We start from the raw sequence: 256,631 nt of genomic DNA on the forward strand, positions 1-256,631 counted from the left end.
CTCTTAACTTCCGTTTCCGAACTATAATAGCGACTTCACAAATACCTCTCTCCCTCGGGTTCTCAAAGCCGTGGTGGAAACAACAGGTGGCGCTGCTAGCTTGGCTGAGCCCAGAGCAGGACATCCAGATACATCACTTCGCTTCTATTCCATTGCATTTTGTGTCGTCAGTCAAACTTGAAGAAATACCAGGAGGAAAGGAATGCGTGCTGGGTTTTGTGCTACTCCTTTCAGATTCACGTGGAATGCAAGCGATTGGCAATGCAGTGGTTTTTTTGTATCTCCTTTAGCTTCTTGCTAGCAGGGATGAGCCACGAGGAGGCTATACAGTATTTTTTTCTATGACAGTGTTGCCTGCTACTACCAGTACTCCAGGTAAATGTGTGTCTGTGCTTGTATTTTAAACCTTTCCCGCCCCATCTCCTAAAATGACGTTTTAAATCTTGTTACGTATGCTTCCCCAAAGCTTTTTAACTACAACAGGAACAAATAATTCCCAGCACTCTGAAAGTTTCTTTATCAAGGATTTATTCTGACACATGAATTGAGAGGGCAATTTAATGTACATGATTTAGTCTTTTCTGTTCTACAGTGAGGCTCAAATGTGTGCAATACAACACTGTTTTTTCTTCCAACATGCCGCACGATTTTAGTTGCCTGGAAAGTGAGCATGCTCTCGCGTACTCTAATGAAAAGTAAGGATACACTTTTGAATAAAATATCCCAGGGTCTGTGTAGCTTTGCAGGCTGAAAACGACATCGATGTGAAAGATGACAGCAAGTAAAAGACTGACATACGACGATAAAAATGAAGGATGGAGCACAATAAAGTGACTTAAGGCCGTAATTAAGATCCTTGCAACTTACATTTATGATTTAATTACCCACGATCTGTGATTGTATTTGCTTTAATTGTTTTGGGTGGTTCATAATTTCCCCCTTTCTGTTTACATTTAAAAGTGTTAAATGGCTAATGCAGACTGAAAGTAATTTTCATATAGCCATTTTAAAAACCACAAATATATATAAATCACCAAAAGGAAAAACAGGACAGCGACTAGTGCATACGAGTCATCCCATCTTTCATTATTTAATACAAAGAATCGTATTTATTATTCATCATAAGAGAGAGAAAAATACCCCAAGTGGGATAATTGCAGGAAGCTCCTATTTGCATATGGAAGAAGACATTGTGTATTTAATATGATTGCTTTACTGTAATGACTCAGACAGTTAAGCCCCAAAGCCTTGTCGCTTGCCCCCATGTATTCACCCGCCTTGATGTAATTAGGCATCGCAACAGGCCAGGGCTTGGCCTGCCTTTTGTGGGGGGATTGTTAGAAGTTGCCATCCTGATGGTCATTGTGTATTAGGGTTGCACCCCCACCACGCGCGCGCACAGACACACACCTGCACGAAGGTTTGCGTGCAAGCTTACACAGTCACCTAATGCACAAGGGGCGCCCGCGCACGCAGGAGCCCCGGGGCAACAAAGACAGGGCCCCGCTTCCACGCGCACACCCGGGCACGCTCCCTGCCGGCGCGTGCCCCCGCGAACACGCCGCCACCTGTCCACGGAGAGGCGCGCGGCGCCCTTGCACGCGCACTTTGCCCCCCTCCCCCGACCGCTTGCACGCCCGCCTGGCCGTAGCAATAGCATGAGCGCGGCGCCTTTAACTCGGTGCCATCCCCGCCCCTTCCCCTGCTCGGCGGCGGCCCCCTCCCTGCTCCGGGGACCGCGAGCGGCAGCCCCATCCCGCTGGCGGCCCGGCCGGGCGCGGCCAGTGCATGAGGGCAGCGGGCGGAGGAGGAGGAGGAGGAGGAGGCGGCGGCGGCGAGTCCCTCCCGCCCACCGCGGCAGCCCCCGCCGCCTCCGCTCCTCGCCGGGGCCGGGGCCCGGGAGGCTGAGGCCGCGCCGCGCCCGGGACATGCGGCCTCCCCCGCCGCCGCGGAGGAGGAGATGAGGCTCCGCAATGGCACCTTCCTCACCCTGCTGCTCGGCTGCCTCTGCGCCCTGCTCTCGCTCTCCTGGTACGGGGCCTTCAGCGGGCACAAAGGTAAAGGGGCGGCCGGGCATCGCCAGCGGGGACCCCCCCTCCCGCGGCGCGCCGTGTCCCCCCCGCGGGGGCCGCCGGCGGAGGGGGGTTCCCTGCGCCAGAGCTGGGCCCCCCTGCGGGCTGCTTCGCCTGGGGGACCCGCCCTCATCTCCGGGGGACCTGCCCCCCAGCTTGGCACCCAGTGCCAGGGCCTCCCCTCGCAGCATCCCTGCAGGAAAGGGATGCTTAAGGATCTCTTCCAGCCATTCTTCTCCACGGGGCTAAGGGGCTGCCCACTCTTCCCTTCCTCCGCAGCAGGCATCCTAGATCCTCTCCCAGTACCTGGGGGACAGGCCCGATGGAAAGGCAAAAAGGCGCGGGCACTGAATAGCACCCGTGCCTCTCCCCCCCCCCCCCACCCCCGTTTTAGCTATGCCTGTCTTTTCTGCTGCATGATATGAATTTTCCCCTCCACCCTCCTCAGGAGTACCCATGCAACCCCTAGGTACAGCGCTGTATCCATACACACCCCAGGGGGCTCAAGGGATGCCTTCTGCAGCCTGAAGTTTGCTCGCAGTTTGCAACCAGTTCCACAGCCTAGAGTTGAGCTCTAAAGGTGCATCCCATGGGCTTCCCAACCAGTAATGATTCAGGCTTTTTAAACTGCTACTCTGGGTTCCCCTGTCTCCCCACTTTAGTGGTGAGTCTCTGGAGTAGACTCTTGATCTCTCCCATTACCCCATTGTGAACTTCCCATTGTTTGTGTGTGCTCTGGCCTGTCAGGATAAGACAGCTGTTTGGAGTAGCAAAAGCTCCAGTTTGGAGTTAGATCCCACATACTGAATGACAAGCAGTCAAGTTCTTAGGTAAACTGATAGCTTCCTGCACTTGCTAGGCACTCATTACCATAGGCTGTACTTAATTCCTGAGTTCCTGTGTAGCCTTGGCTGGAGGATAGATTTTCCTTTGTCTTGCTACCTTGTCATCGTCCTGGGCTGCTTTGTTTCTCCTGTAATTGAGTTCTGATCAGGTCTGTCCATAGGCTGGCTGGTCTGGGTATTTCTTTTTTGTTGTAGTATGTAAGTGTTTTTCAGTCATGGGGCTCACCTTTCTTTTAAATATCTCTACTCCCTGTCCCGGCCAAAATTCACGGGCTGAGGAAAGTGGATGCAGAGCTCTGTGGAGCTGATTTGGTGTGAGGAGTCTTTGCAGAGCGATGTGAAGCAAGTGCCTGTTGGTCAGAAGAGGAAGACATTATTACCAAGGCTGTATGCACTCAGTGGCAAGCATGACCTAAATTCTGTGGCAAGGCCCTGGAGTTCTACAGCACTCCAGTACAGCAGGCTAGAGATACAGCAGCAGCTGCAGAAAATTTAAGAAAGGAATTTTGTATTCAATATGAAAATGAACTGTAAAATCAGAACCGTAATCCGCTTGTTTAATATATTATGTTTATTTTATACTCCCATTATTTTTTTTGATATTTAAAGTTTGCTGAAATTTGCATTGAGAACATTTAACTGTATTGTTTAAATGATTGGGGGTCGAAGCTGGAGGCTTTGGAAATGGAAAAGACATCTTTTTTGGCATGTGGAAAAGTGTGGGAAGCAGTTTAGGATAAGCACATTAGCTGAATGTTTACTAAAATCAGCAGTGAAATAGTTGTTAAAAATATAACTTTAAAACAATTGAAGCTTATCTGATGGAGCACAATTCTGCAGAATACACAGGACCCTGTTTTTATGTTAGGTTCCATTATATAGAAAAAAGAAAGACCAAATCTCGTATGTCCTGTATGTGTATAGAACAAAAAGTAAGACCAAGCATCTCAGGAGAATCCTATATATTTTTTATAACAACATAATAGCTACTTTCCCCAGCCTGTATGTCACAGCTACAAAGTCCTATTTTTTCTTTGGCTGGTGAAAAATTACCGTTGCTTCTGAACTGTAGCTCTCGCTCTCTGGTCTGAATTAACTAGTGGATACTGCACCTTTCCTACTCAATGGAGCATTCGTTGGTTAAAAGTCCTTAAGTCTGCACTATCCATCTATCTAATGGTTGCTCCGTTTCCTGCCATCCTCTATTCTTTTTTATGGTTGTAAAATTGATTTTGTTTTTTTATGAAACATTATTTGGTTTTCCCGCATTACTCATTAACTAAAAGGTTCTGCTAACTATGTTTCTAGCATGGTTTAAATCCCATTATAGCCATCTTCCCTATAGCACTTCAGATAGAAAGATTGTTGAGCATGATTTTTAGGGCAAAAGTGTCTATAATTATCTCATTGGCTGCATATTACTTTCAAGATTTCCCCTCTAAAAATATATCACCAGTTTTGTTATGTCTGTTCCACCAAAAATGTCAAACCCCGTCGTAACTTGTATGTGTACAGAAATGATCTGGAAAGCTGATTTTCTGTGATCGACACAGATGTTGTTCACTATTTTAAAAGAACCTCAAACACCTTTCTGTGTTAGAAGAATGGCAGATTAGTAACTGGAGTTTCCTGAATTGTAGTTGCCAAGTGTAAAGAAGCAGGTGTTTTCTGCAATACTCTCTGAAAAATAGAATTCTAACCTTTAATTTCAGAATATTACATTTACCCTAGACACTTTTTTAGTATGTAGTGGCATATTAAAAAGGAAGCCTGCTTTTTCCTTCCTTCTCAGTACACAAGGTGTCAAACTGACAACACAAGAAACTTAAATGAAAGTACATTAGAATCTCAGCGTTATGAACTGACCAGTCGACCGCACATCTCTTTTGGAACTTGAAGCACAGACCGTCCTTGCTATAAATCTAAAATATGTTCCAAAAAACTTGGATTTATAGCGAAACAACTTAAAAGTGGGAAATTTTTTCCCCCACAGCTGAGTTCCATTTGCACACTTTTTTGTGTGTGCAACTTAAGAGCACAGAATGGGAAGGACTTACAATGCATCATTTCCTACAAGCATCAATGACTTTAGTGCAGAATGGATGTATACCAGGGTGACTCATAGCGGGAACGCCCTGTACACAATCAGCAGCAGAGACCAACCAACCATCTCTTCTTCCAAAAAAGCAAATACACTATAGTACTGTTAAACATAAACTATTTTAAAAAAAAAGCATCATTTTCTTTTGCATAGCCACATTTCAAAGCTGTTTTAAGTTATTGTTCAGTTGTTGAAAGAACTACCATAGCATTTTGTTCTGAGTTACAAACAACCTCCATTCTTGAGGTGTTCATAATTCTGAGGATTTCCTGTATCCCCTCTCTATCTCATTGATGTTTTAGAATGACCATCTCTAGGGACCTGCTCATGTTCCAGCTATAGCTGTGATTTTTGTTACTCAGTAGCATCATAGTTACTATGTAATAGGGTTCACGAAGCAGCTTTTCTGCTATAACAGTGACACTTGTGTGTCTACACTTAGTGCTCATATCCTTGCATTCTGGTAAAAGCGATCTACCTGTAAAAACGGGGTTGCTGTCTCAAGGGATTTCTAGGTACTTTATGGCTCCCATCACTATAGTGTCTTGAGTGTCTCACAATCTTTAATGTATTTAATGTCACAACACCCTTGTGAAGTAGGGGACAGTGCTACTGTTTTACAGGTGGGGCGCTGTGGCACAGGCCCATAAGTGACTTACCCAAGGTCACACAGGAAGTCTGTGGCAGAAGCAGGAGATGATCTCACATCTCCCAACTTCCAGGTTAGTGCCCTAACACCTGGATAATATTTTCTGTTGTACAATTTAAAACAACATCCCTGCAGGACACACAAGTAGAAGGGAGGATGTGCTCTGAGAGGACTTACCACTTAGCGACGGGGAGGAAGGGGGACTGGCCAAACCAATTATATAAACATACTGGATGACAGAGGGGCTTGTCCACAAAGCAAAAATAAAAATGGTTTTGAACTGGTTGTATATGACAACCATCTGTCAGCAGCAAAAAGCTTATTAACTGAGTTGTGACCAGATGGAGAGCATACAAAATCCCTGACAACCATAGTAGTGACTGCTTACAAACCTGGTTAAGATATTTCAGTGCACAGGAGCAAGAGGGGCAGGGCAGTCTTAACCACTAGGGTTGCCAGGTGTTTGGTTTTGAACCAGACAGTCCAGTATTTGAGCTTTCTGTTCCGGAAACAAATTGAGGAAATATAAATGAGAAAATAGAAATGTCCAGTATTTTCTAAAGAAGATGTAATGTAGATTGTAATGTAATGTCAGGTGTGTCCTGTATTTTTGTTGAAACCATCTGGCAACCCTATTAACCACGCAACCCCCCACAACCAACCTTTTACTGTTCTAGTATCCAGCTAAATATTAGACATCACTAAGAGTAGCCCAGAACATCAGATTGGCTGCTGAAATTCTTGTTTTGGATTTTGGAAGGGATTTTACAAGCGAGTGCTTGTTGTGTTCCTCCTTTCTGCCCTTCCTTTTTTCCACCACACATGGCCAAGATGTAGGGGAAAGTAGCCAACACCATTAAATAAGTTTGTCTGATGCTCTTTTGATATGGTACTTTGCTGGGGCTATATCCAGAGTTTTGTGTGGATACAAAATCTGTATCCGCATCCAATCAGCAGACTGCAAAACTGATCCGCATCTGTGGATGCAGATACCTGCAGATATAAAGCGGCTGTCTGTGGATATCTGTGGGCTATCTGTGGGCTCTAGCTGTATCTCCTTCTGTCACCATCTGATAGGATAACCTGATCCCGAGTGCTCTTCTGCAGTAAGTTCAATTGACTGTACGTGTTGGATTTCTGTTTAGCTGTGGTTAACTTTGTCAGTCAGTATATCCACATAAAAGTTTTTCTGTGGTCCATCATCAAATGCTGGACTAAGGATTCAGTCAAATGCTGCTGGAATTGTAGGGCTTCACTTTCAAAGTGTAACCTGCAGTCTACAAGATAGGTGTTGTGGGAAGGGTGGGGGCCAGAGAGAAGATAGTCAAGTAGAGTCATTATCCAACAGTCAGTAGTTACTACTGAAAGAGTCCTTCACAAAAGGCTTACTCTAGCTGAAGTAGAAGTTTTGTAACAGTACATAAGTAAGGGGAGGCAAAAGGTGTATCTAGGGAGAAGGAAGAGAAGCATAGCGGGGCATGCACAATCTTTTTCAGCTGGGACCAGAATCAACAATAGGGTGAAGGGGCCAGGTAAATGTACTCCCCAAACTTCACATATAGTTTCCCGCACTTGGAAAAGTGTCACAGACCACTTTTGGGCCACAGCTCGCGGTTTGGGACTCTTCGCCCCAGGGTATAATGAAAGAAGCACTTGCAATGACCTCTAAGGGACATCCTGTCACACTGTCCTGGAGGAAAGAGTGGTCATGCAGTTTCGGGCTGGGATTGCATGCTCAAAATTAGCCTTTTTTTTTTTTTTTTTTTTTTTTAATACAAATTCTCTGTGCAAGACTTAATTCCAACTTCTATATTATTTTTACCAATATGATGCAAGGAAATTACTTTGTGCTTGAAGGCTTGTAGAATTGTCTAGCACCCATTTTTGTGGTATTTTAGAAACCAAAAGTTTGGACATATGAATAGACATATTCCAACAGAGTTCCTGTCTTTTACAGTGCCACATACGGTGAGAATCACGTCTCCTATGTAAACTTTGAAAATGTATTTTGAAAATAAAATTGGGGAATCCGCTGAAAGAATTACCATTCGCATACTGTATTGGTATTCCTATTTCTTTGTTGAATAAATATCTTTATTCCCATTCTCCACCCCATGTTTAAGGCTAAATCATGGAATAACAAAAGTGTTAGGTTGTTTGATGGGAAGAGGAATAATATTGAGATCACTTCTTGATAATTCAGTAATGATAATTATTTCAGTTAATGGGTAAATCTAGGACAATGCCAGTAAGCTTTCAGATGAGGTGTGAGGGGACCAAAATTCAGCTTGAGAATGATAGTCTACAGAGGTAATTGGAAACATGTTGGATGGTTTTAATAGACTTTCCTCCAGGAGCTTATTTGTCCAATTTGTTAAAGCTGGAACTTCTGTCTGCTGTAGAGGTTTGCTTCTTGAGGTGTGAGTGTAGAATATCACTTACCACAAAGATGCAAATCGGAAAAATAGTTAAAGCTGGATGGAGTATCTCATTCCTGAGCCTGACTTTCAAGAGCCAATCAATACTGATTTAATTTTGAGATAGATTTGAGAACTAAAACTTTGTATATGAAAAACGGGCGTGCTCGGATATTTTGAAAACGGTATTTAATATTCTGTAAAACTCTGATAAAGTATCTCAGAAACTGGACTGAATAAAAAGGAGTTAATTTCAACTTTCAAAGTTATCTGTGCCTTTCCTGAAGGAGAAGAACAAAGGCAAGTTAAAGAAATGTTGCATATTAATTGAAGAAACTGCATATTCAGGAGCTGAAAGTGTCATTAAAATAATCCCGTAGGCATGGAGCCAATTAAAGAATGACAGCAGCCAACTTGAATCTAAACAAGCATGAAAGAGGTGTGTTTCCCTATAATTGAATGAAAATAAGGAGCCAGAGTATAAAAGACTCTGAAATGAGTGCGCCAGGTCACACTCCCTGCTACTGTGCTTAGACAGCAAGCACTTCACCACTCATCCTGTCCATCTTTACAGGCAAGCTGCCTCAGACAGATAAGAAAATTAGAGAAGACACCAGGAGAAACCAATGCAAGGAAACCTCCCCAACACTTCAATGTGGATTGGTGAGAGGATGTTAGCTAACATGGTGCCAAGAGCTTAGCTTTAAAATTCTTGTAATGATTTTGTTGAAATGCTGCAATAACTTTATAGACTAACAGATTTTTTTCCCTGTTAATCCCCAAATGGTTAGACTACATATTCCTGGAGAAGAGACAGGGGCTATACATCCATAATCAGAGATGTAATTGGATTTAGGCCCATTAGCTAATAAACTTATCTCAAGAGAATGCCTTAAATGTTTTTTTCTAGTAAATAACTTAGGCCATGTCTACATTATGACATAAGGTTATATTTATTAAGGTTGGCTTTCTAGCACCTGATTTCGTAAAGTGGAAGGAGTGTGTATCCCCACTATGCACGAGAATTTGACATAGTTCAAAGTAGCACATCCCCAGTCGGGTGGCTACCGTTGACTTTGAGGGTGCTTTGAAAGACAGTTTTATGAGTGGCTAGTTTTGAGAGTCATGCATGTTGCTCTCAACAAGACACCTCTGCAGTCATTGTGTTTGCCTGTAATCCCTATCCCCTTCAACATAAGCAATTAAGAGACTGTTATTCAGAAATCCTGCATCTTTTTTTATTTAGGGAACATAGAAGGAAGGTAGGAACTGGAGCTTTGGAGGGGTATATGATCACAGTTGTGAGGAGGACAGCCTTTTGCTTCATGGCACATCCCTGGTAGTTGAGTGTCAGGCTGTCATTGACTCTTATCCTCCCTTCCCCTCCCCCTCTCCCTCCCCTTTTCCCACCCATGTTCTAGGGCCCATGGGAGAGGAGGCTATGGAACTCAGTGAGGATGGAATATTGGAGGGGTGCCTGTGCAGGTAGGCATCCTGGAATGCCACCGTGCAGTCCATCGCATCCGCCATGCATGACGAGACTCTCTCCTGGTGCTCCACTTCCAGTTCCCTGCATGCTGTCCTTTCCGCATGCTCTGCTTGCATTTCCTCCAGCAGCATGGTTCCTCCACTGGCTTACACACTCCCTGTCCATTGGCAGATTGCGTTTGCTCCTTGAACAGTTCTTCCCTAGTCTGTTTTCTCCTGTGGATTTGTGCCTGCCAGCCAGCCAGCTGGCAGGGCTGGGGAGTACGCCACAGACGCCCCACTGTAATGAAAAGGTAAAGGGCAGACTTCGCAGGTGATGTATTGTAGGGCATAAAATCTAATCTGTTAGGAAAAAAGGAAGGTCTATCTAGAGACAATAGTGATGCGTTATGTACCATGTCACAGTTATGCTTTTGTGCAGCAAGTACAACACAGAGTTCTTAGGGGAGCAGTTGGACTCGGTTTGGTGGCAGACAAAGTAGGGGACAGGCTGCATGGGGGAGGGAGGTTCGGGTGTGGCGGCAAAGCAGAGCAGTGACTTGTGCAGTGGCTGTGTGTTTGGCATCCTTTGTTTGCCAGGAGAGTGCAACTTTCCCACAGGAGCGGATGTGTGGAGGGGGCCTGGGTGTGGCGGCAGAGCAGGGGCTCAAGCCATGCTTCATTGAGGATGAGCAACGAATGGAGGCTTACTGCAGAGGCATCAGGAAGACAGAATAAGGCAAGCCTCCCCAGAACACTTGAGGAGGGATTAAAGAGTTCCTGTGTGAGGGCTCTATGGAGATGTGTCTCCCAACACATTAACAAACTGTTCTGGGGACCCCATGCTGTGTAGGCAGAGTGGTTGCCACAGATCACACCCAATTGCCTTATCCCACTTTTAGCAAGATACACAATGAGAACTCACCAGCGTGCCCTTCCCTGGATCAGTGCCCGACTGAGATGTCCCAGAAGGAGGGGATTGTTTCCAAGGTTATAAAAAATTCTTTGCTCTTGGTGACGTGGGTTGCCCCACTCGCCTGCTGACCCTTCTCCTCCTCCATGCTGCTGCCCAAGGCTGCCTCAGTGTCTTGGGGGGAATCCACAGACTAGCTAGGGAAGCTAGTTGGGTTCCCTTCCCCCCTTGCAAGAATTGCATGCAGTCATTTGTAGAAGCGGCTTGTTTGTGGCGATGCTTCAAACCATCCATTTGCCTCCTTTGTCTTTTGGTGTGACTACTTCATCTGCTTTATTTTCACTTGGCACTGCTGATATATCCTTTCTCCTCCATGCCCTTTGTGATCTTGGCATAGATATCTGTGTTTCTTTTGCTGGTTCGTAGTTCTGTGAGAACAGATTCCTTTTCACACACAGCAGTGAGGTCCAGGATCTCCTGCACCCTCCATGTTATTGTTCATCTGTGACCCCGGGAACTCATGGAGCTCATTGTCAGGTGCGCTGCTCAGGGTGCTGCCTGCTGTGAGGTCTGCTCACCATGCTGGCCACACGGGAAATGAAATTCACATTTTCTCGCGGCTTTTCCTGTTCAGTCTGGAGAGCAGTAGAGTTGAAAGTTGTGGTCAGAACAGTCACCATGGGGCACTGTGGAATACCTCCTAGAGGCCAAGCATGTTGACTTTCAAAGTGCTGCATCTGCCCTACCATAAAGTTGACCATGCAAGGTTAGTCAAGGTTAGTGGTTACTCCTTCAGGAAAGCGACTGAAATCAACTTTAATGTCCCTTAAACTCCACATAACAGGCCTGGTGGTGTAGACTAATTGTTTGGAAAATTGACCTAATGTGGCTAAGTTTGACTCCCAGTGTAGACCAGGCCTTAAATATTTTCTGCTGCTTTCATAAGATATGTCCTACTTTTGCCAGCTGTAAACTGGCTATGCTTGTTAATAACTAGCAAGTTCATCTGCCCTGAAACAAAGGTCTTCCTCCCAGCTGTAAATATTCTTAATTATCTAAGGATGTACCAAAAAATGATTCATGGTAATTTTGGGAAACAATATATTTTGTTCTAGATTTATGGACAGGTGAGTACATCTTGGAGGTTCTCCCACTGGTGTAAACTCTGTTAAAAACACACCCTTGTGAGACATGAAGAAGAGATTGTAATTAAAGTAGCAAGTTTATCATTTGTGTTTTGGTCATTGGTGGTGGTTAATATATTGTCCTTTCCTTTATTTTGTAATAAAATGTCTATGGGGGATAACAATTGTGATTATTTTGGGTGGTGTTGGTCCCAGTGCCCCTGACACATCATTTTGTGGAGTGCTGTTGGTCCCTGAGATTTCCCTTACATGATTTAGTAGGGCAGCAAGGCAGTCCCTGATATCAAAAAGGTTGAGAAACACTGCTCTAAGGTATGTGAAAGAACCCCTGTAATACTGGGAACCACATCCCTGAACTGTCAATAAGAAACACATTTGGTAATTGCTGGCCTTCCATTTCTTGTTCCTCTAAATTAGAAATTACTAAAACATTTCAAACAAAATTACCACAAATTTAAAACTGCTCCCTTTAAATTCCAGTGTCCTCGTCTTTTGAGTGACTATACATGTGGCCCTAAGCTTAAAGTGAAGAGGATCTCTCATGAGGTTAGATGTTATTTGATACCTTTTGATATCTATTACAGCTTGGCTCACTGTGTCACAAACATTCCAAGTGTAACTTTCTAATGAGTTTATAGTGGGGCAGGCTTAGAGATAGTGTCAAGGGGGGAAATGGTGTTTACTTGAATAAAACTGGGTTTATAAGCCACACTTGTATGCTTTTGAAGCGCTTGCTTTTTGGTAGGTGATTATGAAGAATAAGGCTCACTATGTTAAGCACCAATCCCTAAAGAAAATGATAGTCTGCAACAAAATCTCTGTATAAATATGCAAGCCAGTCTCTTCTCTACACACTGGAGGATCAGAGTGTATTGTACTGCTAAATAAGGATGTATAGCTTTTATTCCAATACACAGGACTTAATGCAATTACCTTGTGTGTTACCCAAACTGTATGCTGATTTGTTTTTACATAAGTTGCTAATGTTCTTCTTAGGCCTTGTCTATGCTGGGGATTTGTTCCAATTACAGCTGTTGTTGGCCAGCCATTGGTGTTGCTACACCAGTGCAAATCCCAATGTAAATGAAGTAAATCATGACTTGTTCTGGTGTAGATTTATCCCACTTGAAACTGGCGTAGACAAAGCGTAGAATTCACAAATGAAAATGGTTCCACATAATAATCATGGCAACACAAAAGTCTGGTTCTAAAGTCAGATCCACATGATTATCTGCTAAGGGGCCAACTCCTTCGTAGAGATTGCAAAATTTAGAAGGATCATTAAAATGCGTGACAAACAAGCTGTGCATGAGCAGCACTGACAACTGTCTCTTGCTCCCTATGTTGCTTATCATAACTTGTGTGATTGATAGCTTGAATGCAGCAGGAATTTCAAAATTGTTTGGCATACAGTTTGATGAGACATACCTAGGACTGAAACATTAGTCTCAGAAGACCCGAAGAGGAGCTTTTTGTAACCGTGAAAGCTCGTCTTTTGCACCAACAGAAGTTGGTCCAGTAAAAATACTCACCCACTTTTTCTCTCTCTTATCCTGGGATCAACATGGCTACAACAACACTCCATACTAGGGATGTGAACAGTTAACTGGTTCCCTGATAAGCATCACCCTTATCAGTGATGCTGACCTGTGAAATGGTTAACTAGTTCCCTGGAAGCAGCCTGGCTGCAGGAGGAGAACTGCTCTAGCCCCCTGGGACAGACAGCCTGCCCAATGTGGCTAGAGCCTGGGAGGCGAGTTATAACAGGTTAAACATTAAACCTAATGTTTAACTGGTTAACTGATTCATCAGAATTTTACATCCTTATGACATACAACATTGTGGAGTTCATACACACTCATGAGAATGGCTTCCTCTCTGTTTGGGGTCAGTTGTACTTCTGTAACTCCTGGTTAGTTTTGTTTTCAAGTTAGACATTCTTGTTTGTACTTCAGTTAGGTTTGTATGAGTTATAGGTACAGCTCTTCCCCGTATAATGATATGATGAGCTTGAGAATGTTTGGGGTAAGGAAGGATGGTCCAATGATTAGTGTTCCTGGATTGGATTTCCTGTTCTGTCCCAGGTTTTCTCTGTGACCTTGGATAAGTCACTTCTTATCTCTGTGCTTCAGTTTTCTAGCTGCCGAATGGGAAAATAGAGCAGTGCTATCTCTCAGGGGTATTGTGAGGATAAATACATTACATATTGAGGCACTCAGATTTTGTGATAATAGAAGGTAGAAATTTATCTAAGATGGAGAGGTCATAATATCCAGAAAGGAGGTGAGAAACTAACCCAGATATATTTAGTATTTTCTCTGCATTTGTATACAGCGAATGGCAGATTTCTCATTCATTTGATTCAATTGGATTCATTTAAAAGAAAACATTGATTTATGCTTCTATCCTGAACATACATTGATTATTTACTTGGTATTCATCTAGCAAACAATGGATTTGCTTTACATTAAAGTAATGCTGCCAGTCATCCATAGAAGGCTTTGAAGTCTACAGAACTACAAACTAACAGTCCTATCCAAAAATGAATTTTTAATTTTAATGGGATATTTCGATTTTATTTAAATCAGTTTGAGACCAGTTCTGTTCAATATCTTCATCTACAATTTAGATAATGGCATAGAGAGTACGCTTGTAAAGCTTGCAGATGATACCAAGCTGGCAGAGGTTGTAAGTGTTTTGGAGGACAGAGGGCTATAATAAGGACAAATGCAAAGGACTCCACTTAAGGAACAATCAGTTGCACACACACAAAATGGGAAATGAGTGACCTGGAAGCAGTTCTGTGGCAAGGGATCTGAGGGGTCATAGTGAACCACAAGCTAAATATGAGTCGTCAGGGTGACACTGTTGCAAAAAAAACAAATATCATTTTGAGATGTATTAAAAGGAGTGTGGCGCAAGAAGTCATTCTTTCGCTCTACTCCGTGCTGATTGGGTCTCAACCGGAGTATTGTGTCCAGTCCTAGGCACCACATTTCAGGAAAGATGTGGACAAATTGGAGAAGGTCCAGATAAAAGCAATAAAAATGATTAAAGGTCTGGAAAACGTGCTGATTGAAAGAATTGGTAAAGAGAAAATTGAGAAGAGAAGTAACAGCTTTCAAGTGCCTAAAATGTTGTTATAAGGAGGAGGGAGAAAAATTAACCTCTGGTGATAGGTCATGAAGCAATGGGCTTAAATTGCAGCAAGGGAGTTCTAGATTGAAATTTAGGAAAAACTTCCTAACTGTCAGGGTGGTTAAGCACAGGAATAAATTGCCTGGGGAGGTTGTAAATTGTGTAATCTCCATCACTGAAGATAATTAAGACCAGGTTAGGCAAAAATCTGTCAGGAATGATCTAGATCAGGGGTCTCAAACTACTGGCCCTCGGTCAAAGAGATTGTGCAGTCTGGCCCTGTACTTGCAGCAGGCAGGGTGAACCTGTCCATTACCAGCCTTCAAGCCCCGCCCCTTTGCACTATTGTCCCGCCCCTTCCTCCATAGCATCCCATCCTCCGAGCATGTAGTTTTATGGATCACTGAAAGCAGCAGCAGTTGCACCTCCATCTTCAAACTGTCCACAGCCACAGGAGCCATGGGGGAAGCAGAGCGCAATGGATGGTGCACTCGCTCCACTGTGCTCCACTTCCCCCGTGTCTGCTGCCGCCATGGGGTATGCAGGACAGCAGGGGGTGTGACCACTGTCATTGCATGCGCCAGACTTCCCCGGTGATCCCCAAAGCCACGTGCTGAGAGGCAGAAAGGGGTATGGCTGGTAACAGACAGCCCTCACCATCCTGCCAGGAGTCCCAGGCCGTATTGCACAAATGCTTTGGTTGGAAATGAGCCACAGGCTGAAAGTTCTGGATCCCCGATCCAGATGTTGCTTGTTCTTGCCATGGATGCAGGGGGCTGGACTTGATGACCTCTTGAGGTGCCTTCCTTTTCTCTTTTTAAAAAAAAATGAATTTAATACAAAATATCATAAGGCCTAAATTTATTATAATATCTTAAAACATTTAAATAAAAAATAAATGTGGTGAATCCATGAGCCTCTAACAAAAGCTTTGTTTTAAAAGGTTTTATTTAAAGAAAGATGTTTTTCTCCTTTTCTGCTTTGTAAAGAAGGTGCAACAGTCACCGCAAGTAACTCTTGAGACTCATTTTCAAGAGAATTAGTCGAGTAGGAACTTACGCTCTGGTCACCAAGGCATATTTAAACATCTTCCCCTGGCTGACCTGAAATAATCAGTTTAGTTCACTGACTACAGTTAATCCCTCTTGTTTAATAAATCATTTAACTGTAAATGTGAAACATATTTTGAGAAGATACATTTAGGTAGCTAAAATATTTAAACTTGATTTGTTTAATAAAAATAAATTGTATATTCTATTTTGTGTGTTTAATTAAATTCTGGTTACCATCCTAATGAAGCTTGACACAATTCATAAGCAATAAGTTGTCTTGTCCATGAACAATATCTAAGTCACCATTCTCTAACATACTAAAAAGCTTCAGTTAATAAGAATATGAAAATACTATGATATAAAATTGCTTAAACGTATATACTCATATTGTACCCTTCTATGTAGCAAAAAAATGTTCCAAATCTAGTGTAAAGGCTCTCGTTAGTTGTAAATCAGCATGCTTTGGTTAATAGTCCAAATGCACCTCTTTAAAAGACAAGTGAAGTATAAATGGAAAGTTGATTAAAATGGATACAGGCAGTCCCCGGGTTACGTACAAGATAGGGACTGTAGGTTTGTTCTTAAGTTGAATTTGTATGTAAGTCGGAACTGGTACATATTGTAGGGGAAACTCTAGCCAAACTTTTTTTTTTAGTTTTGGATAGCATAGGGAAAGGTTAACTCCCCTCTAATGTTTGTTTTGCTGTCTGTTCCCCTGTTCAGAAGATTTCACATCTATTTCTGTCCCTGTGACAAACTCAGGACTAAAGGAGTAACTCATCAAATACCAAACAGCTCTGCACCATGCTTTGAGCTAATAGCTTTATTTCCACACACCACCCAGGGTTCTAGGAGGAGGGTCCTTTTTTTGCTAACACAATGAGGCCAGCACTTTGTTTGTTTTGGTGGAGTCTTTGTTTGCCCAGGGAGCCCAGCATGTATAGGGGGAGGAGGGGCGGAGAGGCTGCTTTTGTCTGCTGTTCGGCAGCCTGTTGCTCAGGGGAGGGGGCAGCCTGTTGCTGGCAGGGGGGGAGGGGGGAGGCGTGCAGGATGCGAGGCCGCGGGGGGGGGGGGCAGCGGGCGTGGGGAGGCACTTTTCCTCTGCCCGGCAGCTCTGCGGGACCCCAGTCGGAGCCGGCCCGAGGAGCAGGAGGATCCTAGGACCCAGGTGAGCGAGCCCCGGGAATGCTGCTGCGCATGTGCGGGAGTTGCCTCACCCCGTTCGTATCTAGGGATCCGACGTAAGTCGGATCCACGTAAGTCGGGGACTGCCTGTAATTTAAATCAAGGCTTTCAATGTGGTGATTTAAATCACCTAGATTTAAATGAATCTACCTGTAGTAACTTACTGGGAAGGTAGACTTTTGATCTCCCATTGCATTTTCAGCACTACATTTGAAAATAACTTTTAGCCACATTCCTGAGTGATGTAGCTGGTACAACTTTTGAGTGTGGACCTGGCCTAAGAGGAGATGCAGCTGGTAGGTGTGTTGAGCAATGGTAAGGAACCACGGGAATAGCAAGGATGAGGGAAAGGATGATAGGTAATGTAAAGCTTGTTATAAGATTACCCATCACCTCTTCTGCAATATTTTTTCAGTTATAAAAAAAAAAAATCAGTGTTATGTAGAGGCATTTAGCTTCAAGTTGACACCTGCAGAAGCTGAAGACTTTGAAATTGCAAAGGGGTTCCTGTACAGATGTTTTACCATGCCTCTGATATGAAATGAGTTTTCAGATATCTGTGCTGATCTAAAATTCCCTGGAGACAATACTTGTTAAAAATTAAAAATCTTTATAATCCTCTTTTGCAAAGTGAATGTGTGGTTGAGCTGTTCTGGAGTGTTAGTGTACTAGGGTAGAAGTGGGCTAGAAAAGTGTGTGAGAATGTTTGAGGGTTTTCAAAAAACAGATCCATGGTTCTTTTCTTCTCCCACATCTTTAAAAAAATAAAATTTTCTATATACTCTCTCTTCTTCTCTTCCTGTGAACAGACAATGTTTTGAAAGGCTTCTTCTCCTACCACCTTCCTTGCATATTGTGTAAAGTGTACACCTGATATTGAGAAGGAGGAAAGAGCTAATTATAGGATTGGTGCCCCCCTCCCCCACACACTTTTCCCTATATGCTTCAGTTTCAATCACAGAAGAGACTGTTCCAAGAGAGAAGGAAGAGTGCTGTACGGCAATGGTTTTCAAAGTCTGGGTCGTGGCCATAGGAAGCTGGGAATGACCATGCCTGTGCACGCTCAGGTAAACAAAGTGTCTCACAGCTTACCCTTACAAGCTGCAACCCAGACCTTGGAAACCTGCTGTAAGGTGTGAAGTCACACATTCTAGTACAAGTTATGGATGTTTATGGTAGATAGATGGCTAGCTAATAATTCCTGCTGTGGAAGTGTGTGAAACATGATGCCCTGGAGGAGATCAGGGCCCAAAGAAGCGTGGTAAATGTTCACCTTTAGAAGCCAGCATTGGCAGATCACAAAGATTAATATAATTTGAGTTGGGGTGGGTGAGAAGATCTGTTTACAACAGCCCCACCATCCTATCTGGTGAAGATCTCCATAAGTGTGCACTTTGGGAAAACATTGCACAACAATGTATTACTAAACAGATGGCTTTTGGAAGAAAATGTGTTATAAGTGGTCACAAACCACACCCTCAACCTAGTAATGATACCACTGATACAACTTTGTAAATTGGTGCAACCTCCCACTCTCTTCCCCAAAGTAACACCCTATGCTCAGCGCAGATGATTAGTGAAGTAAAAAAGAAATTCTTGTGTGTGTTTGGGTTTTTTTTTCCTTCTTCCCTGTGGCGTGAATGTGATAAGAAAATGCACCACTTTTTACACAATAAGATGAGAGATTTTTGGCTCTGAATCTTAAAGATTAAAAGGCAGACCAGAGGACCAGATCAGCAAAGTTATTTGTAGAATGAGACTGGGGAAGAAAATCATTGTGTAAATCAAACACACATTTGGCAGAACCAGAGAAAGAAAGACGTAACTTGTTTACACGCTTCTTTCCATTACAGGAAAACAAATGAAGTGAAATCTTGGGCAGCAGCCCTAAACAGTTGCATTGCAAATACGTTGAGCATTCTTTTGCTTTAAAATTCTAAACGTTAATCCTTAAGTAGTGACTGGACAAATATTTATTCACTACTGATGTTATTTCTGGTGAGGTAAATGTGAGATTAGGTTAGCATGTTTTAAATTCAAGGGTAAACAAATGCTGGGGTATTCTAGAAAGATCATTCCTGAATCTGGTGTCTGAGCAGACACCAACACACTGGAATAGGAAGCTTTATTACAGGCACTGCATCATGAATAGTTGCTTATGTCTTGAGTTACATTTGCATTGTACTGCAGGTTTCTTTGATGGTATGGTATCCCTGGGTGATATGCTATGTATGTGGAGGTAATGGAAAACCTTGGTTTTCATTTTTTTAAATTGCTATTATTTGTTAAGGTCAGTTGGTTTTGGATTTCATTTTTTAACAAATAAAAGTTCACTAGATCAGCTAGGCTTGATGATGGGCACATAGGCAGACGTTATTGATCAGACTAAAAGATTATGGAAACAGTTAAAGTAAACAGAGCTTTACAGCTGGGCCTGGAAGATTAACTGTGTAGTTAAAGGTATAGGGTGCCCCCAGAAAATACCTGCCACAACTCATAACTTAAAAAATCCTCAAACTATTTAGCACAGCTTCCCATTCGTTTCTTTTTTAATAGAGGCAGATGCAATACATTTGTGGCCTCATGGGGTTTTTTAACAAGGAAAAAGCTTTTTTATTAAAAAGGTCAGTTTGATTTGTTTTTAAACCACCATTAAAGACAACCTGTATTTGGCCATAGACTTGAAGCAAAGAACCTCCATAGGGAAATTTTTTTTATCTAAGTAGTCATTTTGTTAGCTTTATTATATTGAGTCTAGTGCCATAGAAGTGACTGTGCCGTCACAAAGGCAGCCTTGTGACTTCATAGTAGAATCAAATAAAAGGGGATTCTTGTGGTATCCACTGATGTCCTCACCTTGTTGTGCTAGGCTCTGTACAAACACAAAAAGATGGTCAATGCTCTGAAGAGAACACACTGAAATTGAAGTAAAACAACGCAGAAGGCAAAACTATATGCTTTCATTATATGTGCCTTATTTTTCATATATGGAGCCTTCTCCAGTCTCCTCACTTCATTTTTGTTTTGCTTTTTATTTTGCTAGCTGCATAGTCGAACCCGGCCATGGCTCTCAGGCCCTGTCCACCATATTAGCCACAACCATACTTAAACATGGCCGTTTTGCTGATGAGTTCTATTATGGTTACCTTGTTCATAAGGAACAGGGCATGATTTCAGTCACAAAGTAGACACAACAGTAGAGAAGTTAGCTGCATTTCTTAAATTTGTTTTCAGAGACGATATGAATCTCTGGTCAAGCTGTTGCTTTATAAAGAATAGTTTTCTAGAGGTTTCTGGTCAAGCTGTTGCTTTATAAAGAATAGTTTTCTAGAGGTTTCTGTGGTGTAAGGAGCATTCCAGAATGAGGGTCTGATTTATACTTTGATGGCCATTTGTAGGTGAACACAAACAGCCTTCTGTTGTTGGTCCTGCTACTTACTCCTATTCCAAGATACCACAGTTTTCATAAAAACATCTTCACAATGCCAGCCAGAATGCATAAATTGTACAGGTTCCCCAAATCATCACACTTTGTTGCAGCTCTGAAAAGTTTCATGCCTTGATATATTTGCTACGAGGGCTACTGGCTCCAAGGAATTTGCATAACATATAAATGCTGTTGTACGTGTTCATAGAAGCAAGGGCAACAATGTGAGATGCCTTGCTTGAAATAGGCAGGTTAATAATAGTACCTAGCACATACATAGTGCTGTACCGATATCAGTTAGTCCTGATACCTACCTATGCATCTTGGAAACTCCCACTCAAGAGAGAGAAACAGACCACTACTACAATCCCTCACTTTCCAATATCTACACTCCCTGCAATTTAAAGGAGTAAAACAGTTATACAGCGTACTTAAATGTAACATTTGTCAATGACTTTCTATTGCATTTTTAAAAGATGTATTACATACTACTTGCTGAAGATCTATTTCTTGTCTTCTTCTGTGTTTGTCACATGTTTTTGAGTATTATTTGATTCTCTCCTAGAGTTGGTTAAACACCACAAAAGTACTTGTCAAGCTTCTCGGCTAATATACTGAGGAAATCTGAACAGTATTCTTGCCAGCATCTGTGTGACTGTTCCTGCTTTTTTGTTTGATCTCCATCCCTTTCCTGTTATAACTCTACTCATTTCCCTGCCACAGACCATAGTGACTCTTTTCCAGAGCTGGTTTTGGTGTTTTTTCTTTGGTTTTCGTTCGTTCTCTCTCCATTCTCATGTCTCCTCCCTCCATCTCTTCCCTCTACTGTTTTTCTTTTTATGCCACTTGTTCTCCACAAAATCAATTTATTTTATTGACTTTATTGCAATAGCCTCTCCTGCTCTCTTAATCCCAACCGCTCTCATCTACTCACCCACTTTGGAAGGTTTACCAGGCACTTAATAGAGAATTAAACATATTGGCATGTAACTGATACCAAAACAGGCATGAGGAGGGAACCCTTCCCAAGAACGATGCTAAACTCAGCCTTCCTGTTTCTGGGAAAGGGGAGAGCATTAGGATGTCTCCCTAGAGTGTTATCAAGAGCTCCCTCATTTGTATCCTCTTCCAGCTAATATGCTTGTGCCAGTATAGTCATGGTGGGACAGCTGGTGGAGAACATTTCTATGCGTGAGCTCCTAGATAGGTACTTGGACTGCTGGCCTGTACAACTGCCCATGTTGTAGCACCTCCATTGCTTAGGGTTGCCATATGGTTTAACAAAAAATACCCCCCCCCCCCAAAAAGGGAAAAAATTCTGTTGGGGGCGAACGGGGGAAGGCGGGACCAAAGTTATTGAGCGCAAAAAAAAAAAAAGGGCATTGCACCTTTAAATGGCCCTGTGCTCCTCACTCCCCCACCAGACACGGCAGGGGAAAATTGGCTTCCATCCTAGGGAAACAGGAAATACTGGACATTTCACATGCCTGGTTTTTTTTTTTTTTTTTTTTAAACCGGACGGGGGACCCGAATAACGGACAGTCTGGGTGAAAACTGGACACCTGGCAACCCTACCATTGCTAATTTGTAGCATGTGTACGTTGACTTGAGCTGGAAGTTGTACATCTAGCTACAGTAGATATGCATTCCTAACACTGGGCCCCATTTTTCCCCATGATTCTTCAGTAGTTGGAAGGACATGAGGGATTCCCAAGTGCAGGCTGGTAAAATGTACACAGTGCTGTTAGTGCTTAGGCCAGCACTACACTACACCTGGAAGGTTGGATTAAGGGACGTAAAATATGTAGCTGGAGTTGGCTTACTTTGGGCTGAGCTTGGCGCTGTCTTCATAGAGGGAGGCCTATGGTGCAAACGCTCCCATCAGCTTCCCTTACTTCCTGTGACTGCAAGGAGCACTGGTGCCAACTGAAGCCGCCCTCAGCGTTCAGTTTAGCAGGTCTTACCGACTGGGGCGCAGGGTCCAGGGCAGTGTCTCAGGGCCGTGGGCAGTGAAATTTCGCGGGGCCCCCCCTTTGACACGGTGAATGCGCTGTGGCACCATGGCGCATATGTGGGGCCTCGGGAAGCGCGAGGCCCGGGGCAGCTGCCCCACTCGCCCAGCCCTAAATCCGCCGCTGCTTATCGAGACCTGCTAAATCAAATGCCAAAAGATTGATCTCCGGCAGCAAGTGAAGATGTGGCCTTAATGACGGTAACTAAGATTCAGCCAAAGATGACACTTGTCCCCTTAAAATATTTCCCTCTGTCCCTATGTTAGCAAAAGATTCTTCAGGAACGAGTGTGATCTAGCTGAAAAATAAGAAGAAAACATCTTCCCAAGGGGAGAGTCTCAATTTGGACACCATGCATAGCCACTCCTTGTTGTCTGTGCTGTGTACCAGCCCCCAAACAAAGCTGCTGATTGAGTCTCTTGCAGAGGCTGTGGGAGAATCAGTTAAGCATTTCTGTGCCTCCCGCAGAACCGAGACTTTTGTCTCAGTCAGCTTCGCTCTGAGATTTCTGTGCCCAGCACTTCAGCAGTCTTCCTTCACGCTTCAGTTGTCATAGGCCATGCGTAAATTAAGATGATCTTTGGAGGCTGAAGCCAGGAAAGGAGGTGGAGTGTGCATGAGCAGGGAGGTGGGGACCTTATCAGTGGCTGAGTACAAAGAGCATTTTAAAATTCCACTAAACTGTTGACTGTGGCCAGGGCAGCATTCTCTTCCAGATCCTTTTGGAAACGTTCAGCACCCATTCGTTTCTCAGGGTTATGTAACAGAATAGGTCACTTGCTCCAACAGGTGAATGCTCCTCACCATTACACTGGGGGAGGCAATAGCTCATTTGTGACATGAATATATATTGCCCAAACCAGGGGCGGATATAGGGCAGGGCGAACGGGGAAGCCGCCCCGGGCCCCTCGCTTCAAAAAGCCCCGTGCATGTGCCATGGCAAAGGGGGGGCCCCGCGAAATTATGCTGCCTGGGGCTCCGCAAAACGGTCATCTGCCCGTGGTCCAAACCAAATGCTAAATCAAGAGCAAAATCCAAGTGTAGACGTGTAGCTATCAATCTCTTGGGATAGCCATTGCGGTAACTGTGAAGTCCTGAATCCAGCTGACTCGTTCTCTCTGTAGGGGTGCATCTAGACTGGCAAGATTTTGCGCAAAAACTTGCCAGCTGTTTACGCTGGCCGCTTGAATTTGCGCAAGAGCACTAACGTTATAATGTACAAAATCAGTGCTTCTTGTGCAAATACTTTCATGCTCCCGCTTGGGAAAAAGCCCTCTTGTGCAAGAATACTTGCACAAGAGGGCCAGTGTAGACAGGGAAGAACTGTTTTGCGCAAAAAAGCCCTGATGGCTAAAATGGCGATTGGGTCTTTCTTGTGCAAAATCACGTCTAGACTGGCCACGGATGCTTTTGTGCAAAAGCACTTTTTGCGCAAAAGCATCTGTGCCAATCTAGATGCGCTTTTGTGGAAATACTTTTAATGGAAAAACTTTTCCGTTAAAAGTATTTCCACAAAATCATGCCAGTCTAGACGCAGCCCAGGTGTTTAAGTCGCTGCATACTCTGAGCTATGCACCTCCAATGCCATAGCAGTGAGGAACATCTACAGTTTACATACAGACTGTGCAATACAGGGGGAACAGTTGATGCGCAAAAACTGCATGTATTCCCTTTTTGTCTCCTGCTTTACATTTAGAAAGTAATTTTCTCATGCCTGGGATTGTCTTGGTACAGGGCCTAGCAAAATGGATCTCTATTGCAATACAAATAAATAACTCCATCCAGGGATTCTCATCTGAGATGGACACACCTGGTCAATAGTGAAGTTGGACTTTAGTAGGTCTCATCCTGTTTAACCAAGTATCTGCACTTAATGTTGCTTTAGTGCAGTGGTGGGCAACCTGCAGCCCACTGGGGCTTCCCCTGTGGCCTGCGGATTCCCTGCCCTCCTCCCCTTGCACTGCCTACACCTCCCTTCACCCTCCCAGCACTTGGAGGAGCTGCAAATCACCTGGTTTGCACTTTCTCCCGCTCTTCCTGCCCCCTCCCTCCAAGAGCTGGAATGCCGTGAATCAGCTGTTTGCTGCATTCCAACTCTAGAAGGGAGGGGGAAGGCCAGGTATGTGCAGGGTTCCAGCGTCTCAGGGCATGAGAGGCGCATGGGGGAGGAGGGGAAGACAGGAGCCCATGGGACTGCAGGAGCAACCTCAGTGGGCCACAAGCTGCTGCAGCTCAGTGAGATGGAGGGCCACTCGTGTGGCCCACTCACTATTCGTGGTTGCCTATCCCTGCTTTAATGCATAGATGGCTAGTTATATCTGGGACTATGTTAATAGTGTGCAATGCTTTGAGCAAACATCTGCAGCCACTCATATGATTGAATCTGCCTTTGAGAAAGCTCTGATGTCAGCGGAGAGCAGATGGTCTTTATGGACAGGATGAAGCTGGGGCAGGGAGTGTAGGAAGTGGTTGCATCCCAGCTTCTAGCATGATAGGCGATTCTGAGGAGTAGGGTTTCCCACAACTTGTAGATTGTGATTGAGGGAAATAGTGGAGGAGGGGGAATAGCCCTTCCAGTAAGTGACAGGAAAAGCCACTTGGTGCAAATGGCAGATACATTTGCTGATATCTAGGGAAAGAACTAACAAAGTAACGTATTGATTTAGAAAGAAAATGGAAGAGCAAATTTCTTAATTTGTAAAATCTTGTCTGCATTATTGTTCCAGTAAACGTGTGTGAAGTAACCATTCTGACTGAGTATGGTAATTAAACAAAAGCTGGTGAGGGCTCAGTGTGAAGTATACGGAGTGAATGTAAGAATGAGAATACGGCTTGGGGTTGGCTGCTTATAGGTCATTTTGTGGATCATTTAATATCTGGTTCTGCCCTGCCTGCTGTGTCTTATTAGATTCATTTATTACTTTTGAAAGAACCTCTCTCGTGAGTTGCTAAAATAACTGAGTCACTAAAAGTGATTAGTGCTTGCCATGCATATGCCAAGTAATCTATCTTGTGTTTATTTTGTGGTTTAAACAATCTTTTTGCTTTGGCTATTGATAAGATCACCTATGGACATGGTAACTTTTTGCTAATTTTTGAAAATTAAGATTTAAGAGCTCAAGTTCACATGTTTATTTTACAAGTATCTTGGTGTGTTTTCCTGAGAACAGAAGCTGTATTGCATCTGTTGGGACTAGTTGTGAATATTTGGCATCTTAAAGTTCTCATGTTTTTGAGAGAATAAAAGCCATTGCTGTATTTTCTTGAAACTGAACACAAAATTATAGGCCGAGAACAAACCCTGCAGCCATAATTATGCAACAAATATTTTCTAAAATTTTATCAGTAGGAATGGCCAGAGTCTATACAACCAAAATAAGATGGTGAATAAAATGCTGGTGAATAGGTACTTTTTAAAATGTTCCATCTTCTTCTGTCCTTTTTGAAGAATTGTTGGTTGGTTGATCTCATGGGGTAAATCTGTGAAATAGACTGCTGCTTTGTGGTGGTTATGAAGCAACATAGCATCTTTGTTTTAGGGGGAGATGAAAAATCTTCTGCAGTATTTGTAAGTTATTGAAGTAGTGTGTTAGAGTAGTGGCGTATCTTACTTTGGGGGAAGGTGCAAAATTGAAAATCAGCCACTGGAATTTAAGAGAACTAGCACATGCTATTGCTGTGTCTCGTGTTTTTATATTTTGGTGTAAATACAGTTAATGTAAGACAGCTCTCCTATGGAAACAGTTATAGAGCTATAATACATAGCAGTTAAGAACTTTATGCTTGTTAATATGAGATCTCATACATATAATTTCTCAAGTTTTTAATACTTCTGATGGAGTAAAAGATAATTTTTTCCAATTGTTCAGGAACACTTTCCAGCTTACTCTAGTTTTGCCCTCTAATTTTTTCTCAAGCATAGTCATAGTGAGACGAGATATGTCATAGAACATATTACATCGTTGATACATTCATTCTGCTATCCTGTTTCAGGCGGAGGCAGGTACCAGGAGCAACGCTCTCTGTACTAGAGAACTAGCCATTTGTGTGTTAAGGCAGTTGGGTGAGGAATCTCTTCCTTACCTCTACAGGTGTCTTAGCTCCGGAAGCAGGCAATTTTGTGTGCAGTTGAATTATCTTAGTGTTATCACTTTCTTATTCAGAATAAGGCCCATAGATCCATGATGTTGGCTTCTCTGCTTCATTCACCCTTAGACAAGGCAAAACAGACTTGTCAGTCTGAGGCTTCACCTCTGGAGAAACCACTAGATTTTGTTTCCTCTCCAGCTGTAGGGAGATTGATCCACACCTCCCTGCTGTAGATCAGATTTGAAGAAGAAAAACAAGAGAATAAGAAAAATACTTGAAATTTCCAAGGCATTGGAAAGAGAGAATCCTCCATTGGCAGAGAGAATTTTATGAACAGCTGCTGAATTTTGTGCATGAGTTTGGGCGTGTGCATATTTAGTTGCTTGGATTATAATTGTGTATCATTATCAGGTGACTTGCTTTGATGTAAATAAAGCATGGTGCACCACAGGTAAGGTATCCCAGTGTGCCATGTGCTGCTATTCAGCACAATGCCTTTTGGGGTATTTACTCAATGTTTTGTGAGATAGGATCACTTTGCGTGGAACCAGTATGGTTGTTGGACACAACAAAGGTTTTGATCTGAGGAAGTGGGTCTGGCCCACGAAAGCTCATCATCTAATAAACCATCTTGTTAGTCTTTAAAGTGCTACATTGTCCTGCATTTTGCTTCAACTACCCCAGACTAACACGGCTACATTTCTATCACAACAAAGGTGAGCAGGCAGATGTTTTTGCTCTGGGTGGACTATCCAGAACAGGCATTTCAAAAACACATGATGTTTTTAAAGGGGGAGGTGGGTTTCTGGTCTCTATGGTTCAAAGGCAATGAGCTCAACACTTTTACCAGAGCAGTAACTAGTATGGACGCTGGGGGCATTGTGGGATTGTGACTAAAAGTCTTTTAAGGTCAATGCAGGTCATGCAGTGTCTGCACATGTATTGTGTGTTCAAAAAGTAGGTCCATCATGGCTCTGTGCCATTCAGGTTTTACTTGGTCAATGTAACAGAATATTTGCATTGGCCCGATATGGAAGCAGAGCTTTGACTTACCTGAAGTACTGATAACGACAGACCACACCTCAGCTGTGTCCTATGTTGACAGATACAGGGAATAAGATCTACAGTCTTCAGATAACCCTTCTCCCCCTTTCTGGTGACTTGGGGAAAGGAGATTCTGTAGTCAGTTTTCTCCCTTCATGTCCAAAACAAAATTGAATGATGTGGCTGATTGGCTGAGCAGGCAAGAGTTAGATTAAATGGAAACTGCACAAAAAGTTGTTTCATTAGATATGGCAACTTTTCACCTGAATTGTACTGTCCATGTTCCTCTCTTGCTGATGGGATCACAGAGGCCAGGCAGCAGATTCTTTCTTGCAAAGATGGCCAACAGGAACTCTTTAGGGCTTCTCTACACTGCCACATTATTGCACTGAAACTTTCCCACTCAGGGGTGTGAACAGGGCCGGCTCGAGCTGTTCCTGCGCCCAGGGCAGTGCGCGCGATGCATGCGCGGCTCCGCCCCCCCCCCCCCCGGCGTGCTGCGCACCATACAGCTGCAATCGGCACCTGATTGCAGCTCTAAGGGGCAATGCGTGGCCCCCGGGCATGCGGCGCCTGATTGGTAGCTCTAAGGGACGCCGGGCGCATGGCGCCCCTTACAGCTGCCATCAGGCGCCCCCTATAGGTTGGCGCCCTGGGCAGCTGCCCGGCTAACCCCCCCTTTAATCCGGCCCTGGTTGTGAACCCCCTATCCCGAGTGCAAGAAGTTACAGGGCTGTAAATCTCCAGTGTAAACAGCATTCTTAGCTACGTCCCTCATGGAGGTGGTTTACCTACAGCGCTGGCAGAGCTTTCTCTCAGTGCAGGTGCTGTGACCATGTTGCCTCAGCAATGCTTTAAACTTGGCAGTGTAGACAAAGCTTCAGTCTTCCCTCCCATTTCCTCTCCTTACCAGAAGGCTACAGAAGGTCAGGAGAGAAGCAGCACTCATAATCACTCTGGCCAAGGATGTCTGAGTTGTCTGCTCTCCTTGGTGGTGCAAAGACCTGCCTCTGCAACAAGGACCAATCGTGCATCAAAATCCAGACACTCTGGCTGTGTCTAGACTGCATTCCTTTTCCGTAAAAGGGATGCAAATTAGACACATCGCAATTGCAAATGAAGAGGGGATTTAAATCCCCCCCGCTTCATTTGCATAAACATGGCTGCCACTTTTTTCCGGCTCGGAGCTTTGCCGGAAAAAAGCGCCAGTCTAGACGGGGATCTTTCGGAAAATAAAGCCTTTTCCGAAAGATCCCTTATTCCTCTTAAAAAAAAAAAAGTGGGGGGGGGAATAAGGGATTAAAAAAAGGAATAAGGGATTTTCGGAAAAGCGTTTTAAATCCCCGCTTCATTTGCAATTGCGATGTGTCTAATTTGCATCCGTTTTACGGAAAAGCGATGCAGTCTAGACACAGCCCACAAGCATAGCTGCCTTGTTCTTGAACAGAGCCTCTTAAACCAAAGAGGTTATTCAGAGAGATAATAGCCACAGTTTTAGCTTCCAGAAATAAATTATGCTGTTAGTACTTCAGTGGTTGAGCTTTAAATGTTGGTGCCAGGAAAAAGGTTTCAACCTCTCGTGCTCCCCCACCCCCACCCCCACTCCCAATCTGCATTGATATGACAGATTCTTGAATATCTTCAAAATGGACTCGGCAGTTGAGACTCTCAAAGGTCAAAGTGGCTGCTTTGTCTAGCATCCTTTGTGCAGTAGACAAGCAAGAATTTTATCTTACCCAGAAAATACAGCATTTTTCTTATGAGAGCAACGTCTCTTCTACATCTTCCCAATGTGCACACGTTTCTTTTATGGGATTTTACCTGCCATAACAGGCCCCCCATTTGAACCACTCATGAGAGTGCCTCATTACTTTCTAAGTATTAAATGGTTTTTTTTAAGGTCTGTTCACTGAGTGTTTGAATTGGGAGCTCTTTCCCTAGAACCTTGATGCTATTCCGTAATGCTAAAGTGGTACTCAAAACTGGCCCTGCCTTCATGCTTAAGATTAACTCCAGCCTCCACAGACCGCAGGAAACTGTTCTTCATCCTTCTCTCCAGCCCCAAAGAGAAATTGTGGCTTCCATGAGATGCCTCTGCAGAGCACGCAGAGTATATATTCACCATCCAGCTCAGGTCCAATTGAAAATATGTTATTCGTGTCAAAGGCAAAGAAGGGTTTGAAAACCTCCATTTCCAAGTGGCTGAAAGAGCTTGTTTGACACAAGTCAGAAAGCCTAGCTCCATCTTCCAGTTTCACAGCTCACTCCTTCAGAGCCATGGCAGCCTAATGAGTGGAAAGATTATATGACTTATACAAGAAAATCTATAAAGCAGTCATTTGATCGTCTGGTCATCCCACCTTCAGAATTCAACAAGCTGAATATCCAATCACTGTCTGCTGCTGCCTTAACCATATGGGTGTACTCCATGCTGGACCACAGTGGTGGGCAACCTGTGGGCCACATGCGGCTCACTGCGGTTCTACCTGTGGACTTTCCTCCTCCCCATGTGCCTCGTGCACTGGGTTACTGGAGCTTCACACTTGAGTGCTCCACTCCCTTCCTCCCAGCACTTTTGGAGGACCCACGAATCATCTGATTTATGCTCTATTTCCACAGCTCCCTCCCTCCCATAGCTGGAAGCCACGAATCAGCTGTTCACAGCGTTCTAGCTCTGGGAGGGAGAACGAGGAGCATGAAGTGTGGGGCTCTGGTGCCCCCGTGTGTGAGATGCACATGGGAAAGGGAGAAACTGGAGGGGAAGACGCAGATGGAACCCAAGTGGGCCATGGGCTGTTGCAGCCCACTGCGGTAGAAGGCCACTCTAGAATGATTGTGCTATTTAGTCTTGATACTTAATTTTCCTCCCTGCTCCAGAGTGATTAGTTTTCCCTAGGCTATGGCAGTGTTTCAAGTGGCAGTTTCTCGGCAATAGAGCCACACTTCTCCTCCCTTCGATAGGTTCGGTCCACCTCCAAGGCTACATAGAGCAGAGAACCCAGTGCCATGGATGTGTGGACGTTATTACACCAAGAAAAGAAAATTTTCAGATAAAGCACGGATATGTTTCCCTACACTTAGTTTGCATAATTACAGACATTACTTAATACCTAAATAAAAGTTACCCATTTAATGCATATCTAAATAACTTCCAGTAGCTATGAATGCCACAGGTTGCATAAAGTGATACCTTTAACTGATTTTAAATGTTACTGTCCTTCTTCAATTTTATTGGGTCGCCTTCCTTTATTATGGGATAGCAATAAAAAGGAGGCATTGATCAGATTTTTATCATATTCTTTAAGTAATCAAAATTATAATCAGATCCTTCTAATTTTTATATGTTGAAGGAGAAATAGTTCAATATATCCACTCCTCCAGTCTCAGGCCTAGTCTACACTCCCCGCCCCCCATTGCTCTAACTTACGTAACTTCAGCTACGCAAATAGCGTAGCTGAAGTTGATGGACTTACCGTAGCATCTTCTGTGCTGCAAGGTCAATGGGGGCTACTCTCCCGTCAACTCTGGCTACTCTTCTCATCTTGGTGGAGAACCAGAGTTGACAGGAGAGCATTCGGAGGTTTGTTTATCGTGCAGTGAAGATAAGGCCTCGCTTAGGGGTGTGATACAGAAGACATATCACCAATCTAATTTTGTATGGAGGGAGAAGTAAGGAGAGGGGAAGGGTCAGAGTCTAGATTCCATTCAGCACTTCAGTTTGCCAGGTGGTAAAGGAATTTCAGAAAACAAGGCACTGCACCTTGTCTTGGAAAGTATGTAATCTTTTCCTGCAACCAGAGTCTAAAGATAATTCCAATTGGGATTGAAACAACAGAGGACAAATAATACTGAGGAATCTGCTTATAGTATTTCAGGACATGGATGAAACCCACTAATGGGATAAAGACGGATCCAAATAATTATCTCAGCAGCATTAACCTGAGGCCTTCTAGTAGGTTCTTTTTGCTTTGACACAGCGCTCGCATGTATAGAACACTAATGCTGTCAAGATATTTTCAGGATCTAATTGGTTACTTTTTTTCTAAAATAGGGTACATTCCCTTCAGGATCTGTATCTCTTTCCTTGGTGACCATCTGCCTAATTCTTCTTGTTGGTCCCGGTGAATTTGAATATATTCTTGTCATCTGTCTTATCATTTGTATTGAGAATGGGTCATGCAAGGCCGAAGTATGAGAGTCGATGTTTGTTTCCTCCTTATCTGAACAAAGATTGAACAAATAGTTACGCAAATGAAGCAACTGATCTGTCAGAGATGCGGTTACATTTTTGGCACTACTGGTGTATTGCAAAAAGATTTGATGGCGAGTAGTCAGAAATGCAAGGTATCTCCATCCTAGTCCTCTTTTCTACAGGAGGTTAAAATCAAATGATGTGGATTTCATGTAGGCCAGTTTTGGAAACCTTTATATCTTTGATTGCTATGGTTTTAAAAACAGAAGGGTAAAGGTGTATTCTAAAATCTTATGGTTGAAGAGCTGCTTGTAATTTTAAGGTATGTTTACACGCTTTAAATACACAATCACATTTATTTATTTATTTCCAAGGGAACCCTGCTTCCTTTATTGCACAGGGTGGACTGTCCTGAGAGAATTAATTAGGATTGTGTAGTAGGGATGTAAAATCCTGATTGATCAGTTAAGTTAATGTTTAACTTGGTTAACTGACTAAGCGAGTAGTGCTGGGTGGGGGACTGCTGGGAGGAGCCCCATCATTAGAGCAAAATGTTTTTTGCTCAGTTTTTGTTCTTGTTTTGTCTGTCTAAATGAACCAGAGATTTTCCCTGGGCTGCTTAGATTTTTTTTTTCATTCTTTTGAATATCTATGTCGTGCTGGAGTACTTACTTGGGTATAACTGTATTTGAAAGACTTCAGATGCTAAAAACATGGGACTGTAATCTCACACTCCGCTAAAAACATGGGACTGTAATCTCACACTCCGTACAAACTTCACTCTAAACAATTAAAAGGAGAGTGATGAGGTTGCAAGGTTCTAGTAGGCCTTTCAGAAAGCTTCTAGACTTGACAGGTGGCATACGTAAGAAGGTGAAATGGTTGAATTCATTGATGACTGGAGAGTGGACTGAAGCATGAGCTAATGGGCGAAGTCAACTCTTCTGAGGTGCTAAAAAGCATAACCAGGCACATTTCCTCCAGCCTGTCTCAAAAATATAAATTCCTATTTTTCTTTCCCCTTCAATTTCCAATTTTCCCCTTTATGCCTAAATGTCCTAAATTTTCTCCACCAGTTTCAGTTGGAGATAGTATTCTTTTCTCCTAAACTGACCTCGCCTGCTGGGTAGTGTTGCTCTGTAAATCATCTGCCACTTTCCAAACCTAGAAGTGGCTATACTTCTTTGGTAGGCGAAGTGATCCCTGTGTATAACATTTGTAAAAGCACTTCTGGATTCTTCAAGTTGAAAAACACTATATAAAGGTAAGATTACCACCAGGTCTTCCCTTTATAGAGGCTTTTGATTTCACTTGGGCTATGTCTAGACTGCAAGCCTCTTTCGAAAGAGGCTTTTTCGAAAGATACTTTCGAAAAAGCCTCTTTTGAAAGAGAGCGTCTAGACTGCACACGGAACTTTCAAAAAAGCAAGCCGCTTTTTCGAAAGAAAGCAGCAAGTGAGTCTGGATGCTCTCTTTCTAAAAAGCCCTGTTTGCTTTCAAGAACGCCTTTTTTCAAAAGAGCACTTTCGAAAAAAGGCGTTCTTCCTCGTGGAATTAGGTTTACCGCCGTCGAAAGAAAAGCCGCATTCTTTCGATTTAATTTCGAAAGAATGCGGCTGCAGTCTAGACACAGGTGAAGTTTTTTCGAAAAAAGGCTACTTTTTTCGAAAAAACCCCTGAGTCTGTACACAGCCTTGGAGAAATAACGATCCCTTTATAAAGAGAGCACTACAGATAATATGAAAGGAAAGGCACAATTATCTTTCAGTGGAATATTCAACTTTAATGAAAATTGGGTAGCCTTTTAATGGGGACATATCTTGCTGTCAGTTACATCAATATACATCCCGAGCAACCCCATTAAAATCAATGAAGTCACTTTAGGTTTATGTGTTTGTAACTAGGGATGTTAAAATGCGTTTATTTGTGTAAACGTGTACATGTGGGGGAACGGGGGAACCAGTGCTCACGGGGAGCTGGCAATTAAGCTGGCTCCCCACCAGCACTGGCTCCTGTTTCCTCCTCTCCCACCACTGCACTGCTGCCTCTGTGGGTCCAGATGAGGCATGGAGGGGAGGGCTGCATGTAACCAAGAGGGCTAACCCATGAACTTGGGCTCATTGGTTAACCGTATACTTGGCTACACGTTCACATCCTTAGTTGTAATGGAGATCACTGTCTATACCTGGATCTTTTCCACTGATGTAATGCAATCCGAGTAAGGCTCAGTCTGAATGCAGAGTCAAATTCAGAGAAATGATTAATTTGCACAGCTGGACCTGCCTGTTTAGTAATAAAGTCATTGCTGCCCTTTTTGCCTCTGCAAAATCGATAATGGGGCAATAGGTGGGCAATGAACCAAAAGCATTTTTGACCTTTTTTCCTCAATTGCTAACTTGTAGGGTTGTCAGTCACAGTTAATTCATGCAATTAACTCAGAACGAATTAATGCATTTTTAAAAAGAAGTGCTAATTGTGCACCCCTGGAGATGGGATTTGGTGGCGGCTGGGGAGGGAGGGAGGTGGTGTCAGTGAGCAGGAGGTAGCCAGGGACAAAAGACTCTGTCCACATGAGATATGCAGATTAGTGAAATGTTTGCTGACTTCTTGGAGCTGATCTTGTGCCAATTCCCCCCATGATAATCTAGTGCAGTGGTTTGTGACCCCCGGGTCACAGGTGGCCATGGGGATTCTGTGTGCGTGGCCTGCCAGACATCTTGTTCATTGTTACCCATGCGCAGGGTTGCCAGATTCTGCTGGCTTCTGTCAGCTTCGTTTTTTCCCCTGCTGGTATTATTAAAGTGACAGGCACATAAAGCAAGGGCCCATGAAGTGAGATGGGTGCTGGCTGTACGTAACATTGACTGTGAGAGCCGTGTGCTCCCTCTGCATCCCAGCAAAGCACTGTGATGGCTCAGTTGGCACACACTGCAAATTCTAAGTATGCACGTGCCGTCAGCAAAACTGCCCTATCCCGGGAGACCATCTTGTGACCCATTGAGATGGTGGGTCACTCGTGCAGCCCAATCACTAGCCTAAATTATCCATCTGCGATCTAGTAATTTAGTTTTACATGAGGGTGGAGGGCAATGGCCAGAGCCAGGAGGACATTAAGCAAGGAAAGGGGCTTTGGAGCTGCTATTGTGGGACCCAACCCACCCTGGGTAACTTCAGCAGTCTCCATCCCCTCCCTCTGCTTCACTAATCGATTGGGAGCCTGTCCAATAGTCTGTAAAGAAGTGGGCAGCATTACCTCCCTTAAACGTCAACAGATTTGTTTCTTAGGTTACATCAACACAACAGCAGAAAGTCAACTTAAACTATTCAACTCCAGCTACGTGAATGTACATTAAGTTGAATTACTGCAAGCTCTATACTGCAGGAGGGTCAAGAGGAGAAACGCTTCTTGTCTGAGGTAGACTAACAGGGTTGAGCATTGTGCAGTCAGTTTGGCAGGACGTCACTAAATCTGCTAAATAGATTGCTGGTGGACCGATCTCAGAGCTTTAATCCATGGCTGAACCAAAAAAAGCACTGAGTGGACTTGTGGGGCTCTAAAAATTTCATATTTGTTTTCATTTTTGAGTGCACTTACACACAAAAAAATCTACATTTGTAAGTTGCACTTCCACAATAAAGAGATTGCACTACAGTACTTATGAGGGGATTTGAAAAATATCATTTCTTTTGTTTACCTTTTTTACAGTGCAAATGTTTGTAATAAAAATGTGATCACTGTACACTTTGAATTCTGCGTTGTAACTGAAATCTATATATGTGGAAAACATCTACAAATATTTAAATGGTATTCTGTTGTTGAGCAGTGTGATTCAAACCAATTAACCAATTTAAATTGTTTGATGGCCCTACTAATTTGCTAAAGCTGAACAAATTCTTCCCTAATACTGGAGAAATGTCTGTTATGGTCTAGATGAGATACGATGAGGTTAGGATTAAAACAGGAGTAACAGTTTAATGGTGAACAATGAATATATAAATCCTGTTTTGCACAACAATTTTCTTGTACCAGTGCATCTTAGCAGAATGTGAACTAGCACAGTTTAAGGAGGTGATTTTTTTTTTTCAGAAGGAAGTGATTTGACACAATGAATTTGGAATCTACAGGAGGCCCCTGAGATGCAACCTCCGAAGTTCCAACCCCCCCACACTTACAACCATTTTTGTAGGTGCGGAAGGGACTGGAAACCCCTGACTTATGTCTTCAGCCCACATTTACGACAGCACACAGCACCTGTTGTAAATGCGAGTTCAAGTTCTGATATACCCGACTTGTGACGCTTTCTCCAGAACCAATCACGTTGCAAGTCGGGGGCCTCCTGTAATTTTTCTCATTTCAGGTCTATATTTTGTGCATTCCATGGCAAGTCTTCCTGAAATGCTGAACAGTAGCCCTTACTGTGTATACAGTAATGTGTAATACTGCATTCATAGTGAATCTGTCAAAAGTCAATACTTCTATTAATATTACTACTAATAATACGAGGGATTGATACATGAAGAACTTGCCCTCTTTGTGGCTCAGCCATTTAACAGCTTGAAGTAATTTTATAAGAGGAGTAACTTAGGTTTGAGGAGCATTCAAAATAAATTTCTCAAGGACTCTGAATAGGATATAAAAATGATTGCGTAGGCACATAACAAATCACAAGAATGGTCTAGGCCAATGACTTAAAATAACCTTAGTTTCTTCCTGTGCAGTAAAGTAAATGTGGTAATTGTCTCTTTCTGCTCATTGAACAGTAATTTGTAATTCAAAGCACCTACTTTGCTGTTGCTTATGATGCTTGGTACCTTCCTACTTTTGAATCTTTAGGAACTGAGCTGTCATGGACTGAATATACTGACTTGCTGTGAGATAAGACTGTTTCCGAAAGTGGAGGAATTTTCACTTTGGGAACTTGACCTGTTGTTTCCTGTGCTTCCTCAGGAAATTTCAGTTCCTTTACTGGTATCTTAGAATTGGTTTGTTTGGGAAAAACTAAATTCTATTTGTAAAAGTTGAGAGGAATTGGGGATAGAAGCTCCATCCGTAAAGTATTGTGGCAAAGTAATTGTAACAGAAAACACTGGTGTTGGTGCCACATACAACTCTAAAGAGAATTGTTGTGAGCATTTAGAACCAGATTTTTAAAAGCACCAAAGCAGGTTAGGTATCTAATATATTAATTTCAGTGGGAACTAGGCATCTAACCAGTTTAGACATTAAAATCCCACTAAGTGCCTATTTTCATCTTTAGCCACTTAAATACATTTGAAAATCTGGCCTGTAGCTCTTACCGGCAGGGGCAGCTTCAGAAGCAGCTTGCTCTAATTGTTTAGGAGTGCCTAGCAGACTCTGTAGGGACTCTGTTGCTATGACTTGGAAGTGGCATTGTTGGTAGGGCCCTACCAAATTCACAGTCCACTTTCGTCAATTTCATGATCATAGGATTTTCAAAAATAGCAAATGTCATTATTTGAGCTGTTTTTAAATGTGAAAATTCATGGTGTTATAATTATAAGGGTGCTGATCCCTACAGTTGTAGTGTGGGGGTTGGCAGTAACCATGAGCAGTCAGGCTCCAGGGCAGTGAGAGGACAGCGAGGGGCACTGGAAGTCAGAGAGGCTTTGAAAGACAGCTTTGTGAATGGCCAGACAGCAATATGACAGCCATGCATGTTGCTGTTAATGAGGTGTGCCCCCCCCCACTTTAAGTGTGTTTGCCTTTTAACCCTGTAAACTCCCCCAACCTTCAGCATAAGCAATAGAGACTCTTGTTGAGATATCATGCGTTTTTATTTAGGGAACACAGAGAAGCAGGGACAGAAAAGGAATTCAGGGCAAGAGCTTTGAGGGGGAAGAGAGAAGGGAAAGCAGTGTATTACAACCCCCCCGTGCAGCAGTCACAGCTGTGAGAAGGACAGCCTTTTGCTCCGGGATGCATCCCTGGGGGTTGAGTATGAGGCTGGGGATTGACTCCCTCCCTCTCCCCCCACATTCTAGGGCCCTTGGGAGAGGAGGCTGTGAAACTGGGAGAGGAGAGAATGTGAGTCCGCCAGGACTGGTGGGGTTGCTTGTGCACGTGACTGTCCTGGAAGTTTGCCACGCACTTCATCACATCCATCATGACAGTCCAGACTCGCTGCTGGTTCTTCACTTCAAGTTTCCGGCACACTCGACTCTCCTCAAGCTCCGCTCGCTTCTCCTGCAGCAGGGTTTTCCTCCACTCACTTAATTGCTCCCTGACCAAGTGGACAGATGGCAATTGCTCCTTGAACATGTCATCCCCTGTATGTTTTTGCCTTCAGATTTGTGCTAGCAGGACAGCTGGAGGAGTTGGGGGTGGGTGCATCATGCTCGCTGCCGCACCCGCTGTAACGAAAGATGAAGGGCAGACGTTACGGGAGGTACATTGTCGAGCTTAAAACCTGAACTCTTAAGTATAAAATAAGGTCTGTCCAAAGACAATAGGAATGTATTTTGTACAAGGCCACGGTTATGCTTCTAAGTGACCACAATTCAGCAGGTACATCACAGAGATCTTAAGGGAGCAGTTGAAGTCAGTTTGGTGGCAGGCATGGTAAGGGACTGGCTGGAGGTTGAGCCTGCAGACAGAAGGGGGGTCTGGGTATTGTGGAAGGGTAGAGGCTCAAATCATGCCTCGGGCCGCTCTTGGCTGCAATGCTTTGTGCCACAGTGACGCCAGACCACTTACTGCTGGCTGGGCGTAGGAAGGTGTCCTACTCTGGAGGGTGGAATAAGGGAGCCTCCCCAGGAACCTTGTGAGAAGGGTGCAAGAGTTCCTCTGTGAGAGCTTGTCACGTTACTGGATTCTATTGATCACTGTTGTACCCTTGTGGGGGGGGATTGCCCCAAAAGTCTGTACAAAGGGGGTCATGTGAGGTGTCACATGAAAGCTTATGTTCTACTGATTCTGTAGATGCTATTCCTGTACTTGTATAATATCTGTATATGTTGATGCTGGAAAATTCTCTGTCTGAGGCAGAGCAATGTGCCGGGAATGTTCGTTCAATGACTATGTTAATTAGCGAGGCTTCAGGGACAATAGATCTCTAGGTGCCAAAGACACACCTGAGGAATGAATCTGGATGCCTGCAGACCAGTCAGAATAATGACTGCTGGCTTGGGACACAAGGATAGGTCCCTGGGCCGTGTGACCCACTCCAGCTTGTAAGAGACCAGGGATGGATATAAAATGCCATATGGTAGACTCCATTTGGTCTTGAGTTCAGCTCCTGATCCCAGATGCAGCCTTGCAGGGAAAAATGAGCCAGGAAGAACCGTGGACCCATCCTGACATAGGATGTACACCAGAGACTTTTAAGATAGCAGTTTGTAACATCTCTGCTAAGAGCCTGCATTGAGAATTTGGTGATTCAATGCATGTAACGTATTCTCCTTAACAGCTTTACTCTCATGCTTTTCTTTCTTTTATTAATCAACCTTTAGATTTTAGATTCTAAAGGATTGGCCCAGCGTGCTCTTGTGGGTAAGATCCAGAGTGTAAATTGATTGGGACCTGTGGTTGGTTTCTTGGGACCGGAATAACCCGTTTGGGGTAGACGAGATTGGGTTCTAAAACCCCTCACCTGTGTGCAGGCCTGGGGCTGATTGGGGCACAGGGAGAGCTGGGATGTCAGAGGGGTTTTGCTTGTGAGGCTTCAGGCTGGCCAGATTGGCAGCTGGAGCACTCAGTGTGATGGGTTTGTGGCCTATTTGGGAAGGTCCCCAGTCTGAGTTTTGAGCAATTTGCTCTGAGTGGATGCCCTCAGTCCGGTCTGTCACAGAGCTGTAGGGAGATGTGCAGAGAGGACTCTTCTCCATCTCCAGACATGCTAACAAGCTGTTCCGGGGACACACGACATCCTCTTCCCCCCCTCCCCACTGTCTAGGCACAGTGGCTGCCAGTTGCCTTAGCCCACTTTTAGCATGAATAAAACTGTGAACTCACCAGCAATACCCTTCCTGCCATCACGGTCTGGCAGCCAGACCGCCTGGGAGGAGGGGGGTGTGTGTCCAAAGTTATAAAAAAGTCCTGGCTGTTGGTGAGATCGGATGCCCTGTTTGCCTGCTGACTGTTCCCCTCCTCCTCCTCCTCCTCCTCTTCCTCATTCACACTGTCCTATATGCTGCAGCCCCAGGCTGCCTGAGGAGTGTCTTGGGAGGAATCCACGGACTGGCTTGAGAAACTGGTTAGGTCACCCCCAAAGATCACATGCAGCTGAAGGAGCATGTTTGGTGATGGTGATGACCCAGACCATCCGTTTGCCTCCACTATCTTCTGGTACACCTGCCTTAGCTCCTTGATTTTCACACAGTACTGATGGCCATTCCTGGTATATCCTTTCTTCTCCGTGCCCTTGGCGATCTTGGCACAGAGAGAGACTTTTTTTATGCTGCTTCGTAGTTCTGCGAAAAGATTCCTCTCCTCTCACAGCTCCATGCTGCTGCTCATTTGCAACTTGGGCATACACCGTCAGGTCTGATGCTCAGGTGTGCTGCCTGCTCTGAGGTCTGCTCACCACTCTGGCCACACAGGAAATGAAATTCAAATTTTTCCGAGGATTTTCCTGCGCTCCTGGAGAGCAGTAGAGTTGAGAGTCTTGGCCAGAGCGGTCCCAGTGGGGCACTGTGGGACACTTCCTGGAGGCCAAGAACGTCTGCTTTCACAATGCAGTGTCTGCACTACTTTAAAGTCAACCATGCAAGGTCGAATTTACCGTGACTCCTCATGAATAGGAGTACCAAAATCAACTGTAACGGCCCTTAAAGTCAACAGAACAGGCTTAGTGGTGTGGACTTATTGTTTATAAAATTAGCCTAGTGCAGCTAAGTTCGACCTAAACTCCCAGTGTAGGCCAGACCTTAGTTTTATGTGCTTTGCCTGCCCTTGAGCAACTTTCAGTTTCTGTAGTCTTCCAGTCACACTCGCCTGTCTTTTCCATAATGTGTCTGTCGTCGTCCCTATTGCTTTGTGAAAGACCCACACAAACTGATTAACTCCCTCCCTGAGGAAAATGTGGGAGACTTCTGTATTATTTCCGTGACTATTATAGGTGCTTCCGTTTACTTGCTGATTTATCTACTGCTGCCTATTTTGGACTCTCCAAGGGTTCTCCTACCTGAGTCAAGGTCTGCCTGTACAGGAAAGGCACAGATAATAATTTGAGACAAGCCTAGTCACCATATTCAAAAGATAATACGCATGTGAACTGTCTTGAAGGCTCACCTCAGATAGAAATCTGGCAGGCTGGCAACACCAGGAGAGGAGTAACCTTAGGGAGAGGCATAGACCAGTTTTGTCAAGCCTGAGAGCACATGAAAAGATTTTGAAGGGGGAGGTATGGGGAAAAATCTGGAACAGAGACCTTTAAACTGTACCATTGTCACATAGGGGGAAAGACTGATGGTTGCCTGGCTAAGTATGCCTTTGCATAAAAGGGCACGTCTAAACTGGTTATTTTTGAAAGGATATGCAAATTCAGCAGGAATTTGCATATCTTCTTCCAATCTCACTTTTGAAAGAGGATCTTTCGAAAGTGAAAGTAGTCTGGATGCGTTTTTTTCGGGGAAAAAACCCTTTTTTTAAAAAAAACCTGCGTAAACTTTCTTTTTTAAGGAAGAGCGTTTTTTTTTTTCAAAAAAGGTTTTTCCCAAAAAAACGCATCCAGACTATTTTCACTTTCGAAAGATCTGCTTTCAAAAATGAGATCGGAAGAAGATATGCAAATTCCTGCTGAATTTGAATATCCTCTTTCGAAAATTCTATGTAGTCTAGACATCGCCTTCTTGGCTATGCAGCTCCCAAGAGAAAGGACTCCTACGTGGTACCAAGCCCAGTTGTCTCTGCTAAGGAGCCACAATGTGAAATCTGGGTTTCTGAAGCCCAGAGGCACGGTCTTGGACTACAGAGAGGCTGCAAGACATGGCATGTCCTGTGATCTGTGCTATTACAAAGAATAGTTGGATAAACTGATCATAAATGAAGGATTGTCAAATGCAGTGTAAATAAAATGGGGACAAAATATTTATTCTTTTATCTTCATTACAGCAATGTAACAGGGCAACTGGTGGAAAATAATTTTAAGTAGAAATGATTTTTTTTCTTGAGGTGATCTTTTGATTCCTCAGCACTGGCTGGTGCATAGTTCTTTTGTTTCTTGTTACAGTGTTTCACTTTGTTTTTCCTCATTACAATCAATATAATCCACTACAATACCGCAATAAGAATTTCAGCTATTTAAATACTTTTCAGAAGTTGGCTTAATTGTCTCTTCCTTTGTTAAATGATAGCTCTTTACTGTACATAATCAGCCAGACTGAAGAAGGGAGCATTAAGCAGATAAAGGCTTTGTTTCTGATTAGTAAATAAAGGCTTTTGAAATATTACTACTTACAACTGTAAATAGGATAAATTACACAGAAGATAATGGTCCTTCCATTCTCTTGGGCACAGCTGTATAACAAAGTAAGAACTTTTTATGTAAGTAGTCATTGATTTTTACTGTGCATTTCAAAGAAATCCAATCCTTTCCTTCTCAGATGTTTTCCTGTGTATGGCAGAAGACCAGAAAAGTCTGTGCTGCCGAAATTAGTGCACACCATTTTTGAAAGATCATAAAATGGGATCACTTATTTTGCACCTCAGAAATTATGCAAATGAATGTGATCTGTGATAAATCGTTCAAAATGAAGACGTGAGGCAAAGGGAAATTCCTTGGTTATAAATGGAATACACATGAAAAATGAAATTCTCCAATGGCAGATATTTGAGTAAAGCAGGGCACTCCTAAATTATGAGAAAACCCTAACATTCTTTAGTCTTCATTTGTATTAATCAGCAGTTCAAGATAATAATTTATAGCAGTTGAGGAGGTCTTACTTCCGATTTACAGGTAGAGAGGACTCTTGTCTGTTGCTACTTCTTCATTGATAGGAGAACTCCCTAAAATGTGGGGTGTGAAACTAAGAGTAAAGGAGGCCTTAAGCCATGCTCAGTAAGGAAGAATTAAAGGGAATATTTTATTTTAGGAAGTTAATGCACATTGCCTCCTTGTAGAAACTTGGAATGGAGGTGGGTGGATGAAAAAGGGCCAACAGGTACCTGGACGGACAGACTCCATTGTGTTAAAGCATAACAGTTCTGCACATGTTTGTATCTATGAAGATGTCTGACTTGCAGTATTTACTAATGTACAGTGGTAGTGGCTTTGCATTTATTATTCAGGCCGAACCTCTCTAGTCTAGCACCCTCTGGACCTGACCGGTGCTGAACCAGAGAATTTGCCAAACCAGAGGTGGTCAATATTGTCTAGCAGTATTACCAACACTTCCACTGAACACTGGTTTCTTAGAAGACATTTAGGGGTAAACTAGAGCTAAATAACAGCATAGAACACTGAGAGCCAGGACTAGTGGCAGTGAACAAATTTTATGGGACCATGGGAAACTTGGGACATGTCCATAGGTGGACATCCGGCTAACTAAAATCATGCTGGATCATGGATGTTGCCGGATCAGAAAATGCTGGACTAGAGAGGTTCAACCTGGTATTTGTTTCTGGTGCTAGTATTCATGATGCAAAATACACCCAAATAGAGTATTTTTAAAATCAAGTTCCCAAGGTCCATAGTTTATAGTGAAATTAGATAGTGATGTATTTGAAGGGATGGAAACTAGAAAACATCCCCCCTCTGCTCCCCTGATCCCCACTGCAAAATCTTGTTACTGGGGCAAAACACTCAAAACGTTCACAGCAACAAAAAACACATTCTCATCTCCCCCTCTCCCCCCATTTTTTTCTGTGTTTTGTGTTATTGTTTGTTTAGCCTGTCTTGCAACATTCAGCATACCTGTTAACCCAGGGCAAAATTGGTGGGTCAAGTAAAAAAAATACACCCTGCACCCCGTTGTCATTTGATGGGGTGGGTGAATAGATCTGATATCTTTTCCTGCTAGTCTTGTAAGTCAAAATCCAAGCACCTTTGGCTGGAGATCCAGGACTGTTTTATGTACCTGTCCCCTTGAAGTGGTTTAATAAATAAATCAGGGAACCAAGTTGTATCTTAGATTTGACACAGAAATGTGCATGTGTCTAAACCCTTGTCTCGTTTACGTAGTTGAAAGTGGACTAGAAATCGGGGTGTTTGCTAAAGTGCTGATACACTTAGTAGTTTTTAAATATGCATTTTAATTTCGGACCGCTTTCTTTCTCACCATGAACCGTGTTGATTGCAGGCTATGTCTCCTAATGTAGATTAATAATTTTACAAAGAGTTGTTCCATAGAGTACTATGGAACAACTCTTTGTAAAACTGGCAGACAGAGGTGGCCATAGAAGATCTAACACAGCTTTCTATGATGATATTAAAAACACCGTCAATTCATTTTTCCCGCAGGGGAGTTCTGCTGATCTTCTACTATACATTTGAGAGTGTTTGTCTGCTTGTGTTTGTCTGACCCCCAGTTGGGAGACATGCAACCCTTCCCAGCTGTGCCCACTGCAGTGGCCATGGAAAGAAAGGTGCTTCTCACCTGGCCCCAAGCTGCTGCAGTGAGAGGGGGCTGAGGCCTGCCTACTGAACCCCTAATTCCCAGCCTACCCCAGAGCAATGATAGCAATGAAGACAAACAAAAATTAATTGAGTTAAGGACCCAAGCAACGCGGGTAAACCTTCTAGTTCTAAATACAGGCGTATTTACCATGCAGTTATCAGTTTGATATGTAAGAGTTTGGATCATCCATTTCTATAACATATTGTTTGCTCTATTGTTGGTAGCTTTCTATATAGACCATTGAATAGCACAGGCCGGGCGGGGATGGAGGAAGAGAAAAAACATTTTTTCTCATTGTGAGCTCATTTTGGGGCTTTCTTTGCTCCCAGGAGGAGCTGTTATGATTGAAAGTCTGGTACATTTTACCATCTATCCACAATAAGTGGAGGATTTATTTTTCAAATGAAATTTTGTGTGTCTGCCGCATTACCGGCAATTGTATTGAATAGCTATTTTAGTGAAATATAACCTGAGCATTTGTATTGACCTAGCACTTAAAACGTAGCCAAGAGAAGGTGGAATATTCATCTTTATGATACTAGCTTCCCCCATAATGAGACATTACTTCCTATAATAAAGGAAGTCATCTTTGGGCCCAAACTTACTGTGTGTATATTCAGTTATTTCTTTCTGCTCCATTAATTTTCTTCAGAGTCCTTTTATGTGTATGGATGCCTTTTTACCCGTTTATAATCCCTGTCAACTGCCTCTCTCCTCTATGAAATCCATTTCTATAATACTGAGTATTACACAAATTTGCTGGAGCTCTTAACACAGATAATGTGGGTGTGAATCTGTCTTGCCCACTCGTTGGATTCCAACTTTCTAGTTTTCAGCAGAATTACACAAATGGCTTTATTTCTCGCTGAAGGAATAAAATGTCTGCTACAAAGAAAAATAAAATTTGAAAAAGCAGCCAAAGTACATTGATAACATTGTGTACTGCTTTGTAAAATCAAAACACTGCAAAAATGCTACACTAGTAGATATAAGATTAAATACATTTCTGTATGAGAGCCTTAATATCCCATTTCCATGAATAACAAAAAGGCATTTATGTTTTGTGGCACATTTCAATAACTTGCATTTAGAAACTCTTCACTTTTTATAACTTTCTTTTCCTTTTGGATTTCTTTCCTAATTCTTTATTACTAAAAATACTGGCAGAATCTGCTTTTAATCTTTTGACCTCATAATCATTGCACAGTGACCCATTTTGATGCCACAAACAGTATTGTGACATTAAATGGAAAAGTTGAAGGACCAGATGATGCTTCAAAATAAAAAAAGGCTTTTCTGGCAACAACTTAAATTCATAAACTTTTAAACAAAGATACATAGCTATGCATGCAATAAATACCCTATAGTACAATAGACAGAACTATGTAGCGCTTTAAAGACTAACAAGATGGTTTATTAGGTGATGAGCTTTCGTGGGCCAGACCCACTTCCTCAGATCAATATGTGGAAGAAAATCGGCACAACCGTATATACCAAAGTGATACAATCCAAAAAAATGAACACATGTTTTTTTGATTACATCACTTTGGTATATATGGTTGTGCTGGTTTTCTTACATATATTGATTTGAGGAAGTGGGTCTGGCCCACGAAAGCTCATCACCTAATAAACCATCTTGTTAGTCTTTAAAGCGCTACATAGACTGGTGTAGCTGAAACAAAAAACAGAACTAACACGGCTGCATCTCTATCAATATAATACAGTAGAACAGTGCAGTCAGAAAAAGATTAGAGGAAGAAAGTTCTTACATCTTAGAGGTTTAGTTCTTGTCCTGTTGTTTAAAATAGTAAAACTTGTACCTTTGTCTTTTAAAAAATGGTATCGGACACTTGTTTAATATTTTTAGTAAGATTTTCAAAGCAGCCTAACCGGAAATTTGGGAACCCAGCTCCTTGATGCGTCTTAGGAATTCCTATATTGTAGATATATTTTTTATACTAAAATAAGAGGGTATGGCAGGACTATATTGCTCTTTTGCTTGCTTTTTTCCCTTTTTTCACCTTTACTTTGTACACATGGCACGTTTCATAAGCATGGGTTTAGACATCCCTAAAGTCATTTCTCATTTAACTACCGCTACAGACTTCGTAGGACAGAGCCCATGACAATGCAAGCTGCCTCAAACTGCCCTACAGGTGTGTTTCACCCCAACTTGCAGGGATCACTTCTAGCGGTGAGAGGGATTAGTTGAATTAACAGACCTTTCCTTATCTGGATCTGGTTTAACTACAAAGTCTCTTCTGATTGTTTAAAGTGAATAAACTAATTAGGCCATACTGTTTATGCAGCTTTTTAATTTAGGAAGGACGCTAACTGAATAGGATACAACACACATCTAGAAATAGCGTACTAAACATCCTAGCACCATCCGAGCCAAAGAAACTAGGCATGTGAACAGGTAACTAGTTAACCAGTTACCTGGTAAGCATCACCTTTGTGTCAGTAGAGCATAGAAATACTTGGTTTTATGTGTTGTGTAAAACACAAGTAAAATGAAATGGCAGACATCTGTGTAACTTAAATTACAAATTCAATGGCAATTCTTTGTTCTTTGTGGAGCTAAGCAAAGGAGCCATCAGATGGTGGGTTTACAATGTGGCAGTGACCACCGTGCATATTCCCATGTATATTTAGTGCCATTTATATTTATTTTATTTTATTTAGAGTGAATAAAAAGTCCCCACACAAAGGCTCTCTAAGCACCCTGCCAATTATTTAAAATTCTGAAAGCAAAGTGCAGTTCTTTCTGCTCACCCCATAAACTGTACATGGTGGTTAAAAAGATAATATTTTTCTATTCACTAGCACATTTTGTGCTCTGATCAGACATTAGTACAACAGAGGAATTGTAATTTGTTTGCCTTTGCATTATCTCTAAGTTGAGAAGGGATACAATTCATAGGCACAGCAAGTGGAGTTGACATCTGGAGGGTACATGCTGAACTGTGATATAGTCTTGGGTGCATGATAAATGTGGTAAGAAATAGGAATGATTCCATTGACGTCAACTAACATTAACTTCAATTAAATCAACATTTCCCCCTAGATTTCTGTGATCTGCTCTGCAAAAGACTTGCTGTATGCCCAAGGGCATGTCACTTAACTATTCTGTGCTTGTTTTCGCATTTGTAAAACAAAAATTTTAACCCATCATGTGAGATTCTCAAAGGCACTGAAGATCTTTTGTTATTTAAAGAAGTTCCAAAATTTTTGCTTGTTTGTCTTAATAACTGCAGTGTAACATACAAATTAAAAAGCTCTTTTTATTGAAGAGGAACAATATGTGCATATGGGTTTTTTGAGGGGATTATGATGAGGTCAAAGTACTTTTTAAGATGAAAAATATCACACTATTTTGAAGTATTTGAGTCTTCCAGAATTCCACCCTTGGAATAATTGGTGCTGATTTCTTTAACCTGCTCTTCTCTGAGTTTATTGAAAAGGGGTGATAATAAATTTATTGTATGGAAAAAAGCTACTATTAAGTCTGCAGATTGGAAGGTAGTTTTTTATTTTCTTCCACTAATTTCTTCTTTAATTCTCCATCTGTTCTGGATGTTGGTCTAGCTAATTCATCATTTGCTAAAGTAGTGTCAGTGATGTCGTAGTTTGAAAATGTTGTTGTTGGATCACAGTAATGTTAGGAGGAAGATGAACAGGAATTTTCTTTTAGCTCCAAAGCAGGTAATTAGCAGCAGCTGCTGTTAGAGAGATGATTAACAGAGTGACATTTCTAAAGATCAGCTTGTCTTTCTGAAGGAATTCCTTTTTACTCAAGGTTATGAGAGAGGTGGATTGGCGTGGTGGTTCAGCAAAAACAAAATCCCCTGTTCTTATAATGAAGTTACTTTCAAATTATACACAAGTGTTGTAGAATTCTTTAGCATCTGCCCTTCTTGTGGTGCTTTTTTGGGGAAGAAAAAGTTCACATTTCCAGTAAGCTATGTTTGTAGTACCATTGGAGCAGAGCTGTGTGGCAGATTCCAGACATTTGTACTAATGTAGGAGTGGGCAATAATTTTTGATGGGGCCACTCCAAGACTTTGGACAGAGGTCGAGGGCCACACTCTTCCATGATATGAATGGAGATGCGGGGTCTGGGATGGAGGTTGGGTGCAGAAGGCAGCTTGGGGTAACGGACTGGGGTGCAAGAGGGAGACTGGAGTCTGGGCAGAAGTTGGGATGAAGCAGGGAAGGGGACTGGAGTGCAGGCGTTTGGGATGTGACCTTGGGGCAGGAGATTGGGGTGCCAGATCTGGGAGGGAGTATGGATGTAAGAGGGGAACAGAGGGTTTGGGTATGTCGGGGGGGGCAGAAAGTTGGGGCAGGAAAGTGCTGGGGTGCCACAAGCAGGCTGTGGCCAAGAGACTTACTTGCCAGCTGCCAAACTAGTCTGCCTGCCTGCAGAGCTTAAAATGTTTCCCAGCCTGCCTGGCCATGTGCTTCATGAATAACTGAACCTGGGAGAGGGGGCGTGATTCTTCTTAGCTGCCTGTTATTCCAACAAGCAGCTCCCATTGGCCGGTTTCTGCCAGAAACCAGCCAATGGGAATGTGGTGGGTGCGGGGAGGTTCCTAAAACTTCCCCTCTCCCTCCAGTTTTAAAACAGAAGCAGAGTCCTGCAGCCGCATTTCTGCCTGGCACACGGGGCTGCAGGGCAAGCAGAGGAGCCTGCCTCTGCGGGCTGGATCTGGTGGCTTGGTGGGTAGGCCCTGTGGGCCGTATTTTGCCCAGGCCTGTACTAATGTCTTTATCTTAGGTTAAATAGCTTATAACGTTCTGACTACGAATTTATTTTGGAACCCATTGTGAGCACAGTATTATGAGGAAGGGGAGGACACAGGGTTTAGTGACTTGCAAGACTCCTGTTGAGAGCAGAGGTTAACTCTTGATTTGGTTCCAAGGAAACTAGAATTGCAGGGATATGCAGTAAACCCTAAAATGAGTATCCAAAGGCACGTCCTGTAGCCGGGTCACTTACGATTTATCAATTCCAAGACCAAAAGGGGCCATTGTGTCAATGTTCCCTCTAATCTATTCCATCCATGTACATATTTTTCCATCCAGGTGCAGAATGAATGTTTCTATGTTCATGAAGGCATATGTGAGTGTGCACCACCTGTAGAAACAAAACCTAGCTGTGGGTGCTCTGCTGATCAGCTGGGTGGCATTTGAATCTCTCCTGAGTGGCTGCACAAGTGCACAACTCACAGAGATCATTGATTGTGTTTATCTAGTTTGATCTCCTGTATAACTTAGGCCAGAGAACTAGATAATTCCTAGAGCTTGTCTTTTAATCAAAATTTGAAGTTCTTGTAAAAAAAAATGTTAGCAACAGAAAATTTCAGCACAACCCTTGGTAAATTGTTCCATTATTGACAACTTTCACAATTAAAAATGCTAATTTACAGTCTGAATTTGTCTAGCATCAACTCCCCGGCGACGGATCACGTTACACCTTTCTCTGCTAGATTGATGAGCCCAATACTAAATATTTGCTCCCCATGTAGATACTTACAGATTGTACTCAAGTGGAAGTGGGTCTGGCCCACGAAAGCTCATCATCTAATAAACCATCTTGTTAGTCTTTAAAGTGCTACATTGTCCTGCATTTTGCTTCAACAACCCCTTTGCATTCTCTTTGAGAAACAAATCGGGCTCTTTGAGACTTTCACTAATCCTTTAATCATTCTTGTGGCTCCTCTCTGAAGCCTCTCAGATGTATCAATATCTTTCTTGAAATGCATACAGTATTCTGGCAGCTGTCACACCAATGCCAAATACGGAGGTAAACGAACTTTTCTATGGCTGCTCAAGATACCAATTTTTGTACATCCTAGGATCTCTTTAGCTCTTGCAGCATTATCACAATAGAAGCTCATGTTCAGGTAATTATCCATGACTCCCAAATCTTTTTCACTCATCACTCCCAGGAAAGAATCCCCCATTGTGTAAATATGGCCTGCATTCTTTATTCCTAGACATATGTTTACCGTTAGCTATATTAAAAAGCATATTGTTTGCTTATGCTCAGTTTACCAAGTGATCCAGTTCACTCTCAATCAATGACCTGCTGTCTTCATTCAATACCAGTTCCACAATTTCTGTGTCACATAGAAACTTTATTAGTGATGATCATATGTTTTCTTCCAGGTCATTGATTTAAATGCAAAATAACGTAGGATCAAAAACTGATTCCTGCCAGCATCCATGGTCATTGCTGATGATTCCCTGCTTACAGTTACATTTTGAGGCCTATCTCTTAATCGGTTTTTAATGCATTTAATATGTTAATATGCATGTTAATTTTTGTATCCTTCTAGTGTTCGAATCAAAATGTGCCGTAGCAAACCAAACAACTTACAGAAGTCTTAATTGTGTCAATGCTATTATCTTTATCAACAAAATTCATAATCCCATCAAAAAGTATAAAAATTGGTTTAACAGAATCAGTTTTCCAGAGATCTATGATAACAGGGCACTGCACTAATTGTTATCCTCTTTTAATTCCTTATTAATTAAGTTCCATTATCAGCCTCTTCATTATCTTGCCTGGGATCGATGTCAGGCTGACAGGCCTATAATTATCTGGGTCATCCTGTTTACCTCTTTTTAAAATTGGCATTTCTTTTAGTCTTCTTCCCCAGTGCTCCAAGACTAGTTAAAAATCAACATTAATGGTCCATACAAATTTCTCAGCCAGCTCTTTCAAAACTCTTGGATTTAATTCATGTGGACTGCTGGTTTAAAGTTAGACATTTTTAATAGCTTCAATTTAACATTCTCCAGTGATACTAATGGATTTAATGGAAACTTCACATTTAACTATTTGAAATGTTTATATTCTCACTGTATTGTTAATCCCTGGCAATGTATTTTGTTCCCCAAATTAAAGCTGTAACATAAGTAAAATCTGTAGTATTTTCCTCCAGATATCCGATAGCATATTTAGAGTGTTGAGGTTTTTCTCATGTGTTATTCTAAGATAGTGTGACAAGTTGTAAAGATGCTGGCTTTTCATTTTGCCAGTGGGTGCCCCACACCGGCTCCATCTCTTTCCCTAAAGCTCCGCTCCTGCTCCTCCCCTGGGGGCTCACTCCACTCTTCCTACCCTTGGCTCTGCTCCCTCCTCTGTATCTCCCCTCCCCTGAGCACCTTCTTCCCCCATTCTCTCATTTCTGCCCCTCCTGCCTAAGAGCAGTGATGAGAGGAGTATGGTGAGGACCCCCTTGCTCAACAGCTGGTGACGAGCAGCTAGCCCCAAGGCCACCAGAACAGCAGCCTTGGCCAGTCCCATCAGTGCTGAGCACCCTCTGTTTATTTCTTTGGGGGTGCTTGAGCTCCTGAGGACCCATCTGGCACCTCTGGCTGTAAACATCACTACAGGTTGAACCTTTTCAGTTTAGCAACACTTCTACTGCCTGCTGGGCTCTTAGAAGACAGTTAGAGGTAAATTAGAGGTAAATAACAGCACGACTGGTGGCTCTACACAAACTTTATGGGACTGCAGGAAATTTGGCTGCACTCATGATAAGTGGACATCTGCCTAACTAAAATGATGCCGGACTATAGATGTTGCTGGATTAGAGAGGTTCAACCTGTAATAAGATTTGCAGTATGCCTTAAAACAAAACTGTTTATGCATACAACCTTAAGGCTAAGCATATTGTTTGGTAGTTTGATAACTTTTAATTTACTAAAATATACAAATGATCCCTCTTCTGGCTTCTCCTGAAAGCCAGTTTTCCCAAAGAAATAAGTTGGATCAAATCCCATGCCTCAACTTTGCGCACTCCCGCCCCTTAAAAAATCCTGCAGAGCTGTGCTTATTTTTAAGTTTAATGGCCCAGGGTTCCTGTAATATGTTGTTCACTTCCAGCATGTTTTTATTCCCCAACCAAATAAGAGCTTAAAAAACAACAAAGCCTTTTGCTTGGTAGAGGAAGGAAAATGCTTAGAAAGCTTTATTTGTGCTGCACAGCTAGAATAATTAGATGGCTAATGAAGAAGTTCTGCTTTGGGGGGAAAAAATAACACTGCATTTGCAATATCTGTGTAAACTTGTAGTAATTGTAGGAACTTTCTGGACCTGTTTCCAAATGTTGGTGGGATAGGAAATGCCACACTGATAAGAGTAGGAGACCATGTTGTCCATTATCCTGTCTCTAGTAGTGATTCTTACCAGGTGCTGAAGGAGAATATGTAAGAACTCTGCAGCAGGCCTACGTGGGATAATGTGTCCCCCATTGTATATCAGTTTGTTCTCTAAGGGTACATCTACATAGCAATTAGACACCCATAACTGGCCCAGAGCAACTGAGTGAGGCTTTCAGAGCTGGGACTGCAAGGCTGTCAAATTTCTGTGGAAATGATCAAGCTCAGGCTGGATGTAGGCTCTGTGACCCGCCTCTCTCTTAGCACCCCTGAACCTGGGCTTCTTCCCAAACCCAGATGTTTACACAGCAGTTTTTAGCCCCATCAGCCTGAGTGACCTCACCCAGGCCAGCCACAGCCAGGCCACAGGTCGCTTACTCCAGGATAAATGTACCCTCATCTCTGAGTTTAACTTGTGAAGCATGAGTTTTAAAATCCCTCCCACAATGTTATTAACATTAGTTATGATAAACCTGCATATACTTGACATCCATGTAAATGTACAGGTCCTTTTCAATCTGGCAACCATCTTTCCTTTTTATGGATATTGAATTTGCAACCTTTCAGTTTAATCGAATGCCCCCTTGTTCTTGTGCTAAGACAGGACAGAAATGCTTGATCTACCTTCCCAAGACCATTCATTCTTTTACGTATTTTCTATTGTGATCCTCGTTATTCATTCATCACTCTAAGATGAACAGTTCCCGTCTTTTTCAATTTCTCCCTGTCTTTCCAGGCCCTTGACCATTCTTGTGGCTCTTCTCTGAAACTCTTCTCATTGTTTAACTATCCTTCTTTCCGAGATGGATAATCGGTACTTCACATGGTATTCCAAATTATGCTGCATCATTGATTTATATAATGATGTTCTCTGTATTAGTCTTCATCCCATCTTTTTATGCATCCTGAAATGCTGTTTGTTTTTCTTCTGACTGCAATTGCACATTGAACAGAGCTCTTAATTGAGTTATCTACAGTGACTCCAAAGTCCCTTTTCTGAACAGATAGCTAATTTAGAACCTTGTAAGGTGTATGAACCTCTTACATTTTTCTCTCCAACATGCATTACTGAAGAAGTGGGCTGTGTCCATGAAAGCTCATGATACCATCTACAAGTTTTGTTAGTTTGGTAGCACTTTAAAGACTATTAGTCTGTACAGGATAAACTTAAAAACAACAAACTCAGCTACCCTCTGAAGCTTTTGTTCATTCATTGACATTCAGCTTCATGTGCCTTCATCCATTAGATATATGCATCTGTCTGTGAGCCTGTTCCAAAACTCCTCCTAAACGGTGAGAGCTAGAACAGGGGTGGCCAATTAGTTAGAGGTGAAGAGCCAAAATAGTTGTGGATAGGGTGTGAAAAGCCACGTATTTTATATTTATTTTTATATATCTATATATAGGTAGATAGATATAGTACACAAATGTAGTGATAAAAATAACATTACAACCCCCCCCCCCCCAAAAGTCTCTAGTCACTTAAATTCACGTCCAGTCCATAGATCTTCAAAGAACTTGATAAGGAACAAACATCAAATTAAAAAAAAAAAACCTTTAAAAATACAGTAATATTCTTGCACTTAAAAACAAAAAGCATCCCCACCACGTATTTTAAATTTTATACTACTGCCCTATTATGTCCTGTGAGTTTTTTAAAATTAAACTGAACTGACGGGTAAATTAGCACAATTTGAAGTGCCTGTATCACTCCAGCTTGTTGATTTCTGGTATGGTTTACTTTTTTTTTTTTTTTAAACTTATGAAAATTATGGCTTTTTTATCATTCTAAAAATTCACGTCTGTCCCCGACTGCAAATATGAGAGGTTCAAAAACAATAAGGGAGGGTATGTCTACACTACCATCCTAGTTCGAACTAGGGTGGTTAATGTAGGCAACCGGAGTTGCAAATGAAGCCTGGGATTTGAATTTCCCGGGCTTCATTTGCATGTTGCCAGGTGCCGCCATTTTTAAATTCAAATCCCGGGCTTCATTTGCAACTCCGGTTGCCTACATTAACCACCCTAGTTCAAACTAGGGTGGTAGTGTAGACATACCCGGAGAGACTTGTATCTCAGAATAATTGCTTCAGCCTGGCAAACAATAGCCTTTGAATTTTCTTTAAAGAAACACAGTGTAAACCAGGTACATGCTGATTCTTTTTTTGCCCTGGAATTTAAGTATGACATCTGTGTTGGCTGCCTTATTTTGCATCAGTGAAGACTTTGAGTTTAAGGTGCTTCAGCCCCCTCCTCTAACCCAATGTCCCACCTCTCCCCCGGAGCCAAGCAACCCCAGTCCCCCACTCTAACCCAATGCCCTCCTCTTCCCCCAGAGCCAGGCACCCCCTCTTCCCCAGTTCTCACCCAATGCTTGGGTTCTGGAGCCGCCGTCGCCACTTGCTTCTCCCTCCAGATGCTGGGGCGTGTGCGCAGAGTGGCTGTCCATGACCAGTCCGGGAGTGTGGTTCAGAACTAGCAAGAGCCGCATTTCTTTAAGCAAAGAGCCGCAGGTTGGCTAGCCCGAGATAGAGCCACCAAATTTGGTATGCAGTTTCCTGTAAAACTGATTTAAAGCAAGGCCAGGATTTGGTTGTTCCAGAACAATGGGATGTGCCTAGAATTTGATTGTTTATCGTAAAATGGAAAGGGAAGGGTCTGGTAGGAGGAAGAGTTATACTGTGGAATGACCACCGGGGGGCAGCAAGCACCCCAACCAGCAGAACTTGTGTGGCTCCCGCCCCTGAGTGGCCCTGGGAAGTGCTGGCAGCCAGAATATGCACACACATACCCCCGGTGGCACCTGGGCTGGTCCCAGGGTGAAGCCAGAGGCCGGGTCTCCCACTCCAAGCCGACCCGGGCAACCCTAAGTAAGACTTCTACTGTTGCCTATTTACATAGTTTGTCTAGCTCTCTAAAGTTCCTCTCTAGTCTTGACTAACCTAAATAATCTAGTTTCATGTGTGAATTCTTGCAACTCACCCCTCCTCTCAGATAATTAGAGCCCTGTGTGGATACAAATGTGCATCTGCTGATATATATTGGTATCTGTGAAACTGCAGGGCTCTCTCAGGAACCACAGTGGCAAAAGGAGCAGAAAGTGGAGATTCTGTTCCTGGGAGCCAGCACTCCATGCTGACAGCTCCCCCTGTGAACCTGTACCATCCTTAGCCCACCAGGCTCACCTGAACATTCCTGGGCAGGAGATGCAAACAGCTGGGTGGAAGAGGGCAGGGCTGGGGGTGGCACAGCCATACGGGAGGAACTTCTGGCGCATTCCAGCAGCAGCGGCGGCTTCATATTCTGCTCCTTTTGCCGTTGCGGTTTGTGGAAGAGCCCTGTGGTTTGGCTGATATCTGCATCCGTGGGATATCTGCATCCGCGGATATACATTTGTATCCTCACTGGGCTCTATGGACAACTAATGCATATACAGTAGACTTCCGATAATCCAGAACCTATGGGACCTAGGTGGTGCCGGTTTATCAGATATGTCAGACTATCAGGAGGTACTATAAGCTGCTTATATATATACTGTATACATTATATACTGTATATAAAGTGTTCTTAACCCTTTTTATTGTACATACTGTATACTGTAATGTTTTAGGTTTTTTTAAGCCTTTTTTACCCTTTTTGCTCAGTTCAGCTGCTGCCGCTGTTACCTTGTGACTCATTTTTTGCTGAAGATCACTCACTAGGCTCTTGCCATTTTGATGCCGGACTATCAGGAGTGCCGGACTATTGGATGCCTGACTATTGTAGTTTTACTGTATTTAACTTTGGTCGTGATGTAGAGAAACTTGAAGCTCCCATTGTTAGCTCTCTACCAGGATGAAAATTATGCATTTAATTCTACTCTTTTTCTCTTTCCTAGCCAGTTTTTGATCCACAATGTTATTTTGCATCTCACTTACTCATAGCCATACTTTGCTACTTAGTTTCTTTAGTGCTGTCTTGTGTGGGGACCTTGTGACAAATCTAAATAAATTATGTCAGTTGCTTCTCTTTTATCTGCTTCAGTATTAACACATTCAAAGAATTCAAAGAGATTAATTAGAGATGATTTTCGTTTGCAGAAACAGTGCTGGTGGGACTCTGTCATGAGGTTTTCTTGTTCTTTAGCAATTTTCTGCAATTTAAATGCTGAAGCTAGAAGTGCAGAGTGAGGCTCAAACCATCCAGTCTGATTCACCCACTTGGATCTGATTGAAGATTTGTCACCTAAGGTCTGTTCTGGGAGTGGGTGATGACAAATTTCATTGTTTCAAGTTCTCTCCCTTCTCTTAACCTGGAAGCATCAGGCATGCATGATAGATTCATCAGCTCATTTTTCAAACAGTGAATCAAATATTGCATGGATTTTTATCCAGCAGAGTGGTGCATCTGTCAAATGTGTGCTCCAGAAAGCTCTGCCTGACAGCACTGAGAGCTGCTATAGATTCCCAGCTTTATCTTTGCCGGCTTATTCTGGTTCCTTCCTTCCCATATGGCATGAGATTTGAACATTTAGCTTGTTTTCCATTATCTATTTTTATAAGGTGAGATTTACATATTTTCTGAACGTAGATTTGAAAGATCAGCACCCAGTCCTGCTTTGGAGTTTTGGCAGCACAATATGAGGTGCTCATATAACTCTCTCTATATTATCCCCTCCTTTGAGAGTGTACGTCTTGGGATGAAACTGAAATCAATAAGGAGATGGATTAGAATATCGCTTCATGTTCTGCAGAAAAAATGGTAACTGTGTGTTATTGAGTGTACCTTTAATTGGTGGTTCTTCACTATGTAATCACACATTACATTGCATTTCTAGTCAATTCTGTTGTGCTGTTGCAGGTTGAAATGTTGTTAAATGTACCATGGACTCTTACTAAATGACTAAATAAAAAAAATCCATACGAATTAGTCTGCGGGAGTGTTCCTTGCACTTGAATTTTTTTCCTAACTGGCTGACATTTAATAAGTCTCCTATGAAGGCTGACATGTTGGCTCTGCACAATAGTGGCATTGTAAGTGTGCTGATGGGCTTTTCAAATCTAAGAGCTACTGTCAGTACTGGAGCTGGAAGCAATGCTGTGAATCCGGGATCAACATGCTAGGAACATCAGTAATGTGCTGAGCCAGCATGTCAGCCCTTGGGAGGCCTTACTAAAAATCTGCTTGTTCTTTAAAAGGCTGAATTTATACTCCTGACAGTCTGTGCAGCCAGACTGTGTGTGTGGAGTGAGACACTTCCAATTGGTTAGCAATTTGATAAATCTTCTAAACATGTACTCTAAACTCCACCTGTGTGGAAATGCAATCTCTCTTAAGCCTTATGGCCCCAAAGCAGGAAAACACTTAAGCATGTGCTGAAAGTTAAGTATCACTGATTTCAATGGTGCTTAAGTGCTTTTTTGATTACTAGTTGCTTTCCTGAATCCAGTTCAGAAAGATACACAGACTTGTAAATAATGGTTGTTCAGTAAACTTGGAAAATTAGAAAACTCTCTTGAGTTCTTAGGCAATGACAACTTCTATTTCAAGGCAGTTGTTGACTGAAAATATATCACCCTGCAGAGGTTATGAGTTATTTGAAAATGCCTCACGAGGAAGTAACTTAGAGTTTAACAAAGGGTGCCTTTGTATATAAGGGCTATTGTATAAAATAAGATTCCAACTAAATTAGGGTTTTTAATCCCATCTTATCTCAGCTCTGACAGCTTATTCAGTAGACCTAGTTAGAACCCTGCACAGATACAACACTTGTATCTGCACCCAATTCATGATGGACAAAAATGGTCCACAGATGCTGAAATCCATGGATATCTGTGGATTTGCAGAGTTCTAGGCATAGTGGTTACTTTGTTTAAATAATAATAAACCCTGATTAAATTTTGACTCCACTGTCACTCCTCACAATGGGGAGGTGACAGTTCGACTTGTGATACAACACCTCTGAGTGGAACAATTGTGTGTTACTGTAATTTTTTAAAAAAAAAATTAACTTAGTTTTGGATCCCCTAAATCCTTATGAGCCTAGCAGTATTTCCCAACGGTAAACAAAAGTGTTACTCATATTGCTAACTTATAAGATCTTCTGACACTGTAAAACAGGATGAGACATATCTCTTCTCTGGCTTTTGATTAACAAGCTGGAATTCCCTGAGGCTCTCATGGCTTAAATCATGTGGTGAACATGGAGTGAAGTTCACTGGGGATATTTATGAAGTGGGAATGCTGACATCCTGCGAACAAATAATGGGTGCATGTCACTTTATTTATTCGTTCTCTTGTTTAAAATATTTATACCCCGCCTATCTGCTTAAAATATTTGAGGTGGCTTACAAAATTTTTAAAACACAATATAAATACATTTGAAACATTTAAAATACAAGACTCCAAGGGGGTCATGAAACCTGCTAAGACACTTCAAGAGGAGGAACACACACACACACTCACACACAAACTCAACACCAATAAAAGCACAGGTAAAAGAGATGGCTGTAGCCTGGTGCCGAAACAATGCCAGTGTTGGCACCAGGTGAATGTTCCAGGGGACGGAGTTCCATAGCTTTGGAGCAAAGGCTAAGAAGGCCCTGCCCTGCACAGATGTTAACCTTCTCTCCATAAGTGGAGGAACACGGAGCAGAGCCTCCCTAGCTGACCTCAATCCCCGGGCAGGTTCATATGGAAGGAGACAGTCCTTCAAATACCCTGGTCCCAACCCATTTAGGGCTTTATGGGTCATAACTAGGACCTTGAATTGTGCCCGGAAACATCCTGGAAGCCAGTGCAGCTGCCAGAGCGTCGGCATAATGTGTTCCGTATAGTGAGTGTTAGTTAAAACTCAAGCAGCCGCGTTCTGGACCAGTTGAAGTTTCCAAAGACTCTTGAAAGGCATCCGCACTTAAGCATTTATCCAGCTATTGCAAATACAACATTTATTTAAGGGAGACAAATCAGTGTAACTTGGAGCTTTTAATTCTCTTAAAAGAGATCAGTTTCAACAGCAGCTGAATTTGGACGCCTGGGACTGAGCAGCTGGGGCGCTGCTGGGTAAGTCCACGCAGCGCCGCACCTCAGCGCTGCGGGGACCAACCCGGCAGCACCCCAGCTGCTCTACCCCATGTGTCCCCAAGTCAGCCGCTGCTGAAACTGATCAGCGACTGATTCCAGGAAGCCTAGGGCAGAGCAACTCTGCCTCAGGCTTCCTGTAGTCAGCCACTGGTCAGTTTCAGCAGCGGTTGACTTGGGGACGCGTGGGGCAGAGCAGCTGGGGTGCTGCCGGGTTGGTCCCCGCCCCAGCTGCTCTACCCCAGGTGTCGTCGGCGAGAAAAGCCTGGTCTGCTGGGGGGAGGTGCGCACTAGCTGCGCTCCCCCCCCCCCCCCCCCCCCCGCAGACCAGGGAGACGCGGGTGGCGGGACCGCCAAGACGCGCCGCGGTCCCGCCTGCATCCTCCGCGGCTTTGCTCCCCGTCTCCCTTGTCTGCTGGGGGGAGCCCCCCCCCAGCAGACCAGGGAGACGGGGAGCAAAGCCTCGGAGGACACCGGCAGTGGGACAGCTGCGGTGGGAGACGCGGAGCAGCTTTTCTCGCCCCGGAGGACGCGGCAGGACCGCGGCGCATCTGGGCGTCCCGCCGCTCCCGTCCTCCAGGGTGAGAAAAGCCCCGTTCGTAACTGCGGATCTGACATAAGTTGGATCCGCGTAACTCGGGGACTGCCTGTAATCGTGAATCCAGGAAAAACACCCAGGATAAATTGTGTTAGTGCTAAATGTACAAATTATAAGGTAGGTATAGGAAATTTAAGATGCATATTATGTGAGATGATTATAAAATGTCTATTTTGGCCCAAGGTCTTGCAATAGCCAACTGATTCAGAATATTTTAGCATCATATATGTTTACACATCTCAGAGGGGTAGCCGTGTTAGTCTGAATCTGCATAAACAATGAGAAGTCCTGTGGCACCTTATAGACAAACAGATTTATTGGAGCATAAGCTTTCGTGGGCAAAGACCCACTTCGTCAGATGCATGTCTATGTTTACACAGTGATTCATCTAATCTGTCTCCGAGCAGACACAAAACAAGAACTGTTAAATCTAGTGTTGACACCCCCTAAAATCTGTTTTACCTGACCTGGGGGAGAAGGCTTGACTCTTGGTTGAAGGGTGACTGAATGATGATAATGCTTATCTTTCTCTGGATACTCAAGACCTTGAATAAAATTTTGTTTTTTGTACATAAAGACTGACTTAATTAGACTATTAATGATTGGATGCTTTTTATTCTCCTGTTTTGTTGTCTCCTTAATTTTACCTAGAAAGTGAAATATAAAGCATTTGGTTCCAGTTCGGGGTTTCTAGTAGTGGGGAAAGATTTTTCTAAGAAGATCATTTTGCATTTAGGCAACTTATTGAGGTAGCTAGAGACTCAAATGAGAGCAGAGGTCCCTTGAAAGTCCAGTTGTGGACTCCTGAAAATCTGGCCTTGAGTCATGATTAATTTGTTACATCATTAGTTTCTTTGCTAACCTAGACTCGAGTTAGGGAATTCTCCGTGGTTTTTGTATGTGTATTCACATTAATATTTTGCAATTTAAACTATTTCAGTAATAAGATATTATTCCGCAGTCTGTCTCTAGACTTTATGCACCAAGGAAGACACTTCGTCAATCAAGAATCTTCTGGTGAAGGTAGTTATTATGTTGTTGGGCTGAATCTGGCATTCAGCAATGTGGTAGGGATTTCCTAGTAAATCAGTGCTTTCTTGCACTCTCCCTTACTCTGCATGCTAGTCTGCCACAAGCATGATCTGTAGCACCAGATGGTCCTGTAGAATTGCCTTCTGCTCAGGTTCCTTGTGGGCGACACCTAAATCATGTATCATGCAGCAGTTTTCCTCTTTCCAGGAACAAACCAGCAGATGGGAGGTCTAATCCAAAGACACAAACTTATTCTGGTTGGCCTGAGCAGTTTGTCATGGGGTTATTACTACTATCTATGTAGTTGTTGCAAGGATTTTCATCCTCATTATTCTGGTTGCAATGAGATTTGCATTGAGAGAATTAACATTCCTCTTTTTAGACATGTAAGTAATCAAATTTAGTCCCCAAATTTGGGACACTAATTTTTCAAATATGCAAACTCCTTGGTTATATGGAACTTGTTGAACCAGAACAACATCCAGTGTAATTTAAGAAAGCTACACCAATCTATACAAAACTCGACTAGTCATCAGAACGTGCAACCAGTAAACGTAATCTGCATTCAAGGGTGCTTGGTTGGCTTACTCAGGGATGCAGTTGGAGGGTATATCTACACTACAGAGGGATTTTTTTTTTCAGAAAAACAGCAGTTTTTCTGAAAAAAACTTCAATTACGGCCACACTGCAATTGTTTTTGAAAAAAAAAAATTGAAGGGTTTTTCCAACATTGGTAAACCTCTTGCTACGATGAAGAAGCCTTTTTCCGAAAGAGCTCTTTTGGAAAAAGGCATGTGTGAACAGGGAAGAGGGAATTCTTTTGCAAGAAGAGGAAAGAGGAAAAAGCACAGGTGCCCTGGTGGCCACTCTGCCTATAGTAATCACACCTGAAATGCCAGATAGCGTCCATTCAGTGTGGGGAAAAAAGATCGCTTTTTCGATGCACTTTGGCAGGATGGATGCTTTCTTTTGGATGACATTTTTTCGGAAGATCTCTTCCAGAAAAGTTTCTTCTGAAAGAAACCTGCAGTCTAGACATAGCCGGAGATATGTGAGCTCTGAGTGCCAGCAGTGAGATATCCAAAGTTGAAAAGGGGAGCTGGAGAGGGGGGCGTTCTGGGCTGTTGAATTACTTAACAGCTTCTTTTTCTGCTTTCTGCAGTTTACATTTGTGAACGATGCTGTCTGACAACTTTTGCTCAACATTGCTGTTCTTGTGAGAATTTTAAACTGGATTTTGCACTCCAAACAAGTTTCACCATACTAATGCCTAAATGTACCTGGAATTAGTAACTGTACTGCAAGCCTGCCATATGTAATCTGAGTTGTAATATTAGCTAATTTAGTGTCCAGATCTACATTATTTATGCCTACAAGTAAGGCTTTAAAATCAAACTGGTACAGTGTATCTGAGGCATATATAACCTACTAGCAGGTGAGGTCCGTCATTGAAATTAAATATGTATAATAGATTTTGTTATTAATGTGCTTGCAAAAGGGAAGTAAAAGAATAGTTTTAAATTTGTAGGATTTCAACTTCAGACATTATTCATTTTATTGAATAATTACCATATATAGTAAATTTGAACCAGAATCTCGTAAAACTTCCATTACTCTTTTTCCAAAACTGATCTAAATTATTTTGTGATTTGTAACAGTAAACATTTCCCTTACACTAAAATGACAGTTGAATAGGCAACTCAATTTTAATTTTCTTAGCAAATATTTTATGAACTCTAATCATAATAGTTATGACTTTTTTTCGATGAAAAACAAAAATATTTATTTAAACCTTTCACCCAGTATATTCCGGTGTAAAAAGTAGTGCATTTAGCTAATGTGAGCGGCAGTATTGTTAACGCAAAATTTGGTATCTGTAGGTAATTACGAAGTATGACTTTATTTTGTACAAACAAACTCTTCAAAATATATAATAGATTCTAGCTTGATTGATAAGCACTTTCACCCATGTTTGAAATAAAACCAGGTGGGACAGTCCTCTCAAATTAGGATTAAATTCCATGGTAGACAGTTTGCAATTATATGCACTAACTAGGATGACTTGTAGAGAGAGAACTTGAACTTTTTTTTCCAGCTAATTATACTTGTTTCCTTACCTTTCTGTTCTTAGGAATAAACATTTGCTTCACAGACCTGCAGAATTTTCAACAAAATAGTCAAAATGTGTAGTCATTCTTTCTCAATCAAGATTTTATAAAGATAAAAAGTTTGGGCTTTTTTAAATGTTATAAAACGTTACTTTGTGGAGTGGTAAATGCAGTTTGCAAAGACTGGATTCATTTGCTGAAAGACTGAGGTGGAGAAATCTTATGCTTTGGACATCAATATGCTCTGCTGGGAAAAGTTATCTTCAAAGCACAAAACAAAGCTAATTGGTCCTGAAACACTGAGATATTTAAAATGTGCAAAGGAGATTGTGATGCTGTTTTAAAGACTAATACATTTGTCATAAAACTCCTGACAAATGTGGATATGGACTAGTCTGAGGCTCACAGAGCTGGAATTGTAATTGCACTTACTATACTGTGTGACTCCCCTGCTTAATTCTAACTCTTTTCTCTGCTTCAGCATTGAAACTGAAAACATATGAGTAAGCAGTAATCTTGCTTCCTCCCCTCTCCAACTAATGAATTCTGTTGTGATGGGTTTGGTCTAGGGTTGCTAGATGGTTTCAGAAAAAATACCGAACAACCTGAGAGTTGTTAAGCAAAAATCTGCGTGGTGAGGCTTTTTGGCCCTAACAGGCTGCTGGCGGCCGCCCTCCATCGTGCTTCCCTGCATCATGCCAGACAGCTCTGCACTAAGCAGTAAGGTTGCCAGGCTGCCTCCGTATTGAGCCGGACAGCCTGGGATTTTCGCCTCCTGGCTGGGAAAGGTCAGAAAGTACCGGACATTTTAGGTGTCCAGTATTTCTGAATTTTTTACCGGACAGGAGGCAAAAATAGAGGACTGTCTAGTTCCATACTGGACACCTGGCAACCCTAGTTTGGTCACAGAGACACTCTTGAGACTGTCACTTAGTGAGCTGATTATACCACTGAACGGGGCTACTGTTCCTCTGGGGCACCCCACCACCCTGTTCTGCTGGCCAGAGCCTCTGATCTCTCCCCCTGCAAAGGCACAGTGTTGGGGTCATCGTCCACAGCAGAGCAACACAGACACCGAGAGCAGCTTGGCTCTGGGAAGGCTTAATCACAGGGACATGACATAGCACCCACGTGGGACCAGAACCCCCTATAAATCTCTTATGCCACATAAGTTTTATATAGAGCTAACTCATAAGTTGTTTGTTCCTTTTATCAATGAAAGAGATGCACAGCTGTTGTCCCCCCCCCACCCTCCCAGGTAACAGTTACTTACACTGGGTTTATTAATGAATAAAAGTGATTGTATTAAATCACTATTGTGATTGTATTAAATTAAGTCCTTTACTTCTCCAAACAAATGTTTCAGTCTTCTTCCCCCATCTCCTTAAGTGAGTTAAGAAAAACACACATGGGTGGGTTTCACCACCAGCAGAAAGGCCTGCCACTGACTTCAGTGGCTCAGCATCTCTGAAAATCAGGCCACTTATACAGGTGTCTAAATACGGACTTGTGATCCTAACTTTAGGCCCACTTTTAAAACATAACAAGGAGTCCTGTGGCACCTTGAAGACTAACAGATATATTTGGACATAAGCTTTCAGGGATCAAATAAATCCTCGTTGTTTTTACAGATACAGACTAACACAGGTTTCTCCCTTTTAAAACATAAGAAATATTGGCCATTGTTTTAAAGAGCAACCCAGTGCAGGATGCCGGAAGGAAGAACATTTTATGTGAGATTGTAACCTATTTTAAGTGATACTGAAAAATGTCGCTCGAGCTCTTCTAGTGCAGTCAACCTGGCCACCAGCCTAGTTACCCTTCCATAAACTCAGCTCAGAAGCTAATGAGTGACACCTTTGTTTAGCAATTAGCTGATTGTTCTGGGACCCAGCAGATGGTTCTGTAAACAGATGATGTGGACCATACCAATTGGTTGTAGAAGAACTTTTCTCAGTGCTGACTTGGATTCCTGAATGGGAGTAGGTTTCAAATACAGGAGGCCTCCAGACTTGCCACCATCCGAATTCCAACCCCCCCACACTTACAACCATTTTTGTAAGTGTGGAAGGGGCTGGATACCCCCAACTTATGTCCTCGGCCCACATTTATGATGGTGCATGGCACCTATCGTAAATGAGGGTTTGAGTTATGACGCCCCTGACTTCCGACGCTTCCCCCAGAACCAATCGCGTCACAAGTCCGGGGCCTTCTTTATATATTTATAAAGACTGTACCTAATGACTGAGGGCCAAACTTAGCAATGTGTAAAACCTGACTTTCTCTGAGGACTGCAGATTTTCATTTTAGCACAGAGTGGTCACTAGATAGCAGAATACCATGCCCGGGATACGCTGGTTTCCCATTTGTACTGTCAACTCTATCCCGTAGGAAAGACCTGCGCTACAGGTCAATTTATGTTCTGTTTGCTTTCTTTGCAGCGATATGCTGTATATCAAGAAAAGGGAAATCAGAAAGTAACAGACACACTTTTGATTTTTTTTTGGCAGGCATTGTGAGAATTTGTATCTGTACCCAGTGTGCTTGATTCTCTGGATACTTTGAGGGCTACCATTGCAATTATTTTTACAACTTAAGGCAATGGAAGAAAAAAATCTAGATTTTCAGTGTCTGAAATGTGTAGCTAGGAGCTATTTTGAACAGACACTAGCATAGAAATTGCTTCAGCCTGATTAGAAGCAAGTCACTTCTGCGTTTTGAACTTGCTTTTATTTGTGGGAGTGAAGTCCTGTTTTTTTTCCTAATGGCTTTTCAAAGGATATCTTCTCTCACTCAGGAATTGGGCTCTTCTTTTGTGGGGGCAAGAGGAGGACTCTTCCATCTACACAATACATGTTGACATTTACAAAATGGTATGTTTGGAAATCCGTAAGAAATAAAGTCATTCTATGATTGCTTTAGTTCTTACTTGTCCAAGCAGGAGGCACTGTAATTAAATCACAAACTCACGTGTAACTTTACAGGGGAGTGAAAAGCCTCCTATGGACATTATGGAATAGAAGCATTAAAGCTAGATACAATTTCACTTTTTCCACTGTTAGCTGGAAATGCAGCAAATTGCTACGATTAGGCATCAGCACTTCAGCTTAATGAAAAGTACTGCTCTCTGCTTGAGCAAGCAGGTCATTAACGAATGAATAATCAGTGACATTTTGTATTTAACTCTGACAAGAGCAGAGTGTAGTGCTCTAGATAAAGCCATTAAGCAATGGCTTGCCCCTTAACCCGGCTTCCAGTCTTGGCATACTGGGCCCCAATATCCATCTTCAGTTATTAGCAGGAGAAAGAAGATTAGATGTTGGTTGGCTTGTTAGTACTAACATTGCTAGAGTTGTGACCCCAACCATGCTCCGAACCATTGCACTAGACAGAACACAAATATAGTAAATGACGGTTCTTGCCACAAAACAAGTTTGTTTAAATAGCTTGTGTTTTTACTCTTTACTGGATGCTTTGTGTGTATTGTTTGGCTGAATCAAAAGGGTATAAATGGTGTAAAAGCAATACACTACTGCATTTGGGAGTTCTTGGGCATCTGCTTGTATTTGAGTTAAGCAATATCAACCTTAAAAAACATGTTTTCGGTACTACACCCTACTCTGAATCCCCATGCCACTTTTTGTGGTTTTCAGAATTTTTTCATGTATTTGTAAATGGATCTCTCTCTCTTTGTTTTTTGTTTGTTTGTTTGTTGTTTTTTTTCCCATTTAAGTGTGGGGGGAAAAACACAAAAAAGGAGAACTAAAAGTTCAGAGGGAGAAAAAGTAGAATGACATGTATAAAGTGCTGTCAAAGCCCCAAAATAAACAGGGAGGTTGGAGGGTGAATAAAATTCTTTACAAACAATATCTAAGATTACTGACAAATAGATGAAACATTTTATAGCAAGGACGTAAACTTAAAGTTAACAAGATTTCTTTAACTTTATAGCACAGCTTTAATCCTGATAGAGGACAATCTGTCATATGTGGAAGCTTCACAACTTCTAACAAATTTGGAAACACTGCTTAAATTATTAAAGCATTAAAGAAAAGTGTGTGTGTGTATGCGTTAGAAGAGGTTTGGTGGTAGTAGGAGTAAAAATTAACTTCGCCTGCAAATTCCAGCTAGGGAAAAGGATGAATTACATAATTGGTTTTAAACATGTCATGCCTTGGAAACTGCGTTTTATAGCTTATGTTCCACGGTATTCAAATGAAAGCTGCTGCTTATTTTAATCATCTAAACTTTCTCTGAACCTCAAAACTGAGTTCTGATGGAATTGTTTCCCTCGTTAAGGGGTCTAAGCTTATATTTAGAATTGTATTTGAAAATTCTAGTGTAATGTTTTAGTCCAGCCAGTTTACAAAACTGAAGAATAGTAAACTATTGGCAGAACCATGCTAAGCCTATGGAGTCAACAACCTTACGTAGTAGCCAGTGCCACAGTCTGCGAAGTTAAAAATAGATTTTTTTCCTCTTTAATTCATTCTCTCACATATGCAGAAGTGCAGATTCTATGTGACAGTGTTGTGTGAGGCACTCTTATTTTAAGATCAGGCTTTTTGGGTGTGCATAACTTCTAAAAAAAGAAAACCCATCTTTAGCTTTGTTAGCTGTACTCTTCTCTTGCCATCAGCCCAAGGTTGCTCAATGTAAAAGTTTAGTAAAATTCCATTTTTTCCACTGAAGATATTGAAATGGGGAAAATTGGCAGTTTATCAGAAGCACGGAAAGCACATCATTTTTTGCATTGCATTCAGATGGTTTCATTTTGAAAATTAAAACGTTGCAATACCTGCCCCCTTTTGTTGAGGAATCTGTGTATTTAAAAAAAAAAAAGGGTTTCCAGTCTGTTGTTCAAGTGTCATCAAATACCACTAAAAACAAAAGTCTCTCCATGTCTGTTTAAAAAAAAAAAAAGACTTACATTGTTTTGCTTTGCAATAAGATTACCCTCCAGTGTGTTTGTGCACACTTTACCATGGTATGTGAGCACCTGTGGTTATATAAGCAATGAGGTGGTTTGTAACATGGGTCACTGTGTGGAATTTTTGCCTCTGTATTACGCAGGATGTTAATTATCATAATGATACTTTTTGGCTTTAAAATCTATTAAGGTGAACCTACGAATGAATCCCTTCAGGAGGGTGCACTTTTGTTTTTCCTCTCCTCTTCCCTACCTATTTTCCTTCTCCCATTCTGTCTGTCCTCACTGAGCTATTCTAAGATGGTTGGAAAGAGAGAACTGAGTTGTACTGTTTGTTTCTGACTATGGTGAGCTCCATGACTACGTGCCTCATGGATAAGGGATGTAAAAGGTTAACTTGTAAGCCTCACCTTTCCCAAGTGAGGCTTACAGGTTCCAGTTAACCGGTAGGAGTTGGAACAACTCCCCGACCACCGCAGGGCCCACCAAAACACCCCTTGTCTGCCGCTGGCCCAGTTGCCTCCCACCTCCACACTGGCTCTCTGGGAGTGGGGCCAACAAGGGCTGCCAGCCCTGCTCCTGGGAAGCCAGCTGCAATACTTCAAGAAACCCTGGCCCTGCTCCGGGGGAGCCAGCTTCACTACAGGCTCTGCAGTATTTGTAACCATTATGATTTTTAGCAGTTACACAGTTACCTTTTTAACTGCATTTTCACATCCCTCCTCGTGGAAGGGAGAGCCTTCACATTGAGTGCCAGCTACCAAGACCTGTGTCCCTTCTCCTGGGAGCCTTGCTCTTGGCATTGTTCCCTTGGGCATTACTAGAGACCACTCCTGTGGTCTCAGCAGGGGCAGCCCTAGACTAGATGCCAGCAACTGGCACCCTAGGCGAACCATGCAATTGGCGCCCCCACCTCCAAACCCCTCAATGATATTGCACCACCATTTGGTGCCCCATTTAACTTGGCCCCCTAGGCGACCGCCTAGTTCGCCTAGATGGACGGGCCGCCCCTGGATCTCAGAGGTAGCCAGTTCCTGATCTCATTGATAGCCTGAACAAGGGGTCACCAAATGAAATTAGTAGGCAGCAGGTTTAAAACAAACAAAATGAAGTTTTTTTTCACTCAGCGCACAGTCAACCTCTGGAACTCCTTGCTAGGGGATGTGGTGAGGGCTAGGATTTTAACAGGGTTCAAAAAAGAGCAAGATAAATTCATGGAGGATAGGTCCATCAATACTAAGTAGTCAGGATGGGAAGGAATGGTGTTCCTATCCTCTGTTTGTCTGGAAATAGGTGACAGGAGAATGATTACATGTTATGATCCCTTCCTCTGGGGAATCCAGTATTGCTCACTGTCAGCAGACAGGATACTGGGTTAGATGGACCGTTGGTCTGACCCAGCATGGCTGTTCTTATGTTCTTATTATTGTCTTGTGTTGAAGGACTCCTTGAAAAAGGGACCCAGTGCATCATGAGGAACATTGCAGTGACATGTCTTAGGGCTTGTCTATGCTGCCACTTATGGCGCTGTAACTTTCTCGTTCAGGAATATGGAAAAAACACCCCCCCTCCATATCCCTCTCCCCCACCCCAGAGCACAGCAAGTTACAGTGCTGTAAAGCACTAATGTAAAAATAGGCTGTTTGCTACTCCCCTTGTGGAGGTGAGTTACCTACAGCGCTGGGGAGCGCTCTCGCTGTGCTGCTGCTGTGGCCCTGCTGCCACGTGAAGGGGCTGCCACGGCAGTGCTTTAAACTTACAAGTGTAGACAAAGCCTTAGTTGGCCTATGCAGCTTAGAAGAGGGTCTGCTGTGCACGGGACTTGGATCTGCTCTGCGATACGACCTGTCAGCTGCAGGTGCTGTGCACTGCAGCAAAGCAATTGAGCGTGGAGGAGATGAGCATGCCGAGCAGCTGCAGTGACCTCTGAGAGCAAGGGATGCAACCTCCTGGCCAGTTCAATATGGTAAAAAGCATTTTTGCTTACTGATGTCCCCAGGAAATCCCTGAGACCTAAATACCACTCAACAGCTGGAGGCAATTGCCCTGAATGGAAACTGTGCCTGTTCCTAATGTTTTCCTCCTCCTAACAGTATTGCCTCTGCTTGGTTGGAGGGTGATTACTTGGCCTGGGGAGGCGAGCCCTGCCCAATCTGCACTCACCAGAGCCCAGCTCCCATCTCCAGGCTGCTGCTGGCCCCTGCCTGCCCCCACCCCCACAATGTGGCCCTTTCCACCTACTCCAGGGTACCTCTCCAGCAGGAGTGGTGAATATCATGGAGGGGGAGGTGGTGTATTCCCAAACTGCCAGGCATGTCCCCCCTCCCAATGCCTACTGCTCTGGGATGAGGGAGGCTGGGGCCATGTGCTACCTGCCCTCCCTGTGGTGCTGGGGGGTGGGACTGGAGCCATGTGCTGCCCCCACCCTCCCCATGGTGCTGGAGGGGGCAGAAAAGGTGGGGCTGGGAGTAGGGATTACCTCTCCCATTCCTATCTTGACCCACTGCCCATGCGCTCCAACCTGGGATAGTGTGGCCCCAGCCTCCTGGAGCTCTGGAGAGCCAAGGGGCAGTATGGCCCCAGCCTCTCCTGGTCCCAGATAGGGATGTAATGGTGTAGTTGATTAACCGATAAGCAAAAGGTTATAGGTTAATGCTATAGACACCATGCATTTCTCCCCCTTTCTCTTCCCCTCCCCCCCCCCCAACGGGCTGCTGCTGCCAACCCGTGCTGCTGCCTCTTTATCAGAGGCAGCAGCGCAGGGCGACAGGCAGCCAGTCCACGAAGGAAGCTGGTTTTTAAACTGGCTCCTCTCGTGGACCAGCTCCCTCCTGGCATCCCGCTGCTGCCTCTGATACAGAGGCAGCAACGCAGAGTGGCAGGGGGCTCCTCAGGAGTGAGGCTGGAACACGCTGGCTGCCAGCCCCACCCCCAGGTACTATAGAATAGTCGACTATCCTATAAGAATTCATGAGGTTATTCGACTATTCAGTTAACCGATATTTAACATCCCAATTCATGGATTGCTGGTTGGAGATCTGGCCACGGCATCCCCAGGCTGTACCTGTTGGCCAGATCCCTGACCAGCAAGCCCCCCTCCCTGCTCTGTGCGCTGCTGCCTCTGATAAGGAGGCAGCAGCACAGGTTGGCAACAGCCCCTGTTGGGCGGGGGGGAAGGGAGGGAAATGCATGGAGTCTATAGCATTAACCTATAACCTTTTGCTTATCAGTTAATCAGCTACACTATTACATCCCTATCTGGGACCATGGGAGGCTGGGACTATGCTGCCCCCTGACTCTCCAGAACTCTGGGAGTCTGGGGCCGCACTATCCCAGGTTGGAGCTCATGGGAAGTGGTTCAAGGTAGGGATGGAGGAAGCAGCAGTGGGTTGCTAGCATGGCCTGGCGTTGGGAGGACAGGCAGTGTGGCCCTGAGCCTGCCTGCTGCAGCCTCTCCAGCATTGCAACAGCAGGTGGAGCATTGACAGGGCCAGGTGACGCACTTTGGGAAGGCATTGTCTGCCCCTGCCTACAATACCCACCACCCATTTGCTTCTATTGCCACAGGTTTGAATTTGCACCATCTGGTTGTCATTTGGGTGCTTCTCTTCCTCAAACACCAGGGCAGCTGCGTGATTGGGTTCTGTGTCTGATGTGAGTGTGATACAGAGCAGTGTTTCACGTGTAAACCAGTGTACAAGTCAATGTGCGCTCACAGGCTCCAGTAGCAGTTTTATTGAGTTGCTGAGGCAGTTTATTAAGTTGAGGGGGAGAAGATTAGAGAGGGCTGGAATTGAGCCATGGAGGGACTCTGCAGGGGAAAGCTATTAAGACATGGGCGCAGCTGTTTCTCCATCACCACCTTTTGTGTGAGACCCGTCTAAATTACTGTGAAGCTACTGCCTCCGCGTAAGCTCCAAAGCCTCTCTCTCTCTCACCAGCAGAAGTTGGTCCAATAAAAGATATTACCTCATCCTCCTTGTCTCTCCAAAACCTCTCATCAGAAACATAACTTACAAAATACTTTAACAAAAGGCTGTTTATTAATAGTGTATTACTTTAAATGCCCAGTACACCCACAGGGTTTTTTAATCATCGCAAGAGCCTTCGTGTACCATCTGGCCTAGAACACAATCTATGCAGGCTGAGGTCCTGCAACCCTGTCCTTAATTATTCACTCAGATCCACTTGAAGCAGCTGGGACCCCAGAGACAGCTGGAGTTTTGGCTTTTGGACCTGGCTGTGATTTCCAGACCCCACCCAGGAGTGGGTCGGAGTTGTGGTTGCTCTGTTTCTAGCTGTATATCCCAGTAGTTCATAGGCATGAAAAGATGGAGCAATGTTATTGCTGAGCTTTTAAAGTAGAATTTTAATCTAACCAGTGCAGTTTTGCCTTCTTACCCACTTCCTCATGTCTTGAATGCTCACTGCAGTTTGTTACATATTACTATCTGGAGAGTGGAAAATAAACTGGAGAGTTCCATGCAGGAAGCAGGCTATTTTTGGTGTCTTTTCTGGCTGCTGTTCTCAGTAGTCTCAGTTGCCATAGTAAAAACAGTAACATCAACTTGTGTGGCAGCATCTTTTTTGCACAATGGTTTGAGAGCCAGTTGGGAGAAGTTCTGATAACTTCACCCTCGCTTATCACTTTCAGAAGTGTCCGGTGCTGCTTTGTATATGGAAATCACTTAGGCCAGCATGAACAAAAGTTGAAAGTGCTGGCATGAGGGAATCCTACAGCTGTGAGCTATAAAATGTATATATATATATTTAAATCAGGATCATGCCTTCTTTGGGCCCCCTGCGATGTGTAACGCAAACCCAGTATGTGCTACTTTTTATTTTGTTCTGAGTTCTAATGCTTAAAAAAAAAAAGGTGGCAGGAAGGGAAAGAGAAGCCAATGTTATCAGGCGCACCATGCTGTTCTCTAGTTTTTGATGGAGGAACAAAGCATGTGCATCATAAGCTCTCATGGCTTAATTCAGCTTTGCAGAACTGTCACGAATTGTCAGGCAAAAATCTGCTAGCCCACCCTTCCCTTACATCCCACATACTACCCATTAATGCTCATTTGCATGTGCACACCCCCTTCTCTGACTCATAGCTTTGGACGTGTGCTCTCAAACTTGGAGGTATGCATATTGTCATCATACTCCTGCATACTGATAGCTATACACACACCTGGCCATGCTTTCTATTTCACACATGCACTTGGAATGCCTCTCTTGTTTTGTTTGTGTTTTTAAACTCCACTTTCAGGTCACCTTTATAAAGAAGCAGAGAAGGGCAAATGCCCAATTTCTTTTCCTTTGTAGGAAATCTTTAACAGCATGGACATTTTTATACAGCACACTTTCAACCCACGGGGACTTTAAAATCAGCCAAGTTATATATTCAGCTGAGTTGAAAAGAGAAAACTGAAGTTGCTCTTGATCTGTTGCTTTGCTACTATAATTGCCTGTGGATTCTGGACTCTTGCTCCGGGGTATGAGACAGAACTGTAAATATTTAACGTTCTAACTGGGATTACATCCACAAGCCAATGTTAAAAGGTCACAGAGTCAAGCACTCCATACAGTATTATGGGTACTTCTGCCAGAGCTGGGACTGTAAAGGCTTTCAGGTTCCCAGCGTCATAAGAAGCCTGGAAAATCTGGCATGTCAGAATGACCCAGGTGCTGCTGGTCACCCACCAGACAAGCTGGTAGGGAACCAGGCCAGGTGTCTGTGTGTTCTGATAAAAGTTCCTCAAACCTGAGCAGTTCTCACAAGACTTTTCCAGTTTTAATGGAGCAGCATTTTCCAACAAAACTCATTTCACAGGAAAATTTCCAGCCAACTCTATTTGAAATGTGAGTTCTCAGCACTTCTGAGAGTCAGGCTGAAGGATCCAAAGACACTCACATAGAAAATGAGGGACATACAATTAATGGCCACCTGTGGAAAAGTGTGGTGTAAGTGACTTGACCAGCCTCACATAAGAACTCTGTGGCAGAGATAGGGAGAGGCTATAATTATCCAGAGCTGCACCGTGAGACCATCCTTTCTCTGTCTGAACTACTCTACATACTTTCTAAATTCTTCAATAAATGAGGTACTGATAGGGTGGCTGACAGATTTTGCTGGGCCCTGGACAATGTGTATGTGGAGGGGGGCTGGATCCAGGGCTCCAGAAGGGGCGGGGCTTTGGGTGGAAAGGGTGGGGCCAGAGTGAGCCTCCCCAGCTAGCCCTTCAGTGTTGCCTGGGGCATGCTGTCTAGGCCTTCAGTGGAGATTTAAAGGGCCCAGAGCTCTGGCCCTTGATGTTTCTGCTGTAGTAGTAGTAGCAGCCAGGAGCCCCAGGGCCTTTTTTAATCCCTGCCCTGCCTCCCTTCCCTCTTCTCCTCTGTTGGCAGGCCTGGGCACACATCCTGCAGACTACAGTCTCCTTTACTACACAGTCTTGGTTCAGCCGTGCTGTGTACTAGGGATGTGAAAGGTTAATCAGTAAGCATCACCCTAAATGGGTAATGCTTAACAGTTAACTGATAGGGGCTGGAGCAGTTTCCCTGTGCAGGGGGCTGCTCCAGCACCGCAGGGGCCACCACAGGCAGGGCTGGCAGCTCCTGCCGGCCCTGCTGCTGTGGAGGTGGCTTTACTGTGGCAGTGAAGCCTCCCCCCTAGGAGTGGGACTAGTAGCTCTTGCCAGCTCTGCTCCCGGGAAAGTGGCTTCATTGAGGGCTCTGCAATGTAAAGCTTATTGCAGCGTGTAACCACTAGGATTTTTAGTGGTTACTTGGTTACCTTAAAAAAAAAAATTGTACATCTCTATCATCTACTGAATGAGCCAGGTGTCCATTTGTGACGTAGTGGGGGTACCTGGCTGGTTTCTATGCTGCTGGCTCTGGGGTAACCCCCACTGGCTGTCGTGGGTACCACGACCCAGCAAAACAGGATGAGTCACTATGCAAACCAGTGGCCAGACACTCCCCATGGAGAGGAACAAAGGAAGGTGGAATGCTGCCTTGGCTGGGGGGCAGGGCTGGAAGTTAGGGAGTTGGTTGCTGGGTGTCGGAGGGCATGGAGGAGAGCCTAGGGGAAGGGGCTGGAGTTTAGGGGCCCAGTCTCCCCCATCTCAAGGGGGCCTGAGGCATCCTAGCCCAGTTCCTGTAACCAGATTACATCTGTGCTGCGCTGTGCTGGAGGAGCAATAAACCACCCTCAATTCCACTGGCTGGTGCAGTCTGTTTGTGCCATTTCGGGGTGCAGGAGACGGGGAACCCCCAACGCGCCGTCACACTGGTGTCAGAAGTGGGATGCACTGCACCCCGTGGATGGAGCTTCCAGCGGCAAGCGACAAGGCGCAGTAGAAGCAAGAGCCCTGGAGCCAGGCGTGCTGGAGACAGAGCGAAGCGGTTCCTGGGAATCGGGGGGCGCTGCAGCACTAGACTGGTGAGTCTGCACCGAGGGGCCCAGCGGGCAGATGGCCTACGCCCGACTCTTGAAGGCAGAGCTGGTGGGGCTGTGCAGAGAGAGGGGCTTGCCTGTGCGGAAAGCAACCAAGGCCCAGCTGATTACCCAGCTGGAAGAGAATGACCAGCCACAGGGCCAGGATCTTGTCCCCAGGGGAAGCAGCCAGACCCCCCCTGAGAGTGTGTCAGGCTCAGAGAGGGGGAGGAGCGCTGGAACCCACCGGAGAGATGAGACAGCGTCTCCCGGGAGGCCTGCAAGCCGTAGCCCATCTAGGGCAGGGGCCAGCCCAGCGGAGCTGCGGCGGCTGGAGATCCAGCTGCGGATCAGGGAATTGGAAGTAGAGGACCGAGAGAAGGAGCGCCAGGACCGAGAGAGGCAGCGGCAGCATGAGCTGGCCATGGCAGAGCGGAGAACCGGCGGGGCACCGGCTGCGCCAAGTGCGGATGGGCCCCAGGGTCCCAGGACTGCCAGGCGCCTGGAGAGGCTCGTGGTGGCCCAATTGAAGGACGTGGGCGACATAGACGGGTTCCTCAGCTCCTTTGAGAGGGCCTGTGGACTGCAACGGGTTCCCCCAGCTGACTGGCTGCAGGAGCTCATCCCCGCACTGAGCCAGGAGGCGGCCGGAGTGCTCAGTCCGCTGGAGGACCTACAGCCAGGGGATTACAACCGAGTCAAGGAGGCCCTGCTGCACAAGTTCGGGCTGACCCCCGAGATGTACAGGAAGAAGTTCCGGGGGTACAGAAAGGGCCACGGGAGACCTATGTGGACCTGGCCTCCCGCCTGGCGCAATACTGCCGCAAGTGGGTGTCTGGAGTCGGAGCCCAGACCGCAGAGGAGCTGCTCAAGCTGGTCATGATGGAGCAGTTCTATGAAGCGTGCCCACCCAAACTGAGGCTGTGGCTCAAGGACCGGAGACCAGAGAACCCCCAGGAGGCCGGGAGACTGGCGGATGAGTTCACGGAGAGCCGGTCCGGGTGTGAACGGGAGTCCCGGAGAGAGAGGGAACCGCGCAGAGACCGGATCTCGGCTGAGCGACGGAGGGAGTCAACTACGGGGCGAGACCAAGGAACAGGTCATCTGTGCCCCAGAGAACCAGCCAGGGCCTGGACAGAGACAGCCCAAAGCCTAACTTGCCAGCGCTGTGGGCAAAAAGGCCACAAGAGGGCTCAGTGCACCAGGTCCCAGGACCGGGGACTTTCCAGGGTTAACTGGCTGGGGCGGGGGGAAGGGCAGGCTGCCCCAGAGGCAGGGGCTGGCAGGCAAACCTCAGCTCAGAGAGAGGGGAAGGATGCTCAGTGCACCTCCCCTGGGAGGTCTGATTCTCAGGAGGCGGATTTCTCCGTGTACCGGGTGGGGGCAGGACGGCCCCTGCGGAGCGAGTGCCTCATACCCCTGGAGGTGGATGGTAGGAAGGTGACGGGCTTCTGGGACACGGGGGCGGAGGTGACTCTGGCCCGATCCGACATAGTGGCCCCGGAGCGGATACTACCCCACACCCAGCTGACCCTGAAGGGCATAGATGGGTCCCCGTTTAAGGTGCCTGTAGCCCGGGTGCATCTGAAATGGGGGGCGAAGGAAGGCCTCAAGGAAGTGGGGGTGCACCCGCACTTGCCCACCGAGGTGCTGATGGGGAATGACCTAGAGGAGTGGCCCCATGAATCCCAGCGGGCTCTAGTCACTACCCGGAGCCAGAGCCAGCGGGGGGCTGACAACGTGGGTCCAGGGAAGGACTCCTGGCAGCGTCCTCAGGGTCCCATCCCAGTGGACACGGGGTCCAGCCAGGCTGGGACTCCGGACCTAGACAAAGGTGGGGAACAGGTCCCGATCCCTGCCTCAGCAGCTGAATTCCAGGCTGAGGTGCAGGCAGACCCCTCCTTGCAGAGGCTGAGGGACCAGGTTGGCCTCCGTGCAGCTCGGCCCCGGGGGAGAGGTGGCCAGGAGAGATTCCTGCGGGGGCGGGGACTCCTGTTCCGTGAGTGGCTTCCCCCCAGGAAGGCGAGGGCATGGGGGGTCCAGCGGCAGCTGGTCGTCCCCCAAAAGTATCGCCTCAAGCTGCTGTATTTGGCCCACGATGTCCCCGTTGGGGGCCACCGGGGGATCCGGAGCACCCGGCTGAAGCTGCTCCAGCACTTCTATTGGCCGGGAATCTTTACAGCCGTGCAGCGGTACTGCCGGTCCTGTGACTCCTGCCAGAGGGGCGGGAAGGCCCAAGACAGTAGGAAAGCGGCTTGGGGGTCTCTACCCCAGATAGAGGACCCTCTGGGCTTGCTGAGAGAGTTATGGGAGGGGAAGTCCTCCCTGGATGGAGCATCGGGGGTGGAAGCTGCCCTGGCTGTCCAGAGAAGGCTCGATGGGCTCATGGCCCCGGCCCGAGAGACCCTGGCCAGAGATCAAGGCCAGTGGAAGGGTGGGTGCGACCCCCGAGGACAGGCCTGTGCCAGTCGCCCTGGAGCGGGGCGGCGAGTGGACAGAGGGAAGCCAATTCATGTGGGGCCTCGCCACGGCCGGCCCGAGTCAAGGGGAGCACCCATGTCCCCAGGGCGGGTTCCCACGCAGAGGACCCGAACTTCCCTAGGTCACGAGCGGAGTGACCCTGCTCAGTTCGCTCTCGGAGGGGGGAGAACTGTGACGTAGTGGGGGTACCTGGCTGGTTTCTATGCTGCTGGCTCTGGGGTAACCCCCACTGGCTGTCGTGGGTACCACGACCCAGCAAAACAGGATGAGTCACTATGCAAACCAGTGGCCAGACACTCCCCATGGAGAGGAACAAAGGAAGGTGGAATGCTGCCTTGGCTGGGGGGCAGGGCTGGAAGTTAGGGAGTTGGTTGCTGGGTGTCGGAGGGCATGGAGGAGAGCCTAGGGGAAGGGGCTGGAGTTTAGGGGCCCAGTCTCCCCCATCTCAAGGGGGCCTGAGGCATCCTAGCCCAGTTCCTGTAACCAGATTACATCTGTGCTGCGCTGTGCTGGAGGAGCAATAAACCACCCTCAATTCCACTGGCTGGTGCAGTCTGTTTGTGCCATTTCGGGGTGCAGGAGACGGGGAACCCCCAACGCGCCGTCACACCATTGGAGACAACATTATGTGATCGTGTCATCAGAGCCTTTCATAACACATGTGCACAAGGTTGCACAGACTGTCTTAATTCTGGCATTTCCAATCTTCCGAGAGCTGGGCTTCGCGAGTTCCGTGTTTTAAGACATGGGTCAGCAGCAGGATTGGAAGTTCTAGATCCACAGCATAGACCTCTGCCACTGGAGATAACAGAGCAACTGATGGAAGCAATCGTTTATTACCTCTTCCTCACCATTACGCTCCACATAAATTACTTGTCTTCCTTTTCAGGGCCTGTCTCATCCCTGCGTATTGTCACTTCTCCACTATTAAGATGTCTGCTCTCTCCTCCAGTTAGCCCATGATGCCAGCTTCCATTGCTCACTTATTAAATTTTCAAACAAACTTTATCTCATGCTGCCTCTTGCAGTTGGGAGGAGCTTCCCCCCCAGCCATCTGCAGAGTCTTCAAAGTATTTGAAGGCTTCAATATCTGAGATATAGGTGAGAGGATTATTCTAGGAGGGGGTGGGTGAGATTCTGTGGCCTGCGTCATGCAGGGGGTCAGACTAGATGATCAGAATGGTCCCTTCTGACCTTAAAGTCTATGAGTTATTTCCTTAGCCTCTTTCAAACTCCTCCTTTTCCATGGAGCTGACAAAAATTTCTCAACAGCTGTGCGGCTGCTGTGCTGAAGCCTCTTCCTAACACGCTGACTAGTTATGTCTCTGTTTCCTTATACCCCCTCCTGTCCCGTCTGTAGCGTATCATCGGTTGGCTTGTCATTAGATCAGGGTTTCCCAACCTCTGGGTTGCAATCCAAATAGAGGTCACTATTACATTTCAAAACTGTTGCCAAGTTCTCCCCAGGTGGCTCTGCCCCTCCTCCTCACCCCGTTTTTGAATTGCCTTGGGTCACCAAGTCTTCCTGAATTGTCAGAATGGGTCCCCATCTGGAAAAGTTTGGGAACCGCTGCTTTAGATCAATGCTACTCAACTTGGAAGCCTGGCAGGACTGGCCTTACTATGAGGCGAACTGAGGCAGCTGCCTCAGATGCGACTGTGGGGTGGCGGAGGGGTGCCACTAGGACCCAGAGAATTGAGACCTTGCGAAGTTTTGGCCCAAGCGAGGGGGCATGGGACCGTCATTTGAGCTCCCCGCCTCAGTTGCCAAAATGTTGTGGGCTGCCCCTGAAGCCCGGGAGCCACGGTGCTACTCACAGCACGTGCCGAGGGCTGCAACTTAAGTGTGGTTGCATGTACATGCAAATATATATGCAAATAGCTTCTTTCGCACTGATGGGCATGAATACAAAGATTAAGGCAAGACACACAACACGCAGGCCCCATTTAAGTCTGTTCTGCTGATATTAAGAAAATGCAATATTTATCTCATTTCCACCCATAGGACAGCTCTTCTAATGAGCAGTGACAGTCCAGGAATTACTAAAATGCATATCAACAGAAGACTGTTAAATTGATTACTTTTTTGTTTTAGTTTTACAACAGTCCAGGAATGTAACTCCTAAAACACATACCACCCCAAACTGCACCGTGGGCCGCAAACAAACAGGCTGCAGGCTGCATGTGGCTCACAGGCCGTGTGTTGGGTAGTCCTGCTTAGATTGTATGTTCCCTGGGGCAGGGACCATCTTTTTGTTCTGTTTGTACAGTGCCCAGCCCAGTGGAGCCCTGGTCCGTGGTGAGGGATTCTAAGTGCTATGGTAATACAGATAATGATGAAGGGAGGTGAGATACCCATGCTGTTAGAGGGATTCACAGGTATTTACTGACAGCAGAGAAATGTTGAGAGAAGAATATGAGGTGCCATTCTGAGCTGGGGGAGGGGTTACCCTGGTGATCACAGACTCTTCTTCAAGCGTGTCCCTTCCTGTGCCGTCTCATGCAGCCTGTCCCTTCCCAGCCCCTGGCTCCTTGCCCCAGTCTTCCCTTCCTCCGGCTACTTTTTCTTGCCCCTCCAGTCCTGGTCTCCCCATCCTATCTTACTGTCAGCTCCCCAATTCCCACCTCCCTCAGTCTCTTCGCCCTCCACAAACCAGCCCCTAGCCAGTCCCATCTCCCCTCCTGCTGACGTCTCAGGACTCTCTCCTCTCTAGTTGCTGGCTCCCACTCCTGGTTTCCCTGGTGGGGCCCCTCATCCAATCTGCAGTCCTTGCTGCTTAGTTCCTTCCCTGCCCTCACCGGGCTTTTCCATCTGTCTCCTTGCCCAGGCAGTCCAGGTTTGCCTCCCACACTGCCTCCCCTTGACAGATCTGTCTCCCTTGCCTTCATTCCCCCACTGGTTCCTTGTCCAGCCACTCCCACGCTTCTCTCAAACCTCATCAAATCTGTGTTCCTCTCCTGCCCAGACAACTGGGTCTCAGTTTTCCCCTCTACCCCTTTAGTTTCCCTCACAGGTAAGAGTGATTCAGTGACACTTCTCCCTCCCTCTGTGTTGGGTTTGGTGCTTAGGGCTGCAGAGGAGGAGAATGGAGGACTAATGACTCTTTCCCTTTTGGAGCCAGTCACAGCATGGACAAAATGTGTTTCCCCTCTTCCCTCTCTGCAGGTGAGGTGGTGGATATCTATCAGCGAGAGTTCCTGGCGCTCAGAGACCGTCTGCACGCTGCCGAACAGGAGAGTCTAAAGCGCTCCAAGGAGTTGAACCTGGTCCTGGACGAGATAAAGAGAGCGATCTCGGAGAAGCAAGCCCTACGGGACGTAAACCGGACATGGAGCAGCTTATCTGGTGAATCAGACTTTAACAGGGAGACGCTGTTGCTATAGAGGAGGGAGTGAGGTGTGTGTTTGTGTAGGGCTGCAGATAGAAAGAGTGGTCCTGCCGTTGCCAGAGCAATCATAGGTCAAACTCCAGATACGCTGATTTAACATGTGAGGCTTAGAAGGTTTAGCAAATCTATCTAAATGGAGATGGCCATGTGCCTTTGATCGTTGACTCACGTCCCTGCAGATAATATATACTATCTTGCTTGCTCATGAGCTTTTATCACCGGTTGTTTATGCCGTTCCAGGACAATGTGTGCTCAGTACTGAATGTTTGTGGAAAACAGGTCACAGTGGAGGGTTTAGATTTGCTCAGTGAAACTCTCTTCTGTTCAAAAGTGCAAAAGTTGATTGGATGGGAAAATTGGCTCTTTTTGAGATGATTGGATTGATCTTCATTCTCTTCCCCCTCAGAGATGTGGGACCTAATTATGCCCCTTCACACACAGCTCCCACGAACATTAGTGGGAGTTGTGGGTGCCCATGGAGAAAACTGAGCATATTAATCTAGTGATAACCAAAGGTAGCCAGATTGCTCTGGGAGGGGGTTTTGTCACCAAAAGTCTCTCTGTTTGGTGTCCTGCATATTGACTTCCTTTTCTTCCTTAAGATGAAACCAGATTAAAACTGTGGAATATCACCAACAAGAATGTGCTGCATCTTCCCACCATCTTCCATCATTTGCCACACTTGCTGTCCAAGGAGAACAGTCTACAACCAGCTGTGCATGTGGGACAGGGACGCACTGGAGGTAAATCTCAGTGCTGCTGCTAGGTCTCTTCCCTTCACTTTATACCTCGCCCTCTCCCACCTCGCCCTCTCCTCCCCTCCGTTCCTGGCTGGCGTGCGGAGAGGAGCAGGACTGGAAGGGAGGGAGTACCTTACATGCAGGCTTCCTCAGTGCTGTGGCGGGGTGCGCAGACTGTGACCTTATAAATTAAGAGGTGCAGGGACCTTAACCAGCCCTAAAGTAATATTTTACCTTTGTCTGTCTGAGGGTTTTACTGCCATCCATCAACATAGTATTTGAGCCCCTCCCATGTAAAGCCAATGGCATGTTAAAGCCTGTAGTGGACTTCGTGGAGTTCCTGCACTTTGCCTTTTTTGGGGGATAAAAATTCTGCTTGAGACAGGGTGGTTGTTTTTTTTTTTTTTTTTTTTTTTTAACAAACTTTTTTTTTTTTTTTTTTTTTTTTTTTTTTACATTGCTTTGTAAAGGGTTTGGTTGGTTGGGGAGCCTGTTTTGGGCAGAAGGACTCTCAGACATGAATGCCAATGTAGGGTCGAAAGGCCTTTCTGAAGAGCATTCCCTAAATATCGGCCTTAAAGCTGTAATAGCCAAACTGAATTCTTCAAAGGGAGGCCCTTCCTGCCAGCACCCAGTTCTTTTCTGTTTCCTGGCCAAAGTGTTCATCAGAAAAAAGTTAACCTGCTGAGAGGGCGTGTTCAGTGAATTAGGCCTGGGAAGCTACTGTTGATGGAACTTAGTGCAAAAAGCAAGTAGAAGGCAAGACCTCAGGAGCCGAGGGAACAGTCTTGTAAGTTGTCCTGGCCCATTGCCCTGTATTCACCTTTCTGAAAACACTTTGTTTTGGTTCTGGGCAGTCTCCATAGTGATGGGAATCCCCAGCGTGAAGCGGGAGGTGCATTCGTACCTTGCGGACACCCTGAATTCCCTGATCTCCGAGCTCACTCAACAGGAAAAGGAGGACACTGTGATTGTTGTTCTGATCGCTGAGGTAACGTGACCCTCGTGTCTCTTTCTCCCGCTTCATCAGCTCTTCATTCCCTTTCTCTGTCTGACAGGGACTTGGGACTGGTCCAGGGGGCTGCATGCAGCCATAAAGCAGCAGGATGTCTTCTCGTGGACATGGGCCAGATCCGCCACGGCAGAGGCAGATAAGCCCAACCTTGGGCTGCTATCCGACAAGGCTCATCAGGCACATCCTCCTGATGGGGGCCAGCAGCCTGTTTTTAATGGGAAACAATGCTTGGATGCGCCCTGCTGCAGAGGGTCAATATGTTAGCAGATGATTACATTAGCTGCCAGCCTGGCTTGTACATTCATCTTTTTCATTTAAGTTGTGCTCAGTGACCTCGCTCCTACAAAACTGCAAAGCAGCTGCCGATGGAAGCCCTGCAGATGCCCCTCCACCTCATTCATGCTGCCCTTCCAAGGCTCCCTCATGATTTACTCTGTCATCCCCCAGCCCGTCTGTCCAAGGCTGAAACTAGCACTTTGTGTTGCTCTGATGCTTGAGGCCAGAATCCATTGCTAAATTCAGGAGCTACAAAGCCTTTCTGCGTTAATCCATGAGAGCTGCTTTTATCTAAGGGTTTATATGGTTATTTTCCTCCATTGCTTTTCCCCTCTGGATTATTTTCTCAAGCCTAAAATGCATTTGTCTTAGTTTTCAGAAATCCCCTGAGCAAGCAAAACCTCAGTGGTGTGTTGCTAGAAGTCAAGTAAGGATAAATTCCCGTCTTTGCTGCCTGTTTACTAGCAATTTGATGGTCTGAGCAGCATTTTGCTTACCGGTCTCTAGCTAGTGTTCTCTTGGGGAGCAAGTGGCTGCTGTCCAAAGTGTTAAGGGAGAGGGTTGGGGTTAGTAAGTAACTCCTGGGACTGAGAAGCATGGGTTTGTCTCCTCCAGTGTGCAATTGGCAGGTTGTGATTGTGGACAAGTCACTTAATGCCTTTCTTTGTGCTGTCTGTGAAATGGAACGCACTGGGATCATGTGACCGTTTAAATGGAAGCCTCCATGTGAAATTAATCTCTTTAAAAATTGGTTTGCAAGTAGTTCCAGGTTCTGAGTTCCTCCTGCCAGACTTTTCCCTCCTCACTATGTTTTTATAAGATCTCCCCTTCTTTTGAAGTATGAAAGACTTTCTGATAGGGGAAGCTGACAGTGGAGAAACAAAAAACAATGAATAGTCTGGCAGCATCTTAAAGAGTAACAAAACATGTAGATGGTGTTATGAGCTTTTGTGGGTACAACCCACTTCTTCAGATGAATGGAGTATTAAAAGTCCAGTTCCAAAATAAATAGGGGATGGGGGGAGGAAGGAAGGGAAAAAATAGTGAATTAGCTTCTTATAACATGAACACTCTGATAGAGAAGGTGCAAATTATTCTTAAGTACCCATTGTTTAGTTGGTTAAGTCATTAGGATGTGGAAGGCAGTGTGCTAGCCAGGTAATGTCTTTATTCATACCTTTGTGGTGGCTCTCAAACTTGTAAATGAAACAGTGAAATTAACTCCTCCATAAATGGCCAAATGCACAAAACCAGAGAATCTCTCTCACATCTCAGTTACAGTAACCGTAGGTGTTGCTGGTAACAAAAGGTAAAACTACTTCAGACAGAAGGGGTAAGTAGACTCTGACCTTTGAACTCTCAGGTGCTGTAAGAGCTGTAAATGCACTCTGTAAGTGTGAACTATTGCTGTGCTTGTTACACACCTGATCCAGACAGTGTGTTGCTTCATACATCGCTGCCTGTGGCTCACGAGTCTTCAGGCCTAGGGTAGAAAATGATGTAGCACATGGTGTGGGATTTGAACCGTCATTCTAGGTAACATCAAGCTGCCACTGTCATCTCAAAAGGGGCAGGGGAGAGGAGAAGAGAACTGATGTTGTAAGCTCCCTTCTGAGGTGTTTTAACGGCTGCCTTTTACAATTTAGAGTATCTCAGACGTCAAGCATGTGGCTCTGGCAGCAAACTTCCCGTCTACGAGTTGCGAAAACAATTCCCCATGATCACCAAGCGAAGCAGCCTGCTTATTCGGCCTGAGTCCCCTAGCTGCGTTGGCACTGAGACAGCTATCCCTGTTGGAGCAGTTAAACACAGCTGTAATGAGAAGAGTCCTCATGGAGTGGAACTGCTGCTTTGCAATGTTCTATCATAGCAGGGAGAAGCCTGTTTAGCCCCTACCTCATCATTAAAGCAGGATGACATGTGTGGGTGGGCAGATGTGGTGTTTGGTATCCGATGCCAAGTGCTGAGAGGGTTATTGTGACAGATGGGAGCTCTTACGGAGTCGTGTGTTTGCTCCCAGATTATCAGGCAGTCTTCTATCCTTTGTGTAGCTGTTTTCCCAGCTCTGCCAGAGTGAGAAACGAGGCCAGGTGTACACTAGACCCGGCAGCTTGGCTTAAGGTGCACAACTCCAGCTACGTCCCTACAGTGGGAGGCTGATGGGAGCAAACAGTCCCATGAGCTTCCCTTGCTCCTGACGAGCAGGAGTACTGGATGCTGGCGGGGGCACCTTCTGAGTTCGATTTAGCGAGTCTTAACTAGACTTGCTAAATTGAACTCCGGAAGATCGATTGTGGCAGCGGTGATCTTCTGCGGAAGGAAGAAGTGGCCTCGGTCTCTCCCTGTGCCCCTGAGAACCTCTTGGGAAGGTTTTTCTCTCTAGGAAAAACTTGACTTGTCATTATTCTGGGTAACACACTGGCCTTGGTCGCCAACATCGGGATGTAAAATCCTGTTTAATTAGTTAACTGGTTAAATGTTATGTTTAACTGGTTAACCAATTAAATGGGTGAGTGGGGATGGTCTGCTCCAGCCTCCATAGATGGGGCTGCTCTGGCTGGGTTGGAGCAGCCCCCTGCCTAGGGTGGGCCTGGTGAGGCTGGAGCAGCCCGTTGAATATTTAACCGATTTAACTGGTTAATCGGTTAAATATTCAAATCCCTGACATCTCACTCCTCCTCCCGCTGTGGCACCAAATCTGACAGCACCTGCCACTGAGCAAGGCATTGTTGAGCACAAACTCCTAGTGATGGTAAAAGTCGTCATCCCTCTTCTTCAGATCCTCACCTGGGACTTTTGCTCACTTTTTCAACAGCAGTGGAGTCACTCAGAGCAGTAAAATCTTAGGGCTCCTCTTGATCCACCATTCCGGAACAGAGGGCCTGGGTCCTTATTTTCTTTCCACAGGCTCCCTGCACGAGTCTTTGTATTTATATCATTTTATATTAGTGTCATGCAGCATGATTAACTCTTCCCCCTCTGCTGCGAAGAGTGACCAGGTCAAATCTCAGAACCGAGTGGGAGACTCAGGTTTGTAGCTGAAATTAACCCAAAACATAAACGAGCATTTTAATAGAAACCCCTCTGTTTTGCTGATGAAGGATGAACTTTCTATCAGGGACTGTTCAGCCACTTGAATGCCAATAGCCTGCTAGGAACTGAAGAGAAATTAAAGGCAACCGTGGTCCTTGGTCCCAGACACTTGGCATTTTGGTTCGATTTTATACTGGCCAAACAGGAGGCATTTGAAGAAGAGTTCTGTTTTGCTCCACCAAAATAGGGAGGGTACGTCAGGCACAAGGTCTGTACAGAGGACGGCCTGGAGATGAATGGAGGGAGTATGGAAGTGTTGATAGCACAGAGTGGGGAGTACTAGTGATGGCTTCTGAGATATAGCCCTGGGCAGAGAATAAATCTGGAGGAGGCATTTAAAGTATTGGTGGTTATTTTCTCTGAAGCTAAATGATCTCTTCTTATAATGTTTAATTTTTTTTATTTTTTAGACGGATGAACAGTACGCAACTGGAGTGGCAGAAAATCTCAAAAACTTGTAAGCAATTCCCATTCATTACCCTGATGTGGGCTGGGCATGTAGCAATGTAACGGCCTCGTTAAAGAAAATAAATCTCTTTGTGTGCTTGATTTTTCCATTATAAATTCCAGACTCTTATGCTGTTTCTTAATTAAGCTCATCTCAAATTTATCTCATTCTAAAACACTATATATAGTATCATAGTCTTAATTTTTCTGATCTTGTCCAGTCAGTGTTGTACTTTAATGTACTTAATGCACATGACCATGCCATCTGAGCCACTCTTCCTGTCCTGTGGTGTTATGGGAAGATGGATTGTTTATATGTACAGGAATTTTCTTGTATAGTTCAGCGTCCTGCCTGCTCAGAGAGTCAGTGTGTCCTAGGGGAATTCTACAAATGTTGAATTTGGAACCGCAGTAAATTGCAGTATTCCCACAGGACTGGGTTAGAGCAAGAGAACAGCATGATTGGCACACATGATCTCAAACTAGAGTAAGGCTGTTACAGCCTACAGCTTTGTCTACACTTAAAAAGTCTAAAGCGCAGCCATGGCAGCACTTTAAACTGAAAGTGTGGCCACGGCATGAGCTCTAGGAAAGGGACCTTTCAACTCTACAAGGGTCTATTTCTCTTCCCCTTTTAGCTATTCCAGATTAGGTTGCATTCGTCTGGGATCTCTTTGGAATTATATTACAGTAAAAGTCCAGTTGTTCGGCATCCAGTGGTCTGGCACTCCTGATAATCCGGCACCAACTGGAACCCGGAAGTGCTCTGGCCAGCCAGACAATCGGAGCTCCTCTGCCCCCGGCTTCCCCAAGTCCGCCGCTGATCAGTTTCAGCAGCAGCGGACTTGGGGAAGCTGTGGAGCAGAGCACCCCAGCTGCTCGGCCCCAGGCTTCCCCAAGTCCAGTGCTGTTGAAACTGACCAGCGGCGGACTTGGGGAAGCCGGGGGCAGAGCAGCTGGGGTGCTGCCGGGTTGGTCCCGCAGTGCCGCCCTTCACCTGAGCGGTGCTGCGAGATCAACCCAGCAGCACCCCAGCTGCTCTGCCCCCCTGGCTTCCCCAAGTCCGCCGCTGCTGAAACTGACCAGCGGTGGACTTGGGGAAACCAGGGGCAGAGCTTCCCCAAGTCCCCCTCTGGTCAGTTCCAGTAGCAGCGGACTTGAGGAAGCTGGGGGCAAAGCAGCTGGAGTGCTGGCCATGCTGCGCAGCTCCTCGCCAACCTCCCTTTCCCCCCAGATCCCTTATAGCCCCCCTTCCGGTACTCTGACATATCCAATAATCTGGCACCCCCTGGGTCCCAAAAGTGCCGGATTATCGGAAGTTTATTATAGTGTAACAGTTACATTCTGCCCTGGAATGGTAGCTGCTGCTGCAGCATCACATTCCTCCTTCCGTGGCTTTTTTTTTTTAAGTGCTCGAAAGAAAGCTGTGATGAGCTGGTCTAGGTCAGTGTTTCTAAACTAATGGTACGAGTACCCTCGGGTACTTGAGAGGAGTGGTGGGGGTACGTCAACACAACTGAAATTTGGAGAAAACTGAATTTTTGTTTTAAGTTTTGCAGCACTTTATTATTTTTGTACTTTTTACGCCCCAAAATTTTGCCCGCCCAGCTACGATTAAGTTGTTTAAACAAATGTGTTTGCAATGGTAGAAAAAAAATGGTGCATCTGAAAACTGTAGGTACTTTTTTTTTTTTAAGGGGTACTTTATAAAAAAAGGTTGAGAAGGACTGGTTTAGGTAATAGCAGCAGCACAGCTCAGAGATAGAAGAAAGTGATTATAACAATGGAGGCTCTGATTCCAGTCCAGCTTCTGTGTCTGCATGTTTCCAAAGAACCACAGTAACCCCAGGAGCAAGACTGTAGAAAGGTCGATGTGACCTAATGGCTCAGTGCAATTCCTGAGTGGGCAATAGGAGAGGAGTTAGGACATGCTTGGAAAACATTGTATTCTTCCTGGGCTTGTAGAAGAGCTGAAATGGAGCCCTCTGTCTGCCTGTGCAAAGCAAGGCAGATCCACCCTTCTGCCTTTTGTGGCAGGAATGTGTACTGATCAAGGGGATAATGAGCTGATTAATTTCATCAAGGTGCATTAAACAGTCTAAATTTGTGTTGCTCAGGGAAAGCACAAGCGTTCCTTTAGCAACATCCCAGCATTTAAAAAACAAGCTAAAAGTAGTTTCAGGGACTGTTTCTGTCAGTCTGCCTGTCTATCATGTCTGGTTCCGCCTCTCGCTGCGTAAATAATCACACATAAATATGGGAAACTGATTTACTATAGGGGTTAAACTGGGGATGTTAAATATCGGTTAACTGAATAGTTGATTAACCTCATGAATTCTTATTGGTTACTCTGCAGTCCCTGGGGGTGGGGCCAGCAGGCAGTGCACTCTGGCTGCATTCCTGAGGATCCCCTTGCCTCTCCATACTGCTGCCTCTGTATCAGAGGCAGCAGCTCAGAGTGCCAGGTGGGAGCTGGTTCGCAAGGAGAACCAGTTTAAAAACTAGCTACTCTAGTGGACCAGCTGCCTGTCACTCTGTGCTGTTGTCTCTGATATAGAGGCAGTAGCGTGGGGTGGCAGCAATCCCTGTCCGGGGATGCTAAGCTCCTGGACCCAGCGTGAGCCAGAACTGACCCAAGCTGCCTGCCTGGCTCCTAATACACTTCAAATGCAGAACCACAATAGGAGTAAGTCCCAGACCCAGAGCAAGCTAGGACGGAGCAGGGCTGCTGGCCAGCCTGCTAAAAAATTTACTGGTGGGGGGGAGGGGAGGAAAATGTGTGTAGTCTATAGCATTAACTGAGAAGCAAAAGCTTATAGGTTAATCATCTACACTATTACATCCCTATGTTAAACCAGGGGCAGGCAAGATGTGGCCCGTAGGCCAGATCCAGTCCACCAAGCCATTGGATCTGGCCCTGGGCTGCCTAATCCAGTCTACAGGCCACCCCACCAAGACCTTTAGGCACAGAGCAGCCAGCTGCTTCAGAGCACCCCCACATCACTTTAAGTGTCTTGCTGCTCCTTGTAGCTCTCTGCTCTGGGTGCCAGTGGGAGGAGAAGATTTCACACACTGCCTGGCCCCCAGCAAAATCTCTCAGCTTGAAACCAGCCAAGGGGAGCTCAGAGATTTTTGCCTCTTGATCAGCACGCAAAGCCTCCCCACATTCCCTCTGGCACCTGGAGCAGAGAGCCAGCCATTTTGAGCAGCCTGAGGCCAGACTCCCTCCTATACTTCACCCCTAGACCAGAATTCTCTCCTGCACCCATACCTCCTCCAGAACCTTTCATCCCAAGTCCCTGCCCCAGGTCACAACCCTTTCCTTCACCTCAACTCCCTCTCAGACCCCACACCCTCTCTTGTACCCCAGTCCCTACGCCAAGCTCCTTTCTGCACCCAACCTCTGTCCCAGACCCCACATGCCCTCCATAGAAAAGTGCAGACGTTGGCCACTTTCCAAAATCTTAGTGTGCACCCCCTCCCCATCAAAAATTATTGCCCGCTCCTGGATTAAACAATTATACAAGTGCTGCTAAAACGTACGGTGTAAAATACTGGGGAAAAGCTGTCTTTCTGTCTAATAATCCCTTGCAGTTACAGGGATCTCTTTGACTATTGTTCATAGTAATAATGGATACACATTTTTCAGACAATGTGATATTTTTATTGACTGTGACCCTTGACATTGTTCTTAACCATATCACGGAGAGAATATTCTTCAGTAGCTTTGTTTGGCATGATGAAAAATGAATCAGCAGTAGAAAACAGGCAGAATTCCAAGTGGTCTTCTGATGATAACCAAGACCAACTACAATGGTTTTGGTAGCCTATCAAATGAGCTTAATATAATTTCTGCAAACAGCTGTTTACTTCATGACACTTTGCAAACAGCAGTACAGCTACCTGATATTAGTAAATCAGACTTTGTGTCCCCCAGGTTTGCTGGGGTTAAGTTAATTATCTGTAGGGTGTTACCTGCAAATAAATGCTGATGTTTTTCTTAAAGCAGACTCATAGTTTTAAAGGAGTTAAAGGCAGCTCACTCCAGACAGCAGCGATAGATGGGATACTTGGACATAAGTGGATCCAAATGGCTTCTTCAGGTTCTTCCACCTCCGAGTGGCAGCTGGTCTGCTCCCACTTTGCTGCATCAGACCTACCACGGGCACCCATGGGAGTGAGTTTGTGAGGGAAGGCCTCATAAGTGACCTTTTAAAAAGCCCATCCAGGGGCTTTGCCAAGTCTCCTTTAAAATATTCTGAAATATTTGCAAAACCTCATCATATGCTTATTAACACCCTGGATGGAGTTCCCCTCCACTCCCAAACATGCCAGCTTGCTACTCCTACAGGGATGCCTCCTTATGGCTATGTTGGACTGTTGTAGCTTAGTGGGAACCAGGCAGTGTGACTTGAGGGGAGGAACCTAAAAGGCTTAGATTCCCTTCTATGGTGAGTGCCAAGGTTTGTAGCATTCCCCACACAACGCTTGTGGATCACTTTAAAAAGTAAGCAAAATGCAGGACAATGTAGCACTTTAAAGACTAACAAGATGGTTTATTAGATGATGAGCTTTCGTGGGCCAGATCCACTTCCTCAGATCAAATAGTGGAAGAAAATAGTCACAACCATATATACCAAAGGATACAATTAAAAAAAATGAACAAATATGAAAAGGACAAATCACATTGCAGAACAGGAGGGGGATGCGGGGGGGGGGAGGAAGGAAGGTAAGTGTCTGTGAATTGATGATATTAGAGGTGGGGAGAGTGGGATGTTTGCGAGTTAATGGTATTAGAGGTGATAATTGGGGAAGCTATCTTGGTTTCTATCACTATTTAAAAAGTAAATTTGTGCTGTCAGCTCAGCATTCCCTGAGCAACCTACCTTAACAGATCAGCATGTTTGCATGCCATAGAGACACAAATACTGATAAAGAAACAGATTGCTGTTCCAGGCTTGCATGGGGCTTTTAAACAGTGGGGGGAAATGGAATTTAAAATCGCATGACAAGTATCCTACAGGTGTCCTTTTTGTTAGAGCTAGGCCTGCAAGTGCATTAACTAACTGAATCTCTCATGTTAGGGTTGTTGCAGCAATTGTTTGCTTCCACCTTTGTCTCTCAGGTTCCCCAAGGAAATACAGTCTGGTCTCCTGGAAGTCATTTCTCCCTCTCCACATTTCTATCCAGACTTCTCTCGCCTCCGGGAATCTTTTGGCGATCCCAAGGAAAGAGTCAGGTAATAACTAGATGACTTCAGTAATGTTTTATTCAGATTTTTGATTCTCCACTATCCTGACTCAGAAAGGAAAAACATGTTGTGAGAGCTAAGGACATAGTGAATATGTATTGTTGTTAGCTTTATTTGGCTTGGCGTGCTCTGTCATGTGGCCCATGTCTGTTTTCCACTAGTCAGACTGAGACACAGGATACTTTTCTCAAGAAGCCACATGTTTCCAGTTAACTTCAAACTGATTAAACAGTAAAGAACAGGCTTTCTTTAACTCATCTGCTCCTCTGGGGAAAGTGAAAGGTATATTGGGTTGCGTCTCTGCTGTGACATTACCCAGGGTATAATCTGGGCTGATTAACAGTTCTGTCCCCTTAGTTCTCTAGTCTGGGTTGCGTTTTACACTGCTTCACTGTGAGAGCAGCTACTCCTGGTCTGCTCTCATAGTCACCAACATCTAACATGCTCCCAGCTGTATTTTACTAAAAGATTTACCCAGCATTGCTCAGTACCTTAACTTTAATTTTTTTTTTAAATAAAATGAAAATGTCCATGCATCATTTGAATCATTGCTCTGGGGTGGGGCTGTGGAGGAGGGGTTCAGGATGCAGGTTGCCCCAGGAAGAGAGGACAACCCAACCCTCTCTCACTGTAATACCTTGGGGCCAGGTGAGAAGCACCTCTCCATAGCGGTTGTAGCACCAGCAGACCCAGCTGGGGGAGGGGTGCATGTCCCCGCGGGCAGGTCCAGGTTAGTCTGCCCCGTTGTGCTCCCCAGCCAGAGTGAGGAATGCAGCAAACTGTGCACTATCCCCTTGCTCCCTGATGAAGGGGAATAGCCAGCAATGTCCCTCTAGAAATTGGGGGAGGAGAGCTTCAGGGCCCCCCCAAAAGGGTGCTTGGGGGGTGAGAAGGTCAGGGCTGGGGCAGTCCCGGATGGGGGGCGCACCCCCAGCCAGCCCCTTTCACCTGCCTGGTGATTGTCTCTTTTCTGTGTGGTTGTATGAGAAGCAATCCCATTCCAAGCTGGAGAGTGAGGAGCCCTGAGCCTCAGGGGCGGGGTCCAGGCAAACTTGGGGCCACATCCGGCCCGGGGCCTTAGGTTCTCCACCCTGGTTTAGGAGGAGTTCTTGAATGGACAGACAAACTGTCTCAGTTATATAGTCGATAAGTGCTATGGCCAGCCACTCCTGCATTCCACAGCAAAGCAACACCAGCAAATTCCCACTCCCCGGCTTGCCCCAGAGACGTGTGTCCTGTACGGCCCTGCTCTCTCCTGGACAATGCATGCACATAGAAAGTCTGTAATTTTATTAATAGAAAATGAAGCGCACAAATCCTTTTAATCCCAAACGCATACTGGTTTACATGAAACAATAAAACAAAGTTTGTTTAGCTACAAAAGAGAGATTTTAAATGACTACAATAAGGCATAAAAGTCAGAATTGATTTACAAGAAAATAAAAGTAAAATGCAACAAGTGCCTAATTTAAGAAACTAAGTGAATTCAAAACAAGGTCTCTTTCCACATATTCTAGCAGTCTTACTGGCTGAATTCCTTTCAGTCAGGATCCCTTCCCCAGTCCAAAGTTTTTTCCTTTGTTGTTTCTGGCTTTGTGTGTGCCAAGGGGAGAGAGGAAAGAAGCAATAATTTGTGACGTCTACTCTCTTATAGTTGTTTCTCAGCTGCAAGAATAAGTTCCAGCTGAGGTGCAAGAGAGAAATTCTCTGCGTAGATGTGAGCCTCCATCTTTTTTGTGTGTGTCTTTTTTTTGTCATGATGTAGATTTTTCATTCACATCCTCTTTGCTGCCAAAGAATGGCAAAGTGATGGTCCATTTGATTTTTATAGACACCTGACTGAGGCATTTGCTAACCTTTTGTGTCTGGGGAACTACCCTGTGGCTGTCCCCCTGACTTGGAACATGTCTTAATAATATCATGTGGAGGAGCCTCATAACTTTACGTACAGTGTTGCCACTCGTACTTTACCAGGACAATATTGATCAGCAAATTATGATTTTTTTCAAATGGCACCTTAACTTTGTACACAATGGGTGTGTCTAGACTACATGGCTCTGTTGATGGAGCCATGTAGATGAGTATACTAGACATAGCAAAATGAAGCGGCGATTTAAATAATCGTGCTTCATTTACATCAAAATGGCCACCGCGCTGTGCCGACAATCAGCTGATTCAGCACAGCGGGGCAGTCTAGGCACGCCACGGTCGACAAGGGAAGCCTTTGTCGACCGCTCCAGTAAACCTTATCCACTCATCTACATGGCTCTGTCAATGGAGCCATGTAATCTAGACACACCCAATGTATCCTAGTACTGTTAAAAGGGGTGAATATAATGCTATACAGACAGTCACACTCCCCAAATAAAGCATCTGCTGGCTGGTAGGAAGGCATTTCTCATCACTCTGTCTGTGTTGCAGGTGGAGAACAAAACAGAACCTAGATTATTGCTTTTTAATGATGTATGCCCAGTCCAAAGGCATTTACTACGTGCAGGTAAGTTTGATGAATGAATGCTTGAATTCACAAAGATGTGTGTCTTGTATCAGTTGAGTGAGGGGGGGCGGGATGTGAGTGAGAAAAAACATAAAGTGGAGTCTTTGATTGGGAAAGGGAGAAGAGGTTAATTCAAATGTTGTTGGAGTGTTTGTGATGTTGACTCTGCTCCAAAAGTAACACCCATAGGATATGCTGTCCCTTTCACATTCTGTCCTCTCACGTCCGATTCAGGAACGCCTCTGCATTTCTCCTTCAACCACCCCTCTCTCTCTCTCTCTTTCTCTTTTTCTGCGCGTGCAAAGACATTTACTTTGGACCAGGTTAGATTAACCCTTTGCAAGCCAAAACGTAAGTCTTCATTGTAGTGCGCTATAGAGTCTTCTGAAGTATATTAGCTCTACATTATGGGCAGCATGCGATTTTGGTGGGGGGGGCAGAGGGGTGAAGGCTCGCTCTGAAATCAGTCTGCCTGTGGTGCCGCACTGCAGAAAAACTTTACAGTGGAACCTGTTCGAATGGCTAGAAAAGTAGCAGTCCCAAAGAGCAGTTGTGTCTGAGCTGGAGCTTATCTAACCCAGCTGTTAAAGTTCCCTTTGGCCAAGCGGGCTAAAGAATTGTGCCCAGGAATGGAAGAGGTGGAGATTCACAGAGTAGTTGTCAGTTTGCCCTTAGCCTGTTGGATTAGATTTAGAAGGGTCTGTACAATGTGTCTTCCCGCAATAAACTCTGCCTTTGCCAAAACTTTCCCCAGCCCTCTCATGTTGAATGCTGTGCAGTGCAGAGACTGGAACAGAGCGTGTGTGTTTTTTGTGGTCGGTGCTGAGTTTCCTTCCCCCCTTGCAGCTGGAGGATGACATTGTGGCCAAGCCAAACTATCTCAGCACAATGAAGAACTTTGCTCTGCAGCAGCCATCGGAAGAGTGGATGATCCTGGAGTTCTCGCAGCTTGGGTTTATTGGTAACTGTCTCCCCCCACCCTTCCTCCCCAAAGCAGCGATGGGTGCTTGTGCAGCCCCTCGGGAGAAATTCTCATGCAGCCTGATGAGCAGAGCACCCACAGCGATAGCTTTTGTGTTTCTAGTGGTGGTGCACATTCACACATGCCTCAGCGCACATAAAAAAAAAAATTAGGGGTCAGGGGGAAAAAATCCGCTCGTGGATGGGGGGCTGAGAGGGAGCATTACCTTGAATACTCTTCCAGACATGGCTATGGCATAGCTGGCTGGATCCTACAAACAGCAATCCCTTTGCTTGGAGAAGTTTTCCCCTAGGAAAGGGAAATGGAATGCCAGAGGCATGGCCTCCTCTAACACTTTTATAGTGATCCTTTGGCTTTCCCAGAAAAGAAAGCTTTACTGCAGAGTTTTCTGTCCTCCTGACTCTGGAACAGTTGCACAGATGGAACGACAACCTGCGTGTCAGTCGCCTTCCTGTGGATGCAGCTCAGATAAAACACAGAGCATGGCAGCAGCAACTGTCCCTAACTTCTCACGGCCATGGTGATTTGATTGAGGTGTCTTAGGCAGGCCAAGCTGCCTCTGAGACTTTGCGTTCAAGTGGGTAGGGGGCGGTGCATGTCTGTGCTTGACCAGGTGACCTCTTCTACCAGCCTTCAGATGCCAATATTCTGATCCATTTTTAATAAAAATAAATTTACTCAGTGGCCCAGCAGAAAGGCTCGCTTCCTGGATGCGACTGGTTGTTTCTTGGTTGGATGAGAGTGAGAAGCACCTGCCATAAATCATTCAGACCCTGGGCTGGAGCAGTTTTATATCTACTGAGAACTATTTCAGGACTGTGTAGTTATGCAAGCGGTTTTGTCTATTCCCGTGCCAGGACTATATTAACTTGATGGGGTTTGAACTCTTTCTGAACTCTCAGGGCAGGAAAATGTCCATGAATGACATTTTCATGAATACCCCTCTGGTAGGGTTTTCACCCGGATAGTCCGTTTTTTTTTCTGGCCCCTGTCTGGTTTAAAAAACAAACAAAAAGGAACCCAGAAAATACCACACATGTAAAATGTAAAAATGTCTGTTTCTTTTGGAGGGAAGGCCAGCGGGGATATTGTTCTCCTGCCGCATCTGGTGTGGGTGGAGGGGAAAGTGAGGAGTGTGGGGATTCTTAAAAGGCACAGCACCTTTTTTTCCAACAAGTTTGGTCTCCTAGTTTTTTGGGTTTTTTCCATGTTCTGGATTTTTGGTGAAAGCATCTGGCAAGCCTACTCTTTGGTGCTCCTTTTCCATCTGGTGTGAGTGTTCCATGCACTTCAGTGGGACTCATAATGGTGTGTGTTGCTAGCTTTGTAGCAACAGATCTATAACAAATGCTAATTTTAGAATTGTACTAGCAGCATCAGTGATGCTGGTGCATAAGCCCCGACTGCGCAGATCTACGATTACTTGAAACTCCATTAGAGATGCAAGGAGAGAGACCAGTTTTTTCCCCCGAGGAACTTGCAGTTATTTTCAGTTGCTGGATTTTGTTTTTCACTACCTGTATCTACTCTCTCTCCTCCACCCAAATGTGCTTGCAGGAAAGATGTTCAAGTCGCTGGATCTCAGCTTGATTGTGGAGTTTATACTTATGTTTTACAAGGACAAGCCCATTGACTGGCTCCTAGATCATATCCTTTGGGTGAAAGTCTGCAATCCGGAAAAAGATGCAGTAAGTAAACAATCCTTGCAAAGGGCACCGAGACTCTGCTTGCACTGGCTCCGAATTCCCAGAACTTGTTGGGGGTGAGGAAAAAAGGGAAGATCTGTTGTTATAAGAAGTAGTGATGATGAAATTTTGTTCTGAATCTTGGTTAATCTCATTTAGCCAGGAAAGCTTTGCTCGGGATGAGGGAAATCCTTGTAGGATCTTCCCTAGGAGAAAATGTTTTGAAAGTTCAGTGTGGTGTTAAGAGATGTTTTATGGCAGGGGTGGGCAGGAATTTTCGCCGGGGAGGTGCACTTATTGACTTTTGGTACATGGTCATGAGATGGCTCTACCCCTGGAAGTGGTGTGGCCGAGGGCAGAAGGGGCAGGGCTGGCAAGTAGCGTTCTCCCAGACTTGTCTGAGGCTGGAGACTTTGAATTAAAAACATAGCAAAAGACTCCCGGCCTGGTTGCTGTCGCGTTGCCTGGCAGCTGCCCAGGGTTGCTGCGGCTATTTAAAGGGCTCATGGCTCCAGCCTCGGCCGGGGAGCACCACGCTTGGGAGCCGGGAGCCATTTCAGTAGGATCCTGCTGCCTGAGCCACCTCCTGGAAATCAGTAGCACAGACAGGGGGATATAAATAGACACAGCCAGATGCAGTCGGCGAGCCGGATCAACGTGGGAGGCGGGCTGGATCCAGCCCCCAGGCCGCATCTTGCCCAGCCCTGCTTTATGGGGATTCCTTGGGATGAGTAGGAAAGAGTACTTCTCATCTTGGGCAGTCATCCCTCCAAATGCTGGGGGGAATTGAAACCGGCTCCTTGATTCACTCCATTATTAGAGGGGTCTCTTCCCCTTCATGCTATTATCTTGTACTTGTTGGGTGTTCCCTCCGCAGAAGCCTTGCTCTCCTTCCCTCCCCACTTACTGGAACAGCAAAGTAACCCTTGGAGAGCGCGCTCCAGGGCAGTTGCAGTCTGGAGTACACCGGCAGGCTGTGGCTGGGAGAAACTCAGTGACATAGACTCTGTGTTGCAACTTAACCACAGCAAATCAAGGATCTCCTTCCAGCTCCCCAAGCTTCTCCATTTGCATTGAGGAGGGTTGCGGGAGGCAGACTAGAGGAATCTTTAACAGGATAGTGTGGTCAGGGTGACCTGTTGCTTAACTGTGCTCATGCTTCCCAGGTGACCATAACAAAGTTCTTTTTTTTTTTTATTGTATCCCTTTGGTATATATGGTCGTGCCAATTTTCTTCCACAGTTTGATCTGAGGAAGTGGGTCTGGCCCACGAAAGCTCATCACCTAATAAACCATCTGGTTAGTCTTTAAAGTGCTGCATAGTCCTGTCTTTTGTTTCAGCAAGACCAGACTAACACGGCTACATCTCAATTACCATAAAAAAGGGGACATCCTTTCCGGTGTTCTACATTAAACTAGCGCCAAGAGAGGAGAGTGAATGGGATGGAGGAGCAGAGGGCCTAGGAAGATGCGGGTTGCTGCCATGACCGTGAGATGAGCTTGTTGCCAGATGCATGCTCTGATCTTGCGTTTTGAATCCATTCACATCTGAGGCCCCAGGGAAGCAGGGCTTGGATCAGTCACTACTCGGTTTTTGTCTTGCTTCCTCTACCCGCTCTTCACGGGGAAAGGTAGCCGTGCCCGGGAGCGTCTCTGTGTGTAAGGGGATTTCCGCAGAGCCCTGCAAATCCACATGTCGGAGCGGATGTGGATACAACAAAACGGCATCGACCAGCCTGCGCTGCTGCCGCCTCTGTGCTGAGATGCAGTGTCTGTTCTAACCCCATCCCTACCCACGCCTGTCCCTGTGCTGCCCTTTAGCCTCACCAGTCTCTGCCTTCTCATGTCTCTTCCCTGCGAGACCCTGCCCCATCTCCACACACCCCCCATCGCTAGTTCTTAGGGCATTTAAGAGTGAGTGGTGGGGCCAGCCCTGCACCTCTGCAGAGGCAGATTAGTGGCCAGAGTCCCTGGAAAAACGGGCGCCATCTCCCACCCGGCGCCTACCAGGGAGCGGGTCAGAGCACTTCTGCCAAGGAGTGTGGATGGGACACAGGTGTTTGTTTCACTCTGCCCCAGCAGGCGCTCCTGCTGGAAAGTGGGGTTGTGGGACGTGTACTTGCCCCGCACCCTGGGGAGCACTGGGCAGGGTGGAGCAGGACAAGCATCCGTGCCCCGACCACGCTCCTCTGCAGGAGCACCATGACCCCACTCACCGGCAAGGGCGCTTGGCAGGGCGCAGTGAGACAAGCCTCCCTCGGCCACCCACATAGACGCTCCTCCTGAGAGCCAGGCGCTGCCAGGCAGCCTGCTGCTGCTGCCTACGTCTGGATGCGGATCTGCAGAAAAGGCGGGGAGCGGATTGCGGATCAGAGGCTGCTTCTCTCCGATGCGGATCCACATTTGTATAGCCCCGCAGCACTCGTTTGTTGTTCGTAGGCAGCTTGGGCCCAGGGTGGCACACCCATTCTTGATCAGCATAACCTACAGAATCTCTTCCCTGGTTGGGCAAGGCTGGGGTTTGCTTTGTGCATCTGCAGGCAGGAGGAGATGAGATGCAGCTGTTCCATTTTTTGTTTTTTTTCCTCTTGTAAAGCCTGCAGCTTGAGAGGAGTGTTAATGCCATTCCCACTGCACAGCCAGGATAGCTCCTACTCACCTACCTGCAGGAGCGGCCTGAGGCCGGTTGTGGCAGCTGGCTCCCCAGCTGGAAGGCGCGATCGGCGCCCCGTCAATGGCCATGATGTAATCATGGGGCACCCTGGTGCCCCAAGATGTCATCATCGGGTGCCTGGGCCAGTGGCGCCCTAGGCAACTGCCTAGTCTACCTAGGCACACAGGCCGCTTCTGCCTATCTGACTGCTTCCTTTCCACAGACGTCTCAGAGGATGCTGCAGACCTCTGAGTTATTGCCTTTTTATAAATTGAACCTAGGGTACGTCTAGACTACAGAGTTTTGTCGACAGATACTGTCGACAAAGCTTCTGTTGACAAAGAGCGTCTACACTACATTCAGTTCTGTCGACAAAGCAAGGTGCTTTGTCGACATGGCAGTGTAGACGCAAGGTCAGTTTACATGCAATAACACCTTCTGTCGACAGAACTCTGTCGACAGAAGGCGTTATGCCTCGTAAAATGAGGCTTACCAGTGTCGACAAAACTGCTGAGTTCTGTCAACGTTGTGTCAACAGAACTCAGCGGTAGTGTAGACGCAGGTATAGTTTTGTCGACAAAAGTCCACTTTTGTCGACAAAACTCTGTAGTCTAGACACACCCCTAGTTGTAGTGTGGATTTCTGGCTTCTCCCACTGTGTGCATGATTAACTCTGTGCAGCACCCCTTTCCGCACGACTGGCAGCTGCTAGGGTTTGCTTTCTTGATTGAAAGTTTGTTTCACCTGAGCTTTTGGGAATTGCTTTGCCTGGTCTGGATAGCTCTTGTTCTCTTTACATTTGAAAACCAACTGAGGTAAAGATGTGTGGAAAGAGCTGACCTTGCGGTTACTAGCAGAGTGGTTCTCCACCCTAATTTGTCTAAGCTAGGACAATGTTGCTTTCAGTAAATGTGTCCATAACAAAATGAGTCAAGCGGGGGGTTGGGACAGTTGAGGGGACTAATGAATGCCTCGCCTGGTTTTCCCACCTAGATTAAAATAGGAACCTAAAATGAGTTCTGTTTTTTAGTTAGCAATGTAAAGGGATTCTCCCATTAACTTGGCCAGTTTTAATTTTATAATGCAATGGAAGCTGGATTAAGAGATTGGCTCAAATGCAGCCTGTGGAGAATACCCCTAGAAAGCCCAGGTTCCTGGGAGGGGCAGCTCTTGCAGATTGATCCTGAGGGTTGTGATTTCTGAATCAAGTGAAGCCTCGCTCCTGATTGCACCATAGAACTCTCCAGTGTCAGGAGCGGGGTGGAGTTTTTCTGCGGTGGCTGGAAAAAATCAAACTCCTGAGCGCTCTAAAAGTGAGGCTTAGTTTTAACTTAGAAAGCCTCGTCAGCTACATTGGGGGCTCCTGCTACTGAACACAGGCCCCTGCTCCCCTGCCAGCCTGGGAAAGGGGAACGTCCCCAGACCGTGGAAGGGTGAAGAACCATGAGAAGAGCCCAGATGAAGGGGATTGGTGGATAGGATTAATTTCTGGACGGGGGTAGGGAGTAGATCTAGGGGGTGAAGGTTTCTAAAGCAGGGGGCAAAGTCATGTTATTCAGTCCATTAAATTGCAGCAAGGGAGGTTTAGGTTGGACATTAGGAAAAACTTCTTACCTGCCAGGGTAATTAAACACTGGAATAAATTGCCTTGGGAGGTTGTGAAATCTCCATCACTGGAGATATTGAAGAGCAGGTTAGACAGACATCTATCAGGGATGATCTAGATCAGTGTTTCGGAAAGTGTTCTGCGGAATCACCCTCAGAAAGGGGAGCTGCAAAGGACGAAATGGAGCCAACGGGAGCCGCAAGGCGCCGGTAAATAAACAAAGCGGGGCGGCCAGTTAATGTGTTTCTGAGAGTGATTCTGAGGGACACTTTCAGAAACACTGATCTGGATGGGGCTTGGTCCTGCTGTGAGGGCGGGGACTGGACTTGATGACCTCTTGAGGTCCCTTCCAGTCCTAGTGTTCTATGATTCTGTGTGCTGGAGAGCGAGCGACACATGCCCACCTGGGTCTGGGCAGGGGAATTCAGTCATCGAGACAGAGCTAAAAAGCGCAGTATAATCTCTTCTTAAAATTTCATGATTTGAGAGCCAATCTCATGATTTCTGGGAGTCCAACTCATGCTTTTTTGATCTCTGGAAGTTGGCAGAACCACACCGGTACCCGTGGGCGGGTCCAAAGGCTTGTTTAGCATGAAAGGCTTCAGTACTACTGACGGGATTCAGCTGAGCCTGTCCCTTTTTTAAGGTCTTCGTGCCCATGGTAAAGGGTACGTAGCCCTCACTGAGTCTGATATTTTGCAAACATCCCTAAAGTGGGGTCACAAATTGTACTGAACCCCCTTTATATTTACCAGTGCTTAAATACTTATTTGCATCCTGTCGCCCCTCCGGATAAGGAAAATTGAATTAATTTTCCAACTAACGAGACTCCTGTGCAGCATATTGGGGATAAATCCCCACAAGCCAGGCACTGCAATAGGTGTCCTGGAAAGGATATAACTATACAGGTTGTAACGCCCTGGTCCAGCACCCTCAGAACCAGGGAATCTGCTGGACCAGGGGAGGTCGGTGTCAGTCCCTCTTCTGCCACTGGCCATGGGGCTCTGCTCCAGCAGAGAGGCAAGTATTGGCCAAGTGGGGATGAGGGCAGCGCTCAGGGGAAGAGGCTGCCGTCGGGAGTGCAGCCCAGTGGGAGCACTCCACGTCCCACGGCTGCTGGGCTCTGTTCCTGGCCACCAGGCTGCCCACAGGGCACCATGGCCACTCTGTCTGTTCCCTTGTGTGTCTCCCCCTCGCCCCATCCACACTCCTCCTTCATCCTCTCTGAGCATGAGCACTGCAAATGAGCCATTTGCAGCTCTCCAGAGGATGGGGGAGGAGTTGCTGAGCGAGGGGCCCAGCTTTTTCCCCATGAGCGCTCTAGCCTGCAAGCACCCATGGGGATGCTAGACAACAGATGCTGCCAGACTACAGAAAACCAGACTATAGAGATCTAATGTCTTTTCCCTAGGACTCCCCTTTGCTCCCTTCCGCAGTCTCTCTCTCTCTGTCTGGTTTCCTCTTTACTCCATGTTCACAATGTTTTTCTCCTGTCCCTTTCTGCATTCACTCTCCTCTGCAAAATTAAGCTGATAACGTTAGTTCAGATAAGAGTCCGAACTTTCAGTCTCCTCTTGTTGGGGTGGTTTGAAATCAGGCCAGATGGCTTTGCCAAAGAATCATACAATGCAGTGTGCCTAATGAAAGCAACGAGCAAACTAAAAACTAGGACTGGCCAGGGATTTTAAGAAAAAAATAATCATGATGAATCGCATGATAGAATTCCATTTAAATATTTTTGGGTGTCTTCTGCGTTTTTAAATATACTGATTTCAATTCCAACACAGAACGCAAAGTGTACAGTGCTCACTTTATTTTTTTATTACAAATATTCAGACTGTAAAAAACAGAAGCAATGCTATTTTTAATTCACCTAATACAGGTTAATAGTGGAATCTTTGTATTATGAAAGGTAAACGTACAAATGTAGAATTATGTACAAAAATAACTGCATTCAAAACCAAAATATGTAAAACTGTAGAGCCTATAAATCCACTTAGTCATACTTTTTGTTCAGCCAGTCGCTCAGACAAACCAGTATGTTCACATTTGCAGGAGATAATGCTGTCTGCTTCTATTCTGACTATCAGGTAAGATTTGTAACTGGTGTCATATGATATTTATGTGTCAATTGTCCTAAAGATTCATATGTCCCTTCGTGCTTCAACCACCATTTCAAAGAATATATGTCCATGCTGATAACCTATTGTGCTTGATAACCACGGTCCAGAGCAGTACAGAGTGTGTTCATTTTCATCATCTGAGTCAGACGCCACCAACAAACAGCTGATTTTCGGTTTTGATGGTTTGGGTTCTGTAGTTTCTGCATCAGCATGTTGCTCTTTTTAAGGCACTTTCGGTTCTTTAAACCTTGGGTCGAGTGCTGTATCTTTTGAAATATCACACTAGTCATTTCCTTTGTGTTTTGTCAAATCTGCCGTGAACGTGTTCTTAAAACAAACATGCTAGGCCACCATCCAAGACTGCTATTCCATAAAATATATAGCAGAATGTGGGTAAAACAGAGCAGAAGACATACAGTCCTTCTCCAAGGAGTTCAGTCGCAAATTTAATTAATGCATTATTTTTTTAAAAAACAAGCAGCAGCAGCATTGAAGCATGTCCTCTAGAATGGTGGCCGAAACATGGAAGAGCATACGAAAGTTTAGCATATCTAGCATATAAATACCTTGCAACGTGGGCTTGCACCCTACTGGTGCAAATGCCTGTTTTCACTTTCAGGTGATACTGTAAATAAGAAATGGGCAGTGTTATCTCTTGTAAATGTAAACAAACTTGTTTGTCTTAGCGATTGGCTGAACAAGAAGCAGAACTGAGTGGACTTACCGGGGCTAAAGTTTTGCATTGTTTTGAGTGCAATTATGTAACCAGAAGTCTACATTTGAAAGTTGTCCTTTCACAATAAAAAATCTCACTCCAGTACTTATATTAGGTGAGATTAAAAATACTATTTCTTTTATCATTTTTACAGTGTAAATATTTGTAATAAAGTAAGGGGAGCATCATACCCTTTCTATTGTGTTGGCTTTAAAATCAATATATTTGAAACTGCAGAAAACCATCCCAAAATATTAAATAAATTTGAATTGATATTCTATTGAACAGTGTGATTAAAGCTGCAATTAATCTTTTAAAATTGCGATTAGTTTTGTAGAGTTAATCATGTGAGTTAACTGAGTAATCGACAGCCCTACTGGTGCTTGTGCCCAGTTTGCCCAAAGAGAGAGGAGTGTTGTCTGGGAGGAAGAGCTAAACCAGCTGAGCTCTCTGCTTTTCCATGGGTGAAGCTCCAGGGACTGTAGAAGGGAGGAGTGCAATGAATTTCCAGGAAAACCAAAGTGCCTGACCTGCTTTGTAACAGCTGGAAATGTAGGCAGAAGGGCACTGATAAGGCAGATGGTAAAATGTATTCAGTGGTGTTGGCCGAGGAGGAGAATTTGCAATGTAGGAGCTTGGAATTAATAATAGCGCATCGGTGCCATTGCTCCTGGTTGGGCCAGCTCACCAAATCCTGCTGCCTAATGAGCTAAAAGTCAAAAACGGGGTGATGCAATTTGGAGTCAAGAGTCGTTATCTTGCAAATCGAAGCCAGAATCACAGGCCACTCTACTAAAGGGTGTTTCCCACCCTTCTCTCCCCCGTGCCCTGCCCTTTGTTTTCCCCCACTTCTGGCAATCCGGGCATGCTGGCCAACAAAGGCAAAAGCTAGAGTTTCTCACCGGGCTTTTCTTGTTTCAGAAACATTGTGACCGGCAGAAGGCGAACCTGAGGATCCGCTTCAAGCCCTCTCTCTTCCAGCACGTGGGAACCCACTCCTCCTTGGCTGGGAAGATACAGAAATTGAAAGTGCGTATCTGACCCCATGGCATTGCCTTCTTCCCCCATCCCTGAAGATCTCCCTGATGTCGGGTCCTTCGTGCACCCTGGATCCACATGCACACGCCAACTTGCCACATTTGGAAAGCAGATGTGACGCTTGGTGTTTCGTATCTTAATGGCCAGATGTCTGTTTGCGGCAACGTCTCTATTCCCCCTTTGGTTTTTTTCACCTTCAAGTTCAGCAAATGTTAGATGAATCTTTTAGACGCCTTTAGTAAGCTGCCCCGCTCTCTCCTTTTCTTCCCTTCATTACTGGACTGCTGGTTGCCATGCAGTCTATCTGTAACTAAATGCTGCTTGTGAATGCTGTGGGAGGGATGTTAAATTGCGTGTAATCAGCTAATCGAGTAATTGATGGAAATTCCATTGACTACTTGATTAGTGGATAATGGGGAGAACTGCAGAGCTGCAGCGTGGTTAGCTCCCGGGCCGGAAGCCAGCCCTGCTGCAGCTCTGCCTTTTAAACATATTAAAAGCTGCCAGGCTGCCAGGCTCTTCATACATACAAAAGGCAGAGGTGCAGTGGGGGGACTGGGAGTGGGCCGGGAATCAGCTGTCCCAGCTTGTCCATGGTCTTAGCTACACCTCTTCTGCTCCTGTTCCCCACCCCTCTGAGACAGTGCAGTGGGGAAACTGGCTTTTAAGCTGGCTCCCCTCAGCACTAGCTCCTGCTCCCCCTCCCTACCCCCTGCTCCTTACTGTCTCTGTCTGATAGTAAACAAAGGGGTGGGGGAGCAGCTGGTCAAGTCACTACTTGACTACCCAAGATGCTTATCAGGTAGTCAGCTTGTCGCTTACATCCCTATGTTTGGTGGGGGATGTAATGCAAATTCATAGATTCAGTTGAGTTTGACTTTTCTGACTCTTTAGGCAGGGCATTTTAGAGGCACTGAACAGAAGAGGAATGTTTTTACTTCCAGAGATAATGAAGATTTTAAAATGTGTTGGAAGGAAATCAGTCAGAAAACCAGGTCTCGAAGCAGTGCCCGGAGCCCTAAATAAAGAAGTTAGGACACATTCACTAGCCAGGTTTCCCTAATCCTGTTTGTCGCAGGGCTTCAGAGCCACAATGTACTTAAAGCAAGGTTGAGGATGACAGCTGTTTTTCATGTTTTTCCAAAGGCTGGAGGTACTTAACCTTCCATCTTGAGCATCACCACAGAACTGTAACTTGTAGTACAGCTTCCTGTCATGTCACAGTCCGGGCTGCGGTGTTTTATCTGATTCTTGGTTTTTATTTTTAGGCAAATTAAGGCCCACTTCTTGAGAGTGTAAATTTGTATGGGAGGGGGGCATTTAAATTTTATCAAAATCAATTAGAAAGTAGTGGCGCTGATTTTTTTTTCATGAAGTGTATATGTTAAGTGTGAGAAGCATGATTTGCCCTTATTAAGTATGGCTCTGGAACTGATACAGAGATCACTGTATATAAATATATGGTATAATCCAGTCCATATAACTCCATCATTCTTTGATATAACTCAATTACTGGCACAGAATTTGACCCAGATTAACGAAGGCTTTCCTTGGCTTGTCTGGAAATAGGTGACAGGGGAGGGATCATGCGAGGATTACTTGTTGTGTTCCCTTCCTCTGGGGCATCTGGTATTGGCCACTGTTGGAAGACAGGATACTGGGCTAGATGGACTGTTGGTCTGACCCAGTATGGCCGTTCTTATGTAAGGTTTTTGGGGTTGTGTATGTCCATATGGAACCTACTACCATGGGGCTCTGGTCTCTTAGGGTATGTCTAGACTGCATCCCTCTGTCGGCAGAGGGATGCAGATTAGGCAGGTTGACGTTGCAAACGAAGCAGGGATTTAAATATCCGGTGCCTAATTTGCATGAAAATGGCCACCACGTTTTGCTGAGTCAGCACTTTGTCGGCAAACAGCGGCAGTCTAGAGGGGGATCTGTCGAGAAAGAAAGCCTTTTTCGACAGATCCTGTAAACCTCCTTGCAGGAGGCATAAGGGATCTGTCGAAAAAGGCTTTCTTTCTCGACAGATTCCCCTCTTAGACTGCCTCTTTTTGCTGACCGTGCCGAGTCAGCAAAAATGACGGCCCTTTATATGCAAATTAAGCGCGGGATATTTAAATCCCTGCTTCAATGTCGACCTGCCTAATCTGCATCCCTCTGCTGACAGAGGGATGCAGTCTAGACATACCCTTATGGAGGCTCCTATATGCTGCCACAGTGCCTATAATGGTGCCTTTGTGTATTCCTGGGGGATCCACTCCCCCAAATGCCCCAAGGGCGCTGTTGTTCCTCATGCCCTTTCCAAACCAGCTTACATCTCACAGTCTGTAAATACTGCACTGCTGCTTTGGCATGGGGATGTTGGAGCCTGGAATCTGTGTGTCCCTAAGGCTGGACATTGGGTGTATTTCTCACTCAATGAAAGCCCTGTGTGAGACCTCCCTCTCGGTTTGCGTTGAGGACAAAGACTTTGGCAAGCAGGCCCTGCGAAAAGAGCACGTCAACCCTCCGGCAGAGGTGAGCACCAGCCTGAAAACCTACCAACACTTTACCCTGGAGAAAGCCTACCTGAGAGAGGACTTCTTCTGGGCATTCACCCCCATGGCAGGAGACTTCATCCGATTCAGATTCTTTAAACCCCTCCGCATCGAAAGGTCAGTGTGTTGGGGTGTGCGCAGTGGGAGGAGGGGACTGTACAGAGGTGGGCCCTGAGATCTGGGTCCCCTTTTTCCCGTCCCCATAGTACCATGATTTTTATCCCAAGTGATGCTGGCTGCTTCTAGAAGTCGGTTTTATTTTCCTTTGCATTTATCTTGTTGCCTGTTCCCCCTTGCAAAAGCATGCCTCTGTCACTTCATTCCTTCTGTTAGATGTCTTGATTTTTTTTTTCTCTCTGGGGTCTGGTCCCTTGTGCCCAGGCAGGAACCCCATCCCGCTCGCTGCAGGGCAGAAACGAACACTGATTCTAGACTTGGCTTTGCCTAGCTCTGACTTCTGCCAGGGGAAAGCGGCAGGACAATAGAAAGAGCTGTAGTCAATACTCGGTTCTGTGTGGCTGGCAGAGAGTCTTTTGACTCAGATTGGAACTGAATTGGGGAGAGTTGTTAGTGCCTCCGATTTCTTCCTTCTTGATAATAGTAGGAGCTGACTCTTTTTTCTGGGAAAGAGTCCTGCCATCTCTAAGCATGTCCCAGAGTAAGGAATTGCTCGTCTCTCCTCCCCTGCCCTCCTCAGATCCCCGCAATTAACCTGTTCAATCTTCCGCTACCCCGGTAGTTGCAGGAACCCTTTGTCTTTTTTGAGAACAGTAGTGATACCTGTGCTGCTCCTTGCCTACAACAGGAGCACTTCTCAGCACTTCCATCGCCCTTCAGACTTCCGTAGTGATGTGCAAATATCCACCCCAGAGCCTCTCTCTCCCCAGGCTGGTGTGTGCTGTTTTTGCTCTCCTATTTGTATAGACGAGGGTAAGCTGTGCTGGCTCTCCAGGGGCTAGAGCAAGGGTGGGCAATAATTTTTGGCCGGGCGGGGCCACTTCAGAAGGGGCGGGGCATCAAGCGAAAAGGGCAGGGCCAAGATACTTCCGGGGTCCCCACCCCCAGACTATGATTGGTCTGGGGGTGAGGGAGTGCCTTGGCCCCCCCACATTTCTCCTGGGTGCCCATACCCCTGGGCTGTGTCTAGACTGGCAAGTTTTTCCGCAAAATCATCTGCTTTTGCGGAAAAACTTGCCAGCTGTCTACACTGGCTGCTTGAATTTCCGGAAAAGCACTGACGATCTCATGTAAGATTGTCAGTGCTTTTCCAGAAATACTATGCTGCTCCCGTTTGGGCAGAAGTCTTTTTCTGAAAGACTTTTGCACAAAAGGGCCAGTGTAGGCAGCACAGTAGTGTTTTCCGCAAAAAAGCCCCAATCGTGAAAATGGCAATCGGGGCTTTTTTGCGGAAAACCGCGTCTAGATTGGCCACGGACACTTTTCCGCAAAAAGTGCTTTTGCGGAAAAGCATCCTGCCAATCTAGACGTGATTTTCCAAAAATGCTTTTAACGGAAAACTTTTCCGTTAAAAGCGTTTTCGGAAAATCATGCCAGTGTAGATGTAGCCCTGGCGTGGGAGGAGACTTCCCGCACTCCCCTGCCCCTAAGCCAATTAGGACCTGGAGCAGGGGAGCAGTAGGACCTCCATGGGCCAGATCCACCCGCTTGGAGGCCCTTTTGCCCACCCCAGTCTAGAGGGGCCTCTTTTTCCTAAGAGAGGAAGAACTTTTCATCTTCACAGGGCTCGTGTTCAGGTCCAGATTCAGATATCACGGCAACAGGCCTAGCAGTTTTCTTTTGCTCTGGGGTGGTGGCATCTCATCTCTTCCATGAGCCAGAGAGAAGGGTGGGTGGATTCCAATAGCCCTGCCTCAGGAGGGTCATGAAAAAGCCTTTCTCCAGGAGCAGTGTTCCCTGTAAGCTGTGCACTTGGGCAGCCACCCGGGAGAGATTCAAACACCGCCCAGCTGAGGAGCAGCGTGCCTGCTGCATGTTTCTACTGGTGGTGCACGGTATTAGCCTCAGCGCAGGCAACAAAATTTATTCAGCACATGGATAGAGGGAATATTGTCCAGGGCTCCATTTATGTAGCCTGCTCAGAACTCCTTTACTAACTAAGATCCCCCCATAGGGATAACGACTGCTTATGTTTTCTCCCAAATGCAGCGGGAACCTTTCATTTGTAGACGCAATAAAACAATAATCCAAAATTAGCTGTTTTTGCAGAAGAGCCATCTCCGTATCCCCATCTCCATGAAAGTGGCTTTCCGTGAGCATAAAGCCTCCTGCTTGGTTCCGACATTCGATCAATCCCTCCTGGCAGGAGACGCGATGATGGTCCCACCCACCCCCTCCAATCCAGTCAGAGTCTTACAGCTTTGGTCTCTGTTACACAGATTCTTCTTCCGCAGTGGCAACATTGAACACCCAGAAGACAAACTGTTCAATACGACCGTGGAGGTTTTGCCCTTCGACGTGAGTAATGGAGGATCGGGCTGGAGGTCGGGCGTAGGGAGCAGTGGAAGTTGTGGAGGGGGGAAATGTTTGCTAAGTGCATGTGATTTGTTGGCTGTGACGTGTCTGCTTGTTCTGCTAGTCTCAGACTTTGTTATTAATAAAGTTAGGGAGGTGCTGGGGGCCCCGCTGTGTTAGGCATTGCACAGACACAGAGCCGCGGACACTCCCTGCATATAGTCTGAGTAGACGAGACCGACACCAGTGGGAGAAAAAGGTCAAACGCATAAGCAGAGTGATGGCAGCAATTTTCATGTTGTGTCCCAGGACTTCTACTGGGCGGTTGGTTGAGTTCAGAGGGGATAAGCCAGAGGTGAAAGGAAGCGGGTGCGTGGTGCTGGCCAGAGGGAAGGAGGGGCAAGTGTGGAATGAAGCTGACAGGACCGTGAACAGGGCCGGATTAAGACCTTTAGAGGCCCTATGCACTGAAAAGATTATGGAGCCCCCCATCTCCCCATATGTAATTCAAAATAAAAACACTACTATACCATCAAATCTTTTTTTTTTTTTTTTTTTTTTTTTTTTTGTGCCTCTGCTTTGCTGGTGTCCTAAGCACATGCTTAGTCTGCCTATTGGGTAATCCAGCCCTGACTGTGAAGGAGGGGTAGGGAGAGGGTTGGAGTAAACAGCCAATCAGCAAAGGGTAGAGAAAGTTCAGTAAAATTGTAGAAAGTTTCCTGAATGTCCAGTGGTCTCTGCTGTGGCTACTTGTGCAGCTGCTCTTACCACCTGGGGTCTCTGTCTCTGTCTCGCAGTTTTTCTCCACAACAAGAAGACAAGGGGAGATGCTGCTGGGTTCTAGTGTCCCACCAGAGAAAAGCAGGGTCCCCTTTGCACGCTTCTGAGTTGGAGGGTGAGGTGCTCCTGCAGGGCCCCATTTTGTGCTCCCCTACCTGCTTTGATTGCCTCTGCAGCTTCTCCTACCAAACTCTGGCTGGTCCTTGCTGTGGTTTGGCTTCCATCACATGGCAGCGTGGTGTTAGACATGTAACTTCTATACAGATTAAATGTAGACAAGCACCTGCCATCCAAAACCAGTCAAATTCTAGCTGAGTGGAAGGGCAGGGCGATTCAGATTCCCAATTTGAACCACCCCATGAAGGTTTTGGTTTGAATTCAGATGAGAAACCACTAGGTGCTTACTTTCCAGGCCAGATGCCAACGGAATTTCGCAGAAATACCTGTTCTCCTGTGATTCTCATCCAAGAGAGGGATAGCTCAGTGGTTTGAGCATTGGCCTGTTAAACCCAGGGTTGTGAGTTCAATCCTTGTGGAGGCTAGTTAAGGATTTGGGGCAAAAGTTTGTCAGGGATGGTGCTTGGTCCTGCTGTGAAGGCAGGGGACTGGACTCAATGACCTTCAAGATCCCTTCCAGTTCTAGGAGATAGGCAATCTCAATTTAAAAAAAAAATTTAATTTTAATTTTAAGATCTCACTAGGCTCAGACCAGATTTTCTTGTCATATCCCCAAGTGGTGGGAATCTAATCTTTCACTAAGAGCTTGTAAAACTTCTGTGCTGTCTAATCTGAACCCAAATCTGAGGCCTGGCTCATACATGAAGTCTTGGGGGGTAAACCAGATATGGCTGCTGCCTGCCCATAAGACACAAGCCCATGGCCTGATGGTTTAATACCGACTCTCTGTGTTTTAATATATGATGCTTGTGCTTGAAAGGAAAGACCTTACAGCAAATCTGCATGTTGCAGCAGTGATTTCCTTTGAAAGCTGCAATGCTGTTTGCTTTCTGGCGGCCCTGGCTATTCAAGCTGTACCCACAGCAGGCTTCCTAAATTCATGCCACTGGCTTTCTGCAATGACTGTGTTTCCCTGCACAGAGTCTCCAGTCAGATAAGGAAGCCCTGCAGGAGGGAAGAGGGACAGCGTTCAAGTTCCACAGGACATCAGATGGCTACATACAGATAGGTAAATTACTGGTTCAAGGCAAAAGCAGACCTGCTGTTTGCTGATAATGCACCACTTTTGTTGATCTTCAGATGAATAAAACACCACTAAAAACCTTGCTTGCAAGTGATTTGTCTGGAAATGAGATTGAAAGTCAACCGTGTAGAACAAGTTAGGGGGTTTTTTTTCTCCCCATGAGCCAAAACTTAGATGGGTTTTAATCCCAATTTTCCCCTGGGCTGGGCACTGTCTGTCTCTCATATAACAATATAGAAGGATGAAAGCTGATTCCCAGAGCAGAGAGAGAGGAACTGAACAGACCTAAGGGGAATGAACAAAGTTGCCTTTCAATTAATGCAAAATGCTGCTGTGGTGCATTCATTAGTAATTTCCAGCAAGTTTTCTCTCAGCAGCACCAGCAGTTTTCAGACACCTTGTGCTAAGATCCTCTCTGCTGCTGTCTGGTTTTGAGGGAGCAAAGGCTTCACCATGAGGGAAAAATTACAGATGAGATTTTTTTTTTTTTTAATTGCACCTTCTTTTTGCTGGCTCTGCTCTGTAGAGCAGGCAGAGGCAGAACTGTGGTCATCTGCATACATTGCTGTGGACACACCACACGGGGAGAGCCTATGGTGGTAAAGTTCTCCACAGGAGCCGATGGCAGTAAAGTTCTCCCATCGCACCTGGAAAGCTGAAGAAATCTCTGGAGACAGAGTTATCAGAATCCAGGCTCCAACTTGCCATTCGGAGTAGCCAGGGCTGTGTGGGGAATTTCTGTGCTGCTGTTTGCATTCACGCAGCCTTTGCCGCCCTACAGATGTAGTCAGGAAAATCAGGAGGCTAAATATTCTTCCTGCAGTGTTCTTTTCCCCTTGATTCTGTTTGCGTCCCAAGATTTTGATAAATGTTACCTTGTGAAACACTGACACCTACTGGCCATCTAGATTTCAGAACAGTTTTCTTTTTCAGAGGGGTAGAAGTTGGTTTTGTCTACACAAGCTCATTCGTCTCCAAGGCTACGTCTACACTGCAGGCTTCTTGCGCAAGAAGCTTTTTGTGGAAGAGATCTTCCGCAAAAACTTCTTGTGCAAGCCCGTATCCATGCTACAAAAGCGCATGTACTTTCGCACAAGAGAGCGTCCACACTGCATGGACACTCGAAAGAAAGCCAATTGCTATTCACAGAATAGCTTCCAGGGCACCTGTGCTTTTTTCGATTGGCTCTTGTGTAAAACCCCCATTGCCTGTCCACACACCTTTTTGTGCAAGAACTCTTGCACAAAAAGGAGTTATTCCTTGTAGACAGAGGAATACCTACACCACAGAAACCCCTCTGTTCTTTTATTTACTTTAAATTTACTTGTGCCAAAATACACTTGGAGGGATGGATGCTTTGTGGGTTTTTGCACAAAAACCCTGTTGTGTAGACCCTGGGGGTGGGACTTGAGCCCTTGACCCTGTCCCAGTGGGTGCCCTATCCCCTAGGCAACTTGGGAACCCACCACACCACCTTGCTGTGGGGAGGCCCTTTATCCTGCCTGCCTGGTCCTTCACCTGACCCTACCTGATACTGCCTCCCCCAAGTAAGGGTGCAAACCCGTGACCCTGTCCTCCCCAGGCACCCTAAGGTGCAACAAGACTAATAGTTTCTTTGGTTGTGAGGTCCTTTTTTATTTATTTATTTATTTATTTATTTATTTAAGGCAATGCTATTCTGGGAAGGGCTTATATTTGACCTCACAATGCTCTGAGTTCATTTGAGAGGGGATCAGTCAGGTAGTTTGGTGTTTTTAGCGTGCACACAGCAATGTGCTTATCCAGTTGCTATGGACCAGTTCGGGGGTAGGCAACACTTAAACGTTGCAGCTGCTTAAAGAGTTAGAATGAAAGTTAAGGTCCTGTACAAACAACCCAAAGGCTTCCCGCCAAAGGTCTGGGTTTGGTGTTCTGTAAAACCTATTGGAAAACAAGACTGAAAATGAAACTACCTGATGCAGTGGTGGGGAGCCTTCAGGGACTGCGTGCTTAAGCAGTCTGCTCTTGGGAGGATACTCTACTCCAGACCCATCTGCTTTTCTCCTCCAGGCTCCTTTTCTAAGGGTGTTGCAGAAGGAGAAGTGGACCCTTCATTTGGGCCTCTGGAAGCCATCCGACTGGTCATCCAGACTGATTCTCCAGTGTGGATCATCTTGAGTGAGGTAACATGGTTTTCGGGCTTTAAAAAAAACCCCACAGTTCTTCCCAACAGCCTGGGACAGACAAACAACCCCCTTCTCACCCGAGAATTCGCCCAGCGCTGGAGGAGCAGATCTCTGGGTAAAAGGGGCAGGGGATTGTGAGTTCTCAGTAAGGGGAGAAGGGTGAGTGGCCATAAACGGTTAACCCTTTCATCCTGTTGTATCCAGAATGACTGGATGATCCTGCTCCCATGAAAGCTGAATGGAAAAGCTCACCTAGATGCCCATGGGGGCAAGATAGGCCCCCTAAGTGGCAATTCATTTGATATAGAAGTTTCTGATACAGAGATGAGCCTGTGGAGTTGTGTAAAAGGGACTGTTACTCTAGCAAGTGCTTTCCTGCCAGTGAAACCAGCTTTTTGTATCCTTTGGGGAAATAGCGCTTGCCCCTTACCGCTGGCCAGACAACTGAGAAGGGAGAAAACGGACTTTTACGAGGAATAAATAAGCATCCAGAGCATTTTTAAAACATTGAGTGTGTCCCTTCAAACCTCCCAGAGTTCTAACAGCTAGAGGGTCTGGGACAAGGGATTTGGCATTTATATCCTGCCTAAGGGGGCAAATGCCCCAGAACAGTTACCCTTGCTTGCTTGTCTCCACACCAGCATGGCTATGCGAGGGGCATGTGCACTGCCCTTTGAAGACTAGTCACAAGCTGCAATCACAAGATCTTCTGGTATTACTGCGAGATAGTGTCTGTCAGCCAGCAACCAAGAGAAAAAACCCATCCTGGGTCTAGCATTGGGGGGGGAGGGGTAGTCCCTTCATGGATATCTTCTGTAAAACAAACTTCCCAGTTGCATCCCTGCTAGCGTGAGGATTCCCCAGAAGTTTTGTAACTAGGAAAGTGCCCAATGCTGAAGCGTTTTGCTTCCTTTCTCTTATTCTCCTCCTCCTCCCCCCCCCTTCTATCTTTTCAGATTTTTCTGAAAAAAGCAGAATGAAATTCCCAGGACGAAGGGTTGGATGCACACAGCAGTTGCTCTTCCCTGACTCATCCTCTCCCTTCTCTTCCCGTCCCCCAGTCTGCCAACGGTGCAAACGTGTTGCATGCACAGCACCACCACCTGCTCCACGCCAGGAAGAAAAACCAATGTGGTCAACATGCACACATCCTGGCAAGCTCTGCAACAGACGACAGGGAGGGAAACCACCTCCACATGTGGGTGCTGGCCAGAATAGCACTAGTGCCTGCAAAGGCACATCTTGACTGCAGCTGAATTTGCAGGGGCAGGGCAGTTATACTGTCTGCTCTTGCTGTATAGAGACCAAGGGAAAATAATCCCAATGGATTTGGTTTTGTTCCCCGGGGCGAGGACCATACTTTTTTATCCTTGCAGGGGTATGGCTCCTGGGCTAGAGCAGTGGGATCACACGAATGCACAGTGCAGTTTGGCACACTGACTGAAGGATCTAACGAGCAGGCAGGCAAACATATCTTCAGCCCAGGAAAGAACAGTCCTGGGTGTGGGAGCCTAGTAGTCCTACTGCCGAGCAGTGTAGGGGAGTGAGCCTTGGCAGTGTGCGCAGGGGGAGTGAGTTCTCACTAACTGTAAAGCTGGGGTGAGGTGTATTGCGGGAAACCGCCAGAGCCTAAATTGCTACAGTTCCCCTTGCCCCCGCAAAAGGCAGTTCTCCCAGGACCACCGCTGAAGATTAAGTGAGCAGGAAGATGGAGCGCCCCTCGTGGTCCAGGAGGGGTCGTGGTTCTAGCAGAGGGGATTGCGTATAGCGGTATGGCAGGGAAAATAATAAACCACACTGTGCCTGCCAGGGTTGTACACGGCCCCTGAATTAAACTTACGCTGAAGGCTTCTGTGTCTTCATGCCTTGAGATTTTGAGTGCAAAATCCATCTTTGTAATAACTATTTCAGTTACTGGTTGATGTGAATTTTGGAAATAGTAGCCCTGTTCTAAAATGGTAGGGATTAGTGTAATTTTTCAGAGGTTTTCTGAAATCCCAATGTCTCTTCAGCTATACACTGGAATGCATTATACTACTTTAATGTGCTGTATTTTTTATTATTGGATACATTTGATTTTTCAAGTACATCTCTATATAAATATATATTAAAATGTGCACTGTAATAAAGTTTAATTAAATTTAAAACCCGGGCCTGTGTCTGCACTCGAGCTTCCACTTTCCACCAAGAGGCGCTTCATATTTCACTTGCCGTTTGTACACATTTGCTCAGCAATGCAAGCATTGAAGGGGGTTACACATTAGCCAAGGCAGCATTACGTGTGGCTGTGGTGCCAGTCCCAGAGGCCCTGCGACTGCAGGCAGGATACTGGAGTAGCCTAAGGGAATGGCCTGTATTCCAGCTCTGCCTAGATTAGGAAAAGAAATACTTGCTCAACTCGCTCCTTCATTGTAATATGTAACATGTTTTTTCCTACTACTGCCAAGGGACCTGGGGCCTGAAAACATCCGCAGTAGCCTTGAATCCAAGTACAAGGACTTACATTGGTTTAATAAAGGAATTAAGTTTCTGCTGAGTTAGTGGACAGCCTTTCTTTGACTGGCTTTTGCTTTTGAAGTATGGTAGCCAAAGGAGAAAATTGCTCCAGTGTTATGTGCCTCCTCTTCAAACCAGTCTAAGTTTGGGAAAGTAGTCCTTCACCCCTTTCTGGCTATTTTCTGTGGCCACTCCCCAACTAGGCATGCAATGCACCCCTGCATAGTCCATGTGACTTACAGCAGACAGCTAAGCAATGGGAAACATGCAGAGGGTAAGTGCAGCAATAGTAAATGTCACATGAGGCAGCTTTGTAGCTCAGCAAAGGTAAACACCAGCAGGTGGATGAAAAATTGCCACAGGTATAAGTGCTGAGTACCTGATTAAGCCAACCCGCTAACAGTTAAAGTCTATGTCCGGCGGATCGGGTAGTTCTTGGTTTGGTCATGAAAATTCTGTCATGCTTCGAGTGTCCAATTTGACTGCTAGGAGCACCCAGCAGGGCCACAAGCAATTAGCAAACATGGGCCTGAAAGCTTTTAAACAAATGTCCTAGAAACAGGTGGGCTAGACCTGCCTCACTCTGTGTATACTGTACCTGAATGAAGTACTGCTACCAGCTACACAGAAGAAACAGCTTGGAATTGCAACATTAAACACAAGGGCTGTGTCGAGACTGCATCCCTTTTTCGTAAAAGGGATGCAAATTAGACATCACAATTGCAAATGAAACGGGGATTTAAATCCCCCCCACTTCATTAGCATAAAAATGGCTGCCGCTTTTTTCCGGCTCGGAGCTTTGCCGGAAAAAAGCGCCAGGCTAGATGCGGATCTTTTGGAAAATAATAAAGCCTTTTCCGAAAGATCCCTTATCCCTCATTTTAAGAGGGATAAGGGATCTTTTGTGAAAATAATAAAGCCAAGCTGGTTCGCCTGGCAAAATCCTTAGTTTCAGCTAGTGCATGGGGTGTGGAGGGGATGGGTAGGAAAAGCATGTGCCAATAATATCTGTCCTTAGCTTCTCTAGCAAGCGTGTGCTTTTCTATATGTATACACAGAACTTTTAGATGGGGACGAGAGAACCAAATAAGGGAAGTGTAATTTTGGGCTATTCATCACTTGTAACTAAGACTACAGCTACACTACCTTCAGTCGACTTGCTGAGGGAGGATGGGGGTTGATGAGAGAAACTCTCCTGTTGACTACCCCAGCCAAAAGGAATATGGGAAGAGACATAGGGGGAGGGATAGCTCAGTGGTTCGAGCATTGGCCTGCTAAACCCCAGGGCTGTGAGTTCAATCCTTGCAGAGGCCATTTAGGGATTTGGGACAAAAATTTGTCAGGGAGGGTACTTGGTCCTGCTATGAAGGCAGGGGACTGGACTCAATGACCTTTCAAGGTCCCTTCCAGTTTTAGGCACTAGGCAATCTCCAATAATTTAATTTAGCAAGGTCAACTGGAGAAAAATCTGGAGTTGATTTAGCAGGTCTTCACTAGACCCACTCAATCACCTGCCAGTGGATCAATGTCAGAAGATGGATCCCCACAGTAGTGTAAATGTAGCCTAAAACTGTTTTCTGGTAAGTGTAACTTGCTGGGGTGAAGAGAGAAAGAAGGACAGGACCATTTTCTTCCTCCCCCCGCCCCCAAATTGACACAGGAGACAAATGAGTGAAGAAAAATTTGGAAGGGTTTTAGATCTCTTCAGCCATAGAGCACTTGTGCTTTCTAGCTCTATTTTGACCTGCTTTAGTGGGGAGATTCTCATCAGTTGGAAGAGTTGCAGGCAATGCTGAGGGGAGGGGTTAACTCAGAAGTCCCAGGTGCTGATTACCATGAGAAGAGCAGTTGCAATTGGCTTGGCATTTCCATTGTCCGCACAAAAGAACTGAGAGGCAGGAAGTGGATCAAAAGCCCAACTGTAGCCAAACCAATCAAAATCCACAGCACTTTGGCACTGAAGTACATTGGGGCCAATCTGTGCAAGGAGAAAAACACAATTAACTTGCCTGGCTCTTGAAAGAGAACAGCAACTGCCTTGACAGCAATGATTGGGCTACACCAAGCAGGGCTATTACAGAGCTTTGCAGACATCCAAGGGGTTAAAAGCTATTTATCGCCAGTTCTGTACAGCCGAGGAAGGCCTGTCACCGACAACAGTGAGACCACCAGTTTTCTATGTGTGGTTATGGCACTGTGGACACTGCAGGCTAGACTAGCCAGCTTCACAAGTGCTTGTGGGTGACAAGCTAGGATACACAAACTCCATACGCCATTATTTAACAAGAAACGTCTTTGTGCTATTGTTAGCCTGCTTAAATTGGGCGGGGGGGGGGGGGGGAAGGGGAGGAGGAGAGTTTAACTGATAACCATCACCTTGTCAGTTTCTGTTCTGGTTAGCTTGTCGGCCGGCTGCCTGCCCCATTCCTGGGAAGCCAGCTGCTGCCCTGCGGGGCTCTTCAGCTTCGAGCTTATAATGCAGACCCTGCAGCACAGCGTGGTATAGCCAGCTTCCTGGGAGCTGCAGGGGCACCCCTCACCATCCTTCCTTCCATAGTCCCACCCAGCCGGAGATTCCCAAAAACAGTTTACCACGTAGCCACCAGGGCTACATCTACATTGGCAAGATTTTGCACAAATACTTTTAATGCAAGAGTACTTTGCATCTACACAGGCATGTGCTTTTGCGCAAGAGATGTGTTTTTAGTGCAAAAGCATCCATGCCAGTGTAGACACAATCTTGTGCAAGAAAGCACCGATGGCCATTTTAGCCATCGGGTTTTCTTGCGCAAGAAATTCATGTTGCCTGTCTACACTGGCCTCTTGCACAAGAACAGTTGCGGAAAAGGGCTTATTCCTGAGCGGGAGCATCATAGTTCTTGCGCAAGAAGCACTGATTTCACACATTAGAACGTCAGCGTTCGTGCGCAAGAACTCCCCGCCAGTGTAGACAGGCAGCATGCTTTTGCGCAAAAGCAGGTGCTTTTGCCCAAAATCATGCCAATGTAGAGACAGCCTTGGATTCTTAGCAGTTACAGTTACTGTTTTTAACCCTTATTTAGATCCCTAGCTTAAATACCCTCCAGGTAGTATGGAATCTGTTAGAACCTGGCTTCTCAAACTACTGACCAGCAGCAGCGTCACTAAATTGCTTAGGGAGGCTGTGGACTCTCCATCACTGGAGATATTTAAGAGCAGGTTAGAGAGGCTTTTATCAGGGATGATCTAGACCAGGGGTGAGCAATAATTTTTTGCCAGGGGTCACTTCGGAAATTTTTGAAGGGGCCCCAAGACGCACAAGAAAGGGGGGGGGAAATCACCAAGATATATCTGGGTTCCCCACCCCCAGACTTTGCCCCCACCCGACATTCCCCCAAAGTGCCCATGCTCCTGGCGTGGGAGGAGACTTCCCTCGCTCCCCTGCCCCTAGGTCAATTAGGGCCTGGGGACAGGGGAGCACATAGGGCAGGGGCAGAGCGGAGGAGGCTTCACGTGCTCCCCCACCACTGATCTAGACGGTGCTCGGTCCTGCCGTGAGGGCAGGGGACTGGACTCGATGACCTCACAATGTCCCTTCCAGTTCCAGTGTTCTATGATTCTAGAGCCAGCTGGTTACTATTATAGTTCAGCCTGCTGGAGTTAACCTGCACATGGGCGCTGGAGGCTATTAGTATTCCCAAGGGAAGATAGATGTAGGCTTCATATAGAGCAGGGTGGACAGTAACTTTTATGGGGGGGGAGGACTCCATGCATTTTGGTAAGTTGTCATGGGCTGGCTCTAGGCCCACAGAAGGGGCAGGACCTTGGGTGGAAGCAGGAGAGAGCGAGACTGGGACGGGGGTGTGTGTGCTGAGTTTGTGAGACCGCATACACTTTCTCTTCAAGACAGGGAAAGCTCTCAGCTCTGTTCTCTCCCCTCCCCTGCTCTTCAGAGATGCAAAGTAGTGGGGGAGAGGAAATGGAAGGGAGAAAAGCTGCTGCTGGAGAAATCAAACCGTGAACTGCCTCTTTAAGAGGCATTCGTCTCAGTCACTCCTCAGACTTCAGCCTGGAGCAACTCCGCTGTGTGTCCCGCTCTCTCTGACCCCTGCTCTGCAGAGAGGGGATCTGGGGGCAGGGTAGACCCTGACTTCAGCTCTCCCCTTCTCTCCCTGCTCTGCACAGCTAGCAGGAGGCTTCTGGGGAGGGGTGTCGGCACACTGCTGAACAGCAATGTCCGGCGAGTCACATCCTGCCAATACCTGCTTTACAGGAACTTTAGCTCCTCCCAGTGCTGTTGCCTGGGGGGGGGAAGGAGGGGGCAGCCTTGTGCTAAGGGGTAGGGATGCAAGCCCAGACCCTTCCTCTCAGTTGGAATGGGCCCAGGGCAGGATTGTTTTTGGGTGCTTTCACCAACACTATTTCATCCCTGGCTACTTACCTTCCCTGAGCAGACAGCGTGTACCCCTGGAAGTACCGGTACCGAGCATACAAATAGAGTAGCCCACAGACGGCAGCCACAGCTAGAAAACAGGAACCAAAATTATCAGCGCAGGGCACAGTGCCAAAAACTTCACAGCCAGAGCTGCAAAGCCAGACAAGGGCCTGAACCAATCACTCAAAATGGCAAAGTGACCACAAGACCTCTGACCGGCTGCTGATGGGGAGACGGGGCCATAAGGGTGAGCACCAAGGCAAGGGCTGGGGAGAAGAGGTGGTGTGGGAGCAGGATCTGGGGGGGGATAGGAGTAGTGCAGGAGGGGGATGGTTTGGCAGAAGGGGCAGTGCGAGGAGGGAAGGAGTGGTAGGAAGCCTCCACTGCCCTCTCTGGGAGAGGTAGCCGTGGCTTTTTCATCAGGCTAAAAGCCGTATTTCCATACACCCTGCTCCTTTAAGAGAAATAAAATGAACTAGTATTCTAGTGCCGGAGGCCCGTAGAAACTACTGCAAGTCAGAGCCCAACGCACTAGGTACTGTATAGCTACTGGCCAAAGATGAGCTAACTTTAGCAGCCTGAGGAATGGAAAGAAGAATGGATTAGTTCACCTCTAAGCAGGGGTGGCCCGTCCACATAGGGTAACTAGGCAGTCGCCTAGGGCACCAAGTTAAATGGGGCGCCAAATGGTGGCGCAATATCATTGAGGGGATTGGAGGTGGGGGCGCCGATTGCATGGTTCGCCTAGGGCGCTGGTTGCTGGCAGCTAGTCTAGGGCCGCCCCTGCCTTTAAGAGCACTAATTAGCCAGGGAGCAATGCAGTCACTTAAATGGCTCCCTCAGCTCAAGGCTGGCATGTCAGATTAGCAGTATTACAATTCAGCTGCAAAAACCCACTGGCTGTGTCTAGACTGGCCGCTTGAATTTCCGCAAGAACACTGACGATCTCATGTAAGAAATCAGTGCTTCTTGTGGAAATACTATGCTGCTCCCGTTCGGGCAAAAGTCCTTTTGTGCAAAAGCTTTTGCACAAGAGGGCCAGTGTAGACAGCTCAGGTTTGTTTTGCGCAAAAAAGCCCCGATTGCGAAAATGGCGATCGGGGCTTTTTTGTGCAAAAGCGCGTCTAGATTGGCTACGGATGCTTTTGCGCAAAAAGTGCTTTTGCGGAAAAGCGTCCGTACCAATCTAGACACTCTTTTCCGCAAATGCTTTTAACGGAAAACTTTTCAGTTAAAAGCTTTTGCAGAAAATCATGCCAGTCTAGACGTAGCCACTGAGTTTCATTGAAGTCTCTTCTCTATCTCCCCTTTCTGCAAGCCAAAGCTGCACTTCCCTGAGCTCCAGGAGGGTGTTTGCTTCTAGCAATGAGGTGGCAATGGTTTGATGTAAGTGCCCGCAAAATGGAGTGTCGGCAGCTGAGTGGCCTTTTAATTATTCGTTTGATTTTTACCTTGTTGGAAGAAGAGTCCTGCCACCCATAGGACAGACAGAAAGATTGGAAAGTATTCCGAGCAGTTCACCCTAAGGAGAAGCAGAAACTATCAGTACAGAAAGCAAAATCCCGTATCAGCCCTCCCCCCTTCTCCTCCCCTCCACCCAGGACAGTGCATTTAGCAATTCATTTTCAAAAATATGTGACATGGAAAGGATCATGCTGTGGAATTATGGGCAATGTAACCAACCCATTTTTTCAGCATCGGGTACACATGCAGCACCCTAGGGAAAAGCACCAGTAAATTGCTATTTGCGCGGCTTTCTGTCTTTTGAACACTCCAGCTCCGTTTGTTTGGTTTTTTACATGGCAAAAGACAAATGTTTTATGTAAGCAAGTATACAGGGAATCTTCTAAATGTGAAAAGTTCTGCAATTCCATGGACAACTCATCTAAAATGTCGCCAAAATATTCTCCTCTGGGGCGATGCCATATTTGAATCAGAAACAGGCATGCTGCGAATTTTGTAAAGTCAACGCATTTAGCTAGAGAGAGGCTGATGGTTTCTCAGTAGGAAGTAATAAATCTGTGTTTTTTAAGCCGTATGGAGCAGCTCACCCCTCTGAATCAATTTCCACAGAACTAACCTTCCCAAGGCAGCAATTATCGTGGCTCCCCTCCCCCGCAAAAGATGCAACAGAGTTTCTCAACCTGGGATCTCCTCCCATGCACAAAATTAAACGGCGGCTGGTGGGCTGGAACTGACCATTGCATGTCAGGCCTGGTGTGTTTTAAACCAGCGGTTTGCAAACGACGGGGCGCGACCCAAGGCTGGGGGGTGGAATGTCGGGCCCTGGGTCTCGTTGCTGCAGGGGATCAGGTGACCAGTGGGGGGGCTAAGGCAGCTCCCTGCCTGTTCAGGCACTGCAGACTGCTCTGTGCGCTAGAAGCGGCCGGCAGCAGGCCCAGCTCTTAGGCAGGGGTGGGGATTGTGCACAGAGCTCCCTGCACTGCCCCTGCCTCAAGCGCTAGCTCCACCCTCCCATTGGCTGGGAACCTGCTGCTGAGGGCAGCCTGGTCTGCGGTGCCAGGAGAGGCAGGAAGCTGCCTTCGCCCCCCCGCTGCACCGCTGACCGGGAGCTGCTCAGGGTAAGCACCACCTGCCACGGCCCTGACCCCCTCCCAAAGCCAGAGCCTCCCCTCCTACACACGAAAACTCCCTTCCTCAGCCCAACCCTGGAGCCCGCCCTCTAGTCAAATGATGTTGGGTCGCAGCATCCACAATTTCCTTCAACTGACTCATGAGAAAAAAAAAAGTTTGAAAGCCACGGTCTGAAATGAACTCAAGTGTCGAATTTCTGCCAGTCCCCACATTTGCTGGGGGAGGAAATACAGCCGATCGGCTGTTCAAAACGTACTGCTGCAGTGAAACAGCCTCCTCCATGTGGACACAAGCAGCAGAACGCGGCTGACGTTCCTCCTCTCCCCTTTTGGAAAAAAACCGGAGGCTCATGGTCATGAGCAAGAACCTGTTTCCAAGGCCTTGTGTCTTTCCTCAGGAACAGCACTGAGTCAGCAGTCAGGGTGGGTACAGGGCCGGACTAAGGGGTGGGCTAGCCGGGCAGCTGCCCAGGGCACCAACATACAGGGGGTGCCCAGGGCGGGGGCCGTGTTAACCCCCGTAGCACCTGCCAGCAGCGCCTTTCCCCCCACAGCCGCAGGGCCCTGCACGGCCAGGCGCAGCCCGCTCTGGGCTGCGCGCCATCGGCAGTGGCCGGGCTGACTAGGCAGCGCGTGCGACGTGCGTCCGCCCACACACCCTGGGGGTGGGGCTATGCGTCCCAGGGCGCCAAAATGGCTTGGGCCAGCCCTGGGTGTGTGCACCTGCACTGACCCCTTCACTGGGCAGAGGTTAAAGAAACGCTGGTCTCGGGGCTCCTACAAATCCCTTCCCTGGCACCCCTTTGCTCCACAGTGTGAGTGGGAACACAGACTGGACAGAAGTAACTTAAGGAGCTGGCATTTAACAGGTCAGACTAAAAGTTTCTGTTAAGGGAAATGGCATGACCCCTTCAAAAGATGAGTCTGGGAGTGTAAATTCGTAACTTTTGCAGGACACCGGCAAATAGCTGTGGACGGAACCTGAATGGGAAGATCTGATCTGGCTCTTTCTAATCAGGAGTTCAAGGGAGGTTGGATGTACCATGTGGCTCGGACCTCTCGTTAAGCATAAACACCATGGGTAAGAGAGAAAAAAAAAAATCTCTTACTGAGCTCTGAAGACTCTCTCAAATTCCGGTGGGCCTGCAGTACCCGGAGGGGAGACTTTGTACTTCCGCCTGGCGTAGATCACTTGCAGAGAAAAATAGGCTGGAAGAAAACAACAGAAGAGGTAATGTTGCCAGCCTTCCATTGTGGATTACTCAATACACTAGTCCCTGCATTATCTGGTTTGGAAAGAATGGCGTTCTAAAATAGCCAAGGGTATGTCTACACTACCCCGCTAGTTCGAACTAGCGGGGTAATGTATGCATACCGCACTTGCTAATGAAGCCCGGGATTTGAATTTCCCGGGCTTCATTAGCATAAGCGGGGAGCCGCCATTTTTAAATCCCCGCTGCTTCGAACCCCGTGTAGCGCGGCTACACGGGGCTCGAACTAGGTAGTTCGGACTAAGGTGCCTATTCCGAACTACCGGTACACCTCGTTTCACGAGGAGTAACGGTAGTTCGGAATAGGACCCTAGTCCGAACTACCTAGTTCGAGCCCCGTGTAGCCGCGCTACACGGGGTTCGAAGCAGCGGGGATTTAAAAATGGCGGCTCCCCGCTTATGCTAATGAAGCCCGGGAAATTCAAATCCCGGGCTTCATTAGCAAGTGCGGTATGCATACATTACCCCGCTAGTTCGAACTAGCGGGGTAGTGTAGACATACCCCAACTTACTTATAGATTTTCATTCCAAAGTCTATGAAAATCAGATACAATTCATGGGTGGACTAAATAAATACCCTATTTATTTTATGTATGTGCTCTGTATTCATGTCTGATTAACAGACTGTAGGGCACAGGCAATTTAGACTCTGACTTGTGCTTTGCATAGCAAGCTCACACGCAGCTAGCAGCGATAAGGGACACAGTAGTGTATACATCATAAGCTAAAGTTAGACACGGTCCAAGCTGCACACTGCCCCATAGCAATGCAGGACTGTTAGCCCCTCGAGTTCAAAAATCACAAGTCAGAAACCCAAAAATTGTGACATGAAAAGAGATCTCAATATTTTGGGGGCAAAAATATTCGAGTGGCGTCCAACCTTCTGGTTAACTCCCTGACCACGCTTGGCATGTGTGGCGTGATTATAGAGGGAAAATTCAACCTTAAGTGCATATGAATAATCATAATAATTAATAGCCTAGTTCTTATATAGCACTTTTGATCAGCAGCTCTCAAAGCACTTTACAGAGTGAAGTATTATCATATTCCCATTTTACAGATGGGCAAACCGAGGCAGGGCTAGTTCATTGCCCAAGGTCTTGCAGCAGGGCCATGACAGAGCTGGAAGTAGAACTCAGATCTATTGAGTTCCCAGTCCAGTGCTCTTCCACGAGCCCACACGTCCTCTTACTCCAGCACCTCTGTGCTCCTGCTTCTCACAACTCACTTTCCCCAAACCTGGGCTGCTCTGGGCACGTAGCCCCATTAAACCTGCCAGACAGGTGAGGCTCCAAGAGCTGAGCTTTGGGAAAGGAAGGAAAAACATAGCCCTGCTCCGGTCCTGACCCACTCCGGCTGACCAACTGGTGCCTGGCTGCTGAAGGGGGAACAGTGGGCAGCTCTGGTCCAATTGCTGAGCTGTACGTGTTTGCTGGCAAAATCAGAGCACACCAAACCTTTGATAACATTGTGAGGACTGGTGACATCGGTTCTCAAGCCCTACAAAATAGGAGCTGTGTAGGACAACAGCAAAGAACAGGAATCCAAGGGCCCTGTTAAAACCCCACCTCTTCCTTTTGTCCAGTGCAACCAGGGAGGCAGCATCTGAAGCCTGTGCAGTAGCCAGCAGATGCATAAGAAGGTACCTGAAAGAGGCAGGGCTCAAGATCCAGGCAAAAGGACACTGAGGCTGCCAGACCTGGAGCCAAATGTGATCAGCCAGCCTCAGGGTACGTCTAGACTACATGCCTCTGTCGCCAGAGGCATGTAGATTAGGCTACCAGACACAGGAAAATGAAGCGGCGATTTAAATAATCGCCGCTTCATTTAAATTTACATGGCTGCCGCGCTGAGCCGACAAACAGCTGATCAGCTGTTTGTCAGCTCAGTGCGATAGTCTGGATGCGCGGGTGGCGACAACAAAGGTATTTGTCAAGCACCCAGGTATCCCTCCTGGGATGAGGTTTACCTGGGTGGTCGACAAATGCCTTTGATGTCGCCACCCGCGCGTCCAGACTATCGCGCTGAGCCGACAAACGGCTGATCAGCTGTTTGTCGGCTCAGCGCGGCAGCCATGTAAATTTAAATGAAGCGGCGATTATTTAAATCGCTGCTTCATTTTCCTGTGTCTGGTAGCCTAATCTACATGCCTCTGGCGACAGAGGCATGTGGTCTAGACGTACCCATAGTGTACAGACCCATGTCCTGCCCTGGAGGGTTGTTGGGTTCGTTTGTTTTTTTGAAGTTTTTGCAATAAGATGTAGAAGCCTGAGTCTCTTTAAACTGCATGTTGCCAAATCCAATGCTGTGCCTTGCAAGGATGGGTGCTGACGGCTCATGTGAAGCCCGCACCCGGTTGCATACGGCAGGGGCCAGTCTCCAGGGGCAGAGGCAGCTGTTTTGCAGAAACGCGTAATCTTAGGAGGCACAGTCATCGGCAAAGCTCGCGCCAGATGCAAAGGAAATAAAGTCCGTTTGGAAAAGCAAAACCTTGTGGGCCTGCAAGTTGCTCCATGCAGCTTCCTGCAGTGCACATATGGAAGGGAAGTTAGGAATGACCCTTCCTTCCTGACCCGGTCTTCACTGCCCCAAGGACTGCATTTAGTGACCTCACAGAAGAGGAAAGCTACAGCCCTGAGCCACTGGTGCAGACAAGTGACTACCAGGACAAGAAGTCAGCTAAAAATGTTGCAAGAGCAACACAGGTGGGCATAGCCCTGCACGGATACTAAGAATGTAGGATACGTTGCCTTACCAGCATGCTTATCAGAAAAACTGGTTAGCCAGTGCCTAGCCAAGCTAGAGCTGGGGAGGTGCTGCTCCAGTGGCCCTCCACCCGCAGCATGATGTGATGGGCCAGTTAAACTATAGGTTAACATTTTAACCAGGTTTTTACATCCCGAGTGGATGCAAAATTGGTAGCGATAGCCACAAAAACAAGCCATGGATATCTGCAAATCTGCAGGGTTCTAGACACAAAATTGGTATCTACACCCGCCTCCATAGATGCCAAAACAAGCCATAAAGTGGATATTCAGGAATTTGCAGGGCTTAAGGGACAGAAATCAGTTCAGAGGAGAAAGATCTTACAACTGAGTGGGTCTCATATTCCATACAGTGGAGGGGGGTGATACAGACACTCAGAGGAAAGAACCCTGATACTAGGGATTTAAATACTCTGAGGCTATGTCTACACTGGCGGCTTCTTGCACAAGAACAGGTGTTCTTGCGCAAAAACGTGCCGGGTGTCTACGCTGCATGTGCATTCTTGTGCAAGTAAATTTACAGTCTAGTGTCAGAAAACAGGGCTTCTTCTGGAAGAGTTATTCCTCTCCCCACGAGGAATAAGCCCTATTGCGCAAGTGGGCAGTGCAGACAGGCAACATGAATTTCTTGTGCAAGAAACCCCTATGGCTAAAATGGCCATCAGAGCTTTCTTGCACAAGAGAGCATCCACACTACCATAGATGCTCTTGCGCAAAAGCACATGCCAGTGTAGACGTGCTTGTGTGGAAGACTTTTTGCGCAAGAACTCTTCCGCAAAACAGTTCTTGCGCAAGAAGCTGCCAGTATAGACGTAGCCTGATTTATAATGCAAACTTAATATTTAATTACTATTTAAAAAAAAACCACAAATTTCCCTGCTTAATCTTTGATATGTTCAGCACATTTCTTCATATTAATCAGAATTTAAATGTAAATTTAGAAATGGGGTGGGGTAACTTACATAACAGCTAGAACCTAGTGACTTAGCAAAAGCCCCAGCATCTCTTGGTGCTATGATAAACGTCCCAGCTGTACCTTCCCGTTGCAGAGTTCAGTAAAACCCAGAGAAAAGAGCCAGCGGGGAGATAAGATGCAAACTTCACAGTTCTGCGCTATCTACAGGATACGTGGGGAGCCTTTCAAAAGCAAGATCTGATCAGATGTTAATTCCTGTCACCTCTTCTGCACGTCAGCAAAACATCTCCCTAATAAATGCTTTTTTTTTTCCTTTCCATTTTTGTCATCCTTAAGGCACACCTCGAAAAAGTGCAGGCTGATTTATGCGGCACACGCTAGTGATCACAGTGCTGAATTTTGGGCATAGCACTGAGCCCATCAAGCATCACCGAATATTCTTAATCCGGTCCCATGAACAGGCAGTACATGCTATTCATTTAATTGCACACATGTGTTACTGCACATGTTTTTAGCCTTCTAACCTGCTACAAGCTGACTTGCCCGTGGACACCCTTGACCAGCAAAACCCTTGAGAATCATGGGGATGTGAAATACATGCATAGTGCAAGAATGAAAGCTTGCTTAGACTGAGGCCTTACAAACCTCCCCACCCCAAGCTTTGCTCTACCCACGTTCAAAACTCTTCCTCAGAAGTGCCTCCTAGAAAGAAGCCAACTGAATCTGTTCAGACTGCGGTTTTGTCCGTAGAGCCTCTTAGGACAACACAATGTTATACTGCTGCAAGGGAGCAAAAGCAAACGGAAGCCTCGTGTGTTTTCAGGACAGGATATTTGGGTGTATTTTCTGAACACCGAGCTTCCACTATTGTTCCACTGTGATTAAGTGTATTAATATCTTACTGTCAGCCAAGCCACCTTAATTCAATCTCGTCTCATCAGCTTCAGAAATGCCAGGAGAAAGGTGTCTGTCCACAACAACGCCATCCCTGTTTCTCTTCCTCAAGTCCCCAAATAACTGAATCTTACTTTTAATTGTATAACTCAGGGATGGGAAAGCTTTGTGGCCAGAGGGTCATGTTGAAGTTCAATTGTGTGGAGGGCTGGCTAGGGAAGGAGGTGCCTCTCAAAAAAGTCAGACACGGCCTGCCCCCACATCTGACTTCCTAAACCCCCTTGGGACTCTTGGCTCCTCTCCAACACACCTGCCCCACAACCCTTTGTCCCTGACCAACCCTCCCTTCTCCAATCCCTCATTCAACCCCCCTTTCCCCGCTCCCTGCCTCCCGACTGTACTGCTCAGAACACCAGGGCTGGTGGCAAAGCAGCTGCGCTGTCCAGCCAAAGCTCACAACTAGGGATGCAAATGGTTAACTGGCCAGGCTCACCGTCCCAGTTAACTGGAAAGGGACCAGAGCAGCTTCTATCTGTGATGGGCCCAGCCCAGCCCCTCCGCTGCAAGTTTCAGGCTGGCTCCCTGGGAGCAGCAGGTCCAACAAGGGCTGCCAGCCCCACTCCTGGGGAGCTGGCTGCAAAGTCCGCAGCAAAACCTCCTCCCCAGGAGCAGATCTGGCAATAGCAGGGAGCCTTTGCTGCAGGCTCGGCAGTATAAAGCAGGGATGTTAAATAGCGGTTAGACGACTAGTTGAGTAACCTCATGAATTCTTATCGGTTAGTCGACTATTCTGTAGTGCCTGGTGGCGGGGCTGGCAGCCAGTGCACTCCAGCCCCACTCCCAAGGAGTCCCCTGCCACTCAGTGTGGGGTGCCAGGTGGGAGCTGGTCCATTGACCCAGCCCAGAGTGGACCCCATGGTAAGTAAATCTAAGCTGGCTCAGATTGCTAGAGCTATTTTTAACAAGAGGTTACGCAGAGGTTTTCCAGGATACATCAACTCACTGATGGTAATTGTCTATTTTTTTTTTTAACAGGCTACATAAAAATCACTAGCAAGGTCAGTGCAAATTAAAGTTTCGTACAGACAAAATGGGAAAATAAACAATTTTTCAGGAACACGGTGCTGAAATACTTTTGTATTTTTAGGTCTGATTTTGTAAGCAAGTAATTTTTAAATGAGGTTTAATGTAGGGGTGTGCAAGACAAATCAGACTGCGAACGGAGTACAGTAGTCTAGAAAGGTTGAGAACCCCTGTCCTAGTGAGACAGAGTAGTGATAGAAATGTAGCCGTGTTAGTCTGGTGTAGCTGAAACAAAATACAGGACTATGTAGCACTTTAAAGACTAACAAGATGGTTTACAGGCAGTCCCCGGGTTACGTACAAGATAGGGACTGTAGGTTTGTTCTTAAGTTGAATCTGTATGTAAGTCGGAACTGGCGTCCAGATTCAGCCACTGCTGAAACTGACCGCCAGTTCTGACTTACATACAGAATCAACTTAAGAACCCCAAGCGTCCCCAAGTCAGCTGCTGCTGAAACCGATCAGCAGCTGATTCCAGGAAGCCCGGGGCAGAGCAACTCTGCCTCGGGCTTCCTGTAGTCAGCGCTGGTCAGTTTCAGCAGCGGCTAAATCAGGACGCCTGGGGCAGAGCAGCTGGGGTGCTGCTGGGTTGCTCCAGTAGCGCCGCTCCTCGGCACTACTGGACCAACCCAGCAGCACCCCATCTGCTCTGCCCCAGGCGTCCTGATTCAGCCACTGCTGAAACTGACCAGCAGCGGCTGAATCAGGACCAGAGCAGCTGGGGTGCTGCTGGGTTGGACCAGTAGCGCCCAGAGCGGCGCTGCAGGACCAACCGGCAGCACCCCAACTGCTCTGCCACAGGCATCCGAAGAAAAGCCTAGTCTGCTGGGGGGGGGGGGGCATACTAGCTGCGCCCTCCCCCCCCCCACTCCAGCAGACCAGGAAGACACGGGCGGCGGACTGAGACGCACCGCGGTCTCGCCGCCTGGGTCCTCCGCGGCTTTGCTCCCCGTCTCCCTGGTCTGCTGGAGACCAGCAGACCAGGGAGACGGGGAGCAAAGCCTCTGAGGACGCCGGCAGTGGGACAGCCGCAGGGCGTCTGGGCTGTCCCGCTGCTGGCTTCCCCCGCGGCTTTGCAAAGCCTCGGGGAAGCCGGCAGCGGAGCAGTCCAGGCGCGCCTGGGGTGCCCCGCTGCCCGAGCCCCCCCGCCGCTTTGCAAAGCCGCGGGGAAGCCGGCAGCGGAGCAGTCCAGGCGCGCCTGGGCTGCCTCGCTGCCCGAGCCCTCCCCCCCCGGCTGCCCCGCCGCCGGCTTCCCTGCGGCTTTGCAAAGCCGCGGGGGGGGGGGGGGGCTGCCCTGCTGCCCGAGCCCCTCCGTGGCTTTGCTCTGCGTCTTCCTGGTCTGCAGACCAGGGAGACGCAGAGAAAGCCCCAGAGTACACGGGCGGCAGGACCGCGAGGTCCCGCAGTCCGTGTACTCTGGGACAGCCCCGTTCGTAACTGCGGATCCGACATAAGTCGGATCCGCGTAAGTCGGGGACTGCCTGTATTAGATGATGAGCTTTCATGGGCCAGACCCACTTCCTCAGATCAAATAGTGGAAGAAAATAGTCACAACCATATATACCAAAGGATACAATTAAAAAAAATGAACACATATGAAACGGACAAATCACATTTCAGAACAGGAGAGGGATGCGGGGGGGGGGGGGGGGGGGTTAGGAAGGAAGGTAAGTGTCTGTGAATTGATGATATTAGAGGTGGGGAGAGTGGGATGTCTGTGAGCTAATGGTATTAGAGGTGATAATTGGGGAAGCTATCTTGGTAATGGGTAAGATAGTTTGAACAAACACACTTACCTTCCTTCACCCCCCCCCCCCCCGCATCCTCCTCCTGTTCTGCAATGTGATTTGTCCTTTTCATATGTGTTCGTTTTTTTTAATTGTATCCTTTGGTATATATGGTTGCGACTATTTTCTTCCACTATTTGATCTGAGGAAGTGGGTCTGGCCCACGAAAGCTCATCATCTAATAAACCATCTTGTTAGTCTTTAAAGTGCTACATTGTCCTGCATTTTGCTTCAGCTACCGCAGACTAACACGGCTACATTTCTATCACTATTGGCTTTTTTGTTACACTGACTTTCAGCTCATCTTATTTATCATCCACTATTAATATATTTAATAGCTTTAAATCGCAGTCTGGAAACAGAATGCCTAATACAGAGAATGTAGCACGCAATATATTTACGTTGCTCACAAAGCAATAGGTCTGTATGTTAAATTACAACGTTCATCGGTGCCACAGATAGTTTACAGGAACACGCGTTTGAACACATAGCTTTCACAGCTACATCTGCAAGTAATAGAAAAGTTTCCTTAACGCGCTATTATCCCCGGACTTTAGGTAACATTGTGACAACTCCTTTAATTTTAAAATTAGCAATTATTTTTTAACTCAAACATGGAGAATATTCACCCAGTAACACCAGTTTTTCCATTAAAAACTTTCTTTCATTTCTGTAGCTCCGAGGAGGTGTGAGGTCTGCAAATTATTTGTTCTTTGCAACTCAAAGGCCACAGTGGTGAGCATTTTCATGCCAACAGCCCCCAAACAATTTGCATTTTGTATCACCCTGGAGAAAAGCAACCTTTCATCCCACATTGTGTGTTAACCCCTACTGCACCCAAGCATGCAGTGACTGGACTACCCAGCCTTAGGCTAATATACGGGGGGGGGGGGGAGACTGAGGGGGGATGCTGGGATAATTTTTATAGTGGGGGCGCTGAGTACCATTCCCTGAAATCTGTGCTCTTGGGCAGCTGCTTAGTCCAAGGCCACCCAGAGAATCAGCAGAGCACCCACCGCTGGGTGTTCTGTTTCTACTGATGGTGCACATTCGCACATGCCTCTGGTGCATATAAAAATTATTCTGCACATGGAAAGAAAATATTAAAAGCACATCGGTGCTAAGAATCACTGAACTAAACTGTTAAGCCCCGTATATAAAGGGAATCTCTCCAAGGCAGGGGTGGGGCAGCAGCCTATTTCCAGCACCCCTGACTGCATAGGATGGCAGGGACGGGCCCCTTACCTTGTTCCAAGACCCCCAGCAGGGTCACAGCAGCGAGCAGCGCGATCTGATCCAGCATGTTGGCTCCTAGGGGCGCTGGAACGAAAGACCCGTCCCAAGTGCAGGTAGGCGAGGGACTGCGGACCCAACCCAGCCGGCCGCCGCTTACTGCTCCGCGCTCAGCCTGTGCTTCCTCCGCCCGGCACGGGTTAACCCCTTGCGCGCTGCAGGGCTAGCAGCAGCCAGCAGGCAGGGAAAGTGCCGGGTCGCTGCAGCCGTGGCCAGCCCCCCTAGGGAGCGAGTTTACGAGTGTGTGGTGGGGAGGAGGCGGCGGCAACCTCAGCCCAGGGGGAAGCTAACGCGGGAACGGGTCGTTTTTCCTTTCCACAAAGGTCTGCAGCCCAGCGGGGCGGGTTTGGGTTTTTAAAGACAAAAGCTGCGCGCTAAAGGCTGGGGTGTTATTGTCAAGCAGCTGGGAACACTTACGGGCCAGCCCTAGGAGAGGCCAAGTTCCAGGCTGCAAAGGCACCATGCATAGGCGGCGCAGCTGTTATTCTTCTCCTCGACAGGGTCCAGCTTAATTCCACATTCTCTTTATTTTTGCCCTGGCCAAGTTTGCATAGTCAAGGGGTAACTGAGGCAGTTGGAACAGGAGGCTATACCCAGAACAGACTGAGGCTACATCCATCCACACTGCACACGTGTTCTTGGGCAAGTAAATTTACAGTAAGGGGTCGGAACAGAGGGCTTCTTCCACAAGTGTTATTCCTCTCTCCACAAGGAGCAAGCGCTCTTGCACAAGAAGACAGTGTGGATGGGCAACAGGGGTTTCTTGCACAAGAAACCCAAATGGCTAAAATGGCCATCAGAGCTTTCTTGCGCGAGAGCGCGTCCACACTGCCACATAGCAGTGTAGATGCGCTCTTCCACAAGACCTACAAACAGCCAGGGGGCTGTGTCTACACTGGGCCACTTATTCCGGAAAAGCAGCCGCTTTTCCGGAATAAGCTGCGAGCTGTCTACACTGGCCGCTTGCTTTTCTGGAAAAGCAACGACGTTCTACTGTACAAAATCAGCCACTATTCCAGAAAAACTATTCTGCTCCCGCTTGGGCATAAGTCCTTATTCTGGAACACTGTTCCAGAAAAGGGCCAGTGTAGACAGCCCAGTAATCTTTTCCGGAAAAAAGCCCCGATCGCAAAAATGACGCTTGGGGCTCTTTTCCGGAAAAGCGCGTCTACATTGGCCACAGACGCTTTTCCGGAAAAGCAGCCTGCCAATGTAGACGCTCCTTTTCCGGAAAAACTGAAAACAGAATAGTATTCCATTTTAAGCATTTCCGGACAAAGGTGCCAGTGTAGACATAGCCCATATGTTTCAAAATAGGAGCTTGTCACCCTTAAAGAGGCAACATTCAATTCTGCTTTTATCCTCCACCCAGAGTAACGTTTTCTTGAAGAGGACAAAATTGCAAGAATGCAATCTGAAGAGTGGTTATAGGTCCAGTTTGGAATTCCACTTAATGGCTAATGTGGAGCAAGGGTTTCCTTTGGTTTGGAACAGAGCTGCAACTTAAGGAGTGAATTATGGGACAAGTAATTTTAGATCAGCATCAGAATCCTCTAAAATATAACTATGTTGCAAAACTTGGGTAAAAGGCATTCCATTACTCTTGAATACTGCCCCTTAAATGCCTAATTTGCTTTTACCAAAAAGGGGGAGATGTAAATGAAGGGATTGATTTTGACTTTTGAATGCCCCCATTTCAAATTTGTATATATAAAAATATACTATTAGTATACTGTTTATACAGTTCAACATCCACTGATATGTAGCATATTAATATTTATACTATATATATATATATAAGGGTAAACAGTAGATATAGTATACTTATATTTATACTATATATGTAGTTCAGCATCCACTGAGGTTTTCTTTACATTGTTTTGGAGGAGGGAGAAAATTTTATGTTTGAACGAACCTCCTGAAAATTCCACAGAAGAGAGAAGCAGGGGCTTGCCCCTAGAATCAGCGCATCAGGCAGAGCTACAGCCAAGCAGGCACCCTCATTCAGACTTAATTATGCAAGTCAAAAGCTAGAAACTTCCGTTTGATTTATATGTCACTCTTATGTTACTCATGTTACAAAAATCAGCAAACTCAAGTATCCATTATAGACAGGCCCAAATTTTGAAAATTTCCACCAACACAAATGTGTCCTTCAACCTTACAGGCAATTTTCCTCCACTTTAATTAAAATCTGTAGTGTCCCAACATTTACATTTTGCTGTTTGAGGTCTCTCTTATAAATAGCGTGTGAAATATCAGTAGGGGCGCTTGCTCTCACTCCCACTAACTTCCATACAGTAGAACCTCAGAGTTTTATGAGCTTCATAGGAACAGAGATTGTTCATAACAGTGAACAAAACGTTATGGGTGGTCTTTCAAAAGTTTACGTAATACAGCTGTGAACCTTTACTATGCAGAAGAAAAATGCTGCTTTTAATAATTTAATTCAAATGTAACAAGCACAGAAAGTCTTCTTACTTTGTCACTTAAAAAAAACCTTTTGCTTTGAAGTCGTAGTAATTTAACAGTACTGTACGGTTTACTTTTTTGGTCTCTGGTATTCATAACTGAGGTTACTGTGCAAGCAGCATCAAGTTCTAGAATCTGCTGATAAAGCACACTTATTTTATCTGCAGACAAGTCATCAGTTTACAAGCAAAGATAGTCAAGTAGCTGAGGTGACAGACAAGAAAGAAGAATTTCAGAGCCAAGATTGATAGCAATTTGCATTAGTTCCTCAAGACCTTGGATACTCACATGTGTGCATACATACTGTTCATAGCTGGTAGTCTGGAAAGGCTCAGCATTAGTGAGCAGTAAGTTACAGTGTCTTGTGTGATAAGACATTATGACCTTTAACTCAACAGTTCCACTGAGGTTACTTAGACATGGTGCCTTCTGGAGCTGGTGCTCTTAGTACTCAGACGTGAACAGATTGTAACTCTGTACATCCAGTGAGAACCGGATGCTACAATCTCCTCAGCACAAATAAATCAGATCTAAAAAGTAGGGCTGTCAAGCAATTACAAAATGTAATCATGATTAGTCATGCGATTAAAAAATGTAATTGCAATTACTCACGTGCAACACCCCTTTGAAATGTTATGGCAGTGTTTCAAAGAGGCAGCGCTGCATGGAGCCCAGGATCAGCTGGAGCTCCCAGCTGACCCCAAGCGATATGCAGCACTGCTCCTTGGAAGTGCCGGAGTAGCACTTCAAAGAGGCAGTGCAAGCGGAGCCAGGGATCAGCTGGAGTCCCCAGCTGATCCCCTGCCTCAGGGTGCAAAGCCTCTTTGAAGTTCTGCTCTGAAGCAGGGGGATCAGCTGAGGACTGCATTAGGAGCTGGGATCATCTCCAGCTGATCCCCAGATCAGCTGTTGCAAAGCCCTTTTGAAATACCACAAGCCTTTTGGAACAGGGAACTGGGGATCAGCTAGGCACACACAGCTGATCCGCTCCACTTGCAATGCCCCTTTGAAGTGCCAGAGCCAAGATTGATAGCAATTTGCATTAATGCCTGTGCTTAATGCATTAATCCTGTCCTGCATTAATTGTAGGCATTAACACAGGTTAATTGACAGCCCTAATAAAAAGGACAGGGTTTCAAAGGACATGTTGATGAGTTTGCAAGTAATAGGCAATTTGCTATTTCTATAGTGTTTGCTCCACTACATTTGATTGATTTGGGGTTGAAAATAACTGAAATCAGATTCTCCTCCCTAAGAACTCTCTGATGGGGAAACTAGAACACTGGGGACCCTAATGTCTAGTACAGATTTCTAAGTGGAGGCTAAAGTCATACACCTGGACCAGCTGCAGCATACAAGCCTGTGGTAGCTCTCTTTAGAGACTCCTCATTGAAGAGCACTTAATTCACTGAAGAGCATTAGGCCTCTTTTTAATCCACCCTCCACTGCTGCAACATCCCTCCTCCTTCTTCCTTCAGGTTTAATGGTTGGATGTGGTACATGTCACACTATGCACCTCAGGTGATCGGTATGTCAATAGCCACTTGGAGGACAACTGCTTCAAAGTGCAGATGTGTCTATGTGCTGCATGGGCACCTCAGGAATTTTAGGCAGTCTAAAATTCATGCTGCAATTGAGGTCTTGTCTTCAGTGCCCAGGATCACAGGTAAAGTAGCTGGTCCTGGTAGCAGGGGCTAGTTTTCCCTCAGTGGAGCCAAAATTAATGGAGAATGTAATTGGTGCTCCTACCCCCTCTAATTTCTGATATGCATTGAGATTCTAGGGTTTCTTCAGAATAGTGCTGCATGTGAAGGCAGCATTTAACCACAACCCAAACTCACTACATGGAGAAGGAACTGATGCAAGACGACACAGGTTATCAAAAATATCTCTTCAGAGGAAGTCAGGCTGGATCTTATGTCTATTAAATCCTTGGAACACTATTACAAAACTCCTTATACAGAAAGACACTGCAACAGAACACTTAGCTGATACAGCTAAAGATTATTTACTAATTAAGACTCAGGGTAAGCAAAAGGACTTTGAAAATATTCAAACACGGAAGACATGTTTTGGACTAAAATATGTACCTGATTTGATATTTGTGCAAGTGTTCTAATCATTAGTGCTAATCTGTGGTCAAAGTATGAGATGACTAAGAGAGGATCAGAAATCAGGAAGGCTAAGATAAAAATCAAGCATGTCACTTATTGGAATCTATCTTGTATTTTAACTTTTGATAAACAACACTAAAAGAAACTAAATTTCAGGTTTGCTACGCCTTTAGTATGTGATATGGCTCTTTTTCCAATGTTTAGGTAGAAACAGCAGTGGAAGCTAGTATCTCAGAATGGGCATACACAGATCAAAGATTTTTGCTCAGAGCTATGAAGCCTTAAGAGCACACACTTATTCTGAACAGAGTAGACAGCACCTACCAGAAGAGGTGCAACAAGCTACAGCTATTCCATAATTTTACTTTGGACTTAACTCTTTCCCTACTTGGCTACATCTAGACCACAAAGAAAAGTCGGAAAAGGATACGCAATTGCAAAGCGCTGGTCTAATTTTTTTACCGCTTTTCTTTCAAATGAGGCTTTTCAGAAACTTGGCGTGTCTACAAGGTGCCAAATTTCAGTAAAACCTGCTCTTTTGAGCCATCCCTTTTCCTCCTCTATAAACCTTGTTTTACAGAGATGTGAAAGAATGTGTCCGCTTTTCCAAAATTTTTTTGGAAAAGCAGACCCGTTCCTTGGATGAAGCATTGCTTTTCCAGGGTAAAGCACTGCAGTCTAGACGTAGCCTCTCATCAACATCAAGCAGCACTGGTAGGCTCTAAAGGAAGCAGCATTCATTCCTCTGCCAAAAGAAATCAGAAATCTTTAACGAAAGGGAAATATTAGAGAACTCCACTTCAGCTTTGTGTTTTGTTGCATAAAGGCAGTGATTTGATAAACTAGGTTTTTTGAGAAATATTTTTCTGTAATGTAAAAAAAAAAAATCCACACTATCTGTGTTTCTAGTGCAGATCGTCATTGAACAGAAGACAATGTAAGTGTTACATTGTAAACTGTTTGAGTCAGCAATTAAAAAAAAAACTACTATGTACTTAAAGTACTAACCACCTCAGGCCAAAATTTTCAAGAACTTAGTGGCCCATATTTTGGTACCACCTAGAAAATTGTGACCTCCAAAGTTGGCAGTTTCTCAATGGTTTAAAATAGGGAGGAAGCATGTAAAGCAGCATATGACTTCATTTTTGCAAGTTTTATTAATGCTGGTTTTTGGAAAGTTGGGCACAATTTAAAAGTTCTGATTTTCAATGCTATTGCAACTCATCGCTGGGGTCTCTCAAAGACAAGTGAAAACCTTTTACACCTGAAATCTAGAAATAAGAGTAGAGAGAAGACTTGAAACTAACTCCCCACTGACAACCATAAGCTCTAAGAAAATAATTTTTAAAAAGCAATAACCATCATTGATATATAGGATGTAGTTGAATATTAAGCTTAATTGTTCAAATTTAAGTGATGTTTCTGGTGGTTGGTTAAAGAATATTCTTGTCTTTCCCCTCTTCACTCCCACTGCAGTACAAGTTCTTTCCAAATTGGGACTAGAAGGATGGAAAGTTTTATTATGAAGACAGACAGAATAGGAGCATTACTAAATCAAAGCAATAGGTGTTCACAAACTCTCACACTTTCTATCATTAGGCTAAAGACAAACCTCACTAAGAATGATGATGCAAAAGTTACGGTCACAGCCATATGTTTAATACACTAGCAAAATATTTATTTGTATAATGATAAAACAGAAATGAAGGATTTCTTTTTTGGTGTGCACCAGTAATTGTAGTAAAAGAATAAGGGGATTAATGGGCTCTTCATACATTTCAATGACAAAAAACACAAAGGTTAACATCAATTTCAATTATTCTCCATTTACAAGCATAAACCTTACCATAACCCCTCAAAACACATATATAAAGAATTATAGTTTTAAAATCTATAAAAAGTAAAAAATATACAGTCAGAAGATCTAACTTATTCAATCTTTAATATAAAACTGTAAACATTTATTTACACAAAGGAAATGTGTATAACAAAAGTCTGAGCACCCTTTTCAATTGAGTTGTGGCTTTTGGAAGGCAGCGAATGTTGCACAGTGACAATTCTGACCCCTTCCCAAACACCCAAAACCGCAGTTTATAAATAAAGCCATGGGCGGCTGTGGCTAGGTAAAGGCGAACTACATCTTATTGCTCTGAAGCTGCGTCAAAATGGAAACCGAAGTGCATATATAAACTACATGTAAAAGTTGAAGGAGAATGTGCAGCCCATCTTCATCCATACATTTATGTATATCTAGAGCCCATTTTCAGTGTCCGCTGAACTGTTTTTACCGCAATATTATGTTTTAACAGTTTCACCACTTTATGCAGTCAGGGACAAACAACATTATCTGTGTTTAAACGTACAATAGCAGTCAAGACTAAGTTCAAACAGTTCTAAACACGTTTAACACTGTTTGCACACGACCAAAAGATGTTAGAAACCAGCCTGCCTACAACTTTGTTTGAGAAGTGTTTAAACAGTACTGGGGCTATCGTAGACAAGACCCTACAGTCAAAGCTGGACACAAGTATGAACAAAACCTTCAGGACAAGCAGGGCAATATCCATCAACTTCCACAACAATGGTGGGAACAGTACCTCTGCATTTTCTTCTCTGTGACAGTCTAGAAGTATAGAGACAGAATTTCTTTTTTTGGTAGCAAGTATACTAATCAGATCCTGTCCCTCAGATTATGGAATAATGATAGATTATATTTTGTTTAAGAGCTGACTTCCGTGTGTGAAATCCACTGAAAAATGTGGACTATTTCCTCACATAAAATAAACAGGGAAGAAATAAGATTTTAATTCTGCAACCCTGCTATTTCTCAGTGTTTAAGTAGGAAGAAAAGTGACATTACAGAATGCCACTGTTAAGAATGAGGTCCCAAGTACCCCCAATAGGAAAGGAAGGCACACCGGTGCAAAGTTAATACTTTAAAAAAGGTACAATGAATGCCCCTTTACCCTGTCCCCCTCCCCCCCCCCAAAAAAAATTAATAGGTTCAGTAGACTAGTAAATTTTTTCTTGGCCCAATTTTTTGTTTAATGCAACATTAAAAGTCGATCTTACTAAGCTTCACCCCTGCCCCCCACAACAATAGTTGATACCAGAGACGTTAGGATTAGTAATTTTAAACCTCAGCTATTTTCCCTAGACAATCTTAAAAACACTGTCACTAATACCAGTCACTGGCACTTCTCATTCAACTATCAACTCCCTATCTTACATTGTTTTTAAGAAACCTACAAAGGGATTACGTTTGCTGCAGTGGCATTTCAACCTCTCTAGTCAATGAACTCCACTGGTCAACAACTTTCATCAACAGCCTCCATATCATGCAAACTCTGTTTAACAGGACATAATTAACTCGTATTAGGTAAATGTGTACAACAAAACTAGGTTGCTGTGTATTTGGACAAGGTTAAATTAAAATTAGTGTTAAAAGCAAGTTTTTTTTTTAAAAAAAGTGCAAGTTGTCTGATAAAGGAGCTGCAGAGACAGCACAATATTTTCCTTCCTAGAATTCACTTTTATCCTTCACTCCCCCCTCCCACCCATTCCCCAAAAGCTTAAAATCCCTCACACTTCTGCAGTGCAGAAAGCCTCCTGAAGATACCAGTCTGTGTTGAAGGAAATCCTTTTAATCACAATGCAAGGAAATTATAAGGAGCTTTACAAAAATGGGGGGAAAAGTTGGTTTGTTTTTTTTTAAAATGGAGCTTGAAGGAAAAGTAGTATTTGTGCAGCTAAAAAACAAACTTTCACCTTTATTTCCTTTTTTAAATTAAAAGTTAAGGCAAGGTGGTTTGTTGGAGGGGAATATTTGGTAGCAAGTAAGGACTGTAGAACATTGACTGGTCTCATTGCTTTTCGTACCCTTTGTGAGACTGACCCTAACACATCCGGCCGGGTGAACAGTCTCCCCGGGCTATGCTGAAGGGAACTAGTTTCTGCTTCAAGTGAGATATGAGAAGGCAATCGTCTGTTCACAGAAGATTAACACTCCCTGTTTGTGAAAGAGAGATTTTCAAACTGAAGCAACCTTGAAACAAGTTTAGCATTTTTCCTGGCTTCTTGTGCTATTACTTGCAGATATTTACATTTTAGTAAGGATTTTCCACTTCTCAGCCTCATGCTTCTTTTATGCGCTGGATCCTAAAGTGACAAAATCTTGTGCTTATGGCATCATTGTACTTAGTTTTGGAGAAGACTGATCTAAAAAAAGTCCACATTACAAATACACTGCAGTAACAAATAATAAAACACAATGAGCTGTGATAGGGGCAACACCCTCCTTTAAACACAGCAAACTTTGGAAATGAATTATGATGAAACATGTGCAAAGTGAATTGCTTTATGTTTAACTCAGATATATTTGAAAAGTTCTCCCATTAGAAACACAGCAAGGTAAAAGCCAAGAAGTCTGTGTACCTCCAACACAGAGTGCAAACTGGAGTATGGAAATCCACAATCCATTAAGGAAGTCACCATCCTAAGCCAGCTGGCCAGGTTTTAACACTTTCTTTTCTTTAATTTCAGCATTTGGAAAAGTTTGCTGTAAATATTACTGTGAAATACTACTTGCTTGATAGTGCAGGCACACATTTCACTGGTGCGGAAAAGGACAGATCCTCTCCTCCCACAAAAGTCAAGTAAAACATTTGGTAGGACAGTACTGTAGTTAGTAGCATATCAAGTTGGGAAAAATTATCAACTCAAGTATTAAGTGCAGGAGACCAAGCCCCAAACACAAAATACTTGCCATTTTATTTTCTTTCTGCACCATTGCTGTGGGGTTTTATTTACTTTTAAATAATTAAAAACGTAAAGTTTCAAAACACAGCAAGAGATTTCTGAAGGGCTGATTGGGATGCACACAATTTGCCTGACCTGTTCAAATGTGCAATCTTCTTCAGATGCCGCAAAAATTAGCATGGTCATTGCAGACCTGCTTGGTGCACCATTCTGAGTCAGAGCCTGTTGGGAAGTAGCCCCATTCCATTTCCCAACCATTTACCTCTATTGCCTGCAAGTCTCTTCAATGCCACAGGTTTTTGGTCCAAGTGTAGTTTATATTTCATGAAATTAAAAAACGATGTAGAAACCCCCAAGCCCCATTTTAATGAGTTCCTAACAACTCATCCAAGTCATTCATCCATTCCTCTGAAGTCCTGTTTTTCAGCAAAGAGTCTATCAGGTCTGTGTCACCAGTCAAGCTCTGCAGTCCATTATTGCCTGATTGGCCGCTGTAGGCAAAAGGCAGCTCCTGACTGGTTGTCCTCACTGAGTAACCTTGAGTACAGTGCAGAGTGGCTCTACTGGGCAGCTGCTGATTTGCATTCTGGCCAAAAGCGGTCATATCTGGAACGGCCTGGCTCATGCTAGGCAAGACTTGTTGGGAGGATACCTGCTGTTGGGTAGGCGGGTTTGTCCTCTGCTGCGCACCTAAAGATGACAACATCTGCCCAGAGACAGCAGAGTTCATGGAGGCCATTGATCTGCTGGTGCTTAGGTTTACCTGAGGTATCCCTTGAGCAAACTGTTGACTGGCCATCTTTAGGTGAGTTTGCTGCATGTGGAAAGTGGAGCTGGCAGTAAATGACCCTAAGCCACCGTTTCCTTGTGTCTGATTATTCATATTAGGCATACCTTGGTGTTGCCAAGATGGATTTTGGGCCCCAATACCTGCTGGCACTCTTGCCATCTGTGACTTGCCCATGGCTGGATTCAGTGCCCCTTTATTGTGCTGCTGAGAAATGGCTGGGTTTCCCAGGGTGCTCTGCCCATAGCCAGCAGGAACAGGAGTGCCCTGACCCAAGCTGGGCTGCCTTTGCATCTGTAGTTGTCCGTTGGCACTTTGATTTGCATGGTGTGAAATCATCTGTGTCATACCAGATGTCATGTTGTACAGCCCCCCTCGCTGAATGTTTTGCATACTAGTGTACTGAGTCACACCCCGATCCTGCTGACTGGAGCCTGATTGCAAAGAAGGAACAGAGCTGTGTCCAGGTCCCATCTGAATCATGTTCTGGGTCTGAGAAAACATCCGCGGACTGCTGGAGTTGGACTGTCCCAAGTTACTTACACCAGTCATGGATGGAGATGACCCTGTAAAACACAGCAATATTTTCTATATTAACTGTTTATTTCAGTTTATCCAGAGTAAATGTTTAGATGCAATTTCATATATATATATATATATATATATATATATATATATATATATATATAAAAAAGGTGCATTTAAGTAGATATAATTGTATCTCAAACTCAAACACACACACATACACACACACACACACACACACACACAGAGCGCATATAAATGGGAAAGTTCTATACAACAACTTCCTTGTAGTATGTGTCAGTAAAGAAGCCTCCAACTGTCGCCCCAGTCAGTGCTTGCTACTGATCTAATATGCACAAGTATGATTGTAACAATGTCAGCAATTTGAATGGCACTTCTTTTGGAGGAGAAGGCAGAACCCAAGATTACAAGGGACAGATTTTTAAAGGTGTTTAGGCACCTAAAAATGTAAACAGATGCCAAGTAGGATTTTCAAAACCACCTAGGAATCTAACTCTTATTTAAGTCAACTGGAGGCATCTAAGTGCTGTTCATAATCCCACTAGGAACCTTTACATATCTGACGCAAAGTGCCTATTGCATGGCTAATGAAATAAAAATCTATGTCCTTCACATCAGAGTTCATGTCCATGAAAGCGCTCTGAACAGAGAGGGGGGAGTCAACACGTTGAAATATAGCAGTCAGGTTGAGAATGCAGGCAGGCTCTCCAACTCGCTCATCTTGAGTGGATACAAATAGTCTAACCCCGCAATAGAGTTTCTGCCAAATCTCTTAGCTAAAACAGATGTATTATTAGTATTTGCAGCTGAGTACCTTTTGGATTTTCCTATGAAGTGTTCACTATGCATCAACATGCAAGACTGAATCAAACATGATGAATAAGCAATATGCTCAGTAAACCACCAACATGGCAGCTCCTTTTTAACTCTACATAAAAGCATGTATGCAGAAATCTAGTTCTCGCTTCCTCAAAGTCCAAAATATAAAGAGAGACAAGAAGAAAGTGTACAGAAAAAAAATCCTAGAAATAGCTCCAATACATTTTCTGCAATGAATATAAATGAATCCCCAAAAGAGCTCTCCACCTCTTTCAACTTTATTAAACTGAAGCAGCCATTCATACCAGAAAAGCTGGAGGTGAATATTTTGTATTCAGGCAAGATAAGTACAAAAATTGGATAGTTTCAATGTTAGGGCTTTCAAAGCATTGAATAAGTTCTCAGTGAAATATACCATAAATTAAAAAAAAAAAAAAAGCAGAGAAAGTCCATTTTTTGCCATGCTAATAAAGAAGTGTCAATATGCCTGGATGAAAGTAATAAAATAACTAGTTATATTAACTATAGGATAGACCCAATGGTGCTTTAACAATCCTGTAACTCTTGCAAATTGTTACATGCTCAGTAATTCTAATGCAGTATTTACCACTGCATTTCTGGTGGCGAGACTGTTTATACTGAAAGCAGTTTTTTGCCCCAGTGCAGGGGAAGCCTCTTTCTAGTATAAAATGATAGATGATTACTGGCCTCCAGTGTTTCCATATCAGCTATGCTATTCCAACTGACTGATGATTACATCCTCTTGCTACCAGCATTATAGTCAGTTCCACCCCTCTCCCTCTTCATGCCATCTCTTTACCCAAGCATTATAGCGTTTTTCCTAGGGGTGTATTATAGAGTTGGACATTGAATATAAAAATGTTCCACTTCAATTAATGTGTGGGGGATAGTTTTGTTAAATAGCAGCTGAAGTTAGAGTACGTATCAAAACAATTTAAAGAGGTGTAACAAAAGAACAAAAAAAAAATTTAACAAGGGACTTTGAAGACACCCTATTTTTATTCCCAAGGAGCCATCTCTTTTCACCGTTGTAAATACAACTTCCACATTTGTTTACCTGTGAACTGTCCAACCTGCTGCTGGTATGGGTTCTGTGCCTGATCCTGGTACTGAGGGGGTGGTCGGGTCAGGTGCCGCTGCAGCTGCTGCTCTTGTTGGTGCCGCTTTTCCTACAAAAGTGGAAAAAAGAAACAACACTTAATTTCAAGTGTGAATTCATACAGAATGGCTACTTGCCTTTTGTAACTGTTGTTCTTAGAGATGTTACTCACATCTATTCCAGTGTGTGCATACTGCATGCACAACCATCACAAGACTTTTCCCTAAAAGGTATCCACTGGGTCCGCTGTGGCACGCCCAGTGGTGACACCTTGCGGCATCGCATATATACCTCTGCTAACCAACTCCCATTTCATTTCTTTTTGCCGGAACAGTCTTAGAGGGGAGGTCGTTGGGTCTCAAATGGACATGAGCAGCACATCTTGAAGAACAATAGTTACCCAAGGGTAAGTAACCATTCTTTCTTCTTCAAGTTACTGCTCATGTGCATTCCAGCAGTTCATACAGAGGAGGGGCTGGACCTCAACTCATTGCTGAGTGCAGTACAGCCCCACTAAACTAGGGATGGGAATGACTAGTTGACTGTCCGATAAGAAAATGCTTATTGGATAATCGACAGGCTAGTCAACCACTCCCTTCTGCCCTGCCCCCCCCCTTGCTGCCTCTATCGGGGGGGGGGGACGGAAGGGAGGGAGAGAAGAAGGGAGTGCTTCAAAGTGGCAGTGATGCATGGAGCCTGGGATCAGACATAGGGCTTCACACGGCACTGTCACTTTGGAACACTGTGTGCAGCCTAGGGTCAGCCTGGGGTGTCCCCAAGATGCACACGGCATTTTAAAGCAGCAGCACTGTGTGGAGCCCAGGATCAGCTGGGGATTCCCCCGCTAACCCCAGGCTCCCTGTGCCGCTGCCGCTTTGAAACAGGGGAGTCCCCGGTTGCTTTGAAATGCCATGGGAAACAGGTGGAAAGCATCTGACAAGACAATCAGCCCTGAAACGAGCAGAACCGTGGGCACTTGCTATATAGGCTGGTCATGAACTGGTCCACCTGAGGATGACCCTACTCTCGGAAGATGGGGAGAGCTACGTCTGCCCAGAAACTACTTGTGGGATTGAAAGGACTAACTGAGGCGATCTGCAAGGTTGTTTTGAGTGCCCAAAAGGTACAAGACTTGCAGGTGAATGTTGTGAGAAATGTAAATGTCCCACAGGTCGATGGCCTCCTGGCACAAGGAGAGACACAAGCAGCACCCTGTCAACTGATATAAAACATCGCTGTGATATTGCCGGTCATCATGACGACACACTTGCCCTGTAGGTAAGGCAGGAACACCTGGCAAGTGAGATGGACCACCCTGAGTTCCTGGGTGTTGATATGCAACATCATTTCCATGCAAGACCACAGGCCTCGTGTTTGCAAACGGTTCAGGTGTGCCCCCCACACCGTGTCCAAGGCATCTACACCAGGGTGATATCGGGCTGCAGCCCTGCGAACAGAATCCCTACATACACACTATGTGGGGCTGCACCCAACAGTCAAGAGATTGCAGGGTTGCTGGTGGCATGGTGACCATGCAGTCAAGGGAGTCTAGAAGGGCTGAACACCACCCACCGCCTGTCACACTTGGAGTAGGTGGAGGTACAGGTGGACATGGCGTAGGATATAGGTACAGAATACCATGTGCCTAAGGAGCCTCATGCAGTTGGACACCATAATCGTCGAGCACTGTTGCAGCAAAGAGATGAGGCCCGCCATGGCCTGGAACAGAGACTCGGGCAGGGAAACTGTCACCCAGGTAGAATCAAGAAGGGACCCAATGAACTTGGATCTTTGCATAAAAATGAGGGTGGATTTTGGCAGTTGAGGATCAGACCCAAGTGGGAGAATGCAGCCTTAACCACTTTCATGGTGCCTAAGCATCTGCTCCTGTCCTTGATTAGCCAGTCATAGGAAGACTCGCACTTAGTTCCTGCACGAGAACATGACCTCCATCTCCATGCACTTGGTAAATACCCCAGGCACTATGGCCAGGCTGAAGAGCAGCACCACGAACTAGTAATGCCGGTTCGCCAGTGTGAGTGCACGCACGCACACACACACACGTGCACGCACACAGAGGAAAAGGTAGTGGGCTGGGATAATGGAGATTTATTGGGGGCAGTGTACGAGTCTCCCTCATCTAGCAAGGGGATGATAGAGGCCAGGGCATCTTGCTGAACTTGAGCCTTGGTGTGACCATGTTCAGGTTTCTGAGATCCAGTATGGGGCACAGACCCCCCCCCCTTTTGGCCTTCAGGATAAGGAACTTCTGGAAGTAAAATCTCTTTGCCCCTGAACTCCTGCAGGACCTCTTCTATCCCCACCAAAGCGAGGAGCACTCTCACTTCCTGGACAAGGGGTCGTTCAAGGGTTACTGGTTATCTGTGTACATGGGTACACATACACATCCTTAATTTAGATATGCATTGCAGCAACTTCTGTTGCATGGTTCTGCCATCCTAGCTTTCAGTTAGTGCATTTTTTCTGAGTTCATCAGAATTCTGTTAAGCACTGATCAGAATCTGCTCTCCTTTCCCTTCCTCTTTTAAATAAAAACTGTTGCACTTGACCCCTGCAAAGAGAAAATATTTATCCGGGTTGGCTGTATAGCACTATTAAAGCCTGGCTCCAAAGCTGAGACAGTTGGAGTGAGGCAAAGGAGAAGTCTACAGAAAAGGGAAAAAAGGAGTAAGCATTTCAAAGAAAGGCCTCTAAGGCAATATAGCAAGAGTATATGGATGAGGCCTATAATCAGGTACATATGCTTATTTAAGGGTTACAGACTTCCCGTGAAAGAGAAAAAACCTTCAGCCTCTGTGCCAATGTGGGAATAGTGCTAAAGGAAACAATACTAAGGCCATGGAAATGGTACACCAATGCAGCTGGATCGCCGTAAGCTCTAAGCTAATTGGAGAGAGTGCTCCCATCAGCTATCTACTCTAGCCTCATGAGCAGCAACAGCTACGTTGGCAGGAGATGCTCTCTTATCAATATAGTGCTGCCCACACAAGCGATGTAAAAAATGTTTTAAAAAGTAACTGCTAAAAATCTTAGCGGTTACATCTGCTGCAGACTCTGCTGCATAAGGCTTATACTGCAGAGCCCACAGCATGGTGCAGCAGCTAGCTCCTGGAGCAGAGCTGAGAGCTGGCTTGCATCTGCAGATGAGTAACTGCAACCAGAACTGATAAGCTGATGCTTATCGGTTACACGCTTACATCCCTGGCACTTGTTGGTATAACTTAGGTTGCTTGGTTTGGGGGGGCAATTTATTCACACTCCTGAGCAACATACATTATGAAAATAAACTATAGCACATACATAGCCTCAGAAACCTACATCAAGTGGAGAAAAACTATTGAGGTCAGGCAGGGCTGAAGACTGTCTAGATGACATAACCAAGTTTATGCACTAGGACAAGGGTAGCCAACCCATTTAACAAAGAGAGCCAAAACAGCGGCAGAAAAAATGCAAAGAGCTGCACTAAACTTGTCAAGAAAAAAAAAAAGCCCCCCAGAACAGAATTGTCAAGCAAAACCAAAAAAATGAAAACCTTTAAAAAAAGAAAAAAGAGGCTGCCCCTTTAAGACGGCCACCATTTTATTCACCATTTTTTAACCCCCGCAGCTCCGACCAGGTAAGCCGGAGGCGGAGGGGTGTTGGCAGGGACTATTGAGGGGATGCAGGAGCAGCTTCGTGAGCCACATTTTTGGGGGGGGTGACAAGAGCCGCATGTGGCTCGGGAGCCACAGGTTGGCTATGGCTTCACTAGGAGGATAGATATTACTGAAGCAAAAGGCTACTGAATTGTGTGATAAGCTAGGGTACCAATTTGTGTGCAACTCAGATATCATAACCAATCAGAATTCATACTACTAAACCTCAATATGTAGATCAGCCACGGACTGACCAACACCCTACGCCACATAACACATTGGCTGTTTGGAAGATGCTACAGAAGAAACAAAAGAGGTCATTATCTTTAAATGACTCTGCTCTGCCAGGATAATGGATACGCTAAGTAGGTTGCCTGAACTAAAAGAATCCAGAGTGAAGGGGAGGGAGAAAGGACCGGAAATGAAGGAGAGTTTCCAGAACCTGCTGGCTGTGGAACCAGCCAAAGCAAGCTGACTGCACAGGTCACAGAGACATGCCATGATTTGGAAGAAAAGCCATGCACACTGGAGAAGGGCAGCTTAGCAGTGGGAACCTGGAACCCTGAGAGCATGGACCCAAATCCTAAAGAACATTCAAGAACAGTAAAAAAATCAAGATAGGAAACAGTAAGTATTTATTTTAGCTCAATCTGTTTCTCTCTTGTGCTGTCTAAAGTTAGAGTCATTTGTTTAGAAATCCATTGCACAATCTCTGACTGCTTGAACTATTCTGTGTCCCTGAAGGGACAAACTAATCCAGAATGCCCACAAAAGAGGAGTTCTGGGAAAGGGTGTAACTAAGTTTGTATGTTATGTTTGCTTTCTTTTTTTGGGGGGTGAGGATAGGAGTGGGTATCCAGCAGCAGTCCTCAAGTCCCATTTTGAGGAGGAGTGCAGTCCATGCCCAGCAAGTGTGCCAGAGAGGCTAGAAATCCATCAAGTGACAAAGGGGCCCAGCGTGAGGATCCAAACACAGCAGCCTGGTGAGTGTCTCAATGAAGTCTGTCCAGAGGGTTAAAAACCCATCCCCCTCCATTCCAAATGAAACTGAGGCAGTGATGTCAGTAAGGTAGGCCAAACTAATATGGTACACAACCAAATTTTACCTCTGCAGGTCATCTTTGATGGCAAGAAATAAAAAAAGTTCACTCAGTAAATAGCTGACACTATTAGGCAACTGCTTTGTAGATTTCTTTTGTAAACTAGATAATTTAAAAATCTTGATTTACTTGGGTGAAACTAGAAAGAAATTTAACCAAGTTAGCAAGCCTCATCTTACTACAAAGCCAACACAGAAAATTAACATTTTTGGACTTCAAATGCTTATGCCTTTTTCAGCATGGGAAGGAAGTTAAATGTCAGATGTTGCTATATGTAGAGGAACATCATGAATTTGAGAAATCAATATATGAAGGCATTGGAGAACTGTTAAGCTTTTGATCCTGAACAAACTCCCCCATCCAAAATCCCAAGACTGTACATGATCTTCTGGACTTTTTATTGTTAAAATAACTTGCTCCTTTTATAGGAAGCCTCTCACTGTTATCTCAAGAAAGCGAACCCTTTTAATTCTTACATGATATCCAACATCCCTAGTAATTGAATAGTTGTGAAACGGCATGAATTTCTTAGCAGTTACACAGCTATTCGATAGACCCCCAGGGACAGGGCCGGCAGCCAGTGCGCTCCCGGCCTCACTCCTGGGGAATCCCCTGCCACCCTGCACAGCCTCTGGTACAGAGGCAGCAGTACAGGGTGGCAGGTGGGAGCTGGTCCACGAGGGAAGCCAGTGTAAAAACCAGCTCCATACGCAGACTGGCTGCCTGCTGTCCCACACTGCTACTTCTGATATACAGGCAGGAGCCCATCTGCAGGGGGCCCAAGCTCCCCACAGACAGAGGTTGCTTCACAGCAGCCTCCTCCCCACCCACTGTGGGTAGGCAGCACTGCAGAGCTGGTGTTAAGGGGAGCAGGTCTGCAGAGCCAGCACATATGGGGAGCCTGCTTAAAAGCTGCGAGGAGTCCTGTGGCACCTTATAGACTAACCGAAGTGTTGGAGCATAAGCTTTCGTGGGCAAAGACCCACTTCGTCAGATGCATGCTGATGAAGTAGGTCTTTGCCCACGAAAGCTTATGCTACAACACTTCGGTTAGTCTATAAGGTGCCACAGGACTCCTCGTCGCTTTTGCAGATTCAGACTAACACGGCTACCTCTCTGATGCCTAAAAGCTGCTCCTCACACGTATTGGCTCCAGCCTGCCTCCTCACCCTCCACACTGCTGCCACTGTAACAGAGGCAGTAGTGCAGGGGTGGGGAGGGCAGGCGGATCTGGTGGTAGTGAGGAGCCTGCTAACAGCCAGCTCTTCATGGGCACTGGCTCCCGCTCCCAACTTGATGCCTCTGATAGGCAGTGGAAGGGAGTGGATATGTGTAATCGACAAGATTAATCAATAAAACCAGGCTTATTGGTTAATTGTGTAGTTGACTACACATTGACATCCCTAATACTTACTGTCTGCTACTATTATTTATCCTCATCTCCCTCACCCTTTACTACTGCCATTGTTAAACTTGGGGATGTCAATTACGGATTAAATGAATAATCATGTAACCACACAAATCATCATCAGTCACACAACTATTCAGTTGTCCCCAGGAGCAGGGCCTGCAGGCAGTGCACTCCTGGTTCCACTCCTGGGGAGCTCCTCCCCCTGTGAATAGGGGTTTGCTGCCTCTATATCAGAGGCAGCAGCACAGGGTGCCACACAGGAGCTGGTCCGCGAGGGGAGCAGTCCAGACAGGGGCTGCTTCGTGGCAGCCTCCCCTCCTGTGCTGCTGCCTCTGATACAGGCAGCAGTGGAGGTGCGAGGAGGCAGCACCGCAGAGATGGTGCTGGGGGGGGGGTTCAGCTTTTGATACAGAGGCAGCAAGTGGGCGGGGGGGGAGAATGCCTAGGCGTACTGGGTAGTCGACTACTCGCTTACATCCCTATCTAGAACATCAGCTACTTAACTTTCTCCTTGTTTAAAAAAAAAAAAAAAAAAAAAATTACGCTTCTAGGGTTTTTTTAAACCATTAACCTAGCAAGATTTCAAATACTACAGGAGATTCTGCTTAATAGCAACCTAGATATTGACAGTTTTGAAGGGAACCAATCCTGTCCCATTGACTTTAATGTTAATAGAATTTAGATATCGTCAACAGCTTGCTACTAAACAACATATCTTGGAAGAAAGCCTCCCTTCTCCCCCTCCCCGCCACAGGCTGGCTTGCAGGGGTACAGGAAACCAGGAAAGGAAGTGCTGGGACATGCTTTCCCCAGCTGCTCAACTCAGCCCACTGCTCCTTTTTCTGGCTGCTGCCCTATAAACCTGCACACAAACAGGGACTGCACAGCAGGAAAGGAGGGCTGCACCCCAGATCCTGGAGCTGAGCGGTATCTCCTCTTGCACTCTCCAGATTATGCCCTCTGCCAGAGGACTGGAAACAGGGAAGAGGTGATAGGACATGCCACGCCCTGACCCCTGGAGAGTGCAGTGTAGTCTTACTAGCCCCCAGTGCTCAAACAAAGTCTAAGCTTCCAGTATGCAGCTGCCTCCTCTGCTGCTGACCTGCCCCCAGCAGGTTATCAGGGTTGCAGCCAGTAAAGGAACAGCCAAGCACTTCCTTCCATCGCTGAAGCTACGCAATACTGTCTTCCGCTTATTAGCAACTGCCAGATAATGGTAACTCTTTGCTTGCAACCAAAGGTTGCTAATAAATCAAATCTATTGTACTTAACAATGCTAATGTTAAAAAGTGCATTCTCTTCCTGACCCCACCATTTTTGTATGAATAACCTTAACTATATGTACAAAGTTAGGGGGTCTAATTTAGCTGTTACTATCCCCAAAGAGAGATCTTTGAGTCATTGTTAATAGTTCTCTGCAAACATCCACTCTCTCTGCAGTAGCAGTTAAAAAAACTAACAATGTTCGGAACCATTAGGAAAAGGATAGATAAGACAGTTGCATTATGGTATTTTCTATCTAGATCCATGGTGTGTACACACCTTGAATACTGCATGCAGTTCTGGTTGCCTCATCTCAAAAAAAGGATTAGAATTGGAAAAGGTACAGAGAAGGCAAAAAAATTATAGGTATGGAACAGTTTCCATATAAAGACACATTTAAAAAAGCTGGGACTTCTGAGCTCAGAAAAGAACTATTAATGTGTGTGTGTGTGGTGGGGGGGGGGGAATAATAAAGAGACCTATAAAAAGACTGCTATGGAGAAAGTGAAGCATTTTTACCCCTTCACATAACACCAGAACTGTGGTCATCCAAAATTAATAAGCAGCAAGTTTAAAACAGAAGGGAGTACTACATCATACAATGCACAGTCTACTTGTGGACCTCATGGCTAGGAGATGCTGTGAATAGTAAAAATGTGTTAAAAAAGAATTAAGATACGTTCATAAAGGATAACTTAATCAATGGCTATTAGCAGGGCTCACCGCAGTGAAGATCGCCCAAACCCGGCTCTTCCAGGTTACAATCTACTCGCCACGGCTGAGTAGATTGTATTATTTGTCGAGCCCTGGCTATTAGCCAAGATGTTCAGAAATGCAATTTCATGCTCTGGGTGTCCTAAGCCTTTAGCTGCCAGAAGTTAATAGTGGATAACTCAATTTTCCTGTTGTGTTCATTACCTCTGATACTGACCACTGTCAGAAGACAGAGTACAAGGCTAGGCAGACCATTGGTCTGACCCAGTGGCTGTTCTTACCTGTTCAGCAAGGAGTTGTTGCTGCCTCTGTCCTATTAGGAACTGCTGCTTCTGTTGCTCCATCAGCAGATGCTTTTGTTGCTGCTTCTGCTGGTCCAGTAACATCTGGTGTTGCTTCATTACCACTGCTTGCTGCTGATTGCTGAGATAGGCTGTGTTGTTATGGTTACCTGCCAGGGAAACACTGGAAGGCTGAGTACTGACTCCAGGGCCTGGGACAGAAACAGGAACACGAGGAACACTGGGAGAAGGGTTTTGATCCTGCAGAATATAAACATTAGTTATAGGAATGGCTTGGGCTCTACTGATTCTACACATGCTATATGAACATATTGAGGTCAGCAAGATAATCACTCATGACAAATAATTACATACCTAGAGCATGGCAAAATACTCTTATTACTTTATCTCCGGCAGGACAGGAGTCATAAAAATATCCCTAAGAAAATAGGCACTTGGCAAGCCAAATCTGTGTATGTTTTTACAGTTCATTAATAAAACTTACCGTAAAAAATGAGTGTAAAAACAAATAAATCTAGCAAAATAATTTTAATCAATCTAGAAGGCATCAGATTAACCCATGACAATGCCAAATTAACTGCCTGGGAAGCAAGGAGAAATGTTTATGAAAGGCCATACATGAATAAAGTGATTAGAGGAAGATCAGGAGCTACAAAACATTCATGAAGGGAAGCTGCAGTGTTAATCTTATTTACAACACTTCCCCACACTTCACAACCTATATGCTTCTATACAAGTAGAAGCACATGCCAGTTATTAATAAAAAAATTAAGGGGAAAAAAATTCACCAATCCCCACCCGGTCAACATGCTAGAGTTCCTGTAGTGAACTATTTATTAACCTTTACTCAATTAATCTTTGCTATACGTCCATTTTTTTAAATGTATCTGGGACATATAACGGGAATGCCCTGTATTGTGAACCAAAAGTAATTGATATGGAACTGCCAATAATGGCTGGTCTACAAAGCTAGAAAATATAGCTAGTTAATTTATTTTATTAATATCTTTTATTATTTCAATGCACATGAGCATATGGATCAGCCCCCAAGTCAGCAAACATGAAAAAAATATCTGTTTGGGTGTTAATGTTCCCCTCCCCCCCCCTTTTTTTTAATCAGTGCAGTGTTAAAGGTGACTTACAAAGGGGAAAAACTGGAATGATGCTTTTTATAAAGCACAAAGCAGCTCTGATTTACAAAAAAAAGTCAGCTTGGTCTTTATCTTAGAAGCACCAATTTATGTCTTTACTATTTTTTGATTGAAATCATTTTGAAGGACCACATTACTAGAGAAAGAGCTCTGACCGCCTCTAGTTAGTTTTTAACAAAGAACTTTTATCTCAACTGTTCAACAAGCATGTCTTCTAGGCATTAAATACTAGAGTTCTAAATATTCTGACAAGTCACTCTCAGCTGCACAGATTTGAACTTGTGACATCATTTGTGTTTTTGTATTAGGGATGTTAAGAACTAGTTGACTAGTCAATTATCTGATAAGCAAATGTCAGTTGACAAGTCGATCCCCCCTCCCCCCCCCCCCCCCGCTACCTCTGATAGAGGCAGCAATGGGAGGAGGCAGCAATGGGAGGGAGGGGAAGAAGGGGTACTTAAAAGCAGCAGAGCTGCACAGCTGAGCGATACTGCCACTCTGGAACCCGTATCCGTGGCTCAGCTGTGCTGGCGCTGCCCCTTTAAAACGCCAAAGCGCCATGGAGCCGGGGTCAGCTGGGGACTCCCTAGCTAACCCCAGGTTCCAAGTGGCACTTCCCCAGAACCCAGGGTCAGCTGGGGACTCCCCAGCTAATCATGGATTCCGCTGAAATGCTGCACGGAACCTGGGATCAGCTGTGGAGTCCCCAGCTGCCCCCGGGCTTCATGGCACTGCCCCTTTGAATGTCGCTTCAGTGTTTAAAAGGGGCAGCTGCACAGCTGATCCCGGGCTCGGCTGTGCAGCATGGCCTCTTTGAAACACCACCTCAGCATTTCAAAGGGGCAACGCTGTGGAGCTCGGGGTCAGCGGAGGACTCCCCAACTTATCCCGGGCTCCGTGCAGCACTTCAGCAGAATGTGGGATCAGCTGGGGAGTTGGCTGCCCCACGAGCATGGCTGCTGGCTACTGCTGCTGCCCCCCCCATCAGGGGGTTCAGAGGAGAGTACTGCAGTGGCAGCCCATTTAAGCAGTTAACTTATTAACTGGGATTTTATATAATGTGTATCCTATTTGTTCTGCAATCTTCCAGGAATAACAGGATAGATAAGACATGGATTTTTAATGTAAAACAAGCATAATAAGCCTTTGGGGGGGAATATACTATTCCTTTATATTCCTACCTGAGGTTCTACCCCCTTCTGCCTGAGGCCCACAACCACTGCCAAAATACATGAAGTGCCCTTCCCTTTGCAAAAATTATTGCCTACCTCTGCTCTACAACAACACAGTCCCTGTCTCCCCTCACCCCACTCCAGACATCTGCATGCCCTTTTCCTCCCCAGAGTCCAGCCATAGAGCAACACCCAGCCGGGACACTCGCACCCCTTGCCCGCCAGAACCCAGGAATCTGGGGGAAGAAAGACACCTGTTGCTATGTCCCAGGCTTGTATAGAGTTTCCTGCATGGCACCCTCTTTCATGCAGGAAACTGCAGCTGCCAAGAATCCTTCAGTACCTTCCCCCCCAACCCCCGGGGAACATCGTCTACTGTATTTGCAAAATGGGTTCTGCTGGCTTTAGCAGCCCGTAGCAGTGGCCAGCAACTCTGCAGCTTATTTCTGCAAGAGAAAAAGGAAATGCTGCACAGAACATTAATTCTGTGCATTGCACAGTGGCCCAGAATTCTCCCAGGAGCAATACTGCCTTAGGCAAACAAATGTTACCACAGTTAATATCCGTGGTGGGAGTTAAGAGAAGAAAACATACATCTCAGATTTTGGAGAGGCTTGTAAGACAACCAAACTTGGAATTTCACTTAAACACAGTCCAGGCTGCTTCAGCTAGAAAAGACTGAGGGGAGTCCTGCAATCCAAACCCCTTTCTCTAACCCAACCCCAAAACCTGCATCTCCAACCAGAGCCCTCACCTTCTCCCATACTCCAAACTTTTCAGATCCACCCCTCGCTACACATCACTTCCGTATTTGTGCACGTAAAATACATTCCACACATGGATGTATACAATTAGAGGGGAATATTGTACCTAGCCCTATGCACCCAGCATTCCAAGATGTGTTAGCTTACAATGATAAGAGCCCCAAACATTTACCTGACTGTGTGGTACTAGAGGTCTGTAGGCAATATTTCCAGGCTTCTGCTTCATCACAAACATCCCATTTTGTTCTTCACTCATATGAGGCAGTGATTGTTGTTGGCGTTGCTGCAGATATGCCAATATAGGTGTCTTGCTCTGGCCAGGTACTGTAACTCCTTGCTCACACTCCGCTTTATAATGTGAAAGAGGTTTTGTGTTGCCATAGTCCAGCATGGAGCCTTGGCTATTTACAGGATTCTGGTTCAGGCTGTTTGGCTGATGACTCAACATATTCACATGGTAATTGCCTCCAGTCCTGGGAGAATTCTTATTTGCCATACCAGGAATGATGAGTTTCTGGTTACTGAAGTCCTGTGGGTAAACTGAAGGACTGGTGGGATTCTCCATTGTGTAGGGGACACCCAGTGGACTATGAGAAGGTCCAGACTGCTGCCAGCTGGACATCTGATTGGCTTGGTGGACTTGTGAAGCCTGCTGCTGGTTCTGCAACATCTGTTCTCTTTTCTGCTTAGCAGCTATCTGTTGAAGTTGGTGAGCAGAGGACATTTCTTTGGCATTTCCTGTGCCCTGTCCAGATAACAATACATTGGGTAGAGGCCTCTGCACATTTTGAGATGGGTTTGATGCCTGCATCATGGACTGATTAGGATTTTCAGTCAATGGCTGACTGGAAGGCTGGAACATAGTTTGAGAACCACCAACTGCTGAAGAAGCAGCACTAACAGGTATAGAGGAGGCCCCAATGAATGCTGAACCTGAAGAAGTGGATCTGACTTGTGGAGACCCTATCTGTTCCTGCTCAAAGGCTGCTGGGGAATATTCAGTCTTTATGTTAATGTCCTGGGGCAATGGAGTTTGTGCAGCTGAATTTGAAGAATCTGCATCCTTCTTCTCCTCAAAGTCTTCATTAAATAGATCCTTCATGTCTTCATCAGGCACTGATCTATTAAGTTCATCAATGAGCTCCTTCCATTCCTGCTCATTAAGATTAAGATCAGGCATCAAGTTGTTCTGAGATATAGAACCGCCTGCTCCAGCAATCATACAAGGAAGATCATCTACTGGCTCTTGCTTGAGCTCTTTGTTCAAACTCAAAGGAAATGAATCATCAGCATCACTACGTCCATTCATGTGAAGGTTAGAATCTGGAGGACACTTTTTGTTGATGCTATCCAATCCTATTGAACGCTTTCCATTGACCTGTAGGGTATCTCCACCAGAAGATTTCTTGTCAAGTTGATGTAGTGGCGATAAAGGAGGCATGCCATTGGATGAGCCACTTACCCCAGCAAGATCCTCATGACGTAATTTCTTGGACACAGAAAACATATCCCCATACCCATTCTGTTGATCTCCATTCTGAGGGGAAGCAGCACTATCAAGTTTTCTTTTCACGGTCTCATGGAGCTGCTAAAAAAGAAAAAGGTCATTTTAAGTTTAGTTTTATGTGTTTCACCATTTATCTCCTACCATCCTCAAACATCGGAAGGCTAAAGTTTCCACTATAATGGCACACTTCATAGTGAGCTAATGTTTCTGAACCAATTAATTGTATGCACAACTTCAAGATATGCTTAAGAAAACAACTCTTGAATGCAAGAGCAGCCTACAAAAATGGAACGTAGTGCTTTCCTTTGTTATGAACAAACTCTTTTGCCATAAGTCTTCTGCTTAAGATACAGCAGGTCTAGACTAGGTCTTCAAAAGCATCTTAAATCATAGTTTCCTGCTTTGAATAACAGATGCAGAAAGAAGCTGAAGAATTTAAAACCTACAGAAAATGAGAAAATGTTGTGTATAGAAATTTAACCTTCCCCCCTTCACTATAAGCCATATATGTAGTGGCCTCTTGTTTATATGCTAAACAGCTCATCATTGTAAATTTTTTGTATATAAATCACATTGCTTTGTTTAGTGCAAACACTGACCCCGCCCCCTCTATAAACACCTTTATGATTCACACTTCTAAAAGTGATTCAAAGCACACTGATCAGTGTTCTTATATCACACCGGGATGAATTTGAGTGACATTTTCTTCCCAGATTATTTAATTGATGTATCAATGGCGGAAGTGTGTACGCTAAGCAAACAGCTCACTGCTAAGCATATAAAATTAGCTTGCCTCAGACTGTACATACAAATTTTCTTATTTCATAGTGCCATCTAGGAGCAAGTAGAGGGAACAGCATCAGATTCTAGTCAGCCTTGTTATTACAGAAGTTTGGGATCTCCGTTCATTTTATCTTCTCTGGCAGCACTCCCAATCTATAAACTTGCTATCAATTAAAGATGTTAAATTTCAACTAATCAGCTAATTGAGTAGCCCCACTGTCACAGCTGTGCTGCTGCCTTTTAAATGTAGCAAGAGCCTTACAGGAGTGCTCAGACCTGGTGGGAGCGGGGACTGCTTGAGTCTCCACTCGCACTGTTTCTCCCACTGCTCTTCTGCTTCTGACTATTACTAGACTTACTGGGTAGTCGACTAGTTGCTTACATCCGTACTACCAGTGATGCTAAACAAGGCTTGAAGAGTATTCTGCAAAAACCAAAGATAAACAGGAACATTTCCCAGCAAATGTGCAGAAACAAAGCTTCATTTTAAAAAAGATGTGTCACGTACACTGGGATATTATATGCAAAGTCTTAGCATAAACACATCACAATAGAAGAGCACTGTGTGTTGAGAGCATGGAGATTTATGCTATCACTCCCTCATCTGGGATGCCGAAGACCCCTACACATAGCCTTCAGTAGGGATGGCTGCAGAATCCTCACAAGTAGTATGTGTCTTGTGTCAGCCAGCGCCACCACGATACAAGAGCACAATACAAGGTAGAAGAGAAGTCTGTCTTTTTTTACTAGATTAAATGGACCTTCCCAACTCAGTCCTCTGCTCCCTGTTACGAGTGGAAGGAATCCAGCTAAAGGGAAGGGAAACCTCAATGTCCAATCATTCAAGCAGAAAGTTGTGTGCAGCATCAGTATACGTGGATTTTGGAGGCATGAGAGAAGGAAGGAGTTACATAACATATCTGGGAGGAACCATACGCTGATGTAGTGATCAACAGAATTAATTAATATATCAAAATGGTAGCCAAATATCAATTGATTTTCAGAGGAAACACTGATTATTTTGATATCTGCCTAGGTGGGGAGAGCAATATTTTAATCTGAAGCATAGAATTCGGCAAGCAGGAGAGTGTGATCTTCCAGCTCTATACTGAGAACAGATGGAAGAGGTATCTGACCACTTGAAGACTAGACAATGGGTAATGTCTGAGGATGATAGAATACTCTATAGCTTAGACTAGGAATGCTGCATAAATTTTTCAAGCCTTAGATAAAGAAAAGATGGATACAAAATAAGTTTTTTTAAACTGTCTGTAATTAACTGATCAAGAAGCACAGTACTGATGCAATATTTACCTTTCAAAACGTTTCCTTTGTTTAGTCCATTTCTCAATTGGGATAACTGAAGCACAAGGCACTTTGCCTACGGTCACATAGCAAATCAGAGGCTCAGATCAGAAACAAGATCCTCCTTTGCTTTAAATCATTATACACCATCCATCCATACTCCCATGCAGATAGCTCCAGAAAGAGTGAAATCTAAAAGCGATAACTGAACTTTTAATACTGAACAGGCTTCCCATAGTTGGAGCAAATTCTTATGTTAGATACATATGCCTTACAGCTTTCATAGCATCTCCTCAAACTTCAGAAGCTTCCGATTCATTTGAAAGCCCATTGGTGTTAAAATGATCGTTAGTGCTCAGATATCTGACCACAAAAGGAAAAAAAAAAAAACTCACCTCAAGCTGCACTTGTATCTTTGCTCCCAAGCAGAGTGATTTTAAAAAAAGAACAAACCATCCTTGCATAAAATTGCACCACGTATACAGGCATTAAAGTGATATTTAAGAATTCATTAAGATCCTTAATACCTTGCTTAGCCTCATCAAAGTCAGAGAACATTTAAAAGACATATGAGCCTGTATTCAGCAGTCTGTACAGATTAAGGATGTGAAAGTGTAACCATCTACATGGTTACATGTAGGGCCTCATCACCACCACACAGGGGGGTGGAAGGGTAGGAGTGAGCTGGCGGGTGCAGGTAGCCAGCTTTTAAGCCAGCTCCTCGCATGTATCACTTTGCCCCTCACGGCTGTCTCTGACACAGAGGCAGCAGCACAGGGAGGGGGAGAAGAGAGGTGGAAGCCACAACTCCGCTCCTCACATGTAACTGCTGAAATTTGGTGGTTACACATTTACTTGAAAAACAATGCATCAGAGGCAGCAGTGCAGGCATGGAGGGCAGTTGGTTCAGCAGGAGACCGTACATGCAGGCAACAGGCTTGAAAGATGGCTTCCAGCACGTACCGGCTCCCGCCCGTGCTGCTGCCACTGTATTACAAGCAGCAGCGTGGGGGAAAAGGCGGCCCGAGGCTCCATGGGAGCCTGCTTCCAACACGCAGCAGCTCCCACCTCCCTTCACGCTGCTGCCTCAGGTAGATGCAGCAGCATGGGCATACGGGCGCGTGTAACCGTGAGGGTTAACGATGAGCTCAGGCTTCTTGGTTAACCATGTACAGGTGGCCCCCGACTTGTAACACACTCGGTTCCTGGGGAAGCGTCCCAAGTTGGGGGCATCGTAACTCGAACCCTCATTTATGATAGGCGTTGTGCACCATTGTAAATGCGAGACGAGGACGTAAGTCGGGGGTTTCGGCCCCTTCTGCACTTACATGAATGGTTGTAAGTGTGGGGGTCGCAACCCTGGCAGTCGCATCTCGGGGTTTCCTGTACATGGTCACATCCCTAGTGCATATTTGTTATTGTTGATATCAATGCACACACTCTAAGCCTGAGAGCGCTCTAGGAGCAAGACACTGCATTTTGGCTTACATACAAGCTATTAATTGCTTTAAACTTCTTGATTATTTGTTTTTCCACTTAAAAAGACTGCCAAAGAATGCATTTGGATATGTAGATTTCCCAATGCAAATCACAGCTACAAAAGTTTCCAACAACCAAAAGCCTTCCCCACTATATATCAGTATTTGTGCCTTTGAAAATTAAAAATAGTAACGGACACCAAAGTCCTCCAAATATGTAAAGCTGGTTAGTTGCCCATGTTCCCTGTAAGCTGTGCACTTGTGGACTGTTCAAGAGATTCAAATGCTGCCCAGCTGATTAGAGGAGTACCCACAACTAGGTTTGGTTTCTACTGGTGGTGCACATTCACACAAACCTTGGTGCACATAAAAAATTTATTCTGCACATGGATGGGAAAAATCCACACATGGTTGGAAAAGATTAGAGGGAATATTCATAGCTGCCTTGCAGATTACTCGCCCTAGATTCTGGGATATCGTCCCCCCCCCCCCCGCCCGCTTCTGAATGGAAAAATAAACAAAGTTTTCCAAATCTCAGTTCTTGGCTTCTGTCAAGCAGAAAATGACATGTTTGCTAAATCAATGTAGTGACAAGAACTATGCTCCTTGGGTGCAGTTCTAAGTAAACCCAGTTCACAAAATCTGGCAGCTGAGAATTATGAGTCAGTCAACAGAGTCCATGAACAATCAGCAGCCCAATCAGAAAGACCTTGAAGCAAGAAAATCCTGTTCTATTATGAAAGTCCAAACGGAACAGAAACACTGAAAAATAAATTAATGCTATTTGATGGTGTGTGAGGAAAACCCTTTAGACTTAGAGTGTTTAGGTATGCTGGCCATTGCCACTTCAGGTGCAAGTGGTGTTTTAGAATGCCATTCTTGCTAGCTGTTCATAGCACAATCAATCCATTTAATTCGGTGGCCTGCAAACTGTGGGGTACATCTCTCTGTAAGAGAGGGACAGAGGGAGACGGGGGGGTGGGGGGGGAGATGCAGCAGGGACTGGGCCAGCACTCCGCAGAGTGGGGAGTGAGTGCCACCCAGCTTGGCCACAGTTCCACCCCTAAGTCAGCTGTGCCTTCATTTATTCTTTGCCCCTATGCCAGTTCCTCCCCCAGCTCCACCTTCAGCCCAATTCCTCTGCTAAGCCTACTGTGCTGTAATAGAGGGGATGGGTAGCTGGATTCTATTAATGTAAGTGGGGCACAACAGGAAAAGTTTGGGCACCACTGATTTAAATCACTAAAACAGCAAGAGCCAGTGCTATCCCAGTCACACGGGACCAGACATGGATTTCTATCCCCCCCACTAGGGACGTAAGAGAGTAGTTGATTAGTTGACTACCTGCATTTCCCCCCCTTCCCCACCCCTTTGCTGCCTCTATATCAGAGGCAGCAAGTGGAGGCGCAGGAGCGGGTGCTGTTGGGAGCTGGATTAAAAGCCAGATCCCCCCTGCACTGTCTCCCCGCCCCTCCAACCCCGCTGTTTCTATCAGAGGCAGCAGGGGAGGAGGGAACTGGAAGGCTGTTCCAGCAGCAGCTCCTGGCCATGGGGGGGGGGTCCAGTGGGGAAGCTGCGACCCCCCGCAGACAGGGGTTGCTACCGGCTGGTCAGGAAGCCCCACTTAGTTCCAGCTGGTGCCAGAACCAAACCTGATGTGGGTCTGCAATGTAAAAAGGCAGTAGGAGCCAGGCAGCTGCCCCCTGGCTCCTACTACCTTTTACATTGCCAAGCCACAGCTGGGTTTGGTCCCAGCAGGAGTCGGGACTCAGAGGGCTGCCTTCCCCTATCGAGTAATAGAGCTGGAAGCATTGAAGCAGCATCGTATTCAGACTTTTAGGTAAAGAAAAGAAGAGGCTCAGAGTATTCTTCTGCAGACCTTTAAATTGATTTAGGCCTTACCTACAACGGTATTTGTGCCACTGCAAGCAAGTCACTTTACACACCTGCTGCATCTACATTAGGGGTTTGCACCAATGCAGCTACCTCACTACCAAAAGGAAAAGCACAGACCAGGTTTTAACCGATCAATTCTGCATCAATGCTCATCTAGCCTTCCTTACTAGGAAAATAAGCCAACAAGACATAGTGCATTCAGGGGAATGATGATCATAAACTAATGGAGAAATCAAATAAGGAGAACAGGAAGGGCCTTGGGGCTCTGGAAATAGACCCTACGTTTTCAACTTTTCTGTTAAAAATCCATTTGAAGGGATGAAACCCTTAACGCAGTATCACTTATGGTGAAGAAAAAAACCCTCCTCTTATTGAAAGTATTTTACATATTATTGTTGGAAGTATCACAGGTTATTTAGCAAAAAGATTTAAGAAACATACTCCTCTTTCTTCAGTTTATCTTGCACATTAGACAGTATTTTCATATAAACTGGGTTTCCTGTTTGTCCAGGTTTCCCACAGAAACAGGGGAAAAAGCACTTTTTTAAACAGGAAAATGTGATTGCAAAAGTCACAAAAATTAGCAGGAGACCCAGTGTGATGCATTACTTTTTAATTGTTCTTTGAAACTGTTTAGATTTCCAATTGGTTTCCATTAAGTAGATCAGCTTTATTTCAACATTTTTAATTCTAGTCTCCAACTTAATAGTGACTCTTCCATTCAACAGCAATTTAAAAATAATAGTGATAGACTCCTTAACTGTATTAATTATTAAAGAGACAATCAAACCTTATTTTTGAAAATTCTGTGCTTTAAGTAGTTAAAGGTTAATAGAAATTTGTAGCTGTTTATGTAATGTATCTGTTTTGTGGACAGTCCATAATCCTTGCTGAAAGAAACTCCCTGTGCCAAACCGAGCTTAAGAGCAACTGATAAATATCTTTATAAATATTACTATTTTAGTAGTGATACAAGCTCCAGCTGCGATCAGAGTTCCATTGTGCTAGGCCCTGCACAAATGTATAAATGTCCAGCTAAGGACTGAATCTCACTCAAGAAGAGGTAACCTTGTGGTATGGAAATAGATGACCATCAGAGGGTAGGTATGGATGAAAACACAGACAATTTAAAATTATTCTCTTATAAATACCATACATTAGAATTTTCCTACTCCTATTCCGGATGACAAATATAAACAGCTTCCATAATTGCTTTTCTTGAAAGAATCAGAGCATTTAATTTTCAAATGAATTCCCATATCTTGGAATGCTCACTAGGCTATCAGAGAACCATAAACTTGGACTAATTTTAATTTAACTTTAACTTTCATTCCTGAAGATGTGTGTGTTTGGGAGGCAGCAATATGTTGTAATGAAGAATAGCTACAGATGTGTACGTATAAAAAAGGCAAAGTGCCTGCATTATTCACAAGAGGCAACTTCTGCTACAGGAACTGTTTTGCTGAATCAAAACTGACATGCTTTAAGTGGCAATGCTAGAGCCTCCTCCTAAGTTTAACTTCAGTAGCACTGGTCACTCCCAGTTCTTTACAGTTTAGGAAACACCACTGCAGGCCTTATCAAGCCAATAAAATGCCCTAAACATATTGCAATAACTTGTGCCAAGAATAAACAGGCAAAATAAAGCCTACTTGAGTTATTGGGAAATGAACTATCAGCCTTGTCAGCAGAAATGAACAGTGATGGCATTGGTGTAATTACAGTGAGACAGTCTTACATTGTTATAGTAGATTACTGCAAAGTTATTCATGTTTGCTATTGTGGGACCAAAAAATAATTAACCAACATTTCTGACATCCAAAAAAAGTTTTAAGTAAGTCCAACGACCAGTTAGGACTTAATGAAACACTAAGAAAGCAAGAACAGCCGCAGGGGAGCAGAACAAAAGTCCATTTAGCTCAGTAGCCTGTCTTCCAACAATAGCCAATGCCAGGTGCCCCAAAGGCAAAGAAAGGAACAGGTAGTAATCAAGTGATCTGTTACCCATTCCCAGCTTCAGGCATACAGAGGCTATGCACCATCCCAGCTTACAACCGATGCACCTATCCCTCCATGAACTTATCTGGTTCTTTTTTTAATCCTGATATTGGCCTTCGCAACATCCGCTGGCAAGGAGTTCCATAGGTTGACTGTCCATTGTGTCAAAATGATTTGTTTTAAACTTGCTACCTATTATTTTCATTTGGTGACCCTTATTTTTTTTCTTCTCATAACAGCTCTTCTTTATTCACTTTCTCCCCACCAGTCAAGATTTTATAGACCACTAGTACATCCCTCCTTAGTTACTGCTTTTCCAAGCTGAAAAGTCAGCCTTATTAATCCTTCTGCATACAGTAGCCATTCTGTACTAGAGATGTGAATGGGTAACCAGTTACATGGTAAGTATCACCCTTACCAGTTTGATGTTTACCAGTAACTGGTTAATCAGCAGCTCTCTGGAACCAGGTGTCGGCCAGCCTGACTGGGCTGGAGTAGCCCCCTACTACTCTTTGCCCTTTTGTCCCTGATGCCCATCCCCTCACCACCCTCTGCCCCCATTTCCCTCATGTCCCAGTGCCCTCACAGATGCCTTGCTCTATCCCCGCCTTCCTCATGCCCACCACTTCTTTCAAGCCTTCTCCCAGCGTCCTGGCATCCCGCCCCGCCTCCTCACACCGGAGCTGCACGCAGGCAGCCTGGCGGGAAGAATCTCCACACTTCCCTCTTCCCAGCGGCGCTGTGCTCCTCCACCAGCCAGCGGCTAGGATGGGGCTGCACCACCCGTAGTGCGGGCTTCAGCCAGCCTGTCACAACGGCCCACCGGGCCAGCCCGCCCCTGCACTCGCCAGCTAGAAAAATCTACTCACTACGGACGGGCGCAAAAATCTACTCACCACAGGCGAGTGCATTTGTTGAGCCCTGCCTGTGATGGATCCCACAATCCTGGATGACCCACTGTCATAACAGTGGGAGCAAGCCAAATGTGTTCTGTTGTAGGAAGGACTGGATGGGCAGAACACGCCCCATCACCTAGTTCTTTTACTGTGGGACTAAGTAAATAACTTTTCCTTATTCACTTTTTCCACACCAGTCATGATTTTATAGACCTCTATCATATCCCCCCTTAATCTCCTCTTTTCTAAGCTGAAAAATCCAAGTCTTTTTAACCTCTCTTCATATGCGACCCGTTCCAAACCCCTACTATTTTTGTTGCCCTTTTTTAACCTTTTCCAATGCCAATATGTCTTTTTTGAGACTAGGCAACCTGTATGCAGTATTCAAGATGCGGGCATATGATGGTTTTATACAGAGGAAATAAGATATTCTCTGTCTTATTCTCTATCCCTTTTTAATGGCTCCTAACATTCTATTTACTTTTTTGACTGCCACTGCACACTGAGTGGATGTTTTCAGAGAACTATCCACAATGACTCCAAGATCTCTCTCGAGTAGCTGTAGCTAAATTAGTCCCCACCATATAGAGTTGAGATTATTTTTTCCAATGTGCATTACTTTACATTTATCAACATTAAATTTAATTTGCCATTTTTATGCCCAATCACTTGAGTCTAGCTGATCGCCATATTTGGGGTCGGGAAGGAATTTTCCTCCAGGGTAGATTGGCAGAGGCCCTGGAGGTTTTTCGCCTTCCTCTGTAGCATGGGGTACAGATCACAGCTAGAGGATTCTCTGCATCTTGGGGTCTTCAAAGTATTTGAAGGCTTCAATATCTGAGATATAAGTGAGAGGATTATTCTGGGAGGGGTGGGTGAGATTCTGTGGCCTGCACTGTGCAGGGGGTCAGACTAGATGATCATAATGGTCCCTTCTGACCTTAAAGTCTGAGTGTCTATGAGTTTGGTGAGATCTTTTTGAAGATGATTTTCCGAAGTTGATTATGAGGCCCAACGCCTCGAACACTGTCGTGGTGGCGGTCACTGCCCATGTAGCCTCTTCGCAAGTAGGGGCCTTCAATAGGCAATCGTCGAGATACGGGAAGATCGTGATATAGAGGCGTCGAAGGTAAGCAGTTACCACCACTAGGATTTTGGAAAACACTCTTGGCGCTGCTGACAGACCGAAGGGTAACACTCGGTATTGGTAATCATCTGAATCCACTACAAAATGAAGGAATCACCTGTGGGCCGGATGAATTGCTATATGGAAATAGGCATCCTGCAAGTCGAGGGACGCGAACCAATCCCCTTTGTCGAGAGCCAGAATGATAGAGGCTAACGTGACCATCTTGAATTTCTGTTTCCGCAGGTGACAATTGAGTCGACGTAGGTCCAGGATAGGCCTCCAACCCCCCGACTTCTTCTGGGTGAGGAAGTACCGAGAGTAGAAACCTCTCCCCTGGAACTGAATGGGTACCCTCTCCACTGCTCCTATAGTAAGTACTCGAGACACCTCTTGCTGTAGAAGAGACTCGTGGGAGGGGTCCCTGAAAAGGGACAGGGAGGGTAGGGAGTGGGGAGGGACTGAGTTGAAAGGGATGGCATATCCTGAAACAACTATGTTGTTGACCCATCGGTCGGTGGAAATCAGAGACCAGCGACGTTGATAAGGCCTCAGCCGATGATGGAATAAAGCTAGCGGATTGTGTGAAGCTCCCATCAAAGGGGCGATGCACAGTCCCTTGACTGACCCATCAAACTTGCTGCCGCCCCTGCTGGTGGCTGGACTCCTTGCTAGGCTGTTGTCTTCGTTTCTGTTGGCATTGTCTTGGCCTCTGCTGCTCACATAGTTTGGCACGGAATGTCGCGTAAGAGAAGGGTCTCTGTTTGTTATAGGGCGTATACCTCTTATGCTTATACAGAGGCGTATATATCCCAAGCGTTCTCAGCGTTGTACAGGAGTCTTTGCCTGAGTGGAACACCTGATCAGTGGATTGGGCAAAGAGTGACTGACGATCAAAGGGTAAGTCTTCTACCTTGTTTAAGAACTCTTTCGGGGCAGCGGCTTGGTGTAACCAGGATGCAAGACGCATGACTACAGCAGTAGCTGTGGCTCTAGCTGCTGCATCAGTTGTGTCCAGGGTAATCTGCAGTGCTGTTCTAGCCGTTGCGTAGCCCTCCTGTATTACTGCCTTTAAGATTTGACACTTAGAGTCTGGTAGGTGTTCTAGAAGAGGGACTAATTTTGAATAATTGTCAAAATCATGATTCGCGAGGGAAGCCACGCAGTTACACATTCGGAGAACTGAAGTGGCAGAAGAATATACTTTTCTGCCTAAAATGTCCAGGCGCTTAGCCTCTTTGTCACTTGTGGTATTTTTAGTTTCAGCCGTCTTGGATCTCTGTTGTGCGGCGTCCATGATGAGGGAATTGGGCTGGGGGTGCGTGAACAAAAAGTCCATACCCTTTTAGTTTATAAAATATTTCTTATCCGACCTTGTTAGTCGGTAAGGAAGCAGCTGGAGTCTGCCATATATCATTGGTGATCTCCAGGATAGCCTCATCGAAGGGGAGCACCAGTTTCAATTTTTGTGAAGACTAAGTTCGTTAGCAACGGGGTGTTGCTTTTGCTACACATCCGTAGTATGAATGCCCTGAGATTGAGCAACCCTCGTAAAGAGCTCTTGAAATTGCATATGATCTTCCGCGGGAAATAGCTCTCCAGTGAAGACAGCGTCGTCCGGTGATGATGATGAATGGTTGGCCAGAGAATCAGGGGTCCGTAGTTCCTTGTTCGAAGTATAATTGTCCTCATGCTCATTGTGATTAGAAACTGAGATAGTGTCCTCCGCAGGTGCTGGTGGAACCGTCGGCGAGGGTGCACGAAGTGGAGACACTGGATGAGTGGACAGTGGAGATCGCAAATGCGGGCATCGCGTGCTATGAGAAGGGAGACGGTCATCATAGTAATGGTCATATCTCTGATGGTGAGTTGGGGAGTGTTTTGGAGAGTAGCCACTGGACGCATCGCATCGATGTGAATATCCTGAGGGTCTTGAGGATCTTGGTGAGATAGATCTAACAGAAAAAAAGAGATGGAGAACGAGAATAGCAAGAGTAGCGCCAGCATGATGGTGATCTATGGTAGTGATACCTGGTGGAGACATAATGAGGAGCGTGATGATCATCCGAGCAAGATGAAGCTGGTGACCAACGTCTCGGGGAGAACACAGCTCGGTCTGGCGTGAGGGAAGATGTCCGAACACGCCTTGACTTGTATTGTGCCTTAGTCAGCACTGAAGAATCAAGAGGGGAAGACAGTGCCGTTTGAAGTGGGGTGGCCCCGGTCGAATAGCTGCCATGCGGATGAGTCAGCAGTGCCACAGGAGCCAAAAGCTGTGCCGGTGCCAGAGGAGGCTGCAGTGCAGATGCTTGCCTGCGGTGCCTGAGTTGGCACTGTTGCTTGTGGCACCATGGAGAGCGTGGTCACAGCAACCAGCCCCACAGGTGTGGGTGCCGGTAGGGCTGTAGTTGTCTGCGCATGCTCAGCATAAGCCGGTGCCGATGCCGCCATTGCCGGCTTTAAAACGGCTGTTAGAGCCGTTGCCGGTGCCGATTCCACCCTTGGCCCTTTGCAAGGAGCCAGCATCAGGTCTTTGGGACGAGCAAGGCTCGGGCACTACGGCCCTTGCCCGTCTTCTCAGTTGGGTGCCTCGGCAAGAAGCCAGAGGTGCCCGGTCTATCCCCCACGCTCCTTCGCTGTGGTAGTTCACCCGGCTTGTGGAGCTCCTTTGTGGGTGAACGAGCTGTGTGAGTCCCAGAGGCAATAGAGGACGACTCACTCGCATCAGTCTGGAGGGCTTTATGGAATAAAATTACTCTGTCGCATTTCACGATCGTGCCTGGCGCGCGCTGTCAGTTTGATACAATGCGAGCACTTCATCGGGATGTGCCCATCCCCCAGACACTTAATACAGCATGAGTGTCCGTCGGATGAGGGCATGGCATCCTGACACTGTGAACATTTCTTGAAGCCAGGCATGGTCTTTGTAAGTTGCAAACAAAAAAAACAGGTGTTTTGGTTTTTTTTAGGCTACTGAACACAAACTATAAGATTAGGATGGGAAAACAAAGATTTTGAAAACTAGCTAGAGTAACTATTAACAACTACACTAACTATAAACTGCCAAGTGGCAATTAAAGTCTCTAAAGTAAAAATCCCTTTTTCTCCTCAGGCCGGAGAGGGAGCACGTCCTAGGTCCGTTTGTGGCCGCGGACGGTTGAAAGGAAACTGACGAGCCGGCCCGCGCTCAGCTGTAACAGCTCGGACGGAGGCAGGGCTACTGCTAAGAAAGTTTCTCCGTTTGAGGTGCCGGGACGAGCCCAGCACCTCGAGTGGAGCACCCTCAGGGACATTACTCGACGAAGAACTATACACAATGACTCCAAGATCTCTCTCGAGTAGCTGTAGCTAAATTAGTCCCCACCATATAGAGTTGGGATTATTTTTTCCAATGTGCATTACTTTGCATTTATCAACATTAAATTTAATTTGCCATTTTTATGCCCAATCACTTAGTTTGGGGAGATCTTTTTGAAGCTCTGCACAGTCTGCTTTGGACTTAACTACCCTGAGCAGTTTGGGATAAACTGCAAATTTTGCCATCTCACTGTTTACCCTTTCCTCTAGATCATTTATAAATAAGTTGAACAGGATGGGTCCCAGGACAGACCCTTGGGGGACCCCACTAGTATCCTCTCTACACTCAGAAAACTTATTCCTACCCTTTGTTTCCTGTCTTTTAATCCACAAAAGGACCTGCCCTCTTATCTCATGACAACTTACTTTAAGAGCCTTTGGTGAGGGACCTTGTCAAAGACTTTCTGGAAATCTAAGTATACTATATCCACTGGGTCCTCCTTGTCTACCTCAAAGAGCTCTAGCAGATTAGGAAGGCATGATTTCTCTTTACGGAAACCATGTTGACTTTCCCCCCAAGAAATTATATTCATCCATGTGTGACAATTTTATTCTTCACTATAGTTTCAACTAATTTGTCCAGTACTGACATTAGACTTACCAGTCTGTAATTGCCAGGATCACCTCTAGAGCCCTTTTTAAATATTGATGTCACGTTAGCTATCTTCCAATCATTAGGTACAGAAGCCAATTTAAAGGATAGTTTACAAACCACAGTTAACAGTTCCACAATTTCCCATTTGAGTTCTTTCAGAACTCTTGGGTGAATGCCATCTGGTCCCAGTGACTTGTTACTGTGAAATGTATCAATTTGTTCCAAAACCTCCTCTAATGACTCCTTAATCTGGGACAATTCCTCAGATTTGTCTCCTAAAAAGAATGGCTCAGGTTTGGGAATCTGTCCAATATCGTCAGCCGTGAAGACTGAAGCAAAGAATTCATTCAGCTTCTCTGCTATGACTATCATCTCTGAGTGATTCTTTAGCATCTCCATTGTCCAACTGCCCCACTGGTTCTTTAGCTGGCTTCCTGCTTTTGAACATTCTTAAACATTCTATTATTACTTTTTGAGTTTCTGGATAGCTGTTCTTCAAACTCCTTTTGGGCTTTTCTTACATTTTTACAATTAATTTGACAAAAGTCTATGGTCCTTTCTATTTTCCTCACTAGGATTTGACTTCCACTTTTTTAAAAGATAAAATTTTAAGTGAGACAGAAAGATTCAAGGTCTATTATAACTGGAATCAAATTATTTTTTACTTGTTTAAGCAATATTTGTTTTATTCTTTTAGCGGTAAAAATTGTGTCTGAATTCTTTTTATATACATGCAATATATTAATTGACCATTCCAGTTATTTTGGGAGAATGTGTCCCTCTTGCAGTACCTAAAGTTTTTGCAGTTGGAAGCAGGATAAAAATGCAGAAGCAAGTGGGAGTCAGTATTGCAGGGCAGGAAAGGAGTGTAATTAAAAAAATACTCCCAATGAAGGGCCCTAATCTAGGACCCCTGTACTTCACTGGGTTAAATAGAGCAGAGAGGTCATTTTCAGTGTAACATCATCTCTTCATATTGCACCCAACTGTTTAGCTGCTAAAAACTATACTGTGTACTCTTAAGATTTAAGTAGTATCTTCTTTCCCATAACAATCAAATTGAACTTCCCTGGACTCTGCAGAAATACCATTTCAAGTTTTGAGGCAAGACTAGACAAAATAAATCACCTATAAAAGAACTATTGACTGATGAAAGCAAATCATAAGGAATAAGTAAGCAGATGTGCTTAATGCTGGTCTCCTGGCTAGGAAAACACAACATGAACAAGCAGTGGAGATGAAAATCCAAATTTTTGAATTCTTCTGAAAACTATCATCAAGAAGAGACTTCCTAGTGAAACTGAATCTATGCTAAAGTTTTTCTAGAGAAATGGAAGAACATATCCCCCTGCCTCATGAACATTTACATGGAAGTTTACCTTAGAGACTGGAAGAAAGTAGCAGTCCGGGATTGGAAACTGGAAAAAGAGGAGGTATACTGCATGACCTACAAGTCTTTTTTCTCTAACATTTGTTTCTTAAACAAGATTAGCATGAAGGACATCGGGTTATCCAAATAGTAATACTTGCCTTCGTAAGGCAGAAAATAGTTAAAACTTAAATGAAAATGGAAAATGTCTGTTTAAAAGAAATTTTAAAGCCTTAAAAACAGTCTTACATTAAGGAAAAGAAGAAACTAAGAATAGTTTATATTTTTTAAACTGGAGGTCAAGCATAGATGGCACACATCCTCAACTAGAAGTATTTCAGTGTCACAACATATTCATCCTGGCCTCAGTGCTCTAGATCCTTTTGCTTGGCAAGCAAGCCAAGGATTGAAACTTCTGTTTATGCCCTGACATGTCAGGTGTCATGGTCTAAAACAAAGAAATGACTATTCAACAAAAGCACTTGACTTCTAACTTTGTTCTACATGGGGATCACAACTACCTAAAATGACACACACAAAAAAAGACAGGGAGGTGCTCATATTGCTCCCCCCTTTACTATTCTGAACTGCTATTGAGTACATGAAGCACCTCGGAATTTACAAGCAAAGCAATACAACTGTTCAAAACTGTCCTTTCCACTATAGGTCACTAGATGTTATAGAACTTGGCAGCTCATTTGGGTTTTTATTATGAATGGTCTTTTTTTTTTTTAAACTGTCAATGTTTCATTCGCTTTAAAATCCAAGTAACACAGAACAAAGCCTTCTAGAAAATGTTTTACATGGAACACTTTCAAATAAGTTCCATGTAGCTCAACAGCAGCATTGGCTGTTATATTACGTGGTTGATGCCTTAACTACATTTAAAAGAAACATTTATGAAACATTTTAAAATAAAATAATTGTTGAGAAATCAAAAGTGTAGTGAACATTCCAGACCATATTCCACCCCCTCCCACACACTGCTTCTTTTTGATAATTGTTACCTGACTGTTGGTGGTGAAACATCAGGCTCTAAGTTAAAATAGTACAGACTACACCAAAGAACTAAAATAAGCATCATACAAAGAGGAATTTTAACTGAATTACTAAGTGATCCAACTTTATAACTAAAGTAGCAAGATGAAGCAGCAGAGGCAACTCCTTTTACAGTCATGTATACTAGGAAAGAAGCAACAGGCCAATACAAGGGTCATTCTTACACTAAAAGCCTCCTCTGTTGTGTAAATCAACAGTTGGGAGGCAGTTTCCTGTACAAGAAGGGCTTCCCCAGATGCATAGTGCACTTCAAAACCACACTGTCGTTGGGGAATTTCGAGTCCTCATTATAATGCAAGCTAATGAGCTGAAAATCCTCATCCAAAGCAACTTAAAAGAATGCAATGAATCAAGACATTTTTTCAGAAGTTCTGTAGGAAGTGTGCTGACAGTCTAAGAAAGTGGATTCAGTATGTTATTAACAGCAGTTCCATCTATATTATCTAATAAGACACAAGTGTGAAACTTTGCAGTCCAGATGCAAAGCAAGAAGTCTTATCAGTTTTATGATCAACAAAGCAGGTATTTAAATCCTGGGTTCCACGACAACTCTACATTCAAGACCCAACCTGCTCTATGATACAGATTATATAAGTACAAATTGTTCCTTCTTTCAAGGATTTTTCTGCTCTATGATTAAGTTTGAGATTCAATTATAAGGATTTTTTTCCTTCAGAAAGGGCAAGGTATATATATAAGATCCAAAAGAATCATCAGAAAGACATGCATCAAACAACTTAACGAGGTAAGAAAACTGATTCATTTAAATGACACTTGTTCATACTACAGCCATGAAAAATGTTTGTAATCATAGTCATACTAAGGCCTAAATCATTGTGACCGGTTCTTCTCGTCTCTTACGTCGCCTTATTTTCATCCTAAGTGAACATTAAATACTACTACTGGTACAAGTGAATATTTCTGATTTGACAGCATTTCACACCCTTTTCACTTTTACAAGTTATTATACAGGACATTAAAAAAAAGCGAAGAATCAGGCCCTCTTCTATATGGATTTGAATAATGCATTCCACAACTTCAGTGCTGGCTGCATAAGACAAAAGGTAGTTATTGAAAGAAGGAAAGAAAGCACTAAGCATCTCACTAATACTTTCAATGTGCCAGATTTTATCCCAGTAGAATTCATTTCCAAATCCCAAAGGCAAAATTAAAGACAAATTTATGATTACTACTTTTGGCTGTGCCTTGAATTAAAGATTCGTAAATGGGTCCTTGTAAATATTTCTCCCACCCATTTCATCTTACGTAAAAATTAGATTATGTATGTGTATAACTGGAAAGGCGACTGATTAATGCCAAGAGGCTTCTTGAAAAGACCTCAGTTTAACAGTTTTTATGGAATTTAGGATACAGTTTACAACCTTTATTTCAATGAAGACTGTGGGTTACTTTTTAAATAGTTGTTCTGCTACACTACATTTCCCTGCTCCTTAGCTACATTATACCGAGCATTCTCAAGACCTCAAAACAAGTTAAATAATACTTTATTTAACAGTACAGCATCACACCCAATAATACTAGTGAGAAGAGAGGAGGTTACTCTTTTGAAGACTGAACTATTTTTAAATGGGTAGAGTGGGATCAGAGTATCAGTCACGATTAGCTCACATCTATCAGGAAAAGTGGCAAATCATCAGCTGCCAGTCGAGCACAGCTTCATTTAGCTCTTTGCAAGGATGGTGTAGTATTATTGGGTGTTACTATTTTGAAAAGCAGAAAGCTTCTAGTTAGTCAGAACCATCTCTACCGATCAACAAGAACCATGGTAAACAGTGGTATCGCCCATCTCCCTTCTTGTTCACTTCCAAAAAAATATGACAGTCACAGAACAAGCACTACCCCGGGTTGCTCTTACAGAGACAACTACAGGTCAATAAGCCAGAACCATAAATAGCCCGGCTACATGGAGCACAGTTCAAAGCTGCTAAAACATCTGTGATTTTTCTAAATAGAAACTGCTCCTGTCCCTCCCCGTCGCTAGGCTTCTGCCTGCGGTGTCAGGACCGGACGAGGGCAGTCAGGGCAGGAATAGCCAAGCGAGGAGTTTTCGTATGGACTGCCCAGAGACCTAACACGAACTCCTGCCAGTAAGGGCTGGGGGGCTCTCTCCCCTAGACCAGCCCAGAGGAGGAAGTAGCTCTGCCAGTTGGGCACCGTCTCACCCACCCCGCCTCGCGAACCAGCTGCTCCTTACCGCGATCAAGGTGCTGCTGCGGCCGTGCTGCTCGGTGCTCGCGGCGTCGGCGTCCAGGCCGTTGGCTCCAGCCCGGTCGGCGCTGCCCGCAACCCCAGCCGCCGGAGGAGGGGGGGCGGGCGGCGGCGGCGCCGGGGGAGGCTGGCGGTGCTTCCCGGCCCGCTTGGCCTTGGCCTGCAGGCAGCGCTGGTGCAGGGCGAAGGTTTGCTGTCGCTCCAGCTCCAGGCGCTCCGGGGACACGGCCTGGTAGCGGGACTCGCAGGCGCTGTGGTGCCGCCGGCAGAGCTCGATGCGCCGGCGGAGCCGCTCCATCACCGCGCTGTGCCGCGGCACCACGAACTCCGCCATGGGGCAGGGGGGCAGCACCATGGGCCGGGCACCGAGGGGGCCGCTGCCGCTCAGCGGCTCCTCACGCCGGCCCCACCATGGCCAGGGCGAGACCGGGGCTCCCCTCGAACCCTCCCCAGGCTGCCCTGAGGCCTCGCCCCCTCCCCAAGCGGGCTCCCTTCAGGCCTCGCCCACCCCCCACTTCCTCCTCTTACGCCCCGGCCCGACTCCGCTCCCCGCGCCCCACTTCCTCCTTCGCCCCGCGGCCGCTTCCCCCCCCCTCAGCCCGGCCCGGCCGGAGCCCGCGCCACTTCCCTCAGGCGCGGCGGCCGCCTCGCTGAGGCCCACAGCCCGGACTCCCCATTGTTAGCCGCGCGGCCGCCATCTTGGAACTGCTTTTCCCCTTAAGAGCCGAGTTCAGACTGACTAGGCGGGGCTTCCTGGGTGGTGTCTGACGTCAGGCGCACGGAGGGCGCCGCGGGAGATGACGGACATCTTGTCCAGCCCACCAGCTTGCCCGAGGAAGGAACCAGGGGCGGGGCCTAATGACGATCCTGTAGGCGGTGCCCTTTCACTGCATTTAAAAGGCATCGACGAGGAAGAGGCGGGGGCACGTTGAAGACAGCCAATGAGAAGCGAAGGGCGGAGCTGTGAGTGACAATTCGGTGGTCCCTGCTCGGGCCAATAGAGGGCCGGTATCCCTTCCCCCCCAGCGTCCAGGCCTGATGAATGAAGAACTAAGGAAGTGGGCTAGAACTGGCCACTGGGTGGGGAAAAGCGGGGATTAACCAAACCGGCTGATAAAACACTCAAGCCTATGACAGACAGCGCTGTTCCACTAAGGCAGATGTTTAAAAAATTAGACTAACCCAGCCATAGGTATAGGCACTAACTAGTAACAACTGGCTCCGGAAAAGGTCACAACTAGGGCTATAAGCCCTTGCTGCCTCTCTGGGGAGGAGAGGAAAAAGAGATGGAGGCAAAAAAGCAGGAGCTGGCTTAAAAGCCAGTTCTCCTCCAGGAGCTGGGGGGTGGTGAGAAGGGGCAGAAGTGCAACAGGATACTGGAGGAACTTCCACCTTTCAAAAGCAGGGAGCATAGGACCAGTAGGGAACTGCTTGAGCCCCTGCTCACTATGGTGCTTCTGCCTTTTAAATGTAGCAAGAGCCAGCAGGGTTCTTGCTACATTTCAAAAGAGAGAACAACCCTTATCGACTAATCAAATAGTTTATGCAAATTCCATCCACTATTCCATTAGGTGATTAACATCCCTAGTCTCAACTAGGAACTCAAGCCCCTTCTAGTATGTTTCTACTAAAGCCTTATTGGCAGTGTTTGCACCGGTCTTTCATCCTTGTGCAGTTTTCGCCATCCACATCAAGAATACTTTTTTACATGTGCAGGCCTGCCAAGGGGGTGAGGGATAAAAGGGGCCCAGAGCTCCTGGCTGCTGCTGGATGGTCAGAGGCCCAGGCCCTTTAAATCACCAGCACAACTCTGCCCAGTATGTTCCAGAGATGCTGAGTAGGGGACATGGTCCAGACAGCACCAGGGGGAAGCTGCTGCTGCTTCTGGGAGCACAAATCCCTCCCCCCCTTCTGCAAACCACCTTGGCTAAAGGACCCAGCGAGTGTCAGCTCACCTGTTTGTGCAAATGTGCACCTATGGGCAGACTGCTCATCAGCCAGGTAAAACTGGAATCTCCTGCATACTTGCACAAGTTACAGGGAACAACTGACCAGTTTGCCCTATGCTACTCATCAGTGCTCCAGGACGACCCCCCCCCCCCAAAAAAAAACCCACACACCTCCACAAAAATCAGTAATAAGGTTCCACTCCACAAGTATTAGAGTAGTAAAAAAGGAAGATGAGAGCACTACTAGAACAATCTTGATCAGTTGGTAAAATAGGTGAAACAGAAGCATGTACTCTCAGATAACTAAATGTAAAAGTGAACATCAAGGCCAAAAAAGCGCCCAACAAAAACGAGATCACAATGCATGGTACTTTTTAGGGTAGAGTTTTCTACCTTAACTGAAATAAGTTGGGGGGTAGAAGAGGGGGAGTAATGGTGGATTATCAAATTAACATCAACTCCTCTGCAATAATTGTGGCAAAGGAGGGGGGGGCCCTAATGTGATCCATAGGTGCATAAAAAAGGGCAATAAATTACACTTCTATTTGGCCTGAAAACAACTACTGCTGGAATGTTATTACTGGTGCTGATGTCTACAATTCATATAAGATGTTGGAATAAGGGTGTCATAAGAATGGTTAATGGGCTAGGAAAAAAACATAATAAAGGACACCAAGCTCATTTACTATAGAGCAGTTTTTAAGTACCACTGCAGAGAAATACTTTACAATAGGCTCTTCAATCTAGCAGCAAAAAAGGGTATATAATCCAATCCATTGGCTGGAAGCTGAAGCTAGACTAATACAGTTAACGTGCAAGTGTTTAACTGAGGATAACCAACCACTGAATAATTTACCAGAGGTAGTAACAGAATATAACACTAGCAAGTTTAAAATCAGGATTAAAGTTTTTCTAAAAACCATATAGTAATTATTTCAAGGAAGTTCTATCACTTCTGTTATACAAAAAGCTCTGACTACATAACCACAAAGGTCCCTTCAGGCCTTGGAATCTATGAATTTATATACTACTTTTCTTGAAAAGAAGCTCTGAACAGTGGAATCTGTATTCCAAAGTTGAGTCAGAAGAATTTACAGTATGGGAATACAGAGAACAAACCTTTTAGCAATGTACAGAAATGAACTATTCATACCATATGTTTTACTAGATTATGGGTTGTAATACAAGATTGTGCAGATGACCTATGAAAACTGTCATGACAAATGTTTTTTAAACTTGATAAGTATTGTATTTGGTGTGCCACTTGAAATGGGAGCATGTGTACATTCAAAAATTCTTGAGATTTCAAAAGTACTAAATTTACTAAGATTAAAGTATCAGCCAGAACCATGCATAGTAGAAGGTAGAGGAGTACTTACTGGTTCCTGCAACAGCATTATTATGAACTGGATAAGGACAAAAAAATACCATGAGCAGTAATCGATAATGAACCTAAAAAAGCAACATTTATAGAATAAACTGACAAGGGAAAAAACAGCAACCCTCAGAAAATCCACCAACTATGGTCAAAAAGAACAGATTCTTGATAATCGAAATCACAGCTGCAGTAATACAATTAAAATACCGAAGGACTATGACAGAGTTGTTGTGGATCCAAATCCCAGTCCTCTTCTAAAGTAAGTTACTAAACAAGTCAGGCACAACCTGAATACAGTTATATGGTTTGTAAAATTGATGACAAAGTATCTAGATACTGATTTTGTTTATTAAGGGCATATTAAATTTATTGGTGTTTTAAAAAAAATAGAACTTCCAAAAACTTGTTAAGCTTAACCCCTCTTAGCAGCAGTAGTGGCAAATTTATCAAGACTGGTGGCAGCAGATGAAAGAAAAAAAACTGATTCAAAACCCAGCAGTAACCCCCTAGTCTTAGATTTTTGATAGCTATGCAGGACAGATAGCTCAGGTGCTTCTAAAAACAGTCAAGTAAAAAAAAACTCGTCTCTAATTAGCATGGAACTTACAAATGGCTTACCCCAGTCAGGTTTTCACAAGTTCTGAAGTTTAGAAATTTTATACTTGCTACCAAGACTACTAAGAACATTATGGGAGGCATAGTCTTGAGAGGGTGTGTTACACAGCCCAAGCTAAGGTGAATCAAGAGGCAAAAGAGTTCAATTCACATCCTAATCTCTTCATCCAGCTCTTCTCCAATGAAAAATGTTTCATGTGGTATTAAGTTTGAGAAATTTGAGTCTCCAAATTTAAGCTCCGAGTCGGTTACTTGTAACTAGAGGTTCTTCAAGATGTGTGGTCTCTATCTGTAGTCCAGTGAATGTTTACATATGCATATTATTCATCCAGAGCTGGATAATTTAAAATTAGTAGTCTCTTGGTTCATGTATGCAACCTGAACTCACCTCATGGGTTTTGTCACAGGTGAGAAAGAGCAGGGTAGACTAAATGCATCTCCTGCACCTTCTCTACTTCAACAGATTCCCAGCAGAGGGGAAAGAGGGCATGAAGTAGAATACAAACAGGGACCACACATCTCAAAGAACCCATAGTTGCAACATACAGGTAAGTAATCTCTTCAAAAGAGATGGTCTCCTATTGTAGTCCATTCAGGAGCTCTAGTTAGTACCCCAATTGGAAGAGAAAAGGTGAGGGAGAAGGCATCTGTTGGGGATTCCTGTTACAATGCATAATGCATATCAAAAGGTGTGAACAGAACTCCTCCATATGATATCCCTTAGTGGCACTTAGTGGAAGGAGGGCCCTGGTCAAAGCCTAAGATTTTGATGAGAGGGCCTGCATCTTTGTGGGTTAGCTAGAGGTTGGATAATTGATAAAACTGTAATGCAGCCCCAAATCCACTTGTCATATGGAGACTACCCACCCCTTAATTCTTTCAAATATTACAAAAAAGCAGCCTGGGAGACTCTCCTGATTGGTTTCATCTGTGGAAAGTAAAAGGTAAGGCCCAGCATCTAGCTAGTGGAGTCTCCATTCCCCTTCCAATGCATGCAGTTTCAGTAAGAAAACAGGATGATTAACATGCAATTGGGAAATAACCTTTGGCAAAAGTTTGGGTTGAAGATGTATGGATAAAGTATCCACACACAGTGTTGTGAAAAGGTGGCCTACTATCACAGCCCTGAGCTTGCAAACCACTCACACACAATCCATCAGGAAGACAACTTTCGTAAAAAATGAGGGGCAACGAGCATGACATCTGCAACTCAAAGGGCAGTTTTGTTCATGTATATAGGGCCAGGTTATGATCCCATTGGAGATAATGGATTGTATAGGTGTGAAAAGTTCTAGAGGCCCTTCCAAAATTTAGCCAGCCAGCCAATGTGAGGGTAAAGATTGAGTGCCCTTAACATTGGGGGGCAAAGAGGCACTAACTGCTGCTAGTTAGATCTTGATAAAACCAAGGGCAAGACCTGGCAACCTTAAAGGACAAGAGATACTCTAGGACAATGGGAACCCTAACTCCTTCTGAGGAAGACTTTTGCACCCAGGAGGCAAAGTGCCTCCATATGGCTCAGTACCTACACCTAGTGGAGTCCTTCTTGCCACTGGAAAGGGTATTTTGTATTTGTGAGGAACACACACATTCAAGATGATGCCCATCCAAATACAATGCTGAGGGGAAGCACCCATGGAGTGGGATGGCTGATGGAACGTTTGTATCGGTAGACTGAGGAAAGGAATGGGGAAACGGGCATGAAGACATGTGACGGTTAAGAAAGCAAAACCGTCTGGGCTAGCGGGGGACTATCAAGATGACTGTCGCTTTCTCCTATTTGATCTTGGTGTAGTACCCAAGGTAGGAGCAGGAGAGAAGGTAAGAGGTCATAACCGAACAGGGTAGGATGAGAGCATAAATGCCAAGAGTGCTGAGCCAGACCTCCACTTAAGCAATATGCGTTCAGAGAGGATGCAAAGGAAGTCCGTGGTCAGAGGTCCACATTTGTTGAGACCTGTAGTAAGTTGTTGCAGAGTTCCCACATGTAGTTGATCATGAGCCGTCTCCTGAGCAATTCTGCAAATCACTTGAGGTTTCGTGGGGGGGGGGGGGGGGGAAAGAGCTTGCAGAAAAGATTATCTAGAGGTGCATGCACCAGTTTCAAAGGGTGACTTGCTTCTCAGCACTTCAGTGGTTGCCCTTTTGCCTGTTTGTTGATGTAGCTGTAAGCACACCATTGTGGTAATGTCCAACAAAAAAATAAAGTGAGAACAGATGCCGCAGACAAAGGCCTGGCATGTTGATGTGGATTCTGGATTCCTGAGGGCTCTATTATTCCCAAGTCATATGTACATCCATATGCACACCCCGGCCTAGAAGGGAGGTGTCTGTGATGATAGTCCTTTTCAGGAAGGGAGAGCAGAAAGATCCACAGATCTAAGGCAGCTTGATACAGATTCCCTCACTATGACTGGAAGTAATGGAAGGAGTCTCCTTTCTTAGTTTTGGAGGAATACTTATGGGTCATGCTTCCTTGCCTCCTGACAAGGCCCCAGCATGGCATCCATAACAATGGTACAACTGATGCCAGACCCCGATTCTGCAACAGGAGGGGGTGTCTCAGGCTTATCTACAAGGAAGTTCCCTGGCTTTATGGCAACTTCTACAAGATGTTTTAGATGGAGAGCCCAACCTTCAGGTATGCCTTGGCAAGGACTGGTAGATATTGCACCTGGATGCAATGTGGCCTTCTTCCAAGCACTAGGCAGTGTTTGTCACTGTCTGGGGGGGAGGGGGGGGGGGAAAGAAGCGGGCAGGAGGCACAAATTTTAAATCTGAGGGGTCTTCAGCATTGTCCAGTATCTGTGCACAGGTACAGAGAAAAAAACAGGTCCCCCCCCAACTATTCAACTCTAAAGATACTAGAAACTAATAATAAAAACAGTAACAATCTGTAACACTATATTCAAGTTTAAAAAAAGTGTCAAAAGTGAATGGACACCAATTATTTCCTTCTCACTGCTGCATGGTGTGGATTGTAATTGGAGATCCAATTGGTCTACCCTGGCCTTTATGACCTCAGACTAAACCATAAAGTGTGTTCAAGGCATGTGCTCAAACCAATAGATACTACTACTTTTAAATTCTCTGGCTCTCAACACACAATGCACATGTGTAAACCCTCACTGGAATACAATAGAGACCATCACTTGAACCATACATATTAAGGAATAATTGCTGCATTAAAGTAAACTTAATTTCAAAAAATTATTAACTGGTGTAAGGGAAATATACTGAAATTGCTGTATGTATGTATGTACGTACGTACAGCAAGGTAGAGAGGACATTCTACCATTCTTCATGTCAAGTGCTTGGAGTAGTCCAAAACCCCACTGCTTTTTAAAATGGAATTAGACTGCAGGCTCTGGCTATTCGCATATAGAAGTAGTCTATTTCTGCAGTTAGTCAATAAGGTTGGAACACCGGGACTTACAAATATTTGTAACAGATTTCCAGAGATATCCAGTCCTTGGATTCAGTAGATTTGCTAGCTTTAAACAATATGCATACCAACAAAGCTTAGGATTTTACTTTTACCATCTTAAAAAAAAACAACAATGTATTAACTTCATTCAAATGTTTAAGTTTCACAGCTTTTAGCAATGAAGGCACCCTTTAAAGCAGAGTAGGCAGATATCATGCTGCCTATGCTATGGAGATAAACACGTTTTGTTTATGCTCTATTTATAAACACTCCACGAAAGAGACATACCACATCACGAGGCAGGACTTAATTTTTAACACTAGTTCATAAAAGTGTCAAAAATCCAAGGCTTTTTGGCCCATCACAGCTATTGGCTTCATTTTGACACTGCATTTACTACCAACTCTAATCGCACTGTGTGCCTATAATAAATCCCATCTGGTATTCAGCTCCAATAGCTACCCCTTTCTCCAGATATTCGTCACCTGCTGAAGCACAGTAGTCTTTTGCTTGATTATTACAATTGCCATTAAACAAGGCTGCAGCTCCTCTTCACCTGGATACTGAAATCCCAGAGCCAAAAAGCCTTTAGCTGTTTCTTAGCCAATTAGACAAAGAAAGCTGTCTAGATTTAAGTTTCTTTATTAATCAGAGTAAACTTACATTTATAACTTATCCAATATATTTATATATGCATACTGCATCTACAATTATCCTTTTTCAAACAAAACAGACAGGACTTTTCTGTGAGAGAAGTCACAGTTCTCATTTAGCAACACTTGAGGATTTTGCTTTTGAAACCATTTATGGAGGCAATACTGGCATTTAGAGATAAGTGCATATGGGGATGGCAGAGGGGTGCAGAGAAACTAGTCACTAGCACCATGTTTGCGGTCACAGGTTGAATGGAGCCATGTGTAGAGATAGAACTTGTTTACCAGTAATAAATATTTGTAAGAATACCCTCTCCATCCCAGAGGTCCAAATCTTAGACATTGTCAAATATATTTTACAATCCATACAGTCTCAAGTTCTGTTAATTCACTGAATTACCACAAATTCTGAAAGGCCAGTTTCTATCTCACTAACATCTTAGCAAACTTACTGGTATTTTCTTATGTTTCTTTTACCTCCTTTCACAATCACAGTTCCAAGACAACTATTTTTCAGCATTTTCAAAACACTCTTTACTATTTCAGATACTAAAGATTTGAATGTTAAGAGTCGTTTGGCTCTGCAGAACTAGTTAGCACAAAGTGTCTTCATAAAAAAAGGAAAGAATTCAGGTTTTGCTATATAAAGACCAAAGACAACCCTTTACAAAAGGTCCATTTATCACTGCACTTCTGTGCGTCTTCTGCTTACTAAAATACAGACTTCTTTCCAAGTATTCTTAAGAGTCACTAACTGTTCAAATCACAGGTGGGAGACACCTGAAGTGTCAGGTATTCAGAAAATAGTATTAGCTTGAATAAATGTATTCTCCCATTACCTGGAAGTGGACAGATAACAATGACAACCCTTTCAACAAGAATGGAATCATATCCTTTATCTATTCAAAAGAGGCTTGCAATTTAAACACTGGAGGCAGCATTAGATGCCATGACATCTTAAAAACTGAAGTGTTTCTACCTATTGTGAAGTTTCACCATTCAATGTAGTGACTATTCAAAATTTGTACTATGGTACCAAAAGAAAGCCATCACATGCAGACAGGAAACCTTTTCAAAGAGGTCCTGTAGAAGCAAAGACTTGTACATTAGCAATATTATTTCATAGCTGATGTCTGCCAAGCATTTCAGAATTTCATCTCTAGTAGTATTTTGGAAGAGTGCATGTATGTAGGGAAAATGTACTGAAAGTTAAGGCAGGTTGTATAAGATTAAAAAAAACAACATTAACTGGAGTGAATTAAAGTAGGTTTAGTGCCGGAGATAACCACAAGAGACCATCTACACCTATTTTTATCCAAGAGGAACTTAAATCACATCTCTATAAAAGTTATCTAGAGAACCAAGAACTAATTTAAAAGCAGTGCTTATAAAACACGACAGCTTCCAACATCAAGGCAAAAGCTATTGGGGGAGAAGGGGAGGAGATGTGTTTAAGAAGTGTGTAAAGAGGTCTGATTTCCAGAAGCCAGTCATTCTTAACAGTCTAAACTTACCATGTTTTACTTGAGTACTAAAATCAAGCAATCCGGCTATGCATTTATGATCACTGTATTTAACCCCTCCCCCCCAAAAAAAACCCTCTTGGTTCAAGACAATCATCCAGATAATTAGTTTTTAAAATGTTAGACATTGGTAAGATAGTTTTAAAATATTGGGGTCATGTTTTTGCTTCTATAGTTTTTCTTCCCCTTCTAACCTAACCAAAAACAAATGGAAAGTAGGAGTGTTTCTATTCAGTGCAAGGAGAGCAATTTAAAGTCATTCTGAACAAAGACGGCAGAAAGCTAATCTATGTAGAAATCTTCCCTCCTAATCCCATTTTGGTACATTAATGAAAGCATCATAGTTTACCCTCTTAGAGGTATGTTCTGTGGGTAGTCATTTACATTCCACAAAGAAACAAAAACTTTAGCACAGTATAGTATATTAGACATGACATTTAAAAAAAATTTATTTAACTGATTTGGAACCCCCTATATTCACAATTTAGAATGCAACTGTATATGAAAAGCAGATTAAAGACTCAAATGGTTACACAGTAGGTTATTCCACATGCTCCTTCCCCATCTACAAATACTGACATCTCTGCTTTTGATATGAGTCTTTAGGTCAACTTGTCTATTCTTTGCCCACCTCCATCTGTTCAGGAGTTTAAATACAGCGGCAACAATAAGGAGATTAGGGACACTGTTGTAGTCAGTGTTTGTATCCTGGAAAGGAGTAGGTATAGCTTAAAAACCCCACCCCTTTGCCCCATCAAAAAAGTTTAATAGTGAGCCAAGCATAAAGTAATTTTCAGCAATGCAGGCCAACTCACACCCTAAAAAAGCTGCACAGAAGCAGAGAAAGCTAGGGCAGAGTGAAGGAAAAGTACTTTTAAAATAAGAACTCCCAGAACCCCTAATCACTGCCTATGAGAAGAGCTCAAGAAATAAAGAATCAGACATCTGGCCCCTGTGAGTCTTGCAAGATTAAGTACCATAATAAAAGATACCTTAAAAGCCCCCACTACCTTAAGCCAATTGTGAACACTTAACTGGGCAACACACTTATTTCATGGCCTACCTATACTTCTCCCTCATCAATTAAAGGAGAGGATTTATTGGGAATATAAACATATATCTTACGTATATTTCTTTACATGGACTTTAGCTTTCTTCCCAGCCCTAATCTCCTTATTTGAGAGGGTTTAAAAAAAACCAACACAGTAACCATGACAACTACTTCTTTAACATGACGACCAAATTTAAGGGATATACAAGCATTGCCAGGAATTTCCATTTTATAAAAAAAATAGTTATAAAAACTGCATTTCACCAACTAGCGTTTTTCTAGATTTGTTATTTTTCATTGATCGATTAATACATTAAATTAAGCTAAGTTTGAGAGACTGGCAATGTTCTACCAATCTATTTAAAAATAAAAAGGTTAGTTTTGTTACATTCCAAAATCCACAGCCCATTACATTAAATGCATCTTTCTACAGGAATGATGTTCTTTTTAAAACAGATGATTGCAAATATTTTACTGCTAGACACTCAGTTATATTGGATAGTGTGACTGGAACCTGTAGATGGTGAAGTCTTGAGGTTTGTCTGAGTTTCAACATAAATGGTGTCCAAGGTCCTCTCCCAGAACCATGTTGGGGGAAAAAATAATCATAGATCAAGTTCTTATGATTTTTTCAATCTATTCACAGTTTCTTCCTCCTGCAGTATTAAAATAAAGTCAAAGTGTCAAAAAAGGTATGGTCTTATTCTTTGAATTTGCTATTAAGATTAAAAATAGTCTTAAATGTTTATACAAATTAAACAGTTTGGAATTATGGCACTACTACATTGCAAAAAGAATGAACTTTTGACAAAGTCAACAATTAGTAAAGCTTCCATTTCGTTTTATTCCGGTAATTCCTGACATACTAACCCACTTTTCAAGGTTGATGCACAGTATTTACTCTGAAATTTAGATGAACTGTGACCTTCCTTTGTTTCCACAAAGAAAGTGTTCTTTAAAATTTGGTTCTAATATTGTGATGCAGTAAGAGGAAAATGTTCTGCTACCATGAAAGCACGCACTCCAGATTCCCTATAAGCACAACAGAAAGTCTGTGTCCTTATTTCTTGGGTTACTGGTTTTATGTTCAAACAGACAGACAACTGTCTTTTACTGTGATCGTGCCAAACAAAATGTTCTTGTCTCTGCAGGGCAGCTATTTACTAGCAGACTTCCACCATTATTCCAGCCCACATCTTTGCAGTATTAAATAATAATAGATAAGATACCTGGGTACCAATGTAGCTTTTAGCCAGATTTTAAATACCATTACTTCAAAAATCCACTGCAGCAAATTAGGAATCCTGGCTAGTTGCCTGATTACAGTGGCACGATTTTCCAGCGTGCTTAATGGAGTTAATGAAGACTCCCACTGAAATCAGTGGAAGTCTTACCACAGATTTGGTACCATCACCCATCACATGGTAGGAATCAGGCCAATATTCAGTGCTTTTGAAACCACCACCAAAAAACACACTGTATAGGAAGGCTCAACTATCCTTTCACCTCTAGAAAAAGTTCCCTCCAAAAACAGGAAAGAAGCAGATTATTACGGGTTACTGGAGGATTTCATTCCATACAGACCCACTGGTTATTCTGGTACCCTTCAAAATGTGCAGTTTTATATAAAAGATTTAGGAACAATTGGATCATCTTGTCCATCCTCACTCATGCCAGTACTACAGATTACTGAATTTTATACTAACCAAATCATGAACACCTCAAAAAACAGTACCCAATGGAGTAACCATGTAACAGCTAAAAAAAAAAATTCAGCAGTTACACGCCTACCACCCAAAACTGCTGCCTCTGATACAGCCCAGGCTTATCAGTCAACTGTTTAATCATGTAAACAGTCACATCCTTACTTCCCAGTAGAGGAGGGTAGCTGTGGCAGTGGGTGACAGGTAGGCAGGGAACTTGGTTCCTGCAGTGAGACCACCCACACAACAAAGCCCCTTTCCCTTCATTGTAGCCCAGCAAATCTTTGCTCTCCTAATCATCTCACTGTATTACTCTTGGGTGGGTCAGGGCAAGTTTCTCTCTAAGCTTAGGAAACTCTAGACCAAAGAATAAGAGCTTTATACATGTACGTATGTTCTCATATCCTGCCCATCATTTTAGTAGTGCAAGCGTCCTCTTACAGATTTCTCCACTATTTCAAGCATCATCGCCTATTAGAACCCATTTTATTATAGAAACACGTACAGACCAGGATACTGAGGTTATCCTGTTTTCCAACCCTTAATGTCAAGTTTTTAATATTAGCACCACTTCAAATTGCAGAATATCCTTGAGAATTTAACCACCGTGGACTGAGCTCAACTAGATCAGTTACATCCCAGTGAAGTTCAATCATGTGTATTAAAAGTTGCCTTTACAGAGCTTTTTAAAAGAGTGAATCATTAATTAACAATAGTGGATCATCACATGATGACCACTTCTACTCAGAACACCAAAACGTTGTGTTTACCTCTGGTGTGGGTTTTCCATCTTCTTCCTCTTCCTCCTCCTCCTCCTCCTCCTCCTCCTCCTCCTCCTCCTCTTGACTAGCATTTCCAACATCAGCATCACTCTTTTGCTTCTCTTCTAACCAAAAGAATCAAGAAATAAGTGAACTTATTTTGTTTTCTCCACTGGTATAAATTTATGGCCTAGTCTACACTAACCCCTGCAGCTGATCTAATACTAAATTATTTCAGCTATGGAAATAGCGTAGCTGAAATAGACATTTACCATGGCATTTTGCATGCAGTAAGATCAGCAGGAGCTGATCTCCTATCAACACCAGTTACTCTTCTTGTCCTGGTGGAGTACCAGTGTTGACAGGAGAGCGCTTGGAGATCAGTTTATCACATCTAAGCAGACATGGTAAATTGACAGCCAGTTGATTGAACACTACAGTGTCAATCCCCAGAGTACCAGAGAGAAGCCCTAGGTCTACCAATACTACTGTCATCACTTTCTGCATGAAAGAGTAAACCAATTCCAGATTTTACCACAGTTCAAGAAGCCTCCATAATGCTTACCCTGCTTGTCTTCATTTGAGTCAGCTTCCTCCTCTTCCTCCTCCTCCTCCTCTTCTTCATCTGCCTTGTCTTTACCCTCCTCTTTCTCTTCCTCCTCATTCACATCAGGTTGAGGAGCATCAGTCTTTTTGTACTCTGCAGCACTTGGCTGTTTCTAGAATGTCAGAAGAGTCAAACAAACATCTGCCCATTTTAAAGTTCTTGTATAGCAGCATTTGGACCTATTTCTAGGCACTTCAGAAGGAAATTCATACCTTTCCAGAACAGCAGAAGAGGACAACAAGGAACACAGGCAGAGCCACAGTTAGGATGTACACTACCCACAGCCAAGGACGCTCTTCAGCAGCTGCCATCATCTGGCCCACAACACCAGGCTAGAAGATAAATTAAATCCTTAAGTCTCGAGTATTTACCTCTCCTACTGTTGTATGCAACAAGTTTTATGGCTATCCATGGGGACTTGTAACTGTCTCCAGTCATACCAAGTAGGGACAGCCACATTTTATTTTTAAATATATAGATCTAGAATTAGTCAGAACTACACAAGCTAATTATTTGCTTTATTCTGTAGCACCTAGATAACCATGAATCAGGACAACACTTTGCTTGGCACTATTCAAAGAGATGGTCCCTGTCCCATGCTTAGCCTTCTATGAATGATTATAACTTTCTCAACTCAGGAAAAAATGTGGGGAACAATATTCATAGAATTTAACCTAAAACAAAAATTATAAACAAACAGTAGGTTATGAGGAAAGCTATTTTTTATGGTCAAGATTAAAATGTTATGTTTCCAATAGGGATGTTAAAATGTATGTAATAGGACTGTGTAACTGCTGAAAATTTTAGAAGCTATATGGTTACACATGGGGCAGCAGTCAGCTTCTGCCTGCCACCCTGCTCACAGGGAGCCAGCTGATAAATGGGATAAATCTCATGCTGATTATCCATTTAAACAAGTACACTCATCTCTCTAGCTTCCAATAGTGTTTAAAAAAAAAAAGAAAAAAAGAAGTAGTGCTGTGTTCCCTGAAGATCATCATCCTCTTCCTTCCCACCCCCATAGTAACTTTTTTTAAAAATAGTTTTAACGGGAAAAAAATACACAAGATACTTAGGTAGGCTGGTTTTGATAGCGAAGATTATATCCTTCATTTTGAAAGCCTCTATCAGTTCATGTTTGGAAAAAAGTTATCTTTAAACAAGGGCTAGTAGCATAGATTTTTGTAAGAGTAAAAGCTAGAGGAGCTTGAAGCTCTTCTAGATAAGTAAAGATAATAAAAATTAAGAATAAAAGTATACAAAAATAAGCTTCTGCATCTCACCTCAGCAGCACCATCAGCCGCCTTTTTTAGACCCCACCCATCATTGGCCCAATCCTCTGCCACCACTCGGTCTATACAGATGATAAAGTTGTCAAAGAAGATGTCAGAGGTCATTGACCATAGCTCAAGGCCCACAGCAGTGAAGGGAGTCATTCTGAAAGGTTCTAGATCTTCAAAGAAGTCTGGGTTTGGGATCTTCCTGGGCTTCCAGATTCCCTGGAGAAAGCAAAGAAACGTAGCCTCATGCAACATACAAAATTTGTCTCTGAATTGGAAAACTTGGGAGGGGTGGGAAAAAAAGTTCCTGTGTTTCCCCACACTTGTACCAACAAAAGAGATATATTAACTATAACTTGCATTACTGATTGCAACAGAATCTTTATTATGTAAATAAAAAGTTTACAAACCTACTACAAGGCTGAATATTTTTCTAAGGGAGAGTGTCTTCCCTGCTTTACTCTTGCTGCAGCAGCTTTGAGCTTAGCTAGCTTTATTTTTTTGGCTTTCATGGGTAAGTTGTGGGGGTTGGTTTATTAAGGGGAATAAAAAATTGAACCTGTCCTTTGAAGTTATGTGATTTGCATGCCTAGCTATGCTGCCATTTTATTAAGACTATGAGGAATCTCGTTTTGGTGTATTGGGTAGTAAACTGGTATAGCCTAAGATGGAGCAGGGTCAATTATGATTTACTTAGAAGTAGGAGACATACCTGGTAACTGGGGTTGTCAATCATAGGAGGCTTCCATTTGCCTTTGTAGTTGGGATTGTCAACCATAGGCCGTTGCCAGGTACCACAGCCAGGAGCTGACTCACATTTAGGATTTGCAATCTGAGGTGCCTCCCACTCTCCATCCATATCCTCATCCCTGGAAAAAGCAAACTTATTAAGGGAGTTTGTTCTTGGGGTTTGTGGTCTTACTACTTTTACATTGTAAAATGAGGAAGATACTTTACAAAGGAAAGTAGTAATGAGCTTTATGGACAGAAAGCTTTGTAAGGGTTAAACATTTGTTGTATGTTTCAAGAGTAAAGTTATTTGTATTTTAACCATACCTCAGAGCCTAAGTCACAGACCAAGACACCACTGTGCCAAAACAAAATGATCTGGACCAGAGAGATCACAAGGATACCAGATATTGGCTTCTGTTCTGTTCTTGCTACTCAGACATGTGTCTTACTCCAGCACAAGCAAATTAGCAACTGGGACACACTGCATCCCATATTCACCAATAGTATACAGGATGAACTTCTGTTATCCAGGAGATGTGGCTGGACTACAGAGCCCCAACAGCAGAGGGTGCCAACAAGGCTGCTGGAGCTCCCAGGGGCAGCGGGACCCCACAGAGCTGCAGCAGCCAGGAGGCAGAGGTGCCAGGTGGCTGGGGAGAGGAACCCAACAGGGAGGCTAGTGCCTCCCCCCACAAGCTTCCCTTGGTCCAGCAAATTCTCTTGTCCAGGATCAGTCAGGTCCCAAGGGTGCTGGGCCAGTGAGGTCCAACCTGTTATAATTATGATGCATCTTGTACAAAATGTGTCATGTGGGTGTCACTAGAAACAAGTTATGGTTTGCAGAATACAATTATCGTGTGTGCATGTAGCATTTTTGTATCTCAAGTTATGAATATTGACTATGCATCTGTATTTCAAAACTCCCACAAGCTCTTTTACATCCAGTCAAGCCAGCAGAACAGTCGCCCTAAGAAAAATGTATCCTCATCTAATGGACTTTCTTGTGGACACTTCAGCTGGCGTGTGAGTAATGTCTGCTATGATTCATCAAAGCATGCAAGCGCATGTGACTAGCTCATGAGATTCTGAATTCCATCTTGTGCCTGTACTTTTCTACAGGCTCTGCTGGGGACTTTGTTGGAACAAATAAGTTCTCTCCACATGGAAGAAGCTATAAAAAGGGGGAAGGGACATAACCTCTGGACCTTCTTCTCCCTACAATTCCACAGCTCAAGAACCAAGACTGAACTGGGGAAGATAGTTCCAGGCAGGAAAGAAGGAATCCCAGTCTGTATGAAAGATCTGCAAACTGTTCACACCATCAGGGTAACTCATAGCTTGATTCAAATTTTCTTAAATTGCCTTTTTTATTATTATTTAGGTAACCAACTTTGATCTGTACACTATTGATCACTTAATCTCTGTAATTAATGGGTTTTACATTTTTACCTAATACTCTTTAAGTGCAAAATGGGAAATCTACTCAGAAGCAGGTGCAGATCCATTGTCCTTTACACATTGAGGAAGGGGCCAACCAGCAGTGAGAAGATACGAGACTTACGCTGGTCAGCCTTTCGACCAGAGCAAGAAGGTACAGCTCTGGAGTCCTAGGATGGTGAGGACAACTGGCTGGAGCCTCTCTATTGTTAGCTCATGAGTGGCTAGGAAAAACATTCATGTAACTGCAGCTGGGATGTCCCCATCTATGAATATTTATGTAAGTACAGGATCTGGAGGGGTCTGCTGTTTGTCACAACATCACACTGAGAAAGAGAGAGCCAAGGTTGATGGGCCAGAGACCTTAGCAATACTTCAGTATCAGGTTGCACTCTGGGAAGTCCATCCCAGGAACATTTTCTCCTACCAGTTTATGCCTAGTCTATGATCACTCAAGTGCCCTATTATATTCCTGAAACCCAGTTAGTGCCTTTGGGTCAAAAAAGTGACTGAGTGGGGTCTGATAAGCTGAAAATTACTACTTTTACACAAGTTGGATAAATGGAAGTCTAGTGACAGCATACCAGTCCTCTGGTTTCTCTGCATCAGGGTCAGCTACATATTCTGGCTCATCATCCAGCCAACCTTCTGGCTTCACAGCATCATCATCAGAAACCTTTGCAGGAGCATCCTCATCCCTTGGGAAAGAGATACAAGATTGTTATAGATTCCTGCCAAAAGGATTTGGCCAAAAAAAAAGCCACACGCTCCCCATAAGGCTTAAGACACTGTTGGATTAGATACAGGTCCTCACCAAGCCTGATTCCTATGACAATGAGTATATGAACAAGCCTATCAACTGAGTAATTATGCTTTGACTATGAAAATGCAAAGTAGTAACTAATGGAAGGATGGGGGTTTTTTGCTACCCCATTCCTGGTAGTCATATGAAGCGCCTATTCCTTTGTCTTGTGTTGGGAGGAGTGTGCACGGAGACAGAATTGTAACATTTCATCTATCCTCGGAAAGAAGCATCCTAGGGAAAGCATATTAATGAGCAAGTACGTGATGTATTGTACCCAGTAAAATGCATTCTCAGGATCCAATTCTATTATATTGGAACTACCAATATTTTACCATGTGTCAGTCAAACTGACAAAGGAACAAAAATTTAGCTGTGCTTATTTAGCATTTTATGACCATCAAGGACAGAAGACAACAATCAGAATTGATCTGGGAAAAAAGTAGTAACAGTGAGGTGGCTAAGTTTGCAGGTACTAAGTTAGTAAGAGTTCAAAACTAAATGCTAAGAGCTACAACAAGATCTCACTAACCAGGCAAATAAAATGGCACATTGAATTCAATGTTGGCAAGTGCATAACAAGCTCATCTACACATGTAAAATAATTGGGTCTATTTTAGCTGTTCCCACTGAAGAAAGTTTTTTGGAGTCATTAGTGCCCTGCCAAATTTATAGTCTATTTTGGTCAATTTCATGGTCATAGCATTTTAAAAGAATACATTTCATTATTGCAGCCACCCAAATTAAGAAAACTTGAATTCTGCCAAGCTTCTTTCTAGTTTAAACAGCTTGAAAAATGACTGCATGTCCAATGTTAGATTGGTCAACACTAACCAGTCAGCTTGGAATACAGAGGACTAACAAGGACAAAATGACTAGCCAGGAACTGTTTTAGACCAGCATTAGGTTATTAAACAGCTTCCCCCAATTCCACCACTCAAGCTACTCACCAATCCTCTGGTTTAACAGCATCTGGGTCTGGGATTTTGGGTCTTTCATCCCAGTCCTCTGGTTTCTGGTCATCTGGGTCCTCAATCTCTCGGGGTGGGTTCACAGCAGGTGTCATATCATTCAGGAGATTCCCACTATTCACCACAGTGTTATCAACCAGAACTTCAAAACTATTATCAGGATTCAATACTGGAAGAGATAAGGAGGAAGAGAATGAATGGAGTCTTTTCCCACTAACATAAGGAAAAAACAGAGCTCTAGAGAACTCATCAGCACTTTCTACTCTGCCATCCTCTTCCAATCCTCAATACTATAGCAATAATCCCTCTAGAATGAAGTCACGAAATAATGATGCCCAAAAGGGGCTACTAAGGGGAAATAAATTAACCTATTTATTCTTGTGTAGAGGGGTAAGACAAAGGAAGGCTTTTCTGGTGTGTCTTAATGTGAGTACCCAATAAGCATTAGTACTATATACCCCCCCCAAATCAATTTTATCAGGAAAAAAGTTCTACTCTGCACATTCATACCTGTTACCTTTACTTATAAAATAGGGGTGGGGAACCTTTTTTGGACCAGGGGCCGATGACCCATAGAAAAGTCAGTCGGGGGCTGCACACAATCAGAAGCAGAAGAAAAAAAAAAGAAAAAGAAAAAACCCACCTCACTGACGTGGCCCTTGACTGAGGAGAAAGACATTCCCCACTCACATACCAGAGCCAAATGTGGCTAAGGCTAGCAGATTGTATGCTCCAGTCCTGAGGGCTCCCCAATGCTGGGCAGGGGGAGGGAGGAGCCCTGCGCCTTGGGGGACCACATCCAGCCTTAGGTTCCCCACCCTTGTTATAAAGAGAAGAGTCTAGAATTGAGGGATTTATATGCTTCCTCTTTCCCTCACTCCTCCTAAAGAGTCAGGTTGTGTCACATTTTCTTAACAGAGAGGACAGGAACTTTAAAGACCGACAACTTCAATGTCTTATTTATTTGAAAAGTAACTGTGGAAAAAAGATTGTACTACTCTTAATGGATCACCTTTATATATGTTCAAGGTCCCCCAGCCCCAGTCTTTTGTGATATTAAAAAGCTTTTTACTCCTTTTTATTCTTTAGCCTTGCAGAGGCATCAACAGAATTGTTTAGCAAATTCCTATCAATGAAGGGTGGGGAAAGTTGATATGTTAACCAAGGACATATATTGACATCTTTATTACTGGTAATAAGGCATGGAGTTACACAATCCCAGTTTCAATCTGGGTGAGCAATTAAGAGTTTACTTTTTACACATATATTGATCATTTGATAAGAAATCATTGAGACCACAAAATATTAAACTGCATTCTCTTTTTCCCAAAGAGACAAAGTCACTTTTCAGACTAAATCCCACACCTGCCCATACTATCATGCCGCCATTGTTTAAAAAGTTTCTCCTTCATTTACAGAGCCTCAGAGCACAGTCTAAGTTCTATTCTGCAGAAGGAAGAAATGCAGAAAAACAAAAAGCCTTGTACAGGCAGTCCCCGGGTTACGTACAAGATAGGGACTGTAGGTTTGTTCTTAAGTTGAATCTGTATGTAAGTCAGAACTGGCATCCAGATTCAGACACTGCTGAAACTGACCACCAGTTCTGACTTACATACAGAATCAACTTAAGAACCCCAGGTGTCCCCAAATCAGCTGCTGCTGAAACTGATCAGCAGCTGATTCCAGGAAGCCCGGGGCAGAGCAACTCTGCCTGGGGCTTCCTGTAGTCAGCGCTGGTCAGTTTCAGCAGAAGCTGACTTGGGGACGCCTGGGGCAGAGCAGCTGGGGTGCTGCTGGGTTGCTCCAGTAGCGCCGCTCCTGGGTGCTACTGGACCAACCTAGCAGCACCCCATCTGCTCTGCCCCAGGCGTCCTGATTCAGCCGCTGCTGAAACTGACCAGCAGCTCTGCCACTTCCCCAAGTCCCGGCAGACCCATTACAGGGGGTATAATCCCATTCCCCTCTTCTCCCCTTTTCTTTACCAGCCACAAGTGCCCATGGGGCTCACAGCAGCTCTGTCTGGCTGGCCAGAGCACTTCTGGGTTCCAGGTGGTGCCAGACTATCAGGAGTGCCGGACCACTGGATGCCAGACAATTGGAGTTTTACTGTATATTCAGTTACTTGAGGACCCTTTTCCTTGCTCTTGCACACGCCCCCAACCTCCAAAAATTACCCCTTAAAAAGAGCTGCACATTTTCTTGAAACAAATTTATGGCTGCTTTACCCAGAGTATAGAGGTGAGTCTTCTTATCCGTAAAGTAGGTCTTCAGATCTGCATCTGGACGCTTTGCATGCTTCTCTTCATACTTGCCAGTTTTGGGGTTCTTGTGCCGAAAGATGAAGTGTAATTTATAATCTTCTCCACATTTATCAGGACCAAACATGATTGTGTACGGAGTTTTGTCATGGAATTGATCCTTTAAAGAGAACAATTGGAATAAATCGTTTTAAAGTTCAGGTTTAGACAAGAGAGCGCTTACCACAAGTGAACTTATATAGTTGTCACAGAAATTTGAAATGGAAGAAGCTAGTTAAGACAATCCAATCCAGAACCCTACTGGTGCATAGTTGGTCCCTGCAAATTCCATCATCTTGTTCAGTGGTCTTTGCTTTTCCCTGGCTAATAAGAAGGAGCTTTCAAGAGTGACAGGCAATATTAAAAACCTCAAGTAATAAATTTGTGCTTAAGAGGGGGCCATGTGCAAATGTTAAATAACCTATTAGATTAGCCAGAGGTTAATTTTTAAATTCCAAAAATCCCAGATATCCCACAATGCAAAAATCAGCACTGAAAGAGTGAAATCTTTACTGTGCATTTGACACTACTGTGTCTAGTCAGTCGCAATTTCCCTTCTGGCTGAAACAAAAGACAGAACTATGTAGCACTTTAAAGACTAGCGAGATGGTTTATTAGGTGATGAGCTTTTGTGGGCCAGACCCACTTCCTCAGACCCCCTTCTACATTCAGTTCCTCAGTCTGGATAGCTCTCACAACAGGAACATAAGGCATTAACAGGGTAAACTTGAATGAAAAGCCACAGAAGTCTGTACCAAGCATAGGGCTGATTATATGAAGCTTTAAGAATTAACTAGATGTTGGTTAATACCATCCCTTTAATAATTGCAACCCATGCTTTACACTCACTGTCCCTATTTGGGCATTCAATTCATAAAGAACTGAAGAAGCAACTGCAGTGTCACTAAGTGGCCTTTCACATCTTCAATGGCATATCCTGGTCAGACGTGGATTTGTATCAATAAAGATGCTGATGAAACAGCTAAGGAGAAGGAGAGCAGGGACAATAATTTTGACTTCTACTTTCATGGGAAGGAGCCTACTGAAAACTGGAGGACTTGGGAGTAAAGACATCCAGTAGCTAAATACAAAATCCTCTCATTTTACCTTTCAGATAATGCTGCTGGAATAGTTGCCCATGGGCCAGGCACAAGAGGTGTTTAACTCAAGACATTTACAGCACATAGTGCATCCTGCTAGCCCTACACTGCAAGCAGCAAGCCTCTAGTATTTAGGCACCAAGCTCTTTACAAGCAAACAAATGTAAGAAATCTGACGTAAAGAAATATGATTAGGATCATCTTAGTCTATTTCTCTTTGCAGGCTCTCTCTGGAGCTCAATTTAGAAGACAACAGTATTATCCCAATCAGCTTTTCTCTGCATAAAGAAATGGATAACCCTTTTTGGGTCAGCAGCCCCAGATCCACAGAAAAATCAGTTAGGGACCAACTACATACATACATACATACATATATATACACACACACACAGTCCCTAAATGAGGAGAAAGACACTCCCCACATTCCCCTCACACACCAGAGCCTGTGGGGGCTCAGGCTAGTAGATATGTGCTCCAGCCCCATAGGGAGATGAGCTGGAACACCAGCATAGGCATCCCAATCCTGGGGAGGGGGGGAACCCCAAGCCTCAGGGGCCGGATCCAGGCAAGCTGGGGCCCAAATGGCCTTAGGTTCCCCAACACAGCATAAAGAATACATTTTACAAGTCTGCACCTAAATACAAACAATTGCTTTCAGGCCACTAGGATAATACAGTTTGGAGGGGGCTAGGGGGACGGGACTTTTTTTTTTTATGTGTAATAACTCAACAGCATGCACACCACTCACCAGGTTCAGCTCAGTGGTTTTAGAAAGCAGCTTCACATAGGCACCACCGCACTCAATCCCATTTTGGAAATTCACTTCATACCTGATTTCATTTGGGCAAAGAAGCAGAAGGCCATTATAGTACATGGAACAAACTAGACAAAAGTTCCCTTCATATAAAGGTGTAACAGAGCTTCTACACAATTAAGGGGTTCCCCCCCCCCCCACCAAATAATAGTGTTTCCCACATTTCATGATGGATCTTAGGCAGAGACATAAGAACCACAAATTAAATAGTTAGACAACACAGGCAAAATGATTAATTCATTATCCTATGCAGACTGATAACTCTCCCCTATCTCGCTGGGAAAGTCCCACAAGATCAGCTACTCTCAGTAAGACTGCATTCTTATGTATCTATCATGACCCATCTAGCAACTATTGCTAAACTTGACAGGCTGTAAACATCCCATGGCAAAAGAGTTGAATCCGTTGAAGACAACTGCCAACACACTAGTTTTACCTTGGAAAGGATAGACAATGCATTGAACTAAGTTCTATTCACTCTCAAAAATTGTCTTTTACTAGGCTCTTGCTATTACAGCTGTAGCAGAGGAGTGAAGCCAACCGTAGCGGTCAGTGTCACGCTGCAAGGAACGGCTCATTTTTAGAAATTCAGACATAGCCAGTTTGCAATGGAAGAAACAGCATCCCCAAGAACTTGAAATGGAAAAATTGTGGTATGCTACAGTACCAGTGTTCCCTGTAAGCTAAACACTTGGGCAGCCACTCAAGAGAGATTCAAATGCTGCCCAGCTGATTAGCAGAGTGTTTCTACTAGTAGTACACATACCTGGGTGAACATTAAATTTATTCTGCACATGGATGGAAAAAATATTAGAGGGAAAAATTGTACAATACCCTATTTTTTAAATTACACAAAAGTGGTAGCTGGTATGCTAACAGGTTACCATGTTAATCTACTACTTGGTAAACCAAACTTCATATAATTCTGAAATAAGCCACTAGCCCTTTTTGGTGCAACAAAACTTTCTTTCCCACTTACTGTACAATGAGGGGTTTGGTATCAAATATGAAGGGCTGTGTCAGTTTGGCAGAGATTGCATGATGCTTGGCCCGGGACAGCAATACAAGTCCTTTGTCCCCTGGAAGTTTAGAGTCCTTCATTTCCTGTACTTCCCATTTACCTGCAAGGAACACGCATCCTTTCATTACTATCAGAACCCCCAGTTACTTGTTGTCTTAGTTTACTGAACTTCAACTAAAAATTATCATCCTGTACAATAGAGGTTAACAGCATTTCCAGAATTCAGTTATATTACCAGAGTTATAAATTGGTGCCTTCAAAAGTTGAAATGTTAATTAGGAAAGTAACACTTCAACACTCAGGAGAACTTGCTGCAAAAGCCACAGCTCACTGCACATAAGCTGCTAAACACTACACCCAAATGCTCTGTAGTACAGATTAGCTTTTGTTCAGAAAGTTGATGGCACTCACCATCGTATTTTGCAATTTCATCATCTGTATCATCCTTCTTGGCCTTGGAAAGAACCCATCTGCAATGATATCCCCAGCAGAAATAAGAGATGGACCATTACAAACTTTTATACAAAGCCAGCTCTAAAGGAACATCCTGCCACTACAAGAGCTACCCTTAAACTAGCCCTTACTGCATTCTGAACCCCCATCATTGATCAATCTCTTTGATAGTCCTGCTTGGACAATTCTAGATTTGCTTCAAAAGAGTTTTGTACCAGTGATCCTATTATCAGCCTTCCACTAGGGATAGTGCTTGTAGCACCATTATCTCCATCTAGTCATATTTCCAAGAGAGGCTACTGAAAGCCAGCTTGTGTAATTCTATACGTGCACATGGTACACTTCCCTCTCTCCCCTTAGTGAGCATCTAACAAAATGCTTATTTGAACATTCTCCAAGGTTTCAAGAGATATTAAAGTTAGGAGAAAAGTACAGTAAAGTAGTTATGAGTCATCTGAACTCATCTATTAACATTAGCTATTCAAGAATGGGTGCTCTGGAAAGGTTATTTCATTATACCTTATTGAAGGGCCAAAATGACTACTTTGATTACTTCACTAAAATCATCTTGATAACACTTACCCTTCCAGGGTTCCCTTATCAAAGTTTTCCACGAAATAAACCTCTCCTGTTGGAACTGGGGTCTTATAGGTAACCTATTGGAAGAGGAAGATAAAAAAAAGTTACACAGACCTTTAAAAAAAAATCTTTGCCGCCCTACAAAAAATTAAGGATTTGAGTTCATCTGCTTTTCCTGAATCAGACAAGGTTTCTGCCTGAAACATCTTAAGTTATTTACATTCCCAACAATTTGGTTACCATTGCTGGAAAGTTATCATTTTAGTTAAAGGATAAAGACACCAACGTCTAAGAATAATAGCACTGATAAATCCTGGTATATCACAAGATTCAAATGCTCTTACAGAAATTTTCCTATGGAAGAAATGCAGCTCAAGCTTCATTGCAATGCTTTTTTAAAATGAATGCCATTACTCTGACGTATTGAGTTTTTATGCTCAAGATGGTCCCCAGATCAGACCAACATGGTACCGGTTATAATAACTGACTACCCAAGTGTAATTCTGTTTGTTATTGTAAATTGAAATCAAACCTTTGGGGATGGAGGAGGGCTGCTGGCTTCAGGCTTTGACTCGTCTACTTCCTCAACACCATCTTCCAAGTCATCCTCAATATCAATTACATCGTCACCATGGTCATCTTCCTCATCATGCATCTGGACATCAACTATCCCAAGTATCAGCAATGTCACACACAGTAGCCACTTTAGTTCCATGGTCTGTTCGAACAGGAAGCAAGCATTATAACCCTATACCCACTAGCAAGATAAAGGGTATGGACTTCTGTAGTTCACTAACAAGTACCCAATAGCAAACAGGCAAGTGCAGCCCAGAAGAGATGAGAAACATACCACAAAGTTCCCTCTGTACTTTGTAAATCTATTAACTATCTCTCGGTAAATTTCATGTTGCTTTTATCTTAGCCCTGTGCATACCTTATTCAGTACACGGCTTAGAGCAGTGTTAAGGAGAACAAACTTCTGGGGTATACTATACGAAGTGTCGTATAAGCATTTATTGTTGCTCTTCTACCGTATGAAAAGGTACCTTCCTGCTGAATGCTATGTTCTTCTTCCCATCTCGTAAGAGCAGGAGTGGGCAAAAGGGCCTCTTCAGGCTGGATCCAGCCCGTCAAGTGAGTTCATCAGCCCATAGAGGCCCTGCAGCTCCCCCGCCCCCAGGCCAATGGGGAGGAGGCTGGGGGGAGAGCACATGAAGTTTCCTCTGTTCTGCCAGGAGTGCTTAGCACTTCTAAGCACATTGTGCTCCTTGTAGGGTGGGGGCAAGGCAGAGGAAACTTCATGCACTTCGCCCTGCCCCCAAGCCCTGATTGGCCTGGGGGCAAAACGGGAGCACACAGTCTCCTCCCACCACAGGGGCATGGGTGCCTAGAGGGAACCTCTGGCGGTGGGAGGGAAACACTTCACGTGCTCCTGCACCCCCAGAACAATCATGGTCTGTAGGTGGGGAAGCAGGGATGTATCCTGGCCTTTTGCTTGAGGCCCGGGGCCACTTCAAAAATTTCTGAAGTGGTCCCCAGCAAAAAGTTATTGCCCACCACAGCCTAAGAGAACGCAGGCGTCAACCAACCAGCCAAATACTGTACATGCAAGATCACTTTTAGACAAGGATATCTTTGTCTAGGTTGATGCACTACGGATTACGCTGCAGCTCAAACTTCATAGGCAATTTCATTTTATAAATAGTAGTTAAAAGCCACCTAAAAGGGTGATTAAAGAGAGGCTCTTTTTAAAAGCAAAATCAAATTTTAAATGGCTTTAAGTTTTTTTGCAGAATTATTCAAAGAGTTTGTTGGGTTACAAAAACCCAAGCCAAAAGCAAATCAAGATACTTTGCTGTTCCAAGACAGACAGTACTGCAGCAGTGCCAGCCATTTTGTAGGTCATCATTGCCACATCTCAAAAGAATCAAAGGACAAGTTTCAACACAATGTCATCTGTTGATTGCTCACACAAGTGCCACACTGCACTTGTTTACTTCCAGTAAGTTATATCTCAGCTTCCTTTTAAAATTAAGTTTTTTCAAGTGGGAAGACTGAAGTTCAGATTTTACTATTGTAGTAAGATAAAGGCCTAAAACATAAGCCAGTGCAGCACAGGCCTGGTCTGAGGCCTAGCTAACAATGGACAAAACACAGCTAACAAAGCAAAACTAAGCTGTGAGCAAGAGGCAGGCCCCAGCTCACAGAACTTGGCACAAACAGGGCTGAGAGTGCAAAACACTAATTGGTAATAGGCCCAGGTGCAGAACAATAATTGGTACTGGTCAGAAGTGGAAAGTACATAATATCACTAGCTCATTAAAAAAAGACCTTGGTACACACTTGTCAGATACAGACTCAGATTCAGGAAAGGGTTTAAGTTGACAGTGTGTTGGATAGAGATGGTGTAACCACAAGGTACAGGGTGATGAGTAGTATCTAAGCAGCATCAGAAGGTGGCAACCTTATACCTCAGCAGTGAGGTGTGATTTGTTGTACCTGTATATAAGGTGGTGTCTTGGGGGGACAGCCTTTGGATGATGGGGCGGGGAGTGGAAATTTCCCACCGATTGAGTCATTCCATTGTGGCAAGTCAGGTGTGTAATGGTTCAGTAGAGTCTACTGACAACTGTTATTGTACTTTGCTCAACAATAAACCTGGCCTGGCACCTTCAATCCTTATCTGGTTTGTGGTCTTACAGGGACCCTCCTGGGGTCTGCAGTGGAGACTAAGTGCACAAGTCTACACAGCACACATCACTAAGCACACACACAAGCAGCCTTCTGGTTATCATCATCAATGGAGCCAGAGATCTGTGAGGACCCCTCAGCAGTAAATCCCGACCGCCCTTCTGAAGAACTACACTATTCTATGCAACATTTAGAGAAAGTCTGATTTTAAGAAAAGGACAGATTGTTTAAGCAAAATGCAAAGGGAAGCACTACAATTCTAGCAGTTGTCTTTACAGTCCTACGCCACATCCATCTTCAGTTTGCATTATACGTGCTTTCTTCTCATGGCAACATCCCAGTCAGAATGTTACTGCTCCAAGCAGCTCTGTGCTAAACAGGATTCAGTTCATCCAACAATTAAGAAAGAGGCCATTAAAGGCATCACTATTCAACTGGTATTTTTTTTTTTTAAATAGTGCATAGAGGGGTCACTCCCTGTCCTATGAGATCAGCAGGGCAACTGTAGAGCAGACCCTGAAATCTTTATTTACTTGTTAGAATTGTGAGGATTTTGTTATTATTTTCTCTAGAATCTGGATCTTGATTATATCTTGACCAAGACATTTGGAACTTGACAAAAAAATAAACTACTAATATCCAGTGTTTCCTGTAAGCTGAGCACTTGGGTGGCCATCCATCAAATGCTTCTCAGCTGATTAACAAAGTGCACACAGCTAGCAGCATGTTTCTATTGGTGGTGCACATTGCACATGCCCTGTGTACATAACATTTATTCTGCACATGGATGGAAAAAGTTAAAGGGAGCATTGCCTCTGTCATATGGTATGCCTATACTGAAATTAAACACAAAGCTGCCCTGTGTCTGCTGACTGGTTTGTGGGGCTCAGGCTGTAGGGCTGTTTAATTGCACAAAGTTGTTCAGACTCCGAGACCCTGCGAGTTTACTGCTAGAGCAGGGGCACAACCTGAGTCAAGTGTCTGACTTGTGACAGAAGAACCATAATATGAAATCAAAGTAACAGTTTATAAAGCAGCAACTACAAAACAAACACGGCTATCCTTGAAAGCTCAAGGGGTTTTTTTTGGGAAAGCAATTTGGTCTCTGTGCTAGCTCATTGTTGGAACAGAGTGCCCAACAGGAGTTTACATAGGATACTGCTCAGCGGAAAAGCAAGACCCTCCAAAATTTCATTTGGAACAGGAGACTGAAAAAGTACTGAATAAAGAGGTGACTAGAGAGTTCACAGGGAAATAATTCACCAGACTACAAATGTAATACAATAGTCGATTAACCAATAAGCAAAAGCTTATTGGTTAATGCTATCAACTACACACATTTAAATGCAGAACCTCAGCAGTAGATCTACTCACACTGCGATTCTGCATTTAAAGTGTTGTAGGAGCTGGTCAGGTGGGCAACCTCGTGGAACCTACTTCCACTGCAGCTCTGCAGTTTAAATGTAGCAGGAGCCAGGCTGCCTGCCTGCCTGGCTCTTACTACATTTAAACTGCAGAGCCACAGCAGGTGTAAGTGCTGCACCTGGCGCAAGCCGGGACTGAGCCCTTATCAATTAATCATGTAGTCCATACAAATTCTGTCGGACTACATGATTAGCAAATTACCCGCTTCTTAATATTCCTAAACCAGACCATGAGTTACTAGGGGTCAAATTCTGCCTGGCCTCATTCTCTGTGCTATTCCCCATTCAAAATTATTGCATTTCTGACGTAAAAGTAAGGCCCTATCAAATTCATGACCATGAAAAACATCACAGACCATGAAATCTGCTCTCCCACTATGAAGTCTGGTCTTGCATGTGCTTTTATCCTATACAGATTTCATAGGAGACACCAGCATTTCTCTAATTGGGAGTCCTGACCCAAAAAGCAAGTTTCAGGGAGGTTATTGGGACAGGCAGGGTGACAGTGTTGCCATGCTCACTTCTGTGCAGCCATCAGCAGATGCAGGACAGCAGCAGCTGGTGGATGAGCACCCAGCCATCAGCAGCAGAGCAGAAGTAAGGGTGGCAATACTATACCATGCCATTATTACTTCTGTATTGCTGCTGGTGGCAACTCTGCCATCATTCTCCAGAAGCACCGTTCTGAAGGTAGCAAAAACTGCCAGCAGCAGTGAAAAAGGATAGCAGTACCGTAAACTCCTCCTTTTTAGATCTACAATTACAAAACACTGACATTTCAGATTTAAACAACTGAAATAATGAAGTTTCCTATTTTTCAAGTGTTATGGCCATGAAATTGACCTAAACAGAACATGCATTTGATAAGGCTCTACATATTAGTTCAAGGCATTAGTTTACCTCCCAAGTTTTTGCTTGTAGCAATCATTCTAATTTCAGTACAGCCAGTCCCTGAGTTGCAAACGGTCAACTTACGACCGTTCGCAGTTATGACCCAAACGGTCATAAATGGCGGACCCCGAGTTACGAATGCAATCTGCGCTTACGAACAGCGCAGTCGCGTGTAACTCTATGGGGTCCAACTTACGAACAAACCGAATTACGACCAATAGCTGGGTCCGTAACCACTTTGTAAGTCGGAGAGAGGCTGTATTTTCGTTTGGAAATGTTTGGATTATGATGTCCCTACTTAGTTTCGGTAACCGGGTTTGGTTCCTTTCACACTTAGGGATACCTTTTTAAACCAGTGATATGGTTGTCAAGCACTAGACTGCCTACACATATCTTTCCCCCTCCCTACCACCTCCTGTAAGAAATATTTTGACAGTTTATTAAGAGGCCTCAAACACGTTACTTAAATATGAGCCAGTTAGCATCCAAAGAAGGGAGCATTTGATTAATCTAGTTGTCCCCCACCTCACTTTCTCTAGAGGCCAAGTACCTAGGCTTGGAGGCTTGACAAATATCAGCTGTCAAGTTCTCCATTATCTACCCCACACCAATTATATTTATTCCCACCCACAATCCAGCATTAAGCAGGATCAAGGGAAAGATTCTCAAAAGTGACTGGGCTTTGTAAATTCCTGATTCTTACACTCAGGTATACAGTTCTTCAGGCAAGATCAAATTAATAGTCTTCTTTTTTCTTAAGGCAACAACTGTAACATATCCCAAAGCCTACTGCATGAAAAGTAATTCTTCTATTAAACAGTGAAGTGAGAAAAAAAAATCCACAACCAACCAAACACCAGACAAATATGCCAGTTACCCGTACAGAAGGCAGAGTCTAAATTTTCATTTTGCTTCTAATTGATCATTTAAGGTACATTCCATCAAACAGCAACTTTTTGTTCTTGCATCACTACTATTGTACAAATTTACAGGTAAGCTGGTTTAAAAAAAAAAGTGGCAGTAGATAGACAAGCTGATCAAGTTTTCCATTCCTGCCTCCTTTGTAATATGAGCAAGTAGTTTCCCCAAAGTGTTAAAGACTCTTCCCATGTGCTAACTTCTAATTCTGAACCTGTGTGCGCAAATATACTCACTATTCAATCAGTCTTAGCACCTCAATCATTATCGTTTCCTAAAGCCAGGACTCCATGTCATCACACTCAGTAAGGCCCTGTCTGCACTACATAGCTCTGTCAACAAAAACAGTGGAGGATGCACACAAACGCTCCTCTCAATGACATCTTCCACTCTGCCAACATAATAAAGAAGAGACAAAGGGCAACTTAGTGTCTAAACAGTTGCTGAGATCCTTATATCAGCTGATGGCTGTCATTCTTGTCAACTTTTTACAAGACAGACAGCTCCACTCCAACCCCGGTTGCACTCCAGGCTCCCAGCATAGACTATTACCCTGACCTCTCTGTTTGGGAGTCCTGTTGCTCCCCCACCTTCTCACAGGGTTTTGGGTGGGACTGGGGAGGCAAGAATCCAAGCCCCGCTCATTGCTCTGACTTATCTTTGGTTGTCTAGACCTACTCAGGGCCCTACCAAGTTTATGGGCATGAAAAACATGTCCTGAACTGTGAAATTTGGTCTCTACCAGATGTTAGAGGAGGGATGTAAATGTGTAGACAACTACACGATTAAGCAATAAGCCTAAATTTATCAGTTAACCCTGTTGACTATACTGTATCATAGGGAGCAGGGAGACAGGAGCTAGCTTTAAGTCAGTTCCCCATGAGCACTGGATCTGCCAGCCCACCCCCACCACCAGTATGGAGGGTGAGAGGGGCAGGCGAGAGCGCATGCGCTGGTTCCATGGACCTGCCTGCCTCCCCCTTGATGCTTCCTATAGAGAGAGCATGGGGTGAGGAAAGCAGGCAGGAGCCAGTGCTGAGGGGGAGGAGCCATCTTAAAAGCCAGCTCCCCCTGTCCCCCCCCCCCAGCACCAGCTCCATGGACCTGCCCAGCCCACCCCCTTGCACTGCTTTCAGAGGTTACATATGGAGCAGTCAGCTAGCTCCCTGGGAGCCTGTGCACGAGGGGAGCTGGCAGCAACACAGGGAGAGAGGGCAGTCATGCAAATGGGGAGCCAGATATTAAGCCAGCTTCCTGCACATACTGGGAACCTGCATCTAACCATGAAGGTTAACTGATGAGCCATGGGTCATCAGTTAACCATGTACCCAGTTACACTTCCACATCCTTAGCTCCCATAGTATATATTTCAGAGAGCATGTAACATTAGCTACAATGCAGACATACGGCAAACATCCAATTTCCATTCCCAACTTCAGAAACAATTCCACAGCTGGGCAAAGTCAAGAAATTACCTTTTAAAATGAAGCCAGTGCTTCTGGGAACTGCCTATCAACAATTAAACTGGGAAAGCAGTACTGCTTCCCATTCGAGCAGCACTCGAGAGTTTACCACTTCTTAATTTCCAAAGATAAGATACAAAAAGAGATTAGAATATGTCTCCAAAGGAGAATTTCTTGGAAAGTTGTGCAGTTGAACATTCAGATCTCAGTACAAACATTAAAGGTTCTTGTAAAACAATGCAAAGCAAAAAGTACAGGTGAGAATATGGCTGCATGCAAGGTACAAATAGGGAGTAATAATACAAACCAGAAGTCAGACAGCTGATGTATCCCAAGCGTAAACCTGGTTTCAACACATACTGCAAGGAGAAAGGATAGAGAGAGAGATGATGACTGTCTTTTACTGCAGGCATCCTTTTAATTGCTTCTGGATGTACGTTCAGCCATTGCAGTTTATGAAACACTCCATTATTTAACTTAAATTTCTTTTAGGCCCTTACTAATGAGCTAACAAATCCTATTATTGTGTCCCAATACATCTCTGGACATGTCCTAGTGTTTGCTAGCGGTTCTACTTTTCCCAAGTGAAACTCAAATGAACAGTTGTCCCTTTTTCATGGGATTGGAAGAAAAGGTGATTGCTTGCTTGTTTTCTTCTGACAAGATTAGCTTGTCCCCAGATTGTTGTTTTTTTTGTTTTTTTAAACACTACAGGATTGTTGCATCCCACAAAACAGGATTATTTTTGCACAAACTCATTTTAGAACCAATAAAATAAGGATGAACTCAGCAAAAGGAGCAAGTCATTTGACATTTTGGTAATCCTTAAAAGATTAACTATACAGCAGACAAAAAAATAAAAATGTCTCACAATTACAATATCACATAACCCTTACTTTTGCAATGTTGCTGCTGGTGATGCTGCCTTCAGAGCTGGGTGGATGAAGAACAGTTGCTGCTGGCCAGGTGCCCAGCTCTGAAGGCAGTGCAGAAGAAAGAGTGACAATACTGCAACAGGCCTGCAACCCACTTTTGGGTCAGAACCTCCAGTTTGAAAAATACTGTTCTAGGCATGGCCTTCTTTTTAGCAACATCCACTAGGAGTCTACTCAAATCAGATTCCACCAGAAAAAAACAACAGAGAAAGCTGGTCAAGATGATGTACAAGGTCCCCAAACATTTAAAGCCTTAGAAGTGAGTTAATGAGTAATCCAAAGGCAGAAACAGGACAGAGAAGCATTAAAGACAGTGCAGCATTCCACAGCAACTTTTTCTTCAAGTCAATAATGCTAAAAGGGGAGGTGGGCTACATCCCTTTCACATCCTGAAGATTTAGAGCAAGATTGGAGGATCTACGTCACAAGTCAGATCCAGTCCACGAGGCTCATAGCTCCCCCAACAGTGGCATTACTCAGTGCTGGTACTCCAGCCATGAAGGGGGTACTATGCTGGACCTCAGAACTAGAGTACCAGCACTGGCTCCTTGCTGCATGCAGGGGAGCCTCACGCCCATGGGCTCTACTTGGCAGGGAGAAGAAGGGGCTCTGCATACTGCAGAGAGGTGCTTCCCTGCAAGGTGAAAAGCCATGTGGTGCTACTTGCCAATTTTCACCTGGGTTTGTTATTGTAATATGCACCATAAATTCATGGGAAAAATTAAATTAAAACCCCAAAATGATGGGCCCTGGGTTTGTTGGATCATTATTTTCTTGACTGTCACCCAGCAGCCCCTTAATGTTTCTTAATACAGTTTTTTTTTAATGTAATACACATTTGAAATAACCTACATTAGGCTCCATCCTGAAAGTGCAGACTGGCACACTCAGAAGTCTATTTTCCTGTTCAGGAAAACATTCTCAAAAACTATTATGACAATCCTCGAGAGGACTCGTCATTAAAAACAAAAGTTTGTATTATGTGCCATTTAAGATAAATAACTAATGCATATAAACAGGGCTCGCCGAATCGCAGCGAGCGCACTGTCCAGTGATCTACGCATGCGCAGATCGCCCAAACCCGGCTCTTCCGGGTTGCAATCTGCTCGCCATGGGCGAGTAGATTGCATTATTTGTCGAGCCCTGCATATAAAGATTATATGTTAATAGCTTTAATCTTCCAGTCTGTTCCACAAAATGGATTTTAATCCACAGCAACTACCATAAAAGGAGTCCCAACAGTTGATAGGATTCCTTACCCCACCCACCCAACAGTTATTCAACCAGTAATAAATAGAAATAAGAAAAAAGTCTCATCCCAAAAGGAGAGTCCATTACGGCAGCCCTGTAATACTGAACATTCAATACAGCTAAAAAATACAACACTGGACAGGGGGAACAAAGTACTATTCCAGAACTCTTAAAGCAGTAGGGCCTTCTCACATTTTGCTGAACTCCCTTTGAGTCTGCCTGCTTTTTGAGAACAGGAGGTCCCAGAAAAATAAGACATTCCTATTCATTGTATTACATTTGTGCCAAGTTTACAATGAACACGTAATTCAAAGCTTCAACTCAAAAGTCATCCTAAATCAGCTGAGTTGGTCAGTGGAACACTCATCTTCTGCCTTAGATCAATTTTCTTCCTACCTTTCCCTCTTCAGCAACCTACCATATGGAAAAACACTTTTCAAGACTTCAAAGAAATGAATATTTGTATATATGGTTGTACAATGTGAAGATTTACAACAATAAAACTTAATAGCCACAGAATTTGCAGTTACAAGACACCTGCACTAATTTACTAGTATTTCTGAGCTGCCCAAAGTTCTACCCATTTGATACAGCATTTCTTTTTACAATGAAACCTAAAGATCTGATAGCAAGTAAAATTTTAGACTATACTCACCTTAATCACTGCTTGATGTCCTTCACATATGTAGCCTATAATTAAGTTGAAAAATGGCCTTACTGTTGCAGCATCAGATTGGAACTTCTGAGACTTACATTCCACAGAAAATTTGGTAAGGATTTCACACATGACCTATGCCAAGGCTTGCTCTCTTGGCTTCAGCGCCTCTCCCCCCCCCCCCCATTTGTAAAATGGGGATATATTTTTTCTCTTCTACACTTTGTTCATTGTGTCTATTTAAATTGACTCATTATTATACTTTAATAAGTAGCCCATACATTACTTGACTTAATGCAAAGAACATGTGATGTTGACCAGTTGTATGAATGAATATTCAGATTTATTCCAAAAGACACTGATGACCAAGTGCAGAAATCACATGTACAGGCAGTCCCCGACTTACGTGGATCTGACTTATGTCGGATCCCTAGATACAAACGGGGCTTTTCTCGCCACGGAGAACTCAGGTGGCGGACCACCCAGATGCTCTGCGGTCCCGCCGCCCGCGTCCTCCGCGGCGAGAAGCGACGCGGAGCAAAGCCGCGGTGAGAAAAGCTGCTCCGCGTCTCCCTGGTCTGCTGGGGGCCGCCCCCCCCAGCAGACCAGGGAGACGCAGAGCGCCTTTTCTCGCCGCGGAGGACGCGAGCGGCGGGACCGCAGAGAGGCGCCGCGGTCCCACCGCCCGCGTCCTCAGAGGCTTTGCTCCACGTCTCCCTGGTCCGCTGGGGCGCAGCTAGTGAGCGCCCCCCCCCCCCCGAGCAGACCAGGGTTTTCTCACCAACGCCTGGGGTAGAGCAGCTGGGGCGCTACCGGGTTGGTCCAGCAGCACCGAGGAGCGGCGCTGCGGGACCAACCTGGCAGCACCCCAGCTGCTCTGTCCCAGGTGTCCAGACTCAGCCGCTGTTGAAACTGATCAGCGGCTGATTCCAGGAAGCCTAGGGCAGAGCAGCTCTGCCCCGGGGCTTCCTGGAATCAGCCACTGATCAGTTTCAGCAGCAGCTGACTTGGGGACACCTAGGGTAGAGCAGCTGGGGTGCTGCCGGGTTGGTCCCCGCAGCACCGAGGTGCGGCGCTGTGGGGACCTACCCAGCAGCGCCCCAGTTGCTCTGTGCCAGGCGTCCAGATTCAGCCGCTGTTGAAACTGATCAGCGGCTGATTCCAGGAAGCCTGGGGCAGAGCAGCTTTGCCTCGGGCTTCCTGTAGTCAGCTGCTGGTCAGTTTCAACAGCGGCTGAATCTGGACACCAGTTCTGATTTACATACAAATTCAACTTAAGAACAAACCTACAGTCCCTATATTGTACGTAACCCGGGGACTGCCTGTGCTTAGCTGCAGAGAAGAGTAATCAATGTGACAGAAGGATGAGAGAGAGAGGTGGTATGGGAAGGATTATGACAATAATTTGCCCTTATATAGTTGCTTTGTGTTCAAAGCCCTGGAATGACAGATCATCACAAACAGTAAACATGGTTGGGGTAGACAACAAACCCTCCTTCCACCAGTTTTGTATAAAGATCTGATCCCAGGAATTAAGTTTTAAATTTTACATTGTAAGGCTCTGACAGTTTGTGTCTCTTTCCTATACTAGGCCACAGATTGGCAACCTATACCATATCATGCGTTTCAGAGGTGTTCTCCAATAAGCTTCATAACGATCACCATGTATTAAGAGGTTCGATTAGAATCCTCAAAAATATTTCCGTTGAGAAGCAGTAGTCTTAACATTTGTGTCATCAGAAGCCTAACTTAAAATAAAACTGCAACACCCAAGACCCACCTGTTTTTAGTAGAGTGTTGCAAACAAAAGAGCTTCCAAAATTAAGTTGCATTAATGGAGATGTAGTAAAGGAAAGGAATTCTGCAAAATTATGCTAGCAAATAAGGTAATTCATGCATACCTGGAAGCCTTCAAAGGCCATTGGCGGTACTGTAAATCAAAACAAATGGGTATTTATAACAAAAATTATGGAAATACCTCAAGATACAAGAATTCACTTAGTGGGAAAAGCATACTTAGCAGTCTTGCTGTCACTTTTGCAAACCAACTCAAATTTGTCTTGGGATCAAAAGCAACAGCCTTTCTTCCAGGTGGAGTTTTCCATTATGGTGCCAAGTTAAATGGATGAAGACAAGCACTGAAGAGACAGGAATATGAATGCCATAAATGCAGAATGGGCAGGAGAGGGAAGAAGGGGACAAAGTTAAGTTTATTTGGGAAAAAACTGAGTAAGTTACACTGAATTCTTAGGATCAGAAGCTGTTGGAAGGGAAATGTTTAAAAACTAACTGTAGGGATGGTGTCACATTAAAGACCCCCCTGATTAAATTAATCTGGCCAGCATCAAGTCTCTATGCCACAGGCTAAAAGCCCTGAGCCTTGGTGTGTTGCGCCGCCCCCCCCCCAGGCCAGGCTGTAATTGTCAGCACCACCACTTGCTCATGAAGCTTCAGGGGTGACACCTGCAGGCAAGGACAGCATGTGTGTTGTCTTCTTCCCCCGGCCCCCCGCCCCGCATGAGGGACCACAGGGAAATGCCAGCTATGGCCGCTTTGCAGCAGAGGTACAGGATCGGGGCAGGTGGGGAGCCTGCTTTAGCACCACAGTACTGTGAATGGGAGCTGCCTGAGGTAAGCTCCTACATCCCATCCCTTTGCCCCAGCTCTAAGCACCCTCTTGCACCCAAACGCTCTCTAAAAACCCACATCCTCACTCCTTGCCTGGAGCCCCCTCCTGCACACCAAACCCCTCAATCCCAGCCCAGAGCCTGCACCCCCACTCAGAGCCCTCACCCCCTCCTACATCCCAATTTTGAACTCCATTCTACACTTCAAAGTTCTCGTTTTGGCCCAACCCTCAACACCCTCCCTGACAGAGCTGAATATGGCCCACTATTGATGTTTTTCTGGAGGTCAATGGCCCCTGATAAGAAAAAAGGTTCCCAACGCCTGCCCTACTCCATTACTGTAGCATTTCAATTGTAAATGGTGTAGAGAAATTTCAGTGTATTTTAAACAACATTTCTATTGAGTCTAAGAAGTTTATACACAATAATTTTAGAATTAAGTGAAAGTACTTTGGGCTGAAGCCAGGTGATTTTATGGCTGGATTTTAATAGTATCTTTGAAAAGACCATTATGAGAGTTTTGCAAGTTAGAACTAACTGCAGACTGAACATAAATGCAAATATTTTATTGTTCTCGGTGGTTGTTATTCAAAGATGTATTATCCTATGCGTTGTCACCTCCCCAATTTCACTAGCGCACACTGATGTTACTATCATTCTGCCTATAAACCAGCCTTCAAGTTCTCTGGGGCACCACACCTAGAGCCAGACAACAATATTGCCAAATCAGGATAGGTAACTGATACACACACCTCTAGTCAAGAACACTCCTAAGCCTGATTTTCAAGTGCACACAAACTGCAAACCATTCTAGTGTGACTAGAATATTTTTATATTCTATATTTTTGCAAATATAAAACCATTTGCAAAAATTGTTGCAGCAACTAAAGAGCACTGCTAACAGAGATAAGTCAATTACCTTCCACATTTTAATGAATATTTACTACTACTACTACTACTATTGGATATTTGCCATGAAAAATTAATTCAGGCTCTATGCAGACATGATACTCGAAGGCAGTTGTCAACTCAGATAAAAGTTCCAAGAAGATGGCTGCTTACTCTGTAATTCAATCGCTGCATTTCTTGTTCAGTCCAGAGTACTCTCCCTTTACTTTCCCATTCAGAGCTATCTAAAAAGATTAGAGGTAGCAAGACAGAAAGCATCTACTTTAACTCAAGGTCTGTGTGATGGCAGACCACCACAATGAACAGCAGCAAGGGTTCCATTACATACTGCCTTGAAAAAGACACACAGCTTTAAAAAAAAAAAATAGAAGCTATGTTCAGGAGATATACATTTTAAATTGTATAAAGTGCTGCACTTTATAGGTCACCTTTGTTTTACATGCCTTTTACTAGGCATATTGTTTAATTTCCGTTTCCTCCTCCACACCTTATTTCTGTTTCCTCCTCCACTCTTATTTCTGTGGTCCGAACTCTTTCATTCCAGTAACTTCCACCCGTTTCCCTCCAGTCATACTGCTCCAGTCCTGATTGCATCTTTCACCCTCTGCAGAAACGCCCGGTCAGAAGAGCCATTTCTGAACACCCCGATTTTGGGCAAGGGCAGATCCAGTCCTAGTGACCTCACCTCCCCCGTACGCATATTAAAACCCCACCAGCTCGGCCTCCACCTCGCCTCCGCCCAAGCCCACAGTCTCTGCGCCGCATCGCGCTGGGATGAGCACATGCCCCCGCAGCCCTCGGCCACGCGGGCCAGTGTCAGTCGCTCGCCCCGTCGCCTCGCCTCGCCCCACCCACGACAAGAAGCTACCAGAACGGGCTGCCTCGCCCGCCACTGGTCGAGCCCAGAGGGGGGAATGGAAGAGCCGCGGCACCCAGCCCTGCGCGCACCTTGGACGCGGCTGGCCACGCGCCGGCCTCCGTTCGCCCGTCCCGGGCTCCGCCGGCGGGTTCCCAGCCGGGACTGGCAACGGACACGCGGGGGCCGCACCGACCCCCCCCCCCGGCTTCGCAAACCCGTTACAGGCCCAGCCCCGCCGCGTCCCACAGGGCTTCGCTCCCCCTCACGCCGAGCCCTGCCACGCCCCGCGCCTGCGAACTCCGCGCCCGCCACCCCAACCCCCGGCCCTTCGCGCCCTCGCCCCCCGCCAATGCCCCAGCATGCCCCGCGGGCAGAGCCTTCCCCGGCAGCCCGGGGGGGGGGGGAAGAGAAGCAGGCCCGGCCTTGCGATTCTACCGGGCGGGGGTTACCCCCACTCACCTCGCCACGCGCCCCCCGCAGCCGCCGTCCGCAGCCTCAACACCCCCGTCACGTGTCCTAGCCGGAGCGGCCGCCCGCGCGCGCGCCTGCCCTCCCGCCCGCCTATCTACCGCGCGCTAGCTCCGCCCCACTCCTACCTCCCCATTGATTGAGCCAGCAATCGACCTCCCGCGCCGGAGCCTATGTCGCGTTCCCATTGGTCAATGGCGCCGCTTCTCCCGTCTTAAGCGACGCCCCTACGGCGCTGCCCTTCGTGGAGCGCGGTGATTGGCTGGCCGCTTGCGCAGGAAGTGTGCGCTGATTGGCTAACACGGGGAGGTGGGTGGAGCGTGAGAGAAGAAGAATCAGATTCCTGCAGGAGGAAGCGTTGGGTTTCTTAAAGGAGCGGTGCCTAGGTCCTGTCCTTGCGCCTGGGAGCAGTGTAGCCGCTAGGCCAGGATAGGGGCCAGTGCTGGGAAGGGGGAGCTGGCAGCAATGTTCCCTCTATTCTGTCCATGTGCAGAATAATTGTATGTGCACTGAGGCACATGCAAATGTGCACCACCAGTAAAATCAAAACCCAGCTGTGAGTGCTCTGCTAAGAAGCCATAAGAGGCCAATGCTGGGAGGGGTGGTGGGAACTAGCAGAGGCTTTCTCTGCTGTGGCACTGTCCACGAGTGCAGGGGGAGGGCGGCACTGACCCCTGAAGGGCTGACCAGCAACAGCTGCTGGAGCCCATACGCACACACTCCCCAGCAGGGCTGATGCGGGGAAAGCATAGTAAGGCAGTTCTTGCTGGTGCTGCTCTTGGGGAGTGGTGGGACTGCCCCTACACTCACTGGAAGTGGTGTGGCAGAAGGAAGAGATGGGGTGGGAGAGGAACAAGGGCGGGGAAGGGGTAGAGAGAGGCAGGGCTTGGGGCAGAGGAGGGTTGTTCCAGGCCTTCCTCAGGTTGTGGGGGGAGCATATGGCTGCTTTCCCCCCTGGAAACTGCCTCACCAGTTGCTTCTGGGGGCTAGTGCTGGGGCTAGGGTTGAGAGGGCTGGAAGAGGTCAACATAGGAGGTGGGGCGGGACAGCTGGCAGAGATCTGCATAGGGGCTAGTGCTTAAGGCACAACCAAGGAACTGTTATCTCTCAGTCTGTTCCAGAGGTGGGCAATAATTTTTGATGGGGGGGGCCACTCCAAGATTTTGGTAAGTGGTCAAGGGCTGCACTTTTCTATGGAGGGCATGCCATGGTATGGCACAGAGATGGGAATAAATGGGAGCTCAGGGTAGGGGACTGGAGTGCAGCGAGGGTGCAGGGTGTGAGAGGGAGTTTGAGTGAAGTGTTACCTGGGGCAGGGGATTGAATGCAGAAGAGGACTCAGACCTGGGAGAGGGGTGCAGAAGGTTTGGGTACACTGGGGCAGGAGATTGGGGTACAAAGTAGGGGGTGCAGGGTCAGGAAGGGGGTATAGGTGTGTGATGGGCCGGACACAGCCCGCACTCTGGAGAGTGCGGCGGGGGCTGAGCTGCTGGCTGCAAGCCGCGTGGAAGCCGTGGCAGCCGATCATGGCCGGGGAGAGGGGCAGCCGAGCGCCGCCACGGCATCCCGCGTGGCACCCGTGGCAGGGCCCCACCTGGGGCAGAGGTTAGAAGGTAGCGGCAGACGGAGGGGAAAGTGGGGGGGTGGCTCGAGCCAGGGCCACCCCTGGCGGGACCCCGATCACCACCCCAGCCCTGAGGCCAGCCCCGGTAGCAACACAGGCCCTCCCAGAGGAGGGAGGAACCCCTGCCCGGGGCTGGACGCCTGTGGGGATTACGGCAGGGGGCAGAACCATGCTCCCAAGCGCAACATGGCGGCACCCTTGAAAAGGACGAGAGCAGAAGATGGAGGGGTGGCTCCAGCTTTGGGGACCGCCTGCGGAATCGGGGGAAACGGTTCATTCCTCCTCGGTGGCAAAAGCTGGAAAGTGGCCGGGCAAACCAGAACTCCGCGCAGAGATCATCGTGACCCGCCGGAAGGATAACTCTTGGGGTCCCCAAAGAGGGACCCAATAGTCGAGGGGGTGTTAGGAAGCAGCCCAGGGCACAGCGCTTCTGGTGCCTGTGGGCTGGAGAGCTTCGGGTGGAATCCCCATCAGCTGGGTAGGGACGGCCAAGCCCACCCTAAGGGCCCCGGGCTGGGACCCAGTGGAGAGGGAGGGCCCGGGTCCCCCTACACCTCCTCGATCCACTCATCCATCCACAAGCCTAATCTGATGGAGAAAGTTCTTACAGGGAGGGCCAGAGTCCCCACAGGGTTGGCGGGCCCACAGGGCCCTGCCCTCAGACTTGGGGCAGAGGCTCGCACCCATATAGCCGACCCGGGGAGGTTAAGACAGACAGAGGGAGGGCTCGCTGGGCCCTGCCCTCAGCGACGGCAGCTTGCGCTCCAAAACCCCGTCACACGGTGCAAGAGAGGATTCTAGACTGGAGAGAAGCATAGGAGGGCACGTGAGTCTGGGAGGGAGTTGTGACCTGGGGTAGGGGTACCAGAGGGGTGCCAAGGATTTGGGTGGTTACCTGGGGCAGAGAGTTGGGGTATGGGAGGGGGTGGGATGCCAAATGAAGGTTCTGGCTGGTAGGCAGTGCTTTGTCAGCTGCCCAGTGGGACTCAGGCAACCCCAGACTGCTCAAAGTGGCTGGCTGCTTGGGGCCATGTTCCTCTGCACTGTGCTGCGGGGCGGGGACGGGACAGGGACTTCACATGCTGCCCTTACCCCCAGCACAATCTCAGCCAATGGGAGTTGTGATGATTGGGCTGGGGGTGGGGGCAGCGCACAAAGTTTCCCCCACTTCTGCAAGGGGTACACAGTGCCTAGACGCACAAGGCCTCAGCAGCTGGCTGCTTTGAGTGGCCTGAGGCTGTGGCAAACAGGCTGTATTTTGCCTGCTGCTAGTCTTTTTCTTCAGCCTAAGTCTGCCAATCTGTAACTGCAAGACAGTTACAGCAATTTGATAACACACCTCTCAACACACTTGCACATCCTTCCCTTTCATCCTGAGCACTGTACATTACCCAAAACCCACTCCTCAAAACATAGAGCTGTGACCAACTGAGAGCAAGCCTAAAAAGAGGACATGCAGGATCTAGGCAGGCCTTCCATTCTCTAGTCATCTGAAGAAGTGGGCTGTGCCCACGAAAACTCATGATATCATCTATGTGTTTTATTAGTCTTTAAAGTGCTACCAGACTATTTGTTGTGTTTTAAGTTTTTCCTGTTACAGCCTAACTTGGCTAACCCTCTGAAAGTTTTAAGCCAGACAGTCCAGGGCTACATCTACATTGGCATGATCTTGCGCAAATACTCTTTAATGGAAGAGTTCTTGCGTTAAAGTATTTGCACAAGAGAGCATCTACACTGGCATGTGCCTTTGTGCAAGAGATTTGCTTTTGCGCAAGAGCATCCGTGCCAGTGTAGATGCTCTCTTGTGCAAGAAAGCTCTGATGGCCATTTTAACCATCGGGCTTTCTTGCGCAAGAAATTCATGTTGCCTGTCTACACTGGCCTCTTGCACAAGAACAGTTGCACAAGAGGGCTTATTCCTGAGCGGGAGCATCATAGTTCTTGCGCAAGAAGCACTGATTTCACATATTAGAACATCAGTGTTCTTGCACAAGAACTCCCCGTCAGTGTAGACAGGCAGCATGTTTTTGTGCAAAAGCGGCTGCTTTGGCGCAAGATAGCGCCAATGTAGACACAGCCCTGGTGTCACTACTGACGGGGCATGCAGTAGGAGCTAGTTGTCCTTGAGAGGCCATTCTGGCAGGTGGCAGGCCCACACCATGCAAGAAGTACTCTGGAGATCTGTCAATGGCCATCCTAGCACTACATCTGAGGCCTTGGGGTGTGATTTTTTTTAAATGACATTTTTATACCTGCATACCTGGTCTCCACATATATTACTGTGCTGCTCACCACTTAGGACTTCACTGCAACAGTCAGGACAGAATTCCCACTCTTTTGTTCCACAAATACAAACTTAAAAGAAGACTCTCCAATAGCAGAACACCGTTTTGTGATTCATTGTTGGGCTCTTCCAATTCTATCCAGTAGATGGCAGTTATGCACATACACAGCCCAGTTTATTATGCGTGCTACTGAGACAATACTGATGTAAAATTCTGATAACGTTTTCTATATCATGCAGAAAAATCTAAGCTATGCTGCATTCATTTCTCTGAAACAAGATATAGCACCGTAGATGTAAAATGTTATGTAAATGATAAGTATGTTGCAAACATGAGCTTCATAATTTTCCTACCAATGTTGTGAAGTGGGGAAAGTACTGTTCCCCATTGTTTAGAATAGGAAACTGAGACACTGAGAGGAGGAGCAGTATTTGTAAGATCACACAAGAAATTACTGGCACAGCAAGGATGAAAACGAAGGAGTCTCTTGCTCCTATTCCCTCTGCATAGCTTACAAAAAGGTCAGTGTAGGCTAGCAGTAAATAGGGATCAAAAATTAGGGAAAGTTGAGACAGACTGCTAGCACCATTAACCATAACTTCTAGATAGATACCACTTGAGTGGCCTGTTCTAACAAAGGATGGGTGCTGTGCTAGTAGTGTCTGAATGTATTGCCCAGGTCAGGGTATAACAGGATTTTTTTTTGTTAATGTAAAACTGTTTTGGGTATACTGAAAAGCAGCACACACCAGAGTTTTGGCTGAGTTGGTGTTTAAGCAAGCACAGGTTACTGAGATCCACCCAAAGAATGCCAAGACGGGTGATGAAAGCGAGAGAGATGACAGGGAAAACACAGCTCCATGACAGGAGGTCATTGTTGGTGTTTTAAAATACATACATCAGAAAGTTTACCTGTAGTCACTGGTTAACTGCAGTCTAAAGGAAACCATTCCTGGTTTTTTAAAATAAATTTTAAGGAGGGCAACACCACAAATGTGGTGTGAGGGGAGATGACCACAACTAAGGGTGAGTCAGAGAGCCCAGAATCTTCTTGTAAATGCATGAAATTCAAAACCAAGAACAGATTAGCCAGATCCTGGAATAATTGGTTCTTCATCTGATAATAGTTCTTCTCTGGGACTGTCTCAGGATCAGACACTGAGCGGCACCACCTCCTTTCCTTCAGCTAGTTCCTTATTTCAGTTCTCTCCAAGGGTGAATCTCCTACCAGTGTAAATTTCGAGTCCCGCCCACCATCTGCACTACAATTGCCTAAACCCCCATCCCACTCCTACCCCACCACTTTGAGCTCTGTTTTCACTGCAGCTGATAAGAAACAAAAACTGCCTGGACTCTTTCACTTCACTGCTAACTGGCAGACAGCAAATGAAAAATAAACTAGATCAGGAGCTTTGGGGCCATCAGTGGTTCTGTGCTCTGGCAAGGCGGCAGGAAGTAAATACAACTGAACAGGAGAAAATTGACTTTGCTCACTTGAACGTTGCTCTGGGAGAGTAAAGAAAAAACATATTTCCATGCATTGGGTGCTAGTCATATGCTCCAGCAAGCATTCCATATAGAATAATGCCTGACATGCTATTTCTGTACGGAAGTCAGGCGAATGTCGAGACAGTTCCTAGCATGAAGAGAACAGAAATCCAGGAAGGCAGAAAGAGATGTAGACATGGTCTAAAGGAAAGGCAGAGTTTATTTTAAAAGCAGGGAAGATGGATGCAAGCAATTATAGATTAGTTACAAAGAATGGCAGAGGGAAAGGGGTAGGTGTTAAAAGAAAGAGGCAACTGAGGTCCAGGGCAAATCGTCAGTGAACAGAAATGAGGAAACAGGGCAAAGCAGCAGTGAACTGCATCTGGGTGGAGATAGGGGGTTCCTGTCTAAAAACTGCTGGATTAAAAGGGGTCAGGAACACCCCCAAGAATTGCAGCTTTGCTGCCCAGAGCACATATGCTCATAAAGCTTCAGACTCACCCAAACAAAGGGGAGAAAGAGGGGATCATTTCCTGGGAGCATATCACCATTTGCTGCCCTTTTTAATCTCCTCATGCTGCCAGTGCCTCTCAACAGCAGCTGCAGCTCTCCGAACTCATACTCACGTAACCGGAGGAGATCGAAGTTGGTAGTTACAATACCTTCACCCTAAAGCCAGACATCTCCACCGCAGTTAACACGAAACTGGCAGCACCTTGAAACTTGTGACTTGTGATAGTCAGAGCTGTCCCATCCATAGGACAGTTCGGGCTTGATGCCCCAGTTCCCATGCTTTAGGGGGCTCCACAGTGGCTGCTTCAACCATCCTATGGTCCTCCGCCACTTTGCTCAGCGAAGTGTCTGAGATGTTTGTCCAATGTACCTACAACCCCCAACTTAAACCTGTCCAACACATTATCAATAAATTACAGCCTATACTGGAACAGGATACCATACTCCAAGAGGCTCTGGGAGACAGACCCATAGTCTCCTATAGACAACCACCTAACCTCAAGATGATTCTTACCAACCACCACAGGACATACCACACTAATACCAACCCTGGTACCTTCCCTTGCAACAAACCCTGTTGCCAGCTTTGTCCACATATTCATTCTGCTGATACCATTATTGGACCTAACAAAGTGAGTTATAAGATCAAGAACACATATTCCTGCGCATCCAGAAATATAATTTATGCTATCATGTGCCGAAAGTGTCCGTCTGCTATGGACAAACATCTCAGACACTTCGCCAAAGGATTAATGCCCACAAAACAGATATCAGACAAGATCACAAAGAAAAACCAGTTTCTTGCCATTTTAACCAGAAAGGACACTCTCTCAATGACTTAACCACCTGCATTCTGCTACAAAGACCTTTTACATCTGCACTTGAAAGGGAATCCTCTGAACTGTCATTCATGTTAAAATTCGACACTCTCCGGGAAGGAATGAACAAATGCGCCAACTATCTTACCCATTACCAAGATAGCTTCCCCAATTATCACCTCTAATACCATTAGCTCACAGACAACCCACTCTCCCCACCTCTAATATCATCAATTCACAGACACTTACCTTCCTTCCTTCCCCCCCCCCCCCGCATCCCCCTCCTGTTCTGAAATGTGATTTGTCCTTTTCATATGTGTTCATTTTTTTTTAATTGTATCCTTTGGTATATATGGTTGTGACTATTTTCTTCCACTATTTGATCTGAGGAAGTGGGTCTGGCCCATGAAAGCTCATCACCTAATAAACCATCTTGTTAGTCTTTAAAGTGCTACATAGTCCTGCATTTTGCTCATGGGGTAAGCTCTCAAGAACTAGGCCCCTGGATTCCTCAGCTCCCACAGTAGCTTTTTGGTCTCCAACCTCTGCCTAAAGGCTTTGCTCCAAGGCACACACCTCTGTGAATCCCAGGATTGGACCTGCCCCCCGCTGTTTCCATGCCCCTCCTGGGCATACCACAGCCTGGACAGACCCACTAATACTGGGCAATGACACAGGGTCAGGGCTGGCTTCCTTCACCCCTCCCCCTGCCTGCAAATTGTCCAGCTCAGCTGCAGGAGAATGAGAGAGATTCTCTCTTGTGCCCTTTACAGCCCTTGTGGCATTTCCCTCCCCCTCTGGGATTTCAGCACAAGGCTCCTCCTTATTGCTGACAGTTCCAGGGATAGTCTCAGCCACATCAAAAAAGTCATTTCCCAAAATAAATGGCACAAAATTCTCAGTCAGTTCATGCAGCCTCTCCCTCCTTTCCCTCTTCTCTTAAGCAGCTCTTCGAGCTTTTCCTTCTCTGTCCAGTCCAAGTCGTATTAGTTTTAGGGCTTCCTCGCGGGCAGCTTGCTTCCAGGCAGCTTGGGCTTTTATGGCCTCTATCTCACGCCCCTTTAACTCCGCCAGTCTCTTGTGTTCTGCCTCCTTAGCTGCTTCCCAGATTCTGTACGGCTCCCATTCCTTCTGCACCTCACTCTCACTCATTTCCCTGATTTTATTTCCCTTACCCGAAATAAGCAAGCAGAAAATAACAAACTAGTAACCCCTTTCGCCATCACAATGGCACAGCGAGCAGGGTAGATGTGCACAGCTAGTTATTCTGGTCGGTTGTAGTGATTTTAGGTGGGTTCTAAGCAGGGGCGGATATAGGGCAGGGCGAACGGAGCGGCCGCCCTGGGCCCCGCACTTTAGAAAGCCCCGCGCATGCGCCGTGGCGCCGCAGTGCATGCGCCGTGGCAAAGGGGGGGCCCTGCGGAATTATGCTGCCCGGGACCCCGCAAAACGGTCATCTGCCCCTGGTTCTAAGTGTGGTTTTGGAAGGCAGAGAATGGGGTTACTAGTTTATTTTCTGCTTGCTTATTTCAGGTAAGGGAAACAGAGTCAGGGAAATGAGTGAGAGTGAGGTGCAGAAGGAATAGGAGCTGTACAGAATCTGGGAAGCAGCCAAAGAGGCAGAACACAAGAGACTGGCGGAGTTAAAGGGGTGTGAGATAGAGGCCATAAAAGCCCAAGCTGCCTGGAAGCAAGCTGCCCGCGAGGAAGCCCTAAAACTAATACGACTTGGACTGGACAGAGAAGGAAAAGCTCTAAGAGCTGCTTAAGAGAAGAGGGAAAGGAGGGAGAGGCTGCATGAACTGACTGTACTGGCTGAGAATTTTGTGCCATTTATTTTGGGAAATGACTTTTTTGATGTGGCTGAGACTATCCCTGGAACTGTCAGCAATAAGGAGGAGCCTTGTGCTGAAATCCCAGAGGGGTAGGGAAATGCCACAACGGCTGTAAAGGGCACAAGAGAGAATCTCTCTCATTCTCCTGCAGCTGAGCTGGACAATTTGCAGGCAGGGGGAGGGGTGAAGGAAGCCAGCCCTGACCCTGAGTCATTGCCAATATTAGTGGGTCTGTCCAGGCTGTGGTATGCCCAGGAGGGGCATGGGAACAGCAGGGGGCAGATCCAATCCTGGGAGTCACCCTGTCTAAGATTTGGTATCTGATTGACTACTTCGTCACCAAGCAAAAAGACCTTTCTGATGTCAAGTTGACTCGTGCAATGCGTGGTACTGGCTCCTAGTCTGACCACTATATAGTACCTAGCGTTGTCTCCTTGAACCTTTGTTCATCAAAACGTCATCATTCTGCTGCATGCCGAAAAAAGTTGGATGTAGGTAAACTTGCAATACCCGAGACACAAGCACTGTTTCAATGCACTCTTGATGCTTCCTTAGTCACCAGCAATGAAGGTCTAGAATGGTCACCCACTATTGAGGATGATTGGAGAAACATCAAAGAAACCTAGAGAATTGCTGTCGAGGTCCTCAGTTTCCAAAAACACAGGCACAAGGACTAGTTTGATGACAAGGAGAGAGATGCCCAAATTCTTGATAAGATGCATGTGGCACACCTGGCTTGGATCAATGATAAAGAGAATGTCTCCAGGAAATGGGCATATATTTGAGCTAAGCAGGAGACAGAAGTCAAATTATGGCAAATGAAAGAGGACTGGTTGAAACATCAAGCAGTTAAACTCCAAGATGCAGCGGATAGACATGACGTTAAAGCATTCTATGACGGGCTGAAGGCAATCTATGGGCCACACATTGCTGGCTGAACACCAGTGCACTCTGCTGATGGCCTCACTTTGATCACGGCTAATGCTAAAATCCTTGATCTCTGGGCTGTACATTTCCACAAGTATTGAACCAGACCTCATCTTTTGACAGCAGTTTTCTTGAAGAGATTCCTCAGCGGGCTAATGATTTACAGCTGGATATACCACCAACTCTTGATGAGGTACAAAAAGCTGTTAAACAGATGAAATCTGGAAAGGCACCTGGCAGTGATGCAATTCCATCCGAAATTTATAAAGCTGCTGGTGGCCAGATGATATACCGTCTCACCCATTTATTTAGCACCATCTGGGAGAAAAGGAGCTAGTCCCCCGGGACTTCAAAGATGCTCTGATTGTACATATATATAAGAGGAAAGGTGACTGTGCATGTTGTGATGACCATCAGGGCATATCTCTGCTCTCTATAGCTGGTAAGATCCTGGCCCGCATCCTTTACAATCGGCTCTCACTGCATGTGTTTAAAAATGGTAGTATTCCTGAAAGCCAGTGCGGATTTTGTGCCAGTCGAGGCACTGCCGATATGATATTTACAGCCAAACAGATAGAAGAGAAATGTAGAGAGCAACATCAGGACCTCTATGTGATTTTCATTGATTTGACCAAGGTGTTCGACACAGTCAACAGAAATGGGTTCTGGAAAATACTTGGACAAATTGGTTGTTCTGAAAAATGTATCAACATTGTTTGGTCTCTCCATGATGGCATGCTTGGTCACATCCTTGACAATGGAGACACATCAGCTCCTTTTGAATATCAAACGGTACAAAGCAAGGATGTCCTTGGTCCTCTCCTGTTCAACATCTACATTTCAATGCTGTTAGTTGCTTTTAAGAACTGCACATTGGGCATACCTATTCAGTTTTGCACAGATGGCAGTCTCCAGCGACTCCAGGCTTGCACTAAAGTGATTACTACAACTATTCGTGACCTTCTGTTTGCCGATGACTGTGCATTGCTGGCTCATTCAGTGGCTCATTCAGTGAAGGATGCACTTTGTTACTTCTGCTTACCATTTTGGACTCACAGTGAGCCTCAAGAAGACAGAAGATATGCCTCAGCCTGTTTGGAAAGAGCCCAGCACTCCAGTGATTACAGATGCTGGTATAATCCTTAAGGCTGTTGACAAGTTCTGCTACCTGGGAAGTGTACTGTCCTCTAGCATAAATATGGATCACGATGTATCTGCTTGACTAGCCAAAGCCAGCGCTGCATTTGGAAAATGCAAACGCTTATGGAATGACCATGGTATTAAACTCCATACCAAGATAGCAGTTTATCAGGCAGTTGTCCTGAATGTCCTGCTGTATGGCTCAGAGACACGGACAATATATCATTGCCATGTTTTGAAGCTCGATTAGTTCCATATGCATTGTCTGAGGAAGATTGCCCATGGGAACTGGTAGGACAAAATTCCTAATACGGAGGTCTGTAAGCTGTGTGGTGTCATGGGCATGGAAGCAATGCTTATGAACAAACAGTTTCACTGGATTGGTCATGTTATGAGGATGGATGATACACGGATACCAAAGATGGTCTTCTGTGGCCAGCTTGCTCATGGAAAACGCTCTATCGGTGGTCAATATAAGCTCTATAAAGACATCTTAAAGGCCAGTATGAAGTCATGTGGCATATCTCCCAATGATCTGGAAACTCTAGCTCAGGACAGATTGTCCTGGTGACAAACCATTGTACAGGCTCTTAATTGCTTTGACAGTCAGCATATCCAGGCATTGCAGGAAAAGCGGAGGATCTGAAAGGTACATACAGCACCTGCAGTTGGCAGCTTTTTATGTGACATCTGTAATTGGCTCTTCCGATCAAGGATTGGTTTAGATGCTCACCAAAGGCTTCATAGAGGATGAGATCTGTCGATCGACAGTTTAGTCCAAGAAGAAGGGTGGGGTAGGAGAAAAATGTAGTTTTAAGCCATACTAAGTGTGCAGGCAGTTAGGAGTTCTATTCATTTTACTGGCTCATAAAATACACTTATATAAAGTGTGCTTTATTCCATAACCTTTTACTGTAATTAAGTCTTCTCAGTTTTCCTGCAGGAAGATAAATTGGTGTTTTCCAGTTTTCTTGTAAGTTACAACTTTTCTTTAAAGAGCAGCAATAATTCTGACAACTCAGATGCCTTATTTAAACAAATACTGCTTGAATTAAATACATGCTGAGTCTGAATTTTATCTGTCTTTTTAATTTCACATCATCCTTCACCTTGCTCTACCTTACTCATGAATGGAATTAAAATAACAGGTACATTTTAACCAAGACCCATTTTTAAAATTTGTATTTATTTTCTGAGCCATTCTCTTTTAAGAGAAATTGTATAAAACTTATTTTACAACTTAGTACAGTAAATGTCCGATAACCTGGGACCTTTAGGACCCAGGGGGTGCCGGATTATCAGATATGCCGGACTATCGGAAGGGGGGATTATGAGGGGTCTGGGGTGGGGTGGGGAGGATGCCACCCCAGACCCCTCATAGCCCCCCCTTCCGATAGTCCGGCTCTGCCACAGGCATCCCTGATTCAGCCGCTGCTGGTCAGTTTCAGCAGCGGCTGAATCTGGGACGCCTGCAGCAAAGCAGCTGGAGTGCTGCCGGGTTGGTCTGGTAGCGCTGACCCTTGGTGCTGCGAGACCAACCCAGCAGCACCCCAGCTGCTCTTGGGGACACCTAGAGCAGCTGAGGGGGCTGCCAGGTTGGTCCCACAATGCCGAGGAGCGGCGCTACTGGACCAACCCGGCAGCACTCCAGCTGCTCTGTCCCAGGTGTCCCCAAGTCAGCTGCCGCTGATACTGACCAGCGGCTGACTCCAGGAAGCCCGAGGCAGAGCTGCTCTGCCCCAGGCTTCCTGGAATCAGCCGCTGGTCAGTATCAACAGCGGCTGAATCGGGACGCCTAGGACAGAGCAGCTGGGGACCAACCCGGCAGCACCTCCGCTGCTCTGTGCCAGGTGTACCCAAGTCAGCTGCTGCTGAAACCGACCAGCGGCTGATTCCAGGAAGCCGGGGCAGAGCAGCTCTCCCTCGGGCTTCCTGGAGTCAGCCGCTGGTCAGTTTCAGCAGCGGCTGAATCGGGGACAGCTGGGGTGCTGCCGGGTTGGTCCTGCAGCCCCAACCTCAAGGGGCAGCACTACCGGACCTACCCGGCAGCAGTCCAGCTGCTCTTCCCCTGGCTTCCCCGATTCAGCCGCTGGTCAGTTTTAGCAGCGGCTGAATCTGGGAAGCTGGGGGCAGAGCAGCTCCAATGGTCCGGCTGCCCGGAGCACTTCCGGGTTCCTGATGGTGCCGGACCATCAGATGCCGGACCATCAGAGTTTTACTGTATATACACAACTATAAATTGACCCAAGAAAGTTTCTAAATTTGTATTGATGAAACCTGCTACTGGTGACTTTCTTCACGTTCATCATATTGATCATGTATGGTGTTGTTAATACTTCTCTAGTCTTCATCTTCTTCTTTTGGCTTATCAATTGACTGTGTCTGATTAAGTCTTGCATTATCTCATGTTTAAGTCCAAACTTGTATTTTTCTTGTACAGCTAAACGTACTTGTTTATTAGCTCCAGAGGGAGAGCCATGTTAGTCTGATTCTGCAAAAACAACAAGGAGCCTTGTGGCACCTTTAAAGATTCACAGATTTATTAGCAAAATGCAGGACAATGTAGCACTTTAAAGACTAACAAGATGGTTTATTAGATGATGAGCTTTCGTGGGCCAGACCCACTTCCTCAGATCAAATAGTGGAAGAAAGTAGTCACAACCATATATACCAAAGGATACAATTAAAAAAAAATGAACAAATATGAAAAGGACAAATCACATTGCAGAACAGAAGGGGGATGCGGGGGGGTGGGAAGGGGGAGGAAGGAAGGTAAGTGTCTGTGAATTGCTGATATTAAAGGTAGGGAGAGTGGGATGTTTGTGAGTTAATGGTATTACAGGTGATAATTGGGGAAACTGTCTTGGTAATGGGTGAGAAAGTTCAAAGTCTTGTTAAGTCCTTGTTGGCAAGTGTCGAATTTTAACATGAATGACAGTTCAGAGGATTCCCTTTCAAGTGCAGATGTAAAAGGTCTTTGTAGCAGAATGCAGGTGGCTAAGTCATTTAGAGAGTGTCCTTTCTGGTTAAAGTGGCAAGAAACTGTTTTCTCTTTGTGATCTTGTCTGATATCTGTTTTGTGGGCATTAATCCTTTGGCGAAGTGTCTGAGATGTTTGTCCAATGTACAAAGCAGACGGACACTTTCGGCACATGATAGCATAGATTATATTTCTGGATGCGCAGGAATATGTGTTCTTGATCTTATAACTCACTTGGTTAGGTCCAATAATGGTATCAGCAGAATGAATATGTGGACAAAGCTGGCAACGGGGTTTGTTGCAAGGGAAGGTTCCAGGGTTGGTATTAGTGTGGTATGTCCTGTGGTGGTTGGTAAGAATCATCTTGAGGTTAGGTGGTTGTCTATAGGAGACTATGGGTCTGTCTCCCAGAGCCTCTTTGAGTATGGTATCCTGTTCCAATATAGGCTTTTAGGGCATCAACTTTCATGGGTAAAACCACTTTTGTCAGATGCATGAAATGGACTTTAGAGAGATAGGGACATACATGTGTACTAGCATATCAAAAGAAGGGAGTTACTTATCAACTGTAGGGCCAGTGCTAACGAGGCCAGTTCAGTCAAGAGTGGATGTGCTTCACTCCTGGCAGTAGATGAGGAGGTGTGAATACCAAGAAAGGGGCAAAATTGCCTTTGAAGTGACACAAGCATTCTAAATCTTATTCAGTCCTAATCTGATTGTATTAAATTTGCAAATTGCAACACTGCTGTTTCTCTTTGTAGTCTATCAGCTCCTGGGTGTGAGACACATCCACCCTGACTGAAATTTGAGTTTTGTGTCCTTAATTTATTTTTGGGTTTTTGTTTTTTTTTTAAATAAAATGAAAATGCACATGCTTCATTTAAATCATTGCTCTGGGGTGGGGCTGAGGATGAGGGGTTCAGTATGCAGGCTACCCCAGGAAAGGAGGACCCTTTGGACCATTGAACTATAGAGTAAGAAGTGAAAAAGAATAAAATGCTAAAGGTGATCTGTAAAGGGATGAAAGGAGTATTGTCCATTTTGAGGCTAAAGAGGTCTGAAGAATTTTAGCTATTCAGAAATGTATTGATTGGTTTTGCTTCTGTTTAATATTAAAATGTCAGGACCTGCTTTTGCTGGGTGATTGGACAATTGGAGGGATGATGATGTGACATGATATTGAGAGGAGGAAGGGTTTTTAAAGTTCAGATTCTTTACAACTCTTCAGACCTGATTCTCTTCTCATTTACACTGAATTTATGCTCATAGAGCTCTGCCCATTGCAGTGCATATTGTTCTGCTGTACACCATTCTAAGAGAGAGAAGAACTCCAGGGATCTTGGATTTCTGTTATTTGCTTTTTATTTCCTTTTGTTAAGGACACCAAGGTGACCAACATTTGGTAGAAAAATTATTGTTTCATATTTAAATATTCCAACCTCTTGGACTGAGGTTTGATAGAAGTCCTGTCCTTCTTGTCTCCTCAAGAAAAGTCCAAGAAGAGAAGACAGTATTCCCAGTACTTCCAAGCAAAAAACAATTGAAGTGAGTCCTCTGGTCTTCCTTCCTTTGTTTCCTTTGCTGTTCCACCATTAAAATAAAATGGGAAGCATGTTAATTCCCTTGATCTTTGGTTTAATTCCTTTCAACTAGGTGGGTTGAGATTGTTTTCTTCCATAGTCACATTTAATGATTGCTTTATCTTATTCCTCTCTCCTTTTCTGTTGAGTTTGGATGAAAAGGAAACTGCTCAGCGATAACAGAGAGGAAGGAAACAAAAGACCTACTTCAGCTCTTGCATGTGCCAATTTTTTATCAGCGGGAGGACATTAATTTCACTGGTGCTGCTCCTGATTTACATAGGTGAAAATGACAGCAAGAATTCGGGGGACGGGAGGGGTATGACAGCGAATTGGGGTTCCCCTGATCATGCAGCCCCGTAGCAGCAAGAACAGACTCTGCCCTCCAGTAGAATAGAGAGGGTTTATTGCTTTTCCAGGATACAGCACAGCCTAGACATGACGTGGCTACAGGAGTCTGGACTAGGATGCCTCAGACCCCTTGAGATGGGGTGTCTCAGCCCTTATACTCCCAGCCCTTTTCCTTAGTCTGTCTCCTTCATGATTCCAGCCAGAAACTGACCCTTTCCCCAACACTCACATCCTTTGTTCCATCCCTTCCCTTAACCGGTAGAACCGGTTCGTCACTGTCACGGGGGGGGGGGGTCCTCAAGGCGCCCCCCAAGGCGCCCCCCACTGGGCAGTGCTCACAGACAGAGGCCAGTAGGGGTCATCCACAGCCCAAGCACAGCAACCAGCAAGGTACTGACACTACATCACAAGGGGTTGCGGTTTTTGTATGTCCCATCCTGCACCCTTTACACTCCCATTGATGCCAGTGGGAGCTTTTTCAAAAGTGAGAATTCCAAAGCTGACTGAAGGATTTAGGCGCATGACTCCCATTTGTGTCACTGGGAATTGTGCGTCTAAAATGCCTCGGTGGCTTTAAAAATCTCAGCCTGCGGGGTTTTACAGATCGCAGAAGTGTAGGACAGGAAGGGGCCGCAAGTTGTCATTTAGCCCCCACACCCGCATGCACTGGAGGCAGAGCCAAAATAAAATATAATAAAATAAAATACTGCCCTGCACAATGGACTGGATGGGGGCGAGGGAGTTCAAAGACAATGCCACCATTATAGCAGAATCATCTCATGGGAATGTTGCATATTGATTCATTATTATTGTTTCACCACTGTTAATACATTCTTATTTTGACACAGCTATTTTTGAGGCTGAGTAATCTGAAATTAATTAGCAAAAATATACTGGCAGTGCTGGGTTGCTAGGATCCAAAAAGCTGCCAGATACATGCACCCAGCATCTCAAGGAGAGCTTTGTTTTCTTTGCAATTCCAGTAAGAAAAGCATGTTTTGGCCATCCCTAGGTGTCTGCATGTGTGGTCAGGATGTTTAGTTTTAATCAGACCTCTTCTAGGCTGCTGATTGTTGGGCTAGGAGTACTTATCTTCTGCTCCCAGCTGCTGGTCCACTCCTAGCTCATTTCTGCCCTGTGAGGTTTTCACCATTTCCCTACACTATATTCTTGGAAAGAGGAGGGGCGGGACTGGAAATTCTGAGCTGGTCACTGATTGTAACATCCTGTTGCTTCACTTTGCCAGATTTGTGCCTATCGAGAGGAAAGCCAGGAACCGCCTCACTGTTGGCATTAGTCCCTAGAACTTGCATGGCTGCTAGAGCAACTCTCCTTACTTTCCATTAAAACCTATGCCGCCTGGTCAGGGGAGAGGGAAAATAACCTGCAGAGCATTCTAGCAAGAAACTGACACTACAGTCTGGAAGAGACAACATGCTGGATCAGATTCACTTGCTGGCTGCTGTGAGCGTCCTGGGAGTCCTGGAGCAAGGTATGGTGATTGAATAACCATTCTTCCCCACTTGGATTAGCTAGTTTACATCTTGTCACTCTCCTTTTATTTACATTAATTAATAACTCCTCTGACAGGGTTCATTAGGCCATTGACCCTTAGGCTGCACCTAGATGAAATCCACAGCATGCTAGGTCCTAGTTGCTGGTGAAGTCCAGATGGGGGAGGAGGTAGGAGAGTGTCGAATTTTAACATGAATGACAGTTCAGAGGATTCCCTTTCAAGTGCAGATGTAAAAGGTCTTTGTAGCAGAATGCAGGTGGTTAAGTCATTGAGAGAGTGTCCTTTCTGGTTGAAATGGCAAGAAACTGTTTTTTCTTTGTGATCTTGTCTGATATCTGTTTTGTGGGCATTAATCCTTTGGCGAAGTGTCTGAGATGTTTGTCCAATGTACATAGCAGACGGACACTTTCGGCACATGATAGCATAAATTATATTTCTGGATGCGCAGGAATATGTGTTCTTGATCTTATGACTCACTTGGTTAGGTCCAATAATGGTATCAGCAGAATGAATATGTGGACAAAGCTGGCAACAGGGTTTGTTGCAAGGGAAGGTACCAGGGTTGGTATTAGTGTGGTATGTCCTGTGGTTGTTGGTAAGAAGTTTCTTGCCATTTCAACCAGAAAGGACACTCTCTCAATGACTTAACCACCTGCATTCTGCTACAAAGACCTTTTACATCTGCACTTGAAAGGGAATCCTCTGAACTGTCATTCATGTTAAAATTCGACACTCTCTGAGAAGGAATGAACAAAGACTCTAACTATCTTACCCATTACCAAGATAGCTTCCCCAATTATCACCTCTAATACCATTAGCTCACAGACATCTAACTCTCCCCACCTCTAATATAATTTATTCACAGGCACTTACCTTCCTTCCTTCCCCCCTCTCCCCCCGCATCTCCCTCCTGTTCTGAAATGTGATTTGTCCTTTTCATATGTGTTCACTTTTTTTAAATTGTATCCTTTGGTATATATGATTGTGACTATTTTCTTCCACATATTGATCTGAAGAAGTGAGTCTGGCCCACGAAAGCTCATCACCTAATAAACCATCTTGTTAGTCTTTAAAGTGCTACATAGTCCTGTATTTTGCTTCTGATGTAAGGGGGGATGAGTAGAAAGTAGAAATGATTGAGGAGGAAGCAGATCAGGGAAGGCATTAAGGGCTGGAAAGCAAAAGCAGAGAGCTGCTGGCTTGAGGGCCCCCCGGACTGAAACCAAGTGTTACAGGGTGGGCCTGGGTTCACCTATGTGTGTTTGCTGGAGTGAGGCAGTAGGGGGATAGCTCATTTGGTGGTGGCTGAAAGCAGCCTTTGATAATATCCTGGAAGTAGGGAGACCTTTAATGTGGCTCAGCTAGAGGAAAGAACGGCAGCATCTGGCCTACGACAGGCCGTTCAGTAAGCAAGGTGAATGACTGGCTGAGTAACTGCAGGATATGGCATCTAGGGTTCCTAGGTGTCCGGTATGGACCTGGACAGTCTGGTATTTTCGCCTCCTGTCCAGTAAAAAAATTCAGAAAATACCAGGCACCTAAAATATCTGGTATTTTCTGATTTTTTTTCCCCTGGCCAGGAGGCGAAAATGCTTTCCTGGGTGCTTACCTGGTTCCTCAGGGAGCAGGAGGACAAGATAACAGATGGCCATCAGCAGCCTGTTAGGGCCAAAAAGCCTCAAAAGCATTTCTTAAAGGGGCCGTGCTTTTTTTAAAAAAAAATTTAAATTTTTTTGCTTAACAACTCTTGGAGTCCTTTTTTTTTTCCTTCTTCTTCTTCTCAACAACTTTGCTCTTCCCTGGCAAGCAAATGTCGTTACGCCGATTACTTTTCAGGAAGAACGGCATTGCGCAAGAGGTTTTTTCTTGCGCAAGAAGGGGCAGTGTAGACAGCTCCTTCTGGCGCAAGAGCCTCTTCTGCAAAAATGGTGGCTCATTAGGTATGCAAATGAGGCTCAGCGTTATTCCATGCTTAGCCTCATTTGCATATTTCTGGTGCAAGAAGCCGCAAGTGTAGACATAGCCTCACACTCCTGCTTTGTATATTACATTTCTGAGATCAGCTTTTAAGACACACAACAAGTAATTAGGCTGGGCTTCTAAATGCATTAGCCCTAAGGACTGTCAGTGATACCAGAGTAATAAGATGGGAGAGTCTAGGGCAGGACCTGTTTCTCAGGCATGGCATAAACCTAAACAGGCCCATACACAGGAATTTCTGGCGGGGGGGGGGGCGAGCTGTAGGAGGGGCTGATGGCTGCCCCACAGCCTAGCCCTGCCTGCCCCATGCCTCGCTACTGGGAGAGGTCGGGGAAATCAGTCACAGCCTTCCTTGGGCCAGCGTGCCGCCCAAGCCGCACACTTACTTGGAGGACCATGGGTGGAGAAGGGGTGCATTCACACGCCCTTCACACTCCCCTTGCATACAGGCCTCGTAAATCTTAAGTCAAACTATCTTCACCACTTGGGTCCGTGGAAAAAGTGTGTGGCCTGTGTGATGTAGTTAGATTGACCTACTGCAGATACAGCTCTGTTGAGGGAAGAATCCCTCTGTCAAAGTATAAACAATGAGAAGTCCTGTGACTCCTTACAGACTAACAGATTTATTGGAGCATCAGCTTTTGTGGGCAAAGACCCCCCTTTGTCAGTAGGGTTGCCAAGTGTCCGGTTTTGAACCAGACAGTCCTGTATTTGAGCTTTCTGTTTGGGAAACAAATTGAGAAAATATAATTGTCTGCTATTTTCTAAATAAAACGTAATGTAGATTGTGATGTAATGTCAAATATGTCCGATATTTTTGTTGAAACCATATGGCAACCCTAGCTGTCAGATGCATCAAATCTGTTAGTCTATAACAGTGTTTCTCAACCAATGGTACAAGTACTCCCAGGAATACTCAAGAGAAGTCTGAGGGGTACGTCAACGCAATTGAAATTTGGAGAAAACTGAATTTCTGTTCTAAGTTTTACAGCGGTTTATTATTTGTGTACTTTTTACACCCAAAAATGTCATTGCCCACCCAGCTACGATTAACTTGTTTAAACAAATGTGTTGCAATGGTAGGAAAAAAAAATGTGTGTGTCTGAAAACTGAAGGTACTGGGGGTACTTATAATTTTTTTTAAAGGGGTACTTTATAAAAAAAATGTTGAGAAACACTTGTCTATATAAGGTGCCACAGGACTTCTTGTTGTTTATGCAGATTCAGACTAACACGGCTACTCTCTGATTCTGTCACAGGAGTTACTGTCTCTCAGAGAGGTAGATTACTCTGCATTAACAAACAAAAAACCCAACAATCCCCGCCCCCTTGCATTAGCATAGGAAATATCTAAACTACAGTGGCATCGTGGAAATGCTTGGAGTGCAAATATACCCACTTCCTGGGAATTTCTTGGTGCATCTTAACTTACAAATGTAGAAAGCTCCCCAGGAAACAGGAAACTCCCTCCATTTTACAAATAGGCTCATTGTTTCCTTGAGGGACTGTGGACTTCAGTGCGAACAAAAAGATAATTGAAGAACGTCACATGGGCAGAAAAGTAGAGCAACTAGAGACAGTGAAGTAAAACCTTTCTACGGGCAGGAAGCAAAGGGTTCTGGTAGAAAGGGAATCTTCTAGATCTTGTTCCTCACTGAATGGTAAAAAAGCAAGTGGCTAGGAACTTTTTCAGGAACCAGTGTGCATGATTTCCTGGCAGGTCTGGCTTGGCACTTGCAAACAGCACACAGGATTATCTAATAACATTGGCCATTTTTACTTGCTTTCTAGTGACCCTAGGCTTCCAACAGTGCCTACATAGGGATACACACACCTATTACTTCATCCTAAACCCAGCTCACTGGACTCTGGGGAAGGAGCATGGGTGTCAAAAGTGTGTGTGACTGCCATGGTGAGATCAAAATGAGGAGGTGAACGGAGAGGCTGTGTTCCATCAGATTCCTTAGTTTGTAGTGATCTTTCAGAATCTGGTACTAGGATGCAAATGAGAGGTATGTTTGTGTCTTTTCTGTCCTTGAAAAATAACAGGTCTGGTCTATATAATCATTCTTTGCACTGCATGTAAGTATATTGTAACGAGCCCCTTTGTCAACAGGCTAATTAAATGTAACTGGCATTTATGGTGGTGTGTTTGCAGTGTGGTTGGAGCCACTTATCTGTGCCTGTGTAGTCAGGTTTGCTTCTTTCCCTAATGAAGGGTAGGGTTAGACATGGTGATGGCTTGAATGTTCATCCCTCAGTGCTTTCAGAACTTCTGGCTGTATAAACAGGCCAGACTCTGTAAAGGTACCTATTGTAATGATACCCACTGATTCCTAAGACTGCTTTAAATTCAAGGTGACTCTCTCTCACTAGGGAAGTAAAGGGTTAGCCTATTACCTGGTAAGCATCAGCCTTACCAGCATGCTTACCCAGATAACCAGTGAACTGGTGCCCCTTCCCCCCTCGCCTCCCTCCCTCCCCCCCATCTGGGGCAGTCTCCCATCCACAGAATCCTGGTTAATCTGTTACCCATTCACTTTTTTAATACCTCTCACAGGCTGTGTCCAGACTCAGGGTTTTTTTCGAAAAAAGTAGCCTTTTTTCGAAAAAACCTCACCTGCGTCCAGACTCAAGCCGCGTTCTTTCGAAATTAAATCAAAAGAACGCGGCTTTTCTTTCGATGGCGGTAAACCTCATTTCACGAGGAAGAACGCCTTTTTTCGAAAGTTCCTCTTTCGAAAGAAGGCGTTCTTCAATGTAAATAGGGCGTCTTCGAAAGAGAGCATCCAGACTCACTGGATGCTTTCTTTCGAAAAAGCAAGCCGCTTTTTCGAAAGTTCAACGTGCAGTCTAGACGCTCTCTTTTGAAAGAGGCTCTTTCGAAAGTATCTTTCGAAAGAGCTTCTTTCGAAAGAGGCTTGCAGTCTAGACATAGCTACAGTGAGAATTAGGGATTTGGGTTAGAGATAAGTGATGAGACTAAGTCACCCGTTCTTCCTGGCTACATGGGCAGTTCATACAGATGAGTCCTGAGAGAATCTAATTTCATATTGAGCTCTGACACACAGTGCTGAGTGCTTTGTATCCTTCCACACAGAGGCCTGGAGGAAGGGGTGATGTTGAACCCAATTACAGAGACAGGGTGATTTTATCTATGCTGCAGAAGAACATTTGTCTTCCATTTAAATATCTTTTCCCTCCTTAGAACTAAGATGAGAGAGGATATCACTTGATAAGTTATAAATATTTCCAGCCTGTGCACTTGACATAATAATATGTTGGTTCCTGAAATTAGACCCACATGTGGCTAGTCTGTCCTGTGAAATCTGGATGGTATGTGTGGAACCTTGTCAGAGCTGGAGATATTTCTCTGGAAACTCGTGAAAATCTCTTATTAGTGGAGAAATACGGTCCCTTCCAGAGGCATCACTTTTTTTTTCCTGAGGAAATATTTGTATGAGTCCTGGGTATAATTATTTTATGGTAGAGCTATAACAATAGTGTTAGGAAGTGTGTGGCTGGGTTGGGAGAGGGATAACTCCATTGCATATATGGACATTACACCAACTTCTTCTTTCACATGGTTGCAGAATGTTAACAAAAGGATCATGAGTGATCTTGTAACACAACATGGAACTCCATGTATAACAGTCTCTGTGGAGCCCCATGAGATCATGCTTTCTTGTTTCTTTCTTTACAGCTTACTTCTCCCTCCAAGTGATCTATGCCAGGCGAACGTATGGGATCTCTCCTCCAAAAATCTCAGGGCCACCTGAGTTTGAGAGGGTCTTTCGAGCACAGTAAGACTAATTTTTTTAATGACCTGCTCTGTAGGGCCAGAAGTCTCCTATGCTATTTTTGCTGACAGTCTGATTGGACAATTTGCTCACAAAAAATACTGAACAACAACAACAAAAAACATGCCAGGAAAAAGTTTGTTGAGGGGGGAGGGGAAGTTCCCGCCCCCCACCGTGGCCACTTTAAAAACCGCATGGGTGAGGCTTTTTGGCTTTAACAGGCTGCCGACGGCTGCCTGCCATCTTGCCTCTCTGCACTAGACCGGACAGCTCCCCAGTAAGCACTAGGGTTGCCAGGCTGCCTCTGTATTGAGCCAGACAGCCCAGGATTTTCGCCTCCTGGCCAGGAAAAGAATCAGAAAGTACTGGACATATTATCTGATTTTTTTTACCAGACAGGCGACAAAAATAATGGACTGTCCGGTTCAATAACGGACACCTGGCAACCCTAAAAGACTTCCTCCAGGACTGCAGGTGGTTACAGTATTGGGAGACCAGAGAAGGGGCTTTAGGGGCTACATGACTGATAGAACGGCAAGGACTAATCTCACCGCTGCTCTCAGTCAGCCTGCTGTCATGGTGGAAGAGGACTGATTATTACTATAAATCCCTCCCTCTATGGCCAGGGGGGCCATTTCAGATTGGGGGGGAGGGGTGACTTGTGCATGCCGTGATGAAGGGAGGGAAGGGAGTGAGAGCATTCAGGTGGACTGAGAACAGAATCTGCAGCAGTGTTACTGAGCATGTCAAGCACCAAATGGGAAGGAGGGAAACCAGCCCCCTCCCGCACATCATCATCTGTATCCAGAGGCTACTAATGCACTGAAAAACTACTTTTTTGGCAGACAATTTAGCAGTTAGCTGGCAGGAGCACTGTATCTAATTCTTGTATAAAAGAAATACCATTAAATAAATATTAGATCCACTCAGCTCTAACAATACAGGCAGTCCCCGGGTTACGTACAAGATAGGGACTGTAGGTTTGTTCTTAAGTTGAATCTGTATGTAAGTCGGAACTGGCGTCCAGATTCAGCCGCTGCTGAAACTGACCGCCAGTTCTGACTTACATACAGATTCAATTTAAGAACCCCAGGCGTCCCCAAGTCAGCTGCTGCTGAAACTGATCAGCGCTGATTCCAGGAAGCCTGGGGCAGAGCAACTCTGCCTCGGGCTTCCTGTAGTCAGCGCTGGTCAGTTTCAGCAGCGGATGACTTGGGGACGCCTGGGGCAGAGCAGCTGGGGTGCTGCTGGGTTGCTCCAGTAGCACCGCTCCTTGGCCCTACTGGACCAACCCAGCAGCACCCCAGCTGCTCTGCCCCAGGCGTCCTGATACAGCCACTGCTGAAACTGACCAGCAGCGGCTGAATCAGGACCTGGGGCAGAGCAGCTGGGGTGCTGCCGGGTTGGTCCAGTAGTGCCCAGAAGGCGCTGCAGGACCAATCGGCAGCGCCCCAGCTGCTCTGCTCCAGGGTCCAAAACAAAAGCCTGGTCTGCTGGGGGGGGGGGGGGGGGCACACTAGCCGCGCCCCCCCCCCCAGCAGACCAGGGATACAGGAGCAGAGCCGCAGCGGCAGCGGGGTGCCGCGCCTCTGAGGCTTTGCTCTTGCAAAGCCTCAGAGGCGCGGGGACCCCCCGCGGCTGCGGCTGCAGTCCCGGTGCCTGTGGTCTGCTGGGGACGGTCCCCAGCAGACCATAGACACCGCGACTGAAGCCAAAGCAAAGTCTCAGAAGCGCGGGGAACCGCCGCTGCTGCCGCTTCAGTCGCGGTGCCTGTGGTCTGCTGGGGACGGTCTCCAGCAGACCAGGGGCACCGGAGCAGCTTACGAACGGGGCTTTCTCGCCCCCGGAGCTCGCAGGTAGCAATCCGCTACCTCGACCTCCGGGGCGAGAAAGCCCCGTTCGTAAGTGCGGATCCGACATAAGTCGGATCCGCGTAAGTCGGGGACTGCCTGTAACATATTTTGATCCCTTGTGGCAAGTCACTTAAGGGACACTTGCTAGCCTTAAAATTTTAATAGATATTCTGACTTTGTTTACTAACTCTGTGAGACCCCATCTGAACTCCTCGGCTCTATCTCAGGTCTGGAAGGGGAGTGGGGTCTTGTGGCTTACTGCAAGGGGACAGATACATTTCAGCTCTATAGAAGAACATACTGGGTGAGGCCAAAGGTCCTTCTGGCTCAGTATCCTGTCTTCCGATGGTGGCCAATGACAGGTGCTTCAGAAGGAATAAAACAGAAGAGACAATGCTCCTCCTTGCAGAAGGAATAAGAGTAGTTCGAATTAGGAGCCTTAATTCGAACTACCTAGTCCGTGCCACGTGTAGCCGCGGGCAGGTAGTTTGAACTACGGGCATTTAAAAATGGCACCCGCCTGGGAACATGCAAATGAAGCCTGGGATATTTAAATCCCAGGCTTCATTTGCAAGTTCGAATGCCTACATTAGTTCGAACTAGGGTGGCAGTGTAGACAGACCCCCAGAGAGGAACTCTTTCATCCTTCTTACAAGGTTTATGGGGAGGCTGCCTTAATCCACCCTCCAGAATAGGACACCTTCTACGCCAAGCCAGCAGTAAGTGGTCTGGCATCATTGTAGCGCAAAGCATTGCAGCATAAGGTCCAGGTTTCTAGCCACATTCAGTCAACATCTGCTCCCTATCACTTTGTGGGCACATCTAAACTACGTTCTATTTTTGAAAGAGAAAAACTGCAGTTTTTTCCGAAAAAGGGAGTTTTTTCAAAAAAAAAAACCTGCATCCAGCCTACTTTCACTTTTGAAAGATCCACTTTTGAAAGTGAGATCAGAATTCCCGTGGAATTTGCATATCCTCTTTCGAAAACTGAATGTAGTCTAGACATAGCCTCAGTGACTCGCAGAAGGCTGATCTCTCTCATGGCAACCTGGAGGAAGCAGGGGAAGCTATTAGCTGATGCCTCTGCAGTAAACCTCCATTTGCTCATCCCCAAGGAGGCATGGCTTGAGCCTCTGCCCTGCTGCCATGCCAAGACCCCCTACCTCTCCCGCTCACCCACTCCTGCAGTAAGGGAAAGTTAGACCCTCCCAGCAAATGGGGGTGCTGAACACATGGGCGCTAGCCCTGCTGCCATGCCCCCCCTCCCTCAAGCTCATGCCCCAGCCTCTCCCTACCATGCCTGCCATCAAACTGAGTCCAGCTGCTCCCCTAAAAACTCTGATGTCTACCTGCTGTATAGTGGCTACCTAAAAGCATAACTGTGGCCTTGTACACAATGCATCCCGATTGTCTTTAGACAGACCTTCCTTTTATTTTAACCGATTAGGTGTTATGCTCTACAATGCATCTCCTGTTACGTTTGCCCTTTACTTTTCATTACAGCAAGAAAAGCAGTGAGCCTGCTGCTCCCTCCCCTGGCCTCACCAGCTATCCGTCTGGTGCAGATATCAGGCAAAATGGATTAGGGATGATACATTCAAGGCACAAATGCAATCTGCCAACTTGGACATGGAGCATTTAAGTTAGTGGAGGAACATGCTGCTGAAGGGGATGCATGTGGAGCATGAGGACAGGAGAGTGTGAAGGGACCTGAAAGTGAGGGACTGGGAGGGAGTCTTGTCATCCATGGTGGATATGATGGACCACATGGCAGCTTTCCAGGATGCCCATATGCACAGGCACCCCTCTAGCTCTTGCGGATCACCATTCCCTCCTCATCGAGTTCCATGGCTTCCTCTCTCAGGGGCCCTAGAATCCCGGGGGAGTCAAGGGCAGCCTCACACTCAACTCCTAGGAGTGTCATGAAGCAAAAAGCTGTCCTGCCAATTGTGATCACACATATATGCCCCTGGAGTCCTTTTCCATTCCTGCTTTGTTCCCTAAATAAAAATGCAGGATTTCTGAACAATGGTTCCTTTACTGCTTTTGTTGAAGTGGGGAGGAGGATTACAGGAAAGGATACTGAATGCAGAGGCACCTTGTTGAGAGCAACCTGCGTGACTCTCAGACTGGCCATTTATAAAACTGCTTTTAAGTACCCAAAAGCACATTCTACCACTGTTCTGCACTTGATCAGCCTGTAGTTGAACTGCTCCTTACTGCAGTCTAGGCTGCCTGTGTAGAGCTTCATGAACCACAGGCGCAAGAGGTAAACTGGGTCACCAAGGATCACTGTTGACATTGCAGTGTCTCCAATGGTAATTTTCTGGTCTGGGAAACAAGTTCCAGCTTGCCAAAGCGGTAGGAGTTCCTAAAGATGCACGCATCATGCACCTTTCCCGACCATCCCATGTTGGTGTCTGTGAAATGGCCCTTGTGATCCACTAGCCCCTGCAGCACCATCGAGAAGTACCCCTTGTGGTTTACGTACTCCTTGGCAAGGTGCTTGGGAGTGAAGATGGGGATGTGCATTCCGCCTATTATCCCATCACAGTTAGGGAACCCAACTGTGGCAAAGCCTTCCACTATGTCCTCCACATTTCCCAGAATCCCTACCCTCCATAGCTGAAGGGTATTGATCGCCTTGTCTGCTTTGATCACAATGGCCCCCACTGTAGATCTCCTCACTCCAAATAGATTCCCAAATAAGTGGTAGCTGTCTGGCATTGCAAGCTTCCACAGGGGTATTGCCACTCACTTCTCCATTGTAAGAATAGGACTCATTCTGATATTCTTGCGCTTCAGGGTGAGGGAAAGCAATTCACAAACTTCCATGAAAGTGGCCTTACACCTACTGAAGTTTTGTGGTCACTGCTGATTGTCCCATTCCTCATAACTATGCTGTTCCACCAGCCTGTGCTTGTCTCATGGCACCAGAACCGGTGTTCCACTGTGTCCAGAGGATCAAATGCTGGCAGCATTTGCTAGTCGTTCAACTCAAGTGCTTCACAGAATAGTATGTTCATGGCCTCCCGAGAGTCAGCCTTATTCTGGCAGACTTCAGCATTAGGCTCTCCATGATTAATATTATCATAATGCTTTGATGCTCAACAGGATCTGCAATGAGTTCCATGCTTATGATGTTATGGCATCTGCATGGATAGCCAAGAAAAAAAGGGCACTAAGGAATTGTTGATGTTGTTCTCAAGCATAGGGGGAGGGAGGAAACAAGTTAATTATGAGACAGTGACGACATGTACCTGGAGCTATCAGTTGCACAGTTTTGGTCCTGGCGTGCACTGGGAGCGTAACCATACTGAAAAGGGGTACAGACACTGTGGAATAGCTACCCATAGTGCATCACTCTCAAAGTCGACAGTAGCCACCCTGCTGAGGATGCACTACTTCAAATTATGTTGAATTCTTGCACACAGGACATGCGCCTTCAACTTTACAAAATTGGGTGCTAAAAAGTCGACCTTAATAAATTAAACCATGTCTCTCGGTGTAGACATGGCCTTATTCTGAAGACGGGGATAGGAGAGGAATGGGTGCAAGCCACTAGAAGTAGCCTATGGAAAAGCAGAAGCCTGGAGCCACTGGGAAACCCCAGAGAAGCTCAGAATGGTGACCCTGTTGTTCTTCCTCCTCCAGGGCAAACTGCTCTGAGTATTTCCCCATTTTCCTGGCTGTTCTGTGGCAGGCTGGCCTCTTCTTCCATCAAGGTGAGACTGGCTATTTCATTGGTTAAACGGGCGAGGTGGGAATGTTGGCTCTGTTTAGCTTCGCGTCTGCTACGGGCTGACCCCCTCGGCAGAGGTCAACAGCACTAGGTTCCTCAGCTCTCTGACACGATTGCACCCCAGTAGAGTGGGAATAGTCAGGATCGTCTCAGAAGGTTCTAGCTGTACAGGGACAGGCTGGGAAAAAAGTTCCCAAGAGCCTTTGTTTTCTGCTGTTATTTGTCTCCTTCTCTTAATTGCAGGTCTGACTGCTGCCCTGGGCCTGCTTTATCTCTACTCCCGCTACTGCTATTTTGTGGGATATAAGGCATCCTCCTCAGGAAGGTAATGGAGCCCTGCTGAAGCGGGTCACAGATTTCTTTTTTGGGGCTTTGGGCATGGAATTAAAGGCACTTGGGGCGTGGGGGTTTGGTTTCAGAGACTACTGTCCTGCCTCTTCAGGATGCAGCAGGGTTCCTTTCTCTAGTAGAAAAATCAGCATTAGTTAGAACTGCCAAGAGATCTCTTCCCTTGAATATAAAAATACTGTCAAGGCTAATTAAGAAAATTAGAGCCTGCAAAGATTTATAGGGGTCTCTTTAACATCACAATGTCATGGTGGGTGTTTTGAGAACTGTGCTCTGTATTACAGGCAGCCAGAACTCATTCATGTGGGCTTGGATGTAGGATTAGGACTAAGCATACAGAAGAGTTTTCTGCTTCAGAGCTTCCCTTGATCGTGGGCAGTCTGTGTGTGTGTGCATGGGTGCACCTGGGGTGAGCCAGCACAAGGGAAAGGACTGTACAGATGTCAGAGTTCTAACCTTACCCTCCCTTTTTAGAGGGTGTGGGGACGGGAGTCAATGGGTTTCATTATACCCTCTCCCCACTTTTCCCCTCTTGGGCTGTATTATTGTCATTATGTGAGGCTTCTAAGTATGAGCACTCTTGTCTTCCTTCAGGTTAGCCCCAATGTATTTCAGCGCTGGAGTTCTCTGGATTCTTATTGGACTAGCAGCAGTTGGGATCTTGCATTTCTTGCTCTTTCACTATGTGGGGCTAAATGTACTTTTATTCATTAGTTTGTGAAAGGAGAGTTTCCTTGGACTGCACGCTCCCGTCTTGGCCCCTCTGAACATGTGGATCCAATGGAGGGAAGATCCAAGTCCCCAACCACCCCAATGTCTCAATGTGTGCTAAAGGAATGGTTGCACATAGCACTGCCCTGTACTGGTAGAATGTGAATCATGCTCAGTGTCTACATTCTAAGCAAGGGATTCTCAAACTTCGTTGCTCTGCAACTCCCTTCAGACAACAAAAATGACTATATTATTACAAACATTACACAGGGGATGAGAGACATTGTTCCATATTCTTTTTGAAAATATGCTTATGGCATGAGTGACATAACTAAGAAGTACTTTCTGCAAGGTAATTCATTTAAGCGGTCACTGGCGAGGTTATGATTTACTGAATGTAATTATCTAATTTGTATCCTTGTATCATTCCTGTAGCTGAAGTTAGGAATATTGACCAGGTATCTGTATTTCATATATGCTACTTTTGGGTGACATGCCCTGCTAACACTTCAGGTAACAATGAAAATGCCAGACAGAGTTGATGGCCCATTAGCCAGGACAATGGACTGTGAAAAGGCTTGGTTCCATACTGCTGCTGACTCACTGGATGCAGTGATGCTACAGAGTCAAAATGCAGGACAATGTAGCACTTTAAAGACTAACAAGATGGTTTATTAGATGATGAGCTTTCGTGGGCCAGACCCACTTCCTCAGATCAAAAAACTTTTTTTTTTGATCAAAGATCTTTTTTGATCTGAGGAAGTGGGTCTGGCCCACGAAAGCTCATCATCTAATAAACCATCTTGTTAGTCTTTAAAGTGCTACATTGTCCTGCATTTTGCTTCAACTACCCCAGACTAACATGGCTACATTTCTATCACTATGCTACAGTCAGGTAACCAGGTCACCTGATACTAATCACCACCTTGGACTGCTGTACTTCTCCACTGGGTGTGAGGAGTCAAACCAGATTCCCACCTTATGGGAATTCTATATAAGGTGGAGGAGGAGGAAATAATAAAGGTCTTCAGCTTGCTTCACCTCTGTCTCCCACTCAAGAAGATACTTGAAAACACTTGGAAACAAAAGGATTAGAACTGAGGGATGGGATGGGGGGGAGGAACACTGCTGGACCCAAGTTAGAAAGACACCTCTGGCCTGTGAAGGACTGTAAAAACAGTATCTAGGATGATGAATTTGTAACCAGTTTCTTTAGTGAATCTAGCTTAGTTTGCCTGCTTTATTGCAGTATTTTCTTAGTAGTCTGCTTGCTATATCTTTAAACACTTAATTCATCTTTTTATAGTTAATAAACTTACTTCTGGCTTATAATATAATTCAATTTATGTACTTTCTAACTGGGGGTGGGGAGACTTGTGCAAACCCTCCTCCACTTCAAGAGAGGGGTCAAATTTCACATAACTTTAGGTTTGCACTCCAAGGGAAGAGGCCATCTGGGTGCTAAGCCCTCACAGAGCTGATCTCAGTGTCTGTGTCATTCTGCAGCTGCATGTGGCCCCATCTGTGTCTGTGCTGGAGGAAGCTTAAAGCCTGGCTCCACAAGACAGGGTAAAAGGATGCCCAGGCTGGCAGAAAAGGGATCTCTAGCACATCCAGTGACGTCTGACGGGGTCCAAGCCATCACACCGGCGCTATTTGAAACCCCTGGGGTGGATGAGTGTCAGCCCACGCACTTCTAAAATCCCCTCTCCCAGCCTCGTGGGAGGGACAACTGGACCTAGGGATCAACTGATTCCAGGGAACAAATAATGAAAAATATGGTTAGAGGGTGCGGGTCAAAGGTTTAAAACAAGGGAGCCGGATGGGGACACAGAGCAGAGAACCCCGGACAGCGCCCACTGCTCCTCAAAGCTGTCGATGGAGCCAGTGGATGCTGCCCAGAGGAACTCTGCCTGGCTACGTGACACAAGGGAGGAATGGAAATAGGCCCCACAGTGACAGAGCACCCCCTCATCCAGCATCCTCTTCCTGGTGTTGTATATAGAGGCTTCCACCAGGGCCAGGAAGAGGTTGACGAGGAGGTCTCATGACTTTGTGGGGCCACGGATAGAATGTGCGTAAATAAAAAGGTGTGGGGAAAAGTGCAGCCAGAACCTCAATAAAAGGTTCTGGAGGAGCAGGAATAGGGGCTGCGACCTGGTGCATTCCAGATATGCGTGCACCAGGTTTTCCCTCGCCGCAAAAGGGGCAGGTGTCGGGGATGGGGGTGAACTGCACCCGTGCTTGTAGCTCTGTGAAGGAGCCGCCAATTGATGTCCCCGATGGGCCAGGGAATTAGGGTGGAGTACACACTGGCCTCAGGATTCCCCACCCCCACAGATCTTCAGTAGTCCTGCCACTTGGTGTCAGGGTGGGACACGAGGGTGAGAAAAAGCAGCATGGGAGCCTGAGCGTGTACAGGTGGTCCCTGGGCACGGTTTGAAAACAGACCGACTGCAGATCACAGGGGCATGGAAGCCGGAACCCACCCTCAAGGGGGGCCTTTCTGCCCTGGACAGGGGGCACCAAATTCCAAAGGCTTGAGCCCCAAGTTAGTGCCCTATAACCTGAGCCTAGAAGCTCTCGGGCTTTCGTTTCAGCCCCCATGGTGTGACTCGGGCTTCTGCATGTCTAAGCCAGCCTTGATGACCCCACTCAAATGGGATTGCAACCCACTCTGTGGTCCTGCCTCTGCTTGAGAACCTCTGTTCTAGGCACTTCTCACCTGGCCAACAGCTCAGTCCTGCTCCTATTGAAGACAGTGGAAGTTTCACTAATGTCTATGGGTACGTCTACACTGCAGCGCTAATTCAAACTAACTTAGCTAATTCGAACTAATGCATCCAGACTAAAAAACTAGTTTTTAGCGTTTTGCTAATTCGAACTAGCATGTTCACATTAAATGGACCCTGAACCGGGGTTAAAGATGGCCGGAAGCAGTGCCGGCAGGGCATCAGAGGAGGACTTAGAGCGTGGAGCTGCTGCCTCAGGCTAGCCGAGGGCTGTGCTTAAAGGGACCCGACCCCCACCCCGGGCAGACAGTTCTCAGGGGTGCCCCGCTTGCAAAGCAGTCCTGGCTTGGAGTGCCCTGAGTGCCCACACTGGGCACATCACAGCACTCGGCCATCAGACCGGCTGCACTTGCCGCAGGCTGCCATCTGGGGAGAGGGGGCAATTGGGGGGCTGCAGGAGAGCTTCCACCCCCAGAAGCCCGCAGAGCCAGCCCAGTCCTCCCCATCGGGGGCTCGTACCCCATTCCTCCCTCACCTCCTTCCACATACCCTTCCCTAGCCCCCTTCCTGATGTACAAAATAAAGAAAACATGTGGTCAAAAATAGAATCTCTCTTTATTGAACAAAACTCGGGGAGACTGGGAAAAGGAGGTGGGAGAGGGGAAGAGAGAGGGTGGGAGAGGGGAGGGCAACTAAAATGATCAGAGGTTTGGAACAGGTCCCATATGAAAAGAAGCTAAAGCGACTGGGACGTCTCAGCTTGGAAAAGAGGAGACTGAGGGGGGATAGGACAGAGGTCTATAAAAGCATGAGTGGGGTGGAGAGGGTGCATCAAAAAAAGTTCTTCATTAGTTCCCATAATAGAAGGACTAGAGGACACCAAAGGAAAGGAATGGGTAGCAGGCTTCAAACTAGTAACAGAAAGTTGTTCTTCAAAAAGCAAAGAGTCAACCTGTGGAACTCCTTGCTGCAGGAGGCTGTGAAGGCTACAACTAGAACAGAGTTTAAAGGGAAGTGAGATCAAGTCATGGAGGTTGGGTCCATGGAGTGGTATTAGCCAGGGGGTAGGAGTGGTGTCCCTGCCCAAAGTTTGTGGAAGGCTGGAGAGGGATGGCACGAGACAAATGGCTTGGTCACTGTCTCCGGTCCATCCCCTCCAGGGTCCCTAGGGTTGGCCGCTGTCGGCAGACAGGCTACTGGGCTAGATGGACCTTTGGTCTGACCCAGGACGGCCATTGTAAGCTCAGGGCTCAGGGTCGGGTGTCTCAGTGGACCACCTTGATTTTCATGCACATCTGCTCCTGGGTGGCCAGGCTGGCAGCTCTCCTGCCCTAAACGGCCACTTTCCTGTGCCTAGTGTGGAGGTTGTGGACGAGGTCCACGATGTCTGCACTAGACCAGGAAGGTGCCCGCCTCTTGCAGTCCCGGGCAAGCTCCTGGGAGCCGCCAGCCTGGTCCCGGGAAGAGGGGGAGGGCTGGGGGGCATCGGGTGGGTGGCTCTGTGCCGTGCCAGGTGCAGGGTCTGCTGGCTGGGTGCTGGCAGGCTTGCACCTGGCACGGGCATCGTAGCCAGCCCGTGCCCCTTTAAGGGGTCCGGGGCCGGGAGGGGGGCATACGAGTTTTCCTGGTGTTGGCCAGAGTGGCCACCAGGGAAATCTGGGAAGGGCTAGCCTCCCACTAGTTCGAATTAAGGGGCTACACACCCCTTAATTCAAACTAGTAAGTTCGAACTAGGCTTAGTCCTCGTAAAATGAGGTTTTCCTAGTTCGAACTAAGCGCTCCGCTAGTTCGAATTAAGTTCGAACTAGCGGAGCGCTAGTGTAGCGCCTATCAAAGTTAATTCGAACTAACGTCTGTTAGTTCGAATTAACTTTGTAGTGTAGACATACCCTATAGTAGTTGAGCCCAAGTGGCAAGGAAATGGAGCTGATTTGTTGTTGTGTTTGCGGCAGCTAATGACTGCATTCTACATTTATGGGGGTATCTACTCTTGGAACTGGGGATGCTCCAGGCCCCCAGCCAATGTTCCCTCAAGTCTTTTCCATCCAGGTGCAGATTATTTCAATCCTTGTGCAGACTTAATTTTTTATGTGCACCACGGCTCATAAGAAGGCGCACCACCAATAGAAACAACAAACCTAGCACTGGCGCTCTGCTGATCAGCTGGGTGGCACTGGAATCTCTCCTGAGTGGCCTCACAAGTGCCCAGCCTCTAGGGAACCCTGCCCCTCATCACAGGTAATCCCATGGGTCCCATCCATAGAACACTTGGGGTGGTTGCCACAGGGCCTCCAAAAGCATGGGGCCTTTGGCAGCCTCCCCAAACCGTCCTCTGGACCCCACTGGCCCTGATCTGTACAAGGAGAGTGCTACAGTGGTGCTTCTGCCTCACTATAATAATCAGCACATTCTTGTCCCTCTCCCTGGTCCCTTGAGTGTTTTTAGTTAGGTATTCACTGTGTAGTTTCTTGAGAGCTACTCTCTCTCTTTCTAGACCACACGGCAGAGACGCATTCTCCCTGTGGTCACTGAATGGCAATTCTTTTTCCTGGAAAATGCCTTGGCTCACGGATTAAAAAAAGCCTTGTGTGGCCATGAGAAAAATCTACACTAACATTTCAGGGTGTAATGGGCATATGAATGGCTGTGAAATGGTCTGTTCAGAGCTTCAATCGAACACTCTCCTTGTTCGGATCAGAAGACCAAAGAAAAGTTTACAAATCTCTCTCCAAGGGACAATAACTCCTGTCCCTGGGTGGGACGGTCTGTAAATTAGACTGAGTACCTCAATAGCGACTAGGCTGGTTGTATCTCAAACATTACTGTGCAACCATATCTATGGAAACTAGCCTCAATGAAAACACAGGAGGAGAAAAGCATAACTTGTGTGTAACTCAGGTCCACATGCAGCGCAGAACACTAAAGCTCTCATGCAAAACAAATGCATGTCTCTGTGGCATAGACAGATTGGGACACTTGGGTGGGCCCCAATTTAAGGTGGGCAGGGCCAACTCTCCCCACCTCCAGCACCCTGAGGGGGAGAAGAAAAGTGCACCCCACCTGTGCTGTCCCCCCCACCTGGCACTACTGCTAGAGAGTGGGATTGGGGGCTTGCCCTGATATGCCCGGCATTCCTTTAGGGAGCAGGGTCAGGGCAGTGGGGCTTGCCTAGCACCAGCAGAAGAGAAAGGGCCATGGGCCCTTGTCCTGCTCCACTCACCTGACGCTCCTGCTGGAGAATGGGGTCAGGGTAGGGGTGCTTGCTGTACTTCTGTGCTCCAGCTGTGGAGTGAGGGTCGAGGGCTTAGAAGCCCCCAATCCCACTCCCTGACAAGAGAGCCAGACTGGCTGATCAGAGCAGGAGTAAATCTGGGGCAAGGGTGGATGGGCCTGGATGATAAATGAGTGGGCCATGGGCTGACCCTCTCAGACTCACCTGTGGCTATGTCACTGCTCTGACTCCCTTTCGCTGCCTGTGAATAGGGCTTTTGTGAGGTTAACAGATTACAGCCTGATGACCAGAAGGCCTGAGCACCTGCATCGGTTAACTTCATCTGAAGCTCTGGAGGCTCCCTCCGTCCCTTTGAAAGTCAACCCCAAAGGACCAGATTTTGGAGACCTCAGTGCTCATGTTTATGGCCAACTTTCCTAAAGAATTCAGCATCCAGCGTGCAGAGCTCCTTCAAAAACCAGACCCTTAATCTCAGTATTGTAGCTTTAAGAAAACAAAAACAAATGTGTGCCAATATGATTAGTTACAAGGGGACTCTGCTTCAATTCCATAGCATACAAAGCTATATTTTACCTAAAACCCCCACCAAACTAGTTTCTTGCCCATGTAACAACCCCTAACTTTATGAAAAGCAAACATTTTTTTTTAAAAGACCCATTTCACAATTTTTGCTGGTCCCTCGTTTCTTGTATCTCACTCAGTTTGAACAGCAAAACTGATTCACTGTAGAAAAACAAGGTATGGAAAGCAATATATTTTATGGGACTCACTTCTGGTGAGAGAGACAAGCTTTTGAACTTCAGAAGAGCTCTGTGGCAGAAGTGGGTCCCATCAAAGATCTCTCTCATATCCATAGACCAACATGGCTACACCAACCCTGCTCCCAAGGATGGAACAGGATAAATCACTTTCACTTTCTGGCTTTCATGCACCTCCTTGCAGTGTCTGGGGTAGTAAACATTTGCCTGGCAAGGTTCAAATACAAGCACAAACAACTGCACAATGACTTAGCACAATGGAGTTCCCAGCTTGTTGGGGACCAGGGGTGGAACTGCAATAAAAACACCAATATAGTTGTGTTCTAACAGTTTTTGTAGAAAGCTTCAGGGAACAAGACAGATTTTCAAGTTAACATTGATGGTGTCGTTTAACGTAAGGGATGAACAGACATTTTACTACACTGGTCACGTAGCGACAGGTTTCTTAATTACGGATACCAACAAACTACATAATCTTTTCAACTTTATCCCACCTCCCACACATTGTAACCAAAATAATCTACCAGGTCTTGAGTTAAAACAAAATAGCCAGTTCCAGACTGCCCCTGCAGCTCCCCTTTCTTTATTCGAAGCATTGCTGCTGGATTTAAATTCACTGTGTGGTGCTTACCGCTCCTCCAGAGGCCAGTTCCATCTTTCACCCAACAAGGCAGTTTTACAAGGCAGCTAAGCCTGCAGATGCTACCCACCTTCTTGCTCCTCTGTCTTCTGCTTTGTCCGACACAGCTGCAGAATGACTCAGCAAAAAGAAGTTAATGACTCAGCAGCAGTAAGTGACTACAGCAAGCTTTCTTCTTTCTTGCTTTGCAGGAGCATAAGGATTGCAAGGTGGAGCTGAGGGGCTTTGGCACCAGGAAATGCCTTCTAAGCTAGTCTGCCTTTAAAGGTGCTGTGACTTAGAATTTGTGTCTTACTGTCCTGTGTATTAAATACCCTGTGCAAAAGGAAAACTCCTCCTCCTCATTCAGCGATGTTTCATCCCACTGCTTAATGATCTTCAAACCAAAGATTCTGCATGAGGCCAAGACACAATCTAATAGCATGACAGGCACCGTGCGGATAAGTGGAAAAGGACAATCAAAGCAAGAGTCTCCCTGCAATTATGTGATCGATAGGTGTGATAACACCAACCCCCACACTAAACTGGTGGCTCCCACCCTCCCCATTCATTTCAGGAGAAATGACCCACAGATATTTAAGCACCTACCTGGGCCTTTCTGCCCATCCTGAACACTTCTTGGTTTTTAATATACTGATCCCATTTTACAGATGAGGAACTGAGGCAAAAAGGATCAGATCCTCTAAAGTATTTAGGCACCTAACTCCCACTGAAACCAATGAGACATGGGTGCCTAAATACCTTGAGGATTTGACCCAGAAAGAATAAGGTCTTATCTACTAAGAAAAAGTTGCAGCAGTTGAAGCAAAAAAAACCATGCATATGTTCACATACTCATAGTACTAGTAAGGACTAAATTGAACGCTGATGGTGCCTGCGTAGACTCTGATACTCTGTGGGATTGCGAGGAGTAAGAGAAGTCGATGGGTGAGTTTCTCCCATCAACCTCCTGCAGTGGGGATGCTGAAGAAATTCGATTGTAGCTGGAGTTGTGTATCTTATATCTAATACAAGGCAACTCAACACGCAGCCTGTAGGCCACCTGTGGCCTGTTTGTTTGCGGCCCACGGTGCAATTTGGATTTATACAGGGCTCAACTTGCAGCCTGCGGGTGGGAGCCAAAACAAAAAAGTAGTCAATATAATGGTCCTCTGTTGATATGTGTTTTAGTACCTAAATTCCTGGACTGTCATTGCTCATGAAAAGTGCTGTCATATGGGTGGAAATCGGGTAAATATTGTATTTTATCAATATCAGCAGAACTGACTTAAATGGGGTCTGTGTGTTGTGTAGTCTTGCCTTAATCTTCATATTCATGCCCGCCAGTGAGAAAGAAGCTATTTGCATACATATTGGCAACCACACTTAAGTTGTGGCCCTCAGCATGTGCTGTGAGTATCATTGTGGCTCCCGGGGCTTCCAAAGTTGAGTAGCCCTGATCTAATATATTGCATAGTGTACATCTGGCGTATG

At 45.4% G+C, this 256,631-nt stretch overlaps 5 protein-coding genes and 1 long non-coding RNA gene across 17 annotated transcripts; 3 read left to right on the forward strand and 3 right to left on the reverse strand.

Moving 5' to 3' along the window:
- The first annotated feature begins 326 nt into the window (after window positions 1-326).
- MGAT4B (alpha-1,3-mannosyl-glycoprotein 4-beta-N-acetylglucosaminyltransferase B) lies at window positions 327-116,948 on the forward strand. 4 transcript variants are annotated; one of them, XM_025179019.3, is made up of 15 exons: window positions 327-375; window positions 81,300-81,479; window positions 82,125-82,265; window positions 83,120-83,253; window positions 87,057-87,103; window positions 92,219-92,332; window positions 94,766-94,841; window positions 95,688-95,802; window positions 97,381-97,511; window positions 105,527-105,634; window positions 108,107-108,300; window positions 110,580-110,658; window positions 112,534-112,621; window positions 114,686-114,798; window positions 115,758-116,948. In XM_025179019.3, the coding sequence occupies exons 1-15, from the start codon at window positions 342-344 to the stop codon at window positions 115,779-115,781; spliced, it is 1,578 nt and encodes a 525-aa protein (XP_025034804.3). In that variant the 5' UTR covers window positions 327-341; the 3' UTR covers window positions 115,782-116,948. The 4 variants fall into 4 exon arrangements, with proteins under 4 accessions (XP_025034804.3, XP_089625592.1, XP_075756635.1 ...); XM_089769466.1 differs by lacking the exon at window positions 327-375 and adding an exon at window positions 1,750-2,057 and having other exon boundaries at window positions 110,595-110,658; XM_075900520.2 differs by lacking the exon at window positions 327-375 and adding an exon at window positions 1,751-2,057.
- Window positions 112,109-134,647, reverse strand: LOC102457340 (leukotriene C4 synthase). Of its 2 annotated transcripts, XM_025179020.3 has the most exons (6): window positions 134,267-134,647; window positions 125,415-125,514; window positions 123,163-123,233; window positions 121,718-121,799; window positions 119,132-119,275; window positions 112,109-117,169 (listed from the first exon to the last, which is right to left on the reverse strand). In XM_025179020.3, exons 1-6 carry the CDS (start codon window positions 134,322-134,324, stop codon window positions 117,055-117,057), a joined length of 570 nt encoding a protein of 189 aa, XP_025034805.3. In that variant the 5' UTR covers window positions 134,325-134,647; the 3' UTR covers window positions 112,109-117,054. The 2 variants fall into 2 exon arrangements, with proteins under 2 accessions (XP_025034805.3, XP_089625593.1); XM_089769467.1 differs by lacking the exon at window positions 112,109-117,169 and having other exon boundaries at window positions 118,970-119,275; window positions 134,267-134,642.
- On the forward strand, window positions 120,698-129,527 carry LOC112543872 (uncharacterized). Its single transcript, XR_003087150.3, has 4 exons — window positions 120,698-121,054; window positions 121,731-121,958; window positions 125,259-125,536; window positions 129,391-129,527. It is a non-coding gene; the product is annotated as an uncharacterized LOC112543872 (long non-coding RNA).
- Window positions 134,648-140,552: 5,905 nt separating the features above from the next.
- On the reverse strand, window positions 140,553-179,621 carry MAML1 (mastermind like transcriptional coactivator 1). Of its 3 annotated transcripts, none has more exons than XM_014581148.3 (5): window positions 178,048-179,621; window positions 158,636-160,048; window positions 155,356-155,616; window positions 146,889-147,000; window positions 140,553-145,011 (listed from the first exon to the last, which is right to left on the reverse strand). In XM_014581148.3, exons 1-5 carry the CDS (start codon window positions 178,414-178,416, stop codon window positions 144,023-144,025), a joined length of 3,144 nt encoding a protein of 1,047 aa, XP_014436634.2. In that variant the 5' UTR covers window positions 178,417-179,621; the 3' UTR covers window positions 140,553-144,022. The 3 variants fall into 3 exon arrangements, with proteins under 3 accessions (XP_014436634.2, XP_014436633.2, XP_075756627.1); XM_014581147.3 differs by having other exon boundaries at window positions 158,636-160,051; window positions 178,048-179,618; XM_075900512.2 differs by lacking the exon at window positions 178,048-179,621 and adding an exon at window positions 162,068-163,998 and having other exon boundaries at window positions 158,636-160,051.
- Window positions 179,622-186,056: 6,435 nt separating this feature from the next.
- CANX (calnexin) lies at window positions 186,057-218,437 on the reverse strand. Of its 6 annotated transcripts, XM_075900515.2 has the most exons (18): window positions 218,297-218,358; window positions 215,344-215,372; window positions 213,443-213,477; window positions 210,909-210,960; window positions 203,747-203,932; window positions 203,218-203,291; window positions 202,594-202,652; window positions 202,141-202,282; window positions 201,096-201,177; window positions 199,176-199,368; window positions 196,930-197,119; window positions 195,762-195,875; window positions 193,721-193,877; window positions 193,012-193,227; window positions 191,941-192,060; window positions 191,687-191,840; window positions 191,131-191,246; window positions 186,057-189,313 (listed from the first exon to the last, which is right to left on the reverse strand). In XM_075900515.2, the coding sequence occupies exons 5-18, from the start codon at window positions 203,927-203,929 to the stop codon at window positions 189,278-189,280; spliced, it is 1,836 nt and encodes a 611-aa protein (XP_075756630.2). In that variant the 5' UTR covers window positions 203,930-203,932; window positions 210,909-210,960; window positions 213,443-213,477; window positions 215,344-215,372; window positions 218,297-218,358; the 3' UTR covers window positions 186,057-189,277. The 6 variants fall into 6 exon arrangements, with proteins under 6 accessions (XP_075756630.2, XP_075756629.2, XP_075756628.2 ...); XM_075900514.2 differs by lacking the exons at window positions 213,443-213,477; window positions 215,344-215,372 and having other exon boundaries at window positions 218,297-218,398; XM_075900513.2 differs by lacking the exons at window positions 210,909-210,960; window positions 213,443-213,477; window positions 215,344-215,372 and having other exon boundaries at window positions 218,297-218,437.
- Window positions 218,438-235,265: 16,828 nt separating this feature from the next.
- On the forward strand, window positions 235,266-248,504 carry LOC102456931 (leukotriene C4 synthase-like). Its single transcript, XM_075900510.2, has 5 exons — window positions 235,266-235,338; window positions 241,046-241,145; window positions 246,650-246,720; window positions 246,981-247,062; window positions 247,680-248,504. The coding sequence occupies exons 1-5, from the start codon at window positions 235,281-235,283 to the stop codon at window positions 247,804-247,806; spliced, it is 438 nt and encodes a 145-aa protein (XP_075756625.2). The 5' UTR covers window positions 235,266-235,280; the 3' UTR covers window positions 247,807-248,504.
- The last annotated feature ends 8,127 nt before the right edge of the window (window positions 248,505-256,631 follow it).

The sequence above is a fragment of the Pelodiscus sinensis genome, chromosome 16, assembly GCF_052426305.1.
Source record: "Pelodiscus sinensis isolate ZL-2025 chromosome 16, ASM5242630v1, whole genome shotgun sequence".
Lineage (NCBI taxonomy): Eukaryota > Metazoa > Chordata > Testudines > Trionychidae > Pelodiscus > Pelodiscus sinensis.

Excerpts from the sequence above, each read along its gene's own strand:
- MGAT4B (XM_075900520.2), top strand. The coding sequence starts at position 1,961 with ATGAGGCTCCGCAATGGCACCTTCCTCACCCTGCTGCTCGGCTGCCTC. Across the intron at positions 82,266-83,119 it reads GGGACAGGGACGCACTGGAG|TCTCCATAGTGATGGGAATC; the intron begins GTAAATCTCAGT and ends GGTTCTGGGCAG. Across the intron at positions 112,622-114,685 it reads AGATGGCTACATACAGATAG|GCTCCTTTTCTAAGGGTGTT; the intron begins GTAAATTACTGG and ends TTTCTCCTCCAG.
- LOC102456931 (XM_075900510.2), top strand. The coding sequence starts at position 235,281 with ATGCTGGATCAGATTCACTTGCTGGCTGCTGTGAGCGTCCTGGGAGTC. Across the intron at positions 235,339-241,045 it reads CCTGGGAGTCCTGGAGCAAG|CTTACTTCTCCCTCCAAGTG; the intron begins GTATGGTGATTG and ends CTTTCTTTACAG. Across the intron at positions 247,063-247,679 it reads AAGGCATCCTCCTCAGGAAG|GTTAGCCCCAATGTATTTCA; the intron begins GTAATGGAGCCC and ends GTCTTCCTTCAG.
- LOC102457340 (XM_025179020.3), bottom strand. The coding sequence starts at position 134,324 with ATGCTGGATCAGATCGCGCTGCTCGCTGCTGTGACCCTGCTGGGGGTC. Across the intron at positions 125,515-134,266 it reads GCTGGGGGTCTTGGAACAAG|CCTATTTTTCTCTGCAAGTG; the intron begins GTAAGGGGCCCG and ends GTTTTCTTCCAG. Across the intron at positions 119,276-121,717 it reads ACGCTGTCTGCTCAGGGAAG|ATTGGCCCCAATGTACTTCA; the intron begins GTAAGTAGCCAG and ends CTCCTTGCACAG.
- CANX (XM_075900513.2), bottom strand. The coding sequence starts at position 203,929 with ATGGAACTAAAGTGGCTACTGTGTGTGACATTGCTGATACTTGGGATA. Across the intron at positions 203,292-203,746 it reads GCCCTCCTCCATCCCCAAAG|GTTACCTATAAGACCCCAGT; the intron begins GTTTGATTTCAA and ends CTCTTCCAATAG. Across the intron at positions 193,228-193,720 it reads TTGACAACCCCAGTTACCAG|GGAATCTGGAAGCCCAGGAA; the intron begins GTATGTCTCCTA and ends TGCTTTCTCCAG.
- MAML1 (XM_014581147.3), bottom strand. The coding sequence starts at position 178,416 with ATGGTGCTGCCCCCCTGCCCCATGGCGGAGTTCGTGGTGCCGCGGCAC. Across the intron at positions 155,617-158,635 it reads CTCTAGTACCACACAGTCAG|GATCAAAACCCTTCTCCCAG; the intron begins GTAAATGTTTGG and ends TATATTCTGCAG. Across the intron at positions 145,012-146,888 it reads GCAGGTTGGACAGTTCACAG|GGTCATCTCCATCCATGACT; the intron begins GTAAACAAATGT and ends TGTGTTTTACAG.